The sequence below is a fragment of the Mesoplodon densirostris genome, chromosome 7, assembly GCF_025265405.1.
Source record: "Mesoplodon densirostris isolate mMesDen1 chromosome 7, mMesDen1 primary haplotype, whole genome shotgun sequence".
In the NCBI taxonomy this organism is placed as follows: domain Eukaryota; kingdom Metazoa; phylum Chordata; class Mammalia; order Artiodactyla; family Ziphiidae; genus Mesoplodon; species Mesoplodon densirostris.
In genome coordinates, this window is record NC_082667.1 from 10,209,227 (window position 1) to 10,486,163 (window position 276,937).

The 276,937-nt window shown below is 55.8% G+C and overlaps 10 protein-coding genes across 22 annotated transcripts in view; 5 read left to right on the top strand and 5 right to left on the bottom strand.

The window, feature by feature from the left end:
* The window catches only part of FTH1 (ferritin heavy chain 1), a 2,862-nt gene extending 1,438 nt beyond the window's left edge, over positions 1-1,424 (top strand). The window contains exons 2-4 of the mRNA XM_060104451.1: positions 413-559; positions 874-999; positions 1,100-1,424. Of these exons, the coding sequence (XP_059960434.1) occupies positions 413-559; positions 874-999; positions 1,100-1,264 (438 nt within the window). The 3' untranslated portion in view covers positions 1,265-1,424. The remainder of the gene's footprint in view (positions 1-412; positions 560-873; positions 1,000-1,099) is intronic.
* A 457-nt stretch (positions 1,425-1,881) lies between these two features.
* BEST1 (bestrophin 1) lies at positions 1,882-10,098 on the bottom strand. 2 transcript variants are annotated; one of them, XM_060104294.1, is made up of 10 exons: positions 9,947-10,098; positions 8,626-8,720; positions 7,805-8,038; positions 7,029-7,183; positions 6,557-6,634; positions 6,057-6,209; positions 5,757-5,837; positions 5,318-5,469; positions 2,955-3,593; positions 1,882-1,900 (listed from the first exon to the last, which is right to left on the bottom strand). In XM_060104294.1, the coding sequence occupies exons 1-10, from the start codon at positions 10,096-10,098 to the stop codon at positions 1,882-1,884; spliced, it is 1,758 nt and encodes a 585-aa protein (XP_059960277.1). The 2 variants fall into 2 exon arrangements, with proteins under 2 accessions (XP_059960277.1, XP_059960276.1); XM_060104293.1 differs by lacking the exon at positions 1,882-1,900 and having other exon boundaries at positions 2,924-3,593.
* Positions 10,099-37,291: 27,193 nt separating this feature from the next.
* On the top strand, positions 37,292-57,983 carry RAB3IL1 (RAB3A interacting protein like 1). 5 transcript variants are annotated; one of them, XM_060103505.1, is made up of 11 exons: positions 37,292-37,574; positions 48,437-48,689; positions 49,107-49,202; positions 49,286-49,363; positions 50,032-50,250; positions 51,457-51,585; positions 51,680-51,792; positions 52,070-52,093; positions 53,264-53,476; positions 56,069-56,135; positions 56,966-57,983. In XM_060103505.1, exons 1-11 carry the CDS (start codon positions 37,423-37,425, stop codon positions 56,996-56,998), a joined length of 1,377 nt encoding a protein of 458 aa, XP_059959488.1. In that variant the 5' UTR covers positions 37,292-37,422; the 3' UTR covers positions 56,999-57,983. The 5 variants fall into 5 exon arrangements, with proteins under 5 accessions (XP_059959488.1, XP_059959489.1, XP_059959490.1 ...); XM_060103506.1 differs by having other exon boundaries at positions 37,297-37,574; positions 53,264-53,363; XM_060103507.1 differs by lacking the exon at positions 37,292-37,574 and adding an exon at positions 40,199-40,303.
* Positions 57,984-66,059: 8,076 nt separating this feature from the next.
* FADS3 (fatty acid desaturase 3) lies at positions 66,060-82,392 on the top strand. Of its 3 annotated transcripts, none has more exons than XM_060102855.1 (12): positions 66,063-66,459; positions 76,294-76,404; positions 76,900-77,097; positions 77,493-77,594; positions 77,727-77,849; positions 78,114-78,174; positions 78,731-78,807; positions 79,280-79,404; positions 79,774-79,870; positions 80,007-80,086; positions 80,271-80,396; positions 82,069-82,392. In XM_060102855.1, the coding sequence occupies exons 1-12, from the start codon at positions 66,253-66,255 to the stop codon at positions 82,118-82,120; spliced, it is 1,359 nt and encodes a 452-aa protein (XP_059958838.1). In that variant the 5' UTR covers positions 66,063-66,252; the 3' UTR covers positions 82,121-82,392. The 3 variants fall into 3 exon arrangements, with proteins under 3 accessions (XP_059958840.1, XP_059958838.1, XP_059958839.1); XM_060102856.1 differs by having other exon boundaries at positions 66,065-66,459; positions 79,307-79,404; XM_060102857.1 differs by lacking the exons at positions 80,271-80,396; positions 82,069-82,392 and adding an exon at positions 80,147-80,225 and having other exon boundaries at positions 66,060-66,459.
* Positions 82,393-87,412: 5,020 nt separating this feature from the next.
* Positions 87,413-148,444, bottom strand: FADS2 (fatty acid desaturase 2). Of its 2 annotated transcripts, none has more exons than XM_060103942.1 (12): positions 147,983-148,444; positions 113,339-113,449; positions 111,599-111,796; positions 111,378-111,479; positions 104,815-104,940; positions 96,155-96,215; positions 95,666-95,742; positions 90,840-90,937; positions 90,483-90,579; positions 90,099-90,178; positions 89,521-89,646; positions 87,413-89,162 (listed from the first exon to the last, which is right to left on the bottom strand). In XM_060103942.1, the coding sequence occupies exons 1-12, from the start codon at positions 148,442-148,444 to the stop codon at positions 89,111-89,113; spliced, it is 1,590 nt and encodes a 529-aa protein (XP_059959925.1). In that variant the 3' UTR covers positions 87,413-89,110. The 2 variants fall into 2 exon arrangements, with proteins under 2 accessions (XP_059959925.1, XP_059959926.1); XM_060103943.1 differs by lacking the exon at positions 147,983-148,444 and adding an exon at positions 122,635-122,841.
* Positions 142,321-160,168, top strand: FADS1 (fatty acid desaturase 1). Of its 3 annotated transcripts, none has more exons than XM_060103948.1 (12): positions 142,321-142,338; positions 150,600-150,710; positions 151,274-151,471; positions 152,119-152,220; positions 152,324-152,452; positions 156,440-156,500; positions 157,867-157,943; positions 158,849-158,946; positions 159,115-159,211; positions 159,462-159,541; positions 159,649-159,774; positions 160,117-160,168. In XM_060103948.1, the coding sequence occupies exons 1-12, from the start codon at positions 142,324-142,326 to the stop codon at positions 160,166-160,168; spliced, it is 1,146 nt and encodes a 381-aa protein (XP_059959931.1). In that variant the 5' UTR covers positions 142,321-142,323. The 3 variants fall into 3 exon arrangements, with proteins under 3 accessions (XP_059959931.1, XP_059959930.1, XP_059959929.1); XM_060103947.1 differs by lacking the exon at positions 142,321-142,338 and adding an exon at positions 148,442-148,648; XM_060103946.1 differs by lacking the exon at positions 142,321-142,338 and adding an exon at positions 150,293-150,322.
* Positions 160,169-164,001: 3,833 nt separating this feature from the next.
* FEN1 (flap structure-specific endonuclease 1) lies at positions 164,002-167,308 on the bottom strand. Of its 2 annotated transcripts, none has more exons than XM_060103944.1 (2): positions 167,105-167,308; positions 164,002-166,388 (listed from the first exon to the last, which is right to left on the bottom strand). In XM_060103944.1, exon 2 carries the CDS (start codon positions 166,368-166,370, stop codon positions 165,228-165,230), a length of 1,143 nt encoding a protein of 380 aa, XP_059959927.1. In that variant the 5' UTR covers positions 166,371-166,388; positions 167,105-167,308; the 3' UTR covers positions 164,002-165,227. The 2 variants fall into 2 exon arrangements, with proteins under 2 accessions (XP_059959927.1, XP_059959928.1); XM_060103945.1 differs by lacking the exon at positions 167,105-167,308 and adding an exon at positions 166,913-167,079.
* A 165-nt stretch (positions 167,309-167,473) lies between these two features.
* TMEM258 (transmembrane protein 258) lies at positions 167,474-170,940 on the top strand. The gene is made up of 4 exons (XM_060103949.1): positions 167,474-167,562; positions 169,508-169,617; positions 170,083-170,219; positions 170,834-170,940. The coding sequence occupies exons 1-3, from the start codon at positions 167,560-167,562 to the stop codon at positions 170,207-170,209; spliced, it is 240 nt and encodes a 79-aa protein (XP_059959932.1). The 5' UTR covers positions 167,474-167,559; the 3' UTR covers positions 170,210-170,219; positions 170,834-170,940.
* Positions 170,941-173,785: 2,845 nt separating this feature from the next.
* Positions 173,786-201,871, bottom strand: MYRF (myelin regulatory factor). The gene is made up of 26 exons (XM_060103840.1): positions 201,853-201,871; positions 192,423-192,510; positions 191,966-192,229; positions 189,462-189,523; positions 188,287-188,545; positions 186,964-187,214; positions 186,749-186,872; positions 184,823-185,018; positions 183,382-183,458; positions 183,088-183,198; positions 182,602-182,692; positions 182,044-182,244; positions 181,684-181,795; positions 181,086-181,195; positions 180,237-180,397; positions 180,092-180,164; positions 179,733-179,821; positions 179,373-179,441; positions 178,618-178,706; positions 178,316-178,507; positions 177,827-178,078; positions 176,406-176,493; positions 176,093-176,167; positions 175,621-175,726; positions 174,195-174,269; positions 173,786-174,008 (listed from the first exon to the last, which is right to left on the bottom strand). Exons 1-26 carry the CDS (start codon positions 201,869-201,871, stop codon positions 173,928-173,930), a joined length of 3,315 nt encoding a protein of 1,104 aa, XP_059959823.1. The 3' UTR covers positions 173,786-173,927.
* Positions 201,872-210,557: 8,686 nt separating this feature from the next.
* DAGLA (diacylglycerol lipase alpha) lies at positions 210,558-272,705 on the bottom strand. 2 transcript variants are annotated; one of them, XM_060103795.1, is made up of 20 exons: positions 272,632-272,705; positions 236,414-236,552; positions 235,797-236,008; positions 234,081-234,182; positions 233,366-233,504; positions 229,837-229,924; positions 227,737-227,871; positions 227,058-227,135; positions 224,958-225,082; positions 221,138-221,291; positions 220,478-220,561; positions 220,286-220,363; positions 219,731-219,811; positions 218,739-218,881; positions 218,350-218,418; positions 217,940-218,012; positions 216,518-216,714; positions 215,554-215,683; positions 214,852-215,039; positions 210,558-213,394 (listed from the first exon to the last, which is right to left on the bottom strand). In XM_060103795.1, exons 2-20 carry the CDS (start codon positions 236,506-236,508, stop codon positions 212,443-212,445), a joined length of 3,123 nt encoding a protein of 1,040 aa, XP_059959778.1. In that variant the 5' UTR covers positions 236,509-236,552; positions 272,632-272,705; the 3' UTR covers positions 210,558-212,442. The 2 variants fall into 2 exon arrangements, with proteins under 2 accessions (XP_059959778.1, XP_059959779.1); XM_060103796.1 differs by lacking the exons at positions 235,797-236,008; positions 272,632-272,705 and having other exon boundaries at positions 236,414-236,544.
* Between the last annotated feature and the right edge of the window lie 4,232 nt (positions 272,706-276,937).

Consider the following 276,937-nt stretch of genomic DNA (forward strand, 5'->3'; position numbering starts at 1 on the left):
CCCAACCACTGCGCCACCAGGGAAGCCCGCGACTCATGTTTTAACATGGATTACCCAGGGAGGAGGGAGACAAGGCACTAATAGCGCAGGGTAAATACTCCAACATCTCTTCAACCAAATTTGACAGGGGCTGTAAGAACTTCACTCTGCACTTACACAGATGCTTAAGATGTTCCATGGTGGAGGCAATTCCCATGATATTCTGACGGTTCCTTGTAGCGAAGTTTCAGTTTCAAGGACCAAGTTTCAGTTTTGTGTTTCAGAGTAAAAACTAATTATTGTCATGTTCAGTCCAGGAACACACCCTGCTCCAGTCTTCCTATGCTCAGACCCTTTCTTGCTGGGCTTTGAGAAGGAAGCCTAGGCTAGCCTTCCTTTGGGAATCCCTAACATGTTCATGTACTGCTTTCAGTCGTACTATTTTGACCGCGATGATGTGGCTTTGAAGAACTTTGCCAAATACTTTCTTCACCAATCTTGTGAGGAGAGGGAGCATGCTGAGAAACTGATGAAGCTGCAGAACCAACGGGGTGGCCGAATCTTCCTCCAGGATATCAAGGTGAACGGAAGATCCTAGGGTCTTCATGCCGCATCTGTCTAGCAGTCCTCTGACGTCAGAAATCACTGAGCCCAGCAGTTGCCTTTATTAGATGAGGGTACATTGGGTTTTTGTCTTTTGCGCTTTTTCGGGCCCACTGTCTAAGCTAAAGTGGGTGGACAGTAATGGGCAAGGATATTAAATTGGAAACGGTTGTCAGGGGGAACTTGGCTGTTCCTTTTGCCAAGCGCGGTTGTTACACATTAGATGCTTGCTGATTTGTGGTTTAAGTGGTGGAGGTTGCAGATGCACTGACTTAATCTCCTCTCATTCAGAAACCAGACCGTGATGACTGGGAGAATGGGCTGAATGCAATGGAATGTGCGCTACACTTGGAAAAAAGTGTGAATCAGTCACTACTGGAACTGCACAAACTGGCCACTGAGAAAAATGACCCCCATGTGAGTATTGGCAACCTGGGAGTAAATGGAGGAAATCATTTGTCTTAGGGGCTGGGGAAGCTTCCCAATAACTTTTTTTTTTTCTTGTTCTCTTTTCTAGTTGTGTGACTTCATTGAGACTCATTATCTGAATGAGCAGGTGAAATCCATTAAAGAATTGGGTGACCACGTAACCAACTTGCGCACGATGGGGGCCCCCGAATCTGGCATGGCACTGTATCTCTTTGACAAGCACACCCTGGGAAATAGTGATAATGAGAGCTAAGCCTTAGGCTGGCTTCCCATAGCTACAGGGGTGACTTCCCTGGTCACCAAGGCTGTGCATGCATGTTTGGGTTACCTTTACCTTTTCTGTAAGTTGTACCAAAATATCTACAAGTCTTTTCCTTAGTACCATTCCTTCAAATAAAGTAATTTGGTACCCAGCTGTTGTTTTTGAATTCTTGGGTTGGGCTAGAAATGTATCTAGGCCATCTTCATTAAATTTGTAAGTGCCACCGTGGTTCAGTCACACTAATCAAAGTGAAACGCTTAGGAGGGTTTGTATTTACTTATTAAATTCCTTAGTTTGGGAAGGATACCAAAGCTTGAGTGTTTTGAATTCAGACAGGACTTAAGGATTCCTGATTCTGAATTAGGTGTTTTTATATGTTTCCAGTAGTTCTGGCTTTCACAATTTATATGTACAAAAAGCATTTTAAGGCTTAAAGTAGACTTGAAGCTACTGATTCTTGTTCTCCATTAAGGTAACCATTTAATTCAGGCTGTTGTAGGGACATATTCTTCAGTGTGGACAGCTATATGGCTATGACTGGATCAGTGTCCTGCTGGTGTACACGCAGGTAGGACCAGGCCGGTGAAGCATCCCTCTTGGGAAGCAGGCTAGGAATGTGCTTCATCCCTAGTGAGAATTTGAGCAAAGTTTACATGAGTATGGAAAGATACCTTCATTTCAATAGGAAAATAGCTGCAGTAGGAGGGAAGAGGTTGAAACATCTTGAATATTAACCAGTGAGTAGTGTTAGAAGACTGCAGAGCCGTCTGGGTCCTTGCTAACCAACTACATTAACATTGTTTCCTAAACCAACCACAGGGATTTGTAAGTTTCCATCTGGCCCTTGGAAGTATGACAGGTGTTAGGCCTTTTCAGTTTTCAATACAAAGCTAGGTATTCTGATCTCAGAATAACTGTTTGAAAATCATTAGAAATGAGAAGTTACACTTCCCTTTCACATCGTGATTGGGGGCTGGGGTTGGGGGGGTGGGTCTAATTGGGTGAGTGAGTGTCCGGGGAACCTGGAATAAAGGCAAACATCTGGTGGTACTGTGACAGCTTTAGGTTGACCTCAAAGGTGCATGAAGAGCTCATTTAAGTTCAGAAGTCTTTTGGTTAGGTCCCCAAAGCAGTAAGATACCCCAGGGGACCTGGATTGCCCCACCTTATCATCTGCCAGTTCCCAGGAGTGTGGCATCCTTTCCAGGAGTGCTTCAGGACCACCACTGGTTATGGGGGGGTGCTCATATGCGGCCTCCCAGCTAAGCCTGGGCAGTAAGTTGAGTTCTTGGGCTACAGTCTAGAGTCCCGAGTTCTGCCTGTGTTTTTATGTCTGCCACCCCTGCTTAAGGTGAGCTGCGCCCACTGGTAACGTCAGCCCATGTAAGCCTGGCCTAGTGGCCCTTCGGCCGATGCAACCTCATCTTCCTATACCTGGGCCCAAGAGAAGTCTTGGTGAGTCAGGCTCTTGGGTGAAATAAGCAGAAATGGCCAACACTTAGAGCCCTTGCTGTGGCGGCCAGGTGTGTGCCCCAAGCCAGTGCTGGGCATGCCCTGGCTGGCAGCCACAGGACCATAGGAAAACTGGAAGTAGGGTGGGCTTCAGAGCAAGGGAAGCTGGTGGGGACCACCCCTGGTGGGCTGGGGTGTTTAGTGACCCTGGTTTGGGTAGAGGACAGACCTGTTTTCCAAGGCCCAATAGGGATCGCCACGATCTTTGAGTATAGTGTGTATGTTGCTTGTCGACTGTCCCAAATGCGGTTCTCTGAGATGTTCAGGGGCCTCTGACATGTCCGATAGGTTAAACTCAACCGTTTTCCTCCTCATGTGACTCACTTCCGGGTGCTCCGTTGAGGCCCCAGCACTCTCTGGGAGCAATTCAAAACTCTTCTTGGACCTGGGAGTTGCAGGCTGAAGGCTTTGGTCTTTGACAGTGTCATCTATGCCTGAGACTTTGCAGAGGCTTGAGGGTGCTGACTGTCCAGGTGGGAAGACCATAGGGGTGTGGCTGAGGGGTGTCTGGGGGGCACTGTGGTAGCCTGACCTCCCATATAGCACAGCGGACTTGAAGGCATCCTCCCCTTTCCAGGCCTTGCTGTCTTCCTCATCACTGGTGTCCCATCCGGCTCCCCCGAGATTCTTGGGCTGGCCCTCATAGGAGAGGATTTCTTTCTTCGGCCACAGTAGTTTGGTCTTTGAGTTTGTCCTGGGGGGCTGGCGGTCATGGGATTGCAGCCCTAGGAAACGGCCAGTGATGCCAGTGTGAGCACCCTTCTCCTCCTCCGGATCTGCCTGGAACTCCATATCCTCCTTACCCAGACTAGAAAGAAACAGGAGACTCAGGTTAGTGGGCGGACAATGGCCTGAAGCCTGACCTGACTTCTCCCTTACCCTCTCTTCTCCCTCTGGCCCAAGGCCCAGGACACACAGTCTTCCTCACCTCACATTTGACTCACCTCTCTGCTGATCCATCCTGTACCTCTCAATCCCTCCTGGCCGAGCTCACCTCACTGTTCTGTGGCTCTCTCCCTAGCCTGGTATTTAAGGGCTTCCTCTTCAGCACCCACATTTTCCCTTTGAAACCCCTCACTTGAGGCAATCTGAACTACTCTTCCCCAGGTATGGATGGTCACGTGAGGCCCAGGAGTGACTCTGAGTAAGCCAGGGATTTGTGGTTCCACTGGGGAGCAGTATCCCCCCAGAGAGAAGTCTGGCTTCCTGGGAGCCTAAAGCCGTTACTCTGCAAGAGAAAGCCTACCCACCCCTGAATGTGGCCACCTTTGCCCACGTCCAAATTCTCCCCATGCTTCAAAGCCCAGCTCCAGGTCCAGCTGGAGGCCACCTCTCAGGCAGCCAAAGGTGATCTCTGTTCTATACTCTGTACCTTGCCCAGGCATCCAGTACTTTGTACCTTGTATCCAGAGTCTGGGCCCTGGGTTTGAGCTCCCTCACTACATTGTGTGTTTCTTGGAGGCAAGGTCTATGTGTTATTATTCTCTGTTACCCTCCTTCCCCAGCAGCTGGGCTACAAACCATGGAAAACTCAGAGGCGACCTCCAGCAATGTTTCTGACCTAAGCAAGCCTCCATCCTTGACCATTTGATCACTTATCCAAACCTTCCTCACACCAACTAGAGACTCTAGCTAATTCTAATTACAGCTTAATAGGATATTCGGTTCTTAAAAAGAGAACAGTGCTTTTAATACTGTGGAAGAAAACCTTGATGGGATAGACCCTGGGATGCAGCAAACACTCTCCAAAGTCCCCTCCACTCTGTCATCCTAGGGAGAGAGAGCTGTCTGGGGCGCCCCTTCAGCCCGCCGTGGCCCAGCTACAGCTCAAAAGGGATTCTAACCAAATCAGGGAAAGAGGACCCATGTGGGGGAAAATGTGGCTGCTGTGGGCTGACCTGAGGCCCGTACTCTGTAGCAAGAAGTCTACTCCGAAGGTACCTGTGATGACCCAGCCTCTTGCTTGCTCCCTTGCCCAGGGAACCCCACTCCCACTCCCCATCCCAACACCCTGGCCTATCAGGAAACATAGCTCTGAACCAGAGTCAGGAACCAGGCCCTGACATCCCAGCTGCATCACTAATCGCTGACTGCCCTTGAGTAAGTCCCTTCTCTCTCTAAGCCTCAGTTTCCAACTCTGGATAAGGGGTGGGGCTTAGATTGGAGACTACCTAAGAGCCCTTATAGCTTTAAGAGTCCTTACACAGCACAAGGTAAAGGTTAAGGGTGTGGAGTTGGACCCAGACATACCTGGCCCACCTGTGCTGCTTGCTAGCTATGTGACCTTGGGTTGGGCAACTGACTTAACCTCTCTGAACCTGGACTTAATCATCTGAAAATCGGAGATAACAAACCAAGGTTATTGGAGCGGGATGGGGGGGGGGAATAGCTAATATATGTAAAGAGCTTAGTACAATGCCCAGCACTTAATAGGCACCCAATATGCATTAACTAATACTATTCTAAGTTCTTAGGCAGGCCCTTGCACTTGGGGTTTTCTACCCACCGAAGTGGTTCCCTGGCACTTCCCACCTGATGTTGAAGGTGGAGCCGAAAAAGGAGGGCCGACGAGACTGGGCAGAAGCGGCTGTGTAGGGGGGATGTGGTTCTGGCTCATTCCAGTACATATCTCGCTCCATCGGTGGCAGGTCCTGGTGCATCTCATCTACAGCCAACAGGGACACCTGGTCGTTGGGGACAGAAGGAGAAGTCCAACAGAAAGGTCAGCCAAAGCAGGACCATGAATTTGCCAGGTGACTTGGAGAGGTCACTTGTCTCTCTCTGGGCCTGTTTCCCTTCCTGTGAAATGGAGAGACTGATGCAGCCTGTAGCCTCAAAAGTGAGGCTGAGAATCCTGTGAGTAAATGGTTGGGCAATTCACTGTGAGGCCTCCCTACAGAACTGTGGGGCCCCCTTCCTGGGTTCAGTTTGGGGAGGGGCCGTGGGACAGGCTCTCTTCCTCCCCTCATACCTGCAAACTCCTGTCGACAATCCAGTTGGTCTCAAAGTCATCATCATCCTCTCCGAACGGGTTGATGAGCTGCTCTGCCACCTTGGGGGTAGGTGAGGCTCTGGAAATCCTCAGGTGGAACCCCTTGCAGCCTTGCTCCCACCCTTAAACCTTGGCTCCTGCCATGTCCACCTCTCCACCCACCTCAGTGATGCCCTTCCTGCCTGACCACTGTCTCCAAAGCTACTATGTAGGGACCCTCCTCTCCTAACTGGCCATGACTCCCTGGGCCACAGCTGGTCTTGTCCCGGGGAGGCACACCTTCAGCCAGCCAGCATAGAAGAAGAACTGCAGGAATGTGAAGAGGGGTACAACGAGGTCCATCTCGTGGCCGGGGTAGGCCTTGGCTGGGTTCAGAAACTGCCGCCCAATCAGGCAAGCCAGGAAGAAGCTGTATACCGCCACGGTCACCACCTGGGAGGGAAAGGAGGTGTTGGCAGAAATGGGCTGGTTGGGGACCTTGGGATCAGGAAGCTCCCTAGGCTGGGAGGACGGGTCTTGTTCTGAGTTGCACACTTGTATGACTTTGGGTCTCTGTGGTCTCCTCTTTAAAATGGGCATGATCACACTGCCTCCACCACCTGGACCAGGCAGGGACCTGGACTCTTTGAACTTGGTACTAGAGACAACCTGCCAAGTCCAGACCTGACTCCCAGGGTGAGCCTCTTCTTCAGCCTCTTAAGTGAGCCCTTCCATCATAGGCTGCTTCCCAGGTCCTCTTCAGTTTCCCAAAGGGGCAGCTTCGCCAGCCTAGTCCTCACCTGAGTGTACACCAGTGGGATACTGATCCAGTCGTAGGCATACAGCTGTCCACACTGAGTACGCAAGGTGTTCATTTCCTAGGGGGGCAGGAGGGAAGTTTGGGCCTTTGACCATCACCTGCTCTCCCAGGCTCACCCCCCAGCTCTTCCCCAGATACCAGGGTCTTGTGCTCATGGTCCAGCCCTGGCTGTGTGGTCATGGACAGCTCACTTAACCACTCTGTGCCTCAGCCTCCTCAACTATCAAAAAGGAACCAGGATATCAGAGGTTCACTTTAGAGAGGGGAGGGGAGGGGAAATTGGAAAGGGGCCACCTTGGGCTATGGAATCCTGCTGGAAAAGATCCTACAGTCCCAAGTCAGGCTCTGGGAAGACCCTCAGAGGCTCAAACTTTCTCTTTGCAGAAAACCTGTTCCACGTGGGGCATAACCCTCCCCGCTCTGCAGCAGCCCCATGTGTGCAGCGGGCTCACGTTGAGCAGGCTCTGGAGCAGGACAGGGTCCCGGATTCGACCTCCAATCCAGGCCTTCGTTGACAGGTTGGCAAACCACACCCAGGGCATCCAGAATGAGTTGTGTGGCAAGCTCAGTTTTTGTAAGTGCTTGTGTTCCGAGGGGGTCATAAAGCCTGCAGGGTAGAGTGGAGAAGACAGTGGGTAGCGGAACCTGCAGAAGGGGTGGCTGGCCAGGCGCTGCTGGGTGGGACCCAGAGTTCAAACCAAGTCCTTGCTGAGCCCATAGGGACCTCAGAGCTCCTTTGCCATCCTCTTTCTTTCAACAAATTATCACTGCGTGTCTACTTTGTGCTGCTCTGGGCTAGCACGTGAGAGGGATCTGTCTTACTAACCAGGATCAGGTCAGGCAAGGCCAGAGAGTGAGACTGCTGACGTACAGACTGGAAACCGGAGAACAGGAAGGGGAAGGGCAGTTCCCAGTTCCCAAAGCCCCACTCTGGCCCTCAACCCTCACTCTTCCCTCATCCCTCAAGAGTCCTTAGCCCTATCTCAAAGCCCTATCTTCCTAGAGTCTGTTCCTGGCCTCTCCCAGCCTTTAGACCCCTGACTTCGCCCGGCCCAATTCAGATACCCGCCCCCCCGCCACACACACACCGTCCCAGGTCTCGACCCCACTCCGCTCCTGGTCCCACCCAATCCTCAGCCCTGGGGCCTCTGATTCCACCCATCTGCAGCTCCCGCCCCGCCCTCGTCAGCCTCTGGCTCCGCCCACTGCTTCGCCCGGCCCCGCCCACCTGCTTTCACCAGGTGTTGGGGACTGGGAAAGCGTTTGTAGACCGCAGCACTGACGCTACGCAGGATGAGCACGTTGCCCAGGTTGGCGTAGCGCATGAGCGTGCGCCGCAGCAGCCGGCCCTGCTCGTCCTTGCCCTCGACGAAGCACGACACCAGGTTCATGAGGCGGTCGGGCCATGGCAGGTTCTCATATTGGTTCCACCAGCGGGTCACGACCAATGTCACATAGAAGCCTGGGCAGGAGGGGCGGGAGGGGGGCGGGGGCGCGAGGGGCGAAGGCCCACGCTGCGGCCAGAGCCCAGCGAGGGCGACGCCTCGGTTTCTCCATCTTTCTAATGGGGCTGGGCCCAGCACCAGCCCTCCTGGAGGGCGCTCGGGAAGGGGAGGCCATCAGAGCTTCGCATGAAGGCACGAGAGACTTGAGTTCTCTCTCTGGCCCCGCTTGCTTTCCCAGAAATCCGCCAGGTACCTCCCCTCCTGCGCAAGACTCCAGAGACTACTGTAATGTTGGCGCTGCCCTCAGAAAGTGGGGTCTTAGCAGAAACTAACACAGCAATGTAAAGCAATTATACTTCAATAAAGATGTTTAAAATAATAATAATAATAATAATTTAAAAAAGAAAGTGGGTCTTGAGTGCTAACAGCAGGACAGCCTTCCTAATGTCTAACTTCAGTCTCTCTGGCTGCAGGCTCCCCGTTTCCCTGAACCACCGAGAGGCACTGACGTGCCACTGGCCTTCCCCAGCTAGCTCTTCATGATCTGCCTGTCTGGAGCCTGGAGCAGCCACTGGGACCCCAACACGCGGAGGGGGGAGCTCACCCAGCACGAAGGAAATGGGGATGAGCTGGATGTAGCTGTCACAATACAGAGTCAGCTTCTCAAAAATCACCTGCTGGTCGTCCGTGAGGGCCATCCTGGGGAAGGCGGGGGGTGGGGGGAAAGATGTGTAGACACTGGGAGGAGATGGCTGAGACCGGTCCCAGGTCCAGCCAGTCCCGGGGTAGGAGAGTGGCAGCCTCACCTCCCTATCCCTTTCACTGACCTGCCTGGGGCCCCCCCCTGTGGCCTGAGCCAGGTCCCCCTCTTTCTCCCGCCGCCCCAAAACCCCAATGGGCCCTCTGCTCCATGCCTGGAGGAGAAACCCTCAGGAGGTTTTCTATGAGGTGGAGGAAGGCAGGTCCTGCTGAAGGGGTCAGCTTTAGGCACCACTGACCTTTTTAAAGGATCCAAAAGACAGTTGTTTGAAAGCAGGTTGAAATAAGGAGTGTTTGGTCTTTAAAAAAAATATCTGGTAGGGAGGGATGAATCGGCAGAACACAGAGCAATGGAATTGTTCTGTACAACACTGTAATGGTGGATACAAGTCATTATACATTCGTCCAAACCCATAGAGTGTACAACACCAAGGGTGAACCCTAAGGTGAACTATGGACTTTGGGTGACAGTGACGTGTCCGTGTGTGTGGGTTCATCTGTCATCGCGAGTGTCCCACACTGGGGTGGGATGTTGATAGTGGGGGAGGGCTAAGTGGGTGGAGCAGGAGGGGTGGGGTATATGGGAACTCTCTATACCTTCCGCCCAGTTAAGCTACGAACCTAAAACTGCTCTAAAAAATAAAGTCTTAATTTTTTTTAATATGTTGATACCCTAGTAACAACCAAAGAAAATGAACATGCTTTGTTATTAGTATTTACATTATGAACTCAAGAGTTTTATGTAGTTAATATTTTTTAATGCATTGCCATCATTAATGCTTTTTCCATTAAAAATGCTGTCATATATTCTGTGGTTTTAGCTGTCTTTTATTGTTTAAATACACATTTTTATTGGGGAAAAAAAAGTATGATATGGGCCTGTGAGTCTATGTGGGATTCAGGGAAACAGGCTGACTGAGTGGGACTAGGTAAGGCCTGGGTTCCAAGGCCCCTCCCTCGGTTTGAGGAAAGGGTGTTTGAGATGCTCCGACCTACACTGAGTTGCCCCCCGAGGCTGCCTCCTTTTCTCTCCTCCCCAGCCCCCAGGCCTCAGGCCCCACGGTTTGACCACAAGCCCAGCTCAGCCTTATCTGTCTCTGTGCATTGGCCCCCTAGATGGCTGGGAGGCACCCAGGAGCTCCAAGCCCTGGCTTGTCCCCCTGTACCTGTAAATGAAGCGGATGATGTAGTAGCAGATTAGGAAAATGAGGAACTCGCCGTAGAGCAGCTTGTAGACGCTGCCTCGCCAGCACAGCAGCAGGCGGGAGAAGGAACCTAAACGGGCATTAGCCACTTGGCTTGAGTAGGTGACGGTCATGGCCAGGCACTGAGCTGCAGCAGGTGGGCTTGGGTGCTGGTGAACAGACAGAGAGGGATACTGATTGGGGTGGGGGCGGCCAGGAAGGAGCAGGGACCTCTTCAGAATCTGTCCAGGACACATGAGTGACCTTTTCCAGGACCCTTCCCTTCTCTGGGCCTCAGCTCTCCCATCTGGACACTGGGAGGGGGGCGGTGAGGTGACCTCCAAGAAGCCAGGAAAGTGAGCTCAGGGACTGTCCATAGCCTTGGCACAGAAGACACAGAGAGGTCTGTGCCCTTAAATTGTACCACAAAGGCAACAACAGAAATGTCCTCATGCTGGGCTCCTTCCTGAGTTATGAGCCCATCACGTTCAGTAGCTCCCCAAGCTCCATCAACCACCCTGGAGTGAGAACTGGTAAGGGGCATGGTCAGCCTTGGCACCACCCTGGCTGGTGGAGATGTTTACTGAATGGTGGCCCCAGGGCCTTTCCACCTGCTGATCCTCCTTCCTGGGGATGCTCGTCCTAATCTAACTGTATGGCTCACTCCCACTTCAGATCACCTCCTCAGAAAGGATACCCGCAACCACCCTACCTGGAAATAACACCCTAGTACCACTGGCCCTCTCTTCCCCTCGCCTTGCTCCATTTTTCTACATGGCACTTATCATGTTATAACTGCAATTATATTTTGCATGCTACCTGCTTGTTTACTGCCTATTCCCTCCTGGGAATGGAGCTCCTATTGTGTACTCATATGTGGTGCTCAATAAAAATTTACTGAAGCAATGACTGGCACCCCATCCTCCCCCTACCTGCTCTGATGCAGCCACACTGGCTGTCTCTGTGCTTGGTGTTCCCTAAGTTCATTCCTACCTCAGGGCCTTTGCACAGACACACAGGTGCCCACACACCTGCACGTGTGCTGCCTGTGTGTATCCATCGTGTGCACATGTACAGGTTATCTACCCCAAAGGCCCTCAATGTCCCAGCCCAGCCTTCTGGGGTAGCCCTTACTCACAGTTGGGGCTCCAGGCTGGTCAGGCGATCCCACAAAAGGTCTGGCCACAGGACTGGTGGGACTCTCTGGGGTCCTCTGGCCAGTGTCCCTGCCCACTTAGGGGTTGGCACTGCCCACGTGTGTGCTAAGTGGTCACTTGACTCCCTAAGCCAGGGCCTCCACAAAGGAACCCTTGTCTTGGCCCCCTTCTTGTAATCTGCCCATAAGCAGCAGGCAGCACATTCTGGCCTCTAATTCCTTCCGGGTGTGTGGGGCGTTGAGCTGAGACCAGGGCTGAAATGGGGGGCAACCGCCCCCACCACCTTGGGCCCTGACTAGCCTGCTATTTCCTTTGGGCCCTAGACTCCGGAGATTGAGGCATCTGTTTCTGACCCCTGAGGTCTTGCAGGGAGAGCTGTGGGGAGGAGGGGCCAGGGCCTTGGACCTCATCTCCTGTGTCAGGAGCCATCCAGAGAGGGGAGCCTCTGCCCAGGCCCTGTGGGCTTTGGCAGCACTTTGGGCACCTGAAAGAACATTGGACCACAGGCAGAAGTCCTGGCTTCTAGTCCTGGCTCTGCCACCTGGTGAAGTGACCCTGCGTGGGCCTCTTCTCCCCTCTGTACCTCAGTGTCCCTCTGTGAAAAGGATGGCGTTGCTTTAGAATTCCATCACCTCATTAAGATGACAGAATTCAGCATATACTCGTGAGGAGCTCTGATTGGCTGCTGGTGACATCATAGGTTATTCGGGCTGTGATTGGCTGGCAGGATCCAGTGAGGTTGGTTTGTAGTTATGGAAGGAGAAGGGGGGCACGGGGGCTGCTGCGTGGGGACCGGGCCTGGCGTGGGATGACACAGCAGTGTTTCTGCTGCTGGCTCCCAGCTAGCCTGTGCAATAGGGAAGTATGTGCCCAGGTCCCCAAGGGCAGCTGGTTGATATCTCAACAGCGGGTTTCATACATTTTAATACATCAGTCCATATGTGAGAACCCTAAGTCGCTAGAAGTGATGGGGGTCTAGGATGTATCTCCTCTTGTATTAAGTGAAAGCTTGAAGCAGCAGTGGCTCTTGGTCTTCAGTGGCTGTAAGAATAGCCTGGAATGTTTGTTAAACATGCAGCCTCTCAGGATCTTTCTCCAGAGTCTGATTCTGAGACCTGAGGATGCTGCATTTCTAACAAGCACTGCGGAGATTATAATACCAGTGGTCTCTGAACCACACTTCCGAAGCCCTGATTTACAATGTGACCTTGAGCCTTACAATAAATCCGCTCCTTCCCTCCTCCCTCCCTCTCTCCTTCACTCTCCCCTTTACTGCCCGTCCCCACACCCCCACCCCATACTCCTCAGTGTTAACAGTGCTGAGATTGCAGGCGATTTTTGTGCACAGTATTTTGCCTTTATAATTCTCTGTCTGAAAAAAAAATTATTTGACAACAACCTTGGGTACTTTTCTCATCACAGCAAACAATCACACCATTACTGTTATAAGGGAGTCTCTTCAGAGATCAGGGACCATCTTTTAGGAGTATTTGCTGCATCCCTGCTGCCTGTGCTGTGGGAGATTTATTTCCCACCACTGTCCTTAACTGGGGAAAGGGGCAGGTTCACTTGAGCCTCAGTCTCCTAATCTGTGAAATGGGAGAATAACACCTACCTCAGCAGCTGGGTGAGAATGAAGGACGGGAAATGTTTTAGTCAACTCCCCAAACCAGAGAGTTCTCGTGCCTGTTAACTCTTCCTGGGGAACATCTACAAACCCCTGGTGCCTCTGCCACACCCTCCAGAGTCAATTGGTCTGGGTGGGGCCCAGTGGTTGGTGTTTTTCAAATTCCCCAGGTGAGTCTAGTTGATGGTGTAGGTTGAGGATCGTTGCTGTGAGGGAATTTCTCCCTTCCTTGTATTCCCTCTTCCCGCCCCCCACCACCAGCACATATCAACACTCAAGAGAGAGCTTTCCATTTACCAGATGATTAATAAATATATTTTATTTTATTGTTTTTTTAATTTATTTTATTTATTTTTACTTTTTTGGCTGCACTGGGTCTTCGTTGCAGCGCACGGGCTTCCTCTAGTTGCGGCAAGCGGGGGCTACTCTTTGTTGCGGTGCGCAGGCTTCTCATTGCAGTGGCTTCTCTTGTTGTGGAGCATGGGCTCTAGGCTCGCGGGCTCAGTAGCTGTGGCTCACGGGCTTAAGTTGCTCTGCGGCATGTGGGATCTTCCCAGACCAGGGCTCAAACCCGTGTCCCTTGCATTGGCGGGCGGATTCTTAACCACTGCGCCACCAGGGAAGCCCAATAAGTATACTTTAAAATTAAAATTGAAACATGTGCCCAGCACCACACCTGGCATGAAGATGTTCAATTAGGTGGAATAAATGAACCACCTGCCTTTGTGGAGTCAGGTTCCTGCTTCCCCTGTGGTGGCCACTGGAGGGCGCCCTTGGCCAGCTGGCTTTGGCCCGGAAAGCCTGGTCCACTGGTCAGGGCCTGGGTGGATGGTGAAACTGGCACTGGATGGCACCTTCATCTCCTTGAGCCTGGCAAGCAGCTATAGAGAGGGAGTTGGGAGACACTGGAGTCCTCCCTCCCTTTCCCTGAACCACAGGTTCCTTGGCAATTCCCCCAAATCCCAGCAGGACCAGCTGACTGTGCTACCCCAGCCCCCTTCCCTCCCAGATGCCCCAGGATATCCCCAGAGACACCCCATGAGCAGCTGCTCCTGGCCACACCCCACTGCTAAGACAGGCACACCCCAGACATGTCACTCTCTTTCCCACTGGGTCTTGGCCATGAAAATGTCCCCAGCCAGTCAGGCATGGCTCAGGCACACAGAAAGGCCACAGCAAACACTGATTGACTCAAGCCATCTTGGACAAAGGCCCTAGGATTGACCCCTGCAAGGATGGGGCCCAACCCCATCAGTGTCGGTCTCTTCTGCTTTCCATTCGCAAAGTAGTCAACAAACTATTTCCAACGCCAGAACTGAGCCTTATCTGATTCCTGCCTCCAAGAATTCATGGTTAATGAAGCAAGTCAGACAGAAAGTCAAATACCATATGATATCACTTATATGTGGAATCTAAAAAAAAAGGCTACAAATGAACTTATTTACAAAACAGAAATAGTCACAGGTGTACAAAACAAACTTATGGCTACCAAGGGGGAAAGGGTGGGGAGGGATAAACTGGGAGATTAGGATTGACATATATATATATAACTATATATAAAATAGATAACTAATAAGAACCTGCTGTATAGCACAGGGAACTCTACTCAGTACTCTGTAATGACCTATATGGGGAAAGAATCTAAAAAAGAGTGGATATATGTATATATATATAACTGATTCACTTTGCTGTACAGCAGAAACTAACACAACATTGTAAATCAACTATACTCCAATAAAAATTAATTAAAAATTTTAAAAAAGAACTCATGGTTAAGTAAAAACCAGGAAAACACTTAAATAACTAACACAGAGAGGCAAGGCCTACTATCTGTGCCAAGTGCACAGAGGTCAGGGAAATTTTTTCAGAGGTGGGAGCATTTTAGTTGGGTCATGAAGCATGAGTAGGAGTTTGAGTTGAGAAGGATGGAACAGCACTACACATCAGGGGTACAGCCCATGAAAAGTCACAGAGGCATTACTGAGGGACAGTTAAGTATGGCATTATTATCCACATTTTATAGAGGAGGACACTGAAGTTCAAAGCCCACCTTTTGTTTTGTTTTGTTTTGTTTTGGCCTTGGCCACGTGGCTTGTGGGATCTTCGTTCCCGGACAAGGGATCGAACCCCGGGCTTTTGGCAGTAAAAGTGCAGAGTCCCAGCCACTGGACTGCCAGGGAATTCCCAAAGCCCGCCTTGTCCAAGGTAACGCGGTTATAAAGGGCCAGGTTGGAATTGGAATCTGTGTCTTCTGATTTTGAATCTGTGCCTTTTCCACCACCCATCATTGCCTCTCCAGTGGAGGTCAGTTTCTGAGGGGGACAGTCTTACTGGTTAGGGTAGTGGTCTCTGTTGGGGTTGAAGGGAGGCCCAAGGGATGGGGGATGCATGGAAGAGACTTTGACTGCAGTAGAGCCCATGCTCTCCAGCCTCCCAGCAGAGAGCCATCTCCGGCGGCAGGCAGAGCAGAGCTGGTCAGATGGGTGGAGGTTCCAGAGGCAGAATGCTATGGCCTTCTTATCTAGGATAACCATGGCAACAGGAGCATCACAGAGGGCCTGCCACTGTGCCCTTCCAGGCCCTGTCTCAGCCGGGCAGGAAGGAGGGGACCCAGCTTGGCTGGGGGCAGTGGCAGGGGGCCCTGGGGTGGGCCAGCCAGGCCTGGATGCTGCCCAGGCTCTGTGTAGGGCACCTGCCAGCCCACAACCCTCTCTTGGGCCAATCACAGTACAAACAGGACAGAAGCCAAGAAAGAAAAGAAGAGGTCTTGGCACAGCTGAACAGGGGAGGTGAGGGAAACTGCCAGCCTGGGGCCTGGAATCAAGACAGACAACACCTCTACCCTGGGGCCAGGCAGCCCTGATCCCTGAAGGGCCAAATAGACTCAACATACAAAGTTATGAACACATGAGCTCTGATTCCTGCAGGAAGACGACAGGGACCAGGAGAGGCAGGGAGAGGCTGGGACACGCCCAGGTCCAGCTTCACCAAGCCCAGTCCTGCCGAAGATAACAGAATAGCCAGAATAGGAATTCTGGAATAGGCCAGAGCTGACCCAACTACAGACACAAGGTGAGAGGATTCACCACAGCCTTTGGGAGAACACTGGGATCTCCAAGTTACCCCGTCCCCATGGACTCTACCCCCCTGAGGCCAACCAGGTGAGGCACAGATGTCAACCACACCCCCAGCCCACCAGCTCAGGACCGGGGCTAATGGGCAGGGGAGGAAGAAGAGGAGTGTCCCAGGGCAAGGCTCCCCGAGAGAACTGCACTGGGTGTGAGAGCACAGGATGCTGTCATGCATTCACCACAAGTCAGGAGCCTCAGCTTTCCTCATCTGTCGAATGGGCATGTTAGCAGTTTCACATGCTGTAGACAAAGAAACCAAGGCATAGAGGCAGAAGTTGACTTGCCTCGAGTCACAGAAATTAGAGTTGGAGCTGGGAGGTATAACACGTCATGGTCTAGGTCAGAGCAGTGTGTCTTTTCACTGTTCCAGCAGGTTCCTGAGTTTCAGTTCCACAAGCAAGCACTAAATGCCAGCTGAGCTTAGTGCTGTGCTGAGTATTGTGGGAGGAAAAGGGAACAAGAAACAATGGTTTCTCCCATGACTTGAGCACTTACTGGGTGCCAGGCAGTGCACTAAGTGCTTTTTAGAAATGATCTCAGCTTGGGACTTCCCTGGTGGTCCAGTGGCTAAGGCTCCCAATGCAGGGGGCCTGGGTTTGATCACTGGTCAGAGAACTAGATCCCCAGTGCCACAACTAAGAGTTCACATGTCCCAGCACCCTCAGCTAAGACCCAGTGCAGCCAAATAAATAAATATTTAAAAAGAAAAAAAAAAAAAGAAATGATATCGGCTCATCATCAGAACTGGGGAATAGGAAGTGTTATCTACCTGTGACAGGTGGATGTCGAGCCCAGAAAGAAAGTAAGTAACATGCCTAAGTCTCCACTCAAACCCAAGTCTGCCTGGTCCCCAGCCCTAGAGGTAATGACTGTGAAAGCTGCCTCCTGGCCCGAGGTTGCTGACCACCGGGCCGCCTGGGGTAAGGCCACCTGTCAGGGTTGCCCTGGAGGGGGATTCCTGCACCAGGTGGCCGACTGGACCAGGCAGCCTGCTCTGCGTCTGTGTGTCAGCTTCCAGGGGAGCCTTCCTCAGGGGACAGCCAGACCCAAGGGCAGTGGGGGAGGACAGCACAAGGGCAAGCCGTCGAGGAGTGAACCATGGGGGTGACTGTCTGCTGGGCCAACAGGACGGCCAAGCAAGCTGCCTTGAGTTGCCTTCATGGGCCTCAGACACAGGTTGCCTGGCATCCCCAGCTCCAACCTCTCTCCACCCCAGGCCAGGGCTCCAGAGTTAGCAAGTAAAACTACAAGATAGTCAGTGGCATATGAATTCCAGATAAATAATGAATAATTTTTTAGTGTAAATATGTCCTGCACGACATAAGCTCCCTGGGGAGGGCATCCAGACGCAATGGTCCTTTCTGTGCTGGTCCTCCTGCTGCTGACTTCTAGAGCCTCGCTGCCTGGGGGGTGGGAGTGGAGGGTTGGGAGGTGTCTGTGGCCCAGTTGCAAAAACATCATTTGGAAGCTTTTTTTTTTTTTTTAAAGAAGATGTTGGGGGTAGGAGTTTATTACTTTATTTATTTATTTTTGCTGTGTTGGGTCTTCGTTTCTGTGCGAGGGCTTTCTCTAGTTGCGGGAAGCGGGGGCCACTCTTCATCGCAGTGCGCGGGCCTCTCACTATCGTGGCCTCTCCTGTTGCGGAGCACAGGTTCCAGATGCGCAGGCTCAGTAGTTGTGGCTCATGGGCCTAGTTGCTCGGCGGCATGTGGGATCCTCCCAGACCAGGGCTCGAACCCGTGTCCCCTGCATTAGCAGGCAGATTCTCAACCACTGTGCCACCAGGGAAGCCCAGCTTTTTGGTTTTTTTTAATAAGCTTATTTATTTATTTTTGGTTGTGTTGGGTCTTCATTGCTGCAGGCTTTCTCTAGTTGCAGCGAGCAGGGGCTGCTCTTCGTTGCAGTGTGCGGGCTTCCCATTGCAGTGGCTTCTCTTGTTGTGGAGCACGGGCTCTAGGCCCGCGGGCTTCAGTAGCTGTGGCTTGCAGGCTCTAGAGCGCAGGCTCAGTAACTGTGGTGCACAGGCTTAGCTGTTCCGCGGCATGTGGGATCTTCCCGGACTGGGGCTCGAACCCGTGTCCCCTGCATTGGCAGGTGGATTCTTAACCACTGCACCACCAGGGAAGCCCAGAAGCTTTTTTAGAAATGAAATAAACTAGACTCCCAGAATCCCAGGCCCCACCCTGGACCTACTCAATTAGAATCTGTATTTTAACAAGGTCCCCAGGAGATTTGCGTGGACATGAGAGTTTGAGAGGCTAGCTTCAGACGATGACAACAGAGATAAGGGAGATTTATTATTGTACTAAGTGTTTATTGTAAACATTTAGGAAAATATGGAGCAGCAAAAAAACCCGCAAATCACCAAAGGTATCATTTTGATGTATTTCGTTCCAGTCTTTTTTTTTTAAATATTGAGGTAAAATTCACATACTATAAAATTCACTATTTTAATCATTTTAAATGAACAATTCAGTGGCTTTTAGGTTATTCAACCATCACCACTATCTAATTCCAGGACGTTTCTGTCATCCTGAATGGAAATTCAGCACCCCATTACTCAGTCACTTATTCATCCTTCTCTCCAATGCCTAACAACCATTAATCTGCTTTCTATCTCTATGGATTTGCCTGTTCTTGACCTTTTATATAAATGGAATCATACGTATTTGTCCTTTTGTGTCCGGTTTCTTTCACTTAGCATAATGTTTTCAAGATTCATTCATTTCATAGCATGGATCAGTGCTTCATTCCTTTTTGGGTTGAATAATATTCAGTTGTATGGATGTACCACAATTTATTTATTCATCAGTTACTGGACATTTGGATTGTTTCCATTCTTTGTCTATTATGTATATTCATGTACAAGTTTTTTTTTTTTTAAACTTCTGTCTTCAATTCTTTTGGGTATGTACCTAGGAGTGGAATTGTTGGGTCATATGGTAATTCCATGGTTAACTTTTCAAAGAACTACCAAAATGTTTTCCACAGTGACTGTATCATTTTACACGCCTACCAGCACTCTATGAGGGTTCCAATTTCTCCACATCCTCTCCAACACTTGTTATTTTCCCTTTTTTTTTTTTTAAGTAAAGCCATCCTAGTGGGTGTGCAGTGGTATCACATTGTGGTTTTGATTTGCACTTCCTTAATGACAAATGATGTTGAGCATCTCATGTACCTGTCATTTGTATATTTTCATTGGAGAAATGTCTATCCAAGTCCTTTGCCCATTTTTCAATTGGGTGATGTCCTCATTGTTGAACTGTAAGAGTTCTTTGTATATTCTGATTACTAAACCCTTATAGGATGTATATGTATCTCATAAGATTTACAAATATTTTCTCTCATTCTGGGTTGTCTTTTCACCTTCTTGAGAATGTCCTTTGATGCACAAAGATTTTAACATTTTGATGAAGTCTAGTTTATTTTTTCTTTTGTTGCTTGTGCTTTTGGTGTTGTATCTAAGAAACGATTGCCAAATCCAAGGTTATAAAGCTTTACCTATAATAAGTGTAAAATATTAAAAAAAATAATAATCCTTAAGGTTTTTTTTGAAGAGTTTTAAAGCGTTAGTGCTTACATTTAGGTCTGTGACCTATTTTGAGTTAATTTTTGTATATGGTGTGAGGTAAAGGTCCAACTTCACTCTTTTGCATGCAGATATCCAGTTATTCAGGCACCATTATTTGAAAAGATTATTCTTTCCCCATTGAATGGTCTTGAAACTCTTGTTGAAAATCAATTGACAGTAGTTGTATAGGCTTATTTCTCAATTCTATTCCTTTAATCTAAAAATCTATCCCTATGTCAGTACCACACTGTTTTTATTGTGTAGCTTTGTAGAAGTTTTAAAATCAGAAAGTGTGAGTCACCAACTTTGTTTTACCTTTTCAAGAATGTTTTGACTATTTAGGTTCCCTTGAAATTCCATATAAATTTTCAGATCAACTTGCCTATTTTTGTAAAAAAGGCAGTTGGAATTTCGATAGAGATTGCATTGAATCTGTAGATCACACTGCTTTCTTTTCAATATTGTCTGCCACTCCATGAGCATGGGATGTCTGTTATTAAGATCTTCTTTAATTTCTAGGCTTCCCTGGTGGCGCAGTGGTTGGGAGTCTGCCTGCCGACTCAGGGGACATGGGTTCGTGCCCCGGTCCAGGAGGATCCCACATGCCACGGAGCGGCTGGGCCCGTGAGCCATGGCCACTGAGCCTGTGCATCCGGAGCCTGTGCTCCGCAATGGGAGGGACCACAACAGTGAGAGGCCCGCGTACCGCAAAAAAAAAAAAAAAAAGATCTTTAATTTCTTTCAACACTGTTTTGTAGTTTTCAGTGTATTTGTTAAATTTATTTCTAAGTATTGTATTATTTTGATACTATTTTAAATGGAATTGTTGTCAATTTTAAATGAGATTATTGTCTTAATTTTAAGATTGTTCATTGCTAGTATAGAAATATAACTGATTTTTGTATGTTGATCTTATATTCTACAACTTTGCTGAATTCACTTATTAGGTATAATAGTTTCTGTGTTAGGATTTTTTAAAAAGTAAATTTATTTATTTAATTTATTTACTTTGGGCTGCGTTGGGTCTTGTTGCTGTGCACTGACTCTCTCTAGTTGTGGCGAGTGGGGGCTACCCTTTGTTGAGGTGCCCGGGCTTCTCATTGCAGTGTCTCCTCTTGTTGCGGAGCACAGCCGTAGGCACACGGGCTTCAGTAGTTGTGGCATGTGGGCTCAGTAGTTGTGGCGAGCGGGCTTTAGAGCACAGGCTCAGTAGTTGTGGTGCATGGACTTAGTTACTCCACAGCATGTGCGATCTTCCAAGACTAGGGCTTGAACCTGTGTCCCCTGCATTGGCAGGCGGATTCTTAACCACTGTGCCTCCAGGGAAGCCCTGCGTTAGGATCTTTTTTTTTTTTAATATTTACTTATTTATTTTGGTCACACTGGGTCTTAGCTGCGACAGGCGGGCTCCTTAGTTGTGGCATGTGAACTCTTAGTTCCGGCATGCATGTGGGATCTAGTTTCCCGACCAGGGATTGAACCTGGGCCCCCTTCATTGGAGTCTTAATCACTGTGCCACCAGGGAAGTCCCAAGGATTTTTTATATGTAAGATCATGCCATCTGTGAATAGAGGTAGTTTTACTACTTCCTTTCCAATCTGGATGTCTTTTAATTTCTTTTCTTGCCCTAGTTAAAACTTCCAGTAAAATGTTGAATAGAAGTGGCAAAACCAGACATCCTTATATTGTTTCTGATCTTAGGAGGAAAGCTCTCAGTCTTTCACCATTAAGTATGATATTAACTGTGGGTTTTCAAAGATGTCCTTAATCAAGCTGAGGAAGTTCCCTTCTAGTCCTAGCTTTATGAGTATTTCTATCATGAAAGAGTGTTAGGTGTTTTCTTCCCCACCTTTTTTTATTGTGGTAAAATACCTTAACATAAAATATACCATCTTAACCATTTCTAAATGTACAGTTCAGTGGTATTAAATATATTTATAATGTACAACCATCATCACTCTCTATCTCTGTAACATTTTTCTTCTTGTGAAACGGAAACTCTAAACCTATTAAACAATAACTCCCCACTCCCCCAATCACTGGCAAACACCATTCTACTTTTTCTCTATGATTTTGGCTACACTGAGTATTTCATATAAGTGGAATCATACAGTGTTTGTCTTTTTGTCACTGGCTTATTTCACTCAGCATAATATCCTCCAGGTTCATTCATAAGGGTGTTGGGTTTTATCAGATTATTTTTCTGTATCAGTTCAGATGATCATGTGGTTGTTTTTCTGCATTCCATTAATATGGTACATTACATTGATTAATTTTTATATGTTGATCCACCCTTGTAATTCCTGGGATAAATCTCACTTGGCCGTGAAGTATGATTCTTTTAATATGTTGCTGGATTCAATTTCCTAGTATTTTGGGGCATTATAGTGGTGGTGGGGGGGAAAGGGTTATTATGGGATTATATGAAACCATATGTGTGAAACTTTTGAAAATTGTAAAGCACTATAGAATTTAAAGAATCTTTTATTCAATTAAAAAAAGAGGGGCATCCCTGGTGGTGCAGTGGTTGAGAGTCTGCCTGCCGATGCAGGGGACGCGGATTCGTGCCCTGGTCTGGGAAGATCCCACATGCCGCAGAGCGGCTGGGCCCATGAGCCATGGCCACTGAGCCTGCGCGTCCGGAGCCTGTGCTCCACAACGGGAGAGGCCACAACAGTGAGAGGCCCGTGTACCACAAAAAAAAAAAAAAAAAAAAAAAAAAAAATTTAGAAGTTTTCAGCTATTATTTCTTCAAATATTCTTTCCCCCCATTTCTCTTCCTCCTCTCTTTCCGGGACTTCCATTATGCATACGTTAATAACATATGCTTGGTGGTGTCTCACAGATTAGGCTCTATGCATTTTTTTCATTCTTTTTTTTCCTTTCTGCTTCTCAGACTGCGTAATCTCAATTGACATATCTTCAAGTATGCTGACTCTTTCTCCTACCTGCTCAAATCTGCTGTTGAACTTCATTAGTGAATTTTTCATTTCAATTAGTATTCTTCAACCCTAGAATTTCTATTTGTTTCCTTTTTATAACTTCTCTTTATTGATATTCTCTATTTAGTGTGATATTCTCATGGTTTCCTTTAGTTCTTTGCACGTGGTTTCCTTTAGGTCTTTGAAAATATTTTAAATAGTTGATTTAAAGTCTTTGTTTACTAAATCCAATATCTGTGTTTCCTCAAGGACAGTTTTTTTTTCCCCCATGTATAGGTCATGCTTTCTTATTTCTTTGCATGCATCATAACTTTGGTTCTAAACTGGACGTTTTTAGTATTATAATGTAGCAACTCTGGAAATCAGATTCTTTACCATGCGAGGCCTTGTTCTTGCTGCTTGTAGTAGAAATTGTTTGTTAGTTGATTAACTTTTCTGAACTAATTTTGTAAAGTTTGTTTTATGTTGTCTGTGGCCACTGAAGTCTTTTCCGTTAGCTTAGTGGTCAGCTAGTGATTTGACAGAGATTTCCTTAAATACCTGGAACAACAGCCATAAAAGTCTTTGCAGATGAGCCTGTATGTATGTTGGGACATACTTTTAAATACTCAGCCAGGCAGTTTACAACTGCTTTAGCCTTCATTTCCTGCTTGCTCAGAGCCTGAAGATCAGCTAGACATGAGATCTTAGAGCCTTCTCGTGTCTTTTCTGAGCATGCTTCCAGCCCTGGGCAGGCATGTGGACTTCTAGTCCCATGAATAGGTAGGTGCTTTTCAAAGCCCTTATCCCTAGAGCATCTCATTCCCCAGCCTTTCTTCCTAAGCTTTTTGGTTGGTTTGTTGTTTTCTCCAAATGTTACCCAGATGACAGCATCTAATACAATAGACTTTATATACTTTCAATAAATGCCCCCAAAGTAACAGAGAGTTCTGAATTGGGAAAAATAAGGCTAGCCCTTTGAGCCAGACCTCCAGGGAACCACCAGAGAGGTCAAAACAAACAACCACAGTTCTTTCAGTAGAAGGTCCGTTCCACTCCCTCTAGTGCTAAGAACAGGAATGAAGGCTGTTGTCTTCAAGGCTACCACAGAGCTGGGGAGTGGGGAATGGGCCAGGGTAAGTTAAAATATCATAAAATTCTCTTACTGAAATTCAGCTACTTATTTCTTGATTAAGTGTTCACCTGGTTGCTGTAAACTTTATTTTGTTTCCAGAGTTCTGGTAAAGTTGATTCTGACAGTTTTGCAGTTTATTAGTTGCTTTTGTGAAGAGATGAACTCTTGGAGTTCCCTACTCCATTTTCACTGACATCCTTAGTCTTTTTTTTTAAGCACAGAATATTTTTACATAAAAATAATTATTTGGTATTAAAATTTTTTGCATCTTTTTCACTTAATGTTATACCATAAATATTTCTGTTTACCTGTATTATTCTTCATTATTATCCATTTTAGTAGATCATTTAACAAATATTTATTGGGTACCACTTACCTGGTGGTCACTCTATGGGGACTGAGTATACAGAAATGAGTAAAACAAGGCCCTGCCCATATGGAGCTTATATTCTAGAAGGGAGAGAAATAAGAGTCATATAAATATTCATTCCTTTTTAATGCTGTATAATATTCCATCATAAGAACATAACTCTGATAGGATGAAAAATGTCCCCCCCCAGTAATATCAGGTCCTAATCCCAGAAACTTGTAAATGTTATCTTATATGGAAATGGGGTATTTGCAGATATGATTAAGTTAAGGGTCTTGGGATGTGGAGATTATCAGGATTATCAGAGTGGGCCCTAAATGCAATCACATGTGTCCTTTTAAGAGGGAAGAAGAGGGAAATTTGGCATGTACAGAAGAGGAAAAGGCAATGTGACAATAGAGGCAGAGACTAGAGTGAAGCCAACAAATGTCTGCAGCCACCCAAAGCTGGAAGGAGCAAGGAACGTATTCTCCCCTAGACCCTCCAGAGGAACACAAACCTAGCAACATCTTGATTTTGGCCTACTCACACTAATTTTGGCCTCCAAAATGGTGAAAAATAAATTTCTGTTGCTTAAAGCCACCTAGTTTGTGGTAGTTTGTTACAGTTACCATAGAAACTAATACAGAATTTTGGAACTGAGAGTGGGGTGCTGCTGTAACAGATAGCTAAAATCTGGAGATGGCTTTGGAATTGGGTAATGGGTAGAGGCTGGAAGAATTTTGAGAAGCATGATAGAAAAAACCTAGATTGCCTTGAACAAACTATTGGTAGAAATATGGATGTTTAAGGCTCTGCCAGTGAGGTCTCAGACCAAAATGAGGAAAATGTTACCGGAAACTGAAGGAGAGGTGATCTCTGTTATACAGTAGAAAAAGTCTAGCTGAATTGTGTCCTACAGTGGTGAAGAGCAGCATTTTAAGTGATGAACTTGGATTTTAGCTGAGGCAACTTTGAAGAAAAAGTTTAAAGTTGTGGCCTGGTTTCTTCTTTCTGATTATTGTAAACTGTAGAAAAAAATATATTGAGAAAAGAACTGTTATGCAAAAAGGAACCAGTACTTGATTTTGGAAATTTGCAGCCTGTCCAGGTTGCAAAAGATGTTAAATTAGGTGATTTACTATTAGAAAACTGTGCTCTAGAGAGAAGGCCATGGGTGTGGTTGGACAGCCTTCTGCTGGTGCTGAGGATATTAGGTGTATGACCCATGGATGCACTCAACCATCTCAGCAGAAGCCAGGGATAAAAGATGATATTTTCCAGGAAAGATCTGTGGGAGACTCTAATGATGTGAGTCTCTGTGACATACAAAGGAGACCCATGAGGCCTTGGAGAACGTTATACCAGCAGAAATGCCGCCAGCTTGAACTGAAAGGAGCAGAGGCAATGAAATGGAGGAAGGCTGTTGGACTCCCAAAATTCTACAGGCAGGAGATAGGTTTATAAAACTACTCAGCTTCAACCATTTGCTTGCCTTTAAGAAAAAGGAAAAATGACTCAAAGGGAAGAGTCTCAGGCCCAGAAGGCAGAGCCTCAGGCCTAGAAATCAGAGCCAAGGATGCAGAGGCTGGAACTGTGAATGACAGATTATTCCTAGGCCTTGAAAAAACTAATGAAATTTGCCCTTTTCTCTCTTCCATTTTCTTTCTTTTGGAAGAGGAATGTCTATAACTGTTATACTGTGCCTGTCCCACCATTGTATTTTGCGAACAGACAACTTATTTCTAGTTTCACAGTTCCAGAGATGGAGAGGAATTTTTTCCCCAGAATAAATCATACCCAGAGTCTCACTTATTCTCTGGTTTAGATAATGAGATTAGGGATTCTGAGCTGATTATATTTAGATGAGATTTTGGATTTGAGTTGATATTTTGATGGATTAAGACTTTTGAAGATGTTGGGATGGGTTAAATGTATTTTGCTTGTGTAAAAGGAGAACATTTTGGGGCCAGGGGGCAGACTCTGGAAGGGGGAAAAATACCTCCCTCCCAAAAGATCCTAATCCCTGAAACTTATTAATGCTGTTATATGGAAACAGGGTCTTTGCAGATGTGATTCAGTTAAGGATCTTGAGAGGTGGAGATTATCTTGTGTTATCAAGGTGGGCTCTAAATGCAATCATGTGTGTCATAAAAGGGAGGCAGAAGACAGACAAAAGAGAAGGCAATATGAAGATGATGGAGAAATGGTGAGGCTGTGAGACAAGAAATGCCAACCACCACCATAAGCCAGAAGAAGCAAAGAACAAGTTCTCCCCTACAGCCTCCAGAGGAAGCATGGACATACTGACATCTTGATTTTCGTCCAGTGATACTAATTTTGGACTTCTTGCATCCAGAATGGTGGAGGACTAAATTTCTGTTGTTTTAAGCCTCTGTAACTTTTTAGAGTTGCTATAGGAAGCTAATATGATACCACAATGCATTTCTTCAGTCTCTGTTCATTGGACATTTGGATTGCTATTATGAATAGTCTTGTACATGTTTCCTGGTGCAAATGTGCTTGAGTTTTACCAGTTTACACTCCTACCAACACTATAGTTCCTGTTGATCCACATTTTGTTTATCATTTGGTATAATCAGATTTCTTAACTGTTGCCAATCCTAGTGAGTATGAGATAGTGTCTCACTGTGGTTTTATTTGAATTTCCCTGATTACCAATGTGATTAGGCTTGAGTATCTCTTCAAATTCTTATTGGCCATTTGTAATGACTCTTCTATGAAATGCATGTTCATGTCTTTGCCTATTTTTCTAATGAATTATTTTATGTATTTTTATTGACTTATAGGAGTTCCTTTTATAGTCCAGATATTAAAATTTTGTTGGTTATGGCTTATCTTTTCACTAGCTGTTCCTTCTGGGCTTTACGCATTTTCATATTGCTAAATAACATGTGTATACTGACAACTTTATTTATTTATTTTATTTATTTATTTATTATTTTTGGCTGCATTGGGTCTTCATTGCTGCATGCAGGCTTTCTCTAGTTGCGGCGAGCAGGGCTACTCTTTGTTGTGGTGCACGGGCTTCTCATTGCAGTGGCTTCTCTTGTTGCAGAGCACGGGCTCTAAGCACGCGGGCTTCAGTAGTTGTGGCTGGTGGGCTCTAGGGCGCAGGCTCAGTAGTTGTGGCACACAGGCTTATTTGCTCCGCAGCATGTGGGATCTTCACGGACCAGGGCTCGAACCCGTGTCCCCTGCATGGACAGGCGGATTCTTTTTTTTTTTTTTTCTCTGCGGTACGCGGGCCTCTCACCGCTGTGGCCTCTCCCGTTGCGGAGCACAGGCTCCGGATGCGCAGACTCAGTGGCCATGGCTCACGGGCCCAGCCGCTCCGCGGCATGTGGGATCCTCCGGGACCAGGGCACAAACCTGCGTCCCCTGCATCGGCAGGCGGACTCTCAACCACTGCGCCACCAGGGAAGCCTGACAACTTGTTCTTAATTGTTTAATCTATTGACTTATTTAGTAGATGAGGATTTAATTCTCTGATACCACTGCGGGTTAAAAATTAGTGTTTAAGTGAATATTTGGTGTTTATATATTTATGCCTACTCAAATATTATTCATAGCTGAGCACTAATATGAGTATATTTTGTACTTTTAGTTTTCCCTAAAGTTAGTATGTTATTTTTTAAAATTGTTCAGGTTTCTTTGTACCTAGTGCTAATTCTTCCCACACCTTCCAGTATTTTCAATCACATCAGTTAATCTATCCATTCCAATGATTTTTCCTTGGAGACATTATTCCTAGTGACCATGGTTCTCCTCTGTCTAGGCTGGTTACTCTCCATCCTGCTACACAGCCATGGTCCTGGGGCTTTGCTGCTGTCCTTGGAATAATCTTCCCCATTCACCTGGGTTGGAGTCCTTGTTTTCCTGTATCCTCTTTCTTTCTTATGGTTTTACTCTTCTGTTTTGGTGGAACACACCCTGTAAGAGTTCATGAGTTCAAAGTAGTGGTACAGTGGCAGAAGGCATGGTGATGATTGCTCTTAACATACCAACTTCTTGATCTTCTCTCTTCAAGTTTGGTCTGATTGCTGTCGTTGCCTACACAGAATCCCAGCATCTGCTCTCACAGTCATCCTGAAGATTCCCTTCCCTTTAGTCCTTTGTTGGCTTTCAAATCTCCTGACCTATAGGGTTTTTTTCCTTGGTTCCCCCCTCATTTTGCTGAAGTGCATCCTTCAGTGGTTCTTGAGAAAGAGTATGTGAAAGTTAAATGTTTCAAGACCTTGCATGTGAACTTGAATGATAGTTTAGTTGGCATAGAGTTCTGGGTTGGAAACAGTTTTCCTTCAGAATTTTGAAGGCATTTTTCTCCATTGTTTTCTTGCTTCTGGTGTTGCTATTGAGGAGTCAAAATCCATTCTGATTCTAGGTCCTTTGTTGTGCTTATTTTTGTGTTTCTGGAAGCTTGTAAAATCTTCTTTTTGTCCCCAGTTTCCTGAAAATATACAATGATGTATCTTAGTGTTTTCATTGACTCTACTAGGCACCGTGTGGGCCTTTTCAGTTTGAAAAACCATATCTTTCAGTTTGGGGAAGTGATCTCAAATTATTTATTTGATGTTTTTATCTCCATTTTCTTCCGTTCTCTCTTTCTGTAATCCTTGTAATGCAGATAGTGAGTTTCCTAAATTTCGCCTTGAATTTTCTAATCCTTTTTCTATTTCTTTATTTTTATTTTATTTCTTTATTTGGGGGGATATTCCCTCAGCCCCTCTTCAGAGTTTTTCTTTTCAGCTGTCATATTTTTTTTAAAAAGGTTAATTTCCAAGAGTTCTTTTTGTTCTCTCAACTTTCACTTGTATAAAATCAGGTTCTTATTTCATGAATGCAATACCTCCTTTTGCTCTCTCTGAGGGATATTAATGATAGGGGGGATTTTTTGTTTGTTTTTTGAGGTTTTTTTCCTTCTCAGAGTCTCTGTTTCCTGCAAGTTGCTTTTTTTCTGCTTTACTAGGTTTGATTTCCTTCATGTTAGAGGTTCTCCTTCGTTGTCTTATAGTCTTTGGTTGTCTGCTCATTATTATTTTTTTTAATACTTTCTTTCTTTCTTTAGGGCTGCGTCAGGTCTTACTTAGTTGCAACAAGCGGGCTTCTCTCTACTAATGGCGTGCGGGGTTTTCTCTTCTCTAGCTGTGGCGCACAAGCTCCAGAGTGCATGGGCTCTGTAGTTTGCAGCACGCGGGCTCTCTAGTTGAGGCGTGTGAGCTCAGTATTTGTAGCGCACCGGCTTAGCTGCCCCGCAGCACGTGGGATCTTATTTCCCCGACCAGGGATCGAACCCATGTCGCCAGCATTGGAAGACAGATTGTTTACCACTGGACCACCAGGGAAGTCCCTGTCTGTTCATTATTAAGAATGGGAGCTTAAAAATTGATGGGAAGCTCTAAGCATGTTGACTTTGACCTTCACAGTATGGTGTTCTGATGGGGCATTTCATGGGTAACACTAATCTTAGGGTCTTTAGTCCTCTCTTCTTGGGCTGGACTGAGTCCCCAGGGAAGGTTCATCCAACCTGCTGCCTGGAGGATAAAAATCTGGCTGCCACTATTCTGACTGCTTGGTAAGGGAAGAGGGTTTGGAGTGGGGGAAGGGGGTGGTGTCTCAGTTTTCAACTTGTATGCAATCACTTAATCCCCTTAGTCAGCTATTGTCCCAAAGACTCTGTTTTACCATCTCCAGAGAACAAATTTCCAGTCTTATGTTAGACTCAGAAAGGGGAAGTTGCTTAGTGGCATGAAGTAGGGGAGAGGATACAGGGATCTAATTTCTTCTCAATCAGCTTTGATCTAGAGCTTCATGTTTTAGCCTTTACTACCAATGCTAGAGGTCTCTGTTGCTGCCAGTTTCTGATATTTTGCTTCCTTAAATCTACTCATAACTGAGAGAGATTTGTTGATACCTCACACTGATTTGTTGATACCTCATACCTCACATTAGATTTGTCTAATTTCCCCCTATAACTTTAAGGATTTTTGCTTTAAATTTTTTTTTTTTTTTTTTTTTTTTTGCGGTATGCGGGGCCCTCACTGTTGTGGCCTCTCCCGTTGCGGAGCACAGGCTCCAGATGTGCAGGCTCAGCAGCCATGGCTCACGGGCCCAGCCGCTCCACGGCATGTGGGATCTTCCAGGACCGGGGCACGAACCCGTGTCCCCTGCACCGGCAGGCGGGCTCTCAACCACTGCGCCACCAGGGAAGCCCTGCTTTAAATATCTTTAGACTATCTTATTAGGTGTATACTAATATAGAATTGTTATATCTTTCCTGGTGAATTTAACTTTTATTTTACTTAACATTGTCTTCACTTCATTATTACTTCATAGTGACTACCTTTAATAATACTTTTTGTCTTAAAGTTCAGTTATTAATATAGATATACCACCTTTCTTTTGCTCTGTATTTTCTTCATATAACTTTTTTCTTTTTAATAATATGTTTTATTATAGTTGATTTACAATGTGCTAATTTCTACTGTAAAAAAAAGTTAATTTCTACTGTAAAAAAAAGTGATTCAGTTACACATATATATATACATATGTACATATATACATATATATACATTCTTTTTCATATTATTTTCCAGTATTGTTTATCACAGGCTATTGAATATAGTTCCCTGTGCTATACAGTAGAACCTTGTTGTTTATTCATATAACTTTTTTCAGTCTCAACCTTTTCATATTCTTATGCTTAGGTGGGCCAGGTGTGTGGGTTTTTTAAACTGCTTTAAGCATTTAAATGTACAGTTTAGTGACAATAAGTACATTCATATTGTTGTGCAACCATCATCCATCTCCAGAATATTTTCCTCTTCCCAAACTGAAACTCTGAATCCATTAAACAAATGTTGATGCCTATCTGTGCTTTACTTTCTTTTTTCTTTTTTTTTAAAGAATCAATTTTATTTATTTTTGGTTGCGTTGGGTCTTCATTGCTGTGCTCAGGCTTTCTCTAGTTACGGCGAGCAGGGGCTACTCTTCATTGTGGTGCATAGGCTTCTCATGCGGTGGCTTCTCTTGTTGTGGAGCATGGGCTTTAGGCGTGCAGGCTTCAGTAGTTGTGGCACACGGGCTTAGTTGCTCCGCAGCATGTGGGATCTTCCCGGACCAGGGCTCGAACCTGTGTCCCCTGTATTGGCAGGCAGATTCTTAACCACTGCATCACCAGGAAAGTCCCTGTGCTTTACTTTCTATTCTTGGATTTTATAGACCTCATAAGTCTATGCTCTATATCTCTTTTCAACTTCTTTTTCAAATTTTCCGTATCTGTGTGTACTTTTCTGTTACTTTTTGATTATTTATATATATTTTCCAGGACTCGAATTCTCTCTTTAGCTCTGTCTAATCTATTTAACCCATTCTTTTGGAGATATATATCTATATGTATACTTCATTTGGTCATTCAAAAATCTGTTTGGTTCTCTTTAATAATCACTTGTTTATTTATCTTAAGTTCATACAGAACCTTTCTATATTGTACATAAGACCTGAGTATCTGGAATTCTATAGCATCTAAATCTGTTATATGTTGTTTCTTCTGATTCTCACTCATAGTGGCTAGCCTCCTTCTGTGCTGGCGATCTCTGATTGTGAGCTCATTAATTGGTATTAACCAATGGGAATCTTCATACCTATATTTGGACACTTTCCTCCAAAGGGGATTTGCATCTGCTTCTGCCAGGAGCCAGAGGGTGCCACCAACATGGAACACTTCAGTCCTCCTTGAGGGCCCTGGCTTCATGTAGTTGCCCAAGATCCAGCTCCCCCACCCCCTCCTGGCCAAGCTCCCAGCTTCATTCTAACTTTTCTTTTGGAGTCAGGAAGTGGGTTTTGGAGATCCTGGAAGACAACAGGGCCTCAAGGAATCATGGTCTCTCTTTGCAGGATATTCTTTTTCTGTAGCAAGAAGTTTCCTCACTGCTCTAAGTCCACCAAACGAGAAGAAGCAGAAATTCTCCAATCCAGGGACTTCCCTGGCAGTACAGTGGTTAAGGCTTCATGCTTCCACTGCAGGGGCACAGGTTTGATCCCTGATTGGGGAGTTAAGATCCTGCGTGCCGCAAGGCCAAAAAAAAAAAAAAAAAGAAAGAAATTCTCCAATCCATTCCACACACGTCTATAGGAGCCATCACACCCCTGCTTAAACCCTTCAATGACTCCCTGTTGTCCTCAAGTATAAAGTTTGAACTCCTTGGGAATTCCCTGGCGGTCCAGTGGTTAGGACTTGGCGCTTTCATTGCTGGGGTTGGGTTCAATCCTTGGTCGGGGAACTAAGATCCCACAAGCAAAAAAGATAAAGTTTGGGGCTACTCTGGTGGTGCAGTGGTTAAGAATCTGCCTGCCAATGCAAGGGACACAGGTTCGAGCCCAGGTCCAGGAAGATCCCACATGCCACGGAGCAACTAAGCCCGTGTGCCACAACTACTCAGCCTGCGCTCTAGAGCCCATGAGCCACAGCTACTGAGCCCAAGTGCCGCAGCTACTGAAGTCTGCACGCCTAGAGCCCATTAAATAAATAAATTTATTTTTTAAAAAAAGAAAGATAAAGTTTGAACTCCTTGCCCAGCTTACAAGGCCCCATGTACTTCCCATCCTTGTACCTGTCACACTGTTACAATTAGATGTCTGAATCCCCCAACACACCCCTCCCCCAAACCGTATACTTCATGAGTGTAGAAACTTTGTCTTGTCCACTAATATCTCCTTGGCACCCGGCACAGGTGCTTATTAAATATTTGTCGAATGAATGAATGAATGAACACATTTACTGGGTGCCCAGTGTTTTTCTTACTGGTTTCTGTGAGTTCTTTATCTTAAAGATGCTAACATTTTGCCATTCGTTGGGAATATTTTCCCCAGGCTATCTGGCTTTTAATTTTGGTGATTTTTTGGTGGAGGGAGGAACATAGAACATAGATAAGTTTTACATTTTCATGTAAACTGATCTTTTTCTTTTGAGGGCTCTTCAAACGCTTCTAAGTTTGGAAAGGCTTGCCCTCTCTGGATATTTCATGTGTTCCCTTCTATTTTCTATGCACACTGCTGTCAATTTCTTCTTCCCAAAGCTGAGCTCCAATCATGTCACTCTCCTGCTTAAAAATGTTTAACTGTCTCCTTGGAGCCTTTAGTGTAAACTTCAAACTCTTTAACTTGGCCTCCAAGGCTTTTCATGATTCATCCCGAGGCTGCCCATCTGATCCTTTCTTTACTGTCCCCCAGCTTAGCCTGAGCAGAATGAAGGGATTTCGTCTCTCTGTACCCTGCTCTCTCCCACCTCCCAGCCTTCCTGGTGCTCCCCCTCTGCATCGAATCCCCGTCTATCTATTTAATAATTATTTATTCTATATATTCATAATTATTACATATTAAACTCCTGCTTATTCTTCAAGCCCTATTTTCTCTAAAAAACCTTCCTTTACCCCTCCTCCTGAGAGGATGAATGATGGAGGGATAAGAACATGAGCTTTTGGAATCAGATAAATCTGGATGAAAACCCTAGCTCCTTCCCTTGTTCACTGTTACCAAACCCTTTAAACTTTCCACATCTCAGTTCCTTCATCTTCGTTTTGTTTGTTTGTTTGCTTGTTTTTGGCTGTGCTGCATGGCTTGCAGGATCTTAGTTCCCTGACCAGGGGTTGAACCCTGGCTCCCTGCAGCAGAAGCATGGAGCCATAATCACTGGACCACCAGGGAATTCCCCCCTCCTTCATCTTTTTTTTTTTTTTTTTTTTTTTTTGAGGTACGCAGGCCTCTCACTGTTGTGGCCTCTCCCGTTGGGGAACACAGGCTCCGGACGCGCAGGCTCATGAGGGATCTTCCCAGACCGGGGCACGAACCCATGTCCCCTGCATCGGCAGGCGGACTCTCAACCACTGCGCCACCAGGGAAGCCCCCTCCTTCATCTTTAAAATGGGAACAGAAAGCAATGAGAGGACCAGATGGGTGGTTGCCAGGGTGAACTAAGTCTGATATCATGAATGCAAAGATCCTAGCATGGTCCCTACCCCACACACTGCCATTTTGGAAAGGAGTCACCTGTTGCCCTAGGGTCATACTCTCCCCCTCTAATCGTATTTGTCCCTCAAGGTTTGGCTGGTTCTAATTCCATTAGGTGGCTGAGCTTTCCTGCTCTGGAGCAGGGAGTGGGCAAACAGGTTCCACCTCAAAGAACCCAGCCCAGGCCCCCAGGCACCTTGGTGGGACACCCACACCCATCTGGACAAAAGGAATCCCCTCCTTCCTTTCTTGTGAGCTCCAGTGGTTTTGTCCCTGGGAAATATTTAAGTCTCCAAAGAGGCCCGCCAGCCAGAGCTCTCTGCCCCTTGCCATCAGCACCCAGGATGATGATGAGTCAAGTAGAGCAAGAGTAATCCTCCCAGTTTAAAGGTGGGTAAACTGAGGCTCAGGCTATCTTCCAAATAGCTGGGTCTAGGACTTGTGTGTCTTCTCAAGAGGCTCTGGGAGGCCTGGACGGCTGTGGTGGGGAACCTGGGGAGAGCTCTGACCCCAGAGTAGGAGATGGTACAGGGACCGTGGCTCTCATGGCCTCCACCCCTTGTTCTCGATGGGTTAGGGGCACTCCCGGAGGCTGGTGGGGAGCTCAGTGTCTGTGTATGCTTCGTGAACCTAGAGTACTACGCTTGATAGGTTGTTTTGTCTGTGTTGTCTGGGGAGAACAGGGATGACAATTCATTGGCTGGAGCATGTGTGTGTCTTGGGGGTTGGGGGTGAGGGTGGGGACACCCTGGACAGAGAGAAGAGTGAGCTTAGGGTCAGGAGCCCTGGGTTGCAGCTGGGTTGCAGTTCTACACCCAGCATGCTGTCACCTGGGATGAGCGCCTGCCCCCTCTGGACACCAACTGCCCTATCTGTAAAATGGGGGTGGTGGTAGATGGACCAATCGCCGCCAGGGGATCAAAATGCTGCCCTGGGCCTGGCTCCTCCCTGAGCCCAGACTGTCTTCTGGGCCTGACTTCACCCGATTGGCCCCCACAAATCTCTGACACCATTCTGCTGCCTCTTCCCTCTGTCCTGTCCTTCCCCCAGTGGCCTGGGCCTGACTCTGGCTCCCCACCATGGCGGGGGCGGGCGGAGCTGGGCAGGCAGTGGTATTGGTCAGGCCTGGGCGGGGGGCCTCCAAGCCCACAACTGACCTCTTGGGCCTCTTCCTGGAGCCAGCATCCTCTCCTCCCTCTCTCTTGAAATCTGAGCCCTGGGATCCAGGGATCAGTCTCCCTGCAAAACATTCCATCCAGTTGTCCAAACACTCTGCACAGCTGGCGGAGGGAGGGGCCAGAGCCTGGCTTTCAGGGAAGCCTTGGGCTGTTGTTTTCATGGAAATGGCTGAGTCCTTACTCAGAGGGCCAGTCTGGGATGCTCTAAGTGGGCTCGCAGGGCTGAGAGGATAAAGAGCCCCCAACACGCCCTCCTGGGCTTGCCCAAGGCCTCCCTCACCAGGGCCCCGGCCCCTGGTGGGAAGGATCCAGGTACGCTCACCGCTGCCTCACGGCCGATGGGAGGTGGCAGCGGGGCGCTGGCCGCCTTGTGAGTGTCCCCTCGTGACTGGGCTTGGTGCGGTGGCGGGGGAAGGGCAGTCAGGAATGACAGAGAGCAGCCTGAGAGGTGACTTAGGGCAGCAGCTTTCCTGGCAAGCAGTCCCAGACCTGGCTGCCTCTTGGTTCTGACCCACCAGTGACCCGGGATGAGTCCCCAAGCCTCAGTTTCCTCACCTGCAACAGGAGGGGGTTGGGTTCCTTCTGCCTCTGATTTTCCTAAGTCACAGCCAAGGACGAGGTCCTCATAGCTTCCCATGCAATCCCAGCTGTGCCTAAATGTCCAGAAAGTAGCCAGATTTTCTAGACAATCCCCAGAACAACTCTGACTCAGTTTCCCCTCTGAGAGGACAGCTGGGGCTTGGCAGGGAGGGACCATAGCCTGTACACTTTGTCACCAGCCAGGCTCAGCCCCTTCACCTCCCGCCACGTCAGGGTGATGGGGAGACCCCCCCTTCCCTTCACACATCCTGTTTTTCATTCATTGTTTCCAGGTGGGCCCAGAGGAAGGTGGAGGCACCGGAGAATTTAGCAGGAGGATCAGCGAGGAGCAAAAACAGGAAGGGGTTGGGAGCAGCTCATGGAAAATTCACTGCCAGGAAAGAGAGGCCAGCATCTGGTTTGCATTAGGCTGAGAGAGCTTCAAGCCCAAAGCTTGAGTGAGAGATATTGTTATCCATGCGCAGGGCAGGCGGGGTGTGACCACCAGTCAGGAACTGGCAGCTTCTCCCAGCGGGAACTCAGAGGCTGACAGGAAAAAAGAGGGAAAGGCGAGGGAGAAGGGGACAGGAAACTCAGTCTCCACTGTGGCTGCCACCTCATGAATGTTATCTTCTTTGATATTCACAACTTCACAGGGCAGAATTGTTCCCATTTTTATAGTTGTGGGGATTGAGTCCCAGAGAGGTTAAGTGACTTGCCCAAGGTCACACAGCCAAGGGAATGGCAGAACTCCCGATTAAAATTCAAGCCAAATGAGATAGGGTGGAACACTCAAACCATCCCACGGGTGGGTTGAGGCTGACTGTGTGTCAGGCAAGGGGCCACTGAGGATTTGGTGATGAGTGCGGGCCAGCCTCCGCCCATGGGGTCACTCAGTTCATGTGGGGGGGTGTCTGACAGTGCCGTGGGGCACTTTTCATGACACAACGTGGACCACGTGTCTGAGGGCTCCAGCCCAATGCCTGCAGAGGAAAAAGCAATCCAGAGGGGAAGGCTTCCTGGAGGAGGGGGTATGAGCAAAAGAGAATTTTATCAGAGGGGGTGGGTTGGAGTGGAGGATGCAGAGAGGGGATAGTGTGAGGAAAGTGGGAAGAGGGGGGTGTAGGGCATGTCTGGGCAATAGCAGCTGGCCTGGTGTGACTCAGAGGGAGAGATTCCATTTTATAGCTGGAGAAACTGCAGCACAGAAAGCCTAATGTGCCCAAACGTTCACAGTCTGGGAGTGGGGTTGAATCCAGCCTCTCTGACTCCATCCAGGTCTGCGTTCGTAACTGCTACACCATCTGGTCCCTTTTTGCTGGTAGTTAATAGTTTTAAGGGGATATTGAGACCAGGGACCACAGGGCAGCGGGGGCCTTGCCCAAGGCCACACAGCCAACTAGTGACAGAGTCAAAGCTGGATGGGCTCTTTTCAACTTGCCAACCTGAGTGGGGAGAGGACAGGCAGCCCCATCCATGGGCCCCGTAAAAACCTGGGGCCTTGGGTATGTAGAGGGAGGCTCCCACCTCCCTTCAAGGTATCTCACCTTCCTTAGGAGGGGGGCCCAGCATCATCTGCTGCCCGCTGAGCCACGGGAGTTAATAATTACTGGGTTTAAGGAGATAGAGGCCTGTCTGGGAGGCCCCTCCCCCACAGGCCACTGCTCCTCAGAGATAGCAAAGGTTAGTGTGAGTCTCAGCCTGGGAGTGGGGAGAAGGCTCCTGACACCTCCCCGCCTGGCAGTCTCCAGAGGGACTCTCGGTCTGGACCTCCAGCCATGGACCCCGCTAAGGAGCGCACTAAGTGCCCTGCCCGAGAAAAATGCCCTGTGTTCCTGGCAATGAGCTCAGGGACTGTCCGCTACGCCCCATCAGGTTTGGGCCTTGCACTCCAGGGCAACTTGGGAGAGCAGCCCTGGGACACAGACAGGTGAGCGGAGGGGATGGGGGAATCTTGCCACTCAACAGGGGCATTGGGGGAGGGGTGAGAGGTGGGGCTCCAGACAGGGGACGGGCATAGAACTAGGAGGAATTTCACGAGCATTCTACAAGGTCAGCACCAGGAGTGGCCCTGATTGTCTTGTCCAACTTGGTGGTTGTACAGATGTAGAATCTGAGGCTCAGAGAGGGCAAGACACTCACTCTTGGTCACACAGTGAACTGAAGTCTGGAATCAGGGCCTGGGTCATCTAGGCTGGCAGTCTTCTGGATGGGTCTGTGGCCAAGGCTGCCAGGCTGGGGATAAGGATGACAGGGGTGAGGGGGGAAGTTTGGGAAGGGCAGTGGCTTGGGGGCAGAGGACACACCTTTTATTTTTTCCTCCCCACCTGCCGGTCAGGCCCCTAGTAGGCTCCTCCTGTCGCCCGACAGCATGTAGCTGCGGCTGCCAGAGAGCCCTCTGGTTTCTGGGCTGTCTTTTCAGAAAACCGGTATAAGGGGTCACAGCCCCTCCATCCCTGGCTGTGTGACATTGGGCAGGTTCCTTAACTTCTCTGAGCCCATCCTTTTCAACTGAGGAGTTGTGGGAGGAGCTAGTGAGGCCTTGGGAGTCCTAAGCAGCTGCATAGATCATGGGATATTTTTGGCTAGTAATGGGGGTGGTGACAGTGACCCCACACTTGTCCTTCGAAGCCTCGCTCAAGAGTCTCCCCAGCCCACCAGTCCTCCCAGGCTGAGGACTTTTCCTCTGGGGCCATAGCCCTGGACTGACACCCCCTCCACCCCTTATCTCCCACCAGTCCGGGTTACCACGACTTGGACCAGGTCTTATCTCCCGCCTGGGCTGGTGAAGACTTGGAGGGTAAGCGCCCTGTTCTGAGCTCCTTTTGTGCCATCCCCTCCCCATTCCTCTAAAGAGTGAACAGAGCAAGGTCCAGGGAGACAGCAGTTGCTCAAGACTATTTGGAGAAAGATTCGTCAACAACATAAGGACAGTGAGCCAGACCCCGGGCTGGGCTGGGCTGCCGTGGGTGGAGAAACACAGCCCCAAGGAGGACCTGGTCCCTGCCCTTGGGAAACCACAGCTGTGGAAACAATTGCCCTCAGAGTGAAGGAGGTCTGGGCAGAATGAAAAGGACGTCGCAGAGGGCTGCCCAGGCTGTGCACTGCACAAGGTACCAGCCAAGGGGGCATGAGAGCCAGACATCAAGTCTGGCTTGCCCTCCACTCACCAAGTCCTGTACCTTGGCGTGGGCCATGCCCACTTAGGAAAGGAGTACCGTTCTCTAGTTTGAACGAAGACACCATTCACTTCACAAGGTGTGCCCTGCGCAGGCAGTGGCCCTGGAAGTGGAGGTCCCCACCCCACATCTCTCCACCGTACTGGAGCCCCAGGAGGACAGAGCCTGTGTCTCTGCAGTTTCCTTTTGGGTCCCCAGCCCTTGTATGGCCCATAGTTTGTGCAAAGAAGGGGTGGTTGAATGCATGCATTCAAAATGTGTGCCCCAGATGAAGACCTGACAAACTCAAGCCTGGGGCCCCAGCTCGGGCTCTGAGGGTAGTGCCCCAAGTTCTAGCAATATCTGGAAGGGAAGTACTTCCTCCCATCCTCCCAGGCCTCCTCTAGACACGGAGGCTGGGAGCCATGGTCCCTGGCAGGAGAGAAGCGGGGTTATGCTCTCACTGGATCAGCCCCAGGCTGAAGTTGAGGCTGATGGTCAGGGCTCAGGAAAGGGGACAGAGGGACAGAGGGGTTGAGGGACAGGCTAGACCAGCGTTCAGGGAATTTGCAGAGGATGTGGGACCTGACAGGGGTGTGTGTGTGTGTGTGTGTGTGTGTGTGTGTGTGTGTGCGCGCGCGCGCGTGCGCGCGCAATTCTCCCAGAGAGTAGATGGTGGGCAAAGGTAAGGATGGGCAGTATCTGTTCAGAGCAGGAAGGGAGGCCCCTGGTTGGGGGGGGAGGGGCGGGGTTGGGGTTGGAGACTTGGGCCAAAGGTGGGGCCTCCCTCAGAAAAAGCACTAAGTAGGAGGGAGAAAACTAGTTTTGGGGTCAGCCCCCCTTCTCACCAGGAGGGAAGTTGCCCAGAGACAGGCGCAGAGCAGGGAGGCCAGGGAAGGAGTGAGGGCCGGAGGGCCGGGTGACGGGGTGGGAGGGTGTCTGCCGGCCTTGAGTGACTGTCCGCTAAGAATCTGGGAGCTGAAAGCCCGGAACCATGGTAGGCTCTTGAGCAGGGGTGGTCCTGGGAGGGTGCTGCGCTGCGCCGCGCTGGGCGCCGGATGTCTGGAGCAGAGTAAGCTGGGAGCATCGGAGAGCAGTGCTGGCCGCAGGATGATGGGGACCGGCTCCTCCCCCACTCGGGCCGTCGTACTGTCCGGGGCGGGCGGCCGGAGCAGGGCTGGGCCGGGAGCGCGCGCGAGCTCTCCGCGTCGGCCGCCGGAGGGGCGGGGCAGGGCACGTGTCCTCGGGCCACCCCTCGGCCACGTGACCCGCCGAGGGCAGGGTCGCGGAGGGACTGGGGGCCGGGGTGCGAGCCCGGGCCGCACAGACCCACAGGCAGCGGGCAAGACTGACAGGCGGCGGGGCAGCCCGGCTGGCCCGGGGCGGAGTCGGCTGCGGGCGGGGACGCGGCGGGGGCGGCGCGGGGAGATCGCTGGGAGATCGCGGCGACGGCGCGGGGAACCGACGCCCGGGCGCCCCGAATCGCCAGTATGTGGAGCGGGTAGGTCCGCGCGGGGTTGAGCCGCGGCTGCCTCCGGGGGTGGGACGGTGAGGGCGGGGGGGTGTCCCTGCAATGTGTGCACCCCTACCGGGAGGTGCTCTATGCCCCCATCCCTGTCCGTGCTGTAGCACGAGGACTGGCGAGCCTGTTCGCGACTGGGGTGGAAGGACATTCGTCAGGGAAGGTTCAGGGCGTCTCTCTGGGGGCAGGAATTGTGAAGGGTGGGCTGCTGACCGTCCCGGAGTGAGAGCGCCAACTCCTAGCTTGTCCGGAGCGCAAGTGAGATAGAGGCAGGGGGGTGTGCGGCGGAGTGCAAGCCAGAGTAAGCCTGGGATAAGCACCTAGAGGAGGGACCCCCAGGCTGAGTGAACCCTTGAAAAGCAGTGCATTTGCGAAAGGGGGGACTGGGTCTCTGCCACATTCGCTTGCAAGTTAGTGAACTTCCATCTGGGGCTCCTGGAACCTGCTGAGCTCAAAGGTGGGTGGGACCTCCCTGCAGCCTGGAGGGGTGCAGCGCAGACTCTGGGCCCTGGACTAGTGGCTCCAGTACCCATATCTGTTCCTTGATTCTCAGGGGTGGTCCCAGTCCCTGGGCAACCAGGTGTGGGACCCTTTTCCTGTATGTGCAAAAAAGCTGTGGCCTTCTCATGGAGTTGGGTAAACACTTCTTCCTCCCCATAGCCTGGAAAGACCAGGTCCTGGCAGAGATGTGGCCAGAGTGGGGGTGGGTTGTACTCCTGGAAAGAACGGGGCCAGATGGGTGGTCCCAGGACAGGGCTCCTCCCAGCCATAGCCAGGGAGTGAGGGAAGCCCCACTGGAGAGGCTGGCAGGCTGGAGAGTTCTGATGCAGGCTGGATCCACTTTACTCCATGGCACCTAGTCGGAGTTCGAGCTGAGATGCTAGGGGAGGGCTGGGGAGTCATCCCCAGCAGGGGCTCCTGAGAGAATGGGCTCCTGTTAGGGGTGAGGTGTGGAGACACGTGAGACTCTTAAAGGGAGAGAGTTAAGCAGAGCCTGGATTCTTGTGGAATTGCGCCCTGGGGGAAGGAGACTGAGCTTACGGAGAAGGTTGAGGTGGGTTGGTGACAGCTGGAGAGGTCAGGGCGATCCCACCTGGGGTAAACCGTGCTTGAGGAGCTTCTGGAGGAAGCTCGTGACCCCTTGTGTTGGGTGCACCCAGGCAAAACACAGCCACAGAGTTGCTGTGTGATCTTGAGAGTATGGCCTCACTGCCCTGAGCCTCAAGGTGAAACGTGCGGGTTGTGTGGTGGAGGTAATCCAGGCCCAGAGAGTGTCCTTTCCTGGAGGGGTCCAGGCTGGAGCCAGACAGACAAGTCTGGGAGGTGCCAGTAGATGGATGCTCACTTTAAAGACTGGATCCAAGAGTCCCAGGACCCTTCTTGGTGGACCAGGCTACCAAGCTGACCCCCGCCTGATCCTAAGTGTGGCTTACTTGAATCCCCCAGGGTGTAGCTGGGTGCAGAGCACATAGTAGGTGCTTCATAAATGCAGAGGGAAAGCATGAGGGGCAGAATGAGGAGCTGGGCATCTGGGGAGTGAGAGGCAGAGTTTTGGGGTTACCTTGAGCTCTGCCTTTTCATGGCCCCCTTACTTGGATGTTGGAAGCAGGGGCCAAGCTGCCAGCACCCGCTGGGGTCCTGGGGTCCTAGGAGCTCACGCAGACCCCAGCAGCAGCTGGGAGGGATGCTGCTCAGGTCACACTTGCCCAGGTAACTGACTGAGCTGCTGTCACAACTCTGGGCGAGTGCATACTTGGGATCCTTCCTCCTAGACTAGGAGGGGTGAGGAGCTGGTGACTCTGGCTAAGCCATTGATGCCCATGGGGCTTGGTTTCCTTACCTGGAAGACAACAGAGATATGTCTCTTGGGTGACTGCTCTGTTAATGGCCAGGTCATAGTGCCAGTTCACCTTCTTGGCCCTGGACCCAGGGCTGCTCCCCTGGGGTGGGTGGAAGTGGCAGGACTCTACAGGAGCTCAGGTGGACCCTCTTCCTTGGGACTCCTTGAGTGTGGGCCCTGAACTCAGAACCCAGAGGTGGCTCCCCCAGAACAGGACTGCTCCCCTCCCCCTCCCCCACAGTGTCCCCTGCCCGTAGTCTTGGGTGCAAAGCCAGCTTCGTGGTGATGGGCTGACGATGGCGACTGGGGTACTTCTGCTGCTAACACAGTGCTGGGCACTTGAGACTTGGTGATCAGAGCCGAGAGTTTGGGTTCTGGGCTCGTTTTCTGCCACTAAGTGGCCACATGACATTGGTGTAGCCCCTCAGTCTCGGTTTCCCCATCTGACAGATGGGGCTAATCATACCTCCCTAGAAAGGGAGGGATAGGCTCTGATAGACTGCCCAGGAATGAGAAAGACCACCCCAACCTCCCAGGGATGGGGGACTGTGTCTTTGCTGCAGGCAGGATGCTGGGGAGCTGCAGGACTACAGATGGGCTGTGAGATCTTGAGAAAGTCACCTAACTGTTCTGGGCCTTGGCTATCCTAAGGAGCTTGGATCTGTGAGGTCCTGCCTTTAAGGAGTAAGTCACAGGGAACTCCAGGCTCTGAAATGGCATCTGAAGTATGGCTTAGGGGCTCCAGGGTCAAGAGCAGGAGAAAGGGGTTGTGCGACCTTCACTGTCACCTCCTCCTGGAAGCCCTCCATGATTTAACTACCTCCCACCTCCCCCTCAACAGACGGAAATGTCTTTCTTGCTGTCCCTTAATCAGCACATCTGTCTGTGGCGCTCAGTAGAGTCCTGCTTGTCTTAGACTCTCCCCACACGGGATTTATTCCCAACAGGGTGGGGGAAGGGAAGCAAAATGAATTCAACTGTGATGAGAAGGGGGCTTGGTGATGTGGCTGCCAGAATCTGCGCACATTGGGTGGGTCCGGGCCGGTGGAGTGCCTGGCACACGGTAGCTGCTCACTGCATATGTGTTGGATGTTTGAGGGCTTGGGGTGTCAGATTCTTCTAGGACTGAACAGGCAGATGTGAGGTGTGTGCCACGTGCCCTGCCCTACCTCAGTAGAGGAGGGAGCCCTCCACCCGTTCAGGCCTTGTGCCACCTCCAGTGGAGACCCAGGGCTGGATTCCCTCCCTCATCAGGGCTGGGCTGCGCTGGGCTGGGCTGGCAGGCCTGGGGCTATGGCAGGGAGAGGCTTGGCCTGGCCCACCTGCCTCAGGTGTTCTGACCTCCCCGCTTACCACCCTGAAGCTGTTCCTCACCTCCTCCTCCCTCCTGCTGCCTGTCCTGCCAGGCACACACCTGCTTCCCCCTTCCTGGAGCGGTCCAGGCCCACCGTCTCCTATACTGGGGGTCCCGCTCGGCTCACTTCCCGGCATTCTTCTGTTGCTACGTATGACACTGTTCTCCCATTCTTCTGGAACCCTCCCCTCCAGCCCCTCTGATGGCTCCTGTTCAGCTCTCCAGGTTGGCTCTCTGGCCCTCAGCTCCTCTCTCACCCATCCCTCATCCAGGCTCAGGGCTGCAGCTGCTCCCTCTGGGCTGGTGCCTCCCCTCAGCCACCACTTCCCAAATGCCTCAGCCACGCCCCTTCCCTTCCCTGAAAGACCCCCTCCCAGTTCCACAGTCATGTCGTGGGCACTGCTGTTCTCATTCACCTTGTCCTCCGTTTTTCATTATATTAATTACTGCAACTTTTGTTCTGTTCCCCTCTCCAGCCCCTGGTCCTCCCCTGATTTCCTCCCCACCCCCGCCCAAGTCTTTTGTCTCTGTGTGTCCCCTCCCAGCCCAGAGCCTGCCTGGCTAGAACAGCAGCCTTGGGTGGAACCGCACCACCACCACTTGAGCACTATCTCAAACTTCCTCAAACCCCCTGTCTGCATCCTGCCTCACTTCTCTGAAACCACCATTCATCCCCTTTCCGCCAGTCCTGACTTTTGGGTGACAGTTCACATGATGCACTAGTGCCTGGACTCTGGGTTCAGTTTCCCCACTGCCACTTCCTTGCTGTGTGTTCCAGCCAGGTCACCATCCCTCTCTGAACCTCGGGTGCCTCGTCGTTCAAACTGGGCTGGGGAGAGCATCTCCCTGTAGCAGCGTCGCAAATTAACACATGATGACGTCTGTGGAGATGTGGAGTGGTGGGCTGGTGTGGACGTGAACAGGAGCTTGAGAATCTGATCTGTTTGTGGGTCTGGAGCTGAAGGCTTGGCCACTCTGTAGGCTGAGCCTGGCTGGGCTTGCTGGTTGGTCAGGGACCCAACACACGAAACCTTTCCTGGGACCCCTTGGCCTCTGGACGAGAGTCACTTGACTGTCAGCCTCAGTGTCCTCAGGGCTTACTGGACTGACCATAAGTGTATGAGCGTGATTCTGAACCGGGCCCCTGTGCCATGGCTGTTCCTGAGCTGGGCCCTGGGTCAGAATTCCTGCAGACCAGACCAGCTGTAGTCGCCCTGGAACCCGGGCTTGGTGGCCCCAGGCAGAGGGTGAGGGTCCCAGTCTGCCCTCCCAACCCTCTCCTTCCCCCGGTTTTCAGTGCTTCCCTCACTGGCTTCCCCGCTGCTTGCTTAATGAATCCACTGTGCCTGTTAGCACAGGGGAGGGGTCTTTAACTCAAAGAGGTGACCTGGGCACTGGGGGGCAGAGAAGGGGAGGTTAGGGCAGGAGGACCCCATGGCTGGCTGGTTGGGCTGGGGCTGGGAAAGGGTATGCAGGACGCTACCTGGGTCCTTCTGGCCCCGGGAGTGGGCTCCGTTCAGGCCCTCCTGGCCCAGTGGGGTTGCTGGGTGACTGGGGACCATAGAATCCAGGGGTGGTCCTCATTTCGCCATTTTTTCTGCTTGGGGACAAAAGCCCTGCTGGCCCTCCTAGGGGTGGCCTGCGGGGTGAGGATTGAGGTTACTGCTTTCCCCTGCCTTGTGTGTTTCCTGGGGAAGTCACCCAGTGGGGCCTTTCCTGTATGAACTGCCCTGGGCTCTAGGCTGCAGAGCTGGCTTCGGGATGGGGGATGTTGGCTGCCCCCACCTACCTCTGACCTTGACTCTTAGTATCTCCCACCCCCCTAACTGAACAGACCCCTTCCTAGCCGGCCCTGCTGCGTGTCCTGGACACTGAACTCTGTGTCTGCGGGGAATGGGGTCCGAGAAGGTTTGTGCACAGGGCTGTGGACCTGGACTGGAAGGGGAGGCGCACAGCAGCAGGACTCCAGTGGTAACCCGTGCTCGCCCAAGTAGTGAGCTCCCCAGCCCCCAGGTGCTCACACCCGGATTTTTGGGCCTCTGGGCTAGGAGACTGAAGTGTGTGGAAGATAGCGGATTCTGGCTTGGGTGGACCCGAGGGGCCTGGGGTCCCTCCTTCATCTGAACTTTGAGTCACAGGAGCTGGCCTCATAGCCCAGAAGTGTGAGGGGCAGGGTCTGCAGATTTCAGTACAGGGTGGACCCTCCTTCCCTCCAGCTTCTGCACCCCTGGCCCAGGCATTGGGCATTTGGTGACCACAGGGTGGTCCTGCTGTTCCCACGCCTTCTGCCATGAGGATTTGCTCGTGGGCTTTTCCCCCAGGGAGCGGGGAGGGTATCAGGCTCTGTCTCAGGCCTCCCTGGACCACTGTTTCCTCTGGCTGCAAAATAGGGCGCCATCCCCCCAGAAGTAGGCCAAAGTGAGCCTGTTAGGAAAATGATGGGGGCTGTCTGGACGCACCCCCAGCCCGTGCCCTTGGGACCAGCTGGAGAGTCCTTCACTGTGGACAGAGGCCCAGACCACACTGGTGGACGAAGCTCAGGCCTCGTGGGAGGGGCTGGCGGCCTTGTTCCCCTAGGCAGGGGGTGTTGGCAATGTCAGGGTGGTCCTTGTTATGGGGCTAGGTGTCTGAGACCTGGGATGCTGCCCTGTGCCCTGTGCTGTCCCTGAGTCAACCCCTGCCCTTGGCCTATAGTTCCTGCTCATTCTATTGTAGTGGGCAGTCCCGAGATGGGGTCCCCACCAAGCCTGAGTGACTATGGCCGTTCTCTCAACTGAGGAAGTGGGGCTGGGGCCCAGGCCTCCAGGTTCCCACAGTGGGTACATCCCCAGGGCCTGGGGTTTCAGGTGCAGGACACAAGAGCCTGGGCAGGGATGGTGGAGGTGGTGGAGGTACCTGGCAGATAGCCCACTATTTACCTGGCGCTGTAGCCAGTGACTTCCTCATTGGATTCTCAGTGTGTCCCTGCAGGTTTTACCGCCATCCCACAGGCGGGGAAGCAGGTTGAAAGAATTTCAGCAACTTTCCCAGGGGCTCGCGTGGACCCCAGGTCAGAGGCTGGCATGGACCCGGCCGTGCCCGACTGGCCTGTGCTCTCAGCCACAGCTCCCCCAGTCCTGGCCTCCCTCCTGGGAGGCAGTTTCTCTGCCTGAGCAGAGGCTGAGGAGCCAGTTTGGGCTGGAATTGGGTCAGATTTTCCTGTCACAGCCAGGGAGGAGCCTCCTGGATGCCCCTGGGCCCAGCGGTCCTTGATCCCAAGGCAGATGCAAAATTCTGTGGCCCACACCCCACCTGCCTGTCCGCTGGGCCTGGGCTGAAGACCTGGCCGCCTGTCCCACCAGTGCCACCGACTAGCTGTGTGGCCCTGGGCAAGTCCCATTACCTCTCTGAGCATCCGTCCCTCAACTGTAGAATGGGAACAATACCACGAATGCTGCTGAGAGTTTTAAATGAGATAACACGGGCAGAGCACCCCCATGAGTCCCCTGGGTGCAGACCCCAGCCTGGGGCTGCCACGGTACTGCCAGAGACCCTTAAGCTTCAGGGACCCCCCCTTACCGACTAGACCCCCCCAAGCAAGGTATTAGGAAAGACCCCTGTCCTTCATAAACACTGTTGATGGAGTGGTGGGTGTGTGTTCCCACTTTATTCATCAAAGCCTCACGTCCTAGCAAGGCAGAACTCAGCCCCAGGAACCTTGAGGCCACACTCCAGGCCAGTTCCAGCAGACGGCAGGCTGGGCTGGGCAGCTGGACAGGGCCATGCGGAGGGTCGGGAATGGGCTCATTGCTGGGGTCCCTGGGTGCCCTCTGTGTTACCTAAGGGCAAACTGAGGCTCCGGGGCTGCTTAGTGACTGTCCCAGGGTCCAGAAGACAGGGAGGTGGGACCGGACAGACCCTAGCCTTGTCTTACTTCCCCTCCGCGATCCTGAATTTCATGGCCCCTTGGCCCTGTCTTTCCTCCCTCCCGTGTGGGCCCCTCTTGGCCCCCTCCCCTCCACTTCCCCACTGCTATCAGCAGCCCAGCTCCCAGCCTCGGCCCAGCCACTGCAGCTCAGAAGCTGCTGGCTCAGGAGCCGCCAGCTTTTGCTGAGTGAGCGAGTCCAGGGTGCTGTCTTGGCACAAACCACCACGGCCCAGCCCTCTCCTCCCCTCCCTCCTCAGGGTCTGCTGCGAAGGGGGGCGCGTGGATGGGAGGTGGGCAGCGGCTGGCGGCCCCCACCCCGCACCACCTCTAGGGTCTTCAGCTTCAGAGGGAGGAGGGTCCTGAGGCCCAGAGAGAGGGAGTGTTTGCCTGAGGTCACAAGGCAGACCAAGCAGAGAGCTGGGACTGCCCCCCTACACGGTCCAGAGGGCAGGAAGTGGGGCTGCCTTGCCCAGGCTGTTTGCAGAATCTTCCTGCCTCAGCCGGCCCTGCCTGCCCTGGCTAGGTCCTTCCTCTCTGGTCCACCCTAAATGGGGTGGAATTTGCATAAAATATGCATGAGCAGTAGCAATGAAGGCAGTTCCCACTTAATCATCTCGTGTGCCGAGGTGTTCTGCACATCTCTGATCCACTCAGTGACCCTTGAGGCAGGGCCATTGGGATTGTCCCCATTTTATACAGGGGGAAACTCAGGCTCTCGACACGGGTGCATTTACAATATCTGCTGGGCAAACAAGCACCTGCTGTGTGCTCAGCACCTACTGTGGTCCTGGCCTGGAGGGGATGGTTGACAAAGATGAATGAGTCCTGTCCTTGCCCCCAGGAGACCCTGTGCTTGGTCATTCTGTCCTTGTGACAACCCCCATGATGGCCTATTTTACAGATGGGGAGACTGAGGCCCAGAGTGGCAGGTGCATTGCCCAAGGCTGGTCCCTGGCCTCAGCTCTCCAGGCCTCTTGGGACACCACCCTGTATCTGCTCTTTGCCTCACAGCCAGCCCCACCCGGACGAGGGCCACCCACCGCCCCTTGAAGCTGTCCCAGTCCCCTGGAAGAGTGTGGGCCCCTGCAAAAGCCACAGAGAGTCCCTGGGAAGGCTGGTGGAGACCCCTGCAGGGAAGGAAGCCCAAGGCGAGGAGGACCCTGCGGCCACCCAGCTGGACGTGTTGCGTCTGCGCAGCTCTTCCATGGAGATCCGAGAGAAGGGCTCAGAGTTCCTGAAGGAGGAGCTGCACAAAGCCCAGAAGGTGGGCTCTGAGGGCGGGGGCGGGGTGGGGGCGGTGAGGGGCCGGCCTGAGGGGCTGTGGGCTCTCACCCAACGCCCAGAGACAGTCACGTTCCTGTCAAAGCCACCTACATGCCAGGCGTGTGCTGGGCAGGAGGGCAGCCCAAACAAAGGAGAAACAGTTTTTCTTGTGACTTTTAAATGACTTTTAGAAGTCATGACATCTCTGAAAACCGGACCCAGGCTCTAACAAACTGACAGTTGGGGTTCAACTTCACGCTCTGAGCTAAATGGAAAAAGCATTCTAATCTGTAGAAGCACAGAGGAAGCAAGCTCGGGGCCCTGAGGCGCACATAAGGCGGCCCCGGGAGTGGCGCCAGGCCCGGGGCCGCTGGGGTGGCTGACAGCGCCCTCCCTCGTGCCCACGCCCGCCCCGCAGGAGCTGAAGCTGAAGGATGCGGAGTGTGAGCGGCTGTGCAGGGTGCGCGGGCAGCTGGAGCGGGAGCTGGAGGAGCTGACGGCCAGCCTGTTCGAGGTGCGGGGCGGGGCGAGAAGTGGGCAGGGCAGCTGGGCGTCCGTCCGCACCTCCCCCTCACGGGGAGCCTTCCCTCTTCCCAGGAAGCCCACAAGATGGTCCGAGAAGCCAACATGAAGCAGGCGGCGTCAGAAAAGCAGCTGAAGGAGACGCGGGGCAAGGTGAGGCACGTACCTGCCCAGACCTCCTGCCCGCCTCTGAGCCCTGCGAGCGCCGGCCTCCGCTACCCGATCGGACCCTCGCATGGACTGGGGGGGCCAGCAGGGAGGGGCAGAGGCATCCGAGATGGCCCCACTGAAACGTGCCCGCTGGAGTGGGAGCCCAGCTCCCTGGGACTCGACCTGTGTTTCTGCTGTATCACGGAGACCGTCCTGGGGCTTTTACAGGGGCTGGGAGGATCCTGTGGCCGTTGTAATTTCTTTTCCTTCCTCCCATACCTCCTTTACAAAGCAGAAACCTCAGTCTGGCTATGTGAGCCTGGGCAAGTAGCTTTATCCCTTGGAGCCCATTTACACATCTGTAAAATGGGAGGGCTGGGCTGTTCCTGGCTCCTGGGGGCCTCTCAGTGGGAGACCCAGCCAGCTCCCAGATATGTGCACCTAACAGAGTCCTGGCTCCCAGTATGACCTCAGCCAGGCTGTGTCTCCTCTGAGCCTCAGTTTCACAATCTATGGAATCGGTATCTCAGCCCCCAACTCAGAGGCTGTTCCGAAGATAACGGGTGGTGTTAGGTGCTCAGGGTGGTCTTTCCTGAGCTGGGGTGGCAGGCAGTGGCAGCCGGGGCAGCCTCAGCCCTGGGTTAATATTGACAGCCATCTCTCCCGGCCAGATCGACATGCTGCAAGCAGAGGTGACAGCCTTGAAGACGCTGGTCATCACGTCCACACCAGCCTCTCCTAACCGCGAGCTCCACCCACAGCTGCTCAGCCCCACCAAGGCCGGACCCCGCAAGGGCCACTTGCGTCATAAGAGCACCAGCAGCGCCCTCTGCCCCGCCGTGTGCCCCGTGGTAGGACACGCCCTCACCCCGGACAAAGAGGGCAAAGAGGTGAGGGGCAGCGGGCAGGCAGTGGTCATAGGAAAGGGAGGCAGTGCCCACTGTCAGCCAGGCAGCGGTGCCCAGTGGGGACCCGCCTGTACCCCGCTGTGTGACCAGGAGCCTGTCCTACCCTCTCTGGGCCTCTGTGTCCTCTGGCTGTGAGGGCTGAGTGAATTCCCTGTGATATGAGGTGTTTGGCCCTCAGTAGGGTACATGGGGTACCTGGTCCAGGCAGGACAATGGCTGTGATGTCCTTGGCCATGGGTCTTTGGGCAAGTGAAGCCACCTGTCAGCACCTCAGTCTCCTCGCGTAAATGGGGTTTCCTGGGGCCACAGGACGTGGACGTCAGGAGCTCAGCTCAGGGCTGCACCCAGCGGACGCCCCTGAAGGCTGTAGTGGGATTCAGCTTCCTGGAGTCTCTGATGCCAAGGTGGCCCCAGCTCTGCCCTGCCCCAGGCCTCCTGAGCATCCAGTGAGGAGGCGCGGGCCAGGCCTCTCCATCCCCTTCTGAGCTCTAAGCTTCCAGCTGGACTCTAATAATCTCTTTCCTCTGTCTGTCTCTGTGCACCTGTCTGTCTGTCCTGCCGGCCCAGCCCGGGCTGCCCCCCCTCCTCTCCCTGCTCCTCTGCGTGGTCCCCAGCAAGGTGGTTCACCTCACCTACGAGCCGGCCTGGCAGCTCCCGCCTGGGGAGCTGCCCGTGGGCCCCACCTCTGCTACCTCTCTCTCCTTTTCCCGACAGGTAAAGGCTCCGGAGAGGGGCCGCTTCCCCTGCCCCCTCCCAGCCTCTCCCTCTGCACGTGCCCCATGGCAGCCAGCAGGTTGTGTGTGTTCCTTTCCGTGTGTGCATGCCTGTGTGTGCTGTGCGTCCCAGCAGGTCCCTGTGTGTACCTGCGGGTACCTGCAGGGTCACTCTTCAACTTTCCCTCCTCAAGGAGGCAGCGAGGGTCTTCAGAATGAGACCCTGGACCCAAGTCTAATTCTCTAGGCCAAGAAACTGGCAACACACCTCCAATACACTTGGAAGTGTGACTTTTGAGTTCCGAATCTAAATTCTTCTGTGCGAGGGGAAGAGAAGAGTTCTTCTCTGGGACTCGGCTCCCCTGCATGGCTACAGGGGACAGGCCCGCTGGGGCCTGTCCTGCATCCTCCCTGTCTCTGCCATGCTGGCCCCCCAGTGCCCTGACCCCCCCACCCGGCTCGCCTTCCCCCACAGGTGGACACGACCCTGTTTGCAGAGTTCCAGGCCTGGAGGGAATCGCCCACCCTGGACAAGACCTCCCCCTTCCTGGAAAGGGTGTACCGGGAGGACGTGGGCCCCTGCCTGGACTTCACCGTGCAGGAGGTGAGGCAGGCAGAGGGCAGCCTGCCGGGGGGCCCGGCCCCGCAGCCGGCGGCCAGCCCCTCACCACCTCCCGCTCCGCCCTGCTCTACCGCAGCTCTCAGCCCTGGTACGGGCCGCCGTGGAGGACAACACGCTCACCATCGAGCCCGTGGCTTCGCAAACACTGCCCGCGGTGAAGGTGGCCGCTGTCGAGTGTGGCCGCACCAAGTAAGCTTAGCGCCCTGCCCCCTGGGAAAGGCCCGCATAGCCTTGGGCTGCACCAAGGGCGTGGCCAGGGAGGACTGAGCCTCAGGCCTGCCTGCTGGGTCCTGCAGTGGGACCTGGGGGTGGGCAGGGGCACCTGACCAGAGAGGGACAGTGGCTACCTCCGCGCAGGGCAAGGAGGCATTTTTGGCAGACATGCTGCCTCTAGTCATGGAGCCGGGGTCTCCCACGTCCTGGCTGGCCTGACGTGCATCCCTCTCCTACCCCCTCTCTCCCACAGTGGGTTCCGGGCCCCGATTGACACGTAAGTGATGTCATTTTTTCACTCCGCCTCCTGACAATGACCCGATGGCCCTGGCATCTTGTCCCCCCTGCTTCTCAGCTGGCACTGGGCAGGGCCAGCAGCAGAGCAAAACTGCCAGCATGGAGCAAGGGCAGGGAGGCCCCTGGGTGGGAGCCTTGTCACGGAGGGGAACATTTGAGCCGGGTTTTGAAAGATGAATAGCAGTTTGCCCAGCAGGGAAGGACCTTTCAGGCAGAGGCAACAGCCTGAGTGGAGGTATGAGAAGCTGGAGTATTAATGGAAACACCACTGGGTCGGTGGGCGGAGCAGTGGGGTGGGTGGGCATGGGGCTGGGGCTGAGGCCACAGAGGGTGTTTGGGGCCAGAGCGTGAAGGGCCTCAAATGAGGTTTGGGCTTTAACCCACTGAGGCCAGCATTTCACAAATCATCGATTAACGTTCCCTGAAAAGAGGGTTCCCTGGTCCAATCAGAGTCACAGTGAACCTGGAAGCAGCAAAGGCTCTGATAAGTCCTGCAACCAAGGAGCCTAGTTAACCTTCCTTTACTCGGGATTCTGCATAACAATTCCTGGGCAGCAGGGAAGCAGCAGGGAAAGGTAACGGGCTAGATGTGGGTTCTTGGAGTAGCCCCTGGCTGTCACATGGAGAAGAAAGGCGGAGATGAGGCAGAACTCTGGTTGGAAGGAACTGAGGGCATCCGGGCAAAAGGTCCTATTGGCAGAATCTAGCCTGGGGACTTGGTGACCTAAGTGGAGGAGAGAGAAGACTCCTGCTTAGTTCTCCTGCTTAGGAGGAAGGGGTGACTGGGTCTGAGGACCCCAGGAAAGTAGGGGGCAGCATTTTTAGGGGCAGCAGTGGGTGGAGCTTTGGTACACCTGGCCTGAGGTTGACCAAGCTCTCCTGCCCAACAAGGGTGAGGTGAGGGGTTGAGGGATGGGGTCCAGCTTGGTTTAAAGGTCTCCCCCCGGGACTTCTGAGACTGCCCCCCTCCTTGGCCTGGCTCCAGGCTCCTTGGGAAGCTGGGACCGGGGGAAAGGATGCCAGGCCCCGCCCTGATGTGTGTTTGCCTCCCCCTCCCTCTGTGCCTTCTCTGGCTGCTGCATCCTCCCTGGATGAGCTGGGTGGGCGAGCCCCAGCCGACCCCATGGTCCTGAGGTCTGCTTTTCCCTAGTACATGTGCCCTGAGTGGCCTGGCCTGCGCCTGTCGTCACCGAATCCGGCTTGGGGACTCCGAGAGCCACTACTACATCTCACCGTCCTCCCGGGCCAGAGTGAGTCATCCAATGGGAGTGTTGCCTGGCTCCTCAGAGGCTCCCTGGGCTGGGACTCTGAGCCCCAGGCTGCACAACCTACAATCTACAGAGCAGGGCACAGGCTCAGAGAGGTACGAGAATGACTTGGGACAGGCAGCCAAGCCAGTGTATTTGTTTGCTATTGCTGTGTGACAAGTTACCATAAACTTAGTGGCATCGATTTATTATCTCACAGACTCCCTGGGTAGGAGTCTGGGCACAGCTTAGCTGGGTCCTCTGCTCAGGGCCTGATGGACTGCAGTCACGGTATCAGCGGCTGTATCCTTTCTGGAGCTTGGGGTCCTCTTCTGAGCTCACATGTTGTTGGCAGAAGTCAGTTCCTTGTGGTTGAAGGACTGAGGTAGCCATTTTCTTGCTTGCCGAGAAGTAATCATGGGACTGACACCCATCAGCTCTGTCATTTAATATAACCTAATCAAGGGAGTGACACTAGAGTTCCTGACTCCTGGCTCCGGCCCCAGGCTTTGGAGAAGGTTCTGAGGCTCGTCTGTCACACAAGGCTGACAGTCAGCTGTGGGCTCTGAGGGGCCTCCAGGAATCCCAGCTTCTGCCCTCACCTGCCGAGTGACCCAGGTGAGGGTCACTGGATCAAGGGGCCTCACTGAGCTGGGACGAGGGTGGGGTGGACCCCGTTCCTCTATCCCTTCAAAGACAGTGAAGGAGTTTGGAAAGAACAAAAGTGTGGAAAACTCTGAAGCTTGGTGCCAAGGTGACGTGGTGTGGAAGGTCCTCTTAGAGGAACCAGCTCCTCCCCTTGACCTACTAGAGGTGCCTGATGGGACTAAAGTGGGCAGATGGCCTCATCATCAGGCAGCAGATTGACCAGCACAGTCAGCTTGTCTGGTCCTGACAGCCTCTGCAGGGCAGCCCAGCATGTTGTTCCGGCAAATCCCCCAGCAGCGAGCTGAGCTCCCCTTACAGAGAGGGAGTCTGAGCCTTAGAAAGGAAAGGGGTGCACCCCAGGCCACCCAGCCGAGACCTGAGGTCTCCCCATCCTGGATCCATCTCTTACTGCTGCAGTCTCCACCCCCTGCATCTGTGCCCAGAGCCTTGTTCGGTGGCCATGGGTCACCTCTGTTTTTTTCTGATCCCAACCAGGGGATCTGTGCCAGATGCTCCCATGCCTAGAAAATTACATCTAGAACGTTGTTCTGTCTGGCCTATGTGTCTGCTGTCCTGGGAAGAGCTGGGAAGGCAGAGGGGAAGGGTGTGAAGTTCTAGGATGTGGTCCCCACCCTGATGAGACCAAGGAGTGTGGAATCCATAGGGAGAAGAAAGTTCTGTCCCCAAAGCGCAGCCCTGGGGAGAGAGCCCCACTGCTCCCCACCATTCCCTGCTCACGGGCCTCTGGTAGGGCCTGCTGGCCCCTGAGCAACGCCAGGGCCTGGGACTCAAGCTTCTCCTGCCCATCCCATCTGGCCCTGCGCAGCCCCTCCTCAGCCCTCCCAGGCGGCACCTTGGCCACACTGGGTTAGTCCCCTCACCTGGCCTCTCTCACACCTCCCTGCCTTTGCCAGGGCCACCAACCCCCTGCACCCAATTTTGTCCTCCTGGCAAGGGCTCCTGGGTGTTTGGGGGCCCAGCAGGAGCATCGCCCCTCCCTCAGCTTTCTCCACTCCCCAGCCTGTGACCCCCACACACTTGATGTCCCTCCCCCAAAGTGCTGGATATTCAGTATGGGCAGTTGTGGGCACAGCTGCCAGCTGCCTTCCACCCTGTTTTAGGTTGGGTGCCCTAGAAGCAGAGCCTAAGATGGAGATTGTGTGCAATTCTCAGGAGGCAGAATGGGGGTGGGGGGAAGGACAGGCAAAGGTGAGGCTTCAGCTGGAGTCTGGCTTCAGCCTAATCCACAGGGGCTCTGGAGCCCAGAGTGGGTTCCACCCTGAGGCAAGGGCGTGGCCTTTTATACCCCAGATGCCTGTCAGTCATTGGCTGAAGTCTGTGAGGGTATGAGGTGCAGAGGGGCACCAGTAGGCATCAGCAGCCAACACTCTCAGCAGTGGGGACATGGGGCCCCAGCCTGGGGAAGGGGCCTGGGAAGGGCACTAACAGCACCCTCTCCACGGTATGAGAGTCTTCGTGACAGAGATCAGGTCTGAGCCAGCTCAGGGTCCCCAGTGCCTGGCGCAGGGCCTGCACGGAGCAGGCTTCAGGTCAGACTGAGGGCTTCAGGTGGGGATCCAGGGCAGCCGGGTGAGCAGCTTCTGATCCCCTCACCTTTCCTGGCGTTACGAATAGCACCTGGTGAGGCCTGGCTGGCCGGGGCCTCCACTAGCCAGAGCAAGCAGGCCCCTCAGGGGAGCGTGGATTCTAGGCAGCCTGCCCGGTTTCATCTTGCAGCTCAGCCACTTAATAAATGGAGGCTCCGTGGCCTCCGCAGTCGTTGTGGGGTCGTTCTTGGAGCCTCAGCTCTCCTCACGTGTAGACTGGTAATGATAGGCACGTCTGCCGCACCGGATACGCGTGCTTGATTACGCTTAGTTGTCGCTATTGTTTTTATTAGTACTAGTATTGCTGCTGTTGACTGTAATGTTAGAGCCCAGAGTTATCTGAGTCTCACAGGACGTGGGGCTTCCCGCTCTGGTCTTCGATCTGCCCTGGCTTTTTTTGGGGGGGGCAAGTGTGAGGGCCGGGGGGTCATACCCTGCCCCCTCTGCCCACAGATCACCGCCGTGTGCAACTTCTTCACCTACATCCGCTACATCCAGCAAGGCCTGGTGCGGCAGGACGGTGAGCGCCCCCTGGTGGCCTCTGGGGGTGGCGCCCGGGAGGGGAAGGGCGGAGCGGGGAGGGGCGGGGCGGCCGGGCCAACCCCAGGGCTTTGCTGCCCCCCGTCGGAGCGAGGTCTCTAAGAGAGAGAAGGCCGTAGATTAGCAAAGCGATCCGGAAGCTCCTGTTGCTGAGCCCTGTGGAGAGAGGAAGAGCGGAAGGAGCCTCCTGGGCTCTGCCTCACGGGGAGAACCAGCCTGATGCCCCCACATACCTGGATCCAGCTGCTTTTTCCCGTTCAGAAACCTCTCCAGTCCCCCGGGCCTGTAGCGACGGCATTCCTGTTACTGGCCTGGCCTACACGATGGGGCCTCCCCTGTGAATCTCCTCCCCTCTCCCGCCGCGTGGGCCTCCAAGTGGTGGCTGGACACGGCTCGCCCACCTCCCCCTGTAGACACTCCCCGCCCTTGCCCAACAAGTCCTCTGTCCACCCGTTGTCCCCCTGCCCCCATTCTGCCAGGCCGGGGATGAGCCCTGCACAGGGTCGCTGGAGAGCCCCGGGAGCAGGGGTTGGAGAGCATTTGCAGCCTGTCCCAGTGTGTGGCAGTGTGTACATGCGTGTGCGTGTCAGGCTGTGGAGGTGACCGTCACCTCCATGCCTCCTGGGCTGCAAGCCCTCAGAGTGGAACCTCAAAGAGGTCCGGCTACTCACTGAGATCTGTCCTGAGGGACTGGGGAGTCCTAGGGTGCCCGCCGGCTGCCCTGCCCAAAGCCGGGGGAGAGGCCAGGCCATCTGCCTGAGGTGACCCTGAGTGGGCACCGAGCTGTCCACCCTCTCTCTCTTCCTGCAGCGGAGCCCATGTTCTGGGAGATCACAAGGCTGAGGAAGGAGATGTCGCTGGCCAAGCTTGGCTTCTTCCCCCAGGAGGCCTAGGTCATGGCCCAGGCCTGGAGGGGGGCTCTGAGCTGGAGCCAACACCTTCCCCAGGAGAGACAGACAGACACACGGGGTCCTAGAACCAGCCCTGAGCCAGAAGCTGAACAGAGGGACAAATGGCCAGGCCATGGAGGCAGCACTGAGCCGGCAGCAAACGTCCATCCCAGGACAGGACCTCAGGAGGTGACCTCTCCCTTGTAGTACTACAGCCACCAGGAGACTTTAAAGAAAGCACCAAAGACCGAGGAGCTGGGAGCCGTACAAAGGGGCTCAGCCCTTGGGAGGGCACCCCTGGGGCAGCCAGCACCCCCTCCCCAGTCCCAGGAGCTGCTGCCTGCAGGTGCCTCATTGGCAAGATCTCCAGGGTATCTCCCCACCACCCCCTTTCCCAAGCCCTGGGCACCAGCACCCCCTTGTGGCCATCCTTCACCTCGTTCCCAGGTGGGCCTGCTGTGCCCAAGGGCTGGAGAGCTAGGAGGAGCGGACGGGGCGGACGGGGGCCTCGCTGGCTGTCTTCTACTTCATCCTGTATCTGCCTGACAATGACCCCAAAACATTCTTAAGATGTATCAGGGGCCCTCCTCCCGCCCGCCCTCTCGACCTTCCTTCTTCCCGCCAGCTGAGCCCTATGCTGCAAGGAGCCTTTGCCCCCACCACTGCTGGGAGGATTGGGGCACTTTTCCTCCCCAAGTAAAACACAGGCCTCAGGATGCCCGGGCCTTTTTTCAGCTGTGGATGGCCATTCAGACGACAGAGGCTGAGATCGCCCAGCCCCGTACACAGGACTGGGGTGGGGCAGGCAGGACCCGGGCCCCTCCTCCCCCCTCGCAGCCTACTCAGTACCGGGGTCCAACCTGGACACATCCCTCACCACGTCCGATTTCCTCCTCTGAATGGAATGTAACGCGATCTCTATTTAATAAAGGACGGCTTTGTTGGTAGAGGCCAGGCAGCCACGCGCCTTCACTCCTGCGCCCTGGGGCTTGGGCCAAGGCTTGGGCATCTGAAGGAATGAAACAAAATCCTTTCCTTGCCCGCCCTCGTGCTTGGGATTAAACCCAAATCCTGAAGGGATTGCTGGAGGGAGCACCAACCGAGTCCTCCCCAGTGTCCCGTGGGGCAGTAGGTTATTGGGGGCTGAGCCCAGCTCCCTCTCCCGAGAAGTGGTCTGCTGCCAGGAGAACGGGGGCTCTGTCGCTGCCTCACAGGGGATCTTGGGCAGTTCCCCTTGCCGTCTCCCTGCCAAGTGTCACGGAAGCCTGGAGCTCAGAGTCGGAGCATCAAGGCTGCCTGGTGCGTGCGTGCGTGCAGGGCAAGGCAGGATTGATGGGTGATGTCTGCCAGCTGCACAGCAAGGTCTGTGGTAGCTCTGGTTTCCCCGCCCTGGTCAAGGGACAGTAGTCAGAGGTGGAAGAAGGTGGATGGCCCGGTCCTCTGAGGACCCAGGGTAGGCCTTGGGAGGTGTCTTGTGGAGCCTGATCTCCTCCCCTCAAGTAGGGATGTGGGCCCAGGCCAGTTGGTGTCCTTCCTTGTGGGGGTGGGGCGTAGCAGCTTCTGGGTCAGTATTTACTGGGGCTGATGATCCCTCGAGGGGACTTCTCTGATGACTTGAGACCTTGGGGCCACTCAGCTGGTAGGTCAAGGCCCCCCCACCCTATCACTCTCTTCAGCCAGTAGCCTTTTCCCTCTTGCTCTCCCGCCTCCAAGACTCTCCCTCTCTTCCCAGCCCTCCCCCCTACTCCACTTGTGATTTGAATCCCTTCTGTCTCCCCAGCCCTCTCGGATGTTCACTGGTTAGGCCTCCTGTCACAGACATTCATTCATTCACTCAACAAACGCTGGGCAACTCATATGCCAGACACTGTTCCTGGTGCAGGGAGTACCTCGCTCGAGCTGAGACTGTCACGGGGAGACTGGCAATAAAAACAATGCACGGGTGATATCCACGGTGTCAGATGGAGGAAGTAAAAGAAGGAAGGCGATGGAGGATGTCAGGGAAGGGTGCATCCTGCCACACTATATGGGGTCACCTATGCCCTCTCCTGCATACCAGTAAGATCTTTCTGTCCTGGGTCAGCCAGGGGACAAGGGAGGATGAAGGTCTGGGCCCTGGAGCTGCCCGTTCCTGCCCTGAGCTTCTGTGCTCCTGGTCCAGCCACACCCAGTGCCAAGGAGACACCAGGCAACATTTCAGGCAACCTGGCAGAGAATCCCCACGCCAGATGTGCTCAGCCTGCCCCTGCAATAGCAGTTCCTGTTGTCAGGCCCAGGTGGGGCAAGGTGAGCAAACGGTAGCTGAGATGCCTGGGGGGTGCCTGTGATCCTTACACTCTGGCGTCAGTATCTCCCAACAATACCTAATAGCTGAGCACTTACTGTGTCCCAGGGCTAGTTCCAGGCCCTTCAAGTGAACAAATTCACTTAATCCTCAGGACAACCCTATGAGGTACTGTTTTCCTCATTTTGCAGATGAATCGACTGAGGCACCACGAGGTCATACAGGAAATGGTGGCCCCAGAATAGGAATAAATGAGCCCAGCTCCAGAGCCCACGGTATTAGCCAGCTTCCTAGATGCTTTATACTCACCACCTGCCCCGTCCGGGATGCTGCATTAGGTCCTTCCCTGTTTTTCAGGGATGTAGAAACAGGCTCAGGCAGTGGCGGAGCAGGATTTTAATCTCTGTTTGTTTCTTACCTTTACCCCGTGAGGGGTGCCCTCACTCCTGCTCTGCAGGCTTCTGGGGGTGGGTATGGGGGGAGCTCAGGGCTTTGGCTTTTGGAGTTGGGGGAGGAAGCTTAGCTCACATCAGCCACATGGGAGTTGTTCTCTTAAGTGAATTTTCTAGATAACGCACTCAGGTCTCTCTCAGTAGTGCTGCACAGGTGGCCACCTCTTAAAAGCCAGCACCAACCACAGTCACCGAGCCTGAGCACAGCCACGCCCTGGCCTCACACATTGCGCTGCTGTGTCACATTTTACCATCTGCCAAGCCTGTACTGATTTGGTCCTGCCAGGGTTGTGTACCTGGGCAAGTCACTCCTCTCTGGGCTTCAGTTTTCTCATCTTTGAGTTGGGAATATCAGACTAAATGACCTTTACAGCCCCACTCTTGCTCTTTTTTTTTTTCCATTTATTTTATTGTGGTGAAAACCCACAAAGTTTACCATCTTAGCAGTTTTTCATCGTATAGTTCAGTAATGTTAAGTATATTTGCATTGTTGTGAAACAGATCTCCAGCACTATTTTATCTTGCAAATCTGAAACTGTACCCATTAAACAAATCCCCTCCCCCATCCCTGGCCACCACCATTCTATAACTACTTTAGAGATTTTATATAAGTGAAATCATGCAGTATTTGTCTTTCTATGACTGACTTATTTTACTTAGCTAATGTCCTCAAGGTTCATCTGTGTTGTAGCCTGAGACAGGATTTCCTTCCTTTTTAACGCTGAATAATATTCCACTGTATTCATAGACAGCATTTTGTTTATCCACCCTCTGTTGATGGACATTTGGGTTGCTTCTTCCTCTTGGCTATTGTGAATAATGCTGCTATGAACTTGGAAGTACAGATATCTGTTTGAGACGCTACTTTCACTTCTTTTGGATATTTAGAGGTGGGATTGCTGGATGATATAGTAGTTCTTTTTTAACAATATTTATTTATTTATTTATTTATTTATTTGTGGCTGCATTGGGTCTTTGTTGCTGTACGCGGGCTTTTCTCTAGTTGCAGCAAGCGGCGGCTACTCTTCGTTGCGGTGTGCAGGCTTCTCATTGCGGTGGCTTCTCTTGTTGTGGAGCACGGGCTCTAGGCACGCAGGCTTCAGTAGTTGTGGCACGTGGGCTCAGTAGTTGTGGCTCGTGGGCTCTAGAGCTCAGGCTTAGTAGTTGTGGCGCACAGGCTTAGTTGCTCCATGGCATGTGGGATCTTCCCTGACCAGGGCTTGAACCCGTGTCCGCTGCATTAGCAGGCAGATTCTTAACCACTGCACCAGCAGGGAAGCTGTTCTATTTTTAATTTTCTGAGGAAACTTCATACTGTCTTCCATAGCAGATGCACCATTTTACAATGCCACCAATAGTGTACAAGGGTTCCAATATCTCCATATCCTTGCCAGCACTTGTTTCACTGGTGGTTTTTTTTGGTTTGGTTTGGTTTTTTTGTTTTGTTTTGTTTTGTTTTTTGCGGAACGCGGGCCTCTCACTGTTGTGGCCTCTCCCGCTGTGGAGCACAGGCTCCGGACGCGCAGGCTCAGCGGCCATGGCTCACGGGCCCAGCCGCTCCGCGGCATGTGGGATCTTCCTGGACTGGGGCACGAATCCGTGTCCCCTGCATCGGCAGGTGGACTCTTAACCACTGTGCCACCAGGGAAGCCCCTCACTGGTGTTTTTTGATAATAGCCATCCTAATGGCTGTGTGATACCTTATTGTTTTTTTAATTGAAGTATAGTTGAATTCCAATGTTGTGTTAATTACTGCTGTACAGCAAAGTGACTCATTTATACATATATACACATTCTTTTTCATATTCTTTTCCATTATGGTTTATCACAGGATATTGAATATATTCAATAGTTCTCGGGCTTCCCTGGTGGCGCAGTGGTTGGGAGTCCGCCTGCCGATGCAGGGGACACGGGTTTGTGCCCCGGTTCGGGAAGATCCCACATACCGTGGAGCGGCTGGGCCCGTGAGCCATGGCCGCTGAGCCTGCGCGTCCGGAGCCTGTGCTCTGCAACGGGAGAGGCCACAACAGTGAGAGGCCCACATACCGCAAAAAGAAAAAAAAAGTTCTCTGTGCTATACAGTAGGACCTTATCCTACTGTTGTTTATGCATTCTATATATACCAGTTTGCATCTACTAATCCCAGACTTTTCCACTCCTACCCTCTCCCACCCCTCGGCAACCACCAATCTATTCTCTATGTCCCTGACTTTGTTTCTGTTTTGTAGGTGGGTTCATTTGTGTCATATTTTAGATTCCACATATAAGTGATATCATATGATATTTGTCTTTGTCTTTCTTACTTCACTTAGCATGATAATTGCTAGCTGCATCCATGTTGCTGCAAATGGCAGTATTTTGTTCTTTTTTATGGCTGAGTAGTATTCCATTGTATATATGTACCACATCTTCTTTATCCATTCATCTGCCAATGGACATTTAGGTTGTTTCCATGTCTTGGCTATTGTGAATAGTGCTGCAATGAACATAGGGGTACATGTATCTTTTTTTTCTTTTGTATAAAACACAGTCCCTACCATTTATTTATTTATTTTTATAAATTTACTTATTTTATTTTATCTATTTTTGGCTGCTTTGGGTCTTTGTTGCTGCATGTGGGCTTTCTCTAGTTGCGGTGAGCAGGGGCTACTCTTCGTTGTGGTACATGGGCTTCTTATTGCAGTGGCTTCCCTTGTTGCGGAGCACGGGCTCAAGGTGCACGGGCTTCAGTAGTTGTGGCTCGCGGGCTCTAGAGCACAGGGTCAGTAGTTGTGGCGCACAGGCTTCATTGCTCCATGCATGTGGGATCTTCCCGGACCAGGGATCAAACCTGTGTCCCCTGCACTGGCAGGTGGATTCTTAACCACTGAACCACCAGGGAAGTCCCACAATGTATCTTTTTAAATTATAGTTTTGTCTGGATATATGCCCAGGAGTGGGATTGCTGGATCATATGGTAATTCTATTTTTAGTTTTCTGAGGAATCTCCATACTGTTTTCCACAGTGGCTGCACCAACTTACATTCCCACCAACAGTGTAGGAGTGTTCCCTTTTCTCCACACCCTCTCCAGCATTTGTTATTTGTAGACTTTTTTTTTTGTAGACTTTTTTTTTTTTTTTTTTGCGGTATGCAGGCCTCTCACTGCTGTGGCCTCTCCCGTTGCGGAGCACAGGCTCTGGACGCGCAGGCTCAGTGGCCATGGCTCACGGGCCCAGCCACCCTGCAGCATGTGGGATCTTCCCAGACCAGGGCACGAACCCATGTCCGCTGCATCGGCAGGCGGACTCTCAACCACTGCGCCACCAGGGAAGCCCTGTAGACTTTTTAATGATGGCCATTCTGACTGGTGTGAGGTGGTACCTCATTGTAGTTTTTTGTTTTGTTTTTTAAATTAATTAATTTATTTTTGGCTGTGTTGGGTCTTTGTTGCTGAGCACAGGCTTTCTCTAGTTGTGGCGAGTGGGGGCTACTCTTCCTTGCGGTGCGCAGACTTCTCATTGCAGTGGCTTATCTTGTTGTGGAGCACGGGCTCTAGGTGCAGGGGCCTCAGTAGTTGTGGCATGTGGGCTCAGTAGTTGTGGCTCAGGGGCTCTAGAGCACAGGCTCAGTAGTTGTGGCGCACATGCTTAGTTGCTCCATGGCATGTGGGATCCTCCCAGAGCAGGGCTTGAACCCGTGTCCCCTGCACTGACAGGCAGATTTGTAACCACTGTGCCACCAGGGAAGCCCCCTTCATTGTAGTTTTGATTTGCATTTCTCTGAGATTAGTGATGTTGAGCATCTTTTCATATGCCCATTGGCCATTTGTACATAGCCTCTTTTTTTTTACTACGGGGTATTCTAAGGAGCTCTACTGTTCCATCATAGTGATGCCTCCAGGGAGAGTCTTTCATGGCTGCTAGGGCTCTTGAATAATGAATAATAACTCTTCACTGAGTAGTTGTGTCTAGGGCCTAATAACCAAGCTCGAAAAGTGGTGAGCTTTAACTCAAAGCCAAATCGCAAAGCTCTGACTTGGGTCCACTTTGCGTGTCTGCTGGAGAACAAACGCCTGGGCTTTGTGACTGCTCTTTCTGGTAGGCCCAGAGTTTTTTGGAAATTTGCCTGACTGGGCCACCGTCGCCCCTACGCGGCCTACACAAACATCATTTGGCCCCAGGACAGTGGCTGGTGGCACCATAGGGGTGTGGAGACTTCAGTGTGTCCAAGAGGCTGTGTAGCAGCTCTTGGAGAAGCCCAGCAGGGGCTGGGACAGGGGCTCTCTTCAAACCTCATGTGCCCCCCAAAAAAATGCTCCAGCTGGCCAGACCCTTCCTTGCCTTTTGGATACTTCCCCCTCCCCCTGCCTAAACCCAAAGCCCTGACAGTGGCCCCTTGGCAGCTCAGGAATGTCAAGTAGTCCCTCTCTCTTTCCAAGTAGCCTGAGGGGCCTCACTGCCCTGATGGGGGTTTGGAGGCAATGGAATCCCTAGTTTCCCCAGGGCCCCTGACTCCAGGAAAGTTGCCAGCCCCACTGGTTTGAAGCCCAGAGATGCTATGGAAGTCCCTAAGGCCTGCAGAGAAATGTGGGAAGCTGCTGGTTGGGCTCTGGGGAGGAGACATAGTTTGGGCTTTTAGCCACTCAACTCCAGGTAGCAGGAGGGTTCAGCCGTCTCTCTCCCCCTGTTGGGATGAAGTAGCTGGAGGCAATGGCCTGGCCCTGAGCCCTGTCCTTGCTTTACCTCCAAGGGGATCCTATGAGGGCCTTCATCTGCCTCATCTCTCTGGGGGCAGCTGGGGCAAGTGAAGGTTCTAACCCACTCAGTTCCCCACTACCTCACATGAGGTGACACCAGGCTGGGGCCCAGGGAACGGGTCAGGTGTCAGCAACTGACCACTGATGGCTGCTGAAGACAGGGTGAGGGCCACGCCTCCTCCATCTTTGTGCCCATGTGTGAACGTGGTGGGGGCGGGGGCATCTGCCGTCACCTCCAGCCTTAGCTGCCAACCACATTCCTCTATCCCCACACATGCTCAGGGAGGGGGTTTGAGGATGCTTCAGTGGAGAGGGCTCAGGCTGCCCTTGGCTGTGCTGGCGACAAGGCCTTACTGGTTGTCCTGGCAACCGAATGCAGGTGCTCCTGGTACCAAGGAGAACCCACACGACCCCTCAAGCCCTTCTTTGGATCCTGCCCAACCTGTCCCACAAATATTAGTGACAATGATTTCCTACAAAGTGTTAAACGAAAATAAAATTTTAGCACATCAGAGAACTGTACTTAGGGTTCTCAAAGTGTGTTCTCCAAACCAGGACATCCGCATCACCACATCAGCATCACCTGGGAACTTGTTAAAACACAATTCTCTGCCCCCAAAGCAGACCTGCTGAGTCCCACTCGGGGGATGAGCCCAGCAGTCAGTGTCTTGACAGGCCCTCTGATGATTCTGACGTGCACTCAAGTTTGCCACTTCCTGCCCTGTAGCATAACCTTAGCCTGATTTCATTCGGGTTAGGTGTGAATTCTTAACTTTTAGGAACATGTACCTTTGTCTCAAAAAAACTACAAAGTGTAGGAGAGCAACCTACACGCTCAGAAGGAATTTAAGTAAAAAATAGGCAAGGGTACCGTACCGAGCAAGCCAGCCAGTAGAGCAACCACATCCGGTGAATGACAGCACCCCACTCCCCACTCTGGCGCCCCTGCTCCCCTTCTGTCCCAGTGGCCATCCCCAGGCGTCACCGACCCTGCAGCTCCAAAGGCAGGAAACCCACCGACTTCCATAGATGGTCCGGGGCGGGGGCGGGGGGAGGGCGGTCAGGCCAGTAACCTCAGCCCCGATGGAGGGGCCTCGCTGAGCCGATTCTGGGGACCCATGGTCTGAGAGCTGTATACGGTCACCCTTAGGTAGTGTCCCCACCTCTGAGCGCTCAGGGTTTAACGTTCTAGGAGGCGCAGCGGGAAGCCCATTCTTCGCAGACTCTTGTTCTGGGCCCCACTGGGCGCGGACCGGACCCCCGAGGGCGCGGCCGACGCCGGCTGTGGGCTTTCCGCCCCTCCGGCCCCGCCCCGCCCGAGCCCTGCCGAGCGCAAGCCGGGGTGCGGACGGTGCCCCCCGCAGGCCAGGGTGTGGTGGCCGCGGAGCCTCGCGGGCGGGGCACGCCAGCCTCGACACGGCCCTCCCCGCCAGCCCCGCCAGAGCGCGGCGTAGCCAATGGGGGCCAAGGCGCTGCGCCGGGATTGGGGCGGACACGGGGCGGCGGCAGGGGCCGGGGTGCGGGGAGGGGCGAGGCGAGCGCTGTCAGCGCGATTATAAGGGAGTGAAAAGTTGCCGGCAGACAGCCCGGCGCACGCTCGTACGGCGGCCGCAGCGGCAGGGCGGGGCCGCGGAGCAGCGGGTGGCGGCGGAGGAGGTCTTTGAACGCGGCCTCGCTCCTCAAGGGGTCTCGCTCGGCGAGGTCCCGGCTTCGCGAGGACTTTTGCACGCAGCCATGGGCGGCGTCGGGAAGCCCGGAGGGGGACCTGCGCAGCTCGGGGCGCCGCTGCCCACCTTCCGCTGGGAGCAGATCCGCCCGCACAACCTGCCAGGCGACAAGTGGCTGGTCATCGAGCGTCGCGTCTACGACATCAGCCGCTGGGCACAGCGGCACCCGGGGGGCAGCCGCCTCATCGGCCACCACGGCGCCGAGGACGCCACGGTAAGGCCGCCCACCGCTGGCGGGGTAGAGCCCAGCGCTCTCTGGGGCCTGCTTGTGGGCACCGTGCCCTGCTCCACCGGCGGGGCCTTAGCATCCTTCCTACTCTCGCTGACCTTTGACCTCCCGGCCGGGGACCCAGAGTTGGGATGTACTAGCCGGGGCCTGATGTGGAGTAAGGAGACGACATCAGCATGGAGGACCCATACCCCCGGCAGTGGACCAGGGCTGGGCTGGAGCAGGTCTGTGCGGGAGGAGGGGGCTGTCAGAGGTGGGTGTGTCATGGCAGAAAGCGCTGGCCCTTGGTGGGGGGGCTCCCTGATGCTCTGAGGTTCCTCCTCTCAGTGCTGGCGCTCCCAGACCAGGCTCTTCATGCTGAGCGCTTGCTGGATGCCAGAGGCAGGGCGGGTTCCCCAGGGGCTGGCAAGGGTGTGCCATCAGAGGCTGGAGGCTGGGCAGCAAAACTTGAGCGAGGCCTAGAGGTCTGTGGCTTTCCCAAGAGCTGCTGTAAATGGCTCTGAGGAGCCGTGACTCACCTCTCCTGGGCTAACAGCTGCATGGGGGAGAATTTTTCTAGTCAGGCTGGGTGGGCCTCTTTGGGAAGCACATTCACCCCAGGAACAGGCTGGCCCCTGTGGACCCCAGCTTCCCCTTTCCAGCCATGTTCAGACATGTTTTGGTCAAGGAGGAATGTGGCCTGTCCAGTGGGACCATCTGGCAGAGCAGCATCAGGAGGAGGCTCCTCACCAGCCCCTTTTCCCACAGTCCCCCATCTGGACAGTAGGCCTTGGGGCCATGACACTCTGTCCTTGACCATCCAAAATTCTAGGCTGGTCACGCTGGGTACCAGGAAGGTCTTCAAGATTCCAGGGGATGAATCCCTAACTGGCGGAACTTTAGATAACAAAAGCGATTGTGTCCCGTCGCAGGAGGGGGTCAGTGCCCCTGTTGCCAGAAACATCTGCTCTCTGCCCACTGCCTTCTCCCATGGCTTGGGCAACCTTCCCGGGACTCTTTTAGGGGAAAAAGTGTCTCTTCCTCACTCCCCTAGGAAGCTGAGAGGTTAGGGTCAGAAACCTCCTGAAACTCTAGAAGCTGACCGAGAAAGCCTTGTGGGTGGTGCTGAGCGGCCCGGCGGTGGCCACGGAGTTGGAGCTGACTGTGGGCCAGGGAGTGTGTGACCGTGTTAGGTCTGCACATGTGCGAACGAGGCATGTGTTTGTGTGCGTGGTTACACATGTGTGCGTTGCTGCCAGGGCGTGGGGGGCATGAGGTGCCACAGCCCCTCCCCCCTCAGCCTGGCTGAGCCCTGGCCACCCCTCCAGGATGCTGGGGGTGGCTACTCTGGCCTTTTTTCAACCTCTGACCTGTCGGACGGGATGGAGGCTGGCAAGAGGAAGACGTTGGAGAATATTTACGAATCGTTTTTTCCTGCTTAGTGCCCAGGTCTGTGCTGGGGGCCCTCCCGTGTGGGAACCCCATTTAGCTCTAGACCCTGAGACCCACCCCCGTGACAGTTTTCTCACTGATTCATCACCAGTAAGGTCTGTTTTCCCATTTCCATTAAAACACTCTATCCGTTCCCTGGGGCCAGGTCCCGGCTCTGCCACTGGAGGCTCTGAGGGACCTGGAGCCAGGCATGTCACTCCTCTGAACCTCAGTTTCCTCATCTGTAAAGTGGGGACAGCTGGGCCAGACAGTGAGCCGGCTGGGGGCGGGACTGTGCCTTCTCAACTCTGTGGCCCCAGAGCTGCCATGTAGTCGTTCCTGGTCAATGTATGTTGCCAGCTGATAAGTGTGAGTGTGCCCTGCAGACTGTAGAGTGCAGTGGACAGCCATGGCATAGCCACCTCTTTGCTGGGTGACCTTGTCTGGTTCATTCACAGCTGTAACAGGACATGATGTTAGACCATCTCTTAGCTTCCCCGAGGCCCCAAACACTGGGCTGGAGTTGCCAGAAATACCTGGTCTGTTCAGGCTAAAGGGGCTGTGAGGAGGCTGGGGTTGGGGGACCTCAGTCTTTGTCTGTGGTGGGCCCACAGGGCAGAGCAAGGATCAGATCACCCCAGTGCCCTGTGTGGTCCAGCCCAGACCCCAGGCACGCCATCCCCAGCCCTGGAACACAGGTGGGGGTGGGGCAGCCGTCTTGCCGGGCTCTGTTCCCGCAGCCACCTTTTAGCAGCCCCTGCCGCCCATCAGCTGTTCTCCTGTTCACGCCACAAAAGCCTTCCTGCCAGGAAATGCCCAGAGTTCCTGCGCTGTGAAGTCAGTCTGTGGCCATCCTGGGATACAAAGCCGGGTACCCTGGGGAGAGTGCTCTGGGCCTTGGGCCAGGTTTGTCTAAGAGTCATAGGCGGCCTGAGACTAGTGGAACCAGCCATGGAGGTGTGAGGCCCAGCCGCTGCTGGCCATGAGTTTACCAGGGCTGGGCGCCAAGCACCTACTATGTGCCAGGCTCCGAATTCAGTGCTTGATTTATAGATACTCCCTCTTTGAATCCTCACGATACCTCTATGGGACAGGTACTGTTACTGCTATTTCCATTTTACAGATGAGAAAACAGACTCAGAGAGGCAAAGTGACTTGAAATTAAATGATGGGTCTGGGATTTGAATCCACAGCCCATGCTCTTAACCACCTGCTCCACTGCCACTTAGCTGTTTATTTCATTCATTCATTCATTCTTCAATGATCAAATCATTAAATCCAACAGCAGATATGCAACGAGCATATCCTACGTGCCAAACCCTGTTCTAACCTCTGAAGATACAGCTGTGGACAAAAAACGTGCTAGGAGGGACTTCCCTGGCAGTCCAGTGGTTAGGACTCCACTTTTCCGCTGCAGGGGGCACGGGTTCAATCCCTGGTCGGGGGACTAAGAATCCACATGCTGCGCCAAAAAAAAAAAAAAAAAAAAAATCTGCTAGGAGGATGTTCCTTGGCAGAGGGACCAGCTAGGGCAAAGGCTCAGAGGTGGGACTGTACTCCGTGCATTTAAGGAACAGCAAGGCTATCAGCTATCAGCGTGGCTGGAGCACAGCAGTGAGGAGGGCAGGCAGTGTGGTCCAGAGGTAGCAGGGGAAGCAGGACTTTTGTTTTATCCTAAGGGGAGCGTGAAGGGCAGAGCAGGGAAGCCAGGGGAATCTGATACACATTTAAACAGATCCCTAATGAGGAGGGGGAAGGCAGAGCCTCCTAGGAGAAGGGGGAGGCATTAAGAGAAGAGATGGTGGGGACCTGCCCTCCCCAGGGGAGGCCACTTGGAAGAGGTGGCCATTCACCTGGGCCCTGGCGTGCAGGTATGTCCAGGGCAGGGGGCAGGTGATGCTGTGGCTCAGGCACACCAACAGGAACCATTAGGATTTAGCTCAGTGTGGTCTTGAGAAAACAAACTTCAGACGTAGTCCTAGTGTTAGCCCATTTTGCAGATGAGGAGACTGAGGTTGAATATGGGTGATTTGAAGGGACCTTCTTGGAACCCTCAAAGGGCAGGGCCTTTGCCCTTGGGCTTGGAGGGTGGGGTTTGTATCTGGGAGTTGGGGAGGGGCAGGTCTGGGCAGATCTGAGGCTCTGGAGCAAGGGTGGGGCCGGAGACAGGGGCTGGCCAGGAACTCAGACGACCTGGCTCCAGAGCTGAGGAAGCGGTACTTACCACGCCAGCTGCCTTGAAAGCTGCCTAAGGGCCACTCCCCGTGAAGTGTGACCTCTCTGGGCTCTGTGGGTGTTTTCTGCAATGTCCCCACCCACCCAGGCCCCTGGTGGGGTGTGAGGGGGATGGCAGTGCCCTGGGGGAGGCGTCGGATCGTATGGTGCTGGGCAGGAACTTGGGGAGCAAGGGTGGGGATGCTAGTATCCTAAGCACCCTGGCAGTCCCTCTGCATTTCCTCCCAAGGATGCCCAAGCAGCAGCCATGGGTTTCTCAGGAAACAGCAGCGGGAAAGAGCCAGAGCTCAGTGGTGGAGAGAGGACCCGGGGCCAGAGGGCCTGGCCACTTCAGGCCACCGCTGGGTCAGTGACACCTGTGAGGCCAAGGGTGCTGGATGGAGGAACCACCACCACCACCACCACACCTGTCACCAGGGACACCAGGGGTGCTGGGGGAACATGGGCAACTTCCTGAGGACATCCGTCCTTGAGCTGGGCTCTGCTGCTCCAGCGGGAGTTGATGCTCATGTTCAGGGCTGTGTGCCCTTTGGCCTCAGTTTCCTCATCTATAAAATGGGGATACTGATAGTGCCTCCCCATTGGCCTCCTGTGAGGAGACCCAGGGAGAGGATGGGAAGGAGCATCTGACCTGGGCGTGAGATCCTGCTTTATCTTCCCACCCAGGAGAGGGAGGGAGGGAGGAAGAAATTCCTGGGTGTGTCCACACCCCTATCCTCACAACCCACTGCTGCCTCCTGAGCCGAGGTTAAGAGGAGCAGACCCAGATCACCTGAGCCCCCAGCATCCCTGCTTCCTTCCCTGCTCTACCCCCTTCCTGATCTGGACCATTCCAGATTCTTTGCAGAAGTGACCAGAAATGCTCCCCGCCGCCGCCCCTACCTTATCTCTGGCGTGGAAGGATGCTGCCAGCCTCTCCTGTTTCCTAGCCTCAGGCTGGCGCACCTCCACCCTCCTGCCTCAGGCCTGTGGGCCTGAATCTCAGTGGACGCCAGCCCCATTCTAAGTGCTCTGCCTGCACTGACTCAATCCTCCCAGCAGCTCCACGAGATGGGTATTTGTGGTTCCTGATTTACTGACAAAATATAGGATGGAGAGGGGGTGCGACCTTGTCTATGGCTCCAGGGTTCGGCTCCTAAGTGGCGGCTCAGATTCCATCCCCTGCAGGCTGGCTCCTGAGTCTCCCCACTCCCACCCTTAACCAGCTGCTACTTGGAGTTCAAGGTGGGGCTGGGGGCAGGGCAGGAGCTGCTCTGAGGCTTCCAGGGACTGAAGCAAGGCTGGGTGGGAGCTCTGTCCTGGGAGAGCAGGGATATCACAGAAGATAGACCGGGATTCGAATCCCAGCTCTGCCACTACAAACTCTGACCTGGGCAGGCCAGAGCCTCTGTTCCCTCACGGGCAAAATGGTTCAGACCCCTGGCTTGTGAGCTCCTTGCCCACTTATTCACACCTGCCATCCTGCCCCTGCTCTGTGCAGGGCTCTGAGGCCACCACTGTGAACAAGGGCCTGTCCCTGTCAACCGCAGCTTATGTTTAGAGACGTCATTTTTTTTTTTTTTTTTTTTTTTGTGGTATGCGGGCCTCTCACTGTTGTGGCCTCTCCCGTTGCGGGGCACAGGCTCTGGATGCACAGGCTCAGCAGCCATGGCTCACGGGCCCAGCCACTCCGCGGCATGTGGGATCTTCCCGGACCGGAGCACGAACCCGCTTCCCCTGCATCAGCAGGCGGACTCTCAACCACTGCGCCACCAGGGAAGCCCTAGAGACATCATTTTAATTCTAAAAGTTTCACCCAACTCTATTCCAAGAACTAGTGAGAGGCCTCAATTGCCACCCCCGTGGGGGAGGGTCACAGAGTTTGCACCTATGCCCCTGGGAGGACGTTTCCAGGCGCATCAGGGGTGGGGCCTCCTGCAGGACACTGAAACTTGGTCAGTGCAGCCCCAGAAACACCAGGACCACCATCCTGACCCCCACAACCCGGTCTCCGAGGTCAGCCAGATCCTTGGTTACTCGGGATGGTGACCAGCCTCATGATGAGGGCCCCTTCCCCCAACCTAGGAGACCCACTGCCTCCCCTCTGACCAGGAGTGGCCACCCTGGGGCTACTGCCGAGTGGCCACAAGCACAGTTTTACAGTCAGACCAAGTTCTGGTCCAACCTCCATCAAATGGAGCTGTGTGACCTTGGGTAAGTGGCTCAACCTCTCTGAGTCTTCTGCCCAGCTCCTGAATCCTTAAGCAGAGGCCACAGAGGACCGAGTCACATGGCCCCAGCCAATGTTCCAGAAAAAGCTGTTTGCTGAGGTTTTGGTCTGCGGCCAGGGAGCCACCTTGTTGGTACTCAGACCACAAGAAGCGTAGGCTCAGCAGTGCCCACCCAGCCCCAGGAACCCGAGCTGCTATCTGAGGACCTGCCACAGCCCCGCGCATTCCCACCCACCAGCTGAAGGCTTGTCCACGAACTCTGGGATGTCCCTGCCCGGACCTGAGGGGCCTCACACCTTCCCTCCTCAGTGCAAAGGACATGCCTGGCTGGGGGTCCCTCGGGCAAGCCTGGCTCTGTCCTCCCTCAGGGCATTTCCAGGCCTGGCTTTGGGTGAATCAGGACCAAGGGAAAGGAGTTGGGGAGGGAGAGCTGCTCCCACAGCTCCTCAGCGTGGCCCTGGAGCATCTGGGGTCTGCCGGGCGCTGGGGTGGCCCCAGAACAGACGCAGAGGTCGTGAGAGAGCAGGGCTGGGAGAGAGGAAAGCCTGGGGCCGTAGCCACAGTACACACATCTGCTCTGTGAGTTTGTGTGTGTGCCAGGTTGTGTCTGTCTGGGTGTTCTTGTGGCCTTGCCTGTGCGCGTATTCCCAAGCGTGTCTGGGAGCCTTAGTGGGTTGGTGGTGGTGTCTGCACGTGTGGAGGCGCATCCTTATGGCACTGCACTTCCGTGACACGTGTGCACCTCTGGTGTCACACGCTTTGCGAGCATGCCGTGTGCCTCTGTGTGCATGTGGGCTCTGTGTGCCACCAAGGGGGTTTCCGAGAAAACGAGAGGTAATCAGAGTCAACGCTCGTTCCGCCTTAAAAAGGAAGGAAATTCTGACATGCCACACATGGATGAACCTTGAAGACATTATGCTAAGTGACAAGTCAGTCACAGAAGGACAAATACTGTATGATTCCTCTTCTGCGAGTCAATTCTTTTTTTTTTTTTTGGCCGCACCTCGAAGCAGGTGGGATCTTAGTTCCCTGACCAGGGGTGGAACCCGTGCCCGCTGCAGTGGGAACGCAGAGTCTTAACCACTGGACCGCCAAGGAAGTTTCTACAAGTCAATTCATAGAGACAGAAAGCAGCACGGTGGTTTCCAGAGGCCGGGGGAGGTGGAAATGGTGAGCTAGGGTTTCATGGGGACAGAGTTTCAATTGGGGAAGATGAAAAAGTTTTGGAGAGGGATGGCGGTGATGGTTGCCCAACAGTTTGAGTGCACTTAATGCCACTGAACTGTACACCTCAAAGTGGTGACGATGGTCAATTTTATGTGTGTTTGACTATAATTAAAAAGAAAAAAACTGGGCTTCCCTGGTGGCGCAGTGGTTGAGAGTCCGCCTGCCGATGCAGGGGACACGGGTTCGTGCCCCGGTCCGGGAAGATCCCACATGCCGCGGAGCGGCTGGGTCCGTGAGCCATGGCCGCTGGGCCTGCGCATCCGGAGCCTGTGCTCCGCAACGGGAGAGGCCACAACAGTGAGAGGCCCACGTACCGCAAAAAAAAAAAAGAAAAAGAAAAAAACCTTAATGCTCTATAGTCCAGAGCGTGAAAGGCCCTGGGGGCACGCCCCTTTGATTTGCCCCCTGGATTTGCCTAGTTCCAGGCAGGAGAACAGACTTGCTCAGGGTCACAGTAAGCGGGGCCAACCAAGCACAAGAGCAGCCTTCCTCTTAGCTCCCCAGTAGGCCAACGCCCGGGCAGCTTCCTGTGGGGCCAGCCTCCCCTCCCCCCCCGCTCCCAGGGGTGCTGCCCCTCCATCAAGGCTCTTCCCTGGTGAGGGTGAGGTCTGTACCTATACAACCCCTTCCCCTATTATGAGCTCCAGGGAGGGGCCCCAAGTCAGCCTTCCCAAGGGCCTAGGTTATCCCAGAAGCTACATCCTCTGAGCCCCCAGGTCCTCAGACTGCCCTGGGCCAGTGAGAAAGCAGGCAGAAAGAAAGGGGACCCCTTGGGTGAATCCTGCAGGGGTGGCCTCTAGGTGGGAGCTGGAGGGGCCTGAGGTGTTTCTGTCCCCGGGGATGGGACGGTGTGGGATGTCCTGAAGTGAGTGCAGGGGCCCTGCTGTTTTAACACCCACCAGGCACTGCTAGGCTCATTAGCAGCCAGCAGTCACCTTCCCTGGCCCAAGGGGACCCGCCACTACTCCAGGCACTGCTTCCACAGTTCAGGCTGCTGGCCGGTGGGGGGTTGGCTCGCTCAGAGAGAGCCTCTGAAAGTGCAAAGATCAAAATTGGTTGAAGAGCTGTGAACGACAATGAGCAGCCAGTGACACCACTGCTAGATCAGGAAGACTGAGGAGTCTCGGGTGTGAAGTTCAAGTTCACTCACGCTTCAGAACTGCCCGGTGCTAGAGGTGGGGGTCACTTCCAGACCCGTCCCTTTCCACAGCGCGCTTTATCTTTCCTGGGGTCGCTCTCTTCCTCCAACCCCTTCTCCTGCTTTGCACCCCGCCCCCATAACAGAGAATCACAGGAATGTTAGATTGTTTGTTTAACTTGCTGTTTAAAAAACTTATATTTTCCACTCCTGCTTTTAAAATCAAATGAGTTTAACTGTTTGAGCATCTTCGGGCTCTGTGGTCCTCGACTGATTTTTTTTCTCCCGGTGGCCCAATGGTCGTCAATTACAAGTTTCCTCACCCACATTTTACCCACTGCTTGTGTTTGTGAAAGCCGATTAATCTGATGTTTGTGACCCAGTAGAAAAGCATATGATTTCCAGAAAGCGTTCCAGTGATCTTTTTGGAAAAGTCAAACCCTTTCAGGAAAGGAATCAGAGTCTTCCAGGGAGAAGTTTCTGTCAATCCTGATTTTTGTTTTTTATTAATTAATTAATTTATTTATTTTTGGCTGTGTTGGGTCTTTGTTGTTGCGCCCGGGCTTTCTCTAGTTGCGGCGAGCGGGGGCTACTCTTCGTTGTGGTGCACGGGCTTCTCATTGTGGTGGCTTCTCTTGTTGCGGAGCACAGGCTCTAGGTGTGCGGGCTTCAGTAGTTGTGGCTCGCGGGCTCTAGAGCGCAGGCTCAGTAGTTGTGGTGCACGGGCTTAGTTGCTCCGTGGCACGTGGGATCTTCCAGGACCAGGGCTCGAACCTGTGTCCCCTGCATTGGCAGGCGGATTCTTAACCACTGTGCCACCAGGGAAGTCCCAATCCAGACTTTTTAAAAATATATTTATTTATTTATTTATTATTGTGGCTGTGCCGGGTCTTAGTTGCAGCACGCGGGCTCTTAGTTGCGCCATGCGTGTGGGATCTAGTTCCTTCAACCAGGGATCAATCCCGGGCCCCCTGCATTGGGAGCATGGAGTGTTACCCACTGGACCACCAGGGAAGTCCCCTGTAAATCCAGATTTTAAAATACCCAACCAGGGCCTCCCTGGTGGCGCAAGTGGTTGAGAGTCCGCCTGCCGATGCAGAGGATACGGGTTCGTGCCCCGGTCTGGGAGGATCCCATATGCCGCGGAGCGGCTGGGCCCGTGAGCCGTGGCCGCTGAGCCTGCGCGTCCGGAGCCTGCGCGTCCGGAGCCTGTGCTCCGCAACGGGGGAGGCCACAACAGTGAGAGGCCCACATACCGCAAAAAAAAAAAAAAAAAAAAAAAAAAATTTAAAATACCCAACCAAATTTGGGGGAGGGCCCCATGGTGGCGTGAAATAGCTGGAGCCTGGCAGGCGAGGGATGTCTGTTGGGGCACCCAAGGCCTGGGGAGGACCAGGGAGGGCTCACAGGCAAGGCTGACCCGTGTGGTCCTATTTCTGTGACTGCTGAAAAACCAGCTGACTGCCTGCCTGCCTGCCTGCCTGTCTGTCTGTCTGCTCTGCCCTTCCATCAACAGCCCTTCCACTTAGTCTCTGCCTGCTGCCTCTGGGTGCTACTCCAGCGGTCTGTCTGTCCACCTGACTGTCTACTCTCCTTCAGGATGCCTTCCACGCCTTCCACCAGGACCTCGATTTTGTGCGCAAGTTCCTGCAGCCCCTGCTGATTGGAGAGCTGGCCCCGGAGGAGCCCAGCCAGGATGGACCCCAGAATGTGAGCAGGGCCCTGGTGGAGGCTAAGCCCCCAGTGGGGGGCTGGAGGGGATGGAAGGCATTGCCAGTAGCAGCTTCATTCGAATTTTCCCAAGGGGCCCTGGGGCCAAGGCTGGGTCTGCCATCCCTTCCTGGGCAGACAGTTGTATGCACAGCTGTAGGGACACCTGCGCCAGCGTTTGCTGGGGGACCCCAGGCAAGCCCCTTCCCTGCTCTGGGCCCTGCATCCCCATCTATGATGAGGATTTTTATGAGCTGCACACTCGGGGTTTTCCCTGCTTCTCAGGTACCCCACACCTTTTGTGGGTGGCGGAGGAGCCTTTGCCGCCAGCCAGCACCCCAGCTCACACCCCAGCCTGGGCACTCTCATCTCTCCATCCCCTTCGGCCACAGACCCACTGGGTCTGACACTGGAAGGAGTGGTTGTTGGGGGGCTTCAGGGGACGCCTGGGGCCTCCCTCGCTTCCTCGGCTGACCAGCCGTGCCGCTGTGGCAGGCCCAGCTGATCGAGGACTTCCGAGCCCTGCGCCAGGCGGTCGAGGACATGAAGCTGTTTGAGGCCAAGCCCACCTTCTTCGCGTTCCTGCTAGGCCACATCCTGGCCATGGAGGTGCTCGCCTGGCTCATCATCTACCTCCTCGGCCCCGGCTGGGTGCCCAGCACCCTCGCCGCCCTCATCCTGGCCATCTCCCAGGTGACCCCAGCACTATCTTGCAGCCACCTAAACTGACCAACAGACACAGGGCCTGGCACACATGGACACTCGGGACATATTTGCTGAATGAATGAATGAATGAATGACCAGTCCTGTAAGTGTGTATCTGTGGGTCAAGCTGCAGTTTAAATATGCGGAGGAAGCTCTTTACTTAATAAGCCCAGAGGGAGCCCACGGCTGGGAGCTGGACGGCTGCCGCCTACAGCTCCATGACAGACCCGCAGCCCCTGGACCTCCCGAGGAAACTGGCCTGCTAGGGTCTAGAGTGGAGTGCCATCTTTGGGGGTGCCCTGTGAGCTGGGAGGGCTGGCCGGTGCCCAGGGCTGGGCCCCAGGCGGCTCCCTGCCTCAGCTCCTGACCCTGCGTCTCCCCAGGCCCAGAGCTGGTGTCTGCAGCACGACCTGGGCCACACCTCCATCTTCAGGAAGTCCCGGTGGAACCACGTGGCCCAGCAGTTTGTGATGGGGCAGCTGAAGGTGAGGCTGGGGGCGGGTGGTGGGCAGCCCGGAGCTTAGTGGGGGGGCCGCACTGGGTCTGCGCAAGTGTGCGGTTGCCATGGAGAGGGGGGCGCGGCCTGGCCCCACTCCTGAGAGCCCCCTCCCCTGCAGGGCTTCTCTGCACACTGGTGGAACTTCCGCCACTTCCAGCACCACGCCAAGCCCAACATCTTCCACAAGGACCCGGATGTGACCGTGGCACCCATCTTCCTTCTGGGGGAGTCGTCTGTCGAGGTGCATGGGGGACACTCTCGGGCTGGGCCTGCAGCAGAGGGGAACTGGTAGTCCCTGAACCCCCTGCTGTGGCCCAGCCCCTGACCCAGCCCCCGACTGTAGCTCCAGGCTGAGCCCCTGCTCTGGGGGTACCCCTTCCCCCTTTCCCAGTTGGCTAGAATCCAGAGTTGCCTTGGCCCCTGGGCCCCAGCTGGCCCCCTGACCCTGCCTGGGACAAGGAGGGCCTGGAGAGCCGCCCTCCCCAACGGCTGCCTGTCCCCACAGTACGGCAAGAAGAAGCGCAGATACTTACCCTACAACCACCAGCACCTGTACTTCTTCCTGAGTGAGTGTCCGCTTGCCCCCCTGGGGGTGGGAGCCATGCTGGGGCCTGCACGGTCCACTTGACGGCTTCCAGCCCCCTCAGCACGGCACCTGCAGGTCTCTCCCGGCCTCTCTCCGGTCGCCCTAGCCTGCAGCCCAAGCCCACTTCCATCGCCAGGCCTTTGCCCCAGCCCTTCCCTCTGCCTGGGGCACCTTCCTGCAGAAGGGAGCAACCACAGCCTTGCCTGGAGCTTTCAGAGTTCCTTCCTACCCTCACCTCAGGGCGATCCAGAGCTGTAGGGCAATCTAGGGGCCACAAGGTGAGGATTAAAGGGCGCGGATGTATAAGGCTGGTGCCGACCTGCTGAAGAGGCACAGGGGTGGCGGGGCGAGGACCAGCCTGGAGAGGCTCAGACACGGAGGGAATGAGTGAGGACCAGGCCTTGTGGGTGATGCGGGCTCATCCCAGCAGGATGGGACCAGCACCAAGTGCCGCTGGCCTTCCTGGAGGAGCAGAGCCCCGCCCCCCTCCCTGTGCCCCGCCCCACCCCTGAGCCCTCTCACGCCCCTCCTTGCAGTCGGCCCGCCGCTGCTCACCCTGGTGAACTTCGAGGTGGAAAACCTGGCGTACATGCTGGTGTGCATGCAGTGGATGGTGAGTGGGGGCCCTGCCCGGGTCCCCTGGGCGTACAGCTGTGGTGGCAGGAGGTGGGGCGTCATGGGGCAGCCCCTCTCAACCAACGCAAACAGGTGTGCCTTTGATGGTGCGGTAGGCGTGTGCACCCGCGCAGGGGGAGTGAGTGTGTGCCTGTGTGTGGTTGCAGGGGGGAGCGGGTGTATGCACAGGACGAGCTGTGGGTCTCTCACGGTGGGGTGTCCTCCCTGGGGCTAGGGATCCACTGGGCCCCCTCTGCCAGGCATTTGTCTTCCCGGGCAAGGCTTCCCTCAGCCTGCACCCCTGCACAGCACCTTCGCCTCCATGGTCAGCCCCCTGAGGCTGGCAGGGCAAGGATCCTCTCCACTTACTTGGCTGAGACACCCAGGCCCAGAGAGGGGCGGTGACGTGCCCGTCGGAGGCACATCAAGCCAAAGGTGGATGACCCAGCTCCCTTCCCGGCTGCCTCGAGGCCTCTGCCCTCCTCCCTCCTCTACAGGACTTGCTCTGGGCCGCCAGCTTCTACGCCCGCTTCCTCTTGTCCTACATTCCCTTCTTCGGTGTTCCTGGGGCGCTGTTCCTCTTTGTGGCTGTCAGGTATGGCCAGGTTTGGCATGGCGGGGTATGGGGAGCTCACACACAGGCGGCAGGGGCCCCTGACCACAGCCCTCCGTGTCCCCATCTGCAGAATGGGGACAGTATTGTCTCCCTGGGTTGTTGAGTGGCAAGATCCTGGGGGTGGCAGGCCTCAGGGAAGCGGCCTGGCTCACAAGCGGCCCCGGGGGTGTCCCCCGTCTTGAGTAGGGCAACTCTGGGTTCAGCCTGGCAATGGCCCCTGCACCACTCAGCTGCTTTAAACACTAGCGGGAAGGGGTTGCCGCAATCCCGTAGTACAGATGGGGAAGCTGAAGCCCAGGTCTGAGTGGTCAGCTGGACATGGGGTAGTGCCTGAGCCTCCCCTCACAGGGTCCTGGAGAGCCACTGGTTCGTGTGGATCACACAGATGAACCACATCCCCAAGGAGATCGGCCACGAGAAGCACCGGGACTGGGCCAGCTCTCAGGTGGGCAGCAGAGGCGGGGTCCATCCTGGGGGTGGGGGTGGGGTCCCAGCGGAGAGGCATGGGGGCACTGACGGGGCTGCCATGGGGTCGGGCTCCGTGCCAGCCCCCTCACTTGTGCCCCACCCGCTCCTGGCAGCTGGCAGCCACCTGCAACGTGGAACCCTCTGTCTTCCTTGACTGGTTCAGCGGACACCTCAACTTCCAGATTGAGCACCAGTGAGCGCAGGCCCCAGGGGCCCACGGGGGTGGGAGTGAGGCCTGAGCCTCTCTGTCCAGTCTTCCCCCAGGGAGGCCGAGACGTGAGCCCTGGATTTCCTGGAGGGCCTGGGAGAGGTGGTGAGCGGGGCCCGGGGGGTGATGGGTGGGTGGGGGTGCCAGCACACACTCTCCCCGCCCCCAGCCTCTTCCCCACGATGCCGAGGCACAACTACCGCAGGGTGGCCCCGCTGGTCAAGGCCCTGTGCGCCAAGCACGGCCTCAGCTATGAGGTGAAGCCCTTCCTCACCGCCCTGGTGGACATCATCGGGTAAGGGTTCTTTGCTCACGGTGGCTCCCTGGGGGCCCCTGCCCACCCTCGGCCTGGTCAGCCCCGTCCTGAGCACCCACCTGGCTCTCTGAGCTCACGTGGGCTCCTCTGTAGAAGCTGGCATCCAAGGCCTTTCCGATCAGCCTTTCTGCCCTCAGCCCGTGACCTCCCTTCCCAGTGTCCACCCACGTAGCCAGGGTTTAGGGAGCACCTACCATAGGCCCAGGCCCTGTCCTTTGTGCTACAGATACATCAGTGAGCAAAATAGGCTGACATCCCTGCCTTCCTGGTGCTGACATCCGAGCGGGGGAAACAGAAAAAAGGCAGTTAAAATAAGTAAATTACAGAAAATGTGAGAAGGAGAGAAGTGCTTCGGCAAAAAAGAAAACAAACCCACAAAACCTGAGGGTGGGGGCAGGAGAGGGACTGGGTGGTGCAGGCAGGGTTGCGATTTTTAGTGGGGTAGCACGGTGGGTGGTATTAAGAAGGCAATGTGTGAGCAAGACAGGGAGGAGGGGAGAGGGCTGGCCTTGGAGACATCCAGGGGAAGAAGATTTGGGGCAAGGGAATAGCCGTGCAAAGGCCCTGAGGCAGGAGTGTGCTAGGTGTGTGGGAGAGTTGCTGAGTGGAGGAGGGGCACGATTTTGGAAAGATGCTCTGACTGTGGGAATGTCCTGATGGGGCAGAAAGAGCAGAGTGGGGGTTCCTGCAGCTGTCCAGGGATGACATGGCTTGGCCCTGATGGTAGCCTTGGCAGTGGGGAACAGAGGCCAGATTCTCAGCCAGAGCTTTTCTACCTCTGTGCCTTAGCACATGCTGTTCCCTTTACTTGGATGCCCTTCCTTCTATACTGGTGTTGGAGCACCTACTTCTTTTTTTTTTAATTAATTAATTAATTTTTGGCTGTGTTGGGTCTTTGTTGCTGCGCGTGGGCTTCCTCTAGTTGCGGCGAGCGGGGGCTACTCTTCGTTGCAGTGCGCGGGCTTCTCATTGTGCTGGCTTCTGTTGTTGTGATCACGGGCTCTAGGTGCGCGGTCTTCAGTAGTCGTGGCTTGCGGGCTCTAGAGCACCGGCTCAGTAGTTATGGTGCACTGGCTTAGTTGCTTGCGGCATGTGGGATCTTCCTGGACCAGGGCTCAAACCCGTGTCCCCTGCACTGGCAGGCGGATTCTTAACCACTGCGCCACCAGTCCCGCCTACTTCTCCTTCATGGCCCTTCCCAGCCCGATCCTTGGGGCCCCTGCCACTTGGCATGGCCCCTTTAGGACACCTGGCACAGGGTTTCCTAGCAAGTTCTTGATGTCTCTGGTTCCTCTGCCTGATGTCAGGCTCCTGGTGGGCAGATTCCATGCCTTACAAATCTCTGGGCCGCGGGGCTCAGCAGGAGGAAGCAACAGAGAGAGCTGGGTGAAGGAGAGACAGGCCCACCCTGGTTCCTGCCTGGACTTGGCCTTGGCTGCCCCCTTCCCGACTCAGGGCTAGGTCCCGCTCCAGTTAATGAGCGTGTAGCCTCCTCTCCCAATCCTCCCCTCCAGCCCCACCCAGCTGCCTGCCCCAGGGGACAGGGACTCACGGGGAACGGGGACATCTCTACTCACACTCATCATCGTGGGGGGAGGGGGTTAATATTTGCACTTGAGTCCCTTACCTCTTCCTGCCCCCCACCTCCCAGGTCCCTGAAGAAGTCTGGCAACATGTGGCTGGAAGCCTACCTCCACCAGTGAAGGCAGCAGCACCCAGGGCCCCAGCGCCACCCAGCCACCCAGTTGGGCTCCCCCACCTGCCCCCACCTTGCCCTGCCTCAGCCTGAGGACCCTGCCCGCCGTCCTGGGCCCCCTCCCCGCCTGCTCCACGACCCTCAGGCCGTGGCTCTAGACCCCACGGGACCAGGGCTGGGGGCATGGTATATAAAGCCACACGGCGAGCATGGCATGTTTTCCTAGCGCAAAAATTTAGGGAAAAAGGTTATTTTTATATAAAAACAAACCCAGATATATTATGGAGTAGAGTGTTGAATTTGCATGAATTTTGGAGCTGGAGTTCAGATCCTTGGGCCATCAGGGTCTTGGTGGGGCGAGGGGGTAGTGGTGGATGGTGGCTTTCCTCTCTGGGTCAAGGAGCTGGCATCTGCCTTGGGCTCAGATCACCTGAGGGCCTGGTCCCTTCCTGTTCTTCACCCACTCACCAGCAACCTTGGCAGATCACGCTGGGCTCACCTCACTTTACTCCTTTGCACAGTGGGACAGGGGCTGGCGGCAGACGGGGGCTCAGGGCTGAGCGCCATGTCTGTAGGCGCCCCCAGGGGGCACAAGAGGCACCCCTGTCCTGGATCTGCACTGGCTTCTTGCAGCCTCAGCCTCAGCACTGAGGGGCCTCAGAGGACCACGGGCAGCGGGCCCCCTGCTGATCTCCGACCCACACTTGGCATCACACCTGTGGAGGTGCAGCTGACCATGCTCAGTGGCCTACAGGAGGTGATCCCGGATCCCCTCAGAGCCTGCCTGGGGCCAGGTGCTTGCCTGCAGTGAACCATTCGGGCGGGACCCCTGGGAAGGGGCTGTTTCCGTCCCTGGAGTCTGAGAGCACAGCGCTGTCCTTCACTAATAAGCCTTGGGCTCCTCATCTGGAAGATGGGTGTGGTTGGCCTGGGCCTGTGGTATTTGGACACTTCTGGGGAGGAAGTTGCCTCTTGGGGCGGCTTCCTGAAGGTGGGGAGAGGGGCTTCCTCCGCTCCCAGTACACACACACTTCGGCAGCTCCAAGCTGAGCAGAAGATTTCATTTGAAGCAATGTCAGCAGCTTAAAAAAAAAAAAACTTGAGGGCTTCCCTGGTGGTGCAGTGGTTGAGGGTCCGCCTGCCGATGCAGGGGACACGGGTTCATGCCCCGGTCCGGGAAGATCCCACATGCCACTGAGTGGCTGGGTCCATGAGCCATGGCCACTGGGCCTGCACGTCCAGAGCCTGTGCTCCGCGACGGGAGAGGCCACAACACTGAGAGGCCCGCGTACCGCAAAAAAAAAAAAATTGAAATGCTGAGCTAGAATTTCTCTGAGGGACTTTCTGGAGTGGGAGCCGGCATCTCCCCACCAGCTGCAGGATTGCCCCCCACTCTGTCTGGGCTCCCATGGCCCCAGACTGGGTTCCCTACAGGAGGTGGAAGAGGTGCAGGTACCGCAATTCTTGTCCAGTCTTTCCAGGGACCACCCAGCCCCACCCTGACCCCCTCCACGCAGCTTCTACCCCCTCTTCTCTGGAATCAGGCAGCCAAAGGAAAGACCTGTCTCTGCCTGGACTCTAGGCTGTGACCTTGGGGAAGTTATGCAATCTCTTTGAGTAATAGTATGACCTCCTAGGGTGATGGAAGGTCAAAGGGATGCTTTGAAAAAAAGGATGCTATGTAGAGGGCTCTTTGCTTAGGGGCTCCAGCAATAGGGCTTAGACATTTATTTTTAAAATGTTCTGCACAGAGTCCATGGCCCTGGGGCCGTCACCTGCTCTCACCTGAGAAAAGCACTTGGCTGCTTCCAAGCCTGTTTTGTCCTTGAAAGGTACTTCCTGCCCTGAGAGCAAATCCTTGTGTCCAGGGCAAGTCCCACTTCCAGGGCCCCTGCACAGGCTGTTCTCTTTGTGGGAGCCCCCCTTCCTGTGGTCACCTGCTGACTCCTGGTGCCTTCTGGGCCCTGGGATGGCAATCCCCCTGGGCAGATGGTCAGTGCCTTTCCTGCAGTGACTCTGATGCCCTTATCAGGGAAATGCTACCACACTAGTCTCAGGGACAGCGGGTGCCCACCCAGCGGGAACGCTGAGCCTGCAACGCCCCCCAGAGGTACCTGGAGTATCTGCACCAATGTGGGGCAGGCCGAGCTCCGTGCTGCCCCTGGTGGTGGCTGAGGGCAGTGTGCCCTCACAACTGCAAATGGGTAGTTGCCTAGTAACTTGCTTAAAGGACCATTGGGAAGGCCCCCTGGCCTCAGTTAGCCACCCCACTCCCTATTGCCTGAAATCCTTCATTGGTGGGTCATCTTTGCCCTTGTCCCTCTCTGTCCCCCATGCTGGAACCCCTGAGGACAAGTCAACCACCCCTCTCCCTAGTTGAATTCCCCCTTCTATGTCTATAGGTTTCTTATGCGGTCACGGGGCCTGGGCTGGGTCTGTACAAGGAAGGAAGGGCCTTGGCGGAACCTCTAAGAAAGGCCATGGCCCTGCTTTACAGTCTGCACAGTCTTGGGCCCAGAGGAAAAGCAAAACTCCTTAGGGAAGCCATGCCTTTTGCCCCCTTCAATCAACCAGCATTTAATCAGAGTCTTCTGTGAGCTGGCCTGGGCAGATGGGGGAAAAGGAGACTCACAAGACCCAGCCCCTGCCTGCTATGTTGGGAGCAGCTGGTAGGTTATGTGACTGGACAGATGGTGGGTCTTTCCCGCCCCACCCCTCCCCCACACACGTCCTGGAGCACCTGGCTGCCTCCATCTCCTTGGCCCTTTCCAAGCCCCTGGTACCTGTCACTAGTCCTCCTGGATACTTGCTCCTAAATCAGATAATTTGGAAAAGACCCAAATGCCTTCAAAGTTCAAAGAAATGTATTTATAATAGCAGAGGACAGTAGAGACATGATCTTTAAGTCCTAGCATGCTTGGTGTTCTCTTGTTCTGTTTATGCACGGGCTAGTAGTTCCAGACCTGCCTGGGCCCTGCCTTCCCCCTCCAGGCCTCGGTTTCTTCATAGATGGTGTAGGTACCCCACTGGATCCACAGCTAATCATTTCCATCTCAGACTCAGACCAGGGGTGAGAAGATGCGTCCTGTCCAGAGGGGCACACCTCACCAGGGATGGCGTGGCTGGGACAGCTGAGGAGTCCCCAAGGCACTGTGTCCCATGAGCAGTAGCCTGTCACTCCTGAGGGCCGTCTGTGCCCAGTCTAGGTGGCGGCCACCTTCGCCCTGCCCCTCTCACCAAAGGCCTCCTCTCTCCTCCCAGTGGGCCAAGAGGGTCTGAGTTTCCCACTGGACGCCTGAGGAACTTGTCAAGCCAGTGACCACCTCTGGGGCTCCAGGTCCACACCCAGTCCAGGCTGCTCTGCCAGCCCCTCCTCTGGGCCCGGTGCCAGCACATGCCCACGCCACCCACAAAGCTGATACTCTTATCAGGGTAGCCACCTGCCATGGGTGAGCTCTTATCCCCTCCACAGGGACTAACTCCCTGCGTGTCTCCACCTCATCCACCCAGCCGCTGGGCCTCTCAGGAGCAGTCTGACGTTTGGCCTGATGGGACGGGAAGAGCCCATGGTCTGGGAAACGGACCTTCCCTGGCGGCGGTGAAGGACATGGCCAGGCGGAGTGCAGGGTGCAGAGCCGGGCTTGAGCTGCTGCACCGAGTGCCCTCAAGCCAGTCCTTTCCCTCTGGCCTCAGCCTCCTCACCTGTGAATGGAGGTTTGGTCCTGTGACCACTCGGGGCCTTGCACGTTAGGGTGTCATGACTTTGGCAAGGGGTGGGGATCAGAAACCCACGATTCTGGGTTGGACAAGAGCCTCAGCAGAGTATGGGGACAGGAGGGGCGCTTGGACAGAGAGCAGGTATGGGTGTCCCCAGTTTCTTGCCCCAAGGGTAATACATCAGGGCAAGGTGGGGAGTGGGGGTGGGGGAAGAAGTCACAGAAGGTCCAGGTGCCCATCAACCTGGGCCAAGATTTACCTGATGCCCTCAGAGCCACCACTCTCCTCCCCTTCCTGGGATCCTGGTTGTCACTGGTGATGGATGCTGGACTTGCAGCTGGCAGGGGTACAGAGGTGTGTGTGTACTCTACCATCCTGCGAGTCAGGGTGCGAGGCCCAGCCCAGGTAGGAGGCAGAACACAGGCACAGGTAAGAAGGATGCAAGGTCTGTTCCCCAATGTCTCCCAGATTTGAAGGCTTCTAATGGGTGTCCAGGCAGGGCAAGGCCAAGGGCTCACAGTGTTGGGAGATGACAGCATCCTTGGAGCCCTGTAGCCCACTGCCTTCTCTGTACAAATGGGGAGACTTCGGCCTTGAAGGCTGGGGCGGGCAAAGGACTCACCCAAGGCCACTCAGTGAGCCAGGGCTGGGTCTTTGCCTCCTGGCTCGAGGCTTCTGGAATCCCAGGTCCTACTCCACAGTCTGTGCCCACTGGGGAATCACACACACATCCTACCTGGATCAGCTGGCTGTCCCTGCCGGCTATACTGAGGTCATAGGCGAAGCAAGAGGGAGGACAAGTGTCTACTCTGGAGCCCTCCCCGGCCCTGCTGGGAGGAGGTGCAAGGCCAGGTGGGGAGCCTCTGGGATTCTGGCCCCCGTGAACCTCTTGGCTCTTCGCTGGCACACTCAGCTTGACCTGCCAGCTGAGCCAGCCCAGAGCAGGGTCATCAGAGAGCAGTGTGGGAGCCACTGGGAGGTAAACTGTACAAGTGCCCCTGGCGCATTCCTATGGACTCTTTCCAGGCTTGGGGACTGAATGAGCCACTGCACGGGCACAGCACAGCGGCCACAAGACCTCTGGTCCCCAGGGTTTTCCTCAGCCCCTTGAGACTCTTTGCCCCCGGCGCTCGGTACAGTGACCAGAAACGGGTAGAGGGGAGTCCAGCAGAAGCCAGCTGACGTGGGCCTGTGGGCAGACAACCAGTCCCTAAAGGAGGAGGGGGATGGGGAATGAGGATGTCAGGAAGGTGGCCTGTGCCAGCCCCCTGCTGCCCCCCAGAGACCTTCCGGATAGCCTCACTCCGGTGGTGGTGGTTTTGCGGGAGCCGCGGAGAGTCCCCAGTCCCCAGGAAGAGGAAGGAGGGCTCATTTGTTTGGGCCATTTGTCCAAAATTCTTGGCCTGGAGTGCACTTCGGGGAAGGGGAGAGGAAGTCCTCTCCCGAGCAAAGGCGTGGTGGGGGGAGGGGGTTGGGGAGGGGTGGACAGAGGGAAAGGGCTCCCAGTGCAACAAGGGCCCCTACTCCACCCTCCACCGACACCCCACGCAGCATCAGCATGCAGGACACGGCCAGCGCTGATCAAGGAAGTGAGAATAAAATCACTTCATTTATTTCCAAAAATGTAGGGGTGGGGAAGCAACATGATAAAAATTAAGATCAGTTCCCTATGGATCCATTCTGCTCCAGGGGAGGGACAGCGGCTCTTCTGGCCAGTGTGTTCCCAGTGGGAGGGCCTCAGGCGGACCCTCGTTGCCATGGCAACGTGAAGGTCCATCACCAGCCAGGGCGGGTCCCTCCCGGCTGGCCAGCGCTGGTTCCTGTCCCGCCCTCCCCTGGAGCTACATAATGGTTAGTGGGTTAATTTCCAAATGCAGCAGCTCTGGATCCTCCCAGGGGCACCAAGCTCCCCACCCTCCCCTCACTTTCCTGTACCCTCAGCTGTCTGGGCTCCAGCCCCAATCCCTCCTTGTCCCACTAGTTCCCCCCCAAACCCCCGGCTCCTCAGGGTCACCGCCTCTGGGACTCCTTCCTTCTCTGCCTCCCGACACTCAGGGCCACCATGGCCTCAGTGAGTGAGCCCAGCTCAACCCACTGTGGGGCCTGGGGAGGCTGCGAGGGGCAGCTGGTAACAGGCAGATTGTCACATGGCCCAGTCCCGTTGCCACCCCCGTCAGAATGCATCCTGTAACAAAAGGTTAAAAAACCAGGAAAAGACACGACAGCATAGAAGACGGTGAAAGAGAGTGTCCACGCAGGCAGCCCCAACCTGGGGCGGGGCTGGGATGAGCCCCTGGGCTCCAGTGCCCGCTTGCAGCCTGTGGGACCCAAGTCTGCATGGGCCAAGCAGCCGGGGACTGGCTGGCACTGCTTGGCAGGTAACAGAGCGCTCTGGGGAAGGGTCTGATTGCTCCGGAATTTTAGGCCTCTCACCCAGGACAAACATCTGAACAGGGATGGGGGGACAGGGCTGAGCCTACAGGCTGGCTGACCCCTGACCTGGCCATTGCTTCTGCTAAGCCCATCTGTGGCACTGCCCCCTTGGACCCAAAGTCCCAGGCTCTGGAGCTGGGAGGCAGCAGGATGGACCTGCTCGAGGCCTGGGTCCGAGGGCTCCAGTGGGGCCAGGAGGACGTTTCCCTGGGCCCCGAGGCCTGAGCTGGCTGCGCTACAGGCACAGGGAGGCTGGCGTCAGGGCCCAGGGGCTGAAGACATCTGAAGAGAAAGTGGGGCCTGCAGGGACGCCCCAAGTACCGATCCTGGTGGTGGGAAGGAGACCTGGGCACAAAGCACGCCACCCCACGTAGGGGCAGACGGTGGGCGGCCGTCAGAGAGGGTGGAGCCAGGATTGCAGGCTCAGGGAGCCGTCCTGCTGGCTAGGACCCAGCCCTGCAGACCTCAAGAGCATCTGAGGGAGAACAGAAGGCGGTGTGAGGCCTGGAGGCCAGGTGCAAGGGGGTGGGGGCCACAGGCTGCACCTGTGCACCTCTGGTCCGGCAGATGCTTAGGGGCAGAGGGTAATGGCCGGGCTGGAGCCACCTGGCTCTGCTCCTAGGTGGGGAGAGCCGGGCGCACCGGGCAGGCCCCAGGAGGGAGGGTGCTGGGGGGAGGCGCGAAGGCAGCGAAACCAGAGAGCAAAACAGGAAAGACCGAACCCAGAGTCTGTGAGCCAGCAGGTACCACAGCCTCATGACGCCCCCTGAACCAAATCCCACCCTTCCCTTTGGCCTCCATCCCCACCTGGTCCCCCTTCCCCATGGGCGCCCGGAGGGCTGCAGCTTCATTTGTGCAGGTAGGCGTCCAGCCACAGCTGCCCAGACTGCCTCAGGGACCTGGGAAGAGAGAGGGACAGGGACAGTCAGGGACCAGGGAGCCTCAGGAAGCGGGGTGCTGGGAGCATGGGTGCCTCCTCTCAGCTCTCAGCCAGGGGCCTGCGGGCCTGCTAGCTCAGGGCTCCTCGGGAGACCCCTGTGGAAGGACCAAGGGAAGGTCCTCATCCAACCCGCACAGAGCCCAGGCAACTCCTAGCGACGGAGGGGCCGGCTGGGGGCACCAGTGCCAGCAGGGCCTTGGCTCCTCTTGTCGCCCCCGTCTCCACCATGGGTGGTCCCAGCTACATGCCTCTCAGTCTCCTCCCCTGTGTCCCACGGACCTCAAGGGGCACCAGCACCTGTGCCCGCCAGCCCTTACCTGATGATGTCCTGCAGGGCCTGCCGCAGTGGCTTCTGCTGGTACTCGATGCCATGCTTGGCGCACAGGGACCTCACCAGTGGGGCGACCTTGTGCAGGTTGTGCCGGGGCATGGTGGGGAAGAGGCTGGGGAGAGTGCGGGGGGCCGGGTGTGAGGAAGCACCCACCTCCTCTCACAGCCCACTTGGAGGCTGGTCGGGCCCAGGGGACCCGTTCGTCTCTCCCTATGTGCCCACAGGAGCGGCTGGCATGTGGAGGGGGAGGGCTGGGCCTCGGGTTCCCTGGCAATAAAGGGACCAATCACCTGCCCTGCTAGGCTCACGGGATCAAGGAAGATGCCAAGCCACACGTGCAGGGGTGGGCGTCACTATGACCATGTGGCCCAGGGCAGGAGAACCCCTCCCCAGACTTCGGGGGGCGCTGGGGCGGAGACACGCTCTAGGGTCGGTGGGGGGAACTCACTGGGAAAGAGAGAGGTAGTCCCCACCTGCTGCCCTCTGCCGGGGAGGCTGGTGGCTACTTCCCTCCACTGTACGCCCTCCACCCACCCCCACCTCCCCGCCCGCGCCTGCGCTCACTGGTGCTCGATCTGGAAGTTGAGGTGCCCGCTGAACCAGTCATTGAAGAAGGACTGCTCCACGTTGCAGGTGGCTACCAGCTATCAGGGAGAAGGGGGATGAGTGGCCAAGAGCCAAAGCACGGAGGGCCCCGTCTCCTTCCCACGAGGCCCAGCCCTACCCAGGGGTCTCACCACCCTGCCCAGATTCCCCACTGGTCCCTCCAAAAGCTCGCCGCCACTCTCTTGCCCAGCCCTGTTCCTCCCAGCGGAAGGACACAGGCAGCCCCAGGGAAGCGCAGGACGGCGCCGGGCCCATTGGGCAGCCACGTTCCCGGGAACCGAGGACACGGACCTCGGGTCCAGGCTCCGCAGGGCCCCGGTGGCCAGCTCTGGCCACCCTCACCTGGCTGCTGAACCAGTCACGGTAGGGCTCCTGGTCAATCTCCATGACGATGTGGTTCATCTGCGTGACCCACACAAACCAGTGGCTCTCCAGGAACCTGGAAGGGAGCTCGGCTCAGCACCGGAGCCCGGCGTGCTCGGTCTCCACGGGGCCCGGGGAATCGGTGGGAACAGAGCCTCCCTCCCGACCCGGAGCAGCCCAGGGCGGGTGGGGGGTCGAGTGAGTGCAGCCCCTGACGAGGGGCCGGGGCAGGAAGTGGGGACCTCTGAGCCTTTCCTCATGGGGCCTCGCATCAAAGCCCCCATCAGTGCCAGTGCTCGAGGGCCCAGGGATTATTAACCAGCAAAGCGCAGGCACCTGATGAAGTTGAGGAAAATGATGGCTCCCAGGACACCATAGAAAGGGATGTAGGTGATGAAGAAACGGGCATAGTAGCTGATGGCCCAGGCCAAGTCCTGAGGAGAGAAACAGATATGGGAGCGTCCCGCCCGCCCCCCCGGTACGGCTCCCCGACCACAGGTGTGTGTACACAGCACCTCCCTCTCACTGCTGGGCCAAGGGGGCCAAGAAAGCTCAACAGGCCTCCATGAAACTGGGCACCAGGCCCACTGAGGACGCGACGCCTGGCAGTGCAGGGGTGCACGACTGTCTTTATGTCTAGGGAAATGCTGAGTGTTTTAGCAACAGGAAGGGGGCTGCAAACTCTGCATTTAGGGAAATAAACAGGGATGGGGACCAGCAGATGCCAGCCATGGGGAGGGGCCGGGGGTCAGCAGCTCTTTCACGGTCCCAAGGATTCTGAAGGTGCATTATAATCTGCATGCACCCCTGACACCTGCAGGCTCACAAACTGCTCATCAGCACCTGGGTCTCCTTCCTGGACATTCACTCCAGCACAACAAAGGCCAGGGACACCATCCATCGCCCACCTCGGGCCCCTCCCAGCAACCTCTGACACTGCTGGCCCTCTTCCCACACCTGAGTCTCCTCCTGGCCCCTCTTCCACTTGGCTCTCCTCCCTTCCTGGGCAAGCACCTCCCCCACCTGCCCCAATGGCTCCATAACCATGGCAACCAGAGCGACCATCTTAGCTCCAAGCTATCTTTCCCTGCTAGGCCCTCCCATCCCACCCAGATCAGCCCACAGGGATTGGGGACCACTCTCTTCTCAGCCACCCTGACCCAGCTTGTTCCCACCTCAGGGCCTTTGCACTGACTGTTTCCTCTCCCTCATCACTTCTCCCCAGAGACTCGGCAGGGTAGTGATGAGAGCAGAGGCTCCGGGTCAGGCTGCTGGCTATTAATTATAGCTCCACCCTATTCTGTGTAGCTGTAAGTGATTTTCTGAGCTGTGCCTCAGTTCCTCCATCTGCAGGATGGAAAAAGAACACCCCCCCACCCCCTGAGATTTTACATGGCTTGAAGGTGTTGCAACAATAAGCACAGCCCACAAGTCTGAGCTCTAAAGACTCCAATCTGGTCTCTGCACCACTTTGCTACCACAGAGACTTTCCCAACATGCAAGCTGGACCACGCCACTGCGATCCTCAAAGCCATCACGGGCCTCCTTCCCCGCCAGGGGATAAAGGATAAAATCCAGCCCCTGAGTAGGCCGCACGGCCCTCACATGCCTGCCCACCGACCTGGCCTCACCTGCAGCCCATCTCCCACAGCCAGGCTGTGCTGCAGTGTCTGCGTCTGGCTGCATCCACCTGGAAGCTCCTCCCCTTATCTGCTCAGCAAACTCATCCTTCAAACGAGCTCTGTTCAGTTAAGCTCCACAGACATTCAGTAAATGCCTTCTCTGTGTCAGGGACTGAGTTAGGTGCTGGGGGCAAAAGGAAGTCCTTCAGAGCCCCTCGTCTGGAAGGACAGACTTATACAGAGATCCCTTCAATATCACATGGAAGGGGACACATAGTTACAGGGGTGATGGGAGTGTGGCGTGACGTCCTGACCCGATCCTGATTTAGGAAAGGCCTCCATCAGGAGGTGGTGCCTGCGCTGGGCTGGGATACACCGGACGTCAGCTAAGCAAAGAACAGTAGGGTGGATGTTTGCAGAATGACGACAATACGAAGAAAAGCCCAGAGAAGCGACCGGGCAGCGGCTGTGTTTACATACAGATTATATGCTCCATATACTCCAGCCCAAGCGCTCGAGGTGGAGGCAGGAGACCAAGGCCATGTCACGTCCGCCTGGGGGGACTGGCCTCTACCTTGCCAGCAATGAAGACCTACTGAGAGCTTTAAACAACAAGAACGTGGTCCCATCTGGACCTTAAACTGGATCCCTGCCAACTGGAGGTGGGGAGATACGGTTATTCCAGTAGCTCAGGAATGAAATGACAGAGGCCCAAACCAGGACCCATGGCACTGAGGAGGAGATAACAGATTCCAGAAATATTTAAGAGGCAGGGACAGCTCCACCTGGGGACTGCTTGGTCATGAGGAATCTGGGCTGGTCCCTGGCATGGGTGCCATCAGCTGGGGTAGAAAGGGGTTGGGGGGAGCGGCTGGGGAGGGGAGTCGAAGGGCCGGCGGAGGGCAAGACCTCGGGACCGAGGTGGTCTAAACATTCATTTTAATTCCTTGTTTGTGTGTACACAGTGCAATAGTATGTACATATATATTGATGGAGGTGTGTGCTTATGTATTGTTGTGCAGCGCGATACATGACCATGGGACCACTGGTTTCACAGGTAAGCGATGAAGGAGATGCAGGGAAACAGAGGCGGAGGAGAACCAGCAGAGGCGGCACTTGGAAGCTGACAGGGAGAATTTTAAGAAGGAGCAGTTAGTGGTATCGGATACATCGGACCTCCAGGAAGTTGAGGCCTGGGAAACATCCCCAGGATGTAGCCACTGGCAATGCTGGCTGGCATTTGGGGCTGGATAATTCTCAGCTGTGGGGGGGGGGGGGGCACTGTCGTGGGCATGGTAGGATGCCCACTAGAGGCCAAAAACTCTCCATCCCCCATGAGTTGTGACAATCAGAAACGTCTCCCAGGACTTCCCTGGTGGTCCAGTGGTTAAGACCCCGAGCTTCCACTACAGGGGGCACGGGTTCGATCCCTGGTCAGGGAACTAAGATCCTGCATGCCGCATGGCGCGGCCGAAAAAAAAAAAAGGCTCCCAGATGTTGCCAAGTGGCTAAGTAGAATTGTCCCTGTTGAGGACCACTGCCCCAGGTCACAGCTGCACTTGGCACCTAAGTTCACTGTTACCATAAATCAGAAAACCACAGCACAGGGCATGCCTCTGCCCATGTGGGCCCCTGAGGGGAGTGCTGGGTCTGGCGCCATGCCTGGCTCCAGTCAGCTACAGTTTTGTACTAGAAACCCAAGCTTGAACCCTACTCCCCAGCGGGAGAGCCCTGCCCTGAGGGGCCCGATCAAATGTCCCTGGCTGGGCCACCTGAGCCGGTTCAGGTACAAAGTCTGATTCCATTTCCCGCTGTCCCTATGTAATGCTTTGTTCCTTAGGGAACAAACACAGTTAAAAAAAAAAAGGATTAAATATTCATGTCAGGAGTCATTTGCCATGAAAGCAGATTAAAGTGCCCCCAGCAGCAGCACTGCGGTCCCTTTCTGCTGTGACCCCTTCAAGGGCCCAGGTGAGCTCAGGTGCAGGAGATCTGGATTCCAATTTCCACCACTTAACTGATCCAGAAACTCCTTCCCTCTGGCCTGTACCTGCCTTGCTGGCAAAACAGGATTAGATGACACGACATAGGGGGCAGTGCTTAACCGTTCCCGGAACACAGCAGGTACGGATAAAAGAGCGTGTCTTAGAAGAGTGTAGTACAGGTTTTACCAGCACAGGGCTGGCAGAGACCTCAGAATCCCACTTCCTCCCCAAACAGCCCCACCTGCTCCTGAGTCCCAGGCCTGGCCCTCTTAGCAGAATCAGCAGGCACCTTTGCCAATAACGCCAAGGAGAGAATGTAAGACAAAGTACTTTGAAGCACTTCAATTGCTGTACAAACATGGGACAGTGGTGGTTGGGGTGTGGGGACAGGATCCAGGCCGTGGCATCGGGAGGCCTGGGTTCTAGTGCCTGACCCACCCCTCGGTGTCACCTTGGGCAAGTCCCAAACTCTCAGAGTTTCAATATCTTCATTTATGAAACTAGATTTTTAAAAAAAGACCAGCAATACTGACTCAGTGACTATCCGCTTGGTCCCGAGGGCAGGGGCCCTGTCCCCGTCCCAGTGAACCCTGCTCTGCCAAAAGCAGTCTCTGCCTAGGGTCACTGCTTCAGCCAGGGCATCCCATCACGGGCACATCGTCCTCTTCCACAGAACCACACCTGCACATCTACATCAAGCCAAGGACCTCTGTGCACCACGCTACGCGGCCCTCTCCAGGGTCCCTTTCTCTCTCTGGAGTTATGGGCTGGATCATGTCCCCTAAAATGAGTATGTTGAGGTCTTAATCCCCAGGACCTCACAGCGGGACCTTATTTGGACATAGGGTCCTTGCAGATGTAATTAGTGGAAATGAGGTCATTAGGGCGAGCCCTAATCCACTAGGACTAGTGTCCTTATACAAAGGGGGAAACCTGACACAGATACAGACACACACAGAGGGAAGATGAGGGAAAGGGACACAGGGACAAGATGATGGTCGTCCACAAGTCAGGGAGAGAGGCCTGGACTACATCTTTCCTCAGAGCCCTCAGAAGGACCAACCCTGCAGACACCTTGATCTCGGACTCTAGCCTCCAGAACTGTGAGACAATGCAATTCTGTCGTTTAACAGAAATGCCACTCAGCTGGTGGCACTTTCTCATGCAGCTGTAGCAAACTAAGTGCCCGGCGGCTCTCCATTTACCAACCAGAGTGCAGTGTGACCCGGTCCACCGGGTCATAGGGGCCGCAGGGGGCCACAGGAGGGCAATGACTGGGGCAGAGCCTTGGATGGGTGGGCTCATACGTTGCCTTCAGGAACTTTCTGAGGAGCTCTGCCAAGGCCGTGGCTCTCCCAGTGGGTGCCCTGTGTGGGGGCATCTTTAGGGTTGGGGTGCTATGGCCTCCCTGGCTCCTGGCAGCCTCAGAGCTAGTCCCTTCCTGAGGGTGACAAGGCAGCCACCCCAGGAGGAGATGCCAGGGGCCCTGCAGGCCCCCAGGGTCCACTTGCCTCAGTCGCCCTCCTCCCCACACTCCTGGGCCCCCTGGACTCACCACCCAGTCTCTGTGAACGATCATGGACATGATGATCTGGTACTGGAAGTATAAGGGGATGAGCAGCGGTGGCCCAACTGCAGGAGAGAGAGGAGAGGCGCTTAGAGAGGCCTGTCTCACCCGGGCGGGCCTGGAAGAGGGGAAGGAGCCGGGGGCAGAAGCCTGAATGTGGTGCCAGCTCTGCAGCTCCCGGGCAGAGGCGGCCGGGACCCCGGTACCCGAGGAGGGGGCTGGGAGCAGACAGCACCTGCCGGCACCCCGCCCAGCGATCATGAGTGTGGGACCCTGGGCAGGTGTCTGGGCCAACGTCCCTTCTGTGTCATGGGCCATGTGGGGTTTGCCTGGGATGGCTGCTGTGGTCCCTTCTCCTCTCACAGGTCTGGTGTCACTTTCTGGGTCTGGAAGGTGGTCAGGTGGGAGGGGAGACAGAGGGCCACACTGGGGTGAGAAGGGGGTCCGGGTGTGGTTGCGGGGTGCCCCAGCACTCACTCAGAAAGAAGTACTCGTGCTGGTGGTTGTAAGGCAGGTATTTCAGCTTCTTCTTGCCGTACTGAGGAGAGAGCAGAGACCGTGAGCCCCCAGCGCCCCTCAGGCTCCAGCCTCCCGTGCTCTCCTCCAGCTGCTCTGCAGCACCGTTCCTTCCTCCTGCCCGGGGGGCTTCTGTCCTCTGCACCCTGGGCTCCCAAGCCTGGGCCCCTGTGGGCTCCCGGCCACTCCGGCCAACACTTCCTCAGCCCTCGCTGGGCGTGCTGATCCCAAGCTGCATCCCATGCTGGCCTCAGCTCATGCGCTCCTCTACGAGCGGTGCTTCCAAAGGTGAAGCTCTGGGTCAAGTCACTGCCCAAGGCCACAGGAGAAGCGGGCCGGCTGGGATCTGAACCCAAGAAAGTGGACTCAGAGCCCATGCGACAGACACTAAATAAATGTTGAGTGAATGCACAACTCAACAGTGCACGTGGGGGACACAGACACCCAGAGGGAGCTCCTTGGCCAGTTTCCACCCCTTTGGGAGACAGAAAAGCTCCTGGGTCCCCCTGAGAAGCTCTCTGGAGCCCGCAGTGGGCAGGAGAACTCAGGTAAGGGCCTGGGGAATTGTTAACAGTCACCAGGCCGGGCACATCTACCTTCCCAGAGCCTCCTGCAATTTCCAGGCTAAGGCTTTTCACTTGAGGATGCCGGCGGGCCAGAGGAGGTCACCACATGGACCACATGGACTCTTCAGGCCACACCTGGTCACCTGGTCCTACCCAGGGCACCCTGACACCCAGACATTCAAGTGAGGGGGGCCAGGAGGGCTGGCTGGGGCGTGGGCATCCTCACTGTACAAAGTGTCTCAGGCCACGCTGGGCATGAGCCCGGGTGAGGGGACCCACGGCCCCACAGGGCCCCTGCAGCTCCTTAATTCAAGGTCTACCCCCCCAGGGACCAGCCCACCTGGCCCCTAGGGGACTGAGACCAAAAGATGCTGCTCGAAGAGGGGCACCTGCGATGCTGGGCGTCTGTGTGGGGAGCCTGGGCTTCGACTCTGCCTCTCACCTGCGCTGAGACACTGCACAGGTCACGGAGCCCGCCTGAGCCCTGTATGGCACCCAAATCACTGGTTGTTAAGAGGAGCCAATGAGAACAAGGGCGTAAATGCCAGGGGCTGACCCCTGGGACACGGCTCCTCAGCCCCCCTTCCCCCACCCCCACCCCCCGCTCTGAAGGTTGGCGCCGCTCTCATCCAGTGCCGTCCACTCCTGCTCATTTCAGCTGGGAGATCAAAGCATGATATGGACGGCAAAACCCTGAACGTCCTCTAGGCCAGTGTTCCTGTTCTTCAGGTGAGAACACAAGAGGGGAGTGATTGCCAAAATCACAGGGAGGGCCCACGGACAGAGGGGCCCCGGTGGGAGCAAAGCCAAGCCTGTCCCCAGGACGTGCATCTTGGCACAGAGGCCATGGCCATGGCACACCCAGCTGAAGCACCACCAGGATCAATCCCTTTGTTCTGCGTGGCCTCCTGTGCCTTGGCAGGGGTCTCACCCATCCCCAGAACGCACATCCTTTGCACGAAGGCTATCGGTAAGATTGCGGCTGGCCTTGGAGAGGTCCCAGCCAGGGGACACCAGACACAGTTCTGGACAACTCTTCAGAGGAGGGAGGGATTAGAGGTGCCCCCTGTGTGGCCGGTCTGGTGGTCTGCGTTCTGGGGAGCATGTGGCCCATAGAACAGGTCTCCAGGTCTTGCTCTAACCTCCTCCCAGAAGCCAGGAACCAGGCCCAGGCTTTGTCTGCAGGCTTCTCCAGCCCTGGACAGGAGCCCTCCTACATCTCTGCCCCACAGGTCAAGCCAGCGGACAGCCCCAGGCCCAGAGGACCCTCGGGCTGGTCCAGCTCTACTCGGGGAGTGAGCACTAAAGGCAGTGCAGGCTGGCTGGCGGAGGGACCCCACAGAAGGACTCAGGGGTGGGCGCAGCTGGGGAGCTGGTTTGAGGCTACATTTGCACAGCAAGCACCCTATTTGCACTGATCCATGGTGCCCTGTAGGGGGTGACAGGAGATTACACGGGGCTGATGCTCCCCAGCTGCCCCTGGCCGCTTAGCACTGCAGGCTCCCATGTCAATGCCCCAGACTGTCCTGCGGGAGCTCCCTGCCCCCAGGCAGCGGCAGGCCTCTCTGTCCACCCCTGAGGGCTCCCAGCCTTAGAGGGGGGGGGGCTCCAGATTTGGAAACAATCTGTTATTTGAGCAAGTTGCTTTGCTGTCCCTGCGCCCTCCCACCCCATGAGCTTTGGGTTCCTTATTTGTCAAGTGGAGGTATGACGGGTACTTCTTAGTACTTCTTAGGGCTGTCAAGGGCCCGTTGGTGATGGGGCTGTGAAAGCACTTCAGGATTGTGAGGGAAGGCCAGTCACGGTTACACGTGCGCCCGCGTGTGGTAACATGCAAAATGTCACGGGACGCCTGTTCCCGTCTTGATGACCTCAGGGGAACTGCAAGTCGCCTGTCAGGGTAAGGCTGATCCAGGGCACTAGTTTTCCTCCGAAAACCAGCAAGCACAGCTGTGGTTTGGTGATGCCAGGTCTGGCCTGGGGCCAACCTTCTGGTTTCTTGACTTTCACACGCTCAGTTCTTTGCAACACTCAGTTGTATGTCACGAGCACAGGGAAGGGATGGGGAGAGCTGTTTTAGAATGTACCAGGCTAGGAGGAGGGGCTCCTGGCTTCTTAATTCATCAGGAAGCTGGAGGGATCCAACAAACACAGGCTTCTAGTGTCCAGCAGGTGGTGGCCCCAGGCAGGGTCCCACAGGACCCGGAAGCCCTGGTTGGGAGCCAGACAGCCTGGGTTTGGATGGTGGCACTGCTTTTCTAGCTGTAGCCTTGAGCAAGTTATTTCACCCTCTCAGCCTTAGCTGCTCCATCTATAAAATGGGTTTGATGAGAGCTCCTGCCTCACGGTTAAGCAAGGATTAAGTAACGCCCCACATGCAGCGCTCGGCACAGTGCCAGGCCCAGGGACTCAGTAAGAGTCAACCTTCCTCCCCATTGGGGACCACAGGCCTGGAGGACCCACACGCCTCTGCTCTCCAGGACAGCCCTCATCACACACAGGGAGAAAGCTCAGGTCGTGAGGCCATCACAGGGGAGCTGCAGGAAGATAGGGGGTGCTTCCACTCGAGCTGCGGGCGAGGATCCGGGTGGCTTGTCGTGTCCAGACCCCAAGGAGTGGCGGCATGTGCAGGACCTGCTTTGACACGTCCTCAAGCCGAGGCTGAAGGGAGCACAGGCCAGAGGCAGAGGGAGGGGGAGCACGGCCAGCCCCGGCGGCCTGTCTTCCCGGAGGCCCACAACCCTGGGCCCCGGCCAGCTGACCCTCCTGTGCTCAGCCTCTGCAAGGACCACAAGGCTGGGCTTGGATTATGGGCTGAGGGGGTGCCAGGGGCACGTGCAGGGGACTTTTCAGCATTGGAACAAAATGTCTGAGGATGGGCTTCCCTGGTGGCGCAGTGGTTGGGAGTCCGCCTGCCAATGCAGGGGATGCAGGTTCGTGCCCTGGTCCGGGAAGATCCCACATGTCGCGGAGCGGCTGGGCCCGTGAGCCATGGCCGCTGAGCCTGCGCATCCAGAGCCTGTGCTCCGCAATGGGAGAGGCCACAACAGTGAGAGGCCCGCGTACCGCAAAAAAAAAAAAAAAAAAAAAAAGTGTCTGAGGAATGACCAGGGCCTTCCTTGTCTGTCAGGGGAAGGGGGAGGGGAGCAGTTGCAAAGCCCTGCCCAGACTCACACACAGAAATGAGGAACACGGCCACGGCAGGCATGCTAGGTGGCAAGACTCCAGCCCAAAGGCCCTGAGAGGAGGGCCACAGGTGCTCCAAGGGAATATTTGGCCTGTTCAAGAAGGAAGCCTGGAGGGTCAGCTGCAGACAGGCCGTGGGGCAGGGAGAGCCTCCCAGATGGGCGGGAAAAGCAGGATCTCAGGCAGGGAGGCAGAAACATCCCCAGCTTCTGAAAGCCAGTTTACAGAGCTACAGGGCTAAGGGCCTCCTCGTTCCCCACCATGATACGGGAAAAAAAAAAAAAAAAAAAAAGTGGGTGGTGGAGGGGCAGGATGAGCAAAACAACACCGTCCTTGACATCACCACGAATTCTGTTCTGAAGTTCCAGTAATGCCATAAAACCCAAGCCAGAAATAAGAGTGTAGAGCGATTAGAAAGAGTCTAAATTTTCATTATTTTCAGGGATATGACTGTCTACCTGGGAAATTCAAAAAAATCAACTGAAAAACAACTAGAATCACAAGCAGACATAAGTGGACACTAGCTGGACATAAGATAACTAGCCAGACATCAACAGGTTTCCTGAATACTGGAGAAACCCCTATCATAATGACAAAAAAACAGAAGTTACCTAGGATTTAATTGAAAAAAGAAAAACCATCCACAAGACATATAAAGAAAAGGAGGACTTCCCTGGAGACACAGTGGTTAAGAATCCGCCTGCCAATGCAGGGAACACGGGTTCAAGCCCTGGTCCGGGAAGATCCCGCATGCCGCGGAGCAACTAAGCCCCGTGCGCCACAACTACTGAGCCTGCATGCCACAACTACTGAGCCCACGTGCCACAACTACTGAAGCTGCGCGCCTAGAGCCTGTGCTCCGCAACAAGAGCGGGCACCGCAATGAGAAGTCCGCGCGTGGCAACGAAGAGTAGCCCCCACTCAACGCAACTGGAGAAAGCCCGCGTGCAGCAACAAAGAGCCAACACAGCCAACAATAAATAAATAAAAATATTTTTTTTTGAAAAGGAAAACCTTTCTAAGAGATATAAAAAGGAGACTCAAGTGTAAATGGAGAAAGATGTCTTATTTCTGGATGGAAAGGCTGAATGTAAAGATGTACATTCTTTCCGGGAGGGAAAAGTCGGCCCACGACAAGCTTGCAGTGAGCTCTAAGGAGCCACGGATGGATCGGCACGGATCGGCATGACGCCCAAGTCACCCAGACAGCGTCCCGTGCTGACACTCAGCCCAGACCAGGTGCTGGGGTTCAGGAGAGGATACCCTCCCACTCTGAAGGGGTGGCGTGACCCGGTAAGGGGGAACCAGGAAAACTGGCTGACTCCTGAGAATTATGAAGGTTGACCATCAGTCTTAGCCAAGTCCCATTTGGCAAAAGTCAAGCATTCAAAAGTGACATCAGGGGACTGCCCTGGTGGTCTAGTGATTAAGACTCCATGCTTCCACTGCAGGGGGCATGGGTTCCATCCCTGGTCGGGGAACTAAGACCCCACATGCTGCAGTGCAGCCAAAAAGAAAAAAAAAAAAAAAAAAAAAGAGGTCCAGGGAACCAGGCTCTGATGGGGGCTCCACCACTTCTCGTCTGCAGCCAGACCCTCTCCAACTGCAGATCCCTCTCTTTACTATACACAGTCCCTCTCGACCCCATAGACCTCTCCCTCTTCCCTGGGTGCACAGCCCTGCCGTCAGCACCCCCTCAACTCCTAACACCCTCAACAAAGCTGCTGGCTTGATGTCCCCTGCTACACCCTAGCTGGTAACATGCCCATCTGAGGGCACGTCTTGGCTCTTTCACTGGGCTGGGAGTATCCTAGGAAGAGGGACAATGGCCAGCTCTGAGCCTCCAACTCCTAGCACAGGCCGACACAAAGCAGCTTATTCATTCAACAAACATACGTTGAGGGCCTACTATGCACAGGCTCTGGGGACCCAACGGAGAGCAAACCATATTACTTTTTGATTATTTATATGTATTTTCCAGGACTCTAATTCTCTCTTTAGCTCTGTCTAATCTATTTAACCCATTGTTTTGGAGATATATATCTATATCTATACTTCATTTGGTCATTCAAAAATGTTTGGTTCTTTGATAATCACTTGTTGTTTATTTATCTTAAGTTCATACATAACCTTTCTATATTGTACATAGGACCTGAGTATCTGGAGTTCTATAGCATCTAAATCTGTTATATGTTGTTTCTTCTGATTCTCACTCATAGTGGCTAGCCTCCTTCTGTGCTGGCGATCTCTGATTGTGAGCTCATTGCTTGATATTAGCCTATGGGAATCTTCATACCTATATTTGGAGACTTTCTTCCAAAGAGGATTTGCCTCTGCTTCTGCCAGGAGCCAGAGGGTGCCACCAACATGGAACACTTCAGTCCTCCTTGAGGGCCCTGACTTCGTATAGTTGCCCGAGATGCAGCTCCCCCAGCTCCTCCTGGCCAACCTCCCAGCTTCATTCTAACTTTTCTTTTGGAGTCAGGAAGTGGGTTTTGGAGATCTTGGAAAACAGGGCCTCAAGGAATCATGGTCTCTCTTTGCGGGATATTCTTTTTCTGTAGCAAGAAGGTTCCTCACTGCTCTAAGTCCACCGTATGAGAAGGAGAAATTCTCCAATCCAGGGACTTCCCTGGCGGTCCGGTGGTTAAGACTCCACACTTCCACTGCAGGGGGCATGGGTTTGATCCCTGGTCCAGGAACTAAGATCCTGCATGCCACGTGGTGTGGCCAAAAAATTAAAAATTATAAATACATAAATAAATAAAAGTGAAACCAGGGACTTCCCTGGAGGTCCAGTGGTTAGGACTCCACGCTTCCACTGCGGGGGGCACAGGTTCGATCCCTGGTCAGGGGACTAAGATCCCGTATGCCATATGGCCAAAAAAAAAAAAAAAGTGAAACCATAAAACACTGAAAATATATGAAGAACTTTCTAATTATAAAAGAAAGGTCCCTTCCAGGCAGCATGGTCCTGTGAACACCAGGGTATGGCTCAACCAGGAACCCAGAAACAGCTGGCCTTTCCCCCAAGCATGTGAGAGAAAGGATTTCATGGAGCACCGTGGCCATGCTCATGGTCTTTCAAGGCCACTTGGCAACTGGGTGGCCAGATCCCCAAAACCTCCCACCGCACCCCCTCCCCAGAAGTCAGCATTCGAGAGGTGTCTAGGGAGAGATGTTGGAAGAAGTTTCGCTGGCCACGACACAGAGAGGAGAGACGCCTTGTTGCCAGCATCACTGGTGAGACTAGATTTTGTTTTTCAGGGACACAGAGAGCATTTGTCAAGCCAGTCAACAGCTCTACAACATGAAGCCTCACCCAGAAAGGAAAGCCTTTGTCTTCTTATCAGATGGACCCAGGTTAATCAGTCCTACTAGCTAGACACCTCAAATCAAAGCGAGCAAACTCTTTCCTAGAAGGAAAACGTAAGCATGTATTTTGGCAGAGAATAAAATCCTTGCCCAGCCAGAGAGCCTCCACACTTCCAAAGTACTGAATTTTGGCTAATTTCCTCTGAATTGACAATGTCACAGAAAGCCCATGTTTCTGCTCAGATATTCTGTCAGATAGATATGAAACAGGAGAGGAGGGTACCAACCAGAATTGCGGGGACAGGTTCTCTTCTCTCCCTGTTCCAATCCTTGGATGCCAACACTACCAGGAATGCGACCAACTAAAGACACTGCTCCTTACTGAGGGTAAACATGCCTCTCTTGGCAAATGCTTATCGGGCCCCTACTCTGTGCGTGGTACGGTCACACTTAAGATCTACGTAAAAGCAACAGGGATCTTCTAAACTTTGGTTTACATCACCAACGTATTTCTGAAAAGTAAAGCACATGTAGATTTTTTTTAGAGGCTGTCACATAGAGGCTCTACTTTTTACAGAATGCTAAATGAGGATAGTCTTTAAATTCTTTAAATGCATTGGGGGGGCCTTTATTCAAAGACTTAGCAACACCAATTTTTCCTGTCATAAAATAGTGTGGCTTACATTATGGTATAGAAATACGACAGAACACTCGGACAGCCCCAGGTGGAGGCCATACACTTCTGACTCCAGCAAAGAAGTGTACATTTGGTGAGGCAGCGAGTTGCTGAAAAATTAAGTTTTAATTTTTGTTTTTCAAAGAGATACGTGTGTGTGTCTACACACATAGGAAATATCTGGAAGGACTTTGTAGTACGTTGTCACCAGTGGTCACCCTCGGGTGCATGACATTAGAGGCAAAGGGGGTAATAGGAGACTCACGTCTTAGTTTGGTCTATTTCTGTTATTATTTAAATGCTTGTAAGTAACAGGTATGTTCTATATTTATAATAATAATAATTTAAAAAAACGAATGCAAAAACAAGGCAGTGTGATGGAGTGGAAGGAAATGGCCTAGCTGTCAGATCTGGGGCCTCATCCTAGACTGGCCAAAAAATGATGCGACCCTGAACACACGCCCTCCTCCTGCCGAGCCTCGCTTGGCATCTGTGGTGAAGCAGGTGGGACCAGACCCTGTTGAGGTCCCTCCCAGCATTGGGGACTGTGACTCTCCAAGTAAGGTTTCCTGGGGCTGGTTTTCGGGGACCAAGCTTGAGCTCTGGAATTGTGCTTTCCTGCTAAACTGGAAGGAACAAGCCAGGAAATGCTCTTCCCCAGCCCATGGGAGGTGGGGAGGCATCTAACACTCTGATAAGGAGCTGCATCCATTATTTACACAGGAGGCCATCCCACAGACATTTCAGCTTGAATAATTCAGGGTGTCCAAGAAAGGTTTTCGTGTAAACATCAGACACTCTCCACCCTACGGGATTCCTCCCCTGATCCCTGCGCAGGCCAAACACTCCCCATGGCCACTTGGTCCCCTTCATCATACCTCAATGGGCTGCCATTTACCCAGGACGAACACATGCAGCATGTTCACATCCGGGTCCTTGTGGAAGATGTTGGGCTTGGCGTGGTGCTGGAAGTGGCGATGGTTCCACCAGTTGGCAGAAGCACCCTGTCGGGGGAGGAACAGGGGTGAGCAGTGCAGTCCTCGGTGCACAGGAAGGGGATCCACGACAGGCCCAGCTCAGGACCAGTTCCTAGCAGGTCCAATATTCAGGGCTGACTTCTCCATTATACACAGGGCCTCGGGCCCCTGAGAGTCAGAATGCAGCCCTGCCGGTGCCGAGTCCAGAGTGCTGGGCAGCCCCTTGGCCAGGACTTCCGTATGGAGCCAGGTCACTCCCCACCTCCAGGCCTATTTTCCTGATCATAAGACAGTGCTGGGGATGGACGGAAAGGCACGTGCTTCAGCATGTGTGGTGGAGTCTCAGCTCTCTGCCAACACCGGGCGTGAGGCTCCGCCCCCCTCATCCTCTGCTGGTCTCCTGTTTGCGTGTGTTGCGCAGAGGGGAACACTTCTGTTTTGGGAACAGTAAGAAGTGGTCCCTACCATATGACCCAGCACTCTGCCCCTACGTGTGTACCCAAGAGAAATGAAAACAGAGCCACACGAAGACTTGTACACAAACGTTCCAGCAGCATTATTTAAAATAACCAAAAAAGCGGAAACAACCCAAAGGTCCATCAACTGATGAATGGATAAATACAATATGGCAGATCCATACAATGGAATATGTTTGGCCATGCCATAAGAAAGTGTGAAATACTGACACGTGCTACAACGTGGATGAACCTGGAAAACACGATGCTAAGTGAAAGAAGCCAGCCACAAAGGATTCCATTTATATGAAATGTCCAGCACAGGGAAATCCACAGACAGAAAGATGAGTGGTTACCTAGTGCTAGGGTTGGGATGAGGGGGTTGGGAGGTGATAGCTAAGTGGTGTGGGGTTTCTTTTTGGGGTGATCAAGATGTTCCAACACTGATTGTGATAGTGATTGCACACATTTGGGACTATACTACAAGTCATTGGTTTGTACACTTTATTTTTGCCTTGCCTCGCAGCGTGTGGGATCTTAGTTCCCTGACCAGAGATGGAACCCATGCCCCCTGCAGTGGAAGTGCAGAGTTTTAACCACCGGACTGCCAGGAATTCCCTGGTTTGTACACTTTAAAGGCACAAATTGTATAGCATGTGAATAATATCAAGAAAGCTTTAAAAAAAAAAAAAAATGAGCACCACAAGTGGTCCCTGCTCTCAGATGGCCCACAGAGTAGCTGGCAAGAGACAGCCCAGCAGCCAGACATGCCACTGCACTGAGAGGTGACAGCTGAGTCACACGACGCCCAGAAGGCTTGGCGGAGCTTCATAAACAATCACCAACAGAGCTTCCTGGTTCTAACGGGTAAATATAAAATTATGATTCTAGGGACTTCCCTGGCAGTCCAGTGGTTAGGACTCTGAGCTTTCACTACCAAGGACCTGGGTTCAATCCTGGTCAGGGAACTAAGATCCCACAAGCTGTGCGGCACAGCCAATAAAAATAATAATAATAAAATTACAATTCTAGCAGACAAGAAGCATTGCATGAGTATTTCTTTCAAGGCCACAAATTTCTGTCTCACCAGCTCCAGCTCTGGGCACATTCTGAAGGCATGTCCCTCTACAAAGTCACCCAGTGACGCAAAGAAGGAAACAAGACTCCTCTGACTCTTCAGCATGAGGACTTCACTGGTGAACTGTTGCTGGATCAATCAATGCTTTGGCCAAGGGTCTGGCCATCTATAAAAAGGCCTAACTGGGAAAACAAATATTTTACTTGGAAGATGTTTTGGTACAGACAGTCTCTGGACCCTAATGGCCATGGGCAGGAAGAGCTCTGAGCAGCTGTGGCCTTTGCAATGACCTCAGGCCCCTGTAAGCAGGAGGGCCTCAAAACCCAACAGGGCAAAAAAAAAAAAAAGTCAGCGAATGAGAGCTTAGAGGATTAAGAAATCAGATGACACATTGGCCTTTCTAGACAAAAGGAACCAAATTCCTGGGAAGAGCGCAAGGGAGTCCCTGGCACAAAGAAATCAAGGGGCAAGGCATGTACGTACGCACGATGTTTACAACACACCAAGAGATGTTTGATGAATAACTGGAGGAAAGACAGGCTATGAGCACCACGGGGATGAGAGGAGGCAAGGTGGGGCCATCCCCAAACTTGGCATCGGCTGTAACGACAAAACTTTTTTTTTTTTTGCGGTACGCGGGCCTCTCACTGCTCTGGCCTCTCCCGTTGCGGAGCACAGGCTCCGGACGCGCAGACTCAGTGGCCGTGGCTCACGGGCCCAGCCGCTCCGCAGCACGTGGGATCCTCCCGGACCGGGGCACGAACCCGCGTCCCCTGCATCGGCAGGCGGACTCCCAACCACTGCGTCACCAGGGAAGCCCAACAAAACATTTTTTGATGGTGCTATTCTCTGCTGTGATTCTTCTCCATCCTTCTTCACTAGGCTCAACCCTCCGTATCCTTCCTGGGCACTGGGAAGCCCTGCCTGCTCTGGAACAGTGACTCAGTGCTGTGCTCTCGGAACGTGGTGCCGATGTTGCCTGCCCTGGGGATGAAGTGGGGACGGAGGCGAGTCCTTGTCTAGCGAGGGAGAGTAGGGTATCACTCCACACTGGGGTGGGCTGACGGAGCTGGAAAAGTTTCGGGAGGCCACTCAGAAGGCCTGCCCTTGGGCAGCAGGCTGGGCAGGAGCAGGCCGGCCAGAGTGAGGGTCCCTTTTCTGACAGAGGGAAGAGCCTAGGTGAAGGCCTTGGGGGAAGGGGAGCGTGGAATGTTCCAGAAGCCAAAAGAAGGCCCCCTCAGTTGGGCTAGCAGTGCTGAGCAGAGCCATAGCAGACCCTGAGGCAAACTCATCAACAATATTTCTAAAAATCTACGCTTTTGCTCATCCCATTTTCAATTGAGAGAACTGCCAAGTTTGACAAGTTCTCTCAACTAAGTGACAGTCTTAAATAATTTTTTTTAATATTTATTTATTTATTTGGCTGTGCCGGGATCTCAGTTGCGGCATGTGGGATCTAGTTCCCTGACCAGGGATCAAAGCCGGGCCCCCTGCGTTGGGAGTGCGGAGTCTTAACCACTGGACCACCAGGAAAGTCTCTTAAATAATTATAAAACCTTTTTTTTTTTTTAATTAACTAATTTATTTTTTGGCTGCGTTGGGTCTTCGTTGCTGCGTGCGGGCTTTCTCTAGTTGCGGCAAGCGGGGGCTACTCTTCGTTGCGGTGCGCAGGATTCTCATTGCGGTGGCTTCTCTTGTTGTGGAGCACAGGCTCTAGGTGCGTGGGCTTCAGTAGTTGCGGCACGTGGGCTCAGTAGTTGTGGCACACGGGCTTAGTTGCCCAGCGGCATGTGGGATCTTCCCGGACCAGGGCTCGAACCCGTGTTCCCTGCACTGGCAGCTGGATTCTTAACCACTGTGCCACTGGGGAAGTTCCTTAAACAATTTTTAATTAACTTAAATTGTAAAATAATAATAAATTCGGTTTCAGTATAAATAATCAATTTAAACTTCATATTAGGATTTTTAATATACCACCTTTCCAATTTTTAAGTAGTTTTCAAATATTTTAACGCTCTGGGAAAAAAAAATCAACCATTAGGATTTCCCTGGTAGCAGGGTGGTTGAGAATCTTTCTGCCAATGCAGGGGACACGGGTTCGATCCCTGGTCCCAGAAGATCCCACATGCCGCGGAGCAACTAAGCCCGTGCGCCACAACTACTGTGTCTGCGCTCTAGAGCCCACGAGCCACAACTACTGAGCCCATGTGCCAAAACTACTGAAGCTCGCACGCCTAGACCCCGTGCTCCGCAACAAGAGAAGCCACCGCAGTGAGAAGCCCGTGCACCGCAACGAAGAGTAGCCCTTGCTCGCCGCAACTAGAGAAAGCCCGCGCGCAGCAACGAAGACCCAACGCAGCCAAAAATAAATAAATTTATATTAAAAAAAAAATCTACCATCGAAAAAAGAACAACACGAATACATACGAACATGTATGTGAGGTACAAGTTGTCCTTTGGCTTCAGATTCCAATATGGCTCAACACAGTCCTGATCTTTATTTGAAATGTTGGTATTTTGCTCATTGTGGATTTTTTTGCATTAATTTTGCTTTTTTAAAAAAATATTGCATTAAAATGTTCCTTATCTCAATTCCTGACTCTTTTTGGTGTCCCCTTAAACTTTGTGCCCCTGGGACACACTTGTGTGCTCACTTGCCTCACCCTAGTTCCGGCCCTGGTGGCCCCAGATAAGGTTGTGCAAAGGCTGTGGGTTCCAAAGATTTCCATCTCCAGATGTAGAGTCTAGATGGCGCCAGGCCTGGTGGTTTGCATGTTATCTTCAGTGCAATGCCAAACAGAGATTCGACCTCTCAGAACTGTCTTTGTACAAGATCACCCTTGGGAAGAAACGTCCACCGGAAGTGACGTGGGCTGAGGAAAAGGGGGACTTGGGCGGTGGAGGGCTTGCCCGTGGAACCCTACAGCAGTGCAGGCTGACAGTAAGAAGCGGGTCCCAACATCTCGAAGCTTGCAGCACCCTGTTCAGTGCCCTCACTGTCTTGAGCTAAGACATCCAAATGGGCAGGGCACCTGAGGACCTCCCTGCAGCCAGCTCCGTGCTGTCCCAACAAAGGGACCAGAGGAACAGCTGGACCTACAAGGCTTGTCTGCAGCTGTGTGGCCACTGGGTGCCAGAGCGGTTCCATGAAAGCTGTGATGCTTCTTGCTCTGGGGCACTCCTGCCCAGCCACACCACTGGCCTGGACACAGCACGAAGGACACAGCTAGCAGCGGCTGGCAAGCCATCAGCAGAACCCAGGTCCCTGACCTCCTGTAGCCTCCCAACCTGAGTACCCTGTCACCCCAGAGTTTATAAGTCAACATTCTACATGGAGGCCAGTCTTCTGTCCTGACTGCATCTTCCGTCTGATCCAAGAGCTGTGTCCCAGGACCCTTCAAGGACCGAGAGACATCAGGCGGGAAAGGCCCTCCCACCCAGAGTCTGAAAACAGGACACAGTCCATCTTTGTTAAGTGTGTGGGGATAACATGGGTCCGGAGTGAAATGTTACTTTCAGCACCGAGGAGGGTTTTCTCCAACAGAAAAGGATATCAAATGAAACAAAGCGCTCAACTTTGTGAACATCCTTCACCCCTGAAATTCTGGAAAGAAACCAGGTTCTCAGACAGCTCCAGGCTCAGGTCCAGGCAAACTGCCTGCTGAGGAACTGGTTACTAGTTCAATGGTAGTTCACGCCCAACCAGATCCGCAGCCGGCAAGCCAGGAGCTGGATGGGGTCAGGTCGCAGGGAGAGATGATTAACCCGGACACGGAGCTCTTCCGAAGCCAGGGTGGGGAGAGATGGGGGTCTTTAGGACACAGCTTTTCTTAGGAAGCAGCTGAATGATGTGGAGGCAGGGCTGGGGTGGGGGATGAGATCTGTTTCCAAGTGAGAACTGGCAAGGACTTACTCCCGAAACCAAGGAGATAACGCCTATCACAGCAGCACAAGGTCGCTGGCAAGTTGAGCTCGCCTTTTTACAAACTTGCCGAGCTAGAAGGCTACTGCAGGTCTGCCTCCTGATCTGGAGGGTGGTGAGAAAACTACCTTCCCTTCTGAGTTTGAAACAACTCTTGCCCTTGGGCTCAGCGGATCAGTACACTGTTTGATTTCCCTTATCTAAAAAGACATATATGATGACAATATTCCCTTTTCATGCCCCCATATACTTCCAAAACATACTGGAGATGGCTTCTGATAAAGGACTCATCTATAACAGAATGGTTAAAGATAAAAGTGTAAATGACAGGTAGTGGGAGGGGAGGGTACATATAAGGAAGACGAAGATTAGGGACAGTTGCTGTTTCATGTTTTGCTTTCTGTTTCCCGGCATCCAAGGGTGTAAAAAAAGAGAAACACAATGTATCAGATAGCAAACATTACCTGATGGAGGGAAGCATACCAATCTATCAAGAGAGACTGCTTCTTCAGATGCAAACCATTCTATATAGAATGAATAAACAACAAAGTCCTACTGTGTAGCACAGGGAACTATATTCAATACCCATAATGGAAAAGAATATGAAAAAGAATGTATATATACGTATAACTGAATCACTTTGTTGTACAGTAGAAATTAACACAACATTGTAAAACAACTATACTTCAATAAAAGAATTTTAAAAGAGAGAGAGACTGCTTATTTACCGGCCCCAGACTGAAAGGAATTTATTAGTAAGTCCTTAGGTAAGGAACAAATATAATCAGCTAAGAAACATGTGCTTGTTTTTATAACTAGGACACTGGTTTTGCATGTCTAATGTGGTTAGGAGACAGGGCTTGGAAGTTCAGAGAAGTGGAGGGTTGGCAGGTCCTGCAGGTCAGCCGGGACACTGACCTGACAGTGGACCTGGTCTGAGTAAAGTGAGATGGTGCTACACCAACCGCTAACTGATAGAGGACAGATGCCCAGGGCGGCTGACATTTACCTTTAAGTGACCAATCATGAACTTGTGGGCTATGTGGTTCCACGTGGACTTCTTGTAAACAGAGAGGTGGCCGTAATCGTGTTGCAGCCATCCAGCTTGGGCCTGGGGAGAGAGGGCCATGGATGCTTTCCCAGCGTTGGCACCCAGGCACCAGGCCTCTGCCAGCTGGGGGAGTCAGGGGGCGGGGGCTTCGAGTGACAGGTGAGAGTGTCACGCCTCACCTGAGAGGTAGCAAGGATGAAGCCCGTAATGACGGTCGGGATCCAGCCGTTGCCAAAGTAAAAGATGGTGAACCAGGCGATGCTCTCCATGACGATGATGTGGGCCAGGTAGAGGAGGAAGAACAGGTGGTTGCTCTTGAACAGGTTCATGTCCTCAGCGGTCTTCCTCAGGGCCCGGAAGTCCTCAGTGATCTGGGACTGTTGAGCCAGAGCACCGGCAAGGAGTCAGCCTCCCAGCTGCTCCACAGGGGACCAAGCAACACACCTAAGCTCCCCAGGAGCCCGGCCGCCGTTCACTGCAACAGCTGCCGTCACCGCATACCTGCCTGAGCCTGGCACAGCCCTGGGACTATGTGTTGGTCCACAGCCAGTTCAGTGGCAGAGAAAGGACTTAACTCAAAAGCTTGCATTTTACACAGGAGCATTACTCAAAATAGGCAAAAGGTGGAAACAACCCCAATTCCATTGATGGATGAATGACTAAACACAATGTGGTCTATACATACACTGGAATATACAGTCTCCAAAAGGAAGAAAATTCTGACACATGCTACTCATGAACGAACCCTGAAGACATTAAGCTAAGTGAAATTAAGCCAGACACGAAAAGACAAGTACTTATGAGTCCTCTTATATGAGGTACCTAGACTAGGCAAATTCATCAATAGAAAGAATAGTGTTTACCAGGGGCCGGGGGGAGGGACAGATGGGTAGTTACTGTTTAATGGGGGCAGAATGTCAGTTTGGGGTGATGAAAGTTCTAGAGATGGGTGGTGGTGATGGCTGCATAACAGCGTGAATGTGCTCAAAGCCACTTAACTGTGCGCTTAAAATTGGTTAAAATGGGGAATTCCCTGGTAGTCTAGTGCTTAGGATTCTGCACTTTCACTGCGGAGGGCCTGTATTCAATCGCTGGCTGGAAAACTCAGATCCCCGCAAGCTGCCCAGTGTGGCCAAAATAAATTTTAAAAAAAAGTTAAAATGGTAAATTTTATGTTGTATCTATTTTACAACAATTTTTTAAAATACAAGGTTTATAGCAAATGTTTTCTTTTCTTTTTTAAAAAACACATTTATTTATTTATTTATTTGTCTGCGTGCGGGATCTTCGCTGCGGCACGCGGCATCTAGTTCCCTGACCAGGGATTGAACCCGGGCCCCCTGCATTGGGTGTGTGGAGTCTTAACCACTGCACCACCAGAGAAGTCTCACAACAATTTTTTTTTTAAAAAAAGCTTATTTTTCCACTACTTGACATGCACCACTTGTTCCGGACACTCTACCAGGCAGGAGAGGGCTGGGTGGGCACTGGGCATGTGGGGTCAGGGAGATGGAGGCAGAGTCAAGGGTGGCTCTGGGGAAAGGAGGGCATCGCTGGGACAAAGAGGGACGCTAGGAGGCAGGGGCAGGGCAGGAGGGGGAAGAACGGCCAGATACAAGGGCAGGGGGCTGGGCAAGAGGGAAAGACCCTGTGCCCAGCCTGGCACCGCTGAAGCCCCAGAGGTGGAGAGGCTGGGAATGAATTCCTCCAAGGTGAGGGCCAGCCCAGGCTGGCAGCAGGAGGGGGGCTCACCAGGGCCATCGGAGGCTCTGAGTCCTCCCTGACCCTAGGTGATGAGCAGCGGCTCCCCCTGGACTGGCATAAAGGCTCCTTTGCCCCACGCCCTGCACTCTCCTTCTTGGGGCGAGACCCCCTCCCCCCACAAACCCTCCCCTTCTTCCTTGTGAGGCCCGACTCACATTCTTGCTGTGGTCCTGGCTGGGCTCCTCAGGGGCCAGCTCGCCAATCAGCAGGGGCTTCATGAACTTGCGCACGAAATCAAGGTTGCGATGGAAGGCCAGGAAGACATCCTGGGGAGCAGGGGACAGGTGGTGAGTGGGAGACCCCGACCTCGGCCAGTGCCTCCACCCCAGGTAAGACAGGGCTCGCCAGCAGAAGCTCAGTCCCACTAGGACACCAGGACACCGAACGGGGCTGCAACCATCCGACCCCAAATGCTCTCTCAGCCTCATTCCGGCAGGTCCCTAAGTGCCCAATTCCAGTGGAGGTGTCCCTTCCGGCTCTGCCCTGATGAGGGGCCACTGAACTTGCCATGGGTGTTTACAAAACCACAGAGACGTGCGGCCTGCCGCTGGGCGAGTCACGAAAACGCGCCCCTGCAGGGCTACACGGCGCGGGCACTGGGTGGGGCACAGGCGGGAACCCGATTCTCCTCCAGCTGCTCCTGCTGCGTGGGCTGCCCGGGTTTCTGGCGAACTGCACCACCCACCACGTGGTGCACACGCCTATCAACAGAAAGAACAAGTCTGGAGCCTACCGCAAGCATGCAAAATGTGCTTAGATCATGTTAAACCAGAAACAAATGCAGAATTCTGTAAAACACATTTCTGGAGGGGTGGGGGGAGCTTTTTCATATTTTGAAAAGGTATGAAAATAATTGTGTAGATTATGAAAACTTTTTTATGTAGAACTCTCAACTGTTATGTGTTAAGGTGGTGGCATTATGCCTTGCTTGGTCTTAGTTTTTCCAAACTTTCTCTAACATTGATGTATTGCTTTTAAAAAAATTTAAAAATTAAGATTGTGCCTTTTAATCTTTTTTTTTCCAATTATAAAGTAATGTGCATAGTTTTGGCAAATTTAGAAAATGTACAGAAGAATAAAGAGGAAAATAAATACCACCCAGAGAGTGACCACCATTGCTAATATTTCAGGATTTTGTTTTCCAGTTTTTTTTTCTATACATGCTATGTAAATTAGATAAAACAAATACAGCATGTCCATTAGAGATGTGCTGACCATAGACCGCCACCACCCCCCCACCGCATGGGATACAATATGATGTTGCAGTGATAAACAATGTTCACCTAGCATCAAACCAAGCTTCAAGGTAAAACTCACATACTATTGTACGTCAACCATATTTCAATTAAAAAAAGTTTTTTTAAAAACAAGTCTTGAAACTTAGCTAGGAGAGAGGAACAAGTTGCATGATACCATGAGAAACAAGCAGAAAAATCAATGTGGTGGGGAAAAAAAAAGTGAGGGTGCACGTGTGTGTGTGCTGGGGGAGGGGTCCTAGATTAAAAGAGACAGAAAAAGATATAACAAAGGTTATAAAAACTGCAATGTTTGATTTGAAAGGCTCCCATTGGAGGACGGGGAACCCAGCAGTTATCCAAGACATTTTGGTGTTGAATGAGAGATTTTGGATATGGACAGGATATCTGATCATATTAAAGAATCACTATTGGGACTTCCCTGGTGGTGCAGTGGTTAAGAATCCGCCTGCCAATGCAGGGGACACGGTTCGAGCCCTGATCCAGGAAGACCCCACATGTCACGCAGCAACTAAGCCCGTGCGCCACAACTACTGAGCCTGTGCTCTAGAGCCCGCGAGCCACAACTGCCGAAGACCACACGCCTACAGCCCGTGCTCTGCATCAAGAGAAGCCACCGCAATGAGAAGCCCGTACACCGCAATGAAGAGTAGCCCCCGCTCGCCGCAACTGGAGAAAGCCTGCGCGCAGCAACGAAGACCCAACGCAGCCAAAAATAAATAAATAAATAAAATTTAAAAATAAATAAATAAGTTAAAAAAAGAATCACTATCAATTTTCTTAAATGTAACTAAGGTATTGTGATTATGTTAGAGAATGTCCCTATTCTTAGGAGAAGATGGTGAAGTGGCATAATGATGCAATTTATTTTCATATGATTTGGCAAAAGACAATGCACATATGCATAAAGAGGAATATAAATGTGGCAAAATGTTGGGATTAGTGAATCTTGGTTGAGGATATACAGGTGTTCGATTCTTTCAACATTTCTGTATGTTTGGAAATTTTCAAAATTTTTTTAAAAAGAGGAAGGAATGAGGAAGATGCTGACAACTCAAAAATGTGCTCAGGGCTTCCCTGGTGGCGCAGTGGTTAAGAATCCACCTGTCAATGCAGGGGACATGGGTTCGAGCCCTGGTCCGGGAAGATCCCACATGGCGCGGAGCAACTAAGCCCATGAGCCACAACTACTGAAACCCACACGCCTAGAGCCTGTGCTCTGCAACAAGAGAAGCCACCACAATGAGAAGCCCACGCACCGCAACAAAGAATAGGCCCTGCTTGCCGCAACTAGAGAAAGCCCGTGGGCAGCAACGAAGACCCAATGCAGCCAAAAATAAAATAAATAAATTTATTTTTTAAAATGTGCTCAGCCTCCCCCTCACCCCACCCCACCCCACCCCCCTGCCAAAGTATCTCACAAAATGGTAATTGCCAGTCTTCTCCCATTCCCTGGCATCAAGCCCTTTTGCCTGGTCTTTGTTCTATTTGTGTCTAGAACAGACTTACAAAGCAACGCTTTGTGCAGAGGAAAACTGGGCCCAGAGTCTTTTAAAAACGTCTGCGCCCCCCTTACTGAACAGAAAGGGATGGTAGCAGAGGATCAGAGCAAGTGTATCTTCAGAGGAGAGATGGGCTGCTATGCCAGGGGCCCTGAGCGGGCAGCAAGGAGCCTGGGGTCCACCCTGGGCCAGCTGCCACCCCCCGCCCCAGCCTCCGTCTCCTGTGCAAGGGAGGACCCTCCCAGCTCCAGTGTTCAAAGGCCCTGGGAAAGGGCCTACCAGGAGCTTCCAAAGCCAGGGCCCAGGCATTGGTGGTATGGCAGTGAGCACAGCTGCCTTCCAAAGTCAGAGCCGAAAAAGGCCCTTTCCTTGGTCCACCTAACATGACACCACCGCTTTTGAGAAACAAAGGGGACGTTCTTGGTAAGGCAGTTTCCTGAGGAACAACGGTTGATAATAAATAACGAAACAATCTCTACTCTTCACTGGGAGACAGACAGCCTGCAAGTGCATCACCTCTCCTCCAGCGCCCGCTGCCACCCACCAGGTCCAGGTCACTCCTCCAAGCCTCTGCCTGGGCTGAGGAACCTGGTGGAGAAGACTCCTGTCCTGACTGAGGCCACCCCTGGGTCAGTTCCAGAAGGCTCTTGAGTGGCCTCATCTCCCTGAGGCCAAGGGAGAGGAAGGGCCACGTGCCAGGTGGGGAGCCAGGAAAGTTGTCTGTTACCTCCCTGATGTCTCAAAGCCCCACTTTACAGATGAAGGCACTGGAGCCCAGGAAGCTGACACCCAAGTGGCAGAGTCAGGGTCAAATCCAGGTTCATCCGATCCAGGGACCACAACCCCACAGGCCTCACGCAGGTTTAGAAAGCCGAGCGCTATTCAATGATCTCATTGTCCATGGTAGATACAGCAGCTTTCTGAGCAGACCTGGTGGAAACCACGCTTGAACCCACCAAGCTGGTTTCTACACCGGGGCCTCTGGCTCTTCCTTCTGCTTGGAGCCCTGCTCCCTCAGCGTCCCGGGGCTGGCTCGTCCCAACCTACCACCCTATCTGAAAGAGCCACCCTCCAGCCTCACGCCTTCTGGGACATCACCCTGTTTTAACAGTTATCAAAACCACAAGCTATATTACATGCTCACTTCTTTATTGCCTGTTTCCCCAACTAGAATATAAGCTCCACTAAAAGGCCAAGCCTGTCTCGTTTGTTGTAATAACCCCAGTGCCAACAACGATGCCTAAGAGAGGCTCACAGCACCCCACAGCTGTGCACCCTCTCAGCCCAGGAAATTTTCCACTCTTCGGTCATTTTGCACAACCCGGCTTGTGCTTCTGGAACAACTTCACCTTCTCAGTGGCTGAGATTACACAGGTCAGCCACTGAGCCATGGGCTTTGTGTACATAACCCACGAATCTTTACCAAACTCTGTGAGGCAGGTCCTATTTTAGAGGTGAGAAAGGAGGCTGATGGAGGTGAAACGACCTGCCCACGGGTCACACTCCAGGTGCGCCTAACTCTAGACTTTTCTGCTGTTCATACAAAGGCCTCGACCAAAATGAGCTTCCTCCTCCTGAGGGCTGACCACTTTTTGTGTCTCCCCCTTGCAAGTGCCACAGATGTGCCTCACAAACTTGCAGCGGGTTCCCAAAAGTTAAAGCGTCTGGCTGGCACAAGGCAGGACAAGGGGCAAGGCAGGACACGGCCAATCCAAACGTTGACTTTGGAACAAGAATTGGAAGTAGGCTCTATCCTCATCCAACAGGGAGATTGGAGGCAAAGACATTCCAGGAAGAAGGCCGGGGACACAAGTAAAGGGGAGGGAGTGGCCTACAGTTCCAGCGGGGGCAGATGCACCCCCAGGAGGGTAGGTGTGCATGTTGGCTGCTGGGGAGGTCAGGCTGAGGAGGGCGGGACAGAACACCCACATTCTCAAATGCAAGACCTTCACCAGTTCCTGCTTCTGCCGTCGCCGGCTCCCATGCCAGCCTCTTCTGCATGAAGACATCCTCCCTGCCTGGTTCCCAGGCGCTGAACAGAACTCACAGCTCCTCCTGCACTGAGCATCAGGCGTCACGTCTTGTTTCTGGCTGTGTCCACCTTCTCTGCAGAGCAAGGCGAATCTCTAATCCAGCTTCCCACATCTGGGCACACGGCCAGGGACGGGGGAAGCGCAGGAGAAGCAAACTCAGGGCAGACAATGCTGCCGGCAGCAGCCCTGGGAACCAAGACTGTGGAGCACGGGGTTAGAGAGGGAGAAGCAGAGGAGGGACCCTACGCTCTCAGCTGAAAACAGGGATGCTAACTTCCTTTCCATGGTGGAGAGATGTGGGCAGGATGTCCCCTCCAAGGGAAAGCAGCGATGGCGGGGGGTGGGGGTGGGCGGCGTAGTGATCTGTGGCCAAAGGGCCCTTGGCGAGAGCGTCCCTGCTGATGCCAGGCACAGGCAGCCTGGGCATGAAGGGATTACAGCAAGGAAACACACCTCGATAAGCTGCCGAAGATACCAGGGATGCTGGGGCTCGGTACAGGGTCTTCTGGAGGCTGCAGGTAGCAGGAAGTCGACTGCTCCTACCAAGATCTAGCTGAGGGGCTGGGGCTGCCCTCCAGGCACAACCACAGGAGGCATTTCAGGTAAATGCCTTTTACCTTTGGCAAAAAGGAGGTCACCAAGGTTCCTCTGCTTCACGCTTGTTCTTTTCCCATTTACTGAACCCCCTACTGTATGTGTTAGGAACATGCACACATGTGCTCAGGAGGCTAAGGGTTCCACAGTAATGTCCGCTCCCACCTGCAGTGTTCTGAAGTTTAAAGAATGATCTCATCTACAGCCAATTTGAGCCTGATAATAACCTTCCCATTTCCTAGACCTGGAAAGTGAAGTTCAGGGTTAAGTGCCTTGCCTAGAATTCCTAAAGCTGGGACCCGAACCCAGGTCCTCTGCCTCTCAATACCTCGACCCTTCTGCCCTAAGGAGGCCAGAGATTCATTCCGTTTTCAACCTGTTGCCTTTTCCCAAGAACGGCATAGGAGCAAGTTAAAAGATGGAATGAATCCTGATCTCTTCTCACCCTCCCTGGGTTCCAAGAGGCGACCGATGCAGACAGGGCAAAAAAAAGTCACCGAGACGAGGGGGGCAGAGGTGGGGAAGCTGGTGCCTAGAGGCAGAGGGTCCACATTCAAGTCCCAGTTTGAAAGGAGAGAAGCAAATCCAGCAGATGCACTCACTATCTGTGAGTTATTCAGCTTTGTGCCCAGGGCCGGCTCGGAACCACAGAGACACTGGAATAAATGTGTGATGAGTCTTTGTTAGAGATGAAAAGTTCTGGGGAACTTTTCTAACTTTTCTAACTCTGTATATAACGGAATCACTTTGCTATACACTTGAAACTAACACAACATTGTAAATTAACTACACTTCAATTGAAAAACAGAAGAAAAAGTTCTGCAGTGGTGGGACTCTGCCCTGAAAGAGGAGAGACACCCCTGGGACCCAGGCGAGGCTCCCTTTGCCCACAGCAAGGCAAAGACCAGGGAAGTGCCAGAGGACCAGAGGGGAAGAAACCCAAGGTGTAAATAGGAAGGAAGGAGAGAGGAGGAGGGAAGGGGAGGGGGACTGGGAGGTCTCTGTGTTGGTAGATCCTGAGTTGAGGTCTGAGTGCTGCGGAGACAGCAAGGTGTTTAAACCCAAGGGAGCTACTCCCTACAGGGCTGATCGAAGCACTAAATGAGGTGATCCGTACCAATGTGCTTTGTGAGCTGTAAAAATTTAGTTTCATTTTTTATTCTTGCAGGGAGAAGGACCACATGACAATTGGCCTTACCCTTCACTAAGCCATCCTTCTGGGGAGGAGGCCGTCCTGACTTCTGAGGTCTTCTCTTCTTCAGTAACAGGAATATCCCCTATTGAGGCCCCAGATTATCTGGCTTCCTTGACTGTCAGCCTTTGGTGAGGATACTACTGCATCGAGATTGGCTTGTAACAGTGCATTCAAGCGCTCCCTGGAATCTGACCTCTACCTGCTGATCAGTCCTTCCCAAACTTCACATGACCATAAATACTCACTCCCCCAGATCTGAAGAAGCCCATGCCCCAAGGGCAAAGCCGCCTGCTCAACAGCCCAAAAATAAAGAGACAGAGTCTCTCCATTCCTAGCCTGTTCCTGCCCCGCTCAAGTCCCCTGCCCAGAGACCCCAGACTTCCTGTGGCCTTTTTCCAACCTGGTCCCAGAAAATAGAGAAAGAGGGAGAGGGGGAGAGAGAGAGAGAGAGAGAAAATATCCAGTTGCTCAGTCCACCATTATTCAACCAGATTAGTGCATTTCATGCCCCCAAAGTTTTATCTCGGAAGGCAGTAAGCTCTGGGCATAGGGATTGTCTTTATATCTTGCTACACCAAATAGAGCTGGCATGGATTTTAAAAATTTTCCTCCAAATTCCTCTTTGTTTACTTTACATTCTAGCTGTTACATAATCCTCACCCTTACGCTCGCTCACTTATCTGATAATAGGGAAGAATCTTTTGCATTCTATTACAAGTTAATCACTAAAGGGATGTTGCCTATAAGCTTAAATTATACATAATGGCCCATCTCTGGGAACCTTGCTTCTCAGGTAATGAACATCAAGCTAAAATACCTTTGTTTAGCTCACAGGAAACATCCTGACCAGGCCCACCTATGAATGACTACAGGAGGAAGAAATTAACACATACATCCCCTCCAGAGGCTGACGGGAACCAGGAAATGTTTGACTTTACTCCCTCCCCTTTTAGTATAAAAGGAGCCTGAATTCTAACTCAGGCAAGACGGGTCTTTGGGCACGAGCTCGCCATCTTCTCAGTTTGCTGGCTTTCCAAATAAAGTCGTTATTTCTTGCCCCGGCAACTCGTTTCTCAATTATTGGCCTGTCGTGCCATGAGCAATATGAGCTTAGACTCGGTAACAATAAAACTCCATTGCATTTATCTAGCGCTTACAGTTTATGAAATGCCTTGCCGCAAAAGAAAATATATTTATTTAACACTGCAGAATAAACAGACCGATCCTTTGGATTTGACTTTTCCTTTTAGGAACCATTTTGGTGAAGGCTCAACCAGGACAGGAACCTTCAGAATTCACCTATGAAAGATCCCAAACCAGGAGTCAGGTCTTTACTTGGGAATCACTCTTACCCCACCTCCTCACAGGGCTGTGGGAAGGTCCCAGTGAGATAATATACTGATGGTGCTTGAAAATCTTATACCCACCTAAGTTACAATCGGTATCACAGCCCCAAGGGCTCAAGGCAAGTTCACAAGCAGGTAAAACGGGATCGGGCCAAAAGCTGTAGGCGCTATTGCTGACCCTCTGCTCGCGAAAGCAGCGAGCCAAGCAACAGCTTACATTATAGCTGCCTGATCTGCCCCCAACACTTGACTCTGTCTGTCCCAATTAGATAGAAGAGGCAGGGAGATCTAGAGTTCCACCAACTGATGGCCCCATACAGCTTGCACAGCAAAAGCCCAAACAGGTCAGCATGCCAGACCTCCAGGTGGAATGAGCTATGTCAAGCTGATCTCTCCCTAGTCACCTTTCCCAAATTCTCCATGCCAGCAGACCTGCTCTGCTTCCAGCTCACTGCCACCAAGAGTGGCCCCTTCCTTCACTCCGGCCTCTGTCCTTCGAGTCCATGGGGTGGGGGTGGGGGGAGCAGATCCAGCTGCACCCGAAGAATAAGCAAGGATTTGGGGCTGGGGGGTAGGGGGCGTGGTGGGGTGCTGTGTCATCGCAGAGCTGCAGGTTTGGTGCGCAAAGGTGAGGGTAAGATGGACAGCCCCGGCTCCGGGAAGATCCCAGAGTCCCACTACCTTTCCGAGGGCAAGATGAGGAAGGGCATTCCTGGCCGGATTTGCGAACAGAGGACCATTGAGTTGAAGTCCCAGAGTAACCTCGAATGCAGCTGGACCTGTTGCCAAGCCAGCCTAGTGCTGCTAAATCGTCCCGTCTCAAGGCCCCTCTCCACCTGGGCTTTGCAAACTCCAGCCATTTTTCTTTCCACCAGTTCCCACCCGGGGCCCCCAAGAAGGCCGGCCCTTGCCGGGGCGGGGGCGGGGGGAGAGGGTCCTGGTAGTCTCTGAGAGCGTGGGAACAGGAGCTACCAGGCGGTGTCTCCGCGGCAGCCATTGCGGACCTTCTGAGACTGGAATTCCAGCAGGAGCGAGCCCTGGCCGGGGACGAGCTTTCCTTCCCCGCCCCCTAGTGTGGCTGGCGAGTGGGGGACGCGCGCGGAGTCCCACACCTGGCTCCTCTCCCGCTCCTCTCCGCGGGGCCCAGGGGCGGCCATCTTCCACGCTGGGGGCGTCAAGGCTCCAGGGCCCCCGGCGCCCTCTCTGGGGGGTCCCAGGCTCCGGCTGAACTCTGAGGAAGGAACGGACGCAAGGATCCCAGTGCGCGCGGTAGATCCTGCATCGTTCTCCACCGCTCGAATCTGCCTCTTGGGCTCCAAAATCCGACCCCCACAGCACGTTGGCCCAGCTGTCCCAGAGGACGAGGATTCGGGGCGGGGGGTGAGCGCAGTAGACTCTTTCCTTCCCTCCAGGACGCCCCAAGCTCCACTCAGCGCTGGAGGTCTTGTTTGGCGCCCTGGGACCCATGACTCCTGACTCCCTCCTGCAGCAGAGAAAGGTGGCGGGAGAGGCCCCAGACCCTTACCGTAGCATCTTCCCCTGCGTAGTGCCCGATGACCCGGTGGCCCCCCGGGTGCCGCTGTGACCATTCGGTGATGTTGTAGACCTTGCGGTCGATGACGAGCCACTGGTCCGTGCGCAGGCTGTGCTTCTGAATCTCCTCCCAGCAGAAGGTAGGCATCGGCGCCTCGCGCTCGGTGGCCCCCTCGCCCTGGTTCCCCCCCTTCCCCATGCTGCCTGCCGACAGGGTTGCCCCGTGCACTGCGGTGTGTGCGGCCCGGGCCCTCCTCGCTTTCGGCTTTTGTCTTCTCCTACTCCTCCCCCCACCGCGCCCCCTCCCCCAGCCGCCTCGCCTTCACTCCGGAGTATCCTTGCCTTCCCTCCAGGCTTCCCAGTGCCCCCAAGCGGTCCCCTCCCTCCGCCCCTCCCTCCGCCCGCCAGCCCGCAGTGGACTTTTGCCTCCTGTAAAAACTCCTCGGTAGCTCAGGGCCTCGAAGCCTCCTCTGCCCGCCCCGCTGGCTCCCCCCGTCCGGGGCTTCGCATCCTCCCGCGTTCCCCTCCGCCTGGGTTTCCACAGTGATCAGCAGAGCGCCTGCACCAATCCGGGCGCGTCGCCCCGCCTGCCATTGGCCCAGGAGGATCTTTCGAAGGCCAGCGGGCTGGAACGGCGGTCCCCGGCTCCCCCGCCTGCCCCCCAACGCGGAGTCGAGAGGGGCCTGGAGGTCGGTTACGTGTCCGAACTCCTCCCTCCCCCGCTCGAGCTGGGGGGTTGTGTTGGGGGGTACCCAAGGATATCCCAGGGTAGCTTGGCGGGCGAGCTGGGGCGGCGGCCGAGTTCCGCGCTTTCCGGGCGCTTACGCGCACACCCACGGCCCGCGCTCCCGGGTTTGCACCTGATGCCGGCACGTAGAGGACCCAGGCGCTCCGCGCGCTCTGTGGTGGGGACCGGCCCAGGGCCCGGCTGGCGGGCGCAGGCGGCGCCGAGCCGCCGGGCTGGCGAGTTCCACTCTGGGACTGGCCTGGTTAGGTGACGCCCGCCCCTAACCCGCTGGAATCCGGACTCCAGTATATCCACATTGTCCGTGCTATCCACATGGGCTTCCTCCTGCAGCCTCCCTGGGGGAAGAAGCCGGCCTCCGGCTGGCCCAGGGCCTGTAATCAGTGGATCTTAGAAAAGAATTGTGGAATCTCTGATGTGCTTTCCTGTGTTAGGAGCCATGTTGGAGGGAAAGGGGGGGATGGGAGTGAGGACTCCAGGGCTTGGTTCTTGCCCTGAACTCAGGAATCTCACAGCCAATTTGGGAGAGGTACCATGGAAACAATACAGGACCTCATAAGATTAATTGTTCAGTGATGTTATAAATAACAGGAAATAAAGATGGGGGTATCAAAAGTGTTGTGGTCCGTGCGCGGGCTGGAAGAAGAATTTCGAGACACGAAGTATTTTAGAAAAGAGTGAGTTTATTGAGAAAAAGAGCGGAGTTAGCGGCGCTGCAGATACAGCGGCGACTTCCTGATAGACCAGGGAGAGCCTGCCCCCTTTGTGGGCTAGTAGCCAACTTTTATAGCCTCAAGACAAAGAAAATTCCTGCTGGCAGGATGGCATTAGGTGATTGGTCAGGATGGTACAAGGTTGCTACATGGTGATTATTTTGCCTAATATGGAATGGGGGAGGGGGGCTGTCTGGTTTAGATTAGGAGCGCCCATGGCAACAGTTGCTATGGGGGCTTGGTTAATTCCTGAGTTTTTGTCCTGTGTCCTCGATGTAGGGTGTCCTCGATGTAGGGCTCCACACTTCCCAGGGAAGAAGAATGGGATGGAAGCCTTACTGGTTGCATGAGACAAAACGCAAATTGGCTCAGAAAAAAGGAGGAGTTTGTTGCTTCACTAAACTCAAGGAGGGACTTCCCTGGTGGCGCAGTGGTTAAGAATCCACCTGCCAATGCAGGGGACACGGGTTCGAGCCCTGGTCCGGGAGGATCCCACATGTGGCGCAGCAACTAAGCCCATGCACCACAACTACCGAGCCTGCACTCTAGAGCCCACTTGCCACAACTACTGAAGCCTGCGTGCCTAGAGCCCGTGCTCCGCAACAAGAGAAGACACCACAATGAGAAGCCTGTGCACCGCAACAAAGAGTAGCCCCCACTCACCACAACTAGAGAAAGCCCACACGTAGCACCGAAGACCCAACGCAGCCAAAAATAAAAATAAATAAATAAATTTATTTTTAAAATAAATCAATAAATTCAAGGAAAGGTGGGACAATCTGAACACAGGAAGGTGGGGATGGAGGGGCTCAGGAACCAGCAGATGCAGGAACTTGAAGGCTGCCAGGTCTCTCCCTCCTCTGTCCCTCCTTGATGTCACTTCTTTCTCTCTCCTTGCAAACGAGGGTCTGGTGGAGAGACAGCTGAAAACTATTGAGTCTTAGGTCTTACGGCTTGCTGCGTTGGAAGGTAGGTCTACTAATCTCTCGAGGTATAAACTCAGACACAGAAGGAAGAACTCTGACTGGCATGCCCTTCTTTTTTTTTTTTTGTGGTATGTGGGCCTCTCACTGTTGTGGCCTCTCCCGTTGCGGAGCACAGGCTCCGGACGCACAGGCTCAGCGGCCATGGCTCATGGGCCCAGCCACTCCGCCGCATGTGGGATCTTCCCGGACCGGGACACAAACCCGTGTCCCCTGCATCGGCAGGCGGACTCTCAACCACTGCGCCACCAGGGAAGCCCGGAACGCCCTTCTTGGATCAAGTACCCATGCCTGGATGAGTCAACTATGGACTGGAGATTAATCTCAAAGAGTCCACATGTTGGAGTGGGGAAAGTGTTAAGGTATGAACGCAGGTTGGAGAAGAATTTCCAGACATAAAGCAGAACGTAAAGAAGATAGAATTTATTAGAGGAAAGGGTCGCTGCCGGAACAGTGGCCCGAATTCCTAGTAATCTGGGAGAGTCGAGCCCGCACATGTGTTATTGATCAGTTTTTATAGCCAGAAAACAAAGGAATGGTCCAAGGTGAAAATTTCATTTACTGATTGATCGAGGCACATATACCTTCCTTCTGTACAGTGGGAGTAAGACAGGGCATATGCCTTTCCTTATTTGGGACAGGTCCCATTGCCCAGGTGGGCATCAGCCAAGTGGGCTCAGGGATTTCAAAACCATGTCAACATGGTGGGGAGGGTGATTAAGGGTCCAGTAGGTATACCTCTGAAACTTTTTCAGGCAGGGTCATCCTTTGTCCTTGAAGCACCATTGTCCTTGGAGCACCACACTCCCCCTTCTCTTTATGCGTAGGGCCAATTCCTTGGCCTTATTGAATACCCTACTCATAACTACCTAACTGCCTAATTCCCTCTCAGGCATTCAGGAAGCCCTTTTGTGAGGAGAAGGGGCGATGAACTCTCTCTGGCCGCTTCCTGCTGAGTGAGGGGGTCGTGGGGCCCTGGGATCCCTTGCCTGCTCTCTGTCAGGGTGCATCTAGGGAGCAGTGTGGGCCCCATGGAAAGAGATGGTGGCTTGTTCAAGGGTTGTATGAGTGTTGACTGTCCAGTATTCTTTTTTTCTTTTTAATAAATTTATTTATTTATTTTTGGCTGCATTGGGTCTTCATTGCTGTGTGCAGGCTTCTCATTGTGGTGGCTTCTCTTGTCACAGAGCACAGGCTCTAGGCACGCGGGCTTCAGTAGTTGTGGCACATGGGCCCAGTAGTTGTGGCTCGCGGGCTTAGTTGTTCCATGGCATGTGGGATCTTCCCGGACCAGGGATTGAACCTGAGTCCCCTGCATTGGCAGGTAGATCCTTAACCACTGGGCCACCAGGGAAGCCCTGTCTGGTATTCTTGTTGCATCACCATTTGGAGGTTTATTTGTTGTATTCTGGAAGAGACAAACTTAACAAGAAGGTTAAAAATACATGGCCCGAAGACTGGGCTGGACCTTGCCCGGATGGTTGACCAAAGAACAGCAATCCTCCTTTAATGTTGCACAAGTCCCTCCCTGATGAGCCTTTAGGAGGTCCAGAGCTCTTCTATTTTGTAAAACTACTCCTGCAGAGAAAGTATTTGTCTTGTAGCATGTTGAGTTGAGCTGCGAGGTTGGCAGTCTGTTGTGTAAGTTCAAGAGAGAGCTGTAGGGCAATGAAAATAGAGTTTAAGAGTCCAGCTGAGCCTGTTCCCATCCCTGTTAGGAGGATCAAGGAACAGCGAGTGGGACCAGAGAAGGAGGTTGGGGCTGAATAAGTAGCCGCTGTGTCACTTTGAAAGGTTATAGTAGCCCCTGCCACATCCAGGGATACCTGGGGCTCCTCCGGTCTTCTGGGAAACATAGGGGCCTGTAGATTGAGACTTGGGCACCTTCAGTCATCCTCATCCAGGAGCCCCAGATCTTGAGCGTAATCCCGTTCTCACTCCTGGTAGTCAACTACCACCAACAGGGGCCCTTGGCCTTGACCTCAGCTGGGGGGCTGGGACCCGAAATACCCCAGGTGTTGGGTGGTGTGGTGTTGGCCTACCAGCTTGAGGGTGGCAGGGACAACTCCTCTTCCAGTGGCCCTTTTGATGACAGGGCATGGGGTGTCGGGTGGTGGGGTGTGGCCGTTCTTCACTGTGCGCCCCTGGTAGCAGGTCAGCTGTGGTTTCTGCGACCGGAGATGGGCTGTCATGAGTCCTTGCTGTGGGAGGGACTGAGTAATGGCAAGAGCCGTGTATTGAGCATGTCGTGTTAATGTTTCCTTCTCTCTTTCTCTTCTATTCCTAGAAGCCTCCTCCCTATTCTTTTTTTTTTTTTTTTTTTTTTTTTTTTTTTTTGCAGTGCGCGGGCCTCTCACTGTTGTGGCCTCTCCCGCTACAGAGCACAGGCTCCGGACGCGCAGGCTCAGCGGCCATGGCTCACGGGCCCAGCCGCTCCGCGGCATGTGGGATCTTCCCAGACCGGGGCACGAACCTGTGTCCCCCGCATCAGCAGGCGGACTCCCAACCACTGAGCCACCAGGGAAGCCCTTCCTCCCTATTCTTGAAGACCTTAAAGCCCTGTCAATAGGACAGAAAATGGGGTCTGTGGCCCTTGCTCTGGTTTCCATAATTTCTGTCTTATGCATGGCGATGCCTGGCTTATAAAGTGAACTGCAATATAACCTGAACTTCAGGAGTCTCAGGGTCTAGGTTGGTGTATTTCCTCATAGCCTCTACTAATCAGGCCTGAAAAAGGGCCACATTCTCCAAGCGTTCCTGGGTAACTTCTCTGAGTTTCTTATAATTGTCCTGTTTGATGACTGGCTTTTTCATACGTTCTAGTAGATATGTAGTCATGAAGTTTCTCCTAGTGAGCCCTCCTGCTGGCCCATTTTCATTTGCCTGGTATCTCCATCCTGGGTCTGCCCGTGGGACTGTCTCTTCCCCCGCTCGCTTCTCATTAGGATCTCGGGCGTGTGCCTCACCTGCCCAGGCCTGAGTCAAGGCCCCGGTCCCGGCCTTGTTTTCGTGATGCTGCAGGTAGTTAGGACACAGGAATATCTGGCCAGGTTAAGTCAAAGGCTATAGTTAGGGCCTGGAATTCCCTGATGAAGGTGGAGGGGTCCTGGCTAAGGGGCCCAGTTTCCCTTGAATATGAGAGATCAGACATGGGGAAGGGGAAATGAACCCTGATAGCACCTCGGTCTCCATTAGCGACCTCTCGTAGGGGAACCATGTTGAGACTCGATTCAGAGCGTTGGGCTGCTCATGACCTAGTGTGGGGTGGGGAGGGGAGGGAAGGTCTGCTTGCGGGTAGAGAGGTGGGGGTTGGGGAGCAGCAGGTTGGGGAAGAGGCTGGTGAGATGGGGAACAAGAAGGCTCATCCAAGGGCTTCCTTGGTGGCGCAGTGGTTGAGAGTCCGCCTGCTGATGCAGGGGACACAGGTTCGTGCCCCGGTCTGGGAAGATCCCACATGGCGCGGAGCGGCTCTCCGTGTGCTCCGCAACGGGAGAGGCCACAACAGTGAGAAGCCCGCGTACCGCAAAAAAAAAAAAAAAGAACGCTCATCCGAGATATGTGGTGCAGGAGGAGATGGGGAGGGACGAGGTAGTGAAGCTGAAGGAGGAGGAGAGGGGAGAGGACGAGGCATTGAAGTGGTGTTGGAGAGAAACATGCGACAGGAGTCCCTCAGGTTCGGATTCCGACTGAGGGCCTTGAAGCCCTGATGTACAGAACCTTGGAATCCTTTCCCAGCCTCTGATAATAGAGATCAAGCTGGAGGCTGGTGATATGATTAGTGTCCATTAAGAGGGCATCATTCTTGGTCCCCCAGTTTGTACTTGGGCCAAGCCGTGTTACAAAAGAATATGAGCCTCTTCCTTTTGAGATTGTCTGGGTCAAATTCCTTCCATTTCCTGAGAATACAACTAAGAGGTGAGTCTAAGGGGATAGACCTGCCTGAACCTATACTTAGCCCCAATGCCGCAGAATGGGGGTACTGAGAATCACTGATGGGCAAAAAGGCCTCCCTCTTTGTCTTAGTGACATCTCCGTGCGACTAAGGCATAAAAAGGCCGACCATCCCAAAAGTCCCGTCCGACCTTGGGAGGTGGCCAGAGCAGTGAGAAACTGTGCGGCCAGGGCACCAGTGTATAGAGAGGGGAATCCCCGCAAGCCAGCTGGGAATTGACGCACCATGAGAAGACTCTCAGGGATGGGAAGGAGCTCTTGGGACGATCTAGAGGCGGCGAGGTCCTTTGGAGTCAGTCGGAGCCGAGGAGAAAGAAACAGAAGCAACAGAAAAGAGGACTGAGGAGTCTGCCTTCTAACCCTACTGAGGAGTTGGTGGCCAAGGGACTGTGGGCTTTGTGTTTTTCTTCGTCCACGATGTGCCTCACGTTGCTCAGAAGTTGTCTTGCTGGGGCCGACGCTCTAATAGCCTGGTCCATTCCGTGACCCCCTTATCCTTTCACAGGAGTCTTCCAGTGGCTGGCGCCCTAATGGCTTTTAAATGCCTGGCCCATGCCCACACCATACTAATAGGCCCAGTCCTCAGTCGGAAGGGAGATAGAGGGATCCTCACCTGTTCTGGGTGGCAGTTACTGGGGCGAAGTGAGCCCTGGAGCCTTTGGAACACACCAGGATGTGGCCCTGGCCAGAGTTCCTCCTTTGCTTCCACAGCAACTTGCCTGTTCACAGAGGGTCCCAAGGAATGAGGACAGGAGGTAGGGAAAGAGATCCCCGTACTGGCCACCAAATGTGGTCCGAACACGGGCTGGAAAAGAATTTCCAGACATAAGGCAGAATGTGAAGAAGATAGAATTTATTAAAGGGAATGGTCGCTGCCAGCACAGACATCTTCTTCCTAGTAGTTTGGAAGAGTGGAGCCCGAACATGTGCTATGCATCAGTTTTTATAGCCAGCGAAACAAAGGAATGGTCCAAGGTAAAAATTTCGTTTACTGGGCTTCCCTGGTGGTGCAGTGGTTGAGAGTCTGCCTGCCGATGCAGGGGACACGGGTTCGTGCCCCGGTCCGGGAAGGTCCCACATGCCACGGAGCGGCTGGGCCCGTGAGCCATGGCCGCTGAGCCTGCGCGTCCGGAGCCTGTGCTCTGCAACGGGAGAGGCCACAACAGTGAGAGGCCTGCGTACCGCAAAAAAAAAAAAAAAAAATTTGGTTACTGATTGGTCGAGGCACATATACCTTCCTTCGTAAGGGTGGGAGTGGGACAGGCCATAAGCCTTTCCTTATTTGGGACAGGCCCCTTTGCCCAGGTGGGCTCAGGGATTTTGTAAGCAGAGCAACATTATGGGGAGGCCGATTAAGAGTCCAGTAGGGGGTGTAATGGTGAAAGTTTTTCAGACAGGGTTGTCCTTGTCCTTGAAGCACCATTGTCCTTGGAGCACCACAGAAAGGAGCCGTTTTCAGAGGAGGAGAATGTTGCTACCAGAAGAAAAGAGCATGCTAGGCAGAAAACCAGAATCTGAAGGCAGAAACAATGTGGGCTTTGGAGTCAAGACCGGCTTGGGTATGTGTCCTGGTGCTGCAACTACTATAGCTGGACTCTGACAGGTTACTCTGTCTTTCGAAGCCTCAGTTTTTTGCATCAATGATACCTACCCCATGGGGTTGTTTTAAGCATTAGCAATAATATGCTCAGCATATATATCAGGGACTTCAGCCCTGATGGTTATTGTTCACTGTTTGCTTAGGACCAGCACTTTGGACACTTCTGCCACACCAACCTACTTGTGCATCAAGCCTCAGAATATTAGGTTTGGAAGACATCATTTAGTCATTCCAAGTACTGGTCCACAAACTGGTTCCAGATAGCATAGAGTTTTCAGCAGTTAGTGGAAAAAATAGAAAAATAAAGGAAAATGTAGAGTTTTTCATAAAACTAAGGATATTCAATTAAAGTGACTGCCTTTTTAAAAATTATGTCCTAAAATGTTTTTTAATAATGAAATGGTAACCGTAGATGGTGGAGTTTTGAAAATATGTTTATTTCACAAAATGAAAAGTGGACAACTCTACACTCATTTCCATATTTAATTTACTTCATGAAAAACTCAAAAGCACGAGAACCGCTGATCTTGCCCAACTCTTTATTTTCAAGCAGAAAATAGATCAAGCCCTGGAGTGTTCACATAACTTGCTCATATCCCAGATTTAGAAAGTGGGTACTTTCAGACACCACCTAGCATTTTGACTCAGGGTGGGATTACCTCTGACAGTTGGTTTTTGAATTTTAAGGTCTCTTTCATTAATTTTTTTAATACACTTCTTCTTTTTTTTTTTTTTAACAAAAACACCTTTATTTTTGTCTTCAAAGAACAAACTGTTCTTCTTTTTCCAACATAATCATGATTAATACACTTATTCTTTAGGGTGGTTTGTGGTTCACAGCAAAATTGAGTAGGAAGGTCAGAGAGTTCCCGTATACCCCCTATATGTCCACACACACACAGCCTCCCCCATTATCAACATCCCCTACCAGCGGTACATTTGTTACAACTGATTACCAATATTGGCACATCATTACCCATCATTACCCAAAGTCCATTGTTTACATTAGGGTTTACTCTTTGTGTTATACATTCTATGGGTTTTGACACATGTAGCTACCACTACAGTATCATACAAGATAGTTTCACTGCCCTAAATATCCTCTATGCTCTACTTATTCACCCCTCCCTCCCCTCTATCCCCTGGCCTTTTACTGCCTCCATAATTTTGCCTTTTCCAGAATGTCGTATAATTGGAATCATACAGTATACTATGCACTGAATATTTGTGTCTCCCTCAAGTTCATCTGTTGAGATCTAATCCCCAGTGTTATATGTGTGGAGATGAGGCCTTTGGGAGGTGATTAGGTCATGAGGGTGAAGCCCTCATAAATGGGATTAGTGTCCTATACAAGAAGTCCTTGACCCGTCCACCATGCGAAGTTAAAGCAAAAAGACAGCCATCTAGGAAGTGAACCCTCTCGCCAGACACCCAATCTGCCAGCACCTTGATCTTGGACTTCCTAGCCTCCAGAACTGTAAGAAATAAATTTCTGTTGTTTACAAGCTACCCAGTCCATGACATTTCTGTTATAGCAGCCCAAATAGACTAAGATACGTCTACCACCTCACATAGTTCTTTTTGTGTGTATATATGGTGAGAACTTTTAAGATCTACTCCCTTAGCAATTTTCAAACATACAGTACAGTGTGGTTAACTGTAGTCACCATGCTGCTGTACGTCAGATCCCCAGAACTTATTCATCTTATAACTGGAAATGTGTGCCCTCTGACCACCATCACTCTTTCTTCTCCATCTCTCTGGCTACCACAATTCTACTCTCTGTTTCTGAGTTTGGTTTTTTTAGATTCCACATATAATTGAGATCGTACAGTATTGGTCTTCCTCTGACTGACTTATTTCACGTAGCATAATGCCCTCAAATTCCATCCATATCACAAATGGCAGGATTTCCTTCTTTCTTATGGACAAATAATATTACATCGTATACATATACCATAAAACACAAAACCATAAAACTATAAGATAACCTGGGAGAACATTTAGATGATCTTGAGTTTGGCAATGGCTTTTTATGTACCACACCAAAACCATGACCCATGAAAGAGATAACTGATAAGCTGGACTTCATTAAAATTAAAAACTTATGCTCTGTGAAAGACACTGTCAAGAGAATGAGAAGACAAGCCACATACTGGGAGAAAATATTTGCAAAAGACATATCTGATACAGACTGTTATCTAAAATACACAGAGAACTCTCAAAACTCAAAAATAAGAAAACAAATGGGAGAAAATAATTGCAAACCATATATCTGATAAGGAACTCACACAACTTAATAGCAAAAATATATAAGAAACTCATATAACTCAATAGCAAAAAATCAAATAATCCAATTTAAAAATGGACAAAGTATCTTGTGAGGTAATAGAAAATATCTATTGGTCTCTGTCCCCAGTTCCTGAAACCCTTGTAATTTTCTGGGTGATAGGAGTGTCCTTTGTTCTAATGAGGTGACTCTGGGTGGGCTACTGGATGAGGGCTGGTCACCAGAAAGATCAAGCCATAACCAGAGTCTTGGAGTTTTCAGCCCCATTCCCCCATCCTCCAGAGAGGAGAGAGGAGCTGGAAATGGAGTTAATGATTGATCTTGCCTACGTGAGGAAGCCTCCATAAGTATCCTAAAAGTATGGGGTTTGGAGAGCTTCCAGGTTGGTGACCACATGGAGGTGTGGCGAGAGTGGTGCACATGGACAGGGCATGGGGGCTTGGCGCCACTTCCCACATACCTTGCCCCCTACACATCTCTTCCATCTGGATGTTCATCTGTATCCTTTATCACACCCTATTATAATAAACTGGTAAACAGTAAGTAAACTGTTTTCCTAAGTTCTGTGAGCCACTCTGGCAAATTAATTGAATCCAAGGAAGGCATTGTGGGAATCTCTGATTTGTAGCCAGTGGGTCAGAAGCACAGGTAACCACCTGAACTTTCTACTGGCATCTGAAGTGGTGGTGTGTGGGACAGTCTGGTGGGACTCAGCCCTTACCCTGTAGGATCTGATGCTATCTCCAGGAACATAGTGTCAGAATTGAGCTAAATTGCTGGTGTCACAGAATTGCTTGGTGTGCGGAAACCCCCTTCACATTTGGTGAGCAGAGTGTCAGAAGTGAAGTGTTCTGTGTAAAAGAAAAGGACACACATAGGAAGAAAGGCTACTGGGGGTTTTTAAAATACAGACTGGAATAAACATTTTTTCCAGAGAACGTATACAAAGGTATACAAATGGCCAACAGATACATGATTTGATTTTTTTGCTATTGAGTTGTATGAGTTCCTTATATATTTTTGCTATTAAGTTGTATGAGTTCCTTATCAGATATATGGTTTGCAATTATTTTCTCCCATTTGTTTTCTTATATTTTGAGTTTTGAGAGTTCTCTGTATTTTAGATAACAGTCCTGTATCAGATATGTCTTTTGCAAATATTTTCTCCCAGTCTGTGGCTTGTCTTCTCATTCTCTTGACAGTATCTTTCAGGGACCATAAGTTTTTAATTTTAATGAAGTCCAGCTTATCAATTATCTCTTTCATGGGTCATTGCTTGGTGTGGTACATAAAAAGCCATTGCCAAACTCAAGATCATCTAAATGTTCTCCCAGGTTACCTTATAGTTTTATGGTTTTGTGTTTTACATTTAAGTCTATAATCCATTTTGAGTTAATTTTTCGTGAGGGGTCTAAGGTCTGTGTCTAGATCATTTTTTTTTGTACGTGGATGTCAAGTTGTACCAACACCATGTGTTGAAAAAGTTATCTTTTCTCCACTGTATTGCCTTTGCTCCTCTGTCAAAGTTCAGTTGATTGTATTTGTGTGGGTCTATTTCTAGACTCTCTATTCCATCCCATTGATCTATCTGTCTGTTCTTTGCCACTTCCACACTGTTATGATTACTGTAGCTTTACAGTAAGTCTGAAATTGTGTTATTATTTTTAATTATTAGGAAAACAAGAGATGTTTATTATGAAAATCAGAAAATATAGATAAGTATTTTAAAACATTTAAAAAATGCTTATCCTCTCTACTCAGAAACAATCAACTTTATTAGCAGTGTGTACAAGATCTGTGTGTGTGCGTGTGTCAACATATGTATAATTAAATAGAATAGCCCCTGGTCCCATGGAGCTCCTAGTATGGAGAGGACACAGCAAATACATAACACTCGCAAGATAGTGAGTTAAGTACAAAGGAGTCAAGGGCTAAGTGTTAAGGAGAGATACAGGTTCTAGGGTGACAGAGAGCCCAGAACTTTGCATGGAATTAGCCAGGTGAAAAGGGACTGAGGAGTGGGGATGGCAAAAATGTTCCTGGAAGTGAGAAGAGACTCCTGTAGGCACAGAAATCAGATAGAACTTGGCAGCTTCTGAGGAGCTGAAAGAAGTTCAGACAAGAGACAGACAAGAAGTGGGGAAATGGAAGGGAGAATTTCAGGCAAGAAGAGTGAGATTTAAGGCCCGGGATTGGGTGGGGTTGGGTGGAGGCAGCAAGCATAGCTCAAAAGGGCCTTGCAAGTCATGTTAAGGAGTTAGACTTTATCTCAAGGTCATTGAGAAGCCAGGAGATTGATTGGCTGCAGATAGTGTTTGTCTTTCTCTGTCTGACTTACTTCACTTAGTATGATGATCTCAAGTGGCATCCATGTGGCTGCAAAGGGCAGTATTTCATTCTTTTTTATGGCTGAGTAGTATTCCACTGTATATAGTACCACATCTTCTTTATCCATTCATCTGTTGATGGACATTTAGGTTGTTTCCATGTCTTGGCTATTGTGAATAGTGATGCAATGAACATTTGGGTGCATGTATTTTTTGGGATTAGAGTTTTGTTTGGATATATGCCCAGGAGTGGGATTGCTGGATCATATGGTAATTCTATTTTTAGTTTTCTGAGGAACCTCCATACTGTTGTGGGTTTTTTTTAAATTTTTTAACTTTATTTATTTATTTATTTATTTATTTATTTATTTATTATTTTTTTTGTGTGGTATGCGGGCCTCTCACTGTTGTGGCCTCTCCCGTTGCGGAGCACAGGCTCTGGACACGCAGGCTCAGCGGCCATGGCTTATGGGCCCAGCCGCTCCGCGGCATGTGGGATCTTCCCGGACCAGGGCACGAACCCGTATCCCCTGCATCAGCAGGTGGACTCCCAACCACTGCGCCACTAGGGAAGCCCGAGATATTTTCTTTTTTTCTTCATTATTCTTGCTAGAGATTTATCAATTGTTTTCCAAAAACTAATTTTTATTGTATTTACTTTCTTTAATTGTATTTTATATTTCATTGATTTCATACCTTTTCTAAAACAAGCATTTAAAGCTATAAATTTCCCTTTAAGCACTGCTAGTTGTATCCCATAAATTTTGATATGTTTTCATTATCATTCATTTAAAAATATTTTCTTTTTTAAAAAAATAGATTTGTTTCATTAATTAATTAATTTATTTGCTGTGTCGGGTCTTCATTGCTGCGCACGCCGGCTTTCTCTAGTTGCGGCGAGCGGGGGCTACTCTTCATTGCGGTGAGCGGGCTTCTCATTGTGGTGGCTTCACTTGCTGTGGAGCACAGGCTCTAGGCACACAGCCTTCAGTAGTTGCAGCATGTGGGCTTCAGTAGTTGTGGCTTGTGGGCTCTAGAACGCAGGCTCAGTAGTTGTGGCCCATGGGCTTAGTTGCTCTGAAGCATGTGGGATCTTCCCAGACCAGGGCTCGAGCCCGTGTTCCCTGCATTGGCAGGCGGATTCTTAACCACTGTGCCACCAGGGAAGCCCCTAAAAATATTTTCTAATTCCTTGCAATTTCTTTGAGCCTATGGATTATCTGGTGATATGATAATTTCCCAATATTTGGAGATTTTCTGGACATTCCTTTGTAATCAACTCCTAATTTAACACAGTTGTCAGAGAATATACTCTGTATAATTTTATTTTATATTTAGTGATATATATTTATTTTATGGCCTAACATATAGTCTGTCTTGAAGAATGTTCAACGTACTCTTGAAAAGAATGTGTATTCAGTAGTTGGATGCAGTGTTTGATACATGTCAGTAGGTGAAACTGGTTGATGGTATTGTTCAAAATTCTATATCTTTATTGATTTTTTGGTCTGTTTTATAAATTACTAAAAGGAGGTGTTAAAACCTCCAACTATGATACTATGATTATGGATTTGTCTATTTCTCTTTTTAGTTGGTCAATTTTTGCTTCACATATTTCAATTATTAGATTCATACAAATTTTGGATTTTTATGTCTTCTTAATGAATTAATGATTTTCTTATTATGAATTCCCTCTGATAATACTCTATCTCAAAGTCTATTTTATCTTATATTAATTAATTTAGCCATCCCAGCTTTCTTATGATTACCCTTTTTTTTTTTTTCTTTTTGCGGCACATGGGCATCTCACTGTTGTGGCCTCTCCCGTTGCAGAGCACAGGCTCCGGACGCGCAGGCTCAGCGGCCATGGCTTATGGGCCCAGCCGCCCTACGGCATGTGGGATCTTCCCAGACCAGGGCACGAACCCGTGTCCGCTGCATTGGAAGGTGGACTCTCAACCACTACGCCATCAGGGAAGCCCCTTGCGTTTTTTTTTAAACTCTGTTTTTCTTTTTTCATTTTAACTCCTCCACTAGCTTTTTAGATATACATCTTTGTTTTAATAGTTGCTCTAGGGAATACAATACACATCTATAACTCATCACAGCCTACCGTGAGTTAATATACCACTTCACATATAACCAAAGAACCTTACATTACATTATAAACCTCATGATATAGTGTTATTATTTCTTCTTTGAATTGTTTTGTTTTGTTTTGTTTTGTTTTTGTGGTACGTGGGCCTCTCACTGTTGTGGCCTCTCCCGTTGCGGAGCACAGGTTCCGGACGCGCAGGCTCAGCAGCCATGGCTCACGGGCCCAGCCACTCCACGGCATGTGGGATCTTCCCGGACCAGGGCACGAACCCGTGTCCCCTGCATCGGCAGGCGGACTCCCAACCACTGCGCCACCAGGGAAGCCCTGAATAGTTATTTTTATTTATTTATTTTTTTTTTTGCTTTACGCGGGCCCCTCACTGTTGTGGCCTCTCCCGTTGCGGAGCACAGGCTCTGGACGCACAGGCTCAGCGGCCATGGCTCACGGGCCCAGACGCTCCGCGGCATGTGGGATCTTCCCGGATCGGGGCACGAACCCGTGTCCCCTGCATCGGCAGGCGGACTCTCAACCACTGCGCCACCAGGGAAGCCCCTGAATAGTTATTTTTAAAGAAATTTAATAAATGAGAAATAAGTATTTTTTATTTATCTACAAATGCACCATTTCTGGTGCTTTTCATTCCTTTGTTTAAATCTCAGTTTCTACCTTACTTCATTTTCTTTGACCTGAAGAACTTGCTTTAACATTTAATTTCTTGTAGTGCAGGTCTACTGGTGAATTCTCTCAGCCTTTTTGTCTGAAAATATGTTTTTTGCCTTCATTTTAAAAAAATAGAGCAGTTTTAGTGTCACAGCAAAATTGAGCGAAAAGTACAAAGAATTCCCATATACCCTTGGAACCACCCCTCAACCCCACCCCCACCATCACAGGCCTTTGTTTTTCAAGAATATTTTCACTGGACATAAGTTCCCAGATTAACAGCATTTTTTCATTGTCTTCTGATAGCATTATTTCTGGTGAAAAATCAGTGATCATTTTTATTGTTGTTCACCTATTTGTAATGTATATTTCTCCTCCAGGTACTTTCACGATTTACTCTTTTTCATCTTTAGTAATTTGACTGCTGTGCCTAGGTATGACTTTCTTTGCATTTTTTTTTTCCTGTTTGTGGTTCACTGAGATTCTAGGATCTAATGAATAGATATTTTTCTTCAAATTTGGAAGCATTTTTGGCCACTATTTCTTTAAATTATTTTTTTCTACCCTAGTCTTTTTCTCCTCTTAGTCTAGGACTGCAATTATACACGTGTTAGACCATCTGATATTATCCAGTAGCCATTGCTCTTTTTCCTTTTTCCAGCCTTTTTTCCCCCTCTGTGAGCATTACTCTGGATAATTCTTATGTTCCTATCTTCAATTTCACTGATCTTTCCTTCTCTAGTTTCCAGTGTGCTATTAATTCCACCTGGTGAATTTATATTCCAGATGCTACATTTTTCATATCTAGAATTTCCATTTCTGTCCATCAGCAGATGAATGGATAAGGAAGATATGGTACATATATACAATGGAATACTACTCAGCCATAAAAAAGAACAAAATAATGCCTTTTGCAGCAACATGGATGCAAGTTGAGATTAACATACTAAGTGAAGTAAATCAGAAAGAGAAAGATAAATACCATATGATATCACTTATATGTGAAATCTAAAATATGACACAAATGAACTTACCTACAAAACAGAAACATACAGACATATAGAACAGACTTGTGGTTCCCAAGGCAAAGGGGGGGCGGGTGGGGAAAGAATGTAATGGGAGGCTGGTGTTAATAGATGCAAACAATTATATATAGAATGGATAAACAACAAGGTCCTACTGTATAGCACAGGGAACTATATTCAATATCCTGTGATAAACCATAATGGAAAAGAATATGAAAAAGAATGTATATATGTGTATAACCAAATCACTTGGCTGTACAGCAGAAATTAACACAACATTGTAAATCAACTATACTTCAATTTTAAAAAAATAGAATTTCCATTTCTTTTTTTACTGTTTCTATTTCTTTAGTGAGCTTTTCCATCTCTTACCCAGTATGTTAATCTTTTCCTTTAAATCCTTAAGTATATTTAGAATAGCTGTTTAAAATTACCTGTCTGCTCTTTCAACATTTGTCATCTATGGGTAAATTTCTATTGCTTTTCTTTTTTTTCACTCTGCTTATGGGTTACATTTTCCTAATTTTTTTTCATGTCTAGCAATTCTACGTTTTATGTTGGACATTGTGAATGCTAAATTTTTTGAGTGTCAGGATTTTGTTGCTTTCCTTTAAAGGATGTTTTGTCTTGTTCTGGCAAAGTTAATTTACTGGCAGATAGGTTGTTCTTTTTATGGTTTATTTTTAAGCTTTATTGGAAAGGTCTACGGTGATACATAGTCCAGGGCTAGAGTAGCCCTACTCCTAATGCATGGCCTTTCTGGGGTCTCAAATGAATGCTCAGAGTATTTAATGATGTCTCTTGATTTCACCTAATAGGAACTCCTATGTTTCCCAGTGCTGTGAGACCCAGTAGCTGTTCTCTGCCAGGCCTGTGAGGTCTCACCCTAAACATACTTACGTCTTTAGTGTTTGGCTAAAGACTTAAGAAGATCCATATGCAAATTTCTGGAGCTCCTTTTCTGTACACCCTTTTGTCTAATACTCCGAACTACAATTCCCAGCTGCCTCAACAGCTTCAAATGTTAAATTAGGGACTTCCCTGGTGGCCCAGTGGTTAAGAATCTGCCTGCCAATGCAGGGGACCCGGGTTTGAGCTCTGGTCCAGGAAGATCCCACATGCCATGGAGCAACTAAGCCTGTGTGCCACAACTACTGAGCCTGCGATCTAGAGCCTGCGAGCCACAACTACTGAAGCCTGCAGGCCTAGAGCCCATGCTCTGCAACAAGAGAAGCCACCGCAACGAAAAGCCTGCGCACCACAACGAAGAGTAGACCCCACTCGCCACAACTAGAGAAAGCCACGCGCAGCAACGAAGACCCAATGAAGCCAAAAAAAAAAAAAAAAAAAAAAAAGTTAAATTAACCTCTGCTGTTTTCTCCTTGAATTTCACCTTATTACAGCACCAGAAAGTGCCATCAGGCAGAAAGCCAGCAATATAGTGAGGTTCACTTTGTATGCCTCTTTTTTACTTGGGGAATCATACTGCCGATTGTGCAATGGCCAAAAACAGTCACTTCATGTATTTTTTTCAGTTTTATAATTGTTTATGGTGGGAGGGACACACAGTGTGTTCAAATACCATATTTATGTAATTTGTTCCCTACTTAAACAGATATTTAGGTGGTTCTAAATGATAGTACAGCATAATGATCAAGTGTGCAGCTCTGGGTTAAATTCTCAGCTCTGTTACTTACTTGCTGTGGTTCCTTGGGGAAGTTGCCAGCTAATTACCCCACTTGCAAAATGGAATATAATAATAAAAACCACTTCATAAAGTTGCTCTGTGAAGTATATGAGATACTGTCTTGGAACACAGTGAGTACTCAAAGATGTTAGCTGTTATTATTCCATATTTTTCCTATTACAAAAAATGCTACAATCAGGAATTCCCTGGCAGTCCAGTGGTTAAGACTCTGTGCTTCTACTGCAGGGGGCACAGTTTCGATCCCTGGTTGGGAAACTAAGATCCCACATGCCACACAGCACAACCACCCCCCCACAAAAAAAAGCTACAGTAAACACTCTGGAGGATATTTATTTGCATTCTTATGCAAGTCTATCTATCTCTGGAATTCTTGGGTCTATGAATATATGCCTTTTATAATTTGATAGATATTGCCAAATGCTTTCAAAAAAAAAAAAAGGGGCTTCCCTGGTGGCACAGTGGTTGAGAGTCCGCCTGCCGATGCAGGGGACACAGGTTTGTGCCCCGGTCAGGGAAGATCCCACATGCTGCGGAGCGGCTGGGCCCATGAGCCATGGCTGCTGAGCCTGCGTGTCCAGAGCCTGTGCTCCGCAACGGGAGAGGCCACAACAGTGAGAGGCCTGCGTACTGCAAAAATAAATAAATAAATAAAAGACACTGCACTGATTTACCATACCACAACCTGTTTTTCCAAACTCTCACCAAGGTTAAGAGATATGGCCAAACCTCTAAATTTTGGCAATCTGATATATGAAAAGTGCAGTCTCCCTCCTTTTAAATTATGGGACGAATTCTGGGCATCCTCTTATGTTTATTGGCTCTCTATACATTTTATCCTATGACCTCCTGTTGGTATCACCTCATTTGGGTTTTTTTTTCTTATTGATTTTATCCATTCATCCAATTAATTGTATTGAGTACATATTAGGCATACAACAGTGAACAAGACAAGTCTCATCCTTATGAAGCTTATAGTTCAGCCAGGGAGACAGAAAATTAGCAAAGAAAGAATAAAATAATTACAATTCCCGTGAGAAGAAAACAAAGAGGATGTTAAAATCGTGAGTAAGCAGCAGTAGGGAGACTCTTCCGTAGAAAGAGTGGTAGTCATGGAAAGAATATTTAAAGAAATGAACTTTAAGTTGGGAACAGATGGTTGAGAAGGAGCGAGTCATGGAAGGATCCGTGGATCACATGTGAAGCAGAAGCAACAGCCATATGCAAAAGCTCTAATTCAAGAATGAATTTAGCATGTTTCAGGAACAGGAAGGCCACTGTGGCCATAGTATCCTTGGTGAGGGGAAAAGAGCCACCAGATGAGAGTGGAGATGTAGGCAGGGCCCACAGGAATACGAATTTTATTTCCAGTGCTATGGGAAACCATTGACAGGTTTTAAGCAGGAAACTGACATGATCTTAAATTCTCAAAGACCACTCTAGCTGTTCTGTGATTGGATAGGAGGGAGTCAAATCTGGATAAAGCCAGGAAGGCTAGTGAGGAGAGTAATGCAGGAATCTGAGCAAGTGACAATAGCTGGGATAGAGTGGAGACACTGGAGAATGAGGAAAGGGAGGACATTTATGCTATTTTTGGAGGTATAACTGGCAGGACTTGGTAATGAATCAACCACGGCAGCTCATTGGAGAGTGAAGCTTCAGAAATGACTCCCCGGTCTTTAGCTTGTGCCGCTGAGTGAACACAGCTTTTTTTTTTTTTTTTTCTGTACGCGGGCCTCTCACCGTAGTGGCTTCTCCCATTGCGGAGCACAGGCTCCGGACGCACAGGCTCAGCGGCCATGGCTCACGGGCCTAGCCGCTCCACGGCATGTGGGATCTTCCCGGACCGGGGCACGAACCCGTGTCCCCTGCATCAGCAGGCGGACTCTCAACCACTGCGCCACCAGGGAAGCCCCTGAACAGAGCATTTTTAACGATGGAGAAGACAGCAGAAGGGGAGGTTTGAGAGGTGAAGTGGGAGATGGCAAGTTCAGGCTTGGACATGCTAATCCAGATACGATGGTAAGACATCCTAATGGAAGTGGCCACAAGGCATGAGCTACATGAGTTAGAAGCTCAAAAGAGTGATCTGGACTAACCACATAAATTTAATGGCAAATGCTCTTTGTGTTTTCACTGTGAAGCCTGAGGGTAATTAAATGTAATGATGTGAACCTTTAGAGTTTTGCAATCTAAAATGATTTAGCTGTTAATTAGACTTCCTGTGGTGATCATTTTACAATACATAGAAATTTCAAATCATTATGTTGTATACCTGAAACTAACATATGTTGTACGTCAATTATTTTTAAAAAAGAGCAACAGGTTAGAAATTTTTTAAAAATGACTTAGCAATGAAAATATCTTGCACTTATCTCAGGCCTCTCTCTCAAAAATTCAATGCACATCATCAAATCAGAATGGCTGATAAAAATAAGGAAGCAGGGACTTCCCTGGCGCAGTAGTTAAGACTCCGTACTCCCAATGCAGCAGGCCCGGGTTTGATCCCTGGTCAGGAAACTAGATCCCACATGCGTGCTGCAAGTAAGAGTTCACATGCCACAACTAAGGAGTCCGCAAGCCACAACTAAGGAGCCTGCGAGCTGCAACTAAGGAGCCCACCTGCTGCAACTAAGACCTGCCTCAACCAAAGAAAGAAAGTAGAAGAAAAGTGTGCTGCAGTCTGGAGCCCTCCCCCCACAGTTAGGCACCCTTCTTTACCACGGCAGAATTGAAACCCAGCAAGGGCTCAGGCGCCCGTGGCACAGAAAGCCCAACTCTGACAGCGGGAATTTGCAGCAAAGTAAGGATTTACTGCAGGGCACCAAGCAAGGGAATGGGAGACAAGCCTCAGATGTATTCTAACTTGGTCTTTGAGTGAGGGGTTTTTTTTAAAGGGGGAAGAACAAAGAGGCTGGGATTAATCATCATCTTGTGAGATTTCTATGGCATTTCTTAAACATAGTTTCAGAAACCAGGATGTCTCTGGTTTACGATTCTCTGGCCAAGTGGTCCATGGCTCAGGGATCTGTTAGCTCATATTGCCCTGGAGAAACTACTGAGTTTGTATGTTTAATGATGATATTTAGAATAGCAATTTCAGTGCCTTAATGATGTTATCAACAATAGTAATTTTAGTCATCTGACTCTGGTTGATGACTGTTCAGTTAGCACAGGACTGAGGTGAGAGGGGACAAGAAAGGGAATAGGTTTTTGATAAAGAGATTAATCATAAACTCGGTAAGGGAACTCGGTTTTAGGGGGACTCAGTTTCAGAATTACTTGGCCACACGTTTACAAAAACTCTAATCTCCTCAGTCCTTAAAAAGATAGGTCAGATGCCATGGTACCTGGGGAAGGGGTTTCTCTTTTCCAAGGTCCCATATTCAGCCTTTCTGGATTGGGACTCTAGTTTTGGTCCAGTAAATAAGTGATGTGATTAGCACACTGTCTGGCACATTGGAAGTGCTCGATGACTCCCTGCTATTTTTTTTTTTTTTTTTTTTGCGGTACGCGGGCCTCTCACAGCTGTGGCCTCTCCCGTTGCGGAGCACAGGCTCCGGACGCGCAGGCTCAGCGGCCATGGCTCACAGGCCCAGCTGCTCCGCGGCATGTGGGATCTTCCCAGACCGGGGCACGAACCCGTGTCCCCTGCATCGGCAGGCGGACTCTCAACCACTGCGCCACCAGGGAAGCCCCTCCCTGCTATTATTAACATTAGAAGAAAGGGCCCTGGGGCCTAAGAAGCAGAGGTTCTAGGTTCATTTCCTGGCTGCAAATAACAAAAAAGGAATTCTAATTAGTGTAAGGAAAAAAAGAAATTTACTGGCTCACCTAGCCTGGAGGACTAGCCAGATAGGTCACAGAACTAAACAGCTTCAGAAACCAGGGCCTCTGGAAGCAGCAATTCGACACGATATTTGTCTCTGCTCTTCCTTCCCTGTTGGCCTGCTTCTCTCTTACTGCAGAAAGGTCGTCTCCATGGGACAGAAAAAAATGGCTGCACCTGCTAAGCAACCCCAGCAGAAAGAATGTTTCCCCAGCCCCTGCTTCCTGCACTAATCCCCCAGGAATGGCTCGACTGGGCTTGAGGTCACATTCTGACCCTTGGGCCAATTACAGTTGTCAGAGGAAAGAGACATTCTGCTTGGCTAGGCCTAGGTCACAAATGCAGCCGTGGATCTGGGCTTTGGGGAAGAGTGTCTGTTCCTTCTTGTGGGAAGTCACAGGTCAAAAGCAATCACAGGCCACATGAGTATTCCTGCTCCATCAGTTACTGCCTGATGTTAAGTCTCACAGCCTCTCAGTTTCCTCATGATAAAATGGAGACTGTAGCTTCTGACTTATCTTACTCAATTTTTTTTTTGTTTAAATAATGAAGATCAAAGGACACAAGTTGTATGAAAAAAACGTACACATACTATCTTAGCGAACGATATTGATCAGGCCAAGCTACTTTAACTAAGTACACTAGATAACAATTTAATTTGCAGCCAAAGTTGTTAACTATTAAAAAAATTCAAGAATTTTCAACAATAAAAATGGCATAAACTTAATAAGGCTGTCAAATTCAGTTGCCTTAAATGACAGGAAACTATTGGGTAGTCTACCTAAGATTATCTAGTCTATCTAAGGAGTTGTTATCAAAAGCATCATCTCTAGGTGAATGTCGACCAGAGATATGGGATCTTGAGTAACATTTTCATCAAAAAAGGCAGGAACTGCTAGTGCTGGAAGGAATCTGGCCTCTTTACTTTAGATATGGAATCTGTGACCAGAGAGGCTAACATGGCATCCAACATTGCACAGCAGCCGGTGGAGCAGCAGGACTTCCCCAGGTCTCTCAAATACCAATCCTTATTCTTCCCATTCTATCACATTGCCTCCCTTTGTGGTTACATCCTGCTGGAACTTGATAGAGTCTTCTCTAACTCTGAAATGCATTTAGAACAGAACTTGCTTGTAGGTTGACAGTACAATTATTTGGATAGAATGTGGGGGATTGAGAGACTCCCAGGAGAGACCCCAAGTAGTGGTGCTTCATTCCTGAATGTTTAGAGCTCACAGTATTGGCGGGGAGGCAATTGGCCAGGGAGCAGCAGATCAGCATTCATTCCTTTCTTGTTCTGGTGTCAGCAGCTGCAGTGAAACTAAACAACCCACAGTAAATGCTCAGGAAACCAACTTTGCTGAGAAGCAATGTGTCAACACATAACAGAAGCCTAAAAATGTTCTTACTTAGTGCATTAATTACACACATAGAACTTAGCCTAAGAAAATGCTCATAAATATAACTAATATCTATGTTTAAAATTTTTTCAGCACTGCAATTTTTTTTTGGCCGCGCTGCTCAGCTTGAGGGATCTTAGTTCCCCAAGCAGGGATTGAACCTGGGCCCTAGGCAGTGAAAGCACGGAGTTCTAACCACTGGACCGTCAGGGAATTCCCCTTTTTGCTTTATTTTAAATAGAGATCCTTTGTACTGTAAATTTGCATTAGAAGAGCAGCAAAAAGCTGACATCAATGGCTGGGGCAGTGCAGACCAATTTCCTGGGGAAATCCGAAGGTCTGGGGCTTACCTGTTCAGGCCTGCCTTCTCCCATTTTATAGAGGCGGGTCTAAGGACCTGGAAGGAAGAAGGTGCCCAGAGAAGCAAAGACAGCAACACTGACACTGCCACCTCTTTTTGGAACCAGGGAGGACTTATATCAAGCACGTTCATTGAACCCACTGTTTAGGAACTCCTGCAGAGAGGAAATAAAAGGTATAAATGAGTCCTAGGGTAAATTCCAGCCCCAGATGTCCTATTTTTAAATGTGTGGCTCCCACGCTTTGGATCTCAGTCACCTTATCCGTTAAATAGTAGGTTTAGCGTACTGGTCTGTAAGGTGTCTATCCTCTATACAACAAAAAGAAGACAACTGTCTTAAGGAAATCCCACGAGTTCATCCTTCACGAGCCCCTTGTCCCCCACCTCCTGTGTTACACACCGTGAAGTTGTTCAGCAAAGCCTTTATTTAAGTGGAAAATTGGCTGTCTAGAGGGGCAGCTGCATGGACCACCATTCCTGAGCAAGGTGCAGTTGCCTGCATCTTAACTGGAGCTTCCCCTTGGGAACTTGGGAAGTCCCTTCCCCATTCTGAACCTCAATTTTCATATCTCAAGAAATGAGGGATTTGGGTTGAATGGATGAAGGTCCTTTTCTACCAGAAATCTGGCTGTATTTCTCCTAGTCTCCTGACTCCCAGGGGCAAAGACCCTAGTTCAAGTGCATGGAATAAAGCTTGGCCTCCTTTCCCCTGGCTGCAGAATCCCATTAGTATAATCAGAGGAGAGACAGCAGAGCTACAGGCTGGTTCGAAGCTCAGTCCTGCCACTCACTGTGTGATAAAATACTTAACCTCTCAGTGGCTCAATTTCTCCATCTGTAAGTGAGGTTCCTACCTCAAAGAGTTCTTATGAGGATTAAATGAGTTAATGTTTGCAAAGCACTAAAAACAGTGCCTGGCACGTAGTGCTTTGTAAAGTGTTTTTTGAATAAATAAAATTTAGTATGTGAACTGAATATCTTCATAACTCTAACAGCTTCTTGACTCCCCCTCCCCCCTGGCCCCAGCCTCTGTGTTCACCCCTTCCTAAAGCTCAGAGCTCTGAACCCCTAATCTCTCTACTTAAAGGCCTCCTATGGCTCCCAGGTTCCTCCAGGATGGAGCATTGATGCCTCAGCTGGAAGACCCAGGCTCTTCACACAGGGCCTCCCAGAGGTCCAGAGATGCTAGGCCACTTCCTTTTATTTAAGGATCCCAGTTAATTGAAAAAAAATAAAAATAAAAACAAACAAGCAAAAAAAGGCACACAGAATTACGAAAATTGTGGGGCATTTTTAATGTTATACTGAGCAAAGTCAAGCGTTAACCACTCCCACACCGCAGCGCAGGCAAACCGTAATTACGCTGTTTCAAGATAATTGCCAAGGATTCTCAGGCTCTTAACTTCCAGCCGCACAACTCGTGGAGCGGCGTGGTGAGGAGGCGGGAGTTCATCAGGTGGATCTCTGGAGGGTCAGCGTCGGGAGACTGGCGAGGACGGCCCAAACCCAAAGACGAGGCCCCTGGGACAACCCCTCACCACACCCCCTCACCAAACCCCTCAATCTCCAACGCCGCGGGCCCGGCAGGCCTCCCAGGCCGCGAGGCCGGCCCTCCATGCACCCACTCACCCGGCTCGGCCGAGCCCACCCTACCCTAGTAGCCCAGGGCGCCCGCGCACCCGGTGCCGCCGCCCCGCGAGCCGGGCCCCGCACCCAGGAGCCTCCACAAGAACCGTTATCTTGCCCGCGGCGCCCCCTGTGAGCTTCAGGCGTGAGTCGGAGAGTGGGGTCCGGCGGCGACCCCCGCAAAGAGCCCGCGAGGAGGCGCGCGTCCCCGCTCTCGGCCGGGCTGCCACGACCCTCCTGCAGCGCCCGCCCGCGCGGGGCCGGAGGGAAGGCGGGGACTCGGTCCCCGCGCCACGCGGCTCGACCAATAGAAGCGCGCGCAGCGGGGCTCGGCGCCGACCACCTCGGTTGCTGAAAACCCGACGCGCGGGCGGCGGGTTCTAGGCGGGCGCCAGCGGACCGGCTCCCAGAGCACTCGAGGCCGGTGCGCGGTACCCCGCGGGTCCCGTGCGCGCGCCTGACCTCCCTTGCCCAGTCGGCGCGCGGCATCGCCCGGCCCCGATGGCCCCCGAGACCCCGGCCCAGGGGCCTACCCCGCGCTACTTCACCTGGGACGAGGTGGCGCAGCGCTCGGGACGCGACAAAGAGCGGTGGCTCGTGATTGACCGGAAGGTGTACAACATCAGCGAGTTCACGCGCCAGCACCCCGGGGGCTCCCGGGTCATCAGCCACTACGCGGGGCAGGACGCCACGGTAAGCGCTGCCAGTCCAGGGAACGGGAGGAGGCGGGGCCGGGCGGTCGGAGCCTGGGGCTCAGCGCGCGAGACAAGAGATTTGGCACTCAGGGCCGAACACTCTAATTCGGGGAAAAGCCGGGAGGCGCAGGAGCGTACCGGTTGCCAGGTGATTGGGTGTGCTGCGAATAGGGGATGCAAGGGCAGGAGAGAGGCTGCGAAAAGTGGAGTCTGGGGAGTAGGTAGGGAGGGAGGGAGGCCGGCAACGTGCACGCACAAACAAAGGGCCGCGCCATCGGTCCGTGCGCTCCGTCTGCTGCCCGGAGTCTGCGTTCTCCAGGCGTGGGCAGTCCCCGGAGCAGGGGTAGGAGGGAGGACAGCGGGGATGTGGAACCCCCGGACGGCGGCACTGCCGACACCAAGGGAGGAGGGGTCAGTGGCAGGGAGAGGGATCAAGTCTTGACCTGTCTTGGTGGCTGGGAGGGAAGTGCAGACCCGTCTGGGCCGAGCATGCCGGACTAGACTGGCGAGCGTGAGCAGGGCAGAGAACGAGGGAACCACACTCGGGGATTTTCCTGAGGGGGGAAGCCACCTAGTGTCCGCTGCCTTAGGAACCCCTGCACAGGGTGAAGACCGGAGGCTAGGGAAGGGGCAGCACCGGCCAGAGAGGGCTAGCGCCTGCTCGTGCACAAAAAAAGAGTGGGAGCAGCGTGCTGAAGGTGTGTGTGGGGGGGGTTGGGGGGCGGGGGGCGGCTGCATCAGCATACACTTAGCGAGGGCCCTGGAACAGTCCTGGAATCCTGTGGGGAGGTCACTCAGCCTCAGGCCAGCAGCTGTTTGCAGTCCTGGGCTGTAGGCCCGGTGCTGGGTCGCATCCCTCCTCCCTCAGGCCTCACTGCGGGCCAGCGCGCGTCCCAGCCCCGATTCTGTTGCTTCCCTCTCTAGACAACCTGCTCTCGGAACTAAAGCACCTAGCACTTCCCTTCTGGGTTTGAGAGCTGGGAGACCACTCCTTGGGACCCAAAGTTTGGAGCGTTCGCTTCGCCGTGTCCCCTCCCCCTATATCCTTCCCCCATCCTTCGCCTAGCGGCGTGACCCCTTCCACTGTCCCCAGCTTTCTCCCTGACATCTCGGAGCGCGCCTCGGGCCACTAGGGTTCCCGTGATGTGGCGGTGCAGCGTAACGCGGTAAGGACCCGCCGCTCCCTCCGACGCGGCTGGCCTGGGAGTCGAGGCCTGAGCCTGTGCTCCTCTCCGGAGTGACCACTGGGGAGCTCAGGCAGTGGCCGAAGGCGAAGGTGTGGACTGGCGCATGCGTAGACGGAGCAGGCTTCCTGCAGTGTGATTTAGGGCCGGGGCCGGCCGCAGCGGAGACCGCGATTGGTCCGGATGTGTGGTGCCACCGGCCGCCGGCTCCGCCCCGGCTCCCTCCGCCTCCAAGCTTGTGGCTTTGGGCCTGGGGCTGTCTGACCTAAAGGACATTAATCTCGTTAATCTAGTCACTGAGGACCCCACCTTGCGTAACCAAAATTAGTGCCCTAAGGCAGGGGGTGTTCAGAGTGGGAAGGGAAATATGGAACCCCAACCAGAACAGCAGCGGAGGGAAGGGGGAGAAATGCAAAAGTGCTCCAGTTGGACACAGGGAGTCTCCCTCAGCACATTTCATGAGACACCTAGAGGAAAGGCCGGCCCAGGCAGGTCTTTCTGTGGTCGCCCTACCCGTGCTTCCTACTCCTTGGCATGGTACCCTTCTTCCTAGAACACAGTTGTTGGGTGATCCTGAGCTGTGGACACCGGGGACAGGTCTGAGCACTCTCAAAGGGCAGCTGCCTGGAGGGGGGTGGGGTCTGTTTGAACTTGGGTGCAGCCTCCTTGCTGGATCAGGAGGATGGTCTTTGGTGTGAGCCCTCCACAGGTCTCGGGGGGCCGGGCTGACTTCCTCACTGTTCTGCCTTCTCCCCAAACTTGCAGGATCCCTTTGTGGCGTTCCACATCAACAAGGGCCTTGTGAGGAAGTATATGAACTCTCTCCTGATTGGAGAACTGTCTCCGGAGCAGCCCAGCTTTGAGCCCACTAAGAATGTGAGACCCCGTTTGCTGTTTGGAGGTCCTGCAGTTGTTGAGGGGCAAAGGGTAGAAGGAAGGCCTAGATATGGTCACAGGTGACCACAGTCAGTAGTTCTTGGGAATGTCGAGATCCTTGCTTCTTCTGCGTAGTCATTGGGTGGCAGGGCTTTGGAACCTGTGGTTCTCACAAGGCCACCACCACCATCCCCATCCTCAACATGAGACCTATCGACCGAGCCCTTATTCTGTGCCAAGCATAACATCATATAATCCACACACAGTTACAGATGAGAAAACTGAGTCTCAGAGAGGTTAAGCAACTCGGCCAAGGATCACACCACTGCTAAGTGGCACAGCAGTGGCTTGAATGAATTCTGTTTAACTCCAGAGACCACATGCTCTTAGACTTGATCCCATAGCACCTCCTGTCATCCTTCCTCAGCATTGTGGTATCTTTACCTAGGACCGTTGGCTTCCCTTAGCTACCTTGGTGGGAGGGCCTTGAGCTTAAGAGGGTCCTTGGCTCCAGTGCTGGGTTGCATCTGGGGAGAATAACACCCATCTCCACTCTTCTACAGAAGGAGCTGACTGAGGAGTTCCGGGAGCTGCAGGCCACGGTGGAGCGGGTGGGGCTCATGAAGGCGAACCCCGTCTTCTTCCTGCTGTACCTGCTGCACATCCTGCTGCTGGATGTCGTTGCCTGGCTCACTCTTCGGCTCTTTGGGACATCCTTCCTGCCCTTCCTCCTCTGTGCAGTGCTGCTCAGCACAGTTCAGGTGAGAGCCCTGGGCTTGTCAGGAACACAGCCAGCTCAGCTTCCGTGGGGAATATTCTTTGTACCCCTCGGGAGGCCAAGGAGCCCTCTGTCCAGGGCAGAGCTGAGGATGTGCGGGAGAGTTGGTGCAGAAAGAGCACACATTCCGTTGTCTGTGGCTTTCATCTGCTCGTCTTCACCACACGTGCACCTTCATTTCTCCCACGGCCTCTCCAGCCGCTTCTCCCAGGGCTCCCTTCTTCCCGTGGCATTTCTCCTCTGAAACTTCATGTTCACAGTCCAGGTGTGCCAAGAACCAAGATTCTGGTTTCTCAGCTGGGGCCCTAATACCTGGCTGTCAGAACCCATCAGTTAAGCCTTCCACTTTCCTGAGTTTGTCACTTTGTCCTGTTCTGTAGTTTGGATGTTCAGTCCATCGGAAGTCACCGAACTCCAGAGCTGGGGACACTGAGGAACAGGGAAGGGGTAGTGATTTGCCCTAGCTCCCATGTGAGTCAGTGGCGGAGCCAGAAGCAGGACCCAGGCTTCCTGACTCCTCTCCTGATGTGCTCAGTTAGGCCAGCACAGGAAGGATGAGGGAGAGGCCGAGTCAGTTGAGACAGATGTGGGGCTGGTGGGCTGCTCTCAGTGCTAGCCTTTCTCACCCAGGCCCAGGCTGGCTGGCTGCAGCATGACTTTGGACACCTGTCCGTCTTCAGCACCTCTACATGGAACCACCTGCTACATCATTTCGTGATTGGCCACCTGAAGGTCAACGGGACGGGGAGGGGCTCTCTGAAACTCCAGTCAACAGGGGGCTGCCTGGGGGAGGGGGGGCACCAGGCTTCCATACTCATGCCCCGCTTTTCTGTAGGGGGCCCCTGCCAGTTGGTGGAACCACCTGCACTTCCAGCACCATGCCAAGCCCAACTGCTTCCGCAAAGACCCGGACATCAACATGCACCCCTTCTTCTTTGCCTTGGGGAAGATCCTCTCTGTGGAGGTGAGCAGAGGTATCGGTGAAGGTCTCGGAGAATGGGAGCCAGGCAGCACACAGGGCTTGCAGGGAAGTGCTCACAATGCTGTCAGTGTGGGCAAGACATTGGGGGCCGGGCTGACTAGCTGTTTGGAAGTTGTGGGACGCCACAGGCAGTAAGCAGGCTGCCCAGGACACTCACCTGTCCTCCCTCATGAGTTCAAGTCAGCAAATAGCTGTTGCAGAAAGGTACCCCACGCTGCTAAGGACCCAAAGATGACCAGATTGCTGTGCAAACCCTGCTCGGCCTTGAAGGTGATGGATGGCCCTCCTTGCAGGTGCTTTTTAGACACTCCCACCCCAGGCAGTCAGCCCCCTGCACTTTGTAATCCTCTCTCTTACACAACAGCTACACTGGCTTACTCTTCTCTGATGCCCATTATCTAGAATATTCATTCACTGAGTAATTCTTCCCACCCGCCTGATCCTAGCCTGACTTTCAGGGTGGTCAGCACTGGGTTTGAGTTGTCATCTGAGGGTGTGAGCAACCATTATAATGTAGCTGCTAAAGCCTGGGGGTGGGTGGAGATCTGGTGAGCCTTTAGTGAGCGTAAAGCGATGGACGGCTCTGAGTGGCCAGGGGAGTTCTTTAAAAAGTTAATTTAGGGCTTCCCTGGTGGCGCAGTAGTTGAGAGTCCGCCTGCCGATGCATGGGACACGGGTTCGTGCCCCGGTCCGGGAAGATCCCACATGCTGTGGAGCGGCTGGGCCCATGAGCCATGGCCACTGAGCCTGCGCGTCCGGAGCCTGTGCTCCGCAACGGGAGAGGCCACAACAGTGAGAGGCCCGCGTACCGCAAAAAAAAAAAAAAAAAAAAAAGTTAATTTAAAACCCTTTGACCCAAAACATTAATAAATAAATAAATAAATAAAATAAAACCCTTTGTCCCGAGGCTCTAGGCTATAGTCAGAGTTGTGCCAGGTCCCCCTCCCCCACTTCATGGCACATTGTAACATTTCAACACGCCAGGAATTAAACTGTTGTTAAATACACTTCAGTTCCAGGCATGAGTTCAAGATAGCCTGGCTCTCCTCCCCTCTCCGGCCATGAGGAGACCTGGGGGCAGGCTCTGGCAGCACTGTCTGTCCTAGCACCGGGAGCCCCTAGCTTGAGGCTTGCCACAAGGTCCTAATTTTCCCACTTCCTAAATAGGGACTTACTTGGTTTGCTCCATGCCCAACACTGTGCAAATGACGAACCAGCCTCAGCCTCCCGTGGCTCCCGTGGCGCCTTAGAGGGTTATTTACTGGGCAGAGCGTGAGGCTCTGGTAGCACTGCTGGTGTCACTAGAAGATTTTTTTAAAAAAGAGCTGAGGGCTTCCCTGGTGGTGCAGTGGTTGGGAGTCCGCCTGCCGATGCAGGGGACAGGGGTTCGTGCCCCGGTCCGGGAAGATCCCACATGCCGCGGAGCAGCTGGGCCCGTGAGCCATGGCCGCTGAGCCTGCGCGTCCGGAGCCTGTGCTCCGCAACGGGAGAGGCCACAACAGTGAGAGGCCCGTGTACCGGGGGAAAAAAAAAAAAGAAGATGGGAGTCTTTAAGTGGAAGAGAGTCTTCTCACACCACTGCCTCTGTTGCTTCTTGGTACTAAGGTTTTTAGGAAACTCCTATCTGCAGACACTAAAAATAGAGAATGCTCTGGGAAAAAAATAACTTTTTTTTTTTTTGCCTGGTTATGAGGCTGAGGTTAGGCTGTTAGGAAATGCGTGGGCTACAGGCTGCTGGGCACTTGGTTCAGCCTCACTGGGTCCAGTTTGACTGAGCACTGATCCCTGGGCTGACCCAGTAGCATCCGCCCCAGTGCCTCCCAACTCTCCTGGACAAGGAGGTGCAGGGGACACTTCACCCGAAATACCACCTTTCTGGCCTCCAAGAGTTGAAACACAGGGGGGCAGTTATCAGGGTTGTAATGGCCATTACAATCCTAATTTGATTGCCATTCGAAGAGGCAGCCAGCGGACAGGGCTCCCTTCCCTAAGAGTCCCAAAATAAGGAGGTCAGAGTTCTGCCTACACACCCCACCAAACAAGACAGATGCTCCTCTTCCGGCTTCCCCTGCCTCAGTTAATGTTGCTCGGGATGGGATGAACTTCACCCCCACCTCCAGGTCATCAGCAAGGCTTGCTGCCTCCAGAACATATCCCAGTCCATGGACTTCTCCTTCTCCTCTGCCTCCCATCCCCGGGTCTGGTCCATCTCAGGTCTAGATTATTGTTCCAGCCTTCTCACTGGTCTCCCTTCAACTCTACCTGCCCTCTACAGTTCATTCCCCCACCTCTAGCCAGAGTGAGCCTTTAAAGCGCAAAGCAGATAGTGCTACCTGCTGAAAGCCGTCCCGGGCTTCCCATCCCCACTGGAATAAAATCTGATGCGGCCGTCCCTAGTTTTCTGGCTTTATCAACTATTCTCCTCTGTTATATTCCCAGCCACACTGGCCTTCTTTCTGTCCCTTGAACGTCCCAAACCTTTGTTCCCTCTGCTTTAAATGCTCTTCCCCCGAATGTCTGCGTTGCTGGCTCCTTCTCACCATTCAGGTCTCAGTTCTGATGTCAGGGCCCCAGGAGGCCATATATAGTACTACCCTAGCCAAAACGCCGCCTACCTCACTTCCTGTCATATTTTCCTGTTTTTAATCTGTAATTACCTTGAGCTCTGTCTACAAATTTATCACCAGCTTCCTCTCCTCAGATGATAAGCTCCACGAGGGTAGGAATTTCGTGTTATTCATCTCTGTATCCTCACACCTAGAACAATGCCGGGCACATTGATGCTCAATAAATAAATTGTTGAATGAATCACTTAATGGAGAAAGGCTTCATTTAGCAGAAGTGCCTGGCACAGGATAAGGTATCAGTAAATGTCCTGTCAAAACAGTAGATGGACTCATGAAAGAAGGGTGAGCTGGCATTCTGCTCTGGGGTAGAGTCCCTCCTGTGCCCTGTGGTCGTCTGGTGGCCAGAACTAACCAGGACACGAGGAACAGAAGGAGCCATGACTTGAAAATGAGTGCAGAGGGCTTCCCTGGTGGCACAGTGATTGAGAGTCCGCCTGCCGATGCAGGGGACACGGGTTCGTGCCCCGGTCCGGGAAGATCCCACATGCTGCAGAGCAGCTGGCCCCGTGAGCCATGGCCACTGAGCCAGCTCGTCCAGACCCTGTGCTCCGCAACGGGAGAGGCCACTACAGTGAGAGGCCCGTGTACCGCAAAAAAAAAAAAAAAAAAAAAAAGAAAATGAGCGCAGAGCTTCACTGTCATGGTTGTGAGAGCTCCCGCTAGGGGACCCGGACTGACTGGCTAGCCTGGCAGCCCCAGCCTGTCTCTATGGCCGCTCAGCTTACAAAATCACCACCAGCCGCGGGGGAAAACCTTGCCAGAGCCTTCAGATTGCCAAGCTGATTTTGGTAATCTTTCCACAAATATTTGCCAAACTGTGCTTAGCTTTCAAGGGATTTTATAAAGCTCATGTTGACACTTGAAGAGACCGAAATATTTGGAGAAGGTCAGGGACTGGATGTAGAGGGGATCCTGGCCCGTGTAAGGGTAAAAATTGTTGTCTGTGGAGACCCTGGTGTCAAGAGTACCAGATGGAGAAAGGAAGGGGGGGAGGTGGAGGGGCCTGGAAACCTGATAAGGGCGTCTCGGGCTGAGCACGAGGAGTACTGAGGACCTGCAGGCTCCGTTGTGCCCAGGCCTTGTGTGGGTGTGGGTGTGGGTGTGGGCCAGGGCCACCGAGCTGCGTCCACGGTGTGGCGCGCTTGGCAAATCCAGCAGCCTGGCCTTCACGCGCCAGGAGCTGGAGGTAAGGCTGGGCTTGTTGGAGCTTTCCATAGCGCCAGCAAGCTGCCGGCCCCCGCAGGAGGCCTCGGCTCCTGAGCAGGGAGAAGCCAAGGTCACAAAGGGAGGGGAATGGGTGACTGGCCTGTGGGTGCTGATGTGTGTTCGCTTTCCTTCACAGCTTGGGAAACAGAAGAAAAAGTACATGCCATACAACCACCAGCACAGATACTTCTTCCTGAGTGAGTGTCCTCATCCAGCCCCGGGGGGCGGGGGTTGGGATGCTGCCCCGGGACTGCGGTACTTGAAGTGAAGGCTGGAGGAAGTTCTCCACCTGGAACAGGGTGCCCCCTGCAAGGGGGCAGTCTACCTTCTCAAGGGGCAAAGGCAAGAGTTAGGCTAATGTTTGGTCAAAGGTCACTTGTGTTGGGGGCAAACTAGTTCCTCCAGCCCCACCCTGGCTTCCACAAGGGAACTGAATGGTGGCGGGCCATCCCGACTAAGCCTGAAACCTCACTTTAAATCTTGTCAAACAGGCCAGGGCCAAGGTGACGCAGTGGGACACAGTTTAACACCCAGAAGGACAAAGGTAGATAGACTAGCAATGGGAGGATTGGACCTGAAGAGGGAGCTGGGGAGAAAACATCGCGGTGGTTGTCCTAAGCTCTTTCTGAAGACTGTTGTGTATATTCCCTGCTTTAAAAATCTCCATAATGTCTAAAATTTTTTAAACCCTTTTAAAAATTCAAATTTCTAAAGGGAAAGGAGAGGATGAGTCCATTGATCCCATTTTCGTTCAAAGGAATTTATCTTAACTGCCTGTTACTCCATCCCTGTGGAGAAAGGGGGATGGGATAGAAAGGTGGAGCAGAAACGTCCAGAAAAAAGGTTAGAATACATGGCACGTCAGGATAGAAGAGCCATGTGTGGGCATTGTAATGCTGGGCTTATAGGTAACAACAGGGCCCTGCAGAGAAGGGACACAGAAGGAAACCGACGAGCACATAGGACAGGACCCACATCAACTCCCAGTTCTAAGAGAAGCTCCTCCACCCCTCTCCACAGCCGACCTCCAGGCTGCTTCAGGTTGGGTGGCACAAGCTTGTTTCCCTAGTCCAGGGAAGAGAGCTTTCAGCCTGTGAAGGATCAGCAGGGTTCCCCCCACTCAACACACACCCTTTCCTGCTCCCGTCCCTTCATCTGCATGGTGGAGCAGCCAGGAGCACAGGGCAGATGATTGCAAGGACAGGCGTAGGGCCAGGAGGATGAGCAGTACCTTTTTAAAGGCACAGGGGCAGAGCAGGTTCTGTGCGTGGAGCTTGTCTCCCCAGCTGTCCTTTTCCATGGAAGAGAATGCCACGTTCCCCGCACCTCACCCTCTCAGCATCCACTGGGAGATTCTGCTTTCTTCAGACTTGCACTCATGCCCACCTTCAGCACCTTTCGGGTCCAGTGGATTGAGGACTGCCGAGGCAGCTGGAGGGGCAACAGGAGGAGATGCCAGAGGGGCAGCCCTGTGCTGGAGGCCATCTGTCCAGCACCAACTGGCCCTTTAGTGACCCTTTAGTGCTGCTCACACCTCCCCCCTTGTGTCCATTTCCTCCCCAGTTGGGCCCCCAGCCTTGCTGCCTCTCTACTTCCAGTGGTATATTTTCTATTTTGTTATCCAGAGGAAGAAGTGGGTGGTAAGTATCCGGCCCCCAGATCCCACATCCTTTGTCTCCAGTACCCTGAGGGATGGGAAGGGGGTTCTCCAGGGGAAATCCCACTGAGATTTACTCCAGGCCTAATTTAGAGCCAAGTAACAGAACTAGGTAGAGACCCTTCCTTATCTCTAGGTGAGATGATTTGGGCTCAGCAGGCAACCTGACTCCTGATGCCCTATTTAATTCAGCGAGTTATCTCCTGAGGCTATTGTGCTCGGCCTAAAGCAGGGGCCAGGCTGGGGAGGGGGAAGATGAATAAGAGATGGCACCTTCACTCAGGAAACTTCTGATGAAACAGGATGTGGTTGACACCAGACGAGGTACAGGCAGAAGGTTTGGGGATTTCGAAAGGGGCCTGACTGCATCTGGCTGGATGGGAGGCATCAGAAAAGACTTTGCAAAGTCACTTACCTAGCTGGCCTTGGAGGACAGGCAGAGGCGGGGGAGTTGGGATGGACTCTGAGCAGAGAAGCTGGGAATTAAGGGGCGAATCTGGTCACTGGACATGTGGTGGAGGACTCGGGTGTCAGGGGAGGAGGGTGGTGCAGAAAACTCATCAGCAATTTGATCAGGGCACTGGCACAGACTGAGCCACGATCCTGGAAGACTCACTTGGCAGCGTGATGAAGGAGTGAAGGATGGAGACGGGTTGGGAGGAAGTGGAGGCAGGGAGACCTGGCACCTGTGAAGGAATCAGGCAGGGAGGGCTGGGGGCGCCCCTAGGGACGGAGCGGGGCTAGAAGGTGCCGGACGGGCAGCTGAGAAAGGCTGCTGTGAGCACTCCAGTCTGAGGACCGGGGAGGATGGCTGCTCCACGCAGGGGAACAAGTGCCGTGAGAGGAGAGGTGCTTTGTGCTGTCACAGGGCTGTGCCTCTCGCTGCAGGACCTGGCCTGGATGATCAGCTTCTACGTCCGCATCTTCCTCACTTACGTGCCGCTGCTGGGACTGAAAGGCTTCCTGGGCCTTTTCTTCATGGTCAGGTAGTATTTGAATGGGGAGGAGGGAGCAGCGCAGAGATGTGTGGGAGTAACCAGTCTGGTCTGGGGGCGTTGGCTGGGGAAGGTGGCGGGGTTGGAGCAGCTTCTGAGCGAGAGTCAGAGCTCTGGGCTCTGCTTGTACTGGTTTTGTCTGGGTGCCATGTCCACCAGGTTCCTGGAAAGCAACTGGTTTGTGTGGGTGACACAGATGAACCACATCCCCATGCACATTGACTACGACAGGAACGTGGACTGGGTCTCCACCCAGGTGAGGGACAGTCACTTGGAAGACCTGGGCACAACTAATAAGAAGGGTGGGTGGGCACAGACCCAGGGTAGGGGGGTGGGCGGTGGTAACAACAGACGCTCCCAAACCTTGCCTCGTTAGCCTGAAGCTTCTCTCCTGCCACCACGTGGAGAAGGGAGTGACCAGGGACAGGCCAGCTTTGCCTGGAGAAGGCTGGGCTGGCCTTTCCATCTGGTACCCAGAGCCATGCTCCCCCGACCTTCTCCTCCAGCTCCAGGCAACATGCAATGTCCATAAGTCAGCCTTCAATGACTGGTTCAGTGGCCACCTCAACTTCCAGATTGAGCACCAGTGAGTAGAGAGGCCTGGGAAGCAGGGACCTGGGGAGGGTCCACGTAGGAGGGGGATGGGGGGCCACAGGAGCTGGGGCCACTGACTGTCCCCTGTTCTCCGTGAAGTCTTTTCCCCACGATGCCTCGACACAATTACCACAAAGTGGCTCCCCTGGTGCAGTCCCTGTGTGCCAAGCATGGCATAGAGTACCAGTCCAAGCCCCTGTTCTCAGCCTTTGCCGACATTGTCCAGTGAGTATCTGAGCCTGGGAAGAGGGCTGGGAGGGCTGGAAGGGGGCAGGGCAGTGGGGTCAGTGGTGAAGTATGGGGTGGGAGCCACAGGAAGGTGCCATCTGGAATGGAGGTCACCAAGGCCAAGGCCAGGTGCTCTGTTGGTCTTGTGGCCAGTTTGGGCCTTTGCTCTCAGTGCCATGGCCCAAGCCCTTTCTCAGAAGCAAAGGGGAGGCGAGTGCTCACGTCAAGGGGGCCTTACGTCACCTCTGGAAGGGCCTCACTGCTGCACTTCTGGCGGGTATGGCTTTGGGGCTCCTCTCCACTGTCTCCTCACCACCTGCTCCCATCTTGTCCCCTCAGCTCACTGAGAGAGTCCGGGCAGCTCTGGCTAGATGCCTATCTCCACCAATAAGAGCAGCCTCCCATCTGGAAGAAGAGCCTTGGAGCCAAAGCAGAGGGGGGGCCTGGGGACAATGCCACTACAATCCTAATATTCAGAGGGGGTGGTTTGAGGAGATAAAGGCTCTGACTCAAACCCCTCCCCTTTATCTTCTAGGCACAGATCTAAGACCCAAAGAGGGGTGCGCAAGACCCCTGGAAGGAGGGGTGGAGCTGCTGGGACAGGGATGTGAAAGTTTTGTTTCCTTTTTTGTTTAGCAGATGCAAGTGGTTGGTGGGCAAACAGGGAGTCAGGAGGGTGTTAGAATAGGAAGGGTCTACTGAACCCAGAAATCAGGAAGAGATTTAGCACTAAAATTCCACCCAGGGGACTTCCCTGGCGGTCCAGTGGTTAAAACTCCGTGCTTCCAATGCAGGGGGTGCAGGTTCAATCCCTGGTTGGGGAACGAAGACCCCATATGCCGTGCAGTTTGGCTAAAAAAAAAAAAAAAAAAAATTCCATCCAGGAAAGGGAGGAGCTCATCTTACCGGTCCACTTCTCAGTGCCTTCTCCACTCTTGCTTGTAAACCTCAGAGGTTCACAGGCTGGAGGAGGGCAGAGCAGCTGAACCTTCTGGGCAAGATTTAGAAAGGAAGCATGAGCGCCTAAGGCCTGGCAGCTTGGCTCACTCTAGGGCTAGGTGTGACCCATGTCTGCCTCAGGCTCCTGGAGAGGCAATTTTTCCACTTTTAGAAGCAGGGAGGGCAAAGGCCAGGGCTGTGGTGTTGGAGGCATCTGGCTCTGAAGGATGCTGGCACTACAGGATTTGGTCCCGTATTCCATCCAGGGTACAGAAGGAGCATAAGGTCCCAGGGCTTGCCCAAACAGCCAGCAGAGAGTCGCTGGCCATTAAAAATCCTTTCAGCTTTTTGATTCACCTCTTTTGACCACCACCTGAGGGAGAGAACACTCCTAGGATGGGGAGTCTACTTCTTGCTCCATAAGCAGGTGGGCAGACGGGCGCTTAGTCTTCTCCTCCGCAGAAACAAACGGGGGCTCCCAGGGGTTTCCCTTTGCTCCCCGACCTGTAATTCCAAATTTAATAAAGTAGCAGTTAGTGAGCACAAGTGACCAAGCTGGGAGAGGGTGAATTACCAGTCATGACGAAAACACAGGGTTCAGGCATAAAGAATATAAGGGCCGTAAGAGATTTTCCATAACCTAAATTAAGTTACAGCATTACTTCTGAGCAGGACTTGGGTTAAGTGTAATGACTTCATAGTTCTAAGCGGAAACAGGAAGGGAAAGACACAGACATTTGTGATCATCATGGCTGCCCTTCAGCATCCTTACTCTGGCAATTCTGTTCAAGTACCTTTCTCTGCTGGAGACCAGGTAGGAATTTAGGAGAATCTCTTAAAGGTATATCAGTCTAATACTGAAATACAATGTTTTTAATCTCCTGTTTTTTAAAAAGATAGAAACAGTTTAACCCGTCTCTAGAGAGTGAACACAGGACTGCGCCCATGGGTTACCAACATTCACACCCTTTCCCCTTCCCACACCCACAGCCTTGCAGGTGAGGTGAGGGCATCATTCACCTGTCCCAACAGCATCTACTCGAAGCATATTGAGCATTTTGGACACTGGAAAGAAAGTACCTTAAACTATAAGGAAAAAGCAGAGACCTGGGAGAATTCATATTTAGTTTAGGAAAGGAATGGCAAGGAGATGAGAATGGTAATCAGGGAGATGAAGGTCCTAAGGCATGTTGGGGTGGGATTAGAGGCACCACCTAACGGGAAGGCTGTTGTGATTACTTAGAGGGTTGTCAAAACAAAGACAGACTTAAACACACGCACGCACATACGGCAGAACGGGTTACAGAAGATTTTACATCTTTTCCATTTGGGCAGAACCTGGCTTAAAACAGTCTGGGTAAAACAATTAGTAGCAGAATTGGAGAGTTCTACGTTCATTGGCTCCTTCATTCCAGAATAGGTGCTGAACCCAGCCTCTCAAGCCATCTGGCTTTGGGCTCAGGCTGCCCAATCTGAGCAGAGCTAGTGAAACTTACTGAGCCAAGTCTGAGCCCTCAGAACACCTCAACCACTGTGGCCTTCTCTCCTTAGCCTGGACCAGTGTGGTCTCACATGGCCACAAAGGAACAGACTAGTGACAAAAAGCTCAGACGTTGCAAGGTAACATGAGTGACCTCAAATCCAAACAATGACATGAGAAAACAGGATTAGAGAGGATAAGTTGCCTCTGGTCATAGATGTGGCGGAACTAACATTTGAACTTACTTTTTAAAAACTCCAACTTATATGCTTATCTTTGTTACTTTCATCTTCCTACCACTTTGCCGGAGGCATTTTAATTAGACCCAATATCAGCATCCTTTTTGTGTGTGCCAATTTTGTTACCACATGCCAATGGAGTAAAACTGAGAAATAAAGGTAATTTTGACCAAACGAAGGCTGATATAATCCATGATGCTCTCCTGCATCTGTTGACAGGAGTCCCTGTACCTCTGCTACAAGTTACTATCCGACTCTGACTCACTTCTTTCTGAATATGAGTCCCCATACTGACTCCCCCCACTTGCCTAAGCCCCTTGGGGCAGAGGGAGGATCATCAGGCTGCTGTGGAAACACTGAGGCACAGGTGGACTGTGGCAAGGAGAAGAAAGGCCAGCCCATTCCCACGATACCCATATGTTCCAATGCTAGACTGCCTGTGTGCGCTAGTCAATTCTAGTGTTTAGTGCACCGCTTCCTACTACCATGAGGCAACGCCCTCACCCTTTTAAACTCTGATAGTCTGTGCAGGTAGTCTCCCTAAGTTTCCTTTTTTGCCTAAATCTCTGTAAGGCGTAATACCTCAGAGCTGGACTGCAAAGCAATGCCCTTTTAACCACTGCCCTACTAGAAGAGCTCTCCTCTCCAAGCGAGAATATTAGAATGTGCTAGGGCTTCCCTGGAGGCGCAATCGTTAAGAATCCGCCTGCCAATGCAGGGGACACGGGTTTGAGCCCTGGTCTGGGAAGATCCCACATGCCGCGGAGCAACTACTGTGCCACAACTAGTGAGCCCGTGTGCCTAGAGCACATGCTCCGCAACGAGAAGCCACTGCAATGAGAAGCCTGCACGCCGCAACGAAGAGTAGCCCCTGCTTGCCACAACTAGAGAAAGCCCGGGCAGCTATGAAGACCCAGTGCAGCCAAAAATAAATTTATATTTTAAAAATGTGCTAAATAGGATTTGCAGGATTGATTTTCCCTGCAGTGGTTAATAAACTGGAAAAGACCAGGCAACTCAACTCCAAAAATAAGAGGAAAACAAACCACGCTACCTGCTACCACAGGGGACAGGCCCTTAACTAGAGCTACTACACTGAGGTGGTAACACCTAAGTCTTCCCACCTCTGGGCCCCATCACCATTACTGCAGGCTTAGAATCAAATTACCTGAATGAGAAAATGGAGCTCAGGAAAATTCCCTGGCGGTCCGGTGGTTAGGACTCCATGCTTCCACTGCAGAGGGGCACAGGTTTGATCCCTGGTCAGGGAATGAAGATCTTGCATGCTGCATGGTGCAGCCAAAAAAAAAAACACACAAAAACGGAGCTCAAATAAGTTGTGTGGCTTGCTTCAATCTGGAAAATTGGTTTCATTTGTCAACTGCTAGAGACAGAGCAGTGAACAGATACTAAGATCGAGAGTTTGAAAACTACTGGTCTTTAGTCTTCTACCTGCTTAATCTGCTGAAATATTGTCAACTTAAATTTCAGACCACTTAAGTGTCCTTGGTTAACTTTAAATGGCAGTGACAGGAATGTTACAAAATTAGAAACTCAAACAGGACAGCCCCCTATCAAGTTTTATTAGGATTATAAAAATTTCAGAGTACAAAAACATTCCACCTCTATGAAAAACAGTAACCTGAAGTTGACGTCACAAAGCGAACAAGAAAGTGATTTTTGAATGGCAGCTTTCACGATTTACAAACTGGTAAAGTAAATGCTTGGATGCTATGAAGTAGTTGATCTAAATTGTGAGGATTTCTCAAAGGAGCTCCTTTATCTCACACAGTAGGTGGAAAACTAGAAATTCGTTCAATTTATTAAAACTTCTTTCCCAGCAAGATCAACTAGGCATCATCCTCTAAATGGCTGAAGTACTGCCAAAGCTGCTTTGGCCATTCTATGGAGCACGGTGCCATCTTGTGGCCAAACCACCCATTACTACAGTGCAATGCCAACATGTTAACTTGGAGTGAAAAGAACATTTTATACTGCCTGAAACCTGGGGCACTTGAGATGTCTTCAAACGTTCTCAAAGAAAAGGACATTCTGGTTACTTTTATAATTTTATTGACTCTTTTCTCCTCATATCTTTCAAAACAAAAAACCCAGCATCTTATCCCAAAGTTTCGACTCAATTAACTGCCTCAGAGAGGCCACGTGAAGCACCACCACTTGATGCCTCTGAATAACCACTGTAAAGACTAGAGTTATGTACATAGCAAGTTCAAGTTTCTGCCCACCTCAGGACACACAGCTGGTAACCAAACCCTTGTGGCCAACTCCAGGGACTCTGCCTATCTTATTTCTCGGCAGCTCTTCCCATCTGTTTAAGACTGCATCTACCTGATGGCTACCCTTCAGGGTGGGTCAAGGCTGAGCCAAAGAGAAGCACAGTCTAGTCCCCCGGTCACCTCCCACCAGCCACCAGCTGGCCAGGCAGGAAATCATTTCCAGTCTTTTGTCTCCACCATTTATCTCCCTCTTTCTTCTTCAAAACTTGTTGCTCTCACTTTCATGTAACAATGGATTCAGTGTCCGTTAAATTGCCTGAGAGGCGGCTTCAGCCTGACATACTTTCCTGAGCTAAAAAAGAAAATAACAAACCTCTGTGGCTTTCCTGCCATGAGATCAAGTAACAAAGGGAAAAGCACTACTGAGCAGGATGGTGCTAGGGAAGCAATGCAAGCCCCTCCCCACCCCCACGGAGGTTTCTCCAGCGCCAGCTCTTGCGGGTACAACACGGCAGACATTCTGGGGTCAGGGAGGTATAATGAAGGGAAAGCCGTCTATTTTCCCCTTTTGAACTTCCCTGCTGCCCCAGTCTTGGCCTTCTTCTTAGCGGACCCCTTGGGTTCTGGCTCCTTGCGCTTAGCTGAAGAGAGGGAGCCGGTCACCTTGAAGAAATCATCCAGGCGGCCCTGGGTGCTGCCCTGGCGGCTCTTGCTCAGCCTCCTGACCCCACTGCGGATTCGCTCCTCGGAGAACTGCTTTTCACCACACATGAACTTGACGAGCTCTTCTTCATTTGGCTCGCTCCACTTCAGCTCCACAGATTCTGGGTCCAGCACCTCGGGCTCCAGGAAGAGCTGCTGGGCCTCCTTGTGGAGCCAATTTTCCGGCACAGGGTACTTGTTGGGGTCGAGCCGACGCAAGATCTCCTCGATGCTCTTGTGCTTCTGGATGAGGTCCACGGCCCGCTTGGGCCCAATGCCCCGAATGGTCTCACAGTAGTCACTGCCCAGCAGGATGCACAGATCCACAAACTGCTCCTGGTTCAGGCCCAGCTCCTGCAGAACCCGGCTCAGGTGGAACTCCTGGATGGGCAGCTTCTTGGCCTCGCTAGCAGTCAGGTGCCGCATGAGCACGGGGCTGCCAAAGGTCAGGCAATCCATGTCCTCGGTGGCCGCGGCATAGACTCTGCCGGCCTTCACCAGGGCGGCACAGCTGGCCTCAGCCTCGCTGGGCGCATCGAGGTATGGGACGCCCATGAGGCTCAGGAGATGCTTGCACTCGTCATTGTGTTGCTTGGTGACCTTCACCAGCCGCTTCGTAAACTTCTCCACCTCCCCTTCGGCCCCAGCAGCCTGGGCCTGCTGCAGCTGCTTCTCCGCCTCAGCCCGCCGCTCGCTGCGTTTGGCCAGCTCCCCTGACTTGAGCTGTGGCGGCTTGCCGTCAAAGACGTACACGGGCTTGATGCCGTTCTCGATCATTCGGATTGTGCGATAGAACATGCCCATCAGGTGGCTGGTGGTCTCACCCTCCTCATTCTGCAGCACATCCCCCCCTTGGCGAACAGCTATTAGGAACTGATAAATGCTCATGGAGGCATCGATAGCCACCTTGCGGCCAAAGTAGCTCTTGATGTCATTCTCCCGGATGGCACTGGGGGCCACGTCGGCAATCAGTTTGGCCAGTCCTTGAATTCCCATAGCAATACAGAGGGACAGCTAAAAGAGAAAGGCAGGTAAGACAAGGAGGAACTTACAGGATGCAAAAGGAGGAAGGGTTACCAGGGGCGCTATCTCACCAACTTCACGCCCTTGGCTAAACATATCTAGCACAACAAAACGACACCAAGTCAGCACCTCGGAAGATGAAAAGAACAAGACACGGCTCCCATCGTCAAGAAACGTACAGTCTAGTAAGGAAGTCCTCTCAATTAATACTAAGGCCTCCTGAGAGTTAACTGAGATAACAGACAAACCCCCCCGACAAAGATTAGGTGCTCTGTAAACGTTCTCCCTGCAGAACTCCCTGCAGAACTCCCTGCAGAATCCTTTGGTTCGTGCCTCAAGCTGCCTGCTTTGGTAGAACGTGTACCGAGGGGACAGTGCCTCGTTAGCCGGGCATCCTCCCCCTGCGTCCGACAAACGCAGGCGGGAAAGGGATGTGAACGAGTGTAGCTCAAAAAAATGTCTCCCCTCCGGGAGCTTAGTCACAATACACAACGACCTCATGAGCTGGGAATTACCTTCTTTCTACAAATGATGAAAGACGCTCGGAAGTTAGCGACTGGCCCCGGGCTCAGAGCGGGAAAAGTGGCGGGCCCGCCTGACTGCGAATCCCGCGCTCGCTCCGCCCCGCCCGCGGCAGCCGCCGGCCTTCCCCAGGACCCGGGGCAAAACGGCCCGCCGCCCTCGGAGACGCTTCCGGAGGGTCTCACCTGGCCTCTGGGGCGCTCCGGCGTGGCCCAGGACAGATCTCAGCCCAACTCCCTCCTCAGCCGCGCAGCCCCCTCGGCACTAGCCGCTGATACACTCACACTCCGCCGCCTTCCAAAGCCCGCGCTCCCGTCACGTGACCTGCCGCGGCGCACAGCCTCCTGGGAAGTGTAGTACAGGCTCCGGCCCCCTCGGCCAGCTTCTCTCACGACAAACAGTCCCGCCAGGGTGAACGCACTCGTTCAGCGAGCCGACCCTACCCTTCTCTACCGCTTGCCCCCACTCCACCCCGGTCGCCCCGCAGGCTCCAGATCCCGCCACACCCGAAACCACACGACTACAAATCCCACAACGCCACCTGTGCAGCTGCACTTCCTCTTCCGGCTGAACAACGCGCCTGCTCCTGCCGACGTATTCTTCCGGTGGCTGAGCGGCGGATTACCCTGTGTCCGGCAAAATGGTGAGAGGGTTGAGGGGAGTTACGGATTGGACTTTGGGGACCCCTCGGGGCCCGTCCCGCGCCCTGTTTTTTTTCTCGCAGAAGCCTCAGGTGTCCGAGGTCCAGAGGGCTGGAGGCTCCTGGATCCTTCGGCTTGGGCTGAGGGGCGGGGAAGGGAAGCCCCTTGCCATGGACTCCTTAGGCTGAGGTTTTGATGGCACTGGGCTTCTGATCTAATGACTTATAAGGATGAGGAGCATGGGGAGCATTTCTGATACCTTCGAGCTTTTATCTATGTTACTTGTGATCAATCTGTTACCTCTATCTGGAAAGTTTTTCCCGCCTGCCGAACTCGTACTCATACTACACGGTCCCGGGCAAAAGTCACCTTCTTGATGAAGTACTAACAACTGTCTCGGGCACTTGTCCTCTTTCTCCTGGGAGCCCCGCAATCTATGTACAGACCTCTTGCCACGTGTCATGGACTTCTTTGTTATTTGCCACGCCTCCTAGTGACCACCATCTGACGTGCCTCTGGCCCTGGGATGATGTCTATTCATCTTTGTATTTCCAGTGCCAAACACGGGGCCGGCAACTGGAGTCTCAGTCAATGGCAGCGATTGTCTTTATCATTTTTAGGGGGGCATAAATGTTTACTGAATTGAATTCCTGTGTCTCTGAGAACAATGAGGTCAATTTACTTCTCTAGAGTTGTTGTGTTCTGGATTTTAGAAGCGTTGGCTGGTGGGTGACAATGGAAGTTAACATTTGTACAGAACTTTACGTTTACAGCCCTCTTTCACAAGCATTATCTCATAGTCTTCCCTATAACCTTGGGAGGGAAACAAACACCTATTGAACAACTACTCTATGCCAGGCAGTGAGTTAGATGCTATTGCGTTTGTCGCCTTTCTTAAATCATACATCAGCCTTGTGAGAGGGTTATTATTATAATCACTTTACTGAGACTCATGTTATTCAGTAGAGCCAGAATTTTATTTATTTTTTATTTTTAAGAAATATTGTTTACTTGTTTACTTATTTACTTACTTTTAATTTATTTAATTTATTTTATTTTTGGCTGCCTTGGGTCTTCATTGCTGGGCTTGGGCTTTCTCTAGTTGCAGCAAGTGGGGGCTACTCTTCGTTGCGGTGCCTGGGCTTCTCATTGCGGTGGCTTCTCTTGTTGCAGAGCCTGGGTTCTAGGCACGCGGGTTTCAGTAGTTGCGGCATGTGGGTTCAGTAGCTGTGGCTCGCGGGCTCTCGAGCGCAGGCTCAGTAGTTGTGGCGCACGGGCTTAGTTGTTCCACGGCACGTGGGGTCTTCCCGGACCAGGGCTCGAACCCGTGTCCCTTGCATTGGCAGGCGGATTCTTAACCACTGCGCCACCAGTGAAGCCCCAGAATTTTAACTTATGTCTTTTGCCTGTAGGTCCTGAGATTCCTTAATTGTGTAGTGGGAAGAATACAAGATTAGGAGTTGAGATCTGGGTACCAGTCCAGAGTCTGTCTTTCAGCAGGGATTCTGAGCTTGACGTCTACAGACACGGGTCCATAAAGCTCCTAAAATTATAAGCAGACTTTTTCTTGTATGCGGTTTGTCCCAGGCAAAGAGTCCCTACCTTTCATCAAGTTTTTCTCATGGTGGCCGGTGACCTCAGAAAACGTTAAGGACCAATTGCATTGATCTGTAGCTAATCAGTCGCCTTCTGTGCTGCAGCCTCTGACTCTCAGCTGCCCATCTTGTCTCATATTCAAAAGACAAAGTGCCACCTTAGTTTAAGATGTAATTGTTGTCATTCCCAAACGGAATCATTTGACGGTGGTTCTGAAGGATTTCCACATTTCCCAAGCTGAAATAAGCTTCTAGCAGTCACAGCAGCACTAGGCTCAGTGATAACCCCATAGTGCCCCCAGATTGAGGTCATGGGATTCTTTGATGGCTCTGATCTCATGCCTTCCCTTAGGAGCTTGAGGCCATGAGCAGATACACCAGTCCAGTGAACCCGGCTGTCTTTCCGCATCTGACCGTGGTGCTGTTGGCCATTGGCATGTTCTTCACCGCCTGGTTCTTCGTGTATCCTTTCACTGAGCAGCCAGTGGGGCAGAATTACTGAGGTGGGAAACTGAGGGAGGAACCATGCTGGGTACATGCACCCTGCCAGTTTTGTTCCGGTGTGGGGATGGGGGATGGTAAGGAGGTTGGGGGAAGGCTATTTGACGTCCAAAGTCAGGTTGTGACCTTATTTTCCAGGTTCAGGTGAGCTCAATTCGCTCTTGCGGTTTCCGGGACAGTGAACAGAGGGCCTGGCTGGACTGGAGGCTAGGTATGGGGACCCGTGGTGTGCTCAGGTGTCAGGAGGTATGAGGGCTAGTCTCAGCTCTGCTGCTCATTAGCTGTGTGACCTAACCGCTCTGGGCTTCATTTTCTTCATGGGTGGTGGAAGGGTGGTAGGAGCACCAGAGTCTAGGTCACCTCTTGGGCCCCTCTGCCCGGAGCCAGACCAGCCATCCATTTGCTTCTCCTTAATTGCCCTGCCAGTTATGAGGTCACCTCCACCAAATACACTCGGGATATCTACAAAGAGCTCCTCATCTCTTTGGTGGCTTCACTCTTCATGGGCTTTGGAGTGCTCTTCCTGCTGCTCTGGGTCGGCATCTACGTATGAGCTCCCAAGGGTAAGAGCAATGACAGGGTGGGACACTGGAGAGGCCTCCCCATGCCCACATCAGTGGGGTCCTTGGGCCTGCATGACCCCTTGGTTAATGGAGTGAGACTCAGCAGAATGGATAGGGACACCACACACATGTGCCCCTTTCCCTGTCTCCTAATGGGGATCTGAGCCAAGTGGGACCACCTTTGTCAGTTCTGAGGTCTCCACACCGTCCAAGGCCTCGACCTGGCTCTGGGATATACTACATACGGCTGTGGGCACAGGCCTCCCATGGTTACACATCTGCATTCTTACCCGTCATACACAGTGATTCGAGAGCCGCTGGGGAGTGACCCAGCAAGGGGCCAGGATCCGGGACTTGCTGCCAGGAGTAGCACTTTAATTCGTTTCAACGTTTTCAGTCATTGAAATAAATTTTGACTAAGTGACTAAAAAAAAATACCCACAACCTTGCCGCAGATGATCCACCCAACAGGTCACTTAGAATCAATCGGCTCTGGTGGCCCTGCTTCAAAGGACTGTGCCCGTCAGCCCTCGCCCCAGGAGCGTAGGGGTTTGGAGTGAAAAGCTGATGGAAAGAAGGCTCACTGCTCTCATTTTGATGCCCCTCTTTTTCAGGTACCAGCCAGGCGGCTTCCCTGAATCCCTGCTTTTGTAAATGAGGTTTTGTTTACTATGCTGGAAGTGTCTCACCTGCTCACAATAAAGGCAGATGTGTGACAGCCCTGCCTGGTGCCTGTCCTGCGGGGTGGGAGTGTGGTGCAGGTGCTGGGACCCACGGCTTCCCCAGTCCCACCCCTTCCCATTTCTCCTGCCTTTCAGGTGGTTCCTGCTTGCTGGGAAGCCCTGCCCTCTGCCTGTGAGAGGGATATGGGGAGTGTCTTATCCTTAGAATTGAGGGCTCACCTGTGGATAGGAAGGGGCTCGGCCTGCCCTCCACTGTGGCTTCTAGTGTCAACTTCTGTGGGAACCCGTACCAGTCAAGTCTGCCCTGGGCCAGTCCCCTCCTCTCAGTGGTGCCGGGGACCCTCGAAAGGCTCAGCTTTTCCCTAAGGTGGCTACTTTTAACCCAGGCAGGGCAGCAGTAGGTCCGTGGGGTGTGGCTAGGGGAAGGGGCTGCTGCGTCCTGTTCCCAAGCCGGGCCTGAAGCTACGAGGGATAATGGGGTACAAAGCATCACCGGGCTCAGGGGCCCCAGTTGGTCCCAGGCCCATAGGCAACCCCATCTCCCACCAGAACAATCTCAAGAAGACAGGGAGGCAAGCTCAGATACAAAGCAGTATTTATACATTTATTTATATACGTATATTTACTTCAGAAAAGAACAGTTCAGGGGACAGGAAGCAAGCAGGCCCGGGGCTGCTCCCCTCTGCGCACTCCGGGGTCAGAGCTGGTACGCGATAAATATGAGTCAGAGCTCGGGGGCAGGAAGGGGGGGTTAAGTGGGAGGGGAGGGGCGCACTATGCACACGCAGGCTTTCCCGGGGGGCTGTAACATGGGCAGGGGCACTTGTGCATTGGGAGGCGCTGTGTACAGCTTGAAGCCTGGGGGAGATCGGCCCAGTGGCTACAGGAGTAAATGCGAAAGGGGAGAGGAAGGGAGGGGTAGGCTGCTGGACCGGGGGTAGGGGATGGAGCCAAGACACCCACTCACCAGCACCCGCCAGGCAGCTGTCAGCCGCCAGCAGGTGGCCCACTGGCCTTCCCTGAAGCCCCTTTCCCTCACTGGGCTTAAGGCAACCTTAGTCCAAGGTTGACCAACCCCCGTCCTTGGCCCCAAACTCAGCACTGAGGACCCCCTCCCCAGGCATGGAAACAGCCAGCTGCCAACCAGATTGGGGTGATGCTGTGTCCAGATGGCTCCAGGGGGCAGTGGAGGGTCACTTTCCAGTTAAGCACAGGGGGGCCGCGGTCCAGGAACTTGTACCCCCACTGAGGAAGCCCCAGAATCCTATTAGAAGGGGCAGGGCTCGGTAGTTGTATGGCATTTAGGGAGGGTTCCCCCAGTGGGAGGAAGAACAGAGCAGCGCCAAGTAAGCCTCGGCCGCCAGCATGGTGTGGGGAGCCATGTAATTCCTATGTCGGAAGGAGGGGCCACACTGGGGAGGGGGCTGGGAGGCGAGGTATCCTTGCTACCCCCATTCCCCCTGTGTTTCCCTATCCCGAGAAGTGCTTTGACATCCATAGCAGAAGGGGGCCCGCGGTTCCTAGGCTTCTTGAAGATTCAGGTCTCCCACAGAAAGGCCTCCCACTCAAAGCTGAGAATGAGAGGTAGATGGGGCAAGGCCTGGCTCCCAAAGCGGTGGCAGAATATCACAGGGCAAGGACGGCATTTCCGTCCCCATTTCTGAACCCGTGGCAGACACGGCGAAATGATTTCCACTCTCCTTCCATGAGCCTGGATGTGGCCTCAGAAAGCTCCACATACCCATTAAGAAAGGTTAACGTTGGCACTTGAGAGAAGACTTCTTCTGTAACCCAAGCCCACCACTCTGCTCCTGGGAGGAGTGGGCAGAACTGGGACTACTGCTGAGCACGGGGCCCCCAGCCCGGCTGTCCGAGCCCAAGCACGGGAGCCCTTGAATCTGAGGAGGTGAGGCCACCAGCAGACAAGAGTGGAGGGAAAGGCCAGTCCTGGTGGTCGGGAGTGGGGTGGGTGTCTCAAGGCTCCCTGGGACGGATCAGAGCCAGGGCCCTGCCTTTCAAGTGTCCCCCCAGGGCTCTGGCCTGCTCCGGGCTTTCCATGTCCATCCTTCCACTCCTGCCCGGGTTTAAGTGCATTTTAGTAATTATTTTCATTAATAACAGCAAAAGCTATTTGCATCCACCCACCAGACGAGACCGGCCTGCTGCCTTGCAGGGATTCCCGCTCCTCTGCTCAGAGACCTCTGTGAGCTCTGGAAGCTCCCAGGGGCCCAGGCCACGGGGCTGCAACGCCATCTGGGGGCTCACAGGGAACTTCCTTCCCTTCGGGATACTCCAGGTTCAAGGGTCCAAGGCTCACCTGGCCCACTGGCTCCCCTGGTTCAGCCAGGCACTAAGTGTACACAAGGCACGTGGTCGGTTGCCAGCCCATCCAGGGCTGGCTTCAGCTGCCCTGGGAGCTCTTGGAGCCAAGCTCTCCCAGGGAGAGGAGACCTCCTGGGCCATGCTTAAAGCTTAGAAGTCCAAGTCCAGTAACAGTCAGAACCTAAGAAGTCCACTACCTAGCCCTCCCCAGGGAGCAGCTTCAAGGGTGAGGGCTGTTTGCCCTCCACTGACTCGTGGGTCCAGCCAAGTCTCTTGAGGGTTCGAGCCAAGCCCCCGCCGGTCTCAAAGGCGGACGGGTCCTCTCTCCAAAAGAGGGGTGGCTCCCAGTCGCAGAAGGGGAGGCAGGAAGGGTGGGCTCTGGGCCGAGTCACGGGCTTCCCCCGCCTCTGGGGCGCTGCCGCCCGCCAGCCCTCCATGGGCCGTATCCAGACACGCGAATCGGGCCGGTCTGGGCCCGGCAGGTCTCCCTCCAGCGCCCTCCATGGTCTGGGGGCGCCGCCAGCAGGCCCAGCAGCTCCAGTGTGAGGACTTCCAGTTTCACCAGGCACGGGGAGGGCCGAGCCGCCTCAGTTCCTCGGAGGAGGTGCCAGCGGCGGGCTCCAGTGTAACACCATGGCATCCAGTGTGGAGGGGGCGCCCGGGGACCCCCGGGCCCTGCTGTGGCGCTGCCTCCCAGGGCAGCTCAGTCACACAGGCGGTAAAAGTGGAAGTAGTAGTCTGCGGCCGGCCAGACCGGGGCCTCCAAGCTGCAGTTGGCCTGACCCTGGGGGGAAGGGCAGTGGGAACCAGTGAGGTGGCTCTGGGGTGGGGGTGGGGGGCGCCAGAGGCGCTCCCCGTGCTGACGTCGCCTGACACTGCCCATGTCCTGCCATGTGATCTTCAGTCCCCAGCCTTACCCCAAGCCCCACCCTGAACCTCTGGGGGCAGACAGGGCCCCCCCGGTGCTCACCAGCAGTGCCACCCGGAAGTGATAGGTGAATCTGCGGAAGGACAGGATGGTTACTGGCCACTGGTGGGAGGTGCCCTGGGGAGAGGGGAGAGGGGGGCAGAGGGGTCAGGACAGCTGCGCAGCCCCCCACCCCCTGCCCCATCCCAACCAGCATCCCTCGCCATGGCCGTCGCAGCCCTGGCTCTGTGGCATGGTTTACAAAGCGGAGAAGCAGAGACCTGGAGAGAGATCGGAGGGCGCACTTTCTACTTCGGGGAGCAACAGCACCCACCGTCTGTGTACACTCCGTGCCAGGCACCCGGGGGCCCACAGCCGCTGGTCTCTTACTGCCTCCCCTCTCACCACTGTGCTCCGGGCACATCCAAGTACTTCGCTCACCCCATCCGCACTGCAACCCGCTGAGGTGGTGCCGCTTACAGATGAGGACAGTGCTGAGTTACCTGCCTGAACTCCACCGACGCTGGGCAGAGCTGGCATTCAAGCCCTCCCCGCCCAGGGCCCGAGCCTCCAGGGCTCTCACCCACTCCATCGTCTACTCAAGCTACGTTCTGCACCTCTTTTCTCCCGGGCTAGAGAGTGCATTCTTGGAAGGCAAGGCCTCTTTCTTCCCTACCTCTGTCTCCCCTCAGCTGGGCCCAGCACAGGGCCTGGGACAGAGGAGGCCCCAACAGATACTTGTTGAATAAACACACGAGTGGGTGAGAAGAAATTCCCTTAACTTGTGCTGAGAGTCACAACTTCGGGTCACGTGGCCAGACAGGAGCTGGACGGTGACAGGTTCCCAGACCAGGAGGCAGCCCCCTCCACACAGCCCAAGAGATCTTCCAAAGTCACAGATGGAACCATGCCACGGCCCCGCCCAAGCTTCAGGCCCAGCCTCCTTCCTGTCTCCCCTGGCGCACAGCCCTCGCCACGTTTCCAGCTCTGCCAGCGCGCCATGCTCTTCCTGGCCGGCCGCCAGGCCTCTGCACCCGCTGTTCCCCTACTCCTGGGACGCTGTCCCCTTTCCTTTCCCCAGCTGATCCCATATTGCTCTTCAGGTCTCACCTTAATCAAACACGACTTGGGGGCAGCTGGCCTGACCCTGAGGCCACACAAGGTCAGCTCTCCCTGCCACGGGCTCCCAGGACGCCCTCCACACACCCTCCCCGTCTCCACCATTGCGCTCACCCCAGGTTAGGCCTTGTGGAACTGTTTTCCTCCCCAGGCCTAAGTCAGGGCAGGCACAGGGCCGGGAGACACTCAGCGGTGAGCGGTGCACGCATGCCCCCCTCCCTGAGACACAGAGGCCCAGGCCCCAAAATGTCCTCCATGGAGATGCCTGCACTCTTGACTGCGGCTCCCTCTCCTCTCCCGCTTGGGAGCCCAGATGTGCCGGGGGGAGGAAGCTCCGGCCTGGCTGGCCCACAGCTTCCCAGTCTCCTACCTGGGTGTCCTGGTGGGCATGGAGGCTCTGTGGAAAGCCCCCCTCCTCACACGGCTCCTCCTTTGACATCAGGCTGCACAGCACCACGGACGCGGGGGCCGAGGAGCTGGGAAAGACCCGGTCAGCAGGGAAGTGGGGTTCTGAGCTCCCCCAGCCCAGCCCGCTCCTAGCCAGCCCTCCACTCTACCTCCCTCACCCCGGTGAGACAGGGCACTGAATGCTCACAGCCTGAAAATGATGCGTAGCCGTCAAGGCTCCAGACGGCTACAAACCCTTTCCCATCCACCGTCCCAGCCTTCACAGCCCCTGGGAGGCAGCCACCCATTGCACAGATGAGGAATCGATGCCTGGAGGTTGCCAGGTCACACGGCCAGGGAAGCATAGAGCAGGCAATAAAGCTAGCACCCCTCCTCGGCCCCCTCCCCCGGCTGCCTGGGACCACTGGGTCTCCATCCCCCACGGCGGCACTCACTTCATTTGCAGGGTCAGGCGGAGGTGCAGTGGGGTGCTGCTGCTGATGGGGATGTGGTAGGTGAAGTTTCCAGGCCTGAAAGGGCAAAGCTGGCTCCTCAACAAGGCCACCCTGCCCCTGCCACCTCCCATCAACTCCTCAGCCCCCAGTCTACAGTGGAGCCCTTCAGGGGCCTGGAAAGGGGCTGCCCCACCTTGAGGGAGAAGTTCCTCCCTGAGGGGAGCAAGATCTGAACACCTGGACTGCCTGGGCTCATGTCACCAGAGGGAACCTGTCCTGGGGCGGGGGGGCGGGGGGAGGTAGCCAAGCCCACCTGCAGGCATCCTCTGAGGAGCAGTACTGGGACGTGATGGGCATCGAATTCTCCAGCACCTGGATGGAGGTCAGGGACGGCACTGGGTCTGCAAGGAGAGAGGCCACTGGCGCAGGAAGGAGGGTGACAAGACAGGACACAAATGAGAAGCAGCCAAACCTGTCCTTGCCCGAGACTCGCATCAGTCATTCACACCTCAGCAGGAATAAATTTCAGGTTATTCTTTCCAGACTCCCACAACAGCTGGGGTCACGCCACCATCTTCCCCAGCAGCCCTAGGACTACACAGTTCCCGTGAGCCTGAGGTGTGCCTCCTTGACGGACCCAGGACACCCAGAAGTAGGGATGGGTCTTCCATATCCCCTGCACGGGGCGTACAGGAGCCCGCTCTTCAGGCCCCTGTTCCTGACTGCACACATCTCTTCCCAACTCGGGGTGCAGCGACGTCAAGTTGGTAGCTTGAAATCAGCCATGGCGGGAGTATTCACACACACAAATCAGGGCCCCACTGTCCTTCAAAGACTCAGCTTCAATGTCGCCTCCTCCAGGAAAGCCTCCCCTGATCATCTCCGCACCTCAGTCCGGATTCTGTGCCCTCCCCAGTCGCCAAGCTGCCTGTGTGTCCCCTCAGAGCCTCACCACGCTGCTGTTTTCGTGTCTGTGAGCCCTTGGGGGCAGGACACATCCATCTCCATCACCCCCCGGTGCCCTGTACGGAGCCAGTCACAGAGAAGGGGCCCAGGAAACGGCTGCCTGGTAAGCATCTACCCCGTGGGGTTTCCCCATCACTCTGAACTTCAATCTCGGCAAACCAGTTTCTAAGCTTTTTTTTTTTTTTTCTCTTTAAGCCACAAAACCCATCAAATGGAAGTTGATGAGGAAGCTCAATACCTAGAGCAGAGGTGCCTGGTTGAAGCCAGGAGGGTTCTCGGCCTCCCCTTTAAGCTCCAGGGAAGCCCCGGAGATACTTCAGAGAAACCCGGTTTGAAAACCAATACAGGGTTCTCTAGCTTTGTTAAAACCAAAGGTTTGAGGTTTGGAAAATTGGGGGGACCCTGAACAGTACCCTTCTTGCCCTGGCATGGTGACATAAAAGGAGCCACGTGGACTTGGGATCAAATTCCACCTCTGCCGCTAACAGGCTGTATGACCCTGGGCAAGTCATTCAGCCAAGTTTCCATTTCCTCATCTGAACAATGGGGACGATTCCTTTCTCGCAGGAGTGTTGTGAAGATTAAACGAGGCGATGGATATAACGCTATATAATCAGCCTGGCCTGATTCCTGGGACTCAGTAATGCTCAGCAACTGTCTGTCGACTGACAATTCTGCACCCAGGTATTCCGGTGATGGGCTGAAATGGGCCCCAGCCAGTGAGCCTTGCCGGGCTGGGCTGAGCGGGGGAGGGGGTAGGGCAGGTACCTGGCTGGCTCCGGGCCTGGGTGGGCTGAGCAGGGCTCAGGCCAAGCTGAGGGGCCCCTCGGCGGCCCCGGACATGGAGACCAAGGCTAGGGCTGTTCTTGGCTTTGCCCTGGCCTCCAGGAAAGGGGACCGCAGGGCTGGCCACAGGGTCTGAGTTCTTTGGATGCTTGAAGTAGCCAATGCCATTGGCTGACAGGCCCCAGGACTTGGCTCTGATGTTGGTGGCTGGCAGCAGGGCCATCTGGCTGTGGCCTGTGGAGAGAACGAGGCACGGGCTGCCTCCTGCCCAGCTGTCTTGAGGGCCCGACTGGACTCTGGGTGACTCCCTTCTCTCTCCTGGTCTCCTCAGGGGGAACCCCCAGTCTTTCTCCAGAGCCTCAATCTGGGCTCCAGGAGACCAGACCCTCCCACCAATGAGTCTTTGGGGCCTTTCTTAGGCCTCCTGTAAAACCCCCTCCAACCCAAAACCTGGCCCCAAGCGAGCCATACCTGAGCGGTTGGTGGAGGGGCCGGGACTGGGGCTGAGACCATGGCCAGGATTAAAGCTGGGGCCAAGGCTAGGGTCAGGGGTGGGGCTGGGGCTGGGCGAGGAGCAGCAGACGACTGGGCAGGGGCGGCTGGAGCACAGGTCCAAGGTGCGGAGGGCTGGAGCTGGGACCGAGCTGGTCGGGCCAGTGGTAACTGAGGAAGCCAGAGGCTGTGTGAGCCGGAGTGGGGCAGCAGAGCCCCCGACCCAGAACACAGCCACCGCTCCCCATCCCATCCCTCCAAACCCACGCCCCGGCACGCACCCAGCAGCAGAGAGGGCCGCGTGCCCGGCCGCCCAGTGGTCACAGGGGACTGTCGGAGCTGAGTGGTCCCAAAGCTCTGGCTGGACCTGCTGGGGAAGGGTGGGCTGAGCTCAGAGGGGCTGGGAGAGCCTGAGCAGGAGGCCTGGGAGTCCCAGAGCAGCGGGAGGGGCGCGAGGAGGTGGACAAGGAAGGCAGAAAGGAGGCAGAGGCAGGAGGGAGAGGGCTTGGTCCAGACACGTACCATGGGCACATGGCCTCACTCCCCCCAGGGTGCTGGGGCCGGAGCAGGGCCAGAAGACAGGAAGTGGACACGGCAAAAGAGCTAAGGGGCAGCAGAGAGGAAAAGAGGGGGCAGGCACAGGGGAGGAGAGAAAGAGAAGACACGGTCAGAGATGGCCCAAGGACTGAGGGTGACAGTGGGCAGAAGAGCCCAAGGCCCCACCCTGGCCCTCCTGCCCCTACCCCCTGTTCTAACCTGGGCCGCTCAGATGCCCCCTGCCACTCAGAGGCCCAGCTACCTGGAGGAGCACGGAGTAGGCCAGGGAGAAACATCGGCTTCAGTACGACTGCGAAGCAGCTGCCCCCCTTCCAGAGAGGCCTTCCCACCCACCCCCACAAACCCCTGGCGAGTTAAGAGCCTGAGGTGGAACCCCCTTTAGAGGAGACAGTCTCCAGGGCTCCTCCGACCCGGGGCTGCCCACCAAAGCCCCGCCCGGCCTGGCGATGGCCCCGCATCCAGGCCTCCAGGGACATACCCATCAGTTTCCACCAGGTCCTCCTCGGTGCGCAGGCTCAGCACATACAGTGTAGACATGGACACCACGCTGGGAGCCACAGGAAGGGGCCATTGTTAGAGCTGGAGCCACCATCCAGCACCCTCTCTCCAGGGCGGGGCCTGTGGTTTTTGTTCCCAGGGGCTGGACTCCCAAGTGATGCCTGTACGCGGGTCTCCCCAGTCCCAGGGAGAGGAGACAGAACGCGGCAGCCCCCCTTCCTTCCCCGAAACCTCAGCCACTTCATCTCCCAGGCCCCGCCCTCTTCTTCCCCCAGGACTGGGCCCGTGAGCAGCCCGACGTCCCCGGCCAGCCGCCCCCAGAGTTTGGGGGACAAGTCACCTGAAGGCCATGACCACCACCAGGGCGATGATGGTTCCCTGCAGGAAGCGCTGGCTGATGCAGGCCTGGTCTGGGACCACAGACGATGACTGAAGACCAAGAAGAAAGGGGGAAAAGGCCCAGACTTAGGGAGCCTACGGTCTGACCCACGGTGGGCTCTGCTGAAGTTGGGGTACTCATCCCCTCGGGGGGCAGACGGAGAGGAAGGAGAAACCAGGGGCTGGGAGGGCTAGAGGGTCCAGAAGGGAGGGGAGGGGAAGCGCTTGGAGTCAGTGAGCCTGGAGAGGCGCCAGCTGGAAAGGGAGGCCACGAGGATGGGGAGGCCCCAGTCCCTGCCCCCCATCCCTGCCCACCCTCACCTTGCTGGCCACCTTGGGGGGCCTCTTCTTGTGGGGGACGCTGCCCGCCCGGCTGAACTGGCTCCCTGCGTGGCTGCAGCAAGAGGGCAGGGTCAGAGGTGCCTCTGGGAAGGGGGTCTTGCCCTCCCCGGCTCCGAGCCCCCACCTGAAGGCGCCCGAGCTGCCGGTGGACTTGAGGCTGTCGAGGCGCCGCAGCTTGGCCAGCTTGTGGCTCCAGCGCTCCAGCTCATCAATGCGCGTCTCCAGGTTGTCCGTCAGCTTGCACAGCTCCTTCACAGCACCCACGTTCTCCATGAAGATGCGCTCCTGCAGCGGGCAACGGCCAGTGTCGAGGGCACAGTCAGCCCCCGGGAGCCCCAGGCTATGGGCCCATCGGGGTGCAGGAGGAGGGCACTCAAAGGCTCCCTGCCCAGGCCAGCCTTGCCTCTCGTCCAGCCTCAGCTCCCTTGGCTCCCTGTGCCTGCGTCCGAACAGCATCCCACCTCTGCACCTTTCCCCACCCATGGTCAGAACCCGCTGACCCTCAGAGGCTCCCACCCTCCATCGCCCCGTCTGATGAACACGATGTCTCAGACTTCAGCAGAGGCCAAAACATATCACATTCTCATTGGTGCCCATCCTCATGCCAGGAAGGTTACGAACATTATCCTCACAACAAACCCCATGTTTAAGCTTTTGTCATAACCACATTAGAACTTCTTAGCGGTAAGTATCGTTTCCCTCCTTTTGCAGGGGAGGAAGATGACCCTCAGGACGTTCCTCTTGCCCTTGATCGCACAGCCACACACTGGCAGAGTCCCCACCTCCCACCTCCGCCTCTCCCAGTGGGGTGGGGAGGGGGCTCTGGAAGCAGCATGAGAGAAGACTGGGGGGCAGGGGGAATGCTCCTGTTCTCGGCACTTCAGTGTCCCGGGTCTCTACGGAGGGGGTGAACGCCCTCCAGCGGGTCCACCCCTCTGCCCCTTGGGCTCCCTTCAGTCCCTCCTCCACAGACCTTGTTCACCACCAGGAAGTTCTCTATGGTTTTCCCATTGGCAAAGACCACGTCTCCAGTGTCCTTCACGGCCTCAGGCAGGATCTCCTTCACCTCCTGAGCGATGACACCTGGGGAGGGGCAAGCCAAGTGTGTGTTGGGGGGAGGACTGCCTACAGCACCGTAATGTAAGCAGGGGCTGGGATCGGTGAGGGGGAAATTCTGGGGGCTAGAGATTTGGGATCCAGGGAGCCCCGGAGCAGGGAGCTCCGAGGCACAGGGTCACAGTTCCAGGGATCAAGGTGTGGGGTTCCCTGGGCTAGGGATAGGGGCATATTCCAGGGAGTAAGGACCCCAGGGGAAAGGGAGCGGGGATCCAGGAGAATAAAGGCAAGATTCATCTAGGGAAGAGAGGAGCGAGGATCCCGAGGCCACAAGTTCCAGGCTTCCAGTGTCAAAGGGCGAGGGGTCCGGCCCGAAGGGCAGGTCTTCCGGAGGGCCGGGATTCCCAGGGGCAGGTTTCCAGGAGTCATGGGAAGGGGTTCCTGGGAGTAGGGTTTCCAGAGGACAGGACAGGGTCGGGGTTACCAGATCCCAGCCTGCGCATGTGAATCCTTACCCGTTTCTGGCGCCGCGGCCTCGATGCCAGCAGTGGCGGCAAACTCCGGCTTGTATCTGTAGTGGACCAGCCGCATGCGCGAAATCCTCTTCAGCTGCTCGGTGGTGTCCACCTGCGCGGGAGCCAGGGCCAAACTGAACGCCTCCCGTCCTGGGCCCGTCCGGAGGCAGCAGTGTGGAGGGGAGACCCTGCTACTAGGGTCGCGGGATCCAGAGATCCAGGGCCAGCCTCCCCTACCTCCTTCCCCTGCAGCCCCGCCCCCTACAGAGCCCCGCCCACAACGCAACCCCGCCTCCCGCGGGCAACCCCGGTCACCAGTTCCTCCCGCTCAGTTGTCCCCGCCCCCAGCCCCGCCCCCACCTCCTGCAAGTGCTCCTTGGCCCGCAGATCCGAGGGATGCATGAGCGAGCCCATGACCTTGACGTTGCCGTGCACCACCAGCGCCTCATCGGGCCGGTCTGTGTTGATGCCCACACGGCCATGGTGGAAGACGGTGTCGGGCACCTGCGCCCGCTGCCACAGCACGTCGCTGTCACTCTCAAACTGGCCCGGATTGGAGGCCTAGCAGGAGTTGGGGTTGGATCAGCCCTGGGGGATGGGGGACCTGCAGCGCCCTGGGAAAGGGGGAAACCCCGCAGCCACCTCTCCAGCTCCAGCCAGACCTCCTCACCCCACCATGCCCCGCTTAAACTGTCCCTCCCATTGTGGCAACCAGGTCCTGGCCATCTCCACACTTTATTGTGAAGGAGACACTGTGACCCGGACAGGGTGGGAGCCTTGCCCAAGGGCACACAGCGATTGCCCAGCAGGATCAGCATTCCCGCTCCTGACTCCTGAGGACCCCTGTATCTCTCCTGGGCGCTGTTTCTCCCAGGTCTGGGGAGGACTCTCAGCCCTCTGCGGGGAGGTGGCCCTCACCCGCACGATGATGCGTTCTGAGATCTGGGCGGCCAGCGTGTAGTTCTGGTTCTGTGCGTGGGCCTGGAGGGCCACCACCAGCATGAAGTACCTGGGGCACACAGGGGTTTTAGAGGCACCCAGGGGTCTGCCCCACCGCCTCCCCACCCCCCGCCAGCCTTCCTGGGTCAGATGTACAGTGCCCACTCGGTCATCTCGCCCAGGCTCCCACCAGCCAGGAAGAGGGCACGAACACCCCGTCTTACAGAGGAGGAACCTGAGTGTCCACTAGGGGGCGGAAATTCCCCAGGGCCCACCAGCTAGGAACCAGGCTTCTGCCCTCCCATCTGTAAGTCAGTAAGGAAGGGCTCTGAATCCCAGGTCCCTTTTTTGTGAAATGGGTGAGTCTGTGGGACTCTGTGCCTGGCATGCTACGTGGGGTGGCACCCTCCCACCCCTCGTCCTCAGAAGTGGAGCGGCTCCAGGGCAGGGGCCCAGCCTGCTCACCGCTGGTCAGGGTTGGGCTTGCCCTTCTTGCGCATGTTGTTGGCAGTGGTCTCGCTGAAGTGCAGCCTCCCCACAGTCACCTTCGTGACCTGCTCAGGGGGCAGGCTGACCCTGCAGAGGAGGGGCAGGGTACTCAGGGCGCAGGGAAGGGGCCTGCGGAGAGCCAGGCCGCAGTGGGGCACTGGGGTCAGGAGTGTGTAGTAGGTGCACACTGTGGGTGCCTTCCCGCGCTCCCCTCAGCTCCTGCCAGGGTGAGCCCTCCTGGGGACCACCCGCCACGGGCCAGACACTCACGTGACAGGGTTGAAGGGCCGCTTGCTTCGGTCCGACTGCGACTGCTCGATGTTGATGGACTGGTTGAGGGCCTCCAGCTGGGGGAGGGGCAGAGGCCAAAGGCACCTCAGGGCCCAGGTTCCCCATCTGGTCCCGCCCTCCTTCGGCCTCTCGGCCCAAGCCTGGCCCAGCTGGGGCTCCTGAGGAAACCGAGGCCCTGCCCTCCCCTCAGCCCACAAACGCTGGTGCCTTCTCCTACACGCCACACATCCCACAGCCCCACACCCACGCCACCCCCCCACCTATGTGCACATGCATGAGCGTGCACACACACACACCCTCACCGGCCCCCACTCCCGCCCGCACACCCCTCCCAGCCCTGAGCACACACCCCAAACCGGCTTCCACTGCCACCCGCTCACTCGCCACCCCACATTCCCCAGACCCCGTCCCACACCCACTTCCCCTCAACCCCTCCACGAGCACTGGCTGCGCCACTCGCTCACAGACACTGAAGGAGACGCACCCGGCCGACCCCCACCCCGGGAGCTCATGGGCTCAAGATCAACCACCACTGTGGCGGTGCCGGGGGACCGCAGGGGAGGGACCTCAAGTCAAGATGGGCCTCAGGGCAGGTGTCCCCGGGGATGCAGCAGAGTGAACGGTGAAGGTCAAGGAACAGCGGCGAGCAGAGCCGGGAGAGGAGGGATGGAGTGGTGTTCAGCGGGCGTCCCAGAGAAAGAGCCACCTGGGGGAGGCGGGGCTGCGACTGGGCACAGCGAATGGCGAATGGCGGGACCCGGGTGAGGCTGGGGTCCCCAAGGCCTCTGCAGGCCCAGCCTAGCGGTCAGGTTTTTGCTGGGGTGAGGGAGACGGGGTCCCGGAGTGGAAGGAAGAATGGGAAAGGTCTCAGGCAGAGCACCAGTCAGGAGCCACAGCAGAGGGTCAGACAAGGAGGCAGACAAGGAGGCGGGTGGCCTGGTCGGGCAGAGGTGGGGGGAGGGGGAGGGGACCAGACAGAGGGGAGTTCTGGGGGACAGTAGGGCCTGGTGCATGGTGAGGGGTGGGCAAGTGGGCCCCGGATTCATGGCTCAGGTAACCAGGGCCCTGGAGCCCCGTTCCCAGAGAGGGGGCCCGCGAGAGAGGCAAATTCCCAGGGAGTTCATTTGGGGGTGTGGCACTGAGACGGCTGACAGCGGGGTCAGAAGAGGGGTCTTGGCTGGGGGGCGCAGACTTGGGATCACGGGGTAGAGAAGGAAACGGGAAGCGTACCTGAGAAGAGGGCTGAGGGGCCTGACTCTTAAGGGGCAGGTACGGGAGGACAGGCGGAAAGGGGGGACTGGACTTGGCCACGAGGGGTTTCCTCAGGACACACACTCAGCTGGCCTTGGGCTCTCTCGACTCCCCCCAGCCTGCCTGCCCTCCTGCCCTGCCCTCCTTGCCGAGCGAGCCCCAGACCTGCCTTCACTCCGTGCAGCTTCAGGTAGAAGCAGTCAAGGGGCTTGAGGCCTTCGGGCGTCTTGACATACTTGGGCTCGCCCAGCATGCCGATGTACACCGTCACCTGGAAGTGGTTCTTCTTCTGGCACACGAAGGCGTCGTCGCCCACCGAAAAGTTGAAACCCTTGTCGGCGTCCACGCGGTAGGTGAGCATGGGCCTGGGGGCAGGTGGGGGCACTCACCCGAGGCCCCGCACACCGGGCTTGCCTTGCCCGTCCCACCCACATGCCTGCGTTCCAATGCAACTTCCCATGTGGTGCCCCCATCCTCAAAGCACTCTCGGGGCTGCCCCCATTTCTCAGAAATGGAAACTGAGTCCCCAGGAGGATTTGAGCTCAGGTCTGCCAATGCCTCAGCCAATATTCTTCCCACTACGTGCCTGGGACCACCCCACTCTGGTGATGGGGCAGGCGGGGCAAGACACTTGGACGGGAGGGAACTCCTGAGGAGGGGGCCTGACGGCCCCTCACCACACTTGGCTTCTTCCCAAAACGCTGCCCGAAGCCCCCTCCCTCACAGGAGACGAGGTGAGAGGGGATGCGTCTGTGGAGCCTCACTGCGGCTGACAGCTGGTTGCCACGGAAACGGTGGAACCAGGCGCCGGCTCTGCGCTGGCCCAGCCCCTGCCCACCAGCTTGCTCAAGCCCCCAAACGTCCTCATTCTGACTCCTCCATCTGCCCGGTTGGGGAGGGGGGCACTCTGGGCAGCCTGGCCTCAGTCTCAGTTTACGCAGCTGTTGCTGGCAAGGTGTTCCAAGTCTGGACCCTTTGGGGGACCTCCAGGTGGCCCGAAAGGGGGTGATTGTTGGCCCGCCCTCACCCAGGTCCCCAGGCACAAGCAGTGCCCCGGATGCCCAGGGCCCGCCTGGAGGAAGCTGGGCAGGGACAATGTTCCCAAACCTGTGGGGAGAGGCCTTTGGGCCTGGCTAACATCCACGGGAAGGCCCAGAGCTCACTACTTCTCCCTCCCTGGGCTCCACCCATCTGCCTGACCCAGGGGAACACCCAGGAAGTGCCTGGGCCACACTGGGGGCCTCAGCTCCCAACTTCCTGGCCTTGGGACCTGGGGTGGCAGGGCTGGCCCAAGAAGTATAGTAGAAGGAATGGGGGCTCCTCACCAGGCCATAGGGCTGGACAGCCAAAGACCTCCCCTCCGCCACCCAGACAGGGCCTCAAAGGACCCTTTCACCACTACATCAGCTGGACACCCCCTGCCCCAGCCCTGAGGGCCTGTGGCTAACAACCCGACATAGCCTGGGACACCCGACTCCAGGAGGCTGGTCTAGCTGCGAGAGGGCCAAGTCCCAGACACCCTGCCCAGGCCTGGCAAGGTGCAAATGAGCTGACGGTGAGCCATGCTCTCTTCCCTCACTGGCCTTCCGTGGGAGTGAGGGGAGTGGTCCCGGAGTGCTCCTGGCCAGGTCCCAGGAAGCTGAATCCACATGGGTGGGTGCTGAAGGAGAGCGAGGAATGCCCGGCCAGCCTCTGACCCAGTCCTCCCCCGCCCACTCATCCCTCCCCTCCAGGGAGGGGGCTGCTGGAAGGGCCTTGCTGACGCTCTGCTTCCGGCTACCTTCCTGGAATGCAGAAGGAGGAGTGGGGGAGGGGGGGAGCCAGAAAACACCCCTCCACCCACTGCTCCCTGACTTGGCCCCACTGGCCCCTCCCTGGCGGACACCGCCTTCTTCAGGAGGCCTCGGGCTGGCTCAGGAGTCAGGAACCCTGAGTGCCAGTCCTAGCTCTTCCCTGAGCCTGTCTGCTCTTCTGTGAAACGGGACCGTCTCGTAGCCGGTGTGCTCCCCAGCCCTGCTCTAGGACGGTGATGCCAGGGCTGGGGGTCTCCGGACGGCGTGACCAGGAGGGGCGAGGGGGAGCACAGGTCACTCACAGCTCTTTGTAGTTTGCATCGTACAGTGTCGCCCACTTGTTCTGCTGATGTGGTTGCCACTTGATGGACTGGTAGTTGGGGTCCAGGTAGGAGCCACTGAGGCTATCATTGTCCTGAAGGAGACCTGGAGAGAGAGAGAACGGCCATGGGCCACGGGCTCTGGGCCCCGGGCCCCACCCCCCGACCTTGAAAGCTTGAGCAGGCCAGCCATGTACCTGGTGAGGGTGCACCTGGTGGGTGCCAAGGCGGCGTCTGGACCCGGGCGATGCTGAGGGGCAAGGAGCCAGGGCCGGGTGAGAGCGGGCCCTGGGGAGGCCAGGGTGGGGATGGGGCTCGAGCTGGGTGCGGTGGCAGGGATGTCACGGTCCCGGGCTCCTGTTTGATCATTCCATTCAGCATCTGGGCATTGAGGGTGTTGGGGGGTGATTCGGAGTGCTTCCTCTTCTTGGAGGGGTGTGTGGGGAGCCTGGGGGGGACACAGGTGTGCACCATGGGGGGGCTGGCCCTCCCCGAGCCCCCTCCCACTGGGCAGTATCCCCGCTCCCCTCTTCACCCTGTTTCAGCAGGATACGCCCAGCCCAGGGGATACCTCCTGCATGAAGCCTGTGCCTTTACCTCCTAAGTGCTCCCCCATCACTCTGTGTAATCATTCTGTTTCTGTCCCTCCACCCTACCCCCCCGACTGTGGAATCCAGGAGGGCAGGACCCACACCTGACTTGTCTGTGTGTCCCCATCACGCCCAGCAACCGGCCTGGCACACAAAGTGCTCAGAATCGTTTGTGGAATGAACGAGTCTGTCCCTTGGCTGTGGTGTCATTCTCAGTGTCACTCTTTATAGCGACAGCTCTTTGGAGAGCAGCCTCCATGGTTAGAAACAAGCCACGGAGGGCCTGGGCCACGAAGGCTGGGGAAGAGAGTTTCCTGGGAAGGGGGCTGACGATGTGGGGGCTACACAGCACCCCTTCCCCTTCTGGTTTACAAAAAGCTTTGCCAGTGGAATCTTTCCTTGAATGAAATCTTTCACAAAATCTCAATGTGCAAAACAGATAAAAAGACAATTCTACAGGTTGGAGTCAGAGCAGGAAGCTTGGGTCTAGGCCTAGAACCTCCTCAGAACCCCGAGGACTCCATGGTGACTGGAAAGTCACTGGTGTCTGGGTAAGAGCACAGTCCCAGGTTCAAGTCCTGGCTCAGCTCCCTCCTACCTCCGTAGGGCAAGCATCCCACCCCCCCAAGCCTCAGTTTACCTATCTGGGCAACGGGGGTGGCCATGCCCATCAAATAAGGTACTTATGAGGCCTTGGCCTTGGCCGTAAGTGCCCGATGCATTGCTCGCACATACATATACATAACACTGACCCCCATCTCTGGAGTCAGAGCCTTCGGTCCTTCCTGGGTTCATTCATCCCCGCCCCTACCTCCATCTCTATCCTACCTGCTGCTGCCCTGAGTATCCCCACCCCCCGCCCCCACCAGCCCATCCCCCGCCCCATGCTGCCCCCGCCCCCCACCCCGGGGAAGGCTGCCCAACTCTTACTCGGCTCCGGCTCCGTGTTGCTGCAGCAGCTGGTGCAGCATCTGGGACTGCTGGGTATGGTGGAGATCGGTGGGCACCAGCCCCTGCCCCATGGCAGCGTAGGGGGGCATCGGAGGCTCAGCCTTCATGTACAGATCCCGCTGCAGGATGGGGTAGTGAGGCGGGGGTGGTGGGGGCGGTGGGGGGGGGTGCTCCGGGCGGGAGGGCACCCCCACATGGCACAGGCTCTCAGGGGTTAGGGTGCGCAAGAGATGGGGGTCTGTGGGAGAGATGCGGGGTGGCCATTAGGTTTGCCAGCACCAGCTCTCCCCGGGCGGGGTCTCCTGATACCGGCCCCGTCCTGAGCCCAGCCTGGGGGCTGCCCTCCCGCCGATCCCACGTGGGAGGAGGCTGGGCAGCCTAGAGGCTGGCCACTACAGGCCCGGGCAGGGAGGCCAGACCCTGCCCAGGGGGTGGGCAGCCTTTCGCCCCATCTGAGCCAGCTCCTTCCCCAGGGCCGGCCGGGCCTGGCCCGGCTCCCTGGGGAGGTCCCGCATCCCAAGGTTCTCCCCCAGCCCCTCTCAGGCCTGCTCCTCCGCTGAACCTCAGGAAGGAGTCTCCCGGGACCCCCAGCGCCGTCCTGCAGGGGCCCTCCTCCCTCCGGCTACCCCAGGGGCCAGCCCCCCAGCCTGAGGGGGGAGGCCCCAGCTCCCTTTGTTCCCCAGGAGGCATTCCAGAGATGTTTTTGGTAAGATAAACAGAACTCTTGACCCCTCTCTGGGCTGTGGGGAGACGGGCTGCCCGTGATCCCTCTGCTCTTGGCCACCTGGGGGCCACTGCACCCCTGAGCACCTCCCAAGGTGAGGTGGGCCCGGCAGCAGCCAGGCCTGTGTCCAGGCTGTACCCAGCCTCCCCCAGCCGCCCACTTACCGCCGAAGGGCGCGTCCATGATGGCGCAGGCGGGCAGGCGGGTGGCATCACCGGCAGGGACACTTGCTCAGAGGCAGGGCCAGGCTCCCCACCCGCCCATGGGGAAACAATAGCCAGCGCCGGGGAGTATTTGACCAGCGATAATCTGGGCCTGTTGGGCGGCCGCTGGCCCCCTCCCTCCCTTGCTTGCTCCCTCCCTCCCGATAAGGCCGCCCCAGCCACTTGCCCAAACCCCAGAGGGGGAGGGCGGTGCCCGCTGGACTCACCATTCACCTGCTGGGGGGAGTAGGCCTCGGAGCCGGAGTCTGGAGGGGAGTCTGGCAACGTGCTGTGAAGCAAGAGGAAAGGGTGGTTGGGTGGGCAGCCGAGCCCCTGCCTTCCAGCCGGGCAGCTCTTCTGCGGGGCAGGGTCCCGGAGACCCAGGGGCTGGAGGCTTCGAGGTTTCTTCACAGCCCCCGTTATGGGCATTTCTCTGTACCAGCTACCTTGGGGTGCCTGGCAGGGCCCAGTTGTGGGTGGAGGCCTTGGGCTCTGGCCCAGCATCCCCTCAGACCTACAGGGCACTTGGGAGCGTGTCACCTGTGTCCCTGATGATGGCACAGGGATTCAAGGACTCCCTCTGCAGACCAAAGGGCCAGGCCAGCTCTTTCCTTCCTGCACCCACTGAAGTCCCACTTCCTGGAAACTCTAGGGGCCGGGCCTGGGAAACTTCAGTGGGTCACCAGGGGGGCTGCCCTGCCACAGGCAGGTGTAGGCTGGGCAGGGATCCAGCTCGCCAGGCCTGCACTTATTTTTTTCTTGCAGGTTTTGTTTTATCAGTGGTTCGGGCAGAAGAACAAACTCAACTCTGAGAGGTCAACACGTCCTGCGTGAACCCTGAGTCCGCCCAGAGGGGGCGGCTGCGGCCACCCTCTGAGGGATCTCACTCTTTGGCCATCCTGGTCCCCATGTCTGGAAAGGCTGCCCACCGTCATGCCCAGGCAGCTTCTGAGGCGGCCCAGCTCTTGTGGACACAGCCCTGGGCTGCCTGCAGGGTCCCCCAGCTCCCCTGGACAAGCCATCCCTCACCCAAAGCCTGCAGGCCGTGTGAAGATGACAGGAAAAGGTGATGGGGGCTCGGTCCTTGCTGCGCCCAGCAGGCTGACCAGGGCCTCTCCAGCTCCGGGTCCACCATCTGCCCCCACTCCCTGCGCTGCCCTGACAGCGGCCTTGAGTAAAGGTCTTTCTCACCCTCTGGCCCCTATCAAATGTGCCAAATCCACAGGACCTTGTGTTCTTACTTGTAACTCCTTACGGTGCTCACGAGTCCTCGATTTGCTGATTTATTGATTAGTCACTCCCTCCCCCACTAGACTGCAGGAGCCACTACAGGAGGGATGTGCCTGCCTTGTTTACCACCTAGAACAGGGCCTGGCATGGGTGGGGGCAGTGGCCCTGGAGCGGCCCGGGGGCCACAGCGTGTCTGAGTGGTTCTGGACAAGCGCTTTCTCTCTCTAGGAAATGGCCCCAGTGTGCCATCCGAATCCTGCTGTGAGCGGGGAGGGGCTTTACTCGCAGGCTGGCTGGTTTTGGGGTCCCCCAGGAGCTGGTTACTGGGGACAGTCGATGAGCTCTCGAAGAGGCATGGAGAACAGTAGCGGGCACCCAGCAGGTGCTTATTATGTGTCAGTTCCCTTCCCTCCCTGCCCTTCAGGGCCTGTGGCTTAGGGACAGCCTCTGTGCCTCAAGCAGCCAGCTGCCCTGCAGAAATAGCTCACCCCTGCCTGGCACCCCAGCTCCCCTCCACGGCCCTCCCCCTGTAAGTCAAGACACAGCCACTGTCCCCCCAGTACTTCCTCTGGGTTTCCTCCCCTGACTTCCACAGTCACACGGGGGCGGAAGCATTCGGGGTTCACTTCACAGCCGGGGTGCCGAGGTTATGGGTTAGCACCCAGAAGGCCGGAAATGGTGGAGCTGGAGACGGAGCCGGGCTGCCTGGCCGGCGTTGTGCTCCCAGCACCCTGTCATCCTTCCACCCAGAGATGGGGTCACCTGCCCCATGCCTGAGCCTGGGGAACCCAGAACTTCCTCCGAGCCCCTCTGCAGAGCCGAGCAGACCCACGCTCCCTGCCTCTCCCCACGAGCATGTGCCTGTGGACTGCCCTGCAGTCTGGCTGGGCTGGTGGCCACCTGGAACCCTGGGTCACAGCCAGGCCCAGGCTGAGCCATTGGGTCAGGCGCTGACGTGGATTCCTTGGAGAGGAGCCGGGGAGGACCTGGGGGGCCGGTTTGGGTAGGGTCCCAACATCTGCACCAACTTCAGGTCCCGCACCTGCGCCATTGGCCAACTCCCTGAGGCCGCGGGAAACAGCAGCTATAAATGCACGAGTGACTGGATAGGCCTGGTGCAGGGAGGGGTCTGGGTGCCCTGGGTGCCTGCACGCGTGTAGAGGTGCTCCCCTGAACGTAAACACTCCTGCCTCCAGTCCCACTCCCTCTCCGCCACTCTCCACACAGCTCTCTCTCGGGGATGGAGATTTTTCTAGCACTTAGGTCAGCCCTCATGACTCCCCTGCTCAGAACCCTCCGTGGCTGTCCACTGCCTTAGCACAAAGCAGTGAGCGCCTCCTCAGCCTGGCCCTGGTCCCCCAGCCACCTTACCTACCCACAGGGCAGCCCGATCCCCACTGCCCAGCCTTGGCCGGCACCTCCCAGGCCCCCATCACTGGTCCCACAGGCCGCCTGGGCCTGGGCCTCTGCATCTTACCCCACCCCCACTGCCCTCACTCACCCGGGGGCATAGGGAGCCTTGGGCTCTGCCTTGATGGGGGGCCCAGAGCCCCCCAGGAAGGGCTTGGGAGCAGCACCCATGCCGTTGTTGTTGTTGCAGTTGAGCGGGGCGCTGTAGTTCGGGGGTGGGAGGGGGCCATGGCGACCCGGGGAGGGTCCGCCCCCGGGGGGGCTCAGGTGGTGGACCCCGCTGGAGCCGGGGATCGCTGGCTGCCCGTGGGGGTAGGAGGCCGCGCTGGCTGGAGCAGAGATGTCAGGGAAGCAGCTGCGGAGAAGGGCGGAAGCTCAGCGCCAGCCCGGGCCCCCCCCCCCGCCCCTCCCGGGGCTCCCACCTGCAGGGCGGCTTGGACGCTGCAGAGGGCTCAGTGGTTGGGAAAGGAGCGGCTTTCAGAGGCGGGGCCACGTCACCCCTCCCAGGTGGAGGCCAAAGGGGCTGGGGTGCCGCGGGGGCCACTCACAGGTCAGAGGCGTCCTCCTTGCTGATGTACTCCTCCAGGATGCTGGTGTCTATGTTGGAGGGCTCCAGGGCGCCGTTGATGTCGTGGCCTGTGGGGGAGGGGTGGGCGTGAGAGAGGGGAGAGATCGGCTCCCGAGACTCCTAGGCCTCTGGGCCCAGCCCAACTCTCCCCAAGCTGGGCCCTCCCGATCTGTGTATCCACGTGGAGGGGGAGTCCCTCATCATCCCCCACCTGACACCCCTCCAGGAGGTATTGATGATGCTGCCCTCAGTCCACAAGGCCAGCTGGACTCTGCAAGGAGGGGCGGGGCCCAGAGAGCAGGTCTGGACAGACCGGCCGCTTCCTGCCCCTCCATTCTCCTTTCCAGCTTTGTGACATGAGCTAGTCCCTTCGTCTTGTGTATAAAATGGGGTAACCGTTTCCCCATCTTACAGGGTGCTGTGAGGAGCAAACGAGGCACTTTATTTAGCCGGGTGCCCAGCGGATACCACCCCCCTCACTGACTCAGACCCAGACTCACTGACTCTGTCCTGCTCTGTACTCCGGGAGGCGGTTCCAGATGGCCCAGCTGCGGGCAGCCGGGACCAGGAGGCCTGGCTGGGCTGGACCACACATCCTGGGGGGCCCATGGGGCTGGGGGAGACTCCTGAACCCCGGGCCTCAGCTGCAGGTGGCGAGGGAGCAGGGGTCGGAGTCAGGAGTGCCCAGCCCACCCTCACTGCGTGTGCCCATCACCCCCACATCGAGGGCTGAGCCCAGAGGAGGAAACGGCCCCAGAGAGGTTCGGCGGGGAACGATGGTGGCCTGAGCACTGCTCCTCTGCCTGACCTCTCCTGGGCCCTTCCCGCTAGCCCCAGCCCCACCAACGGGAGGGACTCACAGAAAAGGCAGCCCAGTGCTCTTGGGCATCAGCAGCGAAGGAGAGGGGGAGGCGCTGGCCTTTCCACTCCCGGGGTCACCTTGCAGGGGGAGCTGGAGTGCTGGGTGATAAGGGGGCTGACGTGGGAGATGCGTCAACTCCGATAATGGAGGACGGCCCCACCCACACTGCTGACCTGGGCTGGCTGGCCCCACTGAGGCAGGAGGCGCCCCTCCCACAGGCCCCTAGGCCTTGAGTCTGGGGTCTGCGCCGCATGCCCCCTCCCCTGGTGAACCCTGGGAACAGAGCTCAGGTCCAGTCATAAATCCTAGCTCACCTACTCCCTGCTGTGTGGCCTTGGGCAGGTCCCATACCCTCTCTGAGCCTCAGTCGCCTCAGTAAAATGGGGACATGAACAGCTAACACTTTACAGGGTTCTTCTGAGGATGAAACAAGTTAAGGTATATAAAGTGCCCGGAACACAGTGGGTGCTCAGCAAACAGAGTGGCTGTCTCTACTCCCCAGAGCCCTGGGGTCCCCAGGAACCCCCAGCCCAGGCCCCTCCCTGGCCCTGGCCGGCATTTCAAGAATGCTGAGCCCCGCTTAGGTGATTAATGAGTGGCTAAGCCCTCCTAGGAGTCACGCGCTGCCTGGGACAGGCCCTCCTGCTGGCCCCCACACCGGACTCACCCAGCCAGGAACAAGGGACACCCACCAAGCACCGCCAATGGCCGCCCAGGGCAAGGGGAGCTTCTCAAGCTGGGAATGACCAGGCTGCATGCCGAGGTTCTAGGACCCCCACCCCGTCCTTCCCTGTTAACCGGAGGTCCCATTTATTGAGCACCTGCTGTGTGCCAGGCACTTTCAGAGCCGAGTACATTAGTAATCATAGGAGTTTATCATATGTAAGGCATCCTGCAGGCTCTTCCTGTGCGCTGTGACATAATTCTCCCAGCCTATAATGGTGACGATGAGAGTGGCTCACACTGAGTGCCTGCCAGGCCCCAGCACTATCCTAAGTGCTTTACGGGTTTACCTCCCAATCGCCCCTGCAGACTTGGTGTTTGTTATTAGCATCATCCCCTTTGTTCAGAGAAGTCAAGCCTCTTGCCCAAGGCCACACAGCAAGGAGAAGCCAAACTCAAGTGCAGGGGCCTGACTCCAAGAGGGAAAGTGTAGTTGGTGGTCGCTGAAGCTTCCCAGCCAAGCTGGGCTGCCCCCACTGGATGAGGGGGAGCGGGTGGTCCTGAGGGAGGACCAGGCACAGGAGATGGGGAGGGAGGGGGTACTGGAGCGTCACTCCCACCTTGGCTGCTGAAGCTGCAGGGTTTTGAGACTGAACTTGGAATCCACAGTGAATGATGGGGTGATAGAGTCATGGTGCTGCTATTTATAACAGGCCAGGCCCCCTCCTCCCCTCCTCCTCCTCCCCTGGCCAGGAGCACTCCTAATCACCCCTAATCCTCCTGCCCACCTCCCCCGGGATGGGGGGTGCCTCAGACAGAGGCATCTTGGGAGACCCTAACGAGAACCAGATGTGGTTGGGGGGAGGAGAGACCCTCGGTGCCAGGGGCCTGGCGGACGGGAGGATGGAGGAGGGAGGGGGGAGCCACTGGGGCAGGGTGGGGGTGGGCCAATGGGTGGGAGAGAAGTATGAGGTTTGGGGGGTTGGTGGGCCTCCTGAGGAACACTGACCCCACACCTCCTCTTTCTCTGGGGGTCCTCACCGCCTGTCCCAAATGGTCCAGCCACCCAGGAGATGCCCCCCGCCTATCCCATGAACCACACAAAAGATCTCTAACCCAACGTTCCAGCAGGACAGGGTGGAGTGGCTCCTTGACTCCTGAGGCTGGGGCAGAGCCCCCAGGAACCCAGGAGAAAGGCAGGGCCCCCTCCCCCACTGCTCCCCAAAGAACGATGGAACATCCTGGAACTCCACTGAGCAGCAGCAGATACCCGTCAGGAAGGAAGCTAAGAGTGTCTCATGCTGATCCTCAAGACCTCCCCGGGAGGTGGGGAGGCTGCCCAAGGTCCCGCAGCCTGAAGGTGGCACCACCAGGTCACAAACCAGCATCCCTGCCCTCCCTCTCCCCAGACCCTTCAACTTCCCATTGCTCAGGATAACCAGAACCCTCATCAGTCAAAGGCCTGGCGTGGTCGACCCCCTGCCTGCCCCCATGGTCGCTCCTGCCTCAGTGCCCCTCCCTGCAACTCTCCACAGTCCAGCCCCCGCCTCATTCCATCCTGGGACAAACACCCACTTGCACATCAGGGCCTTTGCACATGCTGTTCCCATTCCTCGTGACTCTAGGTTTTGGCTTAAATGTAAGTTCCTCCGAGAGGCCACGTCTGACTCCCCCATTCTCCTGAGCGGCCTCCTTTTCTACTTTCTCATCAGGCTCTTTGCTCTCCTGCCCAGCACCCACCTCGGGGGAAGAATCAGTCCTCTGCCCACCCACTGCCCATAGCACACACTCACCGAGCGGTCACTCTGCCCAGCCATGCCACACACTTTATACGGCTCATATTTAATTCCCATGACAACCCTACGGGGTAGGTGGTTTTCTTGTTCCCTCTTTCACAGATGAGGAAACTGCGGCTCAGAAAGGATAACCGCCTTTCCCATAGCTTAGAGGTGTGGCCACTGGGCTGTGAGTCCTGCCCCGTTTTGTCGCTCAGTGGTGTAAGCATCTAAGCACACCGCAGGCACACGATAAACGTTCACGGGACGAGTGAGCAAAGTAGCAAGCGGGGCACTGGGACCAGGCCTGTCTGAGTCTGGGCACCTCCGCCCGGCCATGCCGTGGTCAGGGTCCAGGGCTAGACAGGGCCCCTCCAGGCACTGCCCCTGCCCTGCTGAGCTATGCACCCCAGCTGCTCCTCATTAATTAGGCCCTTTATTACCTGCTTTTAACAGGAGCCAGACACTGCTCCTTCCCAGGCAGGCGGGATCGGGGCTGTGGGAAGGAAGCCCCTCCCCTCCTCTCTCCTCCTCCCTTTAAGGCCACCCAGCTAGGCAGAAGAGGAACCGAGGGGACACAAGCCAGGTGCGGGATGAGGGCGGATGGGGGCCCAGGTGGTCCTCCACCCTGGACCCTTCCCTTCCTGCCCCCTCGTGCTCATGCCCCCCCCCCACCAGCTGTGGCCACTGGCTGAGTCTCGGCCATTGTCCCGGGGAACGGGGGAGGGTGGGGACCCGGCACAGTGGGAGGCTTGTGCCCTGCCCACACCCTCCCCCTCAATCGTCAATGGGGCACTTGTCAATTCATGCCCCAAACATGGCGGAAATCCCGTCGGCCACGTGGCCGTGTGCAGGGCAGGCCATGGCCTAAGGATGCCGGCCAGGCCTAGCTGATCTGAACCTGGGGCTAACAGGACACAGGTCTGTCCCCCTGCTGTTGAGTGTCCACTCCAGGCATCTGAATCTGAGGGGCATCCTGAGGGGCAATGGCTGGGCCAGGGCAGCAGTGGTCAAGGAACTGCCCACCTTGGCATCCCCATAATGCCCTAAGGGACCCCTGGGCTCAAAGAGGCCTGGTTGCCAACACGGGTCCCCCTTCACTGCTGCGTGACCCTCAGCGAGTGACCTGACCTCTCTGTGCCTCAGTTCCCTTCTCTCTCAAGTGAAGGAGATCCCTGCGTCACGGGGTGGTCGTGAGTCTTCAGTGAGATGGTGGGAAAGCTCCTCACCCCCAGAAGGCCATTCCTCAAATTGCTCTGTTTCCACCTCTCCTGGGACTCCCATCTCCTTTCCCGCCCAGGCACAACCTGTGCCATGATGTTATTCTGGCACACGCATGGCACAGTCCAGCCTCCAGGATTTGGCTCTAGCCATCCCCTCTCCAGTGGGCAAGCTTTCTGTGACTGCCTGCCTCCCCTGGCAGTCCCTCCTCAATCACCCCAGTCACAGAGGGCCCCCAGTGCTGTGGCTCATTTCCCAGTATTGACTGAGCTGATCAACATGCACCAAACTAGTTCACACTGGGACGGGGCACAGAGGGCTCTCACCTCCCTTGGTTTGGACTTTCGATCTTTATTAATCTTTATTAATTGATTAATATGACAACTACTTCAGGCTTCAACTTGTGACCAGAGCCTTCTCACTCAAAATGCCTTCAGGCCAAATGCTTGATTCTGCAAGCTACGCTTTGCACCTCTGCATCAAATCCCCAATTATCTTGGGGCTGAATGACAAGGATGTAGCTCTGGAGTCACTGCCATCAGGTCCTTAAATCTGATCCACGGTTGTCTTTGTTACCTCTCAACTTCTTGCCAAAAATGCGGTAGAGCCCTGCCTCCTGCCTGCAGAGACCCAGATCCTCCAGGGGACCTGAAATCTTCAGCTACCCCTGGGCTATAGCTATGTCCTCCCCTAGTCCCCACACAGCTGCCACCCTGTCCTCAGGTCCACACAAGGCTGAACTCACAGCCTGAAGATGCTCCCAAGCCAGGTCCGACAGAGGCGGGCCCAACAGTTGTGGCCTCTTCTTAGGGAACCCACATTGGTCCCTAGGGATCTCCACTTTGCTCTGGGGGCCCCCAGCCCTCTCCCACAGGGACTAGGCCAGGCAGGCTGGGGAAGGCCCCTCTCCACAGAAGCAGAGTAGAGACCCTGCAGCTTGGGGTGGGAGCAGGTCTCTACCAGGGTTACCCATGCCCACCTGTGTTCATACACCAGCATGCCCCACAGGCACGTGCATACACAAGGGCACACTCCCAGGCATGTATCCACTGGCACGCACATGATCGTGTACATCCGAACATACACATATACAGAGGCACACCCCCCCGCACACTGACACACACATGTGCATATACCAGCATGCTCCAAGTGTGCTCATTCATTCATTCACGCAATTATTTACTGAGCATCTACTGTGTATCAGGCACAATTCTAGGCTCTGGAGATAAAGCAGTAAACAAACAAAACCTACTGCCTACATGGAACTGACATTCTGGATGCAGAGTCAGATGACAAGCTAGATGGGTAAAATCCACAGCATTTTAGAAGGTGACAAATGCTATGGAGACAATAAAGCAGGGAGAGGGGCTGGGGTGCTAGGAGGGTGGGGAAGAGTTGCAATTCTAAACAGGGTAGCAGGGAGGGCTTTACTGAGCAAAGATACGAAGGAGGTGAGCCACACGGACATCTGAGAAGCGCATTCCAGGCAGTGGGGAGGCACTGCAAAGGCCCTGAGGCATGTTCACATCTCAGCGCACCTCACAGACTTCTACACTTGTGCCTACCAATGCTCACTGACCCAGTGGCAGGCCCAGGCCAACACACCTGCCCATCAGCTCTAGGTGGAGCCAGTCCAGCTGAGCGAACTCGGTGTCACAGACCCCAAACTCCACCGCCAAAGGCAGCCCCCTCCAAGTTAGCAAAGCAGGGGATGGGGACTGCCTCCCACCCCCCAGCCCCCGCCAAGGCCACAGACCCCAGGAGGGAGAACCATGGGGGGAGAAGAGAGCACAGGGGACTGAGATGATGAAGAGGGGAGTGAGGGAGGGTCCCCAAGCTCCTCAGAGAGACAGAGGCTGCGGTTGTGCATTGCGGGGCTGGAGGGGTCTAAGTCAGATGGAGGGAAAATTTTTGCACGGATGCAGCCTGGAGTCAGGGGGAGGCCAGGAAGCTCTGAAGCCCCCTGTGCATAGTCCAGGCCAGTGGGCGTGGGGCTCAGGACCCAACTTCCTTCCCTCCCACTCCAGGCCTTGGCACGCCTGGGGTCTCACTGCTTATGTCACACAACCTAGATCATCTGAGTGAGGGCTCTGAGGCCCAGAGAGGTCAAGGGGCTGGATGGCAGTCACCCAGCACAGCCATCAGTGGGGGGTCAGGACCCTCAGCACGCAAGGAGGAGAGGCTCCCTCCACCCCACTACAAGCTAGCACCCAACTGTGATGGGTCAGGAGACCCGGGATCCCAGCCCAGCTCTGCCGTGGCTGCCCTGAGTGAGCCTGACCCATCGCCTTCCCCTCCTGCCTCAGCAGCCCCCTCTCGGAAGTGAGGGGACACCACCACACTTCCACAGAGGCCCAGGACTCCCGGGAGACGACACCACATGCGAAAACCTCCGGCCTGGGTGTGGCAGGCACGGACAAAGGACAGTCAAGCCCCTTCCCCCTGCCACCTGCCCAAGGGCCAAGTTCTGAATCTCTGGGGTAGAGGGCGGGGCAGGCCCAGCTGGAGCAGGCATCAGGACCAGGCGGGGCCAGACCTGTCATGCAGCAGAGCTCCTGAGTACAGAGCGTGCTCATCCCTGGAATAAGTAGCCCAGAGAGGGTGAGGGGCTTTCCCAAGGCACACAGTGCCAGCCACAGGCCCCAGCCCAAGCTTGAGGGCACCGACCTACCCATGGACCAATAAATCCTCCAAGTGGGGAGCATAATACCTGTTGTAAGCCTCCCAGGGGAGAAGAATCACAATCCAGGCTGACATTCATGGAGTGGAACCGTGCCAGGCACTGCACGAGGCCCTGCTCAAGCCCCTTTTACCTAACCCCTGCTCAAGCCCCTTTTACCTAACCCCCACGGAAACCCTGAGAGGCAGGTACTCCTACTGCAACTGTATTCCCATTCTACAGATGGGAAAATGGAGGCACAAAGAGGTACAGTGATAGGCCCAGGAGAAGGACCGTGGATAAGCGGCAGAGCTAGGGACCGACCTTCAGCCCACCCCAGGGAGTGCACATGACCAACACAGACCCGAGGGGCTGCCCAACACGGTGGCAGCAGGGGCTGGAGACGGAGGGGAGAGGGGAGGCCCTCCCATACACACACCTAGGCTGTGAGGAAAACTGAGGCCCAGAGGAGGGGGCCGTGAGGAGGAAGAAGGTGGGAAAAAAGGGCAGGCAGCCTGGGTGGGGCGGGGCCACCCCTGGTTAATAATTCAGTTAATGATTTCTTCTCCCCATCCTTATCGAGTGGGCAAAGTCCAACGGCAGCAGCCAATCAGCAGCCCTGCCGGGCTGTTACCCAGCAGCCTCTGCTGCCAGGGCCCCCCAGTCCTGTAGGCCCTTGGGAGTCAGGGAGCGGGGGCCAGGCCCCCAGGAGGAGGCCGTTCTGCCCAGAGCAGCCTGTCTTTCCCCCAGACACCCTGCTTGGCTCTGCCTAAGACCCCTAGGGGTACTCTGCCCAGGCCCCCAGACTCAGGAGAGGCCCTGAGGCCAGCAGGTTGGAAGCAGCCGGCTTCCGTGGCTCCGCTCCTCTGTACCGAGCCAGGCTCTCACAGAGAGTCAGCTTCCTGGGCTGCGCCCCCCACCCCGCCTCTGTTCACACAGTCATTGTTGCTTCCATTCCTTGGGAACAGTTCCTCCCCCCCTCCCACCCCGTGTGGCCCTGTGCTGCGTGTTGGGGACAGGGCGATGAGTCAGACCCCTGGCTACCACTTCCCCTCCAGCTGGAGTCAGGACCTTGGGAGGTGGGGCTGGGACAGGAGTCCTCCAGGGGGGCTCTGGGTGGACCCAAGAGGCACTCCATCTCATCTCCTTGAGAGTCAGGGGTCTGGCGGTCTCCCCCATCCACCTACTCCCTGGTCGCACTGCAGACAGACAGGCGGACACAAGGCACAGTGCCATCCCATCACACACCGCGCCTCAGCCCCAGATTCCTGTCCAGGGTGGGCGTCCTCTCCCACATGCGGTCAGGTGGTCTCCTCCTGGGGCTTCCTCCTGCCCTCTGGAGGCAGAGATGCTGGTCCCCATAGGAAGGCCACCCTCCCTCCCCCAAGGCCCTGGTGGCAGAGGGGTGTGCTGAGGCCTGGGTGTCAGCCTTGGCTCACGCTGGCTAACTCCCTTCTCTCAGAGCCGCAGTCTTAGGCCCTGGGAAAGGGGGCCAACGCCACCGCTCCCCTCCCACATCCCAGAGCTGGGGAAGGGTGGCTTTCAAACCAGGGTCTGGCGTCCGGGGTCTGTGAGGAGCCCATCCGCCCTGTGTCCAGTGTATATGTCCTATTCGGAGGCCAGGAGTTTCTCTTTGCTTGGTGGCTAAAAAGAATCACATTGGAAGTCCCTGCTCTGGTCCAGCGCACCTGCCTACCCGAGGAGAAATAAAGTCACCAGGCCAAGGCACCCATCAGGTATGGAAGGAGTGAAAACCCGGCTCCCACCTCCAGCCCTGGCGGGGCTCTAGAGGCCAAGGGCGGTCCCCCAACCTCTCGGTGGCCCTTCCAGCCCAGCTCCCCTCAGTGGCATCCTCCACACCCACCGGCTTTCTGAGTGCTGATCGCTGCTCACTCGTGCCCCGTGTGCCCCCGGAGCCAGGGGCCAGCACCCTCCCCCTTCTAAAACGTCCCTCTTCCCCAGGGCTGGCGGGCAAGGCTCAGTCGAGGGCGTCATCAGGACCTGCTCTGCCACCCACTCCTGTCTTGCAGGTGAGGAAAAGGGGCCCAGCGAGAGCAAGAGCTCTGCACAGGGTCACGCAGCTCTCAGTGGCCAAGTCTGCGTCAGAACCTCTAAAGTCCTATAGGGATCCTCTGATGCTGCCTTGCCCTGTCCCTGACGGGCTCTGGGAGTCCAAGGCCCCAGCCGGTCAAGGTGATGAGGAGAACACCTGCCACTGTGCCCCGGTTACCTGCTGGGAGCCAGTGCATCCTGCCCGGAGGGTCCCCTCTCTGCAGGCCCTGTGCCCGCCGATCTGGGCGGCCGCAGCCTCCCTCTAGGGGATTAGCAGGGCAGTCACGGGGGCCCGGCTGTACCAGCCTCGAGGGGGCCGCCCTGTCCCAGCCTCCCACCTGAGGCCCAAAGCGCCTTAGCTTCCAGCCCACCAGCCTGAGGCAGGGTACAGCCAGGCCCACCGCACAGGACCAGGCAGGACCCAGGGCATATGCTTGGTGTGCCTGGAGAGTGGGCCACGTCATACGAGGGGCCTGGGCACGCCCTGACCCCTTCAGCCAAGCCCTTTCCCACCTCCAAGTCCAGAGCTGAAAGCACAGACCCTGCCCGCCATACCCACTGTCCTGGGGAGTGACCAAGGCCAAGCGGGACCCAGGATGAGCGCTCAGGTGTCCCCAGCCCGAAGTGCGAAGCATGCGTTGCTTCCCCTCCCTCCTCCTGGGAAATACATCCACGTGTGCAAAAGCACCGCTGCACTTCCACACTTCCACTCGTGAGCACACTCAGCAGCGCCCCCGCCCAGGGGCGCCCTAACACCCCCATTACGTCCCCCACATGCCGCTGCCCACCGGATTCCTGGCCAGGCCTTCCCCCGCAAGTGGCCCCGGAGACCCCAGCCCTCAGCGCCTGCCCCACCTTCCCCCCATCTCAGGCTCTGGGAGCACTTCTCCAGTCCCTGGCTCTCTCCACAGACATTCTTGAGTCTGCTCTTATCTCTCTGGAGGGAGCAGCGTAGCCTCCCCGCCAGGCCAGCCAGGCCGGCCGCATGGCTGAGCTGTGGCGTCAGGCCCCACCCCCACCCCCACCCCCACCCCCCGCCCACGGCCAGGAGGGAAAGTTTGGCTCAGGAGACAGGGAGCCTGGGCCAGCCAGGCCCACTCCTCTGCCCAGGCCCAGGGTCCTGGGGGAAGGAGGCACAGGGATTTCTGCAGGAAGCAAGGGGGCCTGGTCCGTGAGTCATCTGGGATGTCTGGCGGGCTCCGGGCACCCCCAAAATAGTGGCCCCCGAGCAAGGACTAGTGTCCCCTTCCTACCCCCCCAGAGCCCCCAGCCCCCATAAGGCTCCTCAAGGCTCTTAAAGGAGGAAAAGGATCTGGGGAGAACAAGAGCCCCTGGGACTGACGGGGAAACGCCTAGGACCCTCAAATGGCCCAACTACCTGAGGATCAACCACTTCATCTAGTCGAAACCTGATTTCTTGGATTCTGGGGATGTCCAGAATCCTGGAGTGGGGAGACCTGAGGCTTAGGGATGCCCTTTCCTGGGCTGTTCAGCAAGCAGAGTGGACAAAGGCTCCCACTCCACCGGAAGTCACAGACAGGGAGAAACTAAGTCAAAGAAAGGCCTTCCTTGCTCCCTCATGGGACTCCAAAGGGCTCTGGGCGCTGGGCTTGAAACTTGGACCCTAACTCACTGCCCTATGGTCCAACAGCTGCAGCACAGTGTGCCCCGCGGGCCACCCACGCCTCGCCATGGGCAGGTTCACACTAATGGAAGGTTCTGGATCATTGAGTTTTGGGTTCTGAAGGCACTGAGGTGCAGGATATGGACTTAGGGACTAGGGGGAGGGTGGGGGCAGAGGCTGGGCTACCGAGGTTGGTGGAGAGGGACACAAAAGCACCCAGAGGGTCTGGCTGGATGTTCCAGTGAGGGTCTGAGAAGCTGGGAGATGTCAGCCTGCACCTCTGCACCCCCTCCCACACTCGGTCTCATCCCTCCTGAACCCAGAACCCAAGAGGGGGACAGCCTCAAGGGGCAGAGACTACTCAGGAAAGGGGAGTGGGTGAGATGTAGGAGCAGACCCCCGAAACCACTGGCCAGGAGCGGGGAGAGGGTAGAAGACAATATTGTAGGGTGTGTGTAGATCCCAGCCCTGGGGAGGGTCCTATCAGGGCCAAGGTGAGGGGATGAGGTCACTCCTGGGATGGGGGCACAGCCAGAGGAGGCATAGCTCCAGGGACAGGTGTGAGCGAAACAGCCCCGAGGAGCCACACAGAGCTGGCAGGATGCAGTTCACAGCTTTGGGAGGGTCTCGGAGTGCGGAGGTGGCTAACGCGGGGGTGGGGGGGATGCCAACTTCAAGAAGGTTCCAGAACCAACGAGAGTATTCCAGGGTGGGAGGTGGGGAAATCCAGCCCACAGAGGAATGCTGGGGAGGGGTTCCCAGCCCTAAGTAGGGGAGAGATAGCCGCTTCAAGGGGAAGTTCAGCTGTGGGGGAGGGAGCAGCCTTGTGGAAGGTGGGTGACAGTCTTGAAGGGGGTCCCTGTCTCAGGAAAGCACTGGTGGGGAGGCGCTGGGGGCAAGAGTCAGGCTGGGAGTAGGTGCCAACCTGAAAGGCACACAGGGTGCCTGGGTCTCTAGGCGGGGGTCCCAGTCTCTGGGAGGCATGCTGGGGTGCCAGCCTATGAGGCATGGAAGATCCTAGAAGGCATGCTGGGGGCCCCAACCTGGATGGGGTCCCAGGGAAGCACAGTAGAGGGTCCCGGCGTCGGGAAGTGCGCTAGGGGTGGGAGGTGTCAGAATTTAGGGGGGACTGCAGGTCCTGGAAGGCATGAAGGAGGACCGAGCAGGGAAGGGGATACAGCTCCAAGGAAGTTGTGTGTTGGGGGACGGGGAGTGGGGAGCCCAACTTCAGCGGAGGTGGGTAGTAACCTCCAGGAGACAGAGGAGGGCCCCAGCCCAGAAGAGGCGTTCTGGGCGGGGGGTGGGGGGTCCCAGCTTGATGAAAGCACAGTCGGGGGTCCCAGTCCCCGGGGAGATCGGCTGCGGGTTCCCAGCGCGAGAGGGTCGCCGCCCCCGTCGGCCCGCGGTCCCTCACCTTCGAAGAAGCGCTGCAGCGCCTCCGTCTCGTCCACCACCTCCATGTCCGGCCTGCCCCGTGTACACTCCACCCCGGCCCCGCTACAGCACGGCCCGGGGGCGCGGCATCGCCGGCGCGGCCCGCGCGACAGTCCCGGCTCGGCTCAGGCTGCGGTCCCGCCCGGCCCGCCGCCGCGCTCGCCCCCCGCGCGGCACTGGCCCGGCCCCTGCCCGCCCCACGCGCCCCGCCCGCCCGTCGCGCGCAGCGCCCCCTGCCGGCCCGCCCCATCCCCGCGCCGCAGCCCCGCGGCGGGCAGGACACGCGGGGCTCCTCCAGGGGGCGCTCGGCGCGGGGTCCTAACCAGCTTGGGGGTCGAGGGGCGGCCCAGCCCCTATGCCGGGAGGGCAGGGCCCCCGCAGTCCTCGGCCGCCCCTTGGGCAGGGGAAGATAGCGGGCTTCTGAATCTTAGATTTTCAGAACCAAACCTCAGAGGCATCCCCCGTTTCCTCTCCTTTATCCACCCCCCTCTCAGCTATAATAATAATAACCTGCATTTCTCGAATATTTGTTATGTGCCAGGCCCACAGTGAGCGCTCTACAGGGGTTATCTCACGTTGTCCTCTCAGGTACCCTACAAAGGAGAAACTATTATGTGCATTTTACAGATGAGAAAACTGAGGCTCAGTGAAGTTCAGTACCGTCTGAGGAAGTCTGTCCTGTGTAACCTTCCGTGACAATGGAAATGCTCTCTGCGTTGTCCAGCATGGTCGCCGCCGGCCACATGTGGCTACTGAGTACTTGAAATGTGCCTGCTGAGACTGAGAAACTGACTTCCCAATTTTAGTTAATTTTAATTAGTTCAAATTTAAATAGCTATGTGTGGCTGCGGTATTGAACAGTGCAGGTCGACGTGTTTCCAAGTAATTAGCATCAAAGGCAGCATCAGTGCCTGATCCTGGCTGACCTGGGAAACTCCCCCCTCAGTCATCCAAGAGGGTCCTGAGTGAATCCACCAGCCTTGTCCCTCGGCCTCCACCCCTGTGGGTGCCCCCTCATCTCTTTTCTGCCCAACTGCACAGCCTCTCTCCCCACCCAATCTCCCCTAACATCCTCCCAAATTACTCTTTTTAAAATGTAAATCAGATAATTTCACCTCTTTGCTAAAACCTGTGGTCTCCCTTTGCACTCAAAACAATATCTAGGTCCATCCATGTTGCTGCAAATGGCATTGTATATGTATAACTGATTCACTTTGCTGTCCAGCAGAAACTAACACAACATTGTAAACCAACTATACTTCAATAAACATTTAAAAAACAATATCTAAACTCCCACCCTGGTTTCCAAGGCCTTGTATGACCTGCCCCTGCCTGTACCGCTGACCTCAGCTCCTATTTTTCTCTCCATTGCTCACTAAGTCACAGCCACCAAAAGGCCTCCTTGCCTTCACTCACATATGCCAGACCCACACCTGCCACGGGGCCTTGATTTTTTTTTTTTTTTTTGGCCACACAGCATGCAGGATCTTATTTCCCTGACTAGGGATCGAACCCGTGCCCCCTGCAGTAGAAGCGTGGAGTCCTAATCACTGGACCAACAGGGACTTCCCTGCCACAGGGCCTTGGAACATGCTGTTCCGTCTGTCTGCAATGTTGATCCCACAGGCCTGGTTCCTTTGTAGTAGTCAGGTCTCAGTTCACTCATCACCTCACTGACCATCCTACTGAAAGCAATTCCCCCTACCTAGGCCTTTCTTTCTCCCCACATAAAAGAGTTGTATCTACTCTTTGATATTATACTTCTCCTTGCTCGAGAATGGAAGCTCTATGAGGGTAAGGGATTTTTCTGGCTTGGTGATTGCTCTAGCTTCAGCACCAAGAACACTACCTGGCACACAGTAGGTGCTCAATAAATATGTGATGAATGAATGGATGGTGGCAGCTTCACACTGCCGAATCCTAGACCTCTGAAACCTTGGAAGCAGAGAATTCGGGAATCCCGGACCCAGCGAATCATCTCACTACAGAGTGACTCAGCTCACAGCCTCCCTGGGTCCTCAGACACAGCAGGTTAGAGCTGGAAAAACCCATCCCACCCCAGAACTGTTTGACCGAAGACAAAACTGAAACTGAGGCCCTTGGGGGGTGGGAGGACTCACTGGCAGATCAAGATGCCAGCCTAGCCAGCCCAGAGCTCTCAACTCTGCCCACCAGTGGCCCCCCAGAGGAGAGTGGGTTACAAGTGGGGCTGCCTGGTAGGGGTGGGGGTGAGAGCCTGCAAAGCGGCTTCCTCCCAGGCCACCCTCCCCCTCCCCAGTGGCCAGCCACAGGGGAGGGACGGCCAGGGCCTGAGCCCCAGATGTGGCCCAGTCAGCAGGCCTGCGGTGGCCCGCCGAGGAGGGTCAATGCCACGACAGTTCTGGGACTGGGGGAGGGGACGCCCAGGCCGGCGGGTGCCTCACAATGAGGTTTTGTCCCCCAGGGGCCGCTCTCCGAGCTGTTGCTCTTAGATATATAGAATGGGATTTTGCTGGAGGCCCCAGCTGTGTGTGCTGACCAGTGCTCCCCCCGCAGGGGCCGGGCCAAGCTGGGGGGGAGAGGGCCACACTGAGACGCCTATTCTTTTCCAGCTGATGCACCCCAGAGGTTTCTCCCCCTCTGCAGCCTCCCTTAAGACAATTGTTATTCTCTGCTCCGCCCCCTCCCACACCCGGGTCAGGTCTGCCTGTGGACACAGTAGACACCGCCTACGCCGTGTGATATTTAAAAGTGAATTCATTTTAGCAGTTGCCCAGGACTGGCTGGAAAACCGGCTTCTTTATAAGCCTCCCCCACCAGCAGGTCTTTCTGCCACATCCCACAGGGTACCAAAAAGTCCACCATCAGAGGGCCATCCCAATGAGCTATGCGTTGCCCTTGCCATGGGTGGGTGGGCTATGCATGTTTTGTTCCCAACACCCAACTTCGCAGGCTGCATTACTATGTCTCTGGGTCGGCCTTGAAGTTGCGCGGGGCGGTGGGGGGGGGGATGTGGCCTCCTGTTAATCCCGTGGGAGCTAGCCTCGCTCGGAGGTTCTAGCCCTGCCGTCTCCCCTGACTCCACTGGGCCACTGAGCAAAGGAGCAACGGTCCCCAGGGATCTTCATCTCTGGGCTGGGGGAGAAGGGTGGCTGAAAGGTCCCAGACTCCAGGGCTCAGCTAAGAGTCGAGGCTGCCACCCCCAAATCCATAATGAAGGAGGTGGAGACTGGCGAGGGAGCCCCAGGGAGCCTTGCACAATCAGGACCTTGAGGGGCTCATCCATGGAGAGGGGTCCCCATTGGTACCCCCGCCCCACCAAGCCACATGAGTGAGGGACCGAGATTTCAGTCCTGGCCCGGCAGACATGGCTGCCCCTGTGGGCTGGCCCAGCCATTCTCCAAGCCCTGTCCTCTGGTCCCTGGAGGCCTCATCTCTAAATCAGCCCATTATTTCCACCTCACGGTGTAGGTAAAGTACCAGGGAAGTGATTGATAAATGGTGTCTTCTCTGATTCCAGGTCAGTTTCCAGTGCCCAGTGCTGGCCTTTGAGTGCCAGTAGGGCCAGGAGGAGCAGGCAGCCCTGGGGAAAGGGGGGCAGGGACTTGAGGGTTAATGAGTAACGGGCTGGAGGCCAGCCCAGGAGAGGGTGGGGTTCTGTGGACAGAACCCTCCCTACCGCAGCACTCCAGGCCTCCCCGTGGGCCCACGCAGCCCTGGCATCCGCCCATTTTGCAGAGGAAGAGAGGAGGGCCCAGAGGGTGGTGGGTGTGAACCCAGGGAGTCAGTGAGGCTGGGGACCCTGCAGGGTAACCTCTCTCCCACCTCCCTCCCAGCGGAGACGGTAGGGGACATCCGAGGGTCTGAGAGGCAAAGCGCTGCTCCAGCTCTTCCCGGAATTGCTCCTCACGAGGGGCCCTCCCCATTCCTCGCTCTGGCTGTGTGACCTTAGGCAAGTCACAGAACCTCTCTGGTCCTTAGCTTCTTCTGCTTCTGCTCCACTAATTAGATAGGATAATATGCACACCAGATGAGACTACAGGGTGTGAAGAACCTCTGAAAACCGTGAGGCGAGGGTGGAGGCCGGAGTCCTGGCCTGGAGGCCTGGGTTCTGGTCCTGGATCTGTCCCCAGGCTTGAGTGACCTTGAGCAAGTTTCCACCCGTATGTAGCCTCCGTTTCTTCTGTTCAAAGAGGCCTGGGTGAAGACAGAACTCTTCTATCATCCTCTCCAACTCCCCACTCTGGACTCAGGGCTGGGAGGGTGGGCAGTGTGGGGAGGGGAAGGTCAAGGTCCGGTCACAACTTGGCTGGGTCAGTGCCTGGGCCGCACGCTGCAGGTCCCGTTGGGACTGGCTAGAGGAACAGCGCCATCTGCTGCGAGGAGGGGGCAGGCCTGGGCCCGGGGCTGGCTGGAGGCCCAGCTGCCTGCCCACCGTGGCCTGGCAGCCACTCCCCAGGCCTCCCTGTCCCCGGGCCAGGCTGGGAGGGTGCACCTGGGGTGCCCTGGGCCTGGCCAGGTCTTCTGTACCCTCCTAGAGAAGCCCTCAGCAAAGACTTCCAGTGGGCCCTGCATTCCAGTGCTATCCAGCCAGGGAGTTTTAGCGCCCTCACCCCACCCTGGCTCTCAGCACTGGGGGGAAGGGGCGGGCACTGTCAGACCTGCCTGGTACCCCTCTGTGCTCTTGGGCAGTTTACTTACCCTCCCGGAGCCCCAGACCCCTCAGGGAGAAGGGGCTAAGAAGCCCCAGCTTTCAAGGCCCCAATGAGGTCAGACGGAGCCCCTGGCATGTACCTCATGCAGGTAGGGCTGAACAACGAGCTGCCCCCCATTCAAATGGGGCTCTGAGGGTCTTCTGGTCTCTCACTGCAACTCAAAGTGTGGTCCTGGACCAGGGCATCGGCAGTGGTGACAGCCAACCTCAGAGGTCCCCTCCCGCCACCCTGCCCCAGACTCCACCCCACCCGCGGGGAAGAGAGGTCACTCAAGGCGGCCAGTGTGCTTCTACATCCAGTTTATACACAGCTCTATACAATATACAGAAAACTTTATATACAGATATATTTATAGAATAAGCTATATTAATTTGTCTCTCCTTTTTACAGCAATATTAGTTTGGATTTTTCATACATTAAGTACAAAAAGTCATGGGAGAATGGCACGTACAGTGCATGAGTGTCTGCGGGGCCCAGCTGCTCACTACCGATTGCATATGGAGGTCGCCCGGGCCCCTGGGAGGACAGGCCAGCGTACGGCCGGGAAACCTTGTGCTGCAGGTCTGGGGGACAGAGTGGGGGTCGGTCTGAGCCGAGCTGGGCTGAGGGGGGTGGCTCAGACCCCCCAAGTGTAGTGTGCAGAGGAAGGGAGAGACACGCAGCAGGCCCATCCTGCAGGGGAGAGGCGGGGAGGGGGTGGGTGAGATGTGGGCCGACCCTGGAGCGTCCAGGGCTGAGTCCGAGCCTGCCCCAGCCCCAAGCCTGTAACCCTGTGCGGCTGCAGACTTGGGGGTGGGGAGTCTGTCCCTGATGGCTCAGTCCTGGGCATGGGTGGGCACCACGCCCCCTCAGAGATCCCAGGCCCACCCTGGTGGAGGAGAAGTTAAAAGGCCAGACTCCTGGGCTTCCCTGGTGGCGCAGTGGTTGAGAGTCCGCCTGCCGATGCAGGGGACACGGGTTCGTGCCCCGGTCCGGGAAGATCCCACATGCCGCGGAGCGGCTGCGCCTGTGAGCCATGGCCGCTGGGCCTGCACGTCCGGAGCCTGTGCTCCGCAACGGGAGAGGCCGCAACAGTGAGAGGCCCACGTACCGCGGAAAAAAAAAAAAAAAAAAAAAAAAAAAAGGCCAGACCCCAAGTCTCCCTGCTACGGGCTGGGGTGCTTGTTAGAACTCTACTCTGATTTATGATTTGTCTTTTTTTTTTTTTTTAAACTTTAAGTGCCACTGATTCCGTCTTGCTTCTGTGTGGGAAAGGGGGTGGGCCCAGCAGGGGCAGAAGTCTGATGGGGCTGATGAGGTTTGGGAGTCGCAGAGGGTGAGGGAGGCCCAGCTCCCAGGTCTCTGTACCCATGTGTCAGGGTGGGCAGGGGTCCCAGGTACCAGTGATCATGAGGCTGGGGTCTTGGTCAGGGGAGCCTAGCCAACCCAGGGAGGCCATGGGCGGGCCCAGAGTCGTGGGACCTTGCCTCCAAGGAAATGAAGGCACAAGCGGGCGGTCAACGCCTCGGCACACACCAGTTTTCCAAACCAGGGGTCAGAGCAGCCGGTGAGACGAGGGGGACGGGCGGTGTCTGAAGCTGAGCTCGTCCCGCGGCCCCCGCCACATGGTGCCCATCATGTTTCTGCCTGTTTTCTTGGCAGGCTGGGAGGGGCAGCAGGCAGGCAGGGCGGGCAGGGCGGGGAGGGTGCCCCAGCAGCCCCTTCCTCGGCACACACTCATGCACATGCACACACACGCCCCGCGCCGGCATGCGCCCCCTCCCCGCTCTGTCTCTGGGGACAGGCAGGGGCTCCACTTCCCCGCTGCTTCTCCAACCCAGCAGGGAAGGAACCCTCCCAAGTCGGGGCTGTGGAGGCCTCAGGCTAAACTGGGATGGCCCCAGGGCCCCTGGCCCTCCTGGGTCTCTAGAGGGGTCCCACAATACCCCACGCTTGGCTCCACTTAGGGCCAACAGGACATTGTAGGTGGGAGGGAAGAGAGGCCCGCACCCAGGAGACAGCCCAGGCCAGCGGGGAGGGGCAGCTGTGCAGAGTGGAGGCGTGTTTGGCTGCAGAGCCCAGGGCCTGGGGTGCCTAGGCCTGGGGGGAGGTGATTAAAAGGGGGTTTGGTGGGGCCCTCCTTCCTTCCAGGGCACTGACTCTGCAGGCAGGGGTGGTCACACCTGTGCCCTCCACCCTTTGAGCGGCCAGGATCCCCGGGGGTAGAAGGCAGGCCAGGAAGTAATGGGGCAGGCCTGGGTACCCAGGACCCATTGACAGAGGGATCAGCACGAGGGAGATCAAGCAGAGAAGGGGCGGCCCTGACCCCACCCTCCTGTAGGCCCCTCCAGGCCGCATGGCTGCCTTGGGCCCTGTGGAGGCTGGCGCCTGCCTGCCCAGAAGGGGGCTACTAAACACATGATTGCAGCAGGGGTCAGGGGGCCTGCAAGCCCAGGACACATCCTGAGCCCAGCCCAGCAGCTTCTGTAAACATACACAGCACTGCGGGCCACCTTGGTGGGGGGGGTCACCCCAGGGGGCTGGCCAGCAGGCACCAGATCTGGGGGTGGCCAGGGCAGATGCCAGCCTGGACCACAGTTGAGAATACGTGGGGAGGGGGCCGCTCTCCATTTCCACCCTGGGAGAGCAGCCAGAGGGCAGTGACGGGGAGTCAGCATACTCATGGCCTGTCCCGGAATAGGAGGTACCAGGATGCCCCTGTGGCGGGCACTCAGGCTGAGAGGGCGGAGTGTTGCCCTGTCCACCTGGCAGCCTGCCCCAGGCTTCTCCCTGCTCCACGCCCCTCCCTGTCATTCCCTATCTGGAGGGCCCAGATCCCAGCTGCCTTGGCTCTGGGGGTTCCAAAGCTGAGGTAGGGATGCGGACCCCCAGCTCAGCAGCAATGCCCAATGCCTGAGGCTACACTGGCCCCGTGGGGGCCTCTCCTCAAAGCTGCCCGGCCTGGGGGGCAGCCACCAGAAGCCTGAGGAGCCACCTGCTCTGGCCTGGGCCTCAGCTGGCAGCAACTCCTGGGGTGCTAGCGTGCCGAGATGACCAGGTCATCCTGCTTGGCGGGGCTGGCCCCATGGCCGGTGGGGGTGGAAGTCCGGATCTTGTCCACTGCCAGGCACTCCTGGCTGCTGAGGCCCGTGGGTGTCAGGTCCATGAGCTCGCCCGAGGAGCTGAGTGGGAAGGAGGGCGACAACGAGATGCCCGAGGAAGGGTCGGCTGAGCCAGCGAAGAGCCTTGGGGGCTTGGGCACCAGGTTGGGCTCAAACTGGGCGCGGAGCAGGATCTCTTGCTGGCTGGGGGACTTTGGGCCCTCGGCGTAGTCGCTGGTGGGGCTCTCGGGCACCACCATGCAGTAGAGGTCCTGGAAAGAGCTGCTCTTGCTGTCCAGGTTGAAGAGGCTGTCGATGAACTCAGCGAACTCCAGCACCTGAGGGCTGGGCGAGTCCCCCAGGCGCCCGTCGTGCAGCGCCAGCTCTCCGCTGCGGGGGGCTGCCGCGCCGCCACCCCCTTCTTCCAGCTCGTTGTGGGCGGCTGCGCTGGGGGGCCGCTCGGGGGTGATGCCCCCGCTGCCCAGGGTGGCCTCCAGGGGCTGCGTGTCCTGCGAGTGCTTGGACAGGCTGTCGGCTGCCAGCAGCTCAGTGCGCGAGCTCAGGGACGGGTTCTCCTCGGGGATGGCGGGGTCGATGTAGAAGAGGTGGCCCTCGTCGCGCTCCAGCACGGCGTGGAGGCTGGGCGAGCCGCGGATGCTGCGGAAGCCGGAGGAGCGGCGCGAGTCGAAGCTGTACAGCGACTCCGTGTCCGAGAGGCTCTCCATGGTGGCCAGCGGCGCCCGCCGCGACTGCAGCTCGGCCGCCAGCCGCTCCTGGGTGGACAGCAGCAGCAGCTCCACTGGGTCCTGGCGGGCTGCCACGGCCACAGGGGACAGCAGCTGCCCCTCCGAGAAGCCCTCCAGGCTCATCTCAGACTGGGACTTGCTCCTGAGGGGGCAGGGAGGGGTGAGACTCAGCGGGGCGGGGGCCCACCCCTAGCTCCCCGGCGGGAGGGAACTTGGGGAGGGGGAGGAGGGGAAAGTGGTTGAACAGTCTGGGGACAGGGAACCCTCCTTTTTAAAAACCAGACCCCAAGATAGAAGACAAGAGAGTCGATGCAGGGCTGAGCTGGGGAGAGGGGGCCAGGGGCCTGCACTGGTGCCCATCACTGCACTGACTCGCTGTACCCACCTGGAGACTGAGGCCCAGAGAGATTGGCTGCCCCAGGTCACTGGAGGCAGAAGTGGAAGGGTAGAGAGGGAAGGAGGGAAGGTAGGTAGGCAGGGAGAGAGCATGGCCCAGAGCCGCCCCCGCTGGGTCCAACCCCACCCTCCGGGCCAGCACCCCTCTGGGCCCCTTCCTGAGCTCCTATCACTTCCTTCCTCACCCGGGGGTTCCTCCCACCTCTCCCATGGGGTGCAGCCCTCTGCTGGATGGGGCCCTGGAGCCCCTTGTCTCCGCACACCGGCCTGCAGGGAATGAGTGAAGGGCCAGGGTGGGGGACGCAGCAGTCACTGCAGCTGCGAAGGGACACTGGCTCCCCCATCTGGTCATGCAGCCGCTATGGGAAATGCTTGTAAGATACGGAGAGAAGTCCAGGTGTCCCCACCAAGGACCAGGAAGCAGCCACCACCCTCTTTAGCAGCCTCTAGGCCAGATCTGTAACCTGGACCCAGGACCTGGGCGGGAAGGGTCCCAGAGAGGCAGGGGGATCCCCACCCACCCCAGGAGCCGCGGCCTCAGAGCCCAACCCCCAAAAGAGTGCATGTGAATGTGGGGTGTGTTTGCATCTGGAAGCGGGTACATGCCTGTGTTTCTGCATGCAGCATGCATATTAGGCGTCTCTATGTCAGTCGGCCCATGTATCTGAGAGGCTGGGTCTGGGTACAGGTGCATCCATCATTTACACACACGGCTGCCCGCACAAGTGTGTCCTTGTGTCCAAGCGTCTTGGCCTCTGTCTTGGTGTGTGTTCTATACGTGAGTCTGTCTGTATGGGGCTCTGTGAACTTAGAGCTACTATTTGTGAACACATGTATATACACGTGTAAGCTTGTATGTGTGTGCGTGTAAGTGCACGGGTGTCCATCTGTTTGGGTCTAAACAGCTATGAGTGAATCTGTGTGTTTGTGGTCAGGGGTCTGTGCATCCCTAGACGCCTACTAGCCCACATGGGCTTCAGTGGTGGCAGGCTGGGGGACAGTGGGGGCAGAGCAGGAGAGACCCCGAGCAGCGGAGGCAAGTTCAATCCCTCCCGTGCACCTGTACAGAGTGGCATGAACATACGAAGGCCCGGCGCGTACACAGAATGGACACGTGCACAAGCATTCGTGCTTTCGCTGAGAGCACGTGCGTGGCCGCTGCACACACCCTCTGGGGCGGGGCTGCGGGGCGACGGCGCTCACCTGACACTGCTGTTTCGGTGGTCTGCAGCGGGCAGCTCCAGGGCCAGGCCGGCGGGCACAGGTGGTCCCGTGGGCAGCGGCTGCTGCTGGAAGATGAGCTCGGGAGTCAGGTCCACCTCCGTGGGGCTCACCATGACCTTCGCAGCAGACAGCAGGGCCGTCTTCCCCTTGTTGTAGTTCTCCAGCACCTGGGGACAGGACGGGGAAGCTGGTGGCGGCGGAGGGGTGACAATCACGTGTGGAGGCGGGGCAGCAGGCCAGGCCTCTCAGGCCCGGCCGAGCTTCATGGGGTCAGCCAGGCCTGCTCTCCTCCCCACACAGGGCCCGGCTCCTCCGGGAAGGTCGGGGCCAGGCCCTGTGATCGTGCCTCGCCCGCCCCACAGATGGGACAGGTTGGACTTTTCCTACCCTGTGGTCGGCCCTTCCATGGCCAGGCAATGGCCAAGGCTGCCCCTGCTTGGCCATGCGTCTGCCAAGTGCCAGGTGGCCTTCAGGGTTTGCACTCAGCCTGCCTCAGGGACAGGTTCCTGGGTGTCTCCTAGCCCCTACCCACCACAGGACCACACGGTGGTGTGGACAGAGGCGGGTGTGGAGCCCAGGACACGAGTGGGCTCTCTGGCCCACTGAGTGTCCAGGGAGCGTCTCACCCTTGTGTGTAACACGGGGACGGAGACCCGGCCAGCCAGGCGCCATGGGGCTCACCTTGTTGAGCCCCTCCATGACCACATAGGGGAGGTGCTCGTGCAGCATGGCCGGCGAGATGATCACCTCGTTGAAGGCCTTGTTGTCGCCCCAGATGGCGAAGTACGTGGGCTCCTCTTGCTCGCAGCAGCTGAGGGGCACAGGGGCCAGAGGGAAGTGGGCGGGCGGGGGGCAGCCTGGCCTTGGCCCCCAGGCCCCTGGCCCTGCTCTCTGCCCTGGCTTGGTGGGGGTGGGGTGGCCTTGGAGACGCCCTGCCCGGCTGGACCAGCAGGGCTGTGTCCCCGGGCTCCTTGCTTCTGCCTCACCTCAGCCCTCGCCACCAGCCCTCCGCAGCCAGGAACATTTATGCCACACGGAGCCGGAAAGCCTGACCTTGAGCCTCAGCCCCGATCCGTACATAGCCCTGTCACCTGCTTGTGGCCTGGGCCATACCTGCTCCACCCCAGGGAGGGTCCCGGCTTGCAAGCTGTTTGTCGAGGAGGCAGCCCAACCCTCTGAGAGTGCGGGAAGGGGTCGGGGGTGAGGTGGGAGAGGTCGCCGTACCCGCCCTCTCCTGGTCTCTCTCCTGCCCCCGCCAGCTGTCTGCCAACTCATCCCAGCCGCGATGCCAAGTGACAACTGAGGCGTGAGCTTGGCCAGAGCTTTAGGGTGACCCTCCAGGGCGTCCGCTTTTAAATGGATGCGAGTGGGGACAGCTGTCCTGGGGAACACCAGGGAAGGGTGACACTGGGGACGAAGACTGGGACCGTCAAGAGAGGAGCCTGGAGTCCTGCTCTGGATCGGCCTGTCGTTGCACTTCCAGGACCCGAGGCTGGGGCAACCCTGCTGTGGGCGCCCTGGGCCACCATCACCAGCCTCTGCACCTACGCCCCGAGGGTGACAGAATGAAGGCTGGCCCCACCCTCCACTCCCCTGCCCTGGCTGCCGCCCCCTCCCAGCTGACCGGGGCGCAGGCAGCACCTACCAGCACTGTTCCGCTGGGTGGTTGTGGACCACATGGATGATGCGGCCGGGGGGGTAGAGAGGGGTGCTGGCTGACAGGGCGATGGTCAGGTCACTGGGGTGGGTCCAGAGCCGCGTGCTGGCCAGGGTGGTCACCTCCAGCTCCTCAGGCAGCTCCGACTTGGGGATGCATTTTGTGGCCCCTACAATGATTCGCCACTGTGGGGACAGGAGAAGAGGGGGATGGAGCTGAGTGGCGCTGCCCGGGTGGGCAGGGGGTGCTCAGGAGAGCTCACAGGTGACGGCGGGGAGCTGGGATGGCCATGGGGTAGAGGGAAGGGCAGTGCCCAGTGAAGAGGCGGCGGCTGAGGTGTCCAGCGGCCACGATGGCCAAAAAGGTGCCAAGGACAGATGACATGGAATGGCTGAACTTCAGGGCTGCAACACCAGTCAACCCCTTATCTAGCAGAGGGGAAACAGGCCCAGCAAAGGGAGGAGACTTGCTCTAGGTCATCTCATAAGTCAGAGGCAGAACAGACCCCGAAACTCAGTCCAGCTGCACCCATCAGGCCCGGCACATCTGAGTCGGCTCCCCGCCACTTGCCTCCTGGGCCTGACAAGCATCCGGGACTGGGTCTGAGAGGGGCGGTTCCATGTCCTTAGGCTCCTCCTATGCCTTCGTTGCCCGCTCACCCCGGCACCTGGTGCCCTGCCTGCCAGATGGTCACGGGCACAAAGGCTGGGAACAGTCCCAGCTGAGAGGGTGAGAGGGCTGAGAGGGTGAATGGGATGAGGGCGGGCCTGGGGGCACAGAGGCCCTGCTGGGCCTGGCCGGCCGCCCCCTGCCTGCCTCAGGGCGCCTGGCTGCAGCATGCCCACCCCCAGCCTGGAATGCTGAAGGCCATGCTATAGGAAGAGCCCCCAGTGTCCTCTGCAGGCCTGAGGAGGGGTTAGGGAGGGCTGGTCCTCTCCTCTCAGCTGCAGGGAAAACCAGAACAAACTGCCCCCAGAGCCCCTCCCCAGGCAACCTCCAGCCTCCCTGAGCCTGGGGATCGCAGTGGGCTTTGGAGGAGGCCTTCCTGTCACACTCGGAGCACTGACCTCGGGACTGCTTTGTCCCGACTGCCGGCAGCTCTGTGCCACAGGAGTCAGGACTCAGGAGCCCTTGGTTCCAGTCCTGACTGCGTTACGACTTGCTGTGTGAGCAGAAGCAAGTCCCTTGCCCACCCTGGGCCTCCGTTTCCCCATCTGCACAAGGACAGGTAGGGGGCAGATGGCGTGAGCTCAGAGATGCTGAGGGCCTGGTGGCCTGAGGTCCCCAAGACATCAACCATACCCCAGCCTGGCCTCACGTGGCGGGGGGCCGAGGGACAGGTGGGGCAGAAGACAAACGGGGAGCCCAGAGCCCAGGGTGCCCCGGCGGCGGGGAGGGGAGTGGGCTCACTTTGGGCTTGGTGCTTCGCTGCAGGACATCCAGCAGCTGTCTGCGGAAGCCTTCCAGCTGGGAGAGGCCGATCCTGGAGAAGGAAGCAAGCCGGGGCGTCAGCCTGAGCTGGCCCAGGACGGGGAGACGGGCGGGGTGAGGGGCGGCAGGGCTCCCGGGAACAAGAAGACCAGGCCATCAGGGTCACGGGGTGGGTGAAGAGCCTGCAGCTCGGCAGGGCCCAGCCAGGACGGGGAGGCCAGGCAGGGCGGGCCGACCTTGCCCTCTCACCCTGGACACCTGAGTTGGGGGGATTCTGGGGGTCCCTTGAGGAGGTGGGAATTTTGAGTGAGAGAGACGGGGCACCTGGGTGAGGCCCCGAGGTGGGAGAACAGCGCAGGCCCGGCAGGTGGAGAGAGGGAGCGACTTGCCTGGGGACGAGGTCCTTGCCCAGGACCACAGCTGTGACAAACTCCTTGGAATACTCCATGGCGTCCTCGCTGCAAGGAAAGCCGAGGGGGTGCTAAGGCAGGGGAGGGGCGCGGTGTTGCCGAGCGGGCTCGGCTCCAGCACTCCAAGACCCTCTGGGGAGCGGGGCTGCCTGCTCCCTGCCCGCCTATACCGTCAGCAAGTCTTTGCTGGGGCTAGATCCCAGGGTCCACCTGGCTTTTGCCAGAACCCCCGCCTCCACTCTCCAGGCCGTTCCCAGGTTCCCTTATGTTCGGAACCCAGACTGCCCAGTCCAGCCCCCTGACTGAGCCAGCTCCCAGCGCTGTCCACCCGTCGGCCCCAGCCAAGTCTGAGGCCCCAGACTGCTCACCTCAGCAGGCCCCCCGGAGGGGAGTAGGCAAAGCACTTGAGGGTCGGGTACTGGGGGCGCAGGAGGAAGGAGAGGATGGCAGCCGTGCCTGCGCCCAGGGAGTGGCCCACCACTATCAGGCCGTAGTGTTTGGTTCCGCGGCCCTGGGGACCGAGAGAAGCCCTGAGAGTCCTGCCCCGCTGCCTGGCAAGCTGACACCAGGGAGGCAGAGGGGGCTTCCCAGAGTCCTGGGATCATGTCTGTGCTGTGTGGCTGGTGGGGCAGAGGAGGGGACAAGCTAGGCCCCCACAGAGGAACTTCTTGGGGAGACTATATAACAAACTCCTATTCATCCTTCAAAACCTTGCACAGAGGTTACCTCCTTGGAGAAGCCCTTCCTGATTTTCCAGGAGAGGCTTGCTCCCTCCTAGATACTGCATCCGCACCTGGGATAGACCTTTAAATATAATGATTACACTCTACTATAATCATTTGGTCACCTGCTCCCATCCCTGTGCCCCAACCACTAGACTGGGGTCTCCTGAGGCCAGGGACTGCTTGGCTTTGGGAAGGGCAGTTGGGAGCACCTCAGGAGCTGCCTGCCTGCACAGGGAGGAGTGGGCAGTGGGCAGGGCCCAGATCGCCCTCAACCAGAGCAGCACCCCTTCTATCTGTTCTGCAATTATTTTCTATGTTCATTCTGCTCAACGTTTTGAAAGCCCCAGAACTGAGCCATCTTTCGCCTCCAGTGCCTGGCACTGAGCAGGTGCTCACAGCTGCGTGGGGCTGAGCAGGGGTGTTCAAGAGGAGCTGGTACAAAAGAAGAAAGGGCCAGAGGGGGTGGGAGGGACTGAGCAAGTGAGGAGGGGGCTGGGAGCCAGGGATGGAAGGAGAGTGTAGGAGCCTGGCCTGCAGGGGAGGCTCCATCATTCACCTGTCCTGTCCCCAGTCTGTTGCCCTGGGGGAATGCGAGCTGGGTGTGGCAAGGGCTCATGGCATGGAAAACGCCTCACCAGGTCTCGCCCGAAGGCCTGGGACAGGACCATCTCCTGCTCCAGCTTCTTTTTGATGTACTCAGCTGAGAGGACCATTCCCTGGGTGAGGAGGAACAGAGGTGGGTGTCACAGGGAGGGAGGGAGGCCTGTCAGGGACCAGCAAAACCACAGGGATGTGAAGCTCACTAACCCTGTCCCTCCCATTTCCCCCTTTGGTCCTCATGACAAGCTGGCTGGGGGGGCGCTGGTGGACACTTTATCACATCATTTCCATTTCACAGATGAGAAAACTGAGGCTCAGAGGGATGGTGTGCCTAATAGGAACCAGTGAGATCTCTTCCCAGTTGCCTCCTTGAGCTCTTGTAGGACAGGATCTGCGCCGGGCAGGGCTGTGGGGGTCCTGGCAAGTGGGGGGCAGTGGACTTTCCAGATGAATCCGCACCTCTCTGAGCAGTCTCTCCTGGTGAGCCCAGTGGCCCTGGAGGAACCCCCACCCCAACAGGACAGGCCTGCGTGCTGGCAGCGGAGAGGAGAAGGCCAGGGGCCACCGGGGGAGCCCAAGAGGAGGGGTACCTTGTGTCCCAGCCAGGTGCCATGGTGCCCCTCCACAGGGAGGCGCTCGGCGTCACCGGTCAGGTCTGTCAGGGCGTCCTTGTGGGGAGAGAGGACGGTGAGGGGCGGGACTGAGAACAGGAAAAAGGAGGCGGGCACCCTCGGGGGCTGTGAGGGGGTCCACGGGGTGGGCTGGGTCACTGGGCAGCGTACCTTGGGGGACAGGGTTCCCCGGATACTGATCACCACCTTCTTCTTGTCGTGGTCCACTGCCACGTAGAAGGGGGTTTCATAGACCTAGGAGAAGGGCGTCTCATGAGCCTGAACGGCCCCCAGGGTGGAGCCAGATTTGGGGAAGTGACTGAAGCCGGTCTCCTTCAGAGCCCGGGAATCTGGCTCCACTGGCCACTGGGCTCCTGACGCCTGCAAGGGTCACAGTAGGTCCCTCCCAACCCGGCACACAGCCTACACGGCCTTGCTAATTCCGCTGACCCGGGCGCCCTGAGCGCTGCCGTCCTGCCTGCTCAGTGCTGAGGGGCTGCCCCCTCCCCAGTGCCTCCTGCTTCTTCCCTCTCAATTCCTTCCCCCAAAGGCTGTGGCCAGGAAGCCCCAGTGCCGGGTGTGGGGTTGGGGTCCACTTCCTAGCCCCAGAGCGGATGCAGGCCAGGATGTGGGGAGAAGGAGGCGGCCCATCTCTGGTCTGCCCAGCGAGGGGAGGCCTGGAGGCTTCGGCCAGCCATGCCAGCCAAGCCAAGGGCTCCTGCCACTGAGGGGGACGGCGTACACACCCCAGGCCGCAGCGCCGCCTGCCTCCTGTGGCCTGTGGAGGCCCGAGGCTGGGGGGACGCTGCACCAGCCTGGCAAGTCCCTCACCGCATCATGGCAGGAGGTGTAGACGATGTCCACCGCGGTCATGTTCTCATCCAGGAAGTGGCGCCGGATGGCGATGGCGTTGCAGCCGCAGCAGTTGTCTTCCTCGATGGTAACTCCAGGGGCAAACCGGGGCCGTGCGGGACACAAGCAGCACCTGGGCGGGTGGCAGAGGGCTCAGAGCCAGGGACCCCGACGGAGCAGCGGTCTCCCCCATCCTCTCTGGAGCTGGTTCTTGCAGCCGTACCCCCTCTCCAAAGCCTCCCCTGAAAAGCTCCACCGGCCCGGCCCGGGCCCAGCCCTCATCTTACTCGGCCTCTCGGCAGCACAAGACCCAGTGGGACTCGCCCTCCCCCTTGAAACGCTCTCCCCATTCGGCTGGAGGCACCCTCTCTCCTGGGCTGCTTCTCCCTCAGGGGCAGCCTATTGTACTTGTCCTCTCACTGAGGACCCAGAGCTCAGCCCCGGAGCTCCTCTTCTCGCTAGCGACACTCGTTACTGGGGCCTCATCCAGTCTTGAGCTTTAAATACCACCTATGCGCCTATAAGCCTCAGAGACCTGCTCACATTCCACTGCCTGTGCAACACCTCCTCCCAGATGTCCCACAGGATTGCAACCTTTCCAGGCTCCAGTCCCTGAGGCTCCGCCCCCTGTGCTCCGGCAGTCCCCACACCCACCCCTCAGGGCCCAGCCTCGCCATCAGGTCCTCACCCCACCTCACATCCCACACCAGTCCGTCAGCACGTCCGCTAGCTCTGCCTTCAAATTCAGATCTGGACTCCGAACGCTTGCCCTCGCCACCACCCCCTACCCTGCTCCAAGCCACCTTATCCCTGCCTTGGAGTGTCACAGGGGGCCCCTGACTGGTCTCCCTCATTTATACTCGCCCCTTACGTTCTCAACATGGATGGCAGAGTGACCCTTTAAGATACACTTCAAGCCACATCACTGCACTCAAAACCCTCCGAGGCTGCCCTTCCTGTCCAGTATAAAGGCCAGAGTCCTTGCAAGGGCCGAGGGCCCTGCCCCACCTGGCCCTGGTCCTCTGGCCTGTTGCCTCCGACTCCCCTCGGATGCGTTGGCCATATTCCTGCCTCAGCCTCTGTGCACCGTGGTTCCCTCTGCCTGGAACATTCTTCTCGTGGTTTCTGTGTGGCCAGATCCCTCACTCCTTCAGGCCTCTGCTCAAATGTTATGCTATGGGAGGTCCACCGCCTGGGCCACCTCATCTGACATAGCTAGCCCCTGCCAAGCCTGACAGCACAGCCAGCCTAATTTTTCTCCAAAACACTGACGTGCTCCAATGGGCTGCATTTCCTTGTCTGTGCCTTGCCACCAGGCGGTGGGCTCCACAGGGCAGAGTTCGCTCTGCTTGGTTCACAGTTACGTCCCCAGCACCCAAAACAGCGCCAGGCACATAGCAGGATTCCCCAAAATGAACGGGTGAGCGGCTGAGCTGGGCACCCAGCTCGCGTGCAGCTGCTCCTCAGGCCACCAGAGGGGGCCAGCACCCAACAGATGGGGCCCTGGAGCCCGGAGAGCATGTGACCTGTGTCTGCCTGCTTTCTTGGCTTGACGGCTGAGATTTTATTGATACTAAGAATCCTAGATCTTGGTGATGCACAGAGGTTTGTCTTCACTGGAGCAGCACCTGAGGGACTGATACATACCCCTCACTGGGAAGAGGCCTCACTGAGAAAACCCAGGGTCGAGCCAAGTCTCGGAAGCAACCAGGCCTGGGGTGGGCAACCACCTCCATTTACTCTGGGAGACCCCCACACCCCTCCCCCGCCACTGCTGGACCAAGTGGGGACAGGCCTGGGCCTGTGGGCCAGGCTCCCCTTTTCAGGCAGCTGTGGCCCCTCTCCAACCTCAGCCCCGCCCTCTAGCACCGAGCACGTGGCTGCTAAAGCGTAGGTAGCCTTCGGAGACAGAGACCTGGGCTTGAATCCTTGCTCTGGTGGCCCTTCCTGACCGCGAGGGCCTGGTGGGCAGGTGCTGAGAGGTACTTCACAAGGCTGGGGTGAGATCAGAGGCCCAAGATGCAGGAAGCACCTGGCGTACAATAGGCACCCAATAAATGGTGGTGCTCCCTCTCTCCAGGGAGAAGGCTGCCCCTGAGTCAGTGATCTGAGGGCCAGGGGAACCGATGAGAGCAGCGGGGCCAGCAGCCTGGAAAGGAGGGGCCCGCGGCACCTTCGAGGCCAGCACGCCCGCCTAGAGGAGGCTGGGGCGCTGAGGGGCTCAAAGGTCCTGGGAGCCTGAGGACCCGCTTGGCCCACGGCAGGGCCTCTCCCGCCCACAGGAGACTGACCACACGTCCAGGGCAGGGCTGGATCCGAGTGGGGTGTCCCCAGGGTGGCGGGGCCATAGCCAGGCATGGCCTGCCATGCTCTGTGTGGGACGGGAGGACCACTGCAGGTGAAGGGCCTGGGCCTGAGGCCGGGGGGCTGCCCTCCTTCCTCCAGCCAGTGCTGGGACTCTGGGCTGCTGTGGACAGGCTGGGACTCAGAAAAGGGAGCCCGGCCCTCTGGCCTCCATCCCGACACCCTTGGCTGTAGGCCGGGACTTCAGGCCTGCCTCTTCTCCGCCCCCCAGGGCACCGGGCTCTCACAGGGCCCTCACGGGGTCTGAGGTCCTGCTGCTTCCTCTCCCTGCAGCACTGAGAGCCCCTCAAGTGCCCAGGCTGCCAGTGACTCCCCGGCTTCTGAAATACCCCACAGGTGGGCAGGACGAACACTGCCTGTACAAATGACGTCCCCACTGTGCCAGTGAGAAATGGAGCAGGGCTGTCGGAACCCAGGTCTCAGGACTCCTGGCCCAGTGCTCATTTGGAGAAGCCTCTCAGCCGCTGCAGGGGCTCCCAAGGATGCTGGGGGGGAGAAGCAGTGTGCGGGCTGGCAAAGACGGGGAGGGGCGTGGGGATGCCCTGGTCAGCTGTGTCAGTCGCTGGGGGATGGTGAGAACAAGCCTGAGAGCCCCCCAGCTTTCTGGGAAAAGGAGGCTGAAGGAGGGAGTGGCTACTTGGGCCCCAAGGGCGATAGTGTCGTGGAAGAGAAGCTGCCCGCCCAGCATGCCAGCCTTTCCGGAACAGGGAGCCCAGGGAGCTGTCCTCCTTTTGCCCGGCCTGGGCAGAGCCTGGAGACACCAAAGACGGGGAGGGGCCCTCGTGGAGCCGAGCCCTCCTCTGGCCCACTTAGGAAAGCAGAGTCCACCCCGGCCCCTGGCGGTGGGCTAAGGGCGGCACCCGGCTGAGGCCTTGCCAACTCCTTGTGAAGAGGGCTGGAGCCTTTCACAAAGGGCCTTCTTGCTGCCCTTCCAGAGGCTTCTATGGATTGGGCCTCAACTGGGAAAGGCCTTTCTTCCAGAAAGGCAGAGCACAGGAAGGGAGCCGGGAGAAGGAAGATGCGGGCAGAGGGGAGTAGTTGAGGGGGCAGGGAGAGAGATGGGACAGGGGTAAGTTGCACAGCCAGATGCTGGGCAACGTCTCATTTCGTCCTCTCAAACATCCCCATTTTACAGATAAGGAAACTGAGGCTGGCAGAGGTAGACCGACTTGCCCAAGGCTGCCAGTGACAAAGCGTGGATTCAAACCTGATACCGTGTGATTCCAAAGCCCGCGCTCTTCCCCATCCAGGGATAACGCCGAACTAGAAAGGTTGAGGCCCAGAGATGGTGCAGAAGAGAAGCAACGCGGGCCGCAGGGGGCAGGTTAGCAGGTACAGTCCATTTAGGGAGAGCCCCCCATGGGCAGGCCCGGCATCGTGACCACAGCCCCTCCGCACATGCCGCTAGCTAGGGGGGCCGGGCCAGTATACTCACGAGCAGGACCGGGCCAGCTGGCAGAGGCCACAGGCCGGCTTCCGCATCAGGTACACGGGCCACCCGTAGGCAGCCAGGGCAAAGACCATGTAGTAGCAGACCTCCTTGTAGCGGAGCATCTCTTGCTGGAAGAGACGAGGCAGAGGGCGGTCACCTCCTGCCGCTCCTGCCTGTAGCCTCAGGGCCCATGGGCTCCCCTCGATGGAGGATGGAGGCAGGAGCTGCCCTCCCAACGGGCTGCAGACCACCCCCACCCCTGCCTCGGAGGACCCGCTCCTCCAGATAATTGCATTTCCCTAATTATCTCCATGCAACCAGGGCACGAATCCTCCTAAGACCTGTCCCATTGCTCCAATCTCAGAAATTAATGATTTGGGGACAGAAAAACACTCAGAGCACTGGATCGATTTCCTTGCCCGTTTTCCCGAAAAGGGAAGAGAGGGGGAGGTTACAGCGACAATCGCCCACCTCGGCAATCAGGCCCCCCCGAGAAGGGTAATTTAACCCTGAGAGGCCTGGACCCTCTGGAGGGGGTTGCCCAGGCCACAGAGCAGCAGGGCCGGCCCTGGAGACACGGACATGCTGGGGACCAGACCAGTGGCCCACCATCAGGGCGTCTGGGCAGATTGGGATCTCTGAGAAAGGGGCTGGTTTGAAAGCTGGTGTCTGAGGCCGGTGGCTGTTATCAGCCTGACGGCTGCAGGAAGGCAAGGAGGTCCAGGTATCCCAGCAAAGAGGCTTCCAGTGTTCCGGGTGCCCCAGGCACTGGGGACTCCTGCACTTAGAGGGAATTAGTCACCTCGTAAAAGGTGAAGAGGGTGATTAGACATCTTGTGAAGTGAAATAAACAGCACCTTCATCAGGGCCCCGAGGGGTAGAACCGTCCCCTGGCTGCTCTGTCTGCTCTCCAGGAAAGCATTGGAGAAGGCAGTTATCCTCTTTGGCTCAGGCAGGAGGGCGGGGCGCTGGCACCTGGAGGCTCAGCTGCCCCTCCCCTGCCCCCCACAGGCGAGAGAGGGCATGGTGAGAGTGAGCCTGGGCAGCCCCGGGAGGCTGGGACGGCTGCTCTGGGCACATGCTATGGACAGGCTATTTTTTTTTTTTTTTGCGGTACGCGGGCCTCTCACAGCTGTGGCCTCTCCCGTTGCGGAGCACAGGCTCCGGACGCGCAGGCTCAGCGGCCATGGCTCCCGGGCCCAGCCGCTCCGCGGCATGTGGGATCTTCCCTTACCGGGGCACGAACCCGTGTCCCCTGCATCGGCAGGAGGACTCTCAACCACTGCGCCACCAGGGAAGCCCTGGACAGGCTATTTTAAGAAGGGATACAAATGCCCATTTTGGGGAGCGGGGGCTAACAGACAACAGGCTTTTCCAGGGGATTCAGACGTGAAGGATGAATCCTTTCTAACACTGTCCCGACTGGCACCACCGTATACTGGCGCCGTGCAGGGAATGGGGCTCAGGATGGGTCATCCCCTCCCCACCGGGGCTCTGGGTGAAAGGCAGGCCCAGCACTGTTTATGCTGCTGCAGGAACAGACTCAGAGGGGTCAGGGACTTGCTCAAGGTCACAGCCCCCCGCTACACTAAATCGGTTTGCTTCTGGGGCAGGGCCGGCTCTCTGGCTGCAGTTTCAGCCCTGGGCGAGGAGCTCCTTTACTGGGACACACACACCGGATTTCTCCTAAAGGCGCTTAAGAGGTTCTGCTACTCAAAAAAGCTTGGAAACCAAAGTGCTATGTCCTGCTGCCTTTTGTAACAGTAACAACCGTGGCAATAATAGCACCAGCTCACCCTCCTGAAGCCCTTTATCATCTCAGGAGGCCAGGACCAAGCATTCTGAGCACCGTGAGGCCGATTCAGGGCTCTTTTCTGTAGAACCAGCGTGACGCAGGGGTGGGGGTGGGGCCGCTGGGGGGCGGACTCGGGAGGAAGGGGGCGTGAACTGAGAAGGGGGGCCGCCTGGAGGGCTGAGGGGGGGCCCGCGCAGAGCAGGTGTGCCCAACTTTGCAAGGGCAGCGGGCAGGTGGTCTGCTCGGCTCATCCCGGCAGAGGGAGAGAGGGAGTCAGCACGGGGTGGAGGCAGGTGGGCCCGACTCACCGAGTTCTTGAGGTCGAGGTACTTGGTGTTTCTGGTCACCGGCATCCCAGACAGGAAGGCCAGGATGTCATTGTTGGCCTGGAAGACAGGCGCGTTAGGGTGACTGCCCCGGGCCCAGCTGCACGGCTGAGAAAGGGGTCCAGGCCCCCAGCTCTGCACCCTGCCTGCCTCCCCAGGGCCTGAGAGCCCAAAGGGGCGTGTGGTTTCTAGCTCTCCCGTGACCTGGCCAGTTTTCCAAAATCTGAGGTGTCCTCACATCTCCAGCTGCTCCCCTCCCACCCAAAGCATCAATCCCCTGGGACGTCGCTAGCCCAGGCCGGGAGAAAACGTATTTTGCATGGGATGCCGGGAGACCCCAACTAGGACTGTAGTGTTGGCTGGGGTGGGGTGGAGAGGCAAGCGCAGAGGCTGGAGCGTGGAGCGGGATGCTTCATTGGGCCCCTGTGATTAGACGTCCCCTGGGGCCCTGGAGGCAGCCTTGCGGCCCCGCAGAGGGAAGTCACTCAAGCAAGAGCCACGAGTGGTGAAGGGTGAGCTGGGGAAGGGAAGGGAGTGAACGTCAAAGGGTGGCCTCCTGGGCCAGGAGGGTGGGCGGAACCCGGGGGGCAGCAGGGGTGGCAGGGAGGGCCCGGGAGGAGGGCGGCGCGGGGAGGTGGCCTGAGGATGGCCGCGTGCTCACCTCGTCCAGCACGGCGTTGCGCTTGGCCCGCTGCCGCTGCCGGAGCAACACCAGGCCAGCGATGATGTCGGAGGGCACGATGTCCAGGTCTCGGAAAAACTCGGCAAAGAGGTAGGCGATTTCCGAGTAGGCGTCCTACGAGGTCCAGGGAGGCAGGAGGCGGTGGCAGGGGAGCAGGAGAGAGGACGAGACACAGGGCGTGAATGCCCGGGGCTGGGTGTCTGCTCGGGGTCCCCTGTGCAAGCTCCCCCCAGCCCCCCACATGCGGCCCTCTGCAGCCGTGACCCTGAGGGCCCTGTCCTGGGCTCCGGGCCCCTGTAGACCCGGCAGAAGCTGTCCCAGACACCGCTGACCCTTCTCCTTCGGCGCTCACCGGGCACCGTCCACCCCACACAGATGCCCCCGGGAGCCGTCTCCTGTTCTTGCCCCAGGACTAGGAATCAAGGCCTGGGCCTGGCCTGTTTCTCCTTCGGCCTTTCTCTCTAGCAGAGGAGCCAAAACTAAGCTCCTGGCTGCTTTCCCCACACTGAGTTTCTTCCCACCTCCAACCAGCTGTGACCTTGAATGCCCTGCTAAGGGCTGTACAGAGCTCTGGGTCTCAGGCCCCCTCCCCAACCTGTCCACAGTTGTAGGCTCAGGGACCCCCACCATGTGCCTGCAGAAGGGGCATGTGACCTGGGGCCACTGGCCCCCCTAGCTGTCCTGCCAGCTCTGTTCTCAGGGCAGCCATGCTTGGGGCCTGGGGGCGGGAGGCAAGGCAGACAGACGCAGCCCTGCCAGCAGAGTGCAGTCTTCCCTGCCTCACGACAAGCTGAAGTCTGGAACCTCTTCCCTAACTGGTCAGGAGAGGCTGTGGTGGGAAGAAACTCATGGCAACTGGTTTTCTCTCGCTGGGTTTCACCCTTGAGTATCTGGCACACGTAAGAGAGGAAAAATCAAGGGCTGCAAACTCAAAAGCCTAATGGGGCCAAACAGAGCCTGCTACTGCTTTGAGAGGCCCGCCTTGGGCAAATCTAGAAATACTGAACTTGTCCTAAACTCCCCTGATTTTTAAATGTTGGCAACCAATTCAAATTTTTAAGCAACACAGCATGAGTTGATCAAAACGTTCTCTGGGCTGGACCTGACCTGACCTGACCCCCAGGCCGTCAGTGTTTGATGGGACCTAGGTTTTGGGGACCCCCGGCCTTTTTGAGAAAAGACGTTCTGCTTTTTCCCCAGGCTCCAATGCCAGCCCTGAAGCTGTCTGCCAGGAGGGGTGGGTGTGTCCTCTGCGCGCCCTGAGCTGAGACCCCTCAGACTCCCCCAAGAGCCCTGGGGTGGGGGTGGGGGGTGCTTCCCACTCACCAGGGAACCTCTGGGGGTGGGAGGGACTTTCTTACGCGTGATTACTCACTCCACGGCTCACCAGGGGCTGCTAGTGGGTAGGAGCCACTCAAGGCTTCCGGGGGCTTCCATGGAGGGCACCTGCTGTCTGGCTTGGGGACGAGTGGTCTCCTGACCTCACTTGCTCTGCCACTAACTAGCTGTGCAATGCTGAGTAAGTCACTCCACCTCTCTGGGCCTCAGCTGCCTGATCTGCAAAACGAAGGGTGGGACTAGATGACCCCTAAGGGCCCTGACAGCGCTGTGGTGGGGCTCCACCGAGGGCCCCCTAGGGCCCTGCCTCCCCTCCCCAACCCGGGGGCCACCCACCACTGACCCGCAGCGCCCTGGCGGGTGCGGAGGACTGACTAACAGTGCACATCGAGGGACGGATCTTCCAGAGGGACCTGCACCTGCTGAGACGTTGCTTTTCTCTGTCTTCAGGTTGCCCTGATATTTGAGTATCTCTTCTCCTAAACTAAACTCTTGAGTTCAAAGGGGGTGGATAAAAGGTCTTCACATTTTTCTGTCTCCTTGACAAAGCAAGGGCTTGGCTGTTTCACATGCTGGAGGGAGTCCTTCAGTGAATAATAACAGGTCCTCTTAGGAGCAGGTTGTCACCTCACTCCTGCTCAAAGACCAGCCCTGCCCCACCCGGCAGAGCTGCAGAGAGAAGGCTCCTGAGTCGCAGACAGCAGGATGTGAGCCCCAGGACGGCGACTTCCCAGTACTTACTGACTGGGAGTCCTTCGTCCGAGTACAGCAGAGGAACACTTTGAGCCGGCGTGACCAGCTGGTGGCCTGACCCTCTTCTAAGCGGTGCCTGCAGTGGGGGAGAGTTGGTATGTGTGAGGTCAGAGGGCCCGACCAGAAGAGCTGGGCCCAGACATTATAGAAACAGGACAGCCTGTTCCCAGGACCCCAGCAAAGGGCTCCCCAGTAGGAGGGTCTAGGGGAGAATAGGCCTGGGTCCGGCCAAGGCTGGCCGGCCAGTGACCTGGCTATCAGCCAGCAGGGTTCTCCCTGGGGGGCTCCTGGTGGCCTAAGATGGTGCACTGTTGGCCGAGGCCAGGGCCTACGCTCCCAGCTTCTGGCAGACTGACAATAGCACACTCTGGGGGCTTCAGAGCTGGCAGCCCTAACTGGGGGCTGCCCTGCGGCCCACTCCAAAAGCTCAGATCAAGAGCCCTGGGAGATGGTGGCAGGGTGCTGGCCTCTCTGCCGACTTGTTTCCTGGTCTGGAGCAGACCTGCCCAAGAGACCTGTTTCCCCTCTCAGAAAGGATCTCTCACATTGTCTGTACTTGGGGAAGTCTAAGAGGCTGAATGAGGCTCTGCATTCCTCAACTCCTTGGATCTGTTACATTAGAGGGGAGAGGGTCCCTGTCCTTCATCTGCATGGCTGGCCCCTGTCTGTTCCACCCTCAACCCCAGCCCCAATGGGTCTGGCTGCTCTGATGGGGAGTCAGGGTACCCAGGAGTCTGCACCCAAAGGGAGAGCAGTTGACCGATTATTCACGGAGACGCTTCCAATGCTGGGTGCCCAGAAGTCGGTGTGTTTTGAGCATAAAGATAACAGATCCAATATTAAAAATGTAAATTTCCAGACTGAGCAAGAGGGGCTGGCTTGCTTTTGTGACATGTGCCCTCCCATCGGCTCCTTCAGAGCCTGGTGCTGGGTGGTCAGGCGGAGCAGACACGGGTGGCCCTGGATGCCTGCAAGGCACTTAGCATCCATCAGGAGTGACAGACCGGGTCCCCCTCCCCTGCCTCTCGGCTCCTCTTTGCAACTAAGGGCCGCTTCCTGCTCCCAACCCTGGTTCCACCGGCCATGGGCCACAAGGACAGGGAAAGCCACAGAGCCTTCCAGGGCTACAGGAGGGGGTTAGGAAATGGTGCAAGGGATTGCTATTTCTGGGACCTGCCAGCCCTAAGGGACTTGGGCAGCCTCACATCCTAAGCCAACGTCCCCCTTACTGGGGACTTGATGAAGGGACAGCATGCTGGCCAAGCTGAGTTCCCAGAGCATCACATTCTTTAACCCTTTCTAACCAAATGGGCTTTTAAACATTCGCAGAGAATTTCCTCCCTTCCCTCTGGCAGATGTTAAGTGCTGTATACTCTACTGCAGTACCCTGTATGCCCACCAGGGGGCAGATGGAGCCAATGACACATTTGGCATAAAGCATCAGTTAGGCTACATAGACCAAGACAGGGAGAGACGCACTCAATCTGCACAGAAAGTGGGCTTCTCTGGTGGCACGGTGGTTTAGAATCCGCCTGCCAATGCAGGGGACACGGGTTCGAACCCTGGTCCGGGAATATCCCACATGCTGTGGAGCAACTAAGCCCGTGCGCCGCAACTACTGAGCCTGTGCTCTAGGACCCGTGAACCACAACTACTGAGCCCGCGTGCCACAACTATGCACACCTAGAGCCCGTGCTCCGCAACAAGAGAAGCCACTCAATGAGAAGCCTGTGCACCGCAATGAAGAGTAGCCCCCCGCTCGCCGCAACTAGAGAAAGCCCGCAAGCAGCAACGAAGACCCAACGCAGCCAAAAATAAATTAAATTAATTAATTAATTAAAAAGTCTGGACAGAAAGTTCATGGACCCAGCACCCCCCGCCCTGGAGCTCACTAAAGTGAAGGGAGGGCAGACACTAAAATAACCCGTTGGTATGAGGCAGGAGGGCTTGTGCAAAGCCGCAAACCTGGAAGCAGATGAAGGGTCAGCAGGCTTGAAAGCGTCCCTGTTCGAAAAACCGTCTGTTGGTTTCAGAGCCATTGGGAGGGCGAGCGGGGAAGAGCCTGAGAGGTGGTCACAGCACCCCAGCTGTGGCCTGGGCTGCCCTCCCAAGCCCGCTTAAGAGCTGGACAAACCACAACAGGTGGGGACCTGTGAGCTTGAGGACTCTCACTACCCGCACAGGGCCTGGCACCGCTGGAAAACCTTCTAATTCAGATGACAGCCACCGACAACCCCCAACTACAAAGGCGTTGGCTGCCCTGGGCCCCAAAGGCAATTACCCAGAGTTGGGGAGGGGAGAGTTTTTTCCCCAGGGCCCCAGGAGCCCAGAAACCAGGCCAGGTGGGGGCATGTGCTTGGAATGAGCAGAATGGTCCTGGTGGTAGTGGCCAGCTGCACCCGGAAGAACAACAGGCTCTGGGGCCTTGGCTCCAAAACCTGGCATTTGGGGCTGGGATGTGGCCAGCCCAGGCATGGGTGAGGCTCTAGCTGCAGTGCCGAGCTGACATGGAGGGCCCAGGGGAGCTGGGACACAGAGGTGCACGAGGGTGGGGGGGGGGGGGCCTGGGCAGCACACTCCCCTGGCTGCGGGCTCCTGACCCTGCTGCCTTGGGCTGGGGATGGAGTGCCAGTTCCAGTCCCCACCAGCCTGACCTGGGGCAAGTGACCTGCCCTCTCTGGGACTCGGACCCCTCATCTGTAGAATGGGTCTCACAACTGCAGCAGGGTTGGCAAAAGGATTAAACAGACGGATGGCGGAGAGGGCTCAGAGCAGGGCCTAACGCAGAACAGAAGCTCAGTATATAGGAGCCACTGTGACCCACCCTGGAAGCAGCCCCCTCTCTTTTTCTTTCAATAAACAGGAGCCCTGTGAATGTGCCTGGACATCCTCCCGCATTTTCTCTGCCATGGCATGGCCTCCCCGCCCTTCTCCAAAACATCTGTGCAAAACATGTCCCCTCCAGGAAGCCTTCCTTGGTTAACCTCCTCCAGCCCCCTTAATCCTAGAGGCAGCCTCGCCTAGTGCTTAAGAGCAAGGGCTCTAAAGCCAGACTGCCTAGGCTTGACCCCAGCCCCACCATTTACCAGCTGTATCACCTCAGACAACTCACATAAGCTCTCTGTGCCTCTGTTTCTTCCTCTATGTCACGGGGATGACGCTAACGGCTACCTGAGCGAGTTACTGCAAGTTAATATACGCAATTCTTGGCTTGCCGTCCGAGGGCTTCCTACCATTACTCTCGTGTTGTTAGCGCTGAAGATGATGACAGTGGCTGCCATTTACTGAGCACGAGCCTCCCATGAGCACGGTGTTAATCACTCTGTTAAACCTCACAGCAGAGCACGAGGCAGGAATTACTGCGGTTCCCACTTTACAGACCAGGAACCTGGGGTAAGCCTTTGGGCCGGCGCCCGGGGCTCACACAGGTTGAGACGCCGGGAGGGAGGTGTGGGGCCGGCCTCTGCCCACCGTCAGCAAACCCCGCGGGGGACGCCCGCCCGCCCGGCCCACTGACCGCAGGTTGTAGGTCCGCAGGTTGCGCTGCCTCCTCTTGGTGGCCCTCAGCTTGACAAAGGTGCGGCCCGTAGGGTCAAAGACGCAGAGGACGGTGATGCAGACGCTCAGGATGACCACCCAGTTGCAGACAACCATCCCTGTGGAGGCGGCCGTGGGAAGCCAAGGGTCATGGTGCTGGGGACACCTCTCTGGCTCTGAAGAAGGGGCACTGGAGCCTCCCTACCCCCAACTGCTTCTGGGGCCCAACAGCAAGCCTCCAAAGGCCCTGGCCCTAGCCTCTAGCCACACAGCCGTCCCCTGGCTGAGCCGTGACCCCAAGGCCCATCCTTGGCACGAGAGACAGCTGTGTGGGTTTCCGGAGCCCCGGGCAGTGCTGTGCCTGCTGCTGCCCCCGAAACCCAGGGTTCCCCAAGGGGGTATGGCAGACTGCAGGATGAAGGCAACCTGCCCGGCGTCCTCATGGAAACTGCTTCCCTCTCACGGTGCCTGAGCTTCCTATTCTCTAACCTGACCTGTCCTCTCCATCCCGGGGCTGCCCTGTCTAACCTGGCCCTGTGCCCTTCACGCCAGGGTTAGGGTTAGGGCTGACCCCGTCCCCTCCATCCCGGGGCTGCCCTGTCTAACCTGGCCCTGTGCCCTCCATGCCAGGGTTAGGGTTAGGGTTAGGGTTAGGGCTGGCCCCGGCCGCTCCACCGCCGGGCCAACCAACATACCGAGCGTGACGTTTTTGGCAGTGAGGTCATTGCAGGAGGTGTAGTACTGAGTGAGCCAGACGATGCCCACGATGGCGTAGATGAACTCGATCACCAGGATGGCTGCAAGGAGAGCAGGGCCCCAGCTGAAGGATGGGGAGGCCCTGGAACCTGGGCCCGGCTCCTCCTGCCACAGGATGCCCGGCCAGCTCGGCAGTAGACTGCCCGCCGCCCCTGCCACAGGCCTCGTGGCGCAGAGGGCCCAGGGAGTGTGGCCGTTCCCACCACCGGTTCTACTCATGTGCCCTCAGGCCCCGACGCCCCCCTGAGAAGGTGACTGCAAAGGTGCATGACCAAGAGGCGTTTCTCTGTTTGTTCAGGAATTAGAACTATATCCATGAACTCTGGGATCAGACATATCTTAGGCAAGTTACCTAATCTCTCTGAGCCTCCGTTTCCTCGTTTGTAAAATGGGGGTGACAAGGTCCATGGTACAGGGCTGTGAGAACTGGGTGATGGGGTCTTCATTTCATGGAAACTGCTTTTCCCAGGAGGAGGCCTCTGGCACTTGAGGCAAGAGAGGGAAGGGACCCCAGCAGCCAGCTGCCCAAGGTGCCCTGCCCAGACCAGAGCAGTGGGCCCAGGGCTGAGATGGGGTTAGGGAGGCGGGTGGGAGAACTGACAGCCCCGCAGGGGGCAGCATTGGAAGCCCCAGCTCTACAGGCATCCCAGTGTGGCAGCCGAGAGCCCAGGCTTTAGAGCCAGACAACCTGGGTTCAAATCTCAGCTCTGACACTCATATGCTTATTAGCCATGTGACCTTAAGAGAGCAAAGTAGGGGGCTTCCCTGGTGGCGCAGTGGTTGAGAGTCTGCCTGCCGATGCAGGGGACACGGGTTTGTGCCCCAGTCCGGGAAGATCCCACATGCCGCGGAGCGGCTGGGCCCGTGAGCCATGGCCGCTGAACCTGTGCGTCCAGAACCTGTGCTCCGCAACGGGAGAGGCCACAACAGTGAGAGACCCGCGTACCGCAAAAAAAAAAAAAAAAAAAAAAGAGAGAGCAAAGTAACCTCCCTGGGCCCCAGATTCCTCATCTGCAAAATGAGACCAACAATGGCTCCTCCCTGAGTTAACACGGGAAGAGGACTTAGCACAGGCCACAGGAGCACAAGAGTGTCCACCGGGAGTGACTGGGAGAGGCGGATGGGACCCGAGCCCAAGGAAGAGGAGACAGGCGGGTCCTCCGGGAGCTGGTCCAGGCCCCTGAGGGGGCTTCCCTGGGAGGGTGGGGGGCTGTGTGGGGAAGGATCACAAAGCAGCTGAAGAGATATGCACAGCCTAGATGGAGCAGCGGTCGGCAACCTTTTTCTGTAAAGGGCCACAGAGTAAATAATATTTTTAGATGTTGTGGGTCATAACGTCCGTCACAACTACTTGGCTCTGCTGTGGTCATGCAAAAGCAGCCAGAGGCAATAAGTACTAAATGAATGAGTGTGGCTGGGTGCCAATAAAACTTTATTTAAAAAACAGACGGCGGGCCTCGCTTGGCTCTCAGGCCGCAGTCTGCCCACCCCCGGTCCAGAAGCGGGCCCAGTAAGTCTGCCTGTTCGCTGCTGGCCCCGGTGCTGGCACAGGGCCCAGCCCATCATGTGTGGCTGAAAGAACGCTGGGCCCAGGAGGAGGGTGGGGGTGGGGGTGGGCCAGAGCGGCCCCCTCACCCACGGCAGGGGGCCCTTACCCAGGCGCACGTAGAGCACGTACTGCATGGATTCGCGGGGCTCCGTGTAGAGGATGCCGCCGCGCATGCTCAGCCAGATGATGGCCATCTCAGCGATCATGCAGCTCAGCAAAATGCCCAGGTAACCGCGGCCGTGGTCCACCAGGTTCAGGGAGCAGGCCTCGTTCGGGTTGTAGACCAGGCCGAAGAGCACCACGGACAGGATCACAAACCTGGGGGAACGTGCACATGAGAAGGGCCAGGCGGCCCACGCACCTCCCATGGCCTCTGGCAGGCGGCCGCACGCAGCCTGGACTCGGGGTGGAGGGCTTCACTGCTCTGGGAGCAGGACCACTGTCTACCTGGCAGCAAGTCCCTCTGAGGACACGGGCATCCAGGGACAGGGGAGCGAGAGCAGGGAGCCCAGCCACCAGCTGTGGGCAGACCGCACAGCAGCTCTGCCCAGTGCTGGGGTCAGGTCCGGCTGTGCCCACGCGGGGTCTCTGGGCTCCACGGGGGTATCGCCCTAAAGGCGTAGCCGTTTCAGCACCAACTCCGGCAAGCTGGGAACACAACAGGGTTGGGACAGATGGCCAGAAGGCCTCCTTCCAGGCCTGTGGCGTGGCCCCGAGACTCACCAGGTGGTATGTAGGAGGAAGAGGAAGATGGCTGGCAGGACGAGGTCATCGCTGCCCACAGACCAGCGCCGCCGGAACACCACGATCCCGGGCATGGCTGGCAGCTCTGCAGAGGCTCAGCGGGCCTGGCGCTCACCTCCTGAAACAGAGCAGAGGACCCTGAGGCTTCCCGGGCTGCTGCGGCACCCAGGGCCACCGTGCTCCTGGTCAGGCGTGCCCAGCAGCAGAGGCGTCTCTCCCAGGCCCTACAGCCCCAGGGCTTTCAGGCCCATCCCTGGGCAGGATCCACCTCCCACTGTATCCACCCCCTGGAGCCGATATCTAAAACTGTAGCAGCCAGACACTGGCTTCAGCCTTACCCCTGAGGACTCTCCTCCCCCCAAGACTGGCACAGACCCCTTGGGATCAGCTCTGCCTGGGGTCACCCCAACAGGAACTGCTCAGCTCCCTTAAAGACCTGGGCTCACCCCTGCCTCCCTTTCCATGGGATCAGGGAGCCCCCTCACCCACCGCCTGCTGCCCAGTCCATGCTGTCCTTGGGGTTGAGTGAGGGCTCCCCAGGCCAAGCCTGAGCCTGTCTCCCGGCATGAGCCAAGCCAGGCAGGTGGAAGGCTGAAGGCCTTGGGGAAGGTGGGGGTGAGGGCATGCGTGGGGCTGCCACACATGGAGGATGGGAGCACCCAGCACACAGTAGGTATTCAGTAAATATTTGCGGAATGATGTCTTCCGTTTCGTGCTTTGCTGGAATGCTGGGAGCACGCTCCATGACTTGATTTTGCACCCATCAGACAGAATTCCCAATCACAGCTATGCCTCTTGGCAGGGAAGGACGTGGTTGAGACAGGGGGTCAGGAGCGTCGCTGGGGTGCCCAGCCCCTCTGCCGGAAGGGCAGTGGGCAAGCCCCTGCGGGTATCCCATCCTCCTGGCGACCACTGCTCCCACACCCACCCTGAGCCATGCAGCCTTTACCGCCCAGATCTCAACTCTCTGAAGTAGCTGAATTCAAGTTAGCCACAGGCAAGCTCAGGGAGGAGGGCCCAGGAATCCGGGCCCCCCCACCTCCCTAGAGCCCCAGGAACCAGGGCAGGGGCGCTGGCTGGTTGGCTCCCCACAGGGGGGGCCCGGGAGACACGGGTGAGGGGCTCCGGGGCAGCCCTGCGCTCAACTGTGCGGAGGAACCCCTGCTGCGGGAGGCTGGGTGCTGGTGGGCAGCTGCCCCCAGGCTGGCAGAGGCTTACATGGCACCTGGTCCAGAGGTGGGCGGCAAGTCCTCCTCTCCCCGGTGACGGCTCCAGGGAAAAAGAGTGTCTGCGGAGACCGGCATCACTCGGGAAGTGGCCAAGGCTCCCCGGCCGGTGGGCGCGGCCCTCAGGGTGGGCGACAGGGTGTGGAGCCAGGTGGCCGGCCAGCACGTCCAGCCCAGCCCGTCTCGGTCGCCCTCTCCCTGGTGCAGCCACTTCATCCAGCCGCTGCCAGGCTGCTCCCAGAGAGGTGGCGGCCTGGCGGGCAGGCTGGCGGGCTAGCCTGCTGGGGTCGTGCCTACTCCTCCCCCCACCCTCAGGAAGTGACATCATCCCACTCTCTCCAAGGAGGAGTCGGAGCACGGATTCTGGGAAGCAGGAGAAGGATGGAGAGCGCGGAGCTGCGTGGCGGGGTGTCCGGGGGTGGGGGTCTGGGACTGCAGGAGGCTGGGGCTCCAGTCCTGTGACTGTGACAAGTGGCTGACCGCACCGGCTCCGGTTTGAAAGGACGGACGGGATGGGAGGGGCTGGGACTCCATGGGTGGCAGCAGGGCTGGGAAGGACAGAGCTGCCAACAGCTGGTATCTCAGCCGCCAGCTCTCTACAGCCCTTCCCTGAGTCCAGGTGGCCCACGGAGGGTGAGCTGGAGCGTGGGGTTGGGCTCAGGGGCCCCGCACACAAATGAGGTGACTGAGAGGTCCCAGCAGGTGCGGCAGCGCCACTCTAATCAGGCCAGACCCCGGCAGAGGAAGGGGAGGGCTGTCCCAGAGGGGCTGGCGGGTGAGAGCTGCCCTGCCAGGAGCCTAGAACATCTCGTTCTCAGGGATGCAAGGGTGAACCCTTCCCAATCGCCTGCTCTCACCCCCGCCCTTCACCTCTTGGACTCTAGAATGGCTAAAACTCCCTCAACTCACACGTATCATTCACTTAACAACCTCGGGTGCAAGCGGCCCCGCCCTCCCTGCTCTCAGGCAGGAGAGGTGGGGTGAGCCTGGCACCCCTGCAGAAATGGCCGAAGATCTGTCAAGACCCTGGAGTGATACGGCCAGTGGCAGCCTCTGTCCCCCAGCTCAGGGAGTGCCCAGCCGACAGCTGTGGTCAGTGCCAGTCCCACCTAGGTCACGTGGCAGGGCTGCTGCGGGCTGACCCCACCGGGTGCCCCATCACAGGCCTGGGGACCACACCCCGCGCCCTCCAGCCTGCACCCGGGCCCAGCCCACCACTACAGAATCCTAGGCCCAGCGCTGCCTGGCTTCCAACCCGGGCTCCATCACCCACTAAAGGTATGACTTACTAGTTGTGCCTCCGTTTCCTCATCTGTAAAGTGTCGATTATCCCCACCTGCTAAGGGTCTAGTGCGGACCATACGAGAGGGCCCAGCAGTGCTGGACAAAGCCAGCGACGGTCTTAGCTCAGGCGGGCGAAGCAGAGGGAGAGTGCGTGAACCCGGTGGACCAGCAGCCCCTCCCCGGCCTGGGCTAGTGGATTCTCCAGCTGGTCACCACCAGGTCATGGTGTGGGCTGGGGGGTGACAGGGCCTGTGCTGCTGCTGGGGGGAGGATGGGCCACTCTACTCCATGCAGATTCATACATCTCAGGGCTGCTATTTTTAAGGGCCTGAAAGACGCCCTTTCTCTCGAGACCCCAGCCCTTCACAATGGGGGCCTGTTCCCCTGCTGGGGATGTGATTTCATCCGGAGGAAATGTCTCAGGATGGGGGAGGGCAGAGGCTACTTCCTGGTCCGGGTCTGCCACAAAGCACCACCTCTGGCTCTCCTCCCCTAGGGCACAGGGTTCGTGCCCTTCAGTAACCTCAGTGGGGGCAGCGCACAGCCTCCCTTCCTTACCCAGACCAGGGGCACTTCCAGGGGAGGTGTGGTGCCCCCGCCGGCGGGTAGGGGAGAACAGGGGCACTGCTGGGCGCCTCCCATGCCCCTGGCTGGGCACCCCCCCAACAGAGGCAGGTGTGAGGTGGGGGCACCAGGACAACCCCACACGTGGATGCAATGACTTGAGTGGCACTCCAAGGCCCCCTTCTTCCTCCACCCACAAAGCCCAATTTCCTTGATGGAGATTCAGGCCCCCGAGTTAAGTATTAATCATTCTCGGGGTTCCTCTCTCTAAAAATGCAAAACTGTTTTCTAAAATGCACATGCTGATCCCTACTTTAAAAACCTTCCATGGCTCCAGTGGTCTGCAGGATAAAGTCCAAGCCTCTCAGGCAGCAGCTAATGGCCTCAGTAACTGGCAGGCAGGCTGTGCAACATTGGGCAGGTGCCTTACCCTCTCTGAATCCTGGAGCAGGAAGATACTCCCCAAGCCCTAAGGATCCCAGGCATAGACAGGCACAGGGCCGCCTTCTGGCTGGGGAGGCACTCCAGCCCCTTCTCACACTGCCTCACCCTCCTTTCCTGACCCCCCAGACTTGCTGCTCCCTAAAAACACCTCACTGGAATCTGTGCTTTGTTTACCCCAGTTCCTCGGCCGGGTAAAATCCTACTCATCTTTCTCGGGGCCAACCAAAAGTCAGCCCCCTTTGAAACCGTCCCTGACAGCAACCCACACTCCTCTCATGCAGAACAGGCTGCTCCCTTATGGGATCCCTCATCCCAGTGTAGCCCTGGGCACACTGTCTTAAACTTGCTGATTCCTTGCTGCCCATCCCTGTCCCAGCTCAACCGAGAGTCCAGGAGGGAGGGGGCCTTGCAGCATTGCTCTCCTTCACAGCCCCTCTCCCCCTGGGCAGCCCTGGCCCCTCCAAACCACCGCTCCATCCCCCTGAAGCAGCTGCCATAAGCGCTGGAGGCATGGCTCCTTCCCATCTTCGCTCAAATCCTTCAGTTTTGGGGAAATGTCCCTCCCCAGCGCTCTCCCTGACCATCCTCTCCTCTGGCTGTCTTAACTGTGCTAGGGCTTTGGTTTCTTCAGCTGCAAAATGGGGACAACAGCACCCCCACGGAAGGCTGCAGCGAGAGCTGGCTGGGACGAGGTCACAGAGGTCTGCATAGGTCCTGGCGGAGCCCAGGGCTCCATTCACGGTGGGTGGGTGGGGGGCATCATATCAACAGGGCTCCTGAGGGGCTTCTGGGGACTTCGTGGCAGGGTGAGCTGCGACAGGTGCTGGGGTTTGGGCAGGTGCTGCTGATGCCCATGACTGGCTCCAGCTGATCAGTAAGGGCCGGACTGAGCACATACGAGCCCTGACAGGGTAACGTGCTCCCGCCACGGGCCTTGAGCAGGGGGGCTGCTATTTAAAGCGCCCTGGGCTGGGCCTCATCCCCTGATCCTAAGGTCCCCTTGGGCTTGGTCCAGGGAGCAGGTTTCAGGGAGAAGTGCCCCTTGGCAGTGGGTCCCAGCTGGTGGGGTGCTGAGAGCTCCCAGGGAAGGGAGGAGGGCACGGGCTGCCTCCGGGACAGAGAGTTCCAGCTCGGGGCTGGTGGGACATGGGAGGTCACCTCACTTGCCTGCAGGGGGGCCAGGACACCAGGGTCAATGTGAACCACAGAGGACAGGATGATGCTGTAGGAGGCCCGTCCAGTGTCACCAGCAGCCTCTAGGTCAGCCCATGAGATTTCCCACCTGGCAGAGGTGGCTTCAGGCATCCGGGCCAAAAATGGGCTAGAAGTTGAGCCTGAAGGAAGGGATGACAGCCAGGTCCAGGCCACCGGGATACATCTGACATCAACTGAGCACCTCCCATGTCCTGGACTAATCCTGCCATCCTCACAGCAGTGATGCAGGGTAACAGCCTCACTCTCAAAAACAGGCTGTGTCTGAGTCCTGGCTCTGCACTTACTGGCTGTGTGACCTTGGACAAGTTACTTAACCTCTCTGTGCCATGGTTCCTTATTTCTAAAGTGGGGCTAAGAACAGTAGCTACCTCAGAATTGTCACAAGGGTTAAGTGAGTCATCCACTTAGGCCAGCACCTGTCACAGACTAGGTGCTCAGTGAATCTGGCTCTTCCGCTAAATATTTCTATCCAAGAACGAGGAGGCTGAGGCTCAGAGATTCTGCCCCACATCTTCAGAGGAGCAGGAGGCTGAGCAGGCAAGAGACACAGGTCCTTCCTTCTGCCGTCCAAAGCCCACATCCACTGCAGGAACGTCAGGGTTAGAAGGGGCCTTGGAAACAGTCCTGGGGCCCGCTTTTATGGGTGAGTAAACCAAGGCTCAGAGAGGCCCCAGCGGCTCCCAGCTTTCCCATTACCTCCACGCCACCTGCTGCTGAACACACGGAGTCCCCAAGCTGGCCCATCCCTTCCCCTTCCTCACAGCACGCCCTTCTCGAATTCCCCGAGAGGCACTCCCATTAGCAGAGTGTCGCCCCAGGGAGCCCGGGCTGAGACCCTCTCTTTTGCACTCTTGATACATAACTCTCTTGGAAGCCGGCAAAATCCACACGAGCTCCCTCGCTGGAGATCAACCCGAAAGAAGGCATCAATCACTTGTACGGTTTCACGCAGAGTCATCAGTGGCTAGCTCTCCACCTCTCGGCGGGTGGGGTCCCCATCACTCTGCAGCTCAGCTGGTGAAGAAGAGGACACCTCAGCCTCAAGCCCACCTTCCCTAGACCCCGTTTAGCCCTACCTGCTGAGGCCTGGTGTCCGGGCCACAGCTACCAGTCCCAGACCGAGGGCAGCATCCCCAGGCCAGAAAGTCACCACCCCTCCAGACCTCAGTTACCTCTTCTGAAGAATGAGGAGCCTGGACTAAGGGGAGGCTTGTCTTTTTGTATTTGTTAGTATTTATTTACATCCACAGCTGAGGCTGCATGTACCTATATAGGCACCACAAACAATGAAAAGGGGGAATATAAATGTAGAAACAAACTTCAGAACAAAAAGTAAGTAGATTAAAATAGAAGGTTGGGGAAATTGTTGTACATGTGTAAGGCATAAAGGCCCTCACAGGAGCTACATGTAATACTATCATTAGACTCCACGCTTCCTGGTGGCCAAAGTTAAAAGGGAAATTGGGTAAGGACTCTTTTCGCTCTGTAAGGTGTTGCAAGCCTTGGGGCCCTGAGGGGAGGGCCCAGGACTCCCATTCCCATAATGAATGGGATGCCCCATGTGACAGGGCTTTGAAATGAGAAGATGCTCCAAAAACAGTGAAAGGGACAGGCACCTGCTGCCTGCTAGACCCTCTGGGTCTGTCTGTGTTGGGTGCTGGAGCTTGACTAGTCTTGAGGGGTGCATCTGACTTGGGGGACTGACTGCAGGGAGACTGGACCCCGGGCAGCCTGCAGGGTGAGGGGTGGCCCCCAGAGGTTCTGTCCCAGCTGGGGCGGGCTCACCAGGGGCCGCCCTCTGGCTTACGTGGGCTGGCAGACGGCTCCTGCCCTCTTTAGCCGTGTCCAGAGCACGGGCTCCAGGGATGGTCAAATCCCAGCACCTCCACTTCTTAGCTGTGTGGCTAGTTAAGGGAGCTAGTTAATCTCTCTGCTGGCTCGTGAGGCTTAAATGAGGGAGCACCTGCAGAGAGAGGGGATCCGCACGTATTAACTGGAATCATTTCACGAGGCTGCAGGGCGGTTCCAGGGTGATGGAGGAGAGCTCAGCCCACCTGAGGTTGGGGACCCACTTGTTCTGCTCCCTCCAGCATTTGTCAGTTGCCTACCATGTCTTGGGCCTTGTCTAAGCCCTTTGCAAACATAACTCACTTAATCCTCATAGTAACTCTGTGAGGTAGGCACTGCTATTACCATGTTTTACAGATGAGATGAAGTGACTTGCTCCAGGTCACACAGCCTAGTTCCAGAGTCCGTGTCTTACCTGCTGCTTCTGAGGAGCACGATTCAGCTAAAGGCCTGTTTCTGAACCCAGGAGCAGGCGGCCCGTGTCCCCCATGGAGTGACGGGCCATGGCCTCAGGGACCACAAAGAGCTCTCTGGGTCTTCCTGTGGCTCCAGACTCCTGGTCACACCACCACGGGGAGACTGTGGGCATTGGCCCCACTCTGCAGATAAGGAAAACTGAGCCCGGGGGTCGGGGGTGGGTCCACAGGCTGCCTGGAGGTGCGTGGGTGGTGGGCCCAGAGCTAGAAACTTTATGCGTCCTCTTATTCCAGCCTTGTCAGACAGTAGGGGTACCACTCCAGCTTTACAGATGGAGAAACCGAGGTCACAGAGGGGCAATGGCTTGCCCGAAGATCCCAGGACAAAGACGAGGCAGGGCTGGGATTTCAAAGTAGCCTCCTTGAGTTCCTTCAAAGGAAAACTCTCTGCCCGTCAGTGCGATTCCTTATTCCCACATGTTCCTTCAGCCCTTCAAGTCCCTCTCCCTCCCAGGTGTGGGGTCCCACGCAGAAGCTGGGCTCTGGGAGGCATGGGGAGGGGCAGGGCAGCGAAGGAGGCGACAGAGAAGGAGCGCGCGTGGGCTGGGGGCCACGTGCACAGCCAGCCTGGGCCTGGGTGTGTGCAACCCAAGTTAGGGGCCGAAAAGCTGCTGCTTTTCACACGTCAGCTGTGCCGAAGCAGAAGGCAGAGCCGAGCCAGCCCGGGGCTGAGGCCGGAGCAAGAGATGGGTCCTTACACGCCCAGGCCCTGGGGCTGAAACGGTGGGGGCAGGAGGGGGATGCTGCTGCCCCTGCTCCCCTCCCCCCGCAGAGTCTCAGACTCGCAAGCCCCTTCCCGGCCCTCCCCACCAGGGCAGGCTTGAAGGACCAGGGGAAGCGCCTCCTATGCCCCTCACCACGAGCCCATGGGTGGGTATGGCTGTTCTCATGTCACAGATAGGGAAACCGAGGCTCCAAGGTTAAATAACCCAGGGACTGGGAGGCCAAGTCAGGCTTCGAAGCCAGGCCTCTCTGCTGCATTCTCTCCACATCCACAGGCTTGCTGGCCAGAGCCCCTCCCCACGAAAGAGCAATCTGGGAGCTGGGCACAGAGTTCAGGGGAGAGGATGAAAAGGAGGGGCCCCAACTACTGGGGGCCATGGCTACGGTCATGCTGGGCTGGACCCGGAAATAGCTCCCACCATTATTCTATCACCAGTTATTTAAAAAAAATTCTTATGTGGCATCTGCTACATGCCAGGTATAGTAGTAGCAAGCAGCTCACAGATATTACCTACTTTAATTTCATCCTTTGAGCAACCCTATGAGGTAAGTGCTATTGTTAACCCACTTTACAGATGAGGAAACAGGCCCAGAGAAGTTGAGAAACTTGCCCAAGGTCACTCAGCTGGTGAGGGCCAGGCCGCGAGGCTCCAGTCTGTGCTCTCAGCCCCTCCCGAGCCCTCATCAGGGCTCCCTTTATCACAGAGGCTCTGTTCTCACGCTAATTATTTTCCACTCATCTACAACAAGCAGAATTTGCCATCTGCCACGGGCCCTGTCACTGACACCAGCCAGCTCCCTGGGAATCAACTAGCTGTTCTGGGCGAGTGGCTGGCTGCTGGGGGACGAGGAGGGAGGGCCCGGGACGCAGCAGGACTCTCCCGTGGCTACTCCTCAGCCCTCCCCGTGCTCTCCTTGGGGGCGGGGGGGGGGCGGTTACCCCAGGGCTTACTTAGTCCTGGGCCGGAATGGACCTGTTTCCCATAGTGGAAGAGGTTCCCCTCTGGCCAGGCCGGGTTTTATTTCTGAATTCTTCCTTGGAGACTGTTTATTTTCCTGAAACTAGGAATGGCCTTTGTCCCACACTCATTCTGGTGCCCGGGGAAGAGGTGCCCTGGGGCGGCCCAGAGAGGCGGGCTCTGCTGGCGTCCTGATGGGTGCTCGCGGCACCTGGGTTTCCCAGCCCCTGGCCAGTTCCTCCCGTCTGTCTGGATGGATGCAGGCACCCATCCCAGGTCTGTTTCTATCCGGGCGGAGTCCTTTCTGTGCTGCCCCTGTGGTCTTCTCATGGTCCCTCATGCGCTGAAACGTCTTTACCCCGCCTCCCCTGGAACCCACCCTCTCAAATGCGTGCACCTGGAGGGTGATGGCTCACCGAAGGAGCCTGCCGCTGCCTTCCCTCCTGCCCTGGAGTGGGACAGCCCCGAGTCTGAATCTTGGTTCTGTCACTTCTAGTTGCCTGTGACCTTCATTGCTCGGAGCCTCAGTTTCCTCATCTGCAAAAGAGGACAATGGAGGTACCCGCTTCACAGGGAGTCATAAGGAGTAAGTGAAATAATGCATACAAAGCACTCAGCTCTTGGGAAGTATCAGTTGATTTCATTATTATTTACCCATCATCCCTCCTGAGGGCGCTTAGACCTCGTCCTCACTGCCTGAGCTGTGGCAGGGCTGCTCGTCTCCGTGAGGGAAGTCAAGCCTCCCACACGGAAAGGCCCTGCTCCCGATCCCTGGCACCAGGCTGACCCATGCCTGCCCTCATCCGTGCCAGCCTACATAATGCCCTGACCTACCTTCTCAGGCAGGGATGCCAGCTTCTCCTAGGAGCCCCACCTGCCAGGCTGAGGCTTCACTGGCCCTTAATCCACGAAGAGCCACCGAGATGGGAATCGCCATCCCACGGCTCAGCTGGGACTGGGGAGCTCCGGCCCAAGGCCACACCTGTGCTCCTGCGGAATGCCCCTGTCTGTCTGTTCCCAGCTCAGTGGCTCAGTGGCTGGATGCCCTGAGGGGAAGCAGCCCACTGCTCATGCCCAGCTGCCCAGTGCTGCATCCTACTGGCAGTCCCCGCCAGGCCCTCTCACCCCTCACCTCCCCCAGGGCCTCTGCTCTCCTGCGAGCCAGTGCCTGGGGGGCCCCCAGAAGGCCATTCATTTGCAATGCTCTGGCCGGCTTCCCAAGAGCTTCTGAGAAGAGACTCCCTGTTCCAGGTGCTGGCAACACCTCTGAGAGGAATTAGCACCCTCCACTTCATGAGGGGCCCCCTAGCGAGGCTGCTAATGAGGATGCTAAATGGGCAGACCTAGCCTGACACCCCCACTCTGGGAACCCACCCGCACGCCCAGCATACCCTGTGCCACCACGGTCCTATCGCGCCCGCCTCCTCTGCCTGCACTGGGGGAAATGCTCTCCAGACTCCGGGAGGCTGCATGGGCCGCGGAGGATCCGCGGAGGGGCCACCTGCCCGGGCAGCACGGCCATCTAGGGCACAGGCCCGTACTCAGGCTATTGAGTTTCACTTCAACCATTCCCGGGGCATCGCAGAAGCAGGCAGGGATCGAGTGACTGCGTAACACAAGCTCTTTCCCAGGGGAGGAGGTCTGCAGAGTTCCCGTGTGTGACCGGAGGGCCAGCGTCCCCTGTCCCCTACAGAGCATTGCTGGAGGTGGCAGGTGCTGCTTCCAACGGCCCTCAGGCCTCAGCCCAGGCCCTGCCCCTCTGTCGCCCTCCTCTCCTGTGCCCAGTGAGCGGATGGCAGTGCTCTCCCAAGTGGGTTTCTGGAAACCCTCAGACACCCCCAGATGAGGGGAGACGGTCACAGCAGGCTAGGGTTTGCAGGCTATGATGGTCAGAGCAGCTTTGACCGCTTTTACATATTGGGGCTCCTTGTAACACTGTGTTTGAGCTAAACAGTCTCAGTGCTTAAAAACGTTTGAGAGGCCCTGGACAGGATGACCTGTCAGGTCCACTCTGGCCTTGACTTCTAGAGTTCTACTTGCTATTTTGGTGCAGGACGGCTCCACCCAGGAGCCCAAGCTAATTCGACCATCACACGTGTCTGCCTGACCTGAGCCACAGAGGGCCAAAGGAAACACTGAGCCAGGTGCTCAGAGACGCCTACGGGCCCCTCATCCCCTCGCACCTCCCCAGGCATGACAAAGCCAGACCCAAGCACGTGACCACAGGCCTCCAGGAAGCGGTGCGGGCTCCGAGAGCCACTGCACGGAGGACAGGGCTGGACCTGGCTTTCGTCCTAGTGCTTCTGTCCACTCTGACGTGCACTGAGCCGTGACCGTCAAAGTACAGTACAGGGCTTCCCTGGTGGCGCAGTGGTTGAGAGTCCGCCTGCCGACGCAGGGGACGTGGGTTCGTGCCCCGGTCCGGGAAGATCCCACATGCAGCGGAGCGGCTGGGCCCATGAGCCATGGCCAGTGGGCCTGTGCGTCCGGAGCCTGTGCTCCGCAACAGGAGAGGCCACAACAGTGAGAGGTCCGCATACCACCACCAAAAAAAAAAAAAAGTACCGTACAGCACAGAGTCACTTCCCAAGACGAATCAACCACCGCTTCCTCCTCCTCGGTAAAACGGGATGGTGATGACAGTGCCTCCCTCGTGGAAGAGGACAAAGTGAGTTCAAAGCTGTGAAGTGCTGAGAGCCGGGTCCCGCACAGAGCGGGTGCTTGGTAGCATTAGCTACGTGCGTACCCGTTTACAGTTTTAGTTAAATCCACCCCCTCCTCAAAAGTGCATTAGGGCTCCTAACTGCCCTTTAAATAAGATTAAAACTCCCAACCACTCCCGACCCCGCCCCCTCCGGCCCTGCCACTGGGCAAGCCCATTTCCTGCTCCCATGTCCATCTCCTGCTCATCAATGGAGCGGGCCCTGCCCGGTGCTTCCTGCTCTCCAGACGCCCGCTCACTTCAGGGGTTCCTCCCCGGCGAAGCTCAGGGCCTGTCCAGTTGGCCTTAAGCCCCAGTCCTGGTTGGCCAGCCTGTGGCTAACCAGTGACGTGGCAGCCTACCTTCCTGCGGGCTCCGGGCGCTCCCGCCTTGCCCTCTCTGCTACGCTGGAGGCCCCCAAGGAGGAAACCTTGGCCTCCCCCTGCTTCTCTCCTGGCCTGGGGGATGGGCCCAGAGGCTCGGGGCCACATAGACTAGCAATGGGGGGAGCACTGGCCTCCACAGCGGGGGCTGCCCCATCAGGCACCTGATAAAGGTCAGCCTTCTGCATCCTCACGCCCCTCGGTCCTGCCCTGTATCTGGGCAGGTGAAGGCTGGGAGAGAGCAGGGCCCAACCTCGGGCTCCGGAGCTGGGTGTCACTTTCCTTCCCAGAGGACTCACCCTCAGGGCCTGGGGCCCCAGCCTCGTCACACTGTCACTTCTGTGGCCTCTGCTTCCCGGCCTCCTCCCTGGGTGTGGCAGGAGGTGGAGCCGGGGCCACTTGCCTGGCACAGCCCTGGTGACCGAGGGCTGGACCGCTGCCCGCGCTTCCAGCCCTGCGTGGCACTCCACAACCAGTTAACAAGGTCATGGCAAGGAGCTAACGGGCATTTGGCGGGGCCTCTCGCAGTCAACCTGGGGCAGGTGCCCATGGCCCCATTAACTGCCCACTACCAGTAGGGATGAGACAGGCCTTTCACTGTACCTGCCGGCCCCGGGGAGGTCGGCAAAGCTGCTGGTGACTCCAGGGGACGAACCTTTCAACAAGAGCTGACGGCGTCATCGAAAGAGACCAGCAGGGCTGGGCACTGAGTGCTAATGGGATGCCCGCCTGGGGTTCAGGAGATGGACAGGGTCCTGGCCAGACCGGCTGAGGCCGAGGCTCCTGCCAGGCAGAAAGTGGCACCTTGTCTCCTTTGGGGCTCGGGGTGGGGAGTGCGACAATGCCTGTTCCCTCGGCAGGCCCAGCCCTTCGCCGCTTGCCCAGGAAGGCTCTGGAGTGGGGCGGAGGGGGGGGTGAGGGAGTCGGTGAGAGCTAGGGGACCAGAGGGGGGCGGCCTGCGTCACGGCTCCTGCTGACTGCCCCACCCTTGGCGGCTGCTGGCTGCTATAAATACCACTCCTGCCTCTGGATGGTGCAGGAGGTGACCTAGAATCGTGGGCTCTGGGGCCTCCTGGGTGCCCCTCCCTGCCAGCGTCAGATGGAGCTGCCTGACAAGAACGTCCCTGCAGCCCGACAGCCCACCCCCACCTTGAGCGGGGCCCCCGCCAGGGCTGGGAAGACCCTGACACTGAGGGGACGGCTGCGGCTTCCCGACCCTGCGTCCCCCACAACCGTCCTTTCTACCACCTTGGTGGCAAGTGCCGGGGACACTGGGTCCCCAGAGAGCAAAGGCCTGGCCGACCCACAGAGGAGACAGGAGGCGAGGCCCGTAACCACCCACCGCAACCTCCGTCCTCAAGCCCGAAGGCTCCAAGGCCTCTTGACCCCGGGCCCCCGGCCCCCTCCTCCGTCCACGGTTCCTCGGCAACCCCACCTGGCTTCCAAAGTTGCCATCTCCCCAGAAGCCTCCCTGGATGCACTCGACTGTGACTGTCCTTCTTCTAATCGGTGGCAGGCGTCTGAGTGAGCCCTTCCCTCCTCAAGAGACCCCAGGCGGACCCGGGCCCCAAACCCCAGGCTGGGCTGACCCAGGAGCACACGACACGAGGCGGCCCCGGGCCTGGCAGCGGTGAGGACCCCAGCCCTCACATGTGGCCAGAGTTTGGTTTCAGACTCCCGGGCTTAGGGCGGCGCCGGGACGTGAGGCGAGAAGAGGCTGGGAACAGCTCCCCAGGTGGGGCCTGGGGGTGTGGACACAGGTGAAGCCTAGTGAAAATTAAGTTCATGCACGCAGCCACCCTGCACCCTCCACCGCACGGAGTGCCCGCTACATGCCAGGGGCTGTGGCAGTAAACAAAGGCCCAGGTGGGGCCAGCCCTCCAGGAGCTGACAGGCTAGAAGGAAAGAGGTTTCAAGCTTATCTTAACACACAACGGTGAAAAATTCTACGACCTGTGCTCGGAAGAGGGGTCGTGTGGGAGCCTGAGCAGGGAGGTGAGGGGCAGCTGTCTTAAGAGCTGGGGGCCGGAGCTGAGATCTGAAGGATAAGACGGAGTAAGGCGGCCACAAAGAGAGGGTAGCGGGGGAACACATGGAAGAGGCCCGCGTGCAGAGCCTGGAGGATGGGTTAAAGACCAGACCCGCCAGACGGGAGCAGAGGGGAGGGCCAAGCTGGAGACGCTCCTGGGGTCTTGTGAGCCAGGCTTCATCCTGGGAGCAGTGGGAAACTCCGGGCCAAGGCGGGCACGACGGGGGTGGGGAGAGGAGCAGGGCTCAGACTGAGACTCAGCAGACAGTGGTGACAGACGGGATGGGCGCTGCCGAGGATGCCCCAACCTGATTGCCGTGCAACTGGACAGGCGGAGGGGCTGGCACTGCATCAGCCCTCGGAGCCCTGAGACACCGGGGCCGGCCGGCTCTGGAGCACTTCCTGCAGTCTGGGAAGGATGGACCACGCCCTGCTTCACCCGATCCTGGAGGAACGCACTCCCCAGAGTTTCAGCTCGGCCCTGTCGTGCCCTCGGGTGTGCCACAGGCCAGGGTGCCGGTCCAGCAGGCACCCATTCAGGGGTGGTCCCTGGGCTCTGCTCCCACACCTGAGGGCTCCCCACAATGAGCTTGAGGTTGGAGGCATTTCTCCTTCAGTGTTCAACTTCTTACTCTTCCGGCCACTGGCTCTGACCACAGATAATGGCCACACGGAGGGGGCCGTAACTCAGGCAGAGGAGACCTCAGAGTTGATGGGAACCCCCTACAGAAGGGGGAACAGGCTCGGGGAGAGGGTGTCTCTGTCTGCTGGCCGACCACCACCCCAGCCCCACACCCCACTGAGGGGCTCCACCGCACTGATGAGCTGGCCTGTCCATGGGAGGGTGGCTTGTAGTGCCCACCTGCCACTGGGGGGCGGGCGCACAGCAGCGGGGAGGGCACCGCAGGCCGTGCTCTCGGGACATGGTGGGCACTCGAGTCCCCTCCCAGCGACAGGGTCCCTGAGGGACCCATGTGCCTGCAGCCCGGGTGGCCAGGGGGGCTCCCCAGGATCCTGGGGCCCGCTGTCAGCAAGGAGGAAAGGGAACACCTGGGGAATGACTCCCCTCTGAGAGCCTCAGCGATCTCCCATTTCCCCAGGACTCGCTTTTTTATTCCCCTGAACGCTCAACTGCCAAGGGCCTTCGGCCTCTGCCTGGGGGACACAATCCCAGGGAAGATGCTGAAATACTGATGCCACTGAACGGCTGCCCTGGGAGGGAGATGGGCCAGGAAGGACCACTCCAGGCACAGTGTTTTAAATCAATCAGAACCGAGGCCAAAACCTAGGCCGTCAGTGACTCGCCTGTGGCCCTGGAGCCTCTAAGCCTCTTTCCTCTCCAGACAATGGAGGCGGGAACAGTGGCTGCCTCCTGGGCTGCTGGGGGACGGGAGACGACCTGGTGAAGGGCCTGTCCTGCAGATCCTCATTCTGCGTCCTCCCCGTGACCCTCATCTGCTCTCTGCCAACTTCCTAGGAATGTGAGGAGAACAAACAAGACAGAGCGGAGGCTTCTTAGAAGGAAAGCACTATAAAAAGCCTCACAATGTGATTACTCCCCTTTAAGACAGAGCCCTGGGCTTCGACATCCCCCCCCCCCCCACCGTGGGGCCTCATCAGGATTCTCCCAGCGTCCCTTCTCCTCCTGGCTCACACCTACACAATCGGGAGACCAGAGGCAGAGCACAGGCCCACCGGGAGACACGTCCCCGCCCCAGCATCTCCCCTACCAGAGGCAGAGGGCTAAAGGGGGGCTGGACGGCAGGCAGGCTGGTTTCTAGGCCCCGTGGCCTGCTCTGTGCGGCCCTTCCACCACCCTCAGCGCCTGGCCTCCTCTCAACTCTTCTGGGCCTTGGGAGGACACATGAGATCACGTCTGGGAAGGGCTCAGAGTTCCTCAGAGAAAAAAGGCCAGAGGGATCCAAGGTGGGATGAATTATGTATCAATGTGCTCATTTATTAGCACTTTGGTTTCAGTCGGGGGCAGAGGGGGAGACGCACGGGGCTCGCAGTCAGAGAATCCAGGCTTGGTACTGGGCTCGGCCGCTACTAACTGTGGGCAAGTTGCAGCCTCTTGGAGCCCCGATTCCTGTAAAAGGGGTGGGAGATAAGATCTGAGTGGTTAAAGTACAACCTGCAAACGGACATTGCGAGGGTACCAGCCTCACAGCGTTCGCGTTCCCGTTCCCAGGGGTGACAGTCGAGTGCTTGGCAGGGGCTGCTTGAGCACAAGGTGCGTTAAGGAGCCTCCTTCTGGATGAAAGGCCTGACGATGGGGCTGTTGAAAATGCCGCCCGAGCTTGCAGACTCTGTGTCCATCCCCAGGCGGGCACCCATCCCTGACCAGCAGCAGGAGAGAGGGCTGAGCAGGGCCTGGCGGCCACTGTGACTTAAAGGGGACTAGCACTCCCCTCTCCCATGTCAGTCCTGCTCCCCAGGTAAGAGGTGGTGGTGGAGGGACCAGGCGGCCTCCTCAGCCCCAGCACACAGCCGGCCCCCCAAGGGCCAGCATGGGTGACTGGACAACCTCTTGCAGCTGCACCCACCTGAGAAGGCTGTCCCCAAGCCTGAGCGAGGACGCTCTCCTGGCTCCCCTCTGTGTACGGAGCTCTTGGCCCATGGTGGGTGCAGTACAGCCTCTTGGTGACAGCCTGCTATTCCTCACCGCTTGTCTGACAGGTACCAAGTGGTGGAGTGACCACAGGCCACAGCAGTGGGCTTGCTAAAGGCCACAGTGCAAAGCAAGGCGGGCACCCCGCAGTGAGGCGAGATTCCTCATCCTCCCAGGCCTGAAGCCACAGGCAGGACTGCAGGGAGGGAGGTGGCGGCTCCCTGCCCAGCTAATGCAGGCGTCTCCCTGGGGTCCCAGCTCCGGGGAAGAAAGGGCTCCCTCTCCCCTGGGACACCAGGCCCTCCCAGCCTCTGTTTACCTGATCTGTTTCCCTTGGCCCCGAGGACCAGGCCCCTGGCCTCAGGGAGCCGCCAGCACATTCTGGGTCAGCGAAAGCCACTCTCAGGAGGGCAGGCGCAGGGGAGGGCCCAGGGCCAGGGAAGTTCCTGGGGCTGATTCTTCTGAAAGGGGGTGAGGGCAGGCCAAGGATTGGTTGAATCCAGGCAGGCTCTCCTCGCTGGGAGGAAGGGCAGGGGCCGTGGACAGGCGCAGCAACCCCAGGAAAGGACGGGGCAGAGGGGTCTGGTGGAACGCTCCTGGCTTGGGCCATGTGCTCCTCTGACCCTGGCCACACAAAAGTCCCATTGATGCCACCCCTCGCCTCCACACTGGTGCCCTGCACAAGGGCTCTGGGGACCTCTCTTGCTCCTTGCTGACTGTCCAGCTGCCGCTGCCACTGCTGCCCTGGCACGCCAGGCATGCCAGGCCCAGCACTGCAAAGTCACATGCTCTGCGTGGGCGAGGCCAGGCGCTGCTGGGGCAGCATCGTGGACTGCAGGGTGTGGCGCTTATGGGCAGTGCAGCCCTTCTCAGTTATGCAAAAAAAGCTGGAAGCCCAGAAGCAGCGGACCACTTGCCTGCCACCCCCGTCCAGCCCCACCCGTCTTCCTGGAGGACGAATCCTTGGGCAAACAGTCAGCCAGGTGCTGGCGGCGCAGCAAAAGCAGGGCTGGGAAAAGCAAATACTGTGGGTCACCCCCACCCCACCCTGCACACCGAGACTTCTCTAGGGGACAGGGTACGTAAACCCGCAGGAGACGTGCAGGCTGACCTGGGCCTGGAGCTTGGCCACGTCCTGGCTGGGTGACTCTGAACAAGTCTCAGGACCTTGGGGTGATGCCCACGTGCACCGCTCTCGTGAAGGTTAAATGGGAGGAGGCCCGCGTGGGAGCACTTAGCGCAGTTTGGCATAGACTAGGGTCTCGATTCATGGGGGCTCTGTCCAGTGCCACGTGGATGTGGGGTGAAGCTGGGACAGGTCACAGAACGAGGGGCAGCACCGTGGAAGTCTGCACTACACCCTCCGAGGGCATGCTCATTCATGGCCTCCTGGCCTCAGCCCCTGGGGGAGACTTCTCACCTATGGCTCAACCAGCAGGGGCTGCTTCACCAGTAGGGGCTGCTCCACCAACAGAGGCTGCTCCACCAGCAGGGGATGCTCCACCAGCAAGGGATGCTCCTGCTGGCCCCAAACTCAGGGCAGCCATAAGTCAGACCCCGGAATTCCCTCCAGCTGCTTAGGGCCCCACTGGGCCCCATGCAGGGCTCCTGCTTCAGGCTGGCCCTGCCCCACAAGCAGCCAGAGGGGCCAGAGGGGCACTGTCTACTCCTCCTCGAAGACCCCACCCTGGGGTTGAACGGCTCACGCTGATGAAGCAGCCTGGCCTTTATCTGCTCTACTACTCGCCACAGTCGAGCGCTCTGCAGGGTCTGAGCTCTTCATGACTCCGTGCCTTTGCACAGGCCGTTCTCGCTGCACAGGATGCCTTTTCTAATCCTGTTCTCCTGGGAACTCCTCAGCCCACCAGGGCTTAGCCTAAACACCCCCTCCTCGGTGAAGCCCACAGAAGCCTGCCAACCCCGAGGCAGACCTGATCGGCGCCCCTCCATTCCTGCCCCAGGTACCCTGGTTCCCCACCAGGCTGGGAGCTCCTAGAGGGCGGGGCTGCACCTTCTGCCTGTGTCTGTGGCACCCAGACAGTGGCTGGTGCCTAGCAGCTGCACAAGAAAAGTCACGCTGTTGGCCTGTTTGGCCAAAGAGATTTAAGACAGAGTGTGGGAACCTGGGCAAGACAGCTTCCCTGACATAGCAGATGGGGGCTCGAGGTTTCCCCTCCCTTGGACACTGTCCACGCTCTGAGCACCAAGCTTCACCACAGTCAGAGGCGGCTTCGGGGGCTGCAGGCTGCCTCTCCATCTCCAAAAGCAGAAAGCAAAGTTAACAGGAGGGTGAGCACAGGGAAGGGAAGTGCAGCCGGAACTGCAGGGAGAAAGGGAGTTGTGGCTGCCATCTGCTGTGAACAAGATGTTTGGAGAACACGCACTCCTCAGCTCTGAGGTCTCCCAGCCAACTCGCGGAGGGCGGGCCGCCCCTCTGCAGATGGGAGCCGGTGGCTCAGCCAAGCCTGAAAGGGGCCAGGCCCCCTCCCGCCTGCCCAGACCCTCCAGCTGCCCCCGTCTGACCTCCTGCTTCTCAAGCAGACTGGGGGCCTGGATGCCAGCCCAGGGCATGGGCCACACCACCCCCTCCAGGGAGCCCCCTGCAGGCTCTGGGGAGCCAACTCCACCACAATAAAGCATCTCAATCATAATGATAATAAGAGTGACAATACCAATTACTACTTAGCGAGAGCCCAGTGACCTGCCAGAGGTCTTGTACTGGGAGCTTGTGGCCATTATCTCACTTTAGCCCATCACCCCAGGGAGGAGGGAGGAGACATGGAGAGTCCAAGAGAGGACCTTTGCCCTGCTCCGCGGTGCGGGGGCACCTGGCCACCTAGGCCCATCAGGAGAAGGTCCTCGGGCCCTCCCTCAGTCTCTAAGCTGGGGGCTCAGTGAACAACAGGAGAACATCTGGGTGGGAAGGAACCTTCTGGGCCACTGAGTCACACATGCTCATTTCAGGGAGGAAAGTGAGGGCTAAGGATGCAGAGACCTGCCCCAGGCCACACCAAGGTCAGCAGCAGGTCGGGGGCAGAACATGACCCCTGGCCTGCAACCCAGCTCCCAGGGCCTCCGCAGGCTCCTGTGCAAGGCTGTCCTCTGGCCTTTAAAGAAGGGTGCCCTTGGAGGGCTGAGGTGTGCTGGCCTTGTCTTGAGGGCCCATCCCAGTTCGGGCCAGGCCTCCCTCATGCCCTGTCTGCTCAGGCTGCTGAGAAGCAGCCTCCGTGCCCGACCGAAGCAGGGGGCTGAGCTGAGAGCCGGGGAGGGAGAGCCCTGCCCTCGTGGTTGTGCCTACAGCCTCACTGCTCCGGAGGCTGGGCCCGCGAACCCCATTAGTTCCCCGGGCCACCCTGCCCTGAGCCCGCTCACAGAGGGATTAGTGTGGCCAACAAGGCTGGACATGCTGGCCAGGGGGCTAGGCAGCCCGCTCATCAGAGACACTGGAGCTCCCTGCCGGCACCCAGCCAACAAAAACCGCTGCATCTCTCACCAGACCAGGAGGGTGGGTAGGGGGCTGAGAAGCCTGCCCACCTAGACTGAACTGTGCCAGGGTCCTGAATGTCGCCCAGGGACCTCAGCCCTGGCAGCCTGGCCCCCAGGGCAGTGGGGGGCTGCCGGCCCTTGCCATTCCAGCCTGGAGAGGTCAGGGGGCGACTCCCCCTCGCTTTGGCAAGTGGAAGGCAGGAGCTCTGGGGCAATCACGCAGAACTGCGCATCCCATCCCACTCGCAGCCCAGCGTGCCCCACGCGGCCCTGCTGCTGCCGCCCCCACAGGCCCGCTCTCCAGCCGTGCGCTCCACATTCTGTCTGCTCGGTCCTCCCCAGGCCCCCACACACCGTAACTGCGACACCTTGGTCCCGCGGCCTGCTCTCCGGAGGGCGGCACAGGCCGCTGGCAGCCCGAAGGGCCTGAAGCTGTGCTCCGGGGCATCTGTGGGCCCGGAAATTGCGCACAGCCCTGTGTGAATTCTTCTGGAGGGGAGCCGACAATTTTCACCCTTTCTCCAAGGGTGCTTGGCCCCTGGGCTGGGTCACTGTGCCGGCCCCACTTCCTGCCTCTCAGCACCCCCATGGGGCCGCCCTGTCTGTGAAATGCCTGGGGATCAAGGGAATCAATGGCTTCTCTGTTCTTTGGAGGGAAGGCGTTTCATCACCCTTGGGGGAATCTTTCAGGGAGGCAGGGAGCAGCCAGGCCCGCTCTTTGGGCTCAGGACCCTCGATGCCTCACGGCTCCTCCCATGTTGGGAAGTGGGGTCACTGTGCATGGTGGAGGTGTGGGGTTAGGCGGGGAGGGGCGGGGAGCGTGCCGTGGGGCAGGAGGGAGGCCTGAGGGCTCCGTGGAGGGCACTGCCCCCCCTCCCCCCGGCCCCCACTCCCCCGGTTCCCGGGACTCCCTTTGTATGAGCCGCTCTCGCTACCCAGACACCTTCACGAACAGCTCCCGCCTGGGCTGAGGCACAGCCAGGCCGGGGTGAGTGAGTCAGCCAGGGAAATCCCGGCACCCGCACCCACCGCTGGGTGACAGTGCCGCTGACACCTACGGAGCGGGGTGCCCAGCCCCTCCCGGCAGAGGGCGAGAGAACGCCCCCATTTCCTGCTCCCTGAGAGGGGAGCCTGGCTGCGGGGCAGGGAGGAGTCAGGGCTCAGAGGAGCCCTACAAGTGAGGGCTCAGGCCCTGGGCCTTGCCCTGTGGCCTCTTCGGGGCTCTGGTCCCTTGATGCTTGACGCAGCAGTGGGGAAGGGGGTGGGAGCATGGTCGCCAAGGCCTCTGCCAGCTCCAGCCCCGTGCCTGTCATCTCCCCAGCCACTGGGCATCCTGCCTCCCAGGGTCTCAATGCCTCTAGGCCTTCACGGGCCCACCTCGTTCCTGTGGGGCCCTGGCTAGTCTCCTGCCTGGGCACCTCCACTAAAGGCTGCCCTGAACCCCAGAAAGGGCAGGGTCAAGGCTCTGCCCAAGAGGAGGGAGGCGGGGCAAAGAGGAGAGCAAGGCCAGGAGAGGAGAAGCCTGAAAGGGTAAAGACAGAAAGGACAGGCACAAAGCCTGCTCCCAGAAGGACATCCCATCCCTCAAGAAACCCGGCCAGGTCCCCACAAACCCGCCAGACCGGTTGGCAGTTGGCGATTGGCGTTAGCGGCCACCTCACTGCTTCCGGCTGCCTGAGTGTGCAGGGGGCCTGGTGGGCAAGGTCCTGCCGGGCCGGTGCCTCACTGTTGAATGCCACCTACTCCATTACTCCCATCCCTTCCAGCCTGACACCTGCCCAGGTAGGACCACCTTCTGGGCATAGGTAAGGGGAGGGTGATGTTCTGAGTCCGCCCCACCCACTGCCTCAGGTGGGCTCCAAGACCAGGGTGGGGAAGCAGCTCAAGGGATCTCAAGAAGGAGCCTCTGGGGACTTCCCTGGTGGCGCAGTGGTTAAGAATCTGCCTGCCAATGCAGGGGACACGGATTCGAGCCCTGGTCCAGGAAGATCCCACACGCCGCAGAGCAACTAAGCCGGTGTGCCACAATTACTGAGCCTGCGCTCTAGAGCCTGCGAGCCACAACTACTGAGCCCACGTGCCACAACTACTGAAGCCCGTGCGCCTAGAGCCCATGCTCCACAACAAGAGAAGACACCGCAATGAGAAGCCCACACACCACAACGAAGAGTAGCCCCTGCTCACGGCAACTAGAGAAAGCCCGTGCGCAGCAACGAAGACCCAACACAGCCAAAAATAAAATTAATAAAACAAAAACAAAAAAAGGAGTCTCTGGGGCTATGAATGCGAAGATGACAAGCCCCAACCTTGAGGCACTCACAGTGCAGAATGAGGAGGAAATCCACACGCAGGTCAGTGAGTACAAGGCTCTGATGCCAGGGACCCCACAGCAAGGTCAGCTGCTTAGCCCAAGGCAGACAGAGGCGGCTTCCAGGAGGGTGCTCACAGCTGAGCAGGAGTTCACCACCAGGCAGAAAGAGGGGGGAAACCAGGCTCACTCCTTCCGCCGCCTCCCCCTGCCCCCCCCCCACCCCGCACACAGAAGCCTCCCAGAACCCCCGGGAGCCAGTGCACCTTGTGCAGGGGCTGGGCCCCAGCCAGCACAGCTCCTCTGCCCTGGAAGCGCTCTGTGCTGAGCACAGCCGTTAGCTCCCAACTCCTGCCTCTAGGTTGCTGCCAGGCAGGGGAGTTGGTGGTTGGAGAGACCCAGAAACCCACCCATTTCTTTGAAAGAACACTGAAAAGATGTAACCACAAATCCCATGAGTTTACTGAAATGTCTTTAAAACAAATGGCTTGAATGGATTTCTCCCACCCCTTCTCTCCACTGAGCCACTCACTGGAAAACAGCAGCTCAAAGGGCCCCACTCGGGGCTGCTGGGGCCTGATGGAAACTGGGTCTCAGCTGCAAAGCCAGGCAAGAGGCACTGGGATAAAGGCAGCTTTGGTCAGGAGAAGGTGAAAAAATGACACACAGGCAACGAAGGGTTTGTGGGAGGCCACTATATCAGATCCAGGAACGCTCAAATGCCCTCAAGCCCTCTACTATTGGTGGCTTTCTCAGCACCATGGGTCTCCCTTCTTCCTGCTCCTCCCTTTGCCTCTTGCCTTGAGGGTCCTGCCCTGAGCAGCTGCTTTTGCACACACCCTTACTGGGCAGCTGGAACGGACAGGTGGGGTCTTCCTGGACAACACAAATTGCTTAGAAAATCAGGCAAAGGAGCAGGAGTGGGAAGGTATGTGACTCACCAGAGATGAGAGCTGGAAGGGCCTGGGGAAATCAGAGTTCAAGACCCCCTGACTCTTAGCGACGAAGACTCTTAAGCCCAGAGAGGTGCGCTGATGTGCCCAAGGTCACACAGCTATGGGTCCTTGTCCTCTTGTTGGCTGCATTCCAAGCCTCATTCATTCAACCATTACTTCTCAAGCACATGCTATGTGCCTAGATTCTGGAACTTAGGCTTAGGCTCCTAGGTGATGCCCTGATAAAAACTGAACTCTGCCCCCGAGGCTTGCAAGCCGGGGGGCCTCCCATCCCTCGGCTCTCCCCTCCCCACTCGTTCCTCTTGTGTAAAGAGGAGGATGTGCCCCCCCCCATCACCAGGGAAGACTCAAAGCAGAGAGGAAGTGAAAAAGTGGGAGAAACAGCAGGAAGGACTGTGGAACACTGGGCACAGCCTGGAGAAGAGGGACCAAGGTGAAGGATACCCCAGCGGGTAGGTCGATCGAGCAAGAGAAACACTGTCCTGGGAGTCTGGGGCTGCCACTGGCACCTGTGTCCTGAGGACCCTGGACTAGACATGCTTATCTATGCCTCCTTCTTCCTTCTTATCACAAAGTACATGTTCTCCACAGAAAACAGAAACCAAAAAGAGAGAGAGAAAGCGAAAGAAAATAGAAATCATCCATGACCCCTCTAGGAAAATTATTAACTATTAACATCTGTCTAGTTTTTTTTTCCTTGTTCAAATATGGGATCATTCCGTACCTACCGCTTTTTTTCACTGAGCTAGAGAAGGTGAACATTTCTCTTCATTTAACATTTTTCCAGCCCTACCTTCCCTCATTATTGTGGAGCAGTCCATGCACATGGAGTATGTGAGTTTATTCAACTAGTTCCCTACCGGTGGCCCTTAGGCTGTTTCCCTCTTCTCGCTGTGAGAAAAGCCCCACAGCTGGGCCCCAGGATGAGCGGCTCCAGGCCCCCACGGGGTGGTGCTGGAGCCCGGGGCTCCCCGCTCTCTCTAGGGTTCATTCTCCCCCGGCAGAGGTGGGGCCTTGTGCAGAATGTGGGGAGGCGGGTAGGATGGGGGTCCTGCCCTTCTCCACAGCTCTCAGACGGTGAGTGATTTCCAGTGACTCTCAAACTTGAATCGGCAGGGAGGAGATGGGAAATGCAGGTTTCCAGGCCCTACCAGACATTCTGAAGCAGTTGGTCCAAGGTAGGGCCCAGGAGCCTATGGCTGAGCAAGCCCCATCATGGCCAACCCGGGAGATTCTGAACCTCCCTGCACTCAGAGAAGCCCTGCTCTCGAGGATGAAGCCCAGCAGTGCTCCTCCTACCTGAGCGAGCAGAGGCAGCACCTTGGAGCTGGTTAAACTGCAGAGTCCTGGGCCCCACTCCAGAGATGCTGATTCCGGGGAGGGAGGGAGGGGCGCCCTGAGATTCTGCTTTTCTAACCTGTTTCCAGGTGCTGCTGCTGGCCCATGGGCCACACTCAGGAGCGCTCAACCAAACCCGTGTGGGTACCACGTGCGGGTGCCGGCGACGGGCACTGTGTCTGGAGGGGCAATCACAGCTGGCACTTAGTAAGCACTTCCTATGGGTCGAACACTGTGCCCTGGCCGCTCAAGGTGTGCTCCGTGAGCCACATCCTGAGGAGCAGATCTGGGGTCCCATCCAGCCTCAACGGGAATCTGCATGGGCAAGCTCCCTGGGGATCTGTGTGCCCATTAAAGCAGCACATTTTTTTTCTTTTTTTTTGCGGTACGTGGGCCTCTCACTGCTGTGGCCTCTCCCGTTGCAGAGCACAGGCTCCGGACGCGCAGGCTCAGCGGCCATGGCTCACGGGCCCAGCCGCTCTGCGGCATGTGGGATCTTCCCGGACCGGGCACGAACCTGTGTCCCCTGCATTGGCAGGTGGACTCTCAACCACTGCGCCACCAGGGAAGCCCTAAAGCAGCACTTTTAAATTTTTTATTTTTTTTTGGCAGCGCCTCGAGGCTTGCAGGATCTTAGTTCCCTGACCAGGGATTGAACCCATGCCCCCTGAAGTGGAAGCTCGGAGTCCTAACCACTGGACCGCCAGGGAAGTCCCTAAAGCAGCACTTTGCTGAGACCTTAACCCCATCCTCCTAACACTCCTCAGATGCAGGTCAATTATTCCCCTGATTTTCCAGCTGAGATTCTGCAGCTGCGAGGTTAAATGACTTGGTTAAGGTCTCTCAAGTGCCGCCAGCAGGAGCTACAACCAGAAGCCGTAAGGTCCAGCTCCAGAGCCCCTCACCCCAAAACACAACACCCCCTGCGGATTCCTGTTCAAGCCCCACAACCACTGTGAGAGGTGGCCTCCGACTCTGCACTTTACAGATGAGACCTCGGAGACGGGGGGAGTCAGACCAACTGCTCCCCGGGAAACGGCGGGCTGGGGTCCTCCCTGTCTGCTGCGTCCACACCTGTGTTCTTCCCTCCCGGCCCACTCGCTCTGTGGCCCAGGCCGGGGTAGGGGTTCCGCCTCCTAAGCCGGCAGGCTCTGCGGACACAGTCGGGGGCAGGAAGTGGGAACTGGGGCGGAGCAACCAGGAGTTCAGTTTGGTCTGAGGACATTCTTTCTTCACAGCCAGACTCAGCTCAGTGGGCCTTTTGAAAGGCAGCAGAGAATAGCTGTGCTCAGCCCAACGAGGCCGGCCCGTTTCAACCTTCCATTTGCTGCCATTTCCAATGACAACTTCAGAGGGCTCCTATAATTTATACATCCCAGGATGCACTGCTCCAGCTGCTTTATGATGGGAGTTCATTACACCATTAAGGTTAAACTTTTATAAAGTACTGAGCAGGTGGTGGGCTGGGCGCCCAGCTTCGTTACCGCTGCCGGAAGCCTGCTGAATGGGGTTCACCTGGGGTGGGGTGGGGTCAGGCTCTCTGAAGGGGCCAAGAAATGGAGAAGGCGGCCCCAGAGCACGGGGGCCCTCTGTTAGCTGTTTATTAAACTGCACGGTCGAGCGGGCAGGCAGCAAGGAGAACGATCTTCAGCAGCTCAGCACCACTGGCAGGGGGCATGGGGGTGAGAGGAAGCCTCCTGTGCTGCCTGCCAGGGCGGCGAGGTGCAGGGCCTGAGCCACAGACGGGCCCACACATGGGCAACAGCGAAGGAGTGGGCAGGCTCGTCCTCTCGGCACCAGGGTGGCCATAGGGGGTCTTCCTCTTGTAGGAACCTGTCTGTCCTCCCTGTGGTTCACAGGGCCCCCGAACCTGATGCGAGATGGGGGAGCAAGAAGGAACACCCCGAGAACAGGGGCCAGACAAACGGGGGTCCGAGGCCCAGCCGGCCGGCTGCAGGTACACGGCCTCTAGCAGGTCCCTTCAGTTCTCCAAGGAAGCTGAGATCCTCAACCTGTCCCTCAGCTGTCAAACACACGCGCCTCCCTCCCAGGGCAGTGCCCCAGCACAGAGCACGGTGAGCGCCCACCGCACGAGAGCGGTCTCAAGCCTTCGCGTTAAATGAGTTACCGCACATAGAGCACTTAGGAAGGTGCCTGGCAGAGAGGACTCGCTTTGCTGTTGTTGCTGTTGTTACATCTGTCTATGTGTCAGTCCTTGACCTGGGAACTCTCTGAGGAAGTGGTGGTAACTTTTCTTATTCCCACCTCCAGGCACAGAGTTAAGCGTGCAGTAGCTGCTTGACAAGTGTCCCTGAGAACGGGTGGACGGGAGTTTACAAGTGGCAGGGCTATTCCCTGCTCCACAGTCTGGCCCCAGTCCCGGGGACGGTGTCGGCAGAAGACCAAGTTCTCTCAGAGGTATGAGGCCGAAACCACCTCTTGAGAAAAATTCTTTGGCTTCCCAGGAGGAAAGAGACTCCAGATGTGGCTGGATTTTCTGGCTCCGGGACACTGGGGTTGACTCTGGCCTTCTCCTTCCACACGTCCCTGGAACCAAGGAGGACAGGGAGGGGTTGCTGTGATGGGAACCTCCAGCCTCAGGTGGGGCTTTGTGGCCCCGCCGGCTGGCCTCCTTCTCCAGTCGCTGCCCCAACCGACAGGCTCCCAGGGCTGGAACGGACCCGACGGGACTCTGGACTTGTCAAGGTTGCCAGTGTTCTTGGCTGTGAGGCCAAGTCATGACTGCCATGCTCAGGATGCACAAGCTCACCCACAGGCCATCTTCCCACAGCCGAGGGGAGCGGGAGGGGCTGGGGGGCTGCCACTTGGCACAGGGGCGTCAGAGAGTGTCTAAGGAAAGACCTGGTTTCCCCTAAAGGCCTCAGGGGAGGAAAAGGTGGACCAAAAAAAAAAAAAAAGGCAGCCGGATGGAAGAGGCGCCAAAGGGAAGGAAACCAAACTAGGAGAGGGACCAAAGAAGGACAGGCAGCCTCAGAGAGTGCTGGGGCGGGAACAGGGTCAGTGCCAGAGGGACGGTGAGACCCTGCCAGCTCTGAGAAGTGCCAGGGGTGGTGCAAGGGTTGCCTGGCTGCAGGACGCAGCCTCAGGAAAGGGAGGGTCCTCTCAGTTTAGCACTGCCTGGGGGGACAGAAGAGTGGACAGCGGGTAACACTGACGGTGCTCTTGGCATTGGGTGGAACTTCCAAAGAGGTGGCGTCTCATTTGATCCCGACAGCTGCCCAGTGTGCCATGTTCCACTAGATCCCCCATTTTAGGGGTGAGGAGGAAACCGAGGCTCTGAGAGGTTAAGAGACTTGCCCAAGTAGTAGTGGACTCGAATGGAGCTTTATGCTAAAGTCCATGTTTGCAGGCCTATGTTACACTGAAGTTAAAGAGAAAGAAAATGAATCAGAGGTGGGTGATGGGAGGAACGAAAGGGCAGCATCGTCTTGGAGACCCCGCAGTCCCGAGCGGGCCAGGTGGGCAGTGCCAACTGGGAGGTAGCTCATCCAGCGAGACTGCAAAGGCCAGGACAGTGCCCTCGGCTGCTGGGCCCAGGGCTGCCGGGAGGTCCTGCAGCCGGCCTGAAGCTGCAGCCGGGCAGCTGTCTCAGGGCAGTGCAGGAGCGTGGATGAAGTGGAGCCTGATGTAATCCCCGCCTGCAGAGGGTGGAAACTTGGGAAGTGAAACCAGCTGTCACCTCATTGCAGCCCGGCCACAGATTTCCAACAGTCATGCCAGGCAGGCCTCGCCCCTACCCACAGTCTGAGGCCTCTGCCCTCCTCTCCGGGGCCCGGGGGAGCCCTGAAAGCTGTGCTCCCCATGCCCAGCTCGGCGCTGAAACGTGCTCGGAGTAAAGCTGATGAGAAAGCAGAGGGTTTCTAGCCAACGCCCTGGGAAGCCTGCCATCGAGAGGCTGACAGTCTCACCGCTTTCCGGAACAGACGCAGGGCTCACCTCTTCACCAGGCTTTCCGCATATTTTGAGGGGTGAGGAGAGGTCCCGGCGGCTGCGTGGTGAACTATCCTCCTTCCTCACCAAACCCTGCCTGAAGCGGCCTGGTCAGGCTGCCCAGGCGCGTGGGAGGCCAGAGGGGTGGTGAGGCCCAGAACCCCAGGTGGGCCCCACGCACTTCCATACAACCCAAGGCCCCAGAGCACGTGGGGCGGCCTCCAAGGGCCCAGGCACTGGTCAGCCAACCGGGACACCAGACTGCGGTCTGGCCCCCACTCTAGGGACCTCCTGCCCAGCTCTTGGCTCAACAGGGTCCTTGAGCAAGGCCTTCCAGCTGGTGAACCATGGAATTCACTAGCCCATCTGGGCAACTCAGAGGGTGGATGCAGATGCCCCGGCCTGGGAGTATGCCCCGTCTTAAGCATTTCTGGCCTTCACGCTAGCTCCTGAAGCGTTGAATCTCACACAAAAGCAATTCTAACCCTTGATCAGTACAGTGTCTTTCCCATCCAGCATCACCTCTGAGCACGGGGACAGCCCATGAAGGAGAGAGAGTACCATTGTTGCTCTTATACAAACGGGGCGACTGAGGCTCAGAAAGGCTGAGTGACTCATCTGAAGTTGCCCAGCAGAGCCAGGGGCAGAATCCAGGCCCAGCACCCTCCACCTGCCTTGCTGTCTCCCTAAAATCACCCATCCTGGGATCCCAGGAGTGGGTACTCCTGGTCCCCATGGCAAAGAATGGCGCCCGACACATCAGGCCAGACAGGCGAAAGGTTTGAGGCGTTGGATAAATATACAGATATCTGATATACAGGCCGGAGGAGATGGAGAGAGATGAGAATTACAGGAAGAACGAGACCAGCACCCTGTATCTCAAGGCCGCTGGAGTCCAGGAGGCCCTGCCCTCTATTAGCTGAGTGCCTAGAGCACATTTCTAAACCTCACCTATAAAATGGGTTAATACCACCTGCCTCTGCGTGGTTACAGGGATTAAATGAGCTAACGCGTGTAAAGTGCTTAGCATGGTGCCTGGCGTGTGCACTCACTAAGTGCTGTTTGCCATCACCGTTAGCCTTCAATGAGGACCTGGACTAGCGAGGGGAACAAGCCACAAACATTTAACAACACACGCTCAGAGGGGCGCCGGCGCTCTGCCCCCGGTCACGTCAGGTAGGACAGTCCTGGAGTGCAGTGGGGCTGGAAGAAAGGCGTCACGGGAGAGGGGGGCTGTGTGGGCCTGAAGGGGAGGCAGGGCTCACAGAGCAGAGGGAGGGGTCCTGGATTCAAACTCTGGCTTCCCACCTACTTGCTGTGTGTCCTTGGGCAGGTAACTCACCCTGTCTGAGCCTCCTGTAAGACAGGGGTAGAGGGGTAGGGGGAGTAGAGGGATACCTGTTACAAGGAGTAAATGGGATCCTGTCTATACTGGATGCTGTGCCAGGCTGAGTTCCCCGAATTCACAAAATGGAAACTATTGCTGTTATTACTGTTATTTTGTGGCTGAGCAAAGGCTCCTGGAGACAGATGCCCTGAGGCCTCCCGACCCCCAAACCTGAGAGGGTTTGGCAAAAGCCAAGTGCAGGGCGCTGTCCCTGGGGTGGGGGTGGGGGCCAGAGGAGCAGCCCCACCAAGCTCACCCCACCGTGAGGCCTGCCCAGCAGGGGCAGCCATGTGCTGGGAGGTGCAGGGTGGATTGTCTATAATGAAGAGACATCAATAATAAATTAACCTCAAGTAAGTCCAGGAACATCAATCATAAATTAATTAAATGGCTCCCGGAGACGCGAGGACAAGGGGCCTCTTTGGGATGAATTAGAGGCGGCATCCAGCCTCACCTTACACGGCACAGCCCACCCTCCCTGGTCCCGGCCTGCAGGCTCTGTGGCCAGGAGCATCTCCAGGTGGAGGAACTGGTTCTCAGGAGCAGCTCCCAAAACACAGGTGAAGATAAGCCCTCTCTCCCCCCTCCCCCTCCCTATCCTCTCTCCCCTCCCCCACCCTCCCCTCCCCCACCCCCTCTCCCCTCCCCCACCCCCCCCCCAGGCTCAGAGAGCTCTCAAATGCCCAGAGGGTTTTGATGAAACTTCCTAGAATAGTAACCTCCTGGGCTGAACTCAGGCAGGAGAAATTTCAAGGGGTAATTTGGTGAGAAAATGATCAAACTCCTGGAAATAAGTGCTAAGAATACTGGAACCCCCTCAGTGGGTCCTCAGGGACGAGAACAGCCTCCTTCAGGGGATCCCCAACAGCCTCCCACTCACACTCTGGGCCTGGAACCCATCAGAGTCAAAGCAGCTGAAAGTCAAGTGTGGGAGCCGCATCAGAGGCAGGGAAGAGGCCCTATTCCAGGCCCCGCCTCTACTGACCAAAGTGACAAACCTTGGGGCTTCCACCTCCCCTCCGTAATCAGTCAGGGTGGGCTCTCCCCGCCCTCCCAAGGGCGGCCCCTGCCCCGGTTCAAGCCTCAAAACCCGGCACCTGCCCAAGACGCCAGCTGGCCTCCCCACCCCTGCCCCCCCCCCCCCCCCCCCCCGGTCCTGCCAGCACCGGCTGCCAGACTCTCGCTCAGAACACTTTAGTGACTGCCCACGTTCACGGGCCAAACCTTCAGCCTCACTGTCATGGCTCCTGGGGACCCAGCCCCAACTCACGATTTCAACCTTTCATCACTTCCGTTTCCGGCACCCATAGTCAAGCCAGACCACAAACGGTCAGCCCCTCGCTTTCCCAGCCATATCCCCCATTGCTGCCACTTCCTCTACAATCACCTGGCTGGCCCAGGTTAAAGGTCACCACCACTTAAGTCTCCCCTGATCTCCTCTGACCGCCGGTAGCACCCGCCTCTTGACGTTACAGCGTAGACCTCTGTGTCCATCTCATATCTTCTCAATAGATTGTGGACACCAGAATCAATACCGTAGAGGTTCTAGTGTGTCCACTTCATCTTCATGGCCCTCACTGACCCCAACCCTTGGTGGGTGCTCAAGAAATACCTATCAACTCAGTCGGAGTGGAACCATTCCCCAGGGGCCAAAACATTATCTTGCATGTGATTCTATTAACAGATAGGCCAGATTCCATCCATGCCAAGGGTAGGGTGGAGCTAATTTCTCTTTATTGAGAAAAGGGACAGGACCTATAACATCTCCCCCAGTGCTAATGTATGCAGATCATGATGTAACTGCTTTTCTGTGGAGAAGATCCTGCCCGCAGGAGCAAAAACATAAACCGAGTGTGCTTGCCTCCATCATGATCTCTCCACTCGTCAGGCATGGGATTCTTACAACCACCCCTGTGGGAGGTTTCACTGTCCCCATCTTACAGATGGGAAAACTGAGGTGTAAAGAGATAGCAGGATTCAAACTCGGGTCTGACTTCAGAGTCCCAAGTCGTAAGGCCTCTGGGCTACAGTGCTCTCTTCTGTCACCAGGGCGGACTGTCTCCGGCTGACTTCCCAGTGGGCTTGGGGAGGAGGGGGAAGCAGGCGTGTGTGAGTACATATGGGCGTCAGAGAGCCACACCCCCAGCCTGGGCATCCTTCTGAGGAATACTGAGAAAGCAGAAAGGTTGCTCCCGTAAGAATCACGTGGAGATGTTAAACTCACCCTCCTGGAGCTGGAAGGAGACCTCCCCCTGACTCCCACTGTTCTCTCCTGCTTCGTGGGGCCCAGCAACACCCCACTGCACACACCCACTGACACCAGGCCAGCCAGACACAGGAGCCCACAAGCTCCCCCGCCACCAGGCGCTCCACACCCCCTCAGCCCGCACTTCCCACAGAAACGCTTGCTTACGGGCACACGCGGCTTTGCACACGTGCAATCGCCCGGCAGCCGTGCAGTGACAACGGCCCCACCCCTGCCCGTCTCCACCGTGATCCTGCAGAGGACTTGGGCACTCCTGCCCACCGCCCTCACCTGTGGCCAAAGCACTCCCCTCCACATCACCTCCCTGGACCCCCCTCAGCCGCCGAGAGGACCCCACAGGGAAGGGGCTTTCCTGGATCCTCCTCGCCTACACACCCAGTGTCCTGTCCACCCAGGGAGATCCAGTCCAGCCAAAGTCAGTATCAGAAAGGAAAAAGGAAAATCAAGATTAACAGTCTTTAGCCCTACCCGCTGAGATGTAACCACATCCCACAACGTCCTGGGCTCCACGGCTCTAAAAGATTTATCGTCCTCTGACCGCACGCTCATTGATATTTCCCCAGCGCCACTCACCCGGTCCACTAGAGTGTAATGTAAAGCTATTGCAGGGAGAAACTGAACTCAGATGGAACGTGGGCCAACAGGCGATTAAACCCTAAGGGGGGATCCCTTTCTGGTCCCGGCGAGAGGGACTGCGGGGAGGGTCCGGGCCTTCAGCAGTGGCCCAGGAAGCCTCTGTCCAAAGATGCCCGATTCCCTGGCACCCCTGAAGCTGAGCTGCCGGGCACCATGATTTATGAGGTGGCTGAGGAAGGAAAGGTTGCCAGGAGCTGAGTTAAGCAACTTTTGGAGAAACATGGACAAAGAAATAGGAATAGGACTGAGGACCAGAGTTGAAAACAATCTCAGCTCCAGAGAGTCACTTGCCCTCGATGGCCACTCCTGTGTTACCAGCCCCCTGCCCCAGCTGGCATCTGTTCAAAGCCAGCAGCTGTGCAGCACGATGAGGGGCGGTGGTGACCTGGCCGGGCTCCCTGCGGCCTCAAACCCTGAGGACTCGGAAGAAAGCCCTGCTCTGCTTTTGGGAAACAGAGGCCAATTCCTCCTGTCGACGTCTCCGATCTGCCCCGCCTGAAACCCAGCTCTGCTGTGCAGAGCCCCAGCATCCCAAGCAGATGGCAAGGGGTGGCTGCAAAGGGGTGGCTCCTGGATCCCCAAACCATGAGGCTGAGCCACAAATCAGAACAAACAGGCGTAGGTGTGGAGGGTGAGCTGAGGGGATGTGAATGCTGAATATTCACATCAGGGAGGCCTGAGGCTTCCTCTTAATGGACTTGCACTAGGAGAGCTTTCCAAGCAGGAGCGGAAGTGCTGGCAACTCCTGGGGAGGCAGCCAAAGGGGCCCAGGGAACACGTAGGACAGGCCTCGGACACCCCACGGATGACCTGGGCACAAGTGGCCGAGGAGGCACTTGCAGGGCCAGGCAGTGTCCAGGCGGCAACCCCGGGGCAGGGGCCTGGGGGGCTGTGTCCTCTTTCTCCCCTTGTGGCTTGACACTGCAGCACGGACACAGGACAAAAACTTTCTGCCTTGGGACCAAGCTTGTGAAACGGGTTGCTGGCTAAGGCAGACACTCACATGGAATGCTGGAGAAACCGGGCCTGGGTTCACGGAATCCGGCCTTCCAGTGCAAAGCCTTCTAGCCGTGGGGTATGTAATCCAGGCTCTGCAGTCCATTATCAGGAAGTAGGCCCCAGTGGCAGAAAGTAAAGCAACTGGCAGCCACCCTCAGCTTCTCCACCTGGGAAGGCCCTTCAGGCAGAAGTGGGCCCAGGTCCTGGGGAATTCCTGCTACACCTGTCTGCCCTCAGAGACCCCCTATGAGGGTGCCCATCACGCCTTCTCCTTGCCCCATGTATCTGAGGGCATCCCCCATGGGCCCCAGCCTCCTACCAACCAGCCTCAACCTCGCTCACAGGACCACCCAGCCCTGCATCCTTCTGGTGACTATGACCCACTGGGCTTTCTCCAGGCCACAGCCCCCAAAACTCTGATGCGGCCGCTCCCCAGCCCCATCCTCTGAACCCAGAGCCAAAGGAAATTCTCAAGAGAAAGTGCACACTTCCAAGTCTCGCTCCCAGCCAGGTACCCCCAGATCTGTCAGCCAAGGACACCTCCCAGCCCTGTGCGGCCACGAGCACGTCTGCAGCCCCGGCGAAGGGCTCCCTCTTGCTCTGGCCACTCATGCAGGATGCTACAGTTGCTGCAGCCATGCTTGGACAGTCCTCGGGAGCCCTGGGGCCTGGTTCCTGTTCGGCAGCTGACTCACAATGTCAACAGATCCCACTTTCCCCACCAGGAGCCCTTACGCTCAGGGCCTCTAATTCCCTATGACAGGCCCTCGACTTTCCGGCTGCCTTCCTCCCCAATCACATTCCATGCCTCCATTTCCTCTGCCTCCTGCCTTGGTCTCTTTACCTGATGATAATCCCTGACCTTTGGACAGCCTTTCACAAAGGGTTTCCACAGGCACCATCTTTCATCCTCTGCGACCACCTTCTGATGTGGCTCTGAGAGATAAAGTCACCTGCTCAAGGTCACACAGGAAAGACTGGAATTCAAGTTTTCTGGCTCCGTATGCACTAGACAACACTCTAGCTTTGAGGAACCTCAGCAGCATCTCCAAGCACCCACTTTGGCAAGTGAGCTGCCACCCCCACCCTAGTCTCCCATACCCTCAACTTGGTCTTTCTGGACTCCTAAAGGTCTTCTCCAGGCCCAGCCTCATTTATTCTTCTACCCCCAAGAGATCCACAAAGACCTAACAAATTCCCCCACATTCTAAGACTTCTCTGGGGGTCGTAAATTGCCCCTCTGTGAAGTAGAACACATGCGACGCTGACTGTGACCCTCACCCAGAGCTTCCCAAAGGACTGGTGAGGGCAGACGCAATCCTAGCACACTCCTGGTGGCTGCAGACTCATCTTTCAAACATCACCCAAATGATCCTCTGGACCCAAAGGCTTCCAAGCATCATAGAAGAGAGGCAACTCCCAGACACCCAGGAGCAACGGAAAAGGCAGGGCCCAGATGGATGGAGCAACACACCTCCCCCCCACCCACCAACGTGGCCCACCTCTCAGCCCTGCACATTCCTCAGGACACATGTTCAGGGAGAGTGAGCAGAGCTGAGAACTGTCCACCTCTCCTCTCCTCCCCAAAGCTGAATGAATTCATGAGCCCAGGACAATGTTAGGACAGGTCTCCATCTGGGTCACCATCAGCGTCCTCAGGGTAGAAGCATCTCCAGGCATCTCTCTTTCACGTCCATTATAAAGGACACCAACCTCCTCTCAGCTTTCTGCCTTCCTCAGTCCAGTGTACCCAACAGATATTAAAGGTGGGCCCGCAGTGCCAGAGGCAATGCCCCTCATCATCACCAGAGTGGGAGGATGGGCATTTACCCTTCCCATCCACCAGGGTCTGAGGGCCATGGATTCTCCCCTCGCAGGGCCAGGCTGCCCCGGCACCACGCTGTGCCAGGGTCATTTCTCACAGTCACGCTAGGAACTCCTGCCATGCTGAGGACACGAATTCTTCAAGCCCCGGGTGCCATCACTCCAGACCATGTCAAGGCCAGAACCATCCGACACCTTATTAATGAGAGCACTTCCTCACACCCCTGCCAGGGGCACCACCATGCGCCCACAAGCTGGCCACCGCCACTCCAGAACCAGTCCAAGTGCTGTGCCCATCACCAATCTGCACTGAGGGCTGTGCCCGCCCCACACCTGGGCAGCCACCACCGCACCAAGGTGGGGGTGAGTCTTCTGACACCCGTGCCGGGAAAAGCACGCTGCCTGTGCCAGACCCACGCTGCCCACGCTCGTGCCACGGGTGTCACCATTCCCACACTGGTGCCAGGGGTCCACGGATCTCACACCTGCCACACCGCGCGCCCTGGACACTGCCCAGCTGCCGCACCGCTCACACCGCGCCCGAGTCCGGGGCCCGGCCCGCCGCGCCCGCGGCCCCCCTTACCTCCAGCCCGCCGCAGGGATCGGCCCGCCGCCGCCACCGCGACCGCCACCTCCATCCTGGGCTCCCCAAGGCCCCAATTCACTAACGCCGCTTCCGCAGGGCGCCGGCGCCGGCGCGAAGGCCGCCTCCGCCCCCCGGGGGACGCTGCGTCCTTTACGTAAACCCCACTCCGCCGCCAGCGGTGACCATGGCGACGACCGCGGGGCGGCAGCGCCCCCTGGTGCCAGGGAGGGGAGCGGCGCCGAGGCAGGAGTGAGCGGAGTCTTTCGCGGGGCTCCACGCGTGGGTGCGGTGGGCGCAGGACTCCAGCCGCCGCTGCAGCTTCGTGGGCGGCCGGGAGGGGCAGGACCGGCCGCGCTGCATGCGGGGAACGGAGCCGCCTGGGTCCCCCTCCTTCAGGCCCCGCGTGACCGGTTTTAGCGTGGGAGAGGCAAAAAAGCATGTAGGATCACTGGAGAACTGGTTCATTTGGGGGGAGGGAAGAGAGAGATGGGTTCCACCTCCTCGGGGTGCTGAGCGCTCCTTGGCGGGGCGGTCAGAGCACATCATAATCATCTGTGTCCTCCCCTCACCCTCTACCCCTGCAGGGCCCAGCATCGTGCCTGGCATCCAAAAGGGCGCTTGGTCAATTTTGAATTCCTGGAAAATAAAGAAAATTGCCCTTCCTATTCTGCTTCACACGCATCCATTCATTCACTTAACACACCTTCCCTGAGAGCTAGCCTTGAGCGGCACTGTCCACGTGCCTTGTGCTAAGCCGGGGGAGTGAGTGAGCACAAAGACAAGCAGAACCCAGGCCCTTCCCTTCAGTTCAGTCTAGGGGGTACTAGACCATCACAGTACAGGGCGCTTGTGGTGTAGGAGCTCAGCAGAGAGGGCGGGTGGAGCTCTTCGAGGGGCACTTAAACAAGCCGTGGGGGAGAAAGTTGGGTCTGGAGGCTGAGATGACCCAGCTGGGTCTCAAAGGTGGAGTAGAATTCAGAGGCAAAAAGGGGAGTAGCATGTTTCAGCAGGGGGAGTGCCTCTAAAATGTTCTCTGGGCCCTGTTGTCATCCCAAGAAAACGGTGATACACAGCAGTTTAGTGTAAGTGGGAGTATAAAGAGCTATGTGTACGGGGGCCTGCGGTGGAGTAGCCGCCTGAAAACTATCCAGACTTTTGGGTTTAAAGTGAGACTCTGAGTCCAGGGCAGTCTTCCCCTCTGCTGAAGCAGGTGGGACCTACTTCTGGAAGGAGTTCTGTATTACCCGCGGTTATTTATTATTATTATTTTTTTGCGGTACGCGGGCCTCTCACTGTTGTGGCCTCTCCCGTTGCGGAGCACAGGCTCCGGACGCGTAGGCCCAGTGGCCGTGGTTCACGGGCCTAGCTGCTCCGTGGCATGTGAGATCTTCCCGGACCAGGGCACGAACCCATGTCCCCTGCATCGGCAGGCGGACTCTCAACCCCTGCGCCACCAGGGAAGCCCACCCGTGGTTATTTTGAAGGCAAACTCCGGCTTATTTAAAAAAAAAGAAAAGTGGGGGGGGGGAGGGCAAATACTGGCTGGGATACCTCAGGGGATTCAAGAAAGAGTTGGACCCTTACAGCCTCAGGAAGGGCAGGGTATCAGGGAGGCTTTAAGGACTGACTGTAACATAGCAGTTTGGGGACCTTCTGTCTAGATCACTGCAATTAATCAGAATCAAAACTGCCAAATGTAATGTCCCTTGGTTCAAGGTTCTAGATTCCCAAAAGAAAGAATCTTGTTGGTCCAGCTTGGGCCATGGTCAATCATAGCAGCTACATTCTACCCCCTTAGCTGCCCAGTGCACACAAATTCACACATGTACACACACACACACACACACACACACATCTTCCTCACATTCATCCAAAGTCACCTTCACCAAACAATATTGTGTTCCACTACTCCCTGGTCGGCCACCTCCAGACTTGCTGTCATGATCAAGATCCAAGTTCAAGGTCTTCAAGGTGATGTCCATGTCTCTTTTTCCTCAAGGTTTATGGTGATCCCATCTGGGCATCTAACAACTGAATTAAAGGGTGCCTTTAACTACCACAAACATGTCCTTCGAATTCTCGCTGCTCAAAGGGTGGCATTAGCACCATCGAGGAGCTTGTGAGAAATGCAGAATCTCAGGCCCCCACATCTCAGCAGATTGAAAAGATCCCCTGGTGATTTGTATGCACATTACAGTTGGAGAAGCACTGCTATTATAAATATGGATGGAAGGGAAAAGGCAATGTATGAAAAATGCTTTTCAATGGTGATCATTGCTGTTTAAAAAGAAAAGGGGGAGGGGTTAGTTATTTAATCTTCAGCAACTCCAGTAACCAACAAGGAAATAACCGACTCCAGTTACCATCAAGGTAGCGGCTGCAGTCTTTATTTTTGCAACCGGTTGCAAACTCTTAAAAGGTGTTTATGACTTTCTTCCTCTAATTCTTTATTCCTTGGTTCACTTGCCTCCTGCCTGCATCTCATGTTCCTGGTTGACTGTCCATCCTTAAGGGCCTGAGCCGTTGGTGATCTTGGCTGTAAAGCACCACAGCAGAATTCTATCTGCCTTTACCACTGGGCATGATGGTGTAGGAGGTGCTCCACAGGGACCCTGCGTTCCACCCATATCCCTCCTGTGTGTGTGTGTGTGTGTGTGTGTGTGTGTGTGTGTGTGTGTGTGTGTGTGAGATGACGATCCCCAAGTGGCCAGGTGGCGGTCCCAGTGTCCAATTCAGTGGAACCGTTATTGCGCCTCCTGGTGGAAATATTCCTCCCTTCAGTTCTAAGACCATCAGACAATCAAAACTCAGAATTGCCTGAACAGGAGGCAGACAGCAGGCATTTTGACAACGGTGAAACTCACATTACCGTCTCCACCCCTAGTTCCCAGACCCTTTGGAGGAAACATACCATAACAGATGTCTGGTTTAGAGCACACATCCACTGGGGGCCTTACCTGGTCCAGCCACCAGGCTGCTCCCCCTCCACTCCAATATCACATTTGTCCTCCCCTCTGAATGCCCTCAGGCCCCATTCTGACAGAGTTTGACCAGGTGTCTTTGGAGACAGCTACGAGTGTTGTGAGCAGAGTGGAGGAGCAGGGGAGGAAGACAAGAGTGAGGGTTCCAGAATGGGCCACAAGCCACAGATTGGTCCCGCTGTGTCCAGCTGCCAGGCTGTGTTCCCTCAGCTTGGTGCCAAATTCCCACTCTGGCCTCAGTTTCCCTCTAGGTCCCAGTGGGGATAATAACATGGCTCCTCCTCCCAGGGGTGCTGTGTGGATTAACTAATTAATGAGTGTGACGTCGTCTGCTTCCACAAAGGGGCTGATTAAATGCTGAGCCTTGTTATTAGAGTAATGGGGGGCGTGTGACAGGCAGAGTAGACTGGAGACAGATCTGCTCCCCTCGCCTCCTCCTCACCTCCTTCCTCCGTCTGCCCCACGCTCTGCAAGCTGAACATCTTGCAAGACAAAACCAAGATGATGTTTGGCACCCCCAAGGTCGGTGTATAACTTTTGCTCATTTCCCCTGTACTGGAACGTGGGTCAAGGCCCAGCTTCATAGAGTAATCTATCTCCGACAGCTGACACAGCTGTGCCCTGCCCCAGACTCTCAGCTCCCAGCAGCTGCAGGATGGGATGGCTTGGCTAGTGATTGCATCAGGTTAGAGCTGCCTGCAGAAAGACAACTGCAGAATTCCTGAGCTGGGTACCAACCCCCTGACTGCATTGCCCCGTGGTCCCAGCCACTGACTGCCTTTCCTCACAGCCCGAGGGAGGGAAAGCCAATGTGGCATACTGGCTTAAGGCTGGGGGAATTCAAAGCATGCAGTGTTTTGAAGTATATAGTATCTGCTTATGGCCACGGGAGATCCAATGACTACATTTTAGCTGGGATGCAGGGTATCGGATAATGGATGAAATCATAGTTCTGTGCATGGCGACTTTAGCCTGGCTTGTTCCCAAATGCAAAAATCCAGGGAGGCCCCTGAGTGAAATAGTGAATGTGACTTTCCCAGTAGTCAGTGTGAGATCATTGCCCACTCCCAGATGCTGGGTCCCCTATCTCTGAGTGTTGTACAGTGCTGGCTGTCACCCAGAATCCTGGTACCCATGATGGGGTGGATGGGAAGGAATCACTCAGTCCCACCACCAGGTAAATGTTTGCATCTGACAACCAAGGGGAATGTTGTTTACCCACATAGCACAAACTCAGCCTGCCTGGGGAGGCAAGAGAAAAGCTCTGGAGGCTGAGCTGTCAGACTCCCACAGGGAGAGAAATTAGCCAGTCGCGAGGTCTA

Bases quoted from the DNA above. Each gene is read 5' to 3' on its own strand.
- BEST1 (XM_060104293.1), bottom strand. From the start codon at position 10,098: ATGACCGTCACCTACTCAAGCCAAGTGGCTAATGCCCGTTTAGGTTCC. The intron at 8,721-9,946 runs GTACAGGGGGAC...CGCCTTCCCCAG, and splicing joins ATCATCCGCTTCATTTACAG to GATGGCCCTCACGGACGACC. The intron at 5,838-6,056 runs GTGTGCCTCCCC...CCTACCCCCAAG, and splicing joins TCTATGCTGGCTGGCTGAAG to GTGGCAGAGCAGCTCATCAA.
- RAB3IL1 (XM_060103505.1), top strand. From the start codon at position 37,423: ATGGACCCCGCTAAGGAGCGCACTAAGTGCCCTGCCCGAGAAAAATGC. The intron at 51,586-51,679 runs GTGAGGCAGGCA...GCTCTACCGCAG, and splicing joins TGGACTTCACCGTGCAGGAG to CTCTCAGCCCTGGTACGGGC. The intron at 56,136-56,965 runs GTGAGCGCCCCC...CTCTTCCTGCAG, and splicing joins AGGCCTGGTGCGGCAGGACG to CGGAGCCCATGTTCTGGGAG.
- FADS3 (XM_060102855.1), top strand. From the start codon at position 66,253: ATGGGCGGCGTCGGGAAGCCCGGAGGGGGACCTGCGCAGCTCGGGGCG. The intron at 77,098-77,492 runs GTGACCCCAGCA...GCGTCTCCCCAG, and splicing joins TCATCCTGGCCATCTCCCAG to GCCCAGAGCTGGTGTCTGCA. The intron at 80,087-80,270 runs GTGAGCGCAGGC...CCCCGCCCCCAG, and splicing joins AACTTCCAGATTGAGCACCA to CCTCTTCCCCACGATGCCGA.
- FADS2 (XM_060103942.1), bottom strand. From the start codon at position 148,444: ATGCCGCGCGCCGACTGGGCAAGGGAGGTCAGGCGCGCGCACGGGACC. The intron at 96,216-104,814 runs GTATGATGAAGG...CTCTCTCCTCAG, and splicing joins GTAAATGGCAGCCCATTGAG to TACGGCAAGAAGAAGCTGAA. The intron at 90,580-90,839 runs GTGCCTGCGCTT...GCTCCCTTCCAG, and splicing joins ATTTTCCTCAACTTCATCAG to GTTCCTGGAGAGCCACTGGT.
- FADS1 (XM_060103947.1), top strand. From the start codon at position 148,457: ATGGCCCCCGAGACCCCGGCCCAGGGGCCTACCCCGCGCTACTTCACC. The intron at 157,944-158,848 runs GTAAGTATCCGG...CTCTCGCTGCAG, and splicing joins TCCAGAGGAAGAAGTGGGTG to GACCTGGCCTGGATGATCAG. The intron at 159,212-159,461 runs GTGAGGGACAGT...CTTCTCCTCCAG, and splicing joins TGGACTGGGTCTCCACCCAG to CTCCAGGCAACATGCAATGT.
- FEN1 (XM_060103944.1), bottom strand. From the start codon at position 166,370: ATGGGAATTCAAGGACTGGCCAAACTGATTGCCGACGTGGCCCCCAGT.
- TMEM258 (XM_060103949.1), top strand. The intron at 169,618-170,082 runs GTATCCTTTCAC...TTGCCCTGCCAG, and splicing joins TTCACCGCCTGGTTCTTCGT to TTATGAGGTCACCTCCACCA.
- MYRF (XM_060103840.1), bottom strand. The intron at 186,873-186,963 runs GTACATGGCTGG...CTCTCTCTCCAG, and splicing joins ACCAGGTGCACCCTCACCAG to GTCTCCTTCAGGACAATGAT. The intron at 181,196-181,683 runs GTAAGGATTCAC...GCCCCTCCCCAG, and splicing joins GGCCGCGGCGCCAGAAACGG to GTGTCATCGCTCAGGAGGTG.
- DAGLA (XM_060103795.1), bottom strand. From the start codon at position 236,508: ATGCCCGGGATCGTGGTGTTCCGGCGGCGCTGGTCTGTGGGCAGCGAT. The intron at 221,292-224,957 runs GTGAGTATACTG...CCACCCGCCCAG, and splicing joins CAGCTGGCCCGGTCCTGCTC to GTGCTGCTTGTGTCCCGCAC. The intron at 215,684-216,517 runs GTAGGTGCTGCC...TGTGCCCCTCAG, and splicing joins CACCCAGCGGAACAGTGCTG to CTGCTGCGAGCAAGAGGAGC.